General features: G+C 41.2%; 4 protein-coding genes across 5 annotated transcripts; 2 read left to right on the top strand and 2 right to left on the bottom strand.

Annotated features, from left to right (window-relative positions):
- Positions 1–49,046: 49,046 nt before the first annotated feature.
- On the bottom strand, positions 49,047–70,563 carry slc2a1b (solute carrier family 2 member 1b). Its single transcript, XM_079341855.1, has 10 exons — positions 70,107–70,563; positions 59,841–59,936; positions 55,014–55,174; positions 54,468–54,708; positions 54,134–54,296; positions 53,810–53,997; positions 53,578–53,682; positions 52,593–52,694; positions 52,268–52,471; positions 49,047–51,884 (listed from the first exon to the last, which is right to left on the bottom strand). The coding sequence occupies exons 1-10, from the start codon at positions 70,119–70,121 to the stop codon at positions 51,687–51,689; spliced, it is 1,473 nt and encodes a 490-aa protein (XP_079197981.1). The 5' UTR covers positions 70,122–70,563; the 3' UTR covers positions 49,047–51,686.
- Positions 70,564–103,356: 32,793 nt separating this feature from the next.
- Positions 103,357–134,957, top strand: phc2b (polyhomeotic homolog 2b). The gene is given in 18 exon segments (XM_079341829.1): positions 103,357–104,899; positions 104,901–104,991; positions 104,994–105,032; positions 105,035–105,083; positions 109,174–109,504; positions 111,249–111,407; positions 111,503–111,580; positions 112,535–112,696; positions 113,778–113,900; positions 114,455–114,749; positions 122,342–122,652; positions 123,997–124,207; positions 128,368–128,579; positions 129,709–129,838; positions 130,775–130,880; positions 130,993–131,107; positions 132,298–132,622; positions 133,261–134,957. Coding segments are annotated over 18 exon segments (2,946 nt in total). The 5' UTR covers positions 103,357–104,845; the 3' UTR covers positions 133,416–134,957.
- Positions 134,958–136,135: 1,178 nt separating this feature from the next.
- Positions 136,136–151,787, top strand: LOC306822685 (T-complex protein 11 homolog). Its single transcript, XM_079341856.1, has 10 exons — positions 136,136–136,404; positions 137,170–137,244; positions 137,369–137,498; positions 137,619–137,739; positions 139,414–139,634; positions 141,031–141,167; positions 142,587–142,768; positions 143,765–143,946; positions 144,407–144,579; positions 145,920–151,787. Exons 2-10 carry the CDS (start codon positions 137,172–137,174, stop codon positions 146,150–146,152), a joined length of 1,452 nt encoding a protein of 483 aa, XP_079197982.1. The 5' UTR covers positions 136,136–136,404; positions 137,170–137,171; the 3' UTR covers positions 146,153–151,787.
- On the bottom strand, positions 149,286–193,339 carry anks1ab (ankyrin repeat and sterile alpha motif domain containing 1Ab). Of its 2 annotated transcripts, XM_079341844.1 has the most exons (16): positions 193,228–193,339; positions 191,322–191,733; positions 178,981–179,053; positions 171,073–171,188; positions 166,662–166,760; positions 165,161–165,307; positions 162,683–162,790; positions 161,001–161,171; positions 159,005–159,142; positions 158,353–158,424; positions 158,055–158,138; positions 157,789–157,926; positions 156,719–156,895; positions 154,369–154,467; positions 153,343–153,440; positions 149,286–151,702 (listed from the first exon to the last, which is right to left on the bottom strand). In XM_079341844.1, exons 2-16 carry the CDS (start codon positions 191,622–191,624, stop codon positions 151,669–151,671), a joined length of 1,857 nt encoding a protein of 618 aa, XP_079197970.1. In that variant the 5' UTR covers positions 191,625–191,733; positions 193,228–193,339; the 3' UTR covers positions 149,286–151,668. The 2 variants fall into 2 exon arrangements, with proteins under 2 accessions (XP_079197970.1, XP_079197971.1); XM_079341845.1 differs by lacking the exons at positions 178,981–179,053; positions 191,322–191,733; positions 193,228–193,339 and adding an exon at positions 171,901–172,955.
- Positions 193,340–218,557: the final 25,218 nt, after the last annotated feature.

The following is a 218,557-nucleotide window of genomic DNA, read 5'->3' as shown; positions in this document are numbered from 1 at the left end:
TGTATTCACATTTCAAAGTAATATGTAATATAAAAGAAAAGGTTTCCTCTCTTCTCAATTGACCCACAATTCTTTTCTGGATTTTTTTTTTACAATAATACTATCTAACAATTAGGAATGTGTCTACTTATGAGTCTACTTAATGGCTAAATATAACCCTCCCTTTCTGCACCAGAATCTTTTTTGGGTTAAACACATGAGCATAAAATGTTGTGCTAAAATTGAAACCCAACCATCCCCAACTAGTTGAGGCTGTAGCCATCGAGTGGCTGTAGCTCTGATTAATATAAAATAAAAATACCTGCTCTAGTACCTTGATGGAGACAAGCTTTGTGTCATACCTGAGGTGGGTCATTTACCCTCCTGGTAAAAAAAAATAAAACACACCCATCTATGAGTCAGCCCCCCAGTTATGACTTACTTTTACCCTTCATACAGCTAAAAGGGGGAAAAAAAACATCCAACCCCACATAGTGTGTGTCAAATCTGTTCTCTGAACCAGGCTGTAAAGATGTTTAATTCTGCAGTTAAAATGCGAAAATGCTTTTACCATACAGACTTTATTTTTCATCAAAGGAGGCTTCCTCTCATGTGATGAAGAGGGGGGAAAGACCCCCATGTGAATATGGTGAGCAAAGCAATTTTTTCAGTATGATATGTAGTTCACCATTTCACATTTCATTTTCATTTTGCCAAGGTTGGAAACATTTGTTGACTTAAATATGTCACACATCCCTGAGCTGATTAAAACCACCCAGCGCCCCAGAGCCTGTGTACTCTGGATTTAACCAGAAGGAACACACATCATGAATATCAATTATTACTAAAGTGGAGCGGTGAAAATTAGCAGGGTGGTTCTATTGTGTAAGTTAATGGAAGCTCAGACAGGCACTTTAACTGTAGGGTTAATGCCAGTGTTAAGCCAGCATGACAATCCTGTCCTTGAGCTTGAATAATAAATTGAAAATGTGTGTGGGCTCGTTTGATTGGTTAGAATTATGCATGAAATGCATGATTGGTAAAAAGGGAGAAAAGCAAGAAAATAATAAGAAAACAAATAATTGTGTAAACAGCTTTTTTTGTGCTTTTTGCTCCTAAATCTGACATAAATCATGGAGGAAAGCACCCCTGAACATGAATAATAAAATGCTATCATGCTCGGTACATCTGCTCTTTAGGTTGAATAACTTATCATATGCATATATAAGCAGCCTAAGTCTGTTGTACACTCTGCCTGCGACATACAGCTCATGATGTTCAACATGATTCTTCATTATATTGAACATGGATATTGCAGTTTATTCTAAATCAATTTTCATTAACATCCCCCTGCTGCCATGAACTTTACTGCATCAAATACTGTAATAAGAGAACGGACCAGTGACACAAACCAAATCTGTTAGTTAAAACCAACAGTGCAATGTGGTTTTACTGGATCATATTTTATATTTTAATGTTTACTATTTCAGTTTTCTTTTTTTTATAACTTCTGGAAGGGTTCCCATGTTTTACTCCAATTATTTACATTTGTATTCCTTTTATTGATAGCTGTCTTTTGGAGATAAAGAAAAAAAAAGAAAAAACATTGGATGATATAAATGTTAAAACCTTAACCCCTTATCTATTTTCAATGATTAATATTTTAAAAAAAAAACATCCAACCCCTGAAATGTTCCTGAGTTGCTTGTTCACATGTTCCTTTCATGGGGTGGTTTTCCCTGTCAGACAGAAGGAAGGGGATCTCAGGAGGCAGACAAAGACTTGGCAGATGAAGTAGAGTCCAGCTTTGCATCAATAGTCGGCCTACTTGAAGTCGACATATTCACGATAATCACTATAAAAGCTTTTTTAAAAGAAGCAAGCTGTGGTGGTAACCTTTGGCCAAAGAAGTAGCTGAAACTACAGATACTCAGTGTGAAAGACTCAGAACACAAAGTCATTTAGAAACTACAACTTCCTGAGAAGTGAACACAGTGAAAATGATGACTCTCTTCATATAAGCTTTTATACTTTTATAACAATAAATTGATTATCTTGTCTCTCATTGGAGGTTTGGTTTGCAGCTGAATCATTAAATACCGTAATCCTCGATTATAATATTATGTGTCATTATATTATGCTGCTGGTTCAAATAAAGTGGCAGGTAAAAAAGATCAGTGATTTTTGAATCCAGCAGTAGGTAGCTAGCAGGAAGGCCAAAGGTGATTCTAACCCTGATGTAGACTCATGGAAAAAGTGCAATTTGAAGGTTGAAATGTCACTTCCTTTTAGCACTCCACAATCAGAAACTAGGAAAGACAACTATGTCCTCCAGTCCCTCAAATTGAGCAGAAAAGTGCCTCAAAGTCAAGGATTTCTCAAGTGTGGAGATTGGGCTTTGGTTATTGTGTATTCTGCAGTGATTGGTCTCCTCTGTACTCGTTCAGCTTCAATTTCATAGAATATTTCACCTTTGTCTTTCCCTGTTGCAATGCCAGGTAATCTTAAATCCTTTCCAACCCAAGATTTCTTTGCTGTTTTCTACTGGACCATGCAGGTGTTGTATTTTAAACTGATCTACCTAATTGGACTTCTTTCTCAGTTTCAAGAAGGCTGGTAACTATATGTGCATTTCTTCGGTGTATATGATGTGAGAAAATTCACACCCGACAGTACGAGCGGTCATGCTCGTGACTGTTTGCTAACTGCTGTTAAACAACAAATGAAGAAGAAGACACAACTAAATAAAAAATAGTGAGTTGAAACAGCAGACCTAAAAGATTTGCCTCCAACATCTTATCCATGCAGTTTTTAGAAAGCAGAGGGGGTCAGTGCGGGCATTGATGACAAGTGTACATTAAAGGTGCTCAAGCCTTGATAAAATTACATTACAAGCCGGTCGGTCGTCCTTTACAGTCGTAAACATTTCATGAATCATAAACATGACACATTGCTCCTAAAGGCTAATACTGTACTTTAGTCACATATCAATTCACAATAACAATAAAATAAAATCCTTCCGTACGTGACTCAAATAATGTGGGCTTAAAGAGCCTTATATAGCGTATAGAGAAGAACACAGTTTATCCCCCAGCAATCGTTTCAATCGTTTCCCTTACAGCAGCATTTACAGTTAAGCCAAAGTTTAGACATTTTGCGAGACGAAAAGCCATCACACATCGTCGCCTAGAAGTAATGGAATAAACTCTGGAGGTTTACTCCGGCTTCAAACTGTCTGGATCGATTTGGGAATTGTTGTGAATGTTTTTTTTCAGAGCAGTAAAATAAAACACAGGTGTCGAAAGCATTTTGAGTTTATTAAGAATATTCTCTTTCAAAAACCATATAGTATGTTTGATTTTAATGATTAAACCACTGCTGTGTTTTCCTCTGGCCTAATTTTCAGCCGTTCGAGCCATTATCCTTCTCAGCATTATCTCTGATAAATCTGGTGGGTGCACAAATCCTAATTAACAACGAGAGGTAGAGTTAATTAGCCTGTCAAACCCTCTTAATCTACCTGTTTTACTCAAGAGAAAAAGCAGACAGAATGAAGGTAATTGACTTGTCTTCAACTGTAATCACAACCTGATGATGGCAGGAGTGAGAAAACCATCCGAGACCTCGACTTGTTAGGCAAAGCAGCGTTATAAATGATGAAATTAGAATTTTCTGACCACTGTAACGAGAACCGATAGAGTCATAACTGCAAGATGAACCCTGATGACTCCCACTTAGATGGAAGACGAGAGCTATTCAGAGGCATCCTTCATTATTATGAAATAATTCAGGAAATCTCGTCTTATTTGCATTTTGTTTGCTCCGTTCAGCTCCACAGCTTGCAGGAGGCAAACGTACACCCCCGCACAGTGATTGCAGCTGGAGAAGGCTGATCAATAAAAACAAAACATTCCGATTTTTCCACCCACACCTCTGCATACATCTGGTGCGCAGAGCTTGTTTGCATAAGCATTTAACCCTCACAGGGTTTTAAGACAGCTACGTATTTATTTGATTACAATCTGTGAGCTCTACACGTGAGAGAAACAAAAACACGCATCAATACATCAGCTCATGTAAAATCAATAGTTCATTAAAACAGTAAGGGAGAGATGTGGTTTAGTAACAATAATGATAACGGGGTAGCCTCAGACACTTGTCCTCTCAGAAAGATAAACCCGAGGACATCAGACTGTCAGACATTTTTGTCAATAAAACTTATGTTTGAAAAGCTTTTTTTGTTGTTTTTTTTTCGATTCACAAAAGGAGAATTCACGCTTTCTGAGGAAAAGTCTGCTTCAAGGATAATCAGCGATCCCAGAGTAGTTTGACATTAAAGTGTTTTTAACAACATGGTGCCTGATGTAAAATGTAAGAGCTATTACAGGTGCAGCAGTTTGAGGAAGGAGTATGGATGAAACGTCGCCCTGCCGAACACCTGCCAGGTGTTTGCAATGTTTGGGATAATATCTCAGAATCCCTCTTTATCCTCAGTGTCAATCACTGCTCACATCTACTGTCACATAAGGAGGCAGAGACGGCGCACACTCGACTGATTGTTGGGTCTCTTTTACTTACTATAGAAAGAACTCTGCTGCCAGTCGTGACTCAGCAGGACGGTCAAATCAGTGTGTTGCCTTTGAAGTGATTACACCCAAGACAGCAGTAAACTACTCCGCCACAATAACACCCAGACTAAAGAGCAAAGATTTTTGAAAATCGCTCTCACACAGTTCAGCTTTGCAGAATTACCCATTATCCCTCCTGCACAAAGAAAGTCATTCTACAAACAAGCTGCATGGAGTATGGGGTTAAAGAAGGCACGACAAACAACACAACTTTGAAATTAAAACAACAGTATATGTGCACAACCTGCCTGACATGAGTAAACCTGAAGCTGCCACAAGAACAACAATATAAACAACTAACAAGATGAAATGTGTCATTAAACGGTGGATTGCTGAATTTATTCACAGCAGAAATGACGCTATAATTGCGTAATTAGAATTTTAAAAAGCCAAAACAATAACGTCCGCAATGAATTTCTCATGCTATGCCTCGTCTAACGTCCCCCAAAGGATTGACAAAATGAAAAAAATAAATACAGGAAATATAAACACGATGAAGCTCTCACTTGCAGAGGCAGACGTCCCCGAGAGCTGCAGGCGAGGAAAACACTCGGAGGAGTCGAGCGAGAGTGAAGGTAGAAAATGAAAACATGGAACATTGTGAAGAAAACAAAGTCATCACAATTAAGCGTTGATAATCACAGAATAGAGGGCCCGAGGGTGACGTTTTCTGGAGCAACAGTTCACACTGACTGTCGGAAATGTTCGAGGAAACTGATGCTGCTTTTCTTTATGCGTGAAATGAAAAGGATTGTTTTTCTCGTGAGGTTCATTATGTTTTAAATGACGGTTTAATCACAAACATAACTGTCTGAATTAGGTCAGGAAAATTACACAAGCAGGCATGTGATGATCAGGCTCTTCTTAAAACATCAGTTCATGGGCGCCAGTGGCCTAGCGGTTAGCATGCGCCCCATGTACAGAGGTTGCAGTTCTCCAAGTGGGTGGAGCTGGTTCAAATCCGAGCGGGAGCTCCTGGGACTCTCTCTCTCCCTGTTTTCTGACTCTATCCACTGTCCGACAGGTATCTCAACATCAAGGCACAAATAGCTCCAACAATAAACCTTTAAAAACAAACAAACAGCAGCTTATTCATAATCTATAAATATTTATGAATTTATGTCATGTGGGGGGGCTGGTAGCATAGTGGTTAGTGCGCATCCCATGTACGGAGGTTTTTTCCGCAAGTCATTCCCCAATCTCCCTCTATCCCTGATTACCAACCCGATCCACTGTCCAATCTGTACAATAAAGGGACACACAGCCCCAAAATAAATGTTAAATTATGTATAACCAGGCTACTTTGACTGACAGGTTTGTTGCTTACTGCCTCTGCCTTGTTTATGTTGTTTATGGCATGTGGGGATTTTTTCTATGCAGTTCTGACAAATCACAAGGCCTGCTGCAGTCTATTGTACTTTATTGGACTTTAGGGGGTTGTAAACCCCCTTTTTCCCCCATGAGTCCGCCTTTTTAATGTAGACAATTTGATATGGTGCAAGAAAGCCTGAGCTACCCAAGTCCTTCCAGAGGGGCGTGTTCAGACACAACTCATTTCCATTTAAAGCTATAAACAGCCTGTTCTGAGCAGGGCTGAAAGAGAGGGGTTCACAGACGTGATCAAAAACAGGAACAGAGTGGATTTTTGGCAATAATAGACGTCACAATCATGACTTGAGACTTATTTAAATGAAAAGGAGTTTTATAAGTGACTATAAAGGTGAATGACAGGTCGGCTGCCTCTTTAATCAAACCCATGCAGCAGCCTGTGGACTCACCCTGTGTAACAAACAGTAATGACAGGCTCTCAGGAGGGTGGTAAAAAAGAATAGAATGAATTCTCATTGCACAGCTCAGGCACTTTCCTCATGTTAATGCTGTCCCCCTGCAATCATAGGTGAAGGTCCACCTGCTGAGCAAACAGCACCAACTCCTCATTACTGTAATTGTTTTTTCCTCCTCTCTGTGCTCTCTGGGGAATGCTGCTTATCTCACTGACATTTCACCACTGCTTGCTCCACACACGGCTCCGTGTCAGTGAGCGTATAAGTGAGTGTATGTATGCCAAGATGCAAGAGGGCTGCAGGTGAGGTACACTTTTTCCTTTTTGAGATACGAATAATGCAAATATTCTGCAACTCTTTGCATTCTGGAAAGTCTGAGGAGACACAGACTGAGTGTAATGAAAGCATCCCCAGACAAACGAATCACAATCTTAGCATCACTGTTTGCATGCCACTGGATGTTAACAGGATTTTTCTGCTGCTCTATTTGTGTCTGCATCTCGCTGTCTGTCTTGTTAAACAGTATTTCCCACAAGGGCTGATTGCACAAAGAGATGTATTTGGTTTTGCATAAATGTATTATTAGAGCCGAAATCGTTTGATCATTTGCACATTTGTACGTGTTTTACTCCCCTATTAAATAATAACACAAACCCTCTTTATCATTTCTCATTTATCTATTTTCCACCATTTACATTTCTGAGGAAAAGAAAAAAAGTGAAGGGAGACAAACTGAGAGCTCAAAGATGTTTTTTGGGGGGGAATGTGGTTTTTCATCATCATGAGGTCTGACTCACTCCTCCTGCAGGCTTGGTAATGATGCGCTGAAGTCCAGGCTCTTCCAACCTTTCATCTGTAGCCCTCATTACATCATAACAGTCTGCCTCCCTTGTAGCGTCCATTCTTTCTTCTTATTACATGTGACAGGGCCGAGGTTTACGTAAAAAGACGGCTTAGATTTACACCTCTGGCTGCTTTTTTCCTTTATTTTAAATACGCTCCATTAATCATTGCACTGCAGAGGCTTTGGCTGAGCATCCACCAGCAAGATGCACTCAGCCTAAATCATCTGTGTGAAGTCGTGTACTGACTCAGATTCAGGTTCGAGATCTGGAAAAATATAAGGCTTTAAAGAAGGAGCTTACATTAAATTCAACACATATTGGACACTATTTGGCGAATCAGCAGAAGTTTCAGCCTTCCTTTTCGTTCTAAGGCTTCCAGTATCGTTAGCTGTAGCAGTAATTACAGAAAGCTACGATGTGTTTTTCCAGGCTTTGTGATCAACAGTCTGTCTAACTTTGCAAGTGAGAGAAGAGTCGTTGAGAGTGGAGTAGAGCAGAGAGATAACATCTACAATCAGGTTTCCATGTGCAGATTTCTGTTCATAGAGATTCTTTCAATAATTCATTGGGACTGGAAGATATATAAAGGGGTTTCAGTATAAAATCACAGCCCTCCCCTGCCAGTAGTTTCACGTCCTTCTGAAAGTATGTCATTGTTTTGTTCTTCTAGCTCTCCAGAAAAAAAATACTGAAAGGTGTTTTTTTATACTGTAAAAGGACAAAAAAGGACAAAAAAGGTAGCTTGAAAGGGAAACAATAACACATGGTAACACACGGCCAAGTTAAAGGCGCAATATGTAAATCTGACACCTAGTGTTTAAAAAACATACTGCAGTCTGAATTCATATCACTGAAGAGGGCTTTCTCTCTCCCGCCCCCTCCTCCCGAGAGTCGGTGTGCACGCAGGTTGCCATGGTGCTTCAGCCCTTAATCAGTCTTTAAACTTCTCTTCAGTCTTACCCCCCTTTTTAGGGCTTATAAAAAAAATACGTTTTAGGTTGGGTAGATTCAGTAATATCTGGAACAGTTTGCTTGCCTGCTTTCATGGCTGCAACTCCTGTTGGTTTGCCGTTTGGCGTTTCCCTGACAAAGCGAGGGGCAAAACGACTGTGTGGGTGTGCCGCCCACTTCTCTGGTCCGAAGAAAAGAAAACCATTCTGCATCTGAATCTAAACTCAGGAGGAGGACATACTGGCTGCTGCATTGTTGTCAGAGAAGCCAACACTTCAACATGGTCTGATTATATAGCCCGGTCATTTCAAAAATAGATATATTTCAGTAAATATCAAACATATTGGACCTTTATAGTTGACTAAAATCCCATCATGATTATGAGCTGTCATTTGTCCATTAAGTATGTGTGTAAACAGCAGCATCTATTCACTAGAACAAACAAACAAGTTGCAAAATAGAAATCTTCAAGGCTAATTTATTTGACAAATTTAAAGACATGATGGATGTCCACAGTCACAGTTTGTAATGGTTACAAGAAGAAAACGGCCACATTGCTGAAATAAGTAACCAGCAGCCTGTTGCAAAAAGTTGATTTGACATTAAAGTCCTTTCCGACAAGGCAAACAGCCAATCAAAGTTTAGGATGTGGGCGGGCTCCTTGGGCTTCTTTATTTTAAATCCCTCATAGAAGGTTTGTTTGTTTTTTCATGTCATTAAACGTCGAATTTGTAACTTCATTCAATTCTTCTTGTCCCTTTCGGTTCACTCTCTCTCTCTTTTGTTCTCCACACAGATGGTTTCCCTGCATGCAGCCAATGCTCAGTGAGACTTGATGAGACAAAACTAACGAGACTCCAACCGAAACCAGAGGGGAAAACCCCTCCTTCCTGATGTCTTTGTGCCTTGTGTCTTTAACATAAACGATAATCTTTCAGATATAGAGGTATTCTTTATAGACTACATCCATTAACTAAAGCAGCTTCTTGGAAACAAATTACTTTTCCAGCTTGTTGTCGTATGCTTCTTCTTAAATCAGCACCTGATTGTTCTTCTTTTTTATCTTTCTTAAGCTTTAAAATCCTTTACTCAATCATTAAAGCTGCTGCTCTGTGCACAGGGGAGTGACATCACAGCCTCATCAACCAATCAATCAACTGAGGAACAAACTCGGACAGATCCTGACACATCTCATCTTGTAATCATAGGGCCTCGTGCGTGAATGTTTCCTAGTTTTTAAAATAATCAATCAGAGAAGTACAAAAATCAGCCGTGTCTGTTTTTACCCTCCTGAATATGATGATGGATCGTCTTTAAATTGAATGTGTTCCAGGCGATTTGCATAAAGAAACGGCTCAATAAACAAACATAATATATGACGGCAGCAGCTGTAAGTGCTGTGTGCAAATGACATACAAACAAGCCACTTACATTTGACAGAACATACTGTTTAGTATGCTGGACAAAGAAGAAGATTCCCCATCCAGCATTCAGAACAGCAGATCTGGTCGCACTTTGCAGTATGCAAACCAGGTGTGTGTGGCTGCTGTGGCCCACAGGCCTCTTCGGCAGTAGATCAGCTCCCAGGCTATTATTTGAGAGAGGCTGGTATTGACCCTTAAGCTCATGCATAATAAGCTAAAAAAAAAAAAAAGTATGAATCAATAACAATGCATTAAATATTGATGTGACTTTGGAGGGCCAGCAGGTTAGCACCTGGGAGGTTCTGCAAGAAGTTGATGTGTTTGCCTTTCAATTAGTTTGTGAGTGTGTGCACTCAGAGGTGGCTGTCTTTACACTGCTTCATTACAGGGGTGACAGATACAGGGTATTCATGCTGCATGAGCAATGGGTGGGCGGGGGGGGGGGTAGAGGGGTTATGCAGTCACCATCGCCCGTCTGCCCCAGAGCTCATGATGACTCTTAAATTAAAGTTATCCCTCCCTCCTGACCTTTCAGCAGTCCCAGACTCGTCCAGTCCTCCTTTCACCGCCTCTCACACACACACACACACACACACACACACACACACACACACACAGTGGCTCCTCTTTGTTTGCATAACGACTAACATTCAGAAACGCTGCAAAGGATTTTCACTTATGATATACTGCCTGATCGATGAACACTGTTAAGCTCTCGGAAAAGGGGAGCTGATCGATAAAGAAATAAATCAAGCCTGTCTCAATCCTGGCGGCTGCTTGTCTTCTAAATTAATGACAACACGGTGTAAAGTTTGGCACATTATAACTTCAACATATAGTTATCAGACTCGGCAGTTCTTCCAAACTGTTTCTCAAGGTGTCTCAGGATTTTTTAGAATATTTTTGGTTACAGGGACCAAAACTGGTCACCGGTCTTGGGGTGGCCCAAGTGCAGACTTGTAGAGGTGGCTGAAAAAAGGCCATTTACTTACAGACAGACAGACAGACAGACAGACAGACAGACAGACAGACAGACAGACAGACAGACAGACAGACAGACAGACAGATAGACAGACAGACAGACAGACAGACTTCATGGGGCTTCCTGCACAGAGCCATAAACCTCCCTTTTTGTTGCAGAAACATCACGGGGCTACCTGCTTGATCCTGCCAGTAGCAGATGTGCTTCTCTCAGAGATTAAGCCATGCAAGTCTTAAGTACGCACGGCCGGTACAATGAAACTGTGAATGGCTCATTAAATCAGTTACCACCCTGGTATCCGGCGGTCTACGTGCTCTGCCTTGGCACCTCGTTCGCGTTGATCCGACAGTTTTTACAAATATAAACGATAAGGAATATGTCATACCTCACCACAGCAACAAACACCAGGCTGCTAACGTCTGTGTTATTTACAGCCTCCCACTGTGACCCCATGTTTCATAACCAATTTACATTTGCTAATCATTGCGCACATTTTGAATGTGATAAACATAATTACTCCGGGATATGCATGAGAGATAAACGAGTCGTCATTATCATAATTTCCAACACATTTTTCATGTTCTCGTCTCCAGCAGCACAGCACAGAGATCCTGAAAAACAAAACCATGTAATAGAGACCGGAGTGGCCATGTATGGGAGCCTATCTTTTGTGTGGACAGCGAGTAGCTTCTGTACAACATTGTGAAAAGCTGCAGGGAAAACGAGTGATTCTCATGTCCGAACCGTTTACTGCAGCAGTTTGTCAGCAACAAACTCTGGTTGAATCCAACAAATATCATCTGCATTTCAAACCTTCAACCCTAAACATGTGTAAAAGTCTCATCCTGACAAAATAAACTTTTTCATCTCAATGAAAACTGACAACCTGAGACAAGACTGTGACAGCCCTTTTAGAGATGTGTTCGCGAGGATAGATCTGAATATAAGAAACCCTCTTTCTTTGTTGATTTTCTTTTGCACATTCGACTGTGACCAGGTTTCACTGGAGTCTGATATAGGCAACGTTTAAAAAAGTCATGCGGAACAGCCAAACAGAAAGTCAGAACAGATCTGAGCACAACATCTTTGTCTGTGTTAAGACTTGCAGTCCAAACGTAGCCAAATAGAGTCTCGGTGTCCTCGGGAAAGACAATGAGTCCCAGGTTGCTCCTGCTGCTTTGTCAGCCACATATGGATGTGATTAGTCGATACTGTTGAACACTTTACAATCCGCCATCGGTGTGTGAATGTGAAGGTGTAACCTGCGGCATAAAAGTGCTTTGAGTTGTCTGAAGTATAGAACATTTCTGGCTCCATTAACAATCAAGTCCAATATTCAACAGAGAAACTTTAATCAGTTATTTCCCCAAACTAGTTCAGACATACAGTCGGAGTAATTCGAGTATGTAATTAGGTGCAGGTTATTTGAGTCCAGGCTGAAGAGAATTTAGTTAAGAGGTTCATTTACTAATATTTCAAATCCAACTTAAACCTCTTATGATAAACAATATTAGCAGTATTGAAAGAAAATCAGCAGCCTTTATGGGGTCACTGGCCATGAATGAACCTTGTTCTTAATTTCAACTTGCAGCAGAAAAGCATTGTTCCCACCAATGGTTTCAGGTCTCTGCTATTAGATGGATGGATGGACGGATAATAAAAAACAAGATAATATGGAATACAAAGTAGAAAAGCACTAAAAATGCAAAAAATATAAAAACTAAGAATGAGAATAATATATACCCCAGGATTTAAATTAAATATTACAACGAGTCAAAAATGTGACAAATGAACTGTGACATTTGTAAGTCATGTTAAACTGAATGTAAACATACTTTGCTGAAGTAGATAAACGTGCAAAAGAACAGTGATGACAGTTGTAAGTGAGAAGTATTAGATGCGGCTCATCTTTCTCACATGCCCAATACGAGTGCTTTAAAGCTCTCCACAGAATGTCTCGCATCAAACTGGAATCTGGCTTTCTCTGCGAGCAGCTGTGCTGACGCTGCTCAGAGCAGGAGATGACTTCGGCTGACTGTGATTCAGGGTAAAACCTTTTCTGACATTTTCTCGCTGAGAAAGTGCAAGATTGTTGAGAGTCGGAGAAGAATGTAAAAGTGTGATAATGTGCTGTATAATGCCTCATCCTGGGAAAACAAGACTTCAATGAAAGCGGAGGTGCTTTTGTCAAGGTGCTCTGTCTCAGCCTGAGGGATAATGGATTCCCTGAAGTTGTGAACCACAGAGAAAAAGCTATCATAGAACAAATGAGTAGCACATGGAAGAGCAAATAGTGTCCTTCTGAAAACACTTAACGCAGACCTGCATTTGGAAGAGTGCAAAGTTTTCAGGTGGACATCCATTACACTCGCAGACAAAAACAGCTGTATTGAAAGAGGCAGCGAGTGCTTCTCGCCGACTATAAAGCAGTTACTTGAAATCGGACCCTTGATAGTGTGCCACACCATACACTAGTTTCCCGTATATAGCGGCTCAGAGTGCATCAATCCCAGATTTATAAGACTCTAGACAGACTGCAGGGAGCGGCAGAGCTCACATGAAGAGTTCACACAAAGAGGTAAAAAGAAGATGAATATGATTAATATTTTGTTTAAAGCCCCTGCTGATGTAATTATTTTTTGACGTAGTTCTCTTTAATCGACAATTATTTCTTTAGCATTTCATTTCATGGACTGTACACTGAACTTTTAAAATGTAAATACCACAAACAGACTGTGTAGATTGTAGTCTCAATGAGGCATTGTGAAGCCTAGAGAAGGTGGCCAGCTGATCATCAAGTGTTATATTTCTTAACTCCTGCTGTAGCTGCACCAGGTATCCTTCAATCAACAACAAGCAAAGGAGGGAAAAAGAGGAACATCTAAATACAGATAGAACCTAAAAGAGAGGAATTTGTTGATGTTGGTTTAAAAACAAGCTGCTTGTGGGAAGGGACAATAAGAAAAAGTAAAGCTTACTTCCAGTGAAGTGAAGTTTTTTTTTGTGTATTTAATTCCCTGTGTCTAAAAAAAAAAGTCACCATAACCTTTAAAAAGGTGAGAGACATTATTGTTACAATGGGAACAAAGAAAAGCCATTAGCCTTAGAGGCGCTACAATAGCAGGTTTAAAACTTGTGATTAGTGATGACATTCAACCTGAGCCTTCAGCAGACAGACTCAGCTGCACAGCACGCTGAGATAATGGAGTCGCAATCAAACAATCTAATCAGAGTCATTAAGTGAAGGTGTGGGTGATTGTAGGGGCCAGTGGGCAACAGTTCATTCAGACAGACACCCTCAAAGGGTATTTCATCTCTGCTCAGCTTCAATGGAGGAAAGTGACCGTTAGAAAGGAAGCGTCCAAGACGTGCTCATGTCGAGAGAACTGTACGTTTTCTGTTTCAAGGATTAATCCGTGTTGCATCAAAATGTTACAGAACACTAAAGTTGCATAACGCTAACTTACAGGAGCTTTAAGAAAACTTTGACTTTGCATCATTTACTAGCCTTCATTGATGGTTGTGGAATAAACAGATCAAACGTCTTTATAAAAGTTTCAAAATGAGATTTCTAAAAGGTGATTTTGTTGACATTTTTGCAGGAAGTCGTGCCAGATGGAACAGCAAACAGTGCTTTTCTAAAAACGGCACAACATCTGGGAAAAAAACAAAAAATACCTTTTTTTTCCCAGAACTGTCAGTCAGTTTTGGAGTCTTTTTTAACACATGCCTTACAATCTGTCAGAAGCTCGGGTCCATCCATAGATAGCTTTTTCTGAACTACACAGGCTGTTTCCTTGTATCTTCTCCTGCAACATTTGTTCAAGCAGAGTTGTGAGAAGCTATGGATTTCCTGCTGGGCGAAGTGCCATCGATCCTCCTACTGTATCACAGCAGGAGGCGCCTTTAGGGGAATCAATGAGGCACGTCATTTATCATAACTGTAGGATAAACAGTCATTTCCAATTGTTCATTACGTTGTTTATCCAGAGAGGGTTGTCCCAGATTGGAAAAATAGACGAAAAAAAGACACAGGAGAAAGTTCTCTGCAGGGTACTTGTATACACACACACGGTGTGAAAGGAAGATTTACCATTTGCATTTGCAGAAGCTCTAAAGCTGTGGCTCATCCTCGTCTTGCATGCTAAAGATACATGTCTTTTCCATCTTTACACACTTTGTGAAAATCAATGTCAGCCGACAGAATGAGGTAAACTGTGTCATTTGTTCCATTCGTGTGTGTGTGTGTGTGTGTGTGATGGGCGGTGGGTTACTTGTTGGCCATATGTTCAGAGACATCTACAGCATCTGACAGGCGGGCTCCAACATAATAATCTATTTAATGCCCTGTATACGGCACAGCATGCAGCTATAGAAGAATTTGTCAGGAAAAAGGCACATGTCATACACAACACTTAAATGTGTAAAACAAGAAAGGCTTTTTGTTCACACTTTTCTCCCTTTCCATTTATTGAAGTCTCAAGAAAATAAGGAAACGTGTCTAGTCTTGTGGACAGCGGAAAAATGAAGCAACAGTAATTGCCTTAAAAACTATATCACTAAACATTAAGGACAAATGTTTCATGTTAATGTGTACAAGAGGTAAAATCCTTTAATCTGTTCCACTTGCTCACACACACAAAGACAGTTTCATTCAGTGGGTTTGTGAAAAGTCACCCCTTAATAGAAAACCTTAATTCTTAGCTGGGGTGAATCCACACATTTTGACCGAGGCCAACTGAGTGACGGACTTGTGCAAAAGTGGCGTGTACCATTTCTGTCTCGACTAATCTTAACCACTCACAACATACAGTTGTTACATTCCTGTGTTCATCTATGGAACACAAAGAGGCAAGACATCAATCTTCACGCTTTCTTCCTCAAGGTAAGAAGAAAACATTTCTCAAGAAGCATCAACAAATAAAAATGTGCGCCATTAAAAAGCAACAAAAACTTATTGAATTGGTTTGAACTGAAATCCTTCCTGTGACCGGCCACAAATACTTTACTAGATCAGGATAATAAGTTGCATCTGGTTTGGCAAATCCCCTTTAGAGGGGCAACCCAAACACCCATTTCACACTCATCCTGATCCTGGGAAAGTTTTTGTAAAAGACCCCACTTCCGTTGAAATGACCAGTTTACACATATATGTAAAATAAGGGTAAAAACTTTCAAATTTTGGATACATTGCAGTTCAACAATAGTTCTTATTCAATCAGTAAACTGAATGCAAAGATATGATCCCCATATGGTCACTGGCAACCCTCTCAGTCTGTTTCCAGGTTTACTGTTTCCATCGTTAAGAGCTTAAACTATAAAGGCCAAAAAACCATTTGACTCTGTTCATGAATAATGCATCAAACCCTCCAGTTAATCATTCAAATCCTGCATCCTCCTTCCCAAATCCATCCAAATCAGCCCAGTGCTATAATAGTTATAACCTCTGAGAGTCTTAAATCTCCATCTTTATTAAATGCATCCTTCAGCTGCCACTTAGTTTTAGTTCATGTCAAGGCACAATAGGCAGTGTGACTTTCTTCAGCAGCTTTAAACGGTAAATCACAGTGACAGAGTGACATCTTTGAAAGTTTGACTTCTGACAGAGAAACACATCCGCAGTAAACTGGCAGTTTAATAATAATATTAATACATTTCTTGCAACGTCAAAAAGCCTTTTAAGTGGATTCACTTCATCCATTAAAGTCAAAGACTTGAGAGCCAAAGTTTGTTACCATTACAAATGAGTAGAATTGTTTGAACCACTCTGCAAGTAAATTATGATACGGGCAGTGCCAAACAAAACATAGTATAACTTTGGCAAAAAAAAAAAAAAAAGAACACGAGGCAAGTAGGAAGAAAACATGTTAAACAAATTCTGCAAGCAGAAAATATTGAACAACAACATCCAAATTATAGTTGCACCAAATCAACCATGGATTTACAAAATAATATGGCTGTGAGCGAAATCCACTGCAGCACTGCTCGAAATAAATTCTGAAAAGATTCCTTTTTTCAATGAACACAGATGTAAACAAATCCTGTTTGTCAGCAGCTTCCAGCCAGCTATCAGCCAAAGTCATCAGGGCACACAGCACATCACCCAATTAGCTAACTCTTAGCTCAAGCTTGTGAGACAGTCTCATCGTCTTTGAAAACGAGATGTCTGCTCCATGTTGGCATCCTTATTGCCGGCATTCAGCATCAATATCATCCATTCACCATCCTTGTTATCCCGAAAAGTAACGCAGTCCACCGTCAGTTAATCAGAAGGACATTATGTAAAACATGTTTGAATAAATCAATTCCACTCCTGAGTAACCTAATGACAAGGACATGTTTACATGTTAAAGTAACACATGTAAACATTGTCCCAAACAGGCTAAACATGTTGACCAATTCAAACTCACAACAAGCAGCAAAGTTCAATGGTCATTATCTATGATGTCATTGACTTCATTATGCGAATAAAACAATGATTTTAGGTTTTCACGAAATCGAGGTATCTATAAAACTCTGTGAGGGACGTATGGGGGTGAAGCTCATCATTTAAGGGTGGACTTAGGACTCTATAGAGCCCCATCATCACCATCCCTCCCTCTTGTTCTCCCTCCATTCATAAAAAAGAAGCTAGAGTAATGCCTGTACAAAAGAAAGTACCAACTAACAGCTTTAAGGATTACTGGAAACACTTAATCACCGTCACTAAAATTAAAGACATGTCATGGAGGGAAAAAAGTAACTCTGCTTGACAATAACAAGGACAAAAGAGGCTGCAAGAAGTAGGACACATTTCAGCCTTAAATTCAGGCAAAATGTTTGTTTTCTGATAAATGATTCCATTAGCTTTCATGGCAGTAAAAGGTGTTTTTCTTTAAATTTGTGCCCTTCCTGTATAGTGACACAGAGCAGTAGTGAAAATGAATTTGTTCTTCAGTGCTTATTGATCGGAGTTCAGAGTACGTGGTTGATTTCATCAAAGTATCTGAGGCCACAGGCGCGGCAGAGCAGGTAGCTGACATTTGCTCTTAAACTTTTAATGCTTTGTAATTATTTGTTGAAAGGTTGGATTTAAGCTGAGCTTTGGAAAAATATAAGTACACAAAGTGAAAGGGCAAAAAGAAAATGGTTTTCATTGTTGGAAACTTTTGCACAATGTCTCTCTGGAACCTCTGCTGATTGAGTTGCTCCGTGATTGGACACACTTCAACACTGCTGGCAAACAACAACAACCTGTTCACACTCAAAAATCACACGTTTATTCACCCACACAAACCAGCAACTCAATCATAATGCCTGTATTGTCTTATTGTCTTTCTGCTTAAAGGCCTGTGTCAACTCAGGAGAACATTTAAATTGGCAGCATCCATTTTAGAACCAATGCTGTTCAGTCTTACAGCACATTTTCATTTGCCTGTTGCTATAAGATGTGCATAAATAAATATGGTTAAATAAAACATTTTATAAAGTACTGTATATAGAACAACAGAAATACTGCTTCTATTTAAACATATTTCATCTTCAAACTTGGTTCCTGTATTTTATCATTATGAATGTTAATTATACTTGGATACGTTGTCGTTAAACATGTTCTCTCTTTCAGGTCTGTTTCACCCTTTCATGTTGACTATGGTCAAAACAGAGTTTGTTCATAGCAGAGAGAATCACTCCCATGATTCTCCACCAGCCTAAATGTCATCTTTTTTTAATTGTTTTGATTGAGACTCCAATTTCACATACTGTGCGTATAAATAGTGCTGTTCAATTTGTACAAGTAGTAACTTTATGACAGACACTGTAAATGTGTGAAGGATTTTCAATTTGGTGCGACTTAGGGCTCAGTATCTTGCTTAAACAAAAAGGAATAAAGTGTGGGACACTGTCTGCCAAATAGCTATATGGCAACTGCAATGCAAAAGGACGTAGATGTGTCTTTTGCTTGGTGGTAAGCAGGCTGTAGATTGTACAAACCAAGTCTTTAAACTTTGATGAAAGCAGAGAAGGGTGACAGAAAAGGAGTGCAACAGATACAAAACTTCAGTCTGCTCCGCTGTTCTCCGCTTCAGTGCTCAGTTGAAGGAGAAGAGTGTAGTCCTGAACTACTGAGGCGTCTAACCCAGGAGTGACCCGGCTGATAGTTTACAATCACCATTGAAAAATGCAATGTTTGTGTTTGTTATAAATTGGCATCCAGGTTCTTTTGTCGTTAAACAGTTCATTTGTTCATTTCTCTGTAAATACATTGAAAAATACAAACAAAATACAACTTACAGTAACGTACAGAACGACCTTAAGCTCACGTTTTAAACCATTTAGCCTGTACAGGATACACACCTGTTCCAGACAGTGGGGCTTCCTTTCTTTAAACATGAGCTGCAATGGTAGAGCAACACTTCAATATAAAGAGGCACAGGCCATAGTCTGTATAAATCATGGACGTAGTCACAGTGACCCAGTGTTTCTGAAGCAGAATATTGACGCCCATAAAGGTGAAACTGAGGCTAGCCTTAAGCTTCCATGGCAGCTACAATACACCCACCTGTCAGTCGACTCAGCCACGCCTCTAATTATGCAAACTTGTGCATAGCTCTTAGCCTGAATAAAATCAAAACGGATGAGTAATACATTTTTAATATGGGTGTTAATGGGACTTCCAGAGCTTTTGGAGCCAGTGAACACTCAAGGCACTGCATGTCTTTTGCACTTCCCATTGGCTTTACTTTTTAGCACTGGAGGTTGCTCCCGACCTTGACCCTTTGCTGACCCCACATAGCCTTTCTCTTTTCAGATGTCCTACCAATAAAAGCGAAAAGCCAAAAAGAAGGTAATCTGGGAAAAACAAAAACTTTCAACCAAACGCTTTTATATAATGATTGGATATTCAAAGGACTTTGAACCAGAAAATGGTCATTAAACGTTTCAATGAGATTTTCTGCTGTGGTCTTTATGAATCACAACACTGAAGAGGGCTCAAGGGTCAATATCTGCCATCGTAGTGAATTATAGCATTATAAATCAGTCGTAAAAACACTAAAGGAATTAAATCAACCAACTTTGCTTGATGGACAATTTACCCAACCTCCTGAGCTACACAGCCACCCCGCAGGGTCAACTTCTTATAATATTCATCACAATATATGACCGTCTAATTGGTTGTGCCTGAGTGCTCTAGTAAATACAAAAACAATGTGTTTTGTTCATGTCGGGCCAAAGCAAATGCAGTTCTTTCACTTCCATTAACCTTTCAAACAAAAGGATTGATTTCTTTCTTAATTATTACACCAGCAAAAAGTGAGCATTCCTCCTTCCATTTAGCACAACACAACAACGAGATAAAACAGGTGCTTAGTCACTGAGTTACATACTTCTGTTACATTCTTTACCCCCTCCAAACAAAAAAAAGCTGCATTGACTTAAGATGTAAACAATGAAGCAAAAGTCCTATTTAAAACAATGCTGGGGATAAAACAGGAGAACCTGGCAGAAGATGGAGCAGGTTTGACATTCAGTAAAGGTGATGAAGCAGCACGTCAAGTGTGCAGGCAGGTCATGATGTGAGCCTGCAGCCTGCCGGGTGTCCAGGACACCCAGGGCGAGGGTTCAATCTCTGACTGAGCAGGTCGTCATTAGAATGCAGACAAGCACAAGCTGTCCTTGTGGGCTGTGGAGGAGCAATTACCCTAATACAGAACATCTCACTCCTCTTCATTATCTGATGGAGCAAATCTGCATCCAAAATAAATGCAATAAAAAAAAAAAAACGGATGAAGCTTGATGCTGCAGAGTGGAGTCTGCTGGAGAGACAGCTGACATCTTTAACAGTAATGATTTTATTTACAACTTCTCCATAATGTAAATATCCACGAACCTTCCCCTTCAAACATATTCACACTTTGAGCTTTGAGCAAGTACAACCACACTTTTCCACCAGCTGCTGAATACCTTGCTCTGAGGCATTGCAGGACAAAGGCAAATTGTCTCGCTGCATAGCTCCCATTTCCTTGTGAAGATGTGCCACAGAAAGACTCAATGTGTAAGCCTTCAAAGCAAAAACTAATTTCTGAAACCAGCAGGGTGCCCCATGTATTCAGATGTTGATAGGCTATCCAACAAATCAGATATGATAATCAAAGCAGGGCATAAAAGAAAAAGGAGGTTAGGTAATATTACTGATTTACAGCTTGTCTACATTCAGTATGCCTGACACCCCCCCCCCCCCCCCCCCCCCCCCCCCCCCAATTATTTGAGTTGTGCAAATGAAAGACAGCACCCAACACAGAAGACACTTAGTTTAACCAGTATTGTCTCTGCATGTTTAAATATTTCATCTACCTATTTAGTTATTTGTGGATTGCTACTTGGACACGGGGATTTTGCAATTACAGACAGATATTGAATTAATTACACATCAGATTTTTAATTAAGTTGCTGCAGTACCTTTGAATAACCCAACAGCCTGAAGTCTTAACAAACACATAATATTAAATAATGTGCGTTGAAATAGTTGCACCTTTTTGACCACCAGTTTTCATAACTGCGCACTCCTCTGGTCAGGTGCACGTGCACACACGAGTAAGATATATTCAATATATTAAGTCTACAAAAAAAAAATGCTCTACTTGTTAATTGGATTAGGATCACGTGGAACAACGCGAGATTAGACGCACAACAGTTATGCCTCAATCAAAGCCTTAAAAAGTTGTTTTCTCTTACCTTTTGGGGGGATTAATGAAGGATGCTGTGTGTGCACGCGCTTCCTCACGGCTGTTTTTGGCGATGCACGCAGAGTGGGGGAAAAAGGTCAATGGTCTTAATTTCGCAAAAGAGGAGTGGAGAGTATCATAATCGTCGCATAGGTGGAAGAGCGGAGAGGAGGAGGTGTGGGAGAGTGGATTCGGGCTGCTGTCTCTGCTGCTCAGCCTGATCCTCAGCACGTATCTGATGCTCAACTCTCTCCTCTTCTTTCTTTTAAATCGAACACGCTTGTCAGAGTCACGTGACCGTCCCCCTCCATCCAATACAGGCGCTCCCTACTACTCCGTCCTTCATCCACACACACACAAACATACACGCGCGCACGCGCACGCATACAATCCATTGCCGCAGCTGAATGTGGCGATATGACTGGAGGGGAAATGCACGATCGTCCTACACACTTTGTACATTATTGGCTAGTGTAGATGCAATGCAAGCAAAAAAAAAAAAAAATCAGAGTTGTATAATTTTGAGAGATGTAAGAGCATCTGTTTATTCTCACACTATTAATAATAGAATATATTCACTCGTGGAGCTGAGAGAGCTGCAGGGTTTTACTTAGTAGTTTAACATGATTTAGGAAAAAAAAAACAGCATCTACACTCAATCACACACTTTTCCTCCACCCTGTGCTCTGTAACCTGACTGCCTTCACCACACCACCTCCTTTAAAAGCCTCATCCATCTCTTGTGTCATTGTCTGACCATCAGCGATTTCTTTTCGGCTGTATTTTGCCCAAGGCTCTGCTGATGTGAAGGATTTGATGTGTTCAGCTGTGTTCAGCTACTCGAGTCCAGTTGTAGATCCAATGTGGGTGAAAGTGCTGAGACTGACTGGACACAGCTCGAAGGAATATTAAGACACAAATAGAAAATGTAGATGTTTGAGAAGGAGAAAACTTATATGAATTCGAAGCAGATGTAATCATAGAATGACTTATCAACAGGTGCTGAACAGATTTTACTCGTGTCATTCCATTACATTGGCATAGACTGATGATCGGTTTCAATCAGAGGGTTTCATAGGTCCAAAATTACAAATTGAGAGAACCAATTGACAGACAAAATATTGCAGACCAGAAAGGACATTTCAAATCCCTGTTGCGCTCTTGCTGTTGTACTGAATATCAGCACGTCTGTGATTTGGTCAAATACATTCCCAGGTTTAATGTTCAGTTAAGCAACCTGGCCTCGATTGTACTATTGCTGTATAGGAGCCAGGTGCTCTAAGTTTTAGTTGAGAATAATACATTTTCAAAATTAAAAAGAAAGTGTCCTGGGAGTTTTGATTAGAACAATAGAACTCCTTTCTGATCCAAAATATTTAGTGGTGTAAAAAACAGAATACTGACTACAATGGTGGACTGCGCTAATGCTAACCCTACACACCTAACCTAGCCCCTTTTGTTAAATAACATACAGATGGATCATGATGAAAATCTAAAACAACACTCAACAGATTCAGTGTGTGGGCTTCTAACTCTGAAGTCATGTCAAATAAAAAGCGACAGGGTTTTGATATGATCACACAGATAGAGAAGAGGAGGAGGTTTTATGGACCTTCCCTGTCTGATGAGTCGGCCTCCTCCCGCAGCTACAGTGGATCCGTTCACTATCTATTTTTTAGAGATGAATTTTAAAGCCGAAAGAGTTGCAAGGGGAAATCCTCTGTTGACTGTCTCTTCTATAATGCATGCCAAACAGCCTGCAGTCGCTGAGCATCTCTTGCGTAACAGCATTATTTTGATGCATTTTAATGAGGAGAGTGTTACCTCAGACTCCAAAAGTCACAGTTTCTGGTCCCACCTCTGCAGCTGGAGGAGGCCTGGAGGCTTTCTTTGTAAACTCCTGAACCACTTTCTGTGAGGTGATTTCTTTTCTTAGCCTGTTTAGTGAATTAATTGCATATTTTAGTATATATCTAGGCTGTCTGTTCAGTGTTCTGCTGGGTGAGAAAGAGATACCGTTTCACCTGCTTCTTCAACATGCTATGTGTTAACAACAATGCCCAACTCACATGCATTACAACCAAAGCTGCCTGAATAATAGGTCTTAAACCTCACAGAACTCAACGGCAGGGCCATCACATGCATTGCAATCTCGATAGAGCAGGACATCACACACTCGCGGGACACTCACCCCACTTCCCTCAGGATGGAGGTATTGGGCAATGAGGTGCAGAAAGCCGAATTTCCCTCAGGGATTAATGAAGTATTTAAAAAAAACCGCTCGCCTCAGGAGGTGCATTAGCGCGGCTATCAAAGCAGCCTCACTGAACAGAGAACTCTTGATTGTTGTCAAACTCTGTTTGGGATATACTGGTGTTTTGTGTTCCTTGGTGGGAATTGTCTGTGTGAAGAGAAACGGTGAAGTGGTATAATTTCCCGATAGGGACAATAAAGTCTAAAGTAAAATAAGAGATCCAGACAATGAGGGGCTTTAGAAATGTATAGATTCAAAGACTTGAAGAGTGTGTGTTTGGAAATAAAGAACATGTGTTTTTGCATTATGCTTTGCCCACAGTTTCTGTTTCCGTCCTTTTTTTTTTTTTTTTTATCTTTTGGGTTTCTCTGTTTCTTTGTATTTGTTGCAACTTGCTGTTTTTATCTCATCTCTGCTCTCTGCCTTTGTCCTCTCTCCTGTTTTTTATTTATGTAATTTCTTGTTGGGATCAAACGCAGCACCCACAGTCTGTGTTTGAGGCAGTCATTCACAGAAAAATCAATACAGGTCATGGGCGTATCAGCTCTTCTCTCTCAGCTTGATCTTTCTCCTCCAGGAGGTTCCGAACACCGAAATTAGAAATAAAAATCACTCACCTCCGCTGGAAGAACTATTTATTTTCTTCATCACTGTGCATTTTCAGAGCACGGATGGCTGGAGCCTTTCTGTGTGGTCGTCTGATAGTAAGGATTGTATTGTATACGTAAGGGCATGTATATGCTGTATTTCTCCTTTCACAGTCTGACCTCAGATCCCTGACCTCCTCATGCTCCATATGCTTTCCTTTTCTGAATCCGATTTAGGTCAGTGCTTTAGAAATGTATTCCATAAGTGTAACAATCAGCAACATCATGTGAGAATGACCGTCAACTACAAAGCCCCCATAGAGACCTGCAGAAGTGTCACTTTAATTATTTCTATTATATTATCACGCTGCTGTGGCAAGTGTCGATTCTGGCAGCAGATTCCAACATTTTAGGATCTGCTTTTTCTAAATGCCCCGATGAAGAGCAGACGGTGTCAGAGAAAGCAGATCAGATCGCAGGAACTGGAGGACAAACTCTTATCATTTTCTTCCTCATAAAAGAAGTCCAGTCAATTTGAGGTCTTTTCAGAGAAGGAACAAAAACAGCAACGTAAAAAAAAAACAACAAGTGAACAAACAAGACGAGAGAAAGGAGAAAGCCTTTGTGAAGATGTGCGTGTAGTCTTGTCCTATTTCATCAGTACTGAAAAGAATTTGTTAAATGTGAGAAATAATGGCTAAGGCACTTTTACTCTGCAGGTCACACACTGATGGTAGAGGTTGCTGTGTAATGTGTCCATCAGAAGTAACTTATCCCATTCATACACCACCGAAGAAGCAGCGGGAGACACTTGGGGTTAAGTGTCTTGCCCGAGGACACATTAGACATGTTGGGGCAGGGGCTGATTAGAACGGATTTTTTCAGTCTTATGATTGAACTTGAAGACTGTACAACGCGTGATCAGGCTGAAATCTGGCACTGAGGCCCGACAGCCAATTACGGTCCGATCAACTGCCCCCAACCATTCGGATGATTTTCTTGCATGTGTGATGCTTTCAGTTATACGACTGCTCCCACTCACACAGTAAGAGCAAAGACATGAGTCGATTCCCCAACTTCATTTTCTTTTTTTTGCCTCCCAATTGTGTCTGCACTAGAAGTGACATGTCTGTTAAATCAGTTTCTCCCTCCTACCATGAAAGACATTTTGGCAGGACGTTTCTGCAGATCTGCAGACCTCCAGCTGAGAGGGCATATTTGTTATGATTTAGCTGCTTGATGTTGTGGTATTGAGTGTGTGTTGGGAGAGATGTTCAGTGTTTTTGCCACTGTGTGTTTTTGAGTCGCGCATGAGACAAATGAAATACACAGAGATCTGACTTCAACCTCCATCTGTGGAGTTTTGACAATTGCCAATGCTTCATCCGATATTACTTGTACAGTGTGAGCTCTCAGGTCGTGCCCGACAACCAAATCTTACAGTGCAAGCATAAAACAAAGGAATATCCTCAGCAATATTGAAAGCTTCTGCAAAAGAAAACAAACCGTTATCATATTAAGCCTCGGGGATAGCCAGGGGATAAAGGTTAGATAAACTAAAGTGTCTGACATTGGACACTCTAGCGTCGTATCTCTACCGAAACTAAGACATTCAAACTGCCTTCAGAGTTAAGGTGTAAACATACCAAATATGAAAACTACAAGACGACAAGCTCTCTCTCTAAAACACACACATGCACACACAGAAGCAAAAATAGAGATTTTCTTCTTTTCTTTTTTTTACATTGATCAGCCAACAGCTTTGGACAAATGCTTCACTTTCAAAAATATTCATTCACATTGCAAATAGTCGACATAAATATCATCTTACCTCTGCACAGAATCAGCCTGTGAAGGTTGAAGTGTGTTTCTAACTTGAAGAGTTATGTGCATACAGTGTAAGCCAGGTCAGCTGGCTAATACACGGATCAATCAAATCCCCCAAAATCTTAAATTATGACGTCAGTAAGTAAGTCCTCCCTAATCCTTAAAAAACCACTGAGACTGCTCATGTCATCGAAGTTTTTATCAGACCATAAAGCGCAGAGGTCCCGGTTGTGACTTTCACCACATGTAAAGTTACCACAGCTAAAACTAAAAATCCATTAATTTATTGTAAACAAAGTAAATTTGTTGCCAAGAATGTTGCTATGAAATTAATTGATTAAGTGTTTTTTTTGTTTTTTTTAGGACACAATGTTGAAACATTTGCTGATCTTTCTTAAATGGGAAACTTGTGCCACACATGTATTTTTGTAAATATTGTTCGTATGTTCATATATTCAATTCTCTGTGCTCGTCGTTCATGGGTTCATTTCTTTGGCTCCCCTGCGTTTTGGTACCTATCTACCTATATGTATGTTCTATTCAAGATTGTATGTATATGGGATCGTCGGTGGCGCAGCGGCAGGGCGCGTGATCCCATGTATTGAGGCTATAGTCCTCGCGCGCGGGCGGCCCGGGTTCGCGTCCGGCCTGTGGCCCATTTCCCGCATGTCTCGCCCCACTCTCTCTCCCCCTTTCCGACTCTATCCACCTTCCTCCCTCTATAATAAAGGCATAAAAGGCCCAAAATAAATCTTTAAAAAAAAAAAAAAAAGATTGTATGTATATATTTCTATATTTCCTCCTTGTATTGTGTTTGAGAGCTACTGTAACAACCACATTTCCGCTGAGATGAACAGGCAAAAAAGAAAATGTCTCTCTTAAATTGTCTCCATTTTGATTTGAGCCTAAATACTCAGTGTATGGATACTGGCGTCTTGAAACACCTTTAGCCTGTTCAAAGTAATTCAGTCATCTCTTTTTATTCAGCTGTCATTAGCTGGGAGGGGATTAGATTTCTGAGGCACTGGAAAATTCAATTTCTGGAATCTTAGAGCGACATTCAGAGTGTGGGATTGATGAATGTCATGAGGTGGAAGTTGCCAGGGGAGACACATACTCAATCATAATGATGGTCAAATTAGAGTGGACTTGTGCGTACTACTGGAACAGATGTTTCATAAATGATGCTAATTCTGCCACCTGAAATATTGGGGGGGTTGCAAATAATATCCAAGGAAATGGTTAATTTGAGGATATTTTCCTCTATTTCTCACCTCAGGTTCTATAACTGAGAATCTGTGTTTAAAGGATAAAGACCATAATCATGATGGGTTTCTTTTTCTATAATTGAACTGAGGGCTATGTGTCCCAGTTGACGCAGAGCCACTTCAATAATTTCCCATCATTTTCCCATCTTTGTATGAAGCATAAAGTACTTTTCTATTCAACGAGGGCTATGCCGTGTTTCTGCGAGGATGAGACTTCATTCAGCGAACAATCTGCAGAGCAGGTCGGCTTTGGAGCGGGCCGAGCGAGGACACGATCCGCCTGTGGAGAGAAGGGCATCAAGGCAGCCTAATAGATCTGTATTCATTATTCAGACCTTGAATTTGCACTCGGCAGAAAATTTGCTGCCAAATGTCAACATCATGAGGCTGCAGCAAGCAGCGATGCCATTTCATTTTGAAGATAATGAAAGGGATGTTGTTTTTGTTGTTTCAGTGTCATGTAGAACAAGAAGCTCCTGAGATCTCATCATGGACAAACTGTTTCTACATCAACTACAGTGAATGACTATACAGGGTTTTTAATATTTATTGCTTCAGCTCTTTACCGTTGTATTTATGTTTCATGTGGAAGTTGCTTTGAAATGTGGTTATACATATGCTATATAACCTTGTTAAAGGTATAAAATGCAACATGTTCAACACTTACATCCTGGATATCAAATCCTATTAAATTGTTAAGAAATTACCTATTTAAAAATAATGAATGTCAAACTCTGTCTTCATTTGTTGATGCACGTTTGTTTTCAAGTGAACCCTCCCTTGAATAGTTCCTCTACCATCAGTGTTTGAATGTGTAGGTGTGACATGCCGTGTAAAAGCACTTTGAGCAGTCAGAAGACTAGAAAAGCGTTACACATTCTCAAGTCCATTTACCATTTACCAGATGGCTCTCAGGGACACGGTGTTGTCTCCAAAATACAACGGAAGACGAACCTACAGACCTTGGAAAATAACGTATTGTGTCTAAAATGCCTCGAAGAAATAAGAACTGACTCATATAATGGGCTGCATTTCAAAATGGACGTCAGTCTTACAAATGGCTGCACTCAGTAAGCAGGTGATAACAAGTCCAGCACATTCTCAGCTGCTGCCTGTTCAACATGAGTCTAGTTCTGCTCAAGGTCTCCGCCTCCTCAAGGAAGTTTGTCCTCGCCATGGTTTTTTTTTTTCCTGATGTGGCCAAGTGTTTAGCTCTTGTTGGATTCATGTCTGGTCTCTCTAAATAAAATGACAAGAAGTATTCTTAGACCTATCGTAAAAATAGGGGACTTATAGGATTGGACAATACTGAGGCACCCTTCTTTTTCGCCAGTGTCTGAAAGTTCACATTTTAGAGATGTCCCTCACAAAAGCGACACAATCAATTATTCCGGTCCAGCTCTCCTGTAAACCAGAGGACATGAAGTCCACACTGCACTGCTAGTTTCAGTATAAATAGACTTTCCACATGAGTCAGGATGCTTACTGAGAGACAGCGTGACCCTGGTGGATGGAAACGTTGGATGTTATTGTTTTGTGCTGGATTTTGAATAGACGGCTAATGCAGCACGATGGCCTCTCTGCGTGTGCTCTCATGGGTTCATATCTAACCATTCAAGAGCCATCGTGTCTGAAATTACATGTTTGATGATGGATGTTTCATTGCCGAGAAGAAAGTGCATACACTCACTGGAAAGTGTCCTTTGAAAAAAAAAAAAAAAAAACCTTTTCATTTCATAAATCAAAGTTAATTAATCATTTTCACCATTATTCATGCCAGCATGTGTAGTGTCATTGACTTCCCTCTCTACATGAGTCACGATTTAGTCACAAATAAGAGTGGGAGTCGGAGCGCTGCTGGAGGAACTCTGATGACTGAGCTGTGCTGTCTCTTCAATAACAACTGGCTGGTGCAGTATCATTTCCCTGTGCTTAAATGTACATGTTCTCTGCTCTTTTATAAGCTCCTCAGACAGTAAGGAGAAACTTCTTTTACTCTCTTACAGAAGCTCAACTCATCAGTATGAATCCAGCTTCCTCCTCTACTGACAGATATGGTGACACTGGCTCATTTGTGGCCATGATTATAACAGTGTTTGTTAAATTAAATTAATCAGTTCATGACTATTTTTGTTCTATATCATGTTGATCAGTGGTGCTCCTTAAAGGGGTAGTTCAGTATGTTTTTCAATGGGGTGGATTTAGAACCTCACAATAGCAAGTGTATTACTTATAGGGGTGTAAAGGTATATCCATCCCGTACTGTAGCGTCCTGCTTTGGACATCGTGGTTTACTGCAAGGAGTCATACGACAAACGCAGCTGAGTGGAGAAAAAAAAGCATGGCAGAAGCCACACCCCAATCCAGGTGTCAATAACGCTCTTAACTGTTTGCTAAGAAGAAGACAAAACAAAACACAAAGAAAAAGAAAAAGAAGGATCAATATGAAAACGGAGAAGAAAAAGACTTAAAGAAAGTGAATGAATTAGTCTGCCTTTTTAAATCAGTTGTGTGGAGAAACGTCGGGTCAACAGTGCAGTATAGTCTTTTGAAACATGTTCAACATGCTAATGAATATTAAGTGCAGCTATGCAAAAGAAACATGCTTATTGGTGCATAAGCATGTTCATGTTCCTTTACTGACTAACACAAGTGGTGACTGGTGACTGTCTTATTTTTTGATAATGACGACATTAAGGATGGTTCTGATTAAACCTTTCATTCGCAGCTGTCGATTTTGAAGTTTATCTCTGTGCACTGTCAGCACCATCATCAGACTTACTGACGTTGTTTCCTCCTTGCTTCTGATATTACTATACACACACATGTAGATTAGCTTAGGCAAAAGGGCCTGCTTGTGTTCACGTCGGCTTCGCCAAAACAGGGCTCATGCTTGCTGTCGTTTTCTGTAGTTAATAAGTTGACTAATTTTTTTTAGTACAATTTTAGTTCTAATTTTTTTTTTAAACTCACATATTGAAAGAAATCCCAAACACTCATTTTAGTGCCACCTTATTCGTCTTCACATCCATCTTTACTCTTCTTGTTTCTTTTAATAGTGTGTTTTCCCTTGTTTTGTTTTTTTCTTATTTTATTTTCTCCTCTAAAAACATTTAAATCCTGTACCATGCTGTTGACTGAACAGGGGGTTTGCTTTCCAAAGCCTTACACAGTGTTTCTATGTAAAGATGAATGTGTCTGTTGTCAGTAAATGTGATAAAAGTGTGCTGGGATATGTTCCAATTGATGCTTTGATTTAAGCTCCGTGTGATTCTGACATGCGGCTGATTGTTTCTCGAACAATAGGCAGACAACAATAGAGACTGGGAAATTATATAGGAGGTGTGTGCATATGAAAATGTAATGGCACCGGTCAATACCGTGTTCTCAGGCCAACACACATGCTTCTTATCCATGGATGAAAACATACAAAAGAGTTTATCTGCACTGCTGCATCTTCTGATCTGCAGAGGATCTGACTTTCGAGCCTTCTCAGGTGAAATTTTAATCAGCGCTGGAAGATGTGTTCATCCAGAGGGAGCCAAGTTATAAAACATTTCTGCACTCTCCTGATTTCTAAGGTTTTTCAGAGGCATGTTATCTCTCCACTTCGCAGAGCCACAGAAGCACCTCCTTCCCTTTTCTCTGGAGGCGGAAAGTGCTGGATGATCTGTGTGTGATGGTTCGTGCCGCAATCCCCATTGCGCCTGGGATCGATATAACCCAGTTTAATCTCAGAGCCGATGTAATAAGCCGGAGCATTACTGTTCGTTTCCAACAAGCACTGCGCCCGAGCCTCTCAAATGATTGGAAACTGTGGAGAAAGAACAGCTGGGACGATGAGGGAGAAAGTGTGTGTTTTTGGTCTGATTGTGTGAGTAGGAAAGTGTGCTTGCGCATTGTGTGCTGGGATTAGAAATCTGTGTGTTAGTGTTTGACAAAACAAATGAATTGAAGACACCGGATCTCTAACCATGTAAGACTCCATAACTGAGCCCATTATAATAAAAGATCATTGGTTTGAACAGAAATCATTTCAACTTCAATTCTGAATTAAATTGACTAATCTCCAACTCTGCAACACATCAACTGCAGGTCGTGTTTGAGACATTTCCCTAACTCTGGGGGACAAAATAATTATTTGTGGCTTCTGTTAAACTTGAGTTTATACCAGCAGTGACCCTCAGGTTCCAGCCTTGTGTCTGTTCCCTGTGTTCCCAGAACGGCTGTCGTCGCACAACGGACATATGTGACGAGTCGATAGGTTCATCTATCAAAGGGGATTATTTGTGGTGGATCATCCATCACACATGCAGCACAGGACGTATTGATCTGGTGAGATAACATAGGTCGGGCAAGACACAGCCAGCTTTTAAATCTGACTGACGAAGTGAGGCTGTGCGGTCCGAAGACAAGCTGATGCTGATAATGCTGTTTAACTTTACATTTGTGTACTGCTTCTTGAACGATTTATTTTACTCTCCTCAAACTTTATTTATTGTTCTTATACTTCTTATAGTACTGTCTTTCTGTTGTGCTTTAGTGTTTCCTTTTGATCCTAGTAGATTGATTTATTGATGTTGCATGTACAGTACAGTAAGTCCGCTGCACCAGGATTGCTCAAGGGACCATAAAGATTTATTAAATTGATTTGAACCATGTGCCACATACACCACCTGTTTGCAACATGGTAAATGTAGAGTAAATCTCTTTTCACAATCAGCTTCCTACAATGAGCGAAGGATTCCTCCACACACTCAGTCCTTATGTAGCTCTCATCTAAGGTAGGTCAACAACAGAGAAACAGGAGTGAGGACTTTAAAGTCGACTGTGAAGAATGAATCGAAAGAAATAAAAAACAAAAGATTTAATGTACTTGCTGAAGGAGATATTCAAACCCAGGAAAGAAGTCCAATACAGACATCTTAAATACTGACTATACAAGGCCCAGGAGAGAGAAAAAAAGATCCGTACAAACACGAGGGGTTAAACTCTGAAAGAGGTTAAAACATGTGTTACAAGGTGTGAAGAGAAACTAGTGCTGAAACAGGAGAAAAGAAGGCACACTTTAGCAGGTGAGGCTAAAAGGCAAAGGTGAGGCTAATGCACAGGTTAGGTAAATCAGACACAGGTGAGGCTAATGCACAGGTTAGGCTAATCAGACACAGGTGAGGCTAATGCACAGGTTAGGCTAATCAGACACAGGTGAGGCTAATCAGGCAAAGGTGAGGCTAATCAGACAGGTGAGGCTAATCAGACACAGGTGAGGCTAATCAGACACAGGTTAGGTTTATCAGACACAGGTGAGGCTAATGCACAGGTTAGGCTAATCAGACACAGGTGAGGCTAATCAGACACAGGTGAGGCTAATCAGACACAGGTTAGGTTAATCAGACACAGGTGAGGCTAATGCACAGGTTAGGCTAATCAGACACAGGTGAGGCTAATCAGGCAAAGGTGAGGTTAATCAGACACAGGTGAGGCTAATGCACAGGTTAGGCTAATCAGACACAGGTGAGGCTAATCAGACACAGGTTAGGTTAATGCACAGGTTAGGCTAATCAGACACAGGTGAGGCTAATCAGGCAAAGGTGAGGTTAATCAGACACAGGTGAGGCTAATGCACAGGTTAGGTTAATCAGACACAGGTGAGGCTAATCAGGCAAAGGTGAGGTTAATCAGACACAGGTGAGGCTAATGCACAGGTTAGGTTAATCAGACACAGGTGAGGCTAATGCACAGGTGAGGCTAATCAGGCAAAGGTGAGGTTAATCAGGCAAAGGTGAGGCTAAACAGGACGGGGCAAACAAACAAACAGGAAAACGTACAAGAAAGTGATGTGACAGCAGCAAGAAGAGGTGGATTTTAACAAAATAAATCAGGATATGGTAACTGAACCAGGAACTAAAGTAAACACTTAATATGAAATGTAGAGAAAACCTTTACTTAACTGTTAATGTTTTTGTTTATGAGGGAAACGTAATCAAACGCTCAAGATTTCATTTGTTTCTGTGTAATCATTTCTTGAAAATGTGACCGAAGAATCAGGTCGGGGAAGAAAAACTTTAATTTGAATGGTTTTCTTTTTGTCGTCACATGTCACTGGCTCAAAAACCCAAGTGAAGCAAACCTTATTAACAGGATCAGAGCACAGAAAGTGTTTGCAGCAAAAGTTTTTCTGTTTTTTTCAGCACACAGCAAGTGTTGTATTTGCTCTGGTAAATCCTTGGCTGTGTCAGAAATCACAAACTCATTCAATACTCCAAACTCCCTGTCTAGAAACATAGGGAGTTCTCTGTAGAGACCTACAGTATGCTCACTGGCACAATAGAAACAACACTACAGATGGGACACTAACCATGTCGTGACTGTCACGATCGTGCAGGCAGGAAACAGGAGAGGAGGACCCAAATGCAGAATAACTAAAGATTTATTTAACAAAAAGCAAAACAAAAACTTACTTAGAAAAACCAAAATCCAAAAAACCACGACGGAGAAAACACAGGGAGCAGGGAGATGAAACACATTTCAGGACGACAGACCACGAGACAATGACAATACAATGAACCAACAAGAAACTCAGGCAAACACAGAGACTAAATAGACAAGGGGTAATCAGACACAGGTGATACTAACGAGACAGGTGAGGAACATCAGGGTAATCAGAAAGGCGGGAAACACAAGGAACAAAGAACACAAGACCAGAACACTGAAGACAAGTACAAAGTAAAACCCAACACTGACACCACCAAAACCAGATATACAAAAATAAAACAGGAAACACTAAAGACTAGACTTAAAACACAAGACAGGAAATAAACTAACAGGCAACATAGGAGGACACAAGGACACAGGGAAACACACTCAGGACTAAAGTAAAACACACTAGGAACATACATACACAGAACACGAGGGAAATAATGAACTAAAACAAGATTAAATACAGAACAAAAACCAAACCATGACAGTGACATTGATAACGACATCATTGCTGTCATACAATTACAACATGCTGCTCAATGCATCCAAACTGGTATGAATGTCAGTGTTTAATAGTATTTATCCAAACATATAATAATGTAATATAATAATGAAACTATTATTTCAAACTACAAATAACTTCTTATGCTTGTGCACAAATCATAACCGAACGATAATTAACCGCAAATATCCGTAAATGTGTGATTATTGAAATCCATTCTTTAAGATAAGTGTCACTGACCTAAAGATTGTTATAAACCTATGAGATTAAAAAAAGGGGGTAAAAAAGCAGATTTCAGCGAGCATTCATCCAGTTTATCTAATCTGAGTTTTTCTCATTTATTCATTCAAGATGGAGGCAGAACAATAGATGACATCCTCTTTATCTTTGCATGGCTGCCCTTTGCTTTCTCTCATGTCAGTCCAAAGCTCTGATAATGGCCTTTCCCATTATTTCACCCAAAGCATGCTGGGAAGCATCATGTAACATGTGGCAGTGGGTCAAAATAAAGACTCTAAATCATCATGGTGTTTGGCTTTTTCTGATGTATGGTTGGAAAATGAACAAGTTTAAGACCGATCTTACAGTTTATAAAGAAAAGGACAACCAAAGAAGAGAGATTTATGTTGTATTCATCTCCATCCCCTAATTGTCTTTGCACATTCTAGTATTTGTGTGTGTATTTCTTAATGAGCGTATGTATGTGAGAAACTTTGTGAATAATTCAGAAGCCGTTTGTGATATTCAGAGCAGCTGATTAAGCAGATATTGGCAATTACTTTGCAAAGCGTGTTTGGGTAATTACTACTTTCTTTGTTGGTTCCTTTTTCTTTTTAAATATCTGCAATAAATGTTTATCTCGCGCTAAATGTGTGTGTGTGTGTGTGTGTGTGTGTGCGCGAGTGTGTGTGTGTACTGTGATTTGCGGGTTCTCAGTAGCCCGGAAATTGTGAAGCTGTTCATTACCACATTTAATTCATATGTAAATTCAACAAATACTCCACACACAGAATAAAAGTCTTTTAATCACTGTCGCCTGTTATATGATTGATAACTCTGTCTCATTATTGGATTTCTTTACCTTTCTTTAGGTTGCAGCTTCATTCTGCATCACGTTTGCATTCTTTTTGTAATAAGCTGTAGTTCTCACATAAAACAGTCTGATTGAACTTTGTCACCCTCGCTACTAAGCACCGGAATAATGAGATGGTTAGACTAATTATTCACACCGCACCCCAAAAACTGACCTTCAGAAAAATATATTTAACATAGATAACGATTATAAAATGTGCCTACTTCCTGTCTGTTTCTTTAGAGGAGGCGGGGTTTATGGGCTTTACAACAGCCAATCATTAGAGGCCGTTGTATATCTTTTCATTTCACCTCTGTCCATTCTTTATACAGTCTGCTGGTTGATATTATATTTCTCTTTAATAAAGAGCAAGATTAGACACTAGGTACATCCTTACTCTACACTCAAAGTTGTATTAAACACACTTTGCACAAGTTCAGTGGTTGAGTTAGGGCAGCTTTATCCACTTTGTCATGGTGACAGTCCCTGGATGCAGTTGATTTCCCCGACAGTCGCTTCAGGACCTGAACTTCCCATGTGTTCTTTTTTCAAGAGCTGCTTCAGTGAATACACAGCGCTGGTTGAACTCTCCTACAGTATACCAGCCGCTGTGGGTCCTCTGGGATGGAGGCTGGTCGGGTGGAGGATGGGAAACCAGGGCTCACTGTGGAGAAGCTGCTGAATTATTTATGTCCCCCCACCCTGTCTGCCTCCATCCGTCTCTGCAGTGCATCAGCTGAGACCTCCATAACAGCATGAATGAAAGATCTCTACCCCTCACTAAACCTTAAATGGGCTGCTCATAGTTGGTCTGATGTCCGTTTTTTATGGAAGCAGCAACAAAATACAGCCATCATCATTCTCTGTTTTGCTAGAGGACGAACGGACTGAAATTAAACCAAAACTTAAACAATAAAAACTCCTGCAGGGATTTCACTGTCCTTCTTTTCTACGGTTGATTTTGGGGCTTTAATTTAGAGATAGGACAGTGGATCAAGTCAGAAACGGCCACAGCTCGAATTTGAACCCTTGCCGCCTACAGGGAGGACTGTTGCTAATGTACTTTGGTATTTGCACATAGGCTACCGGCACCCCACCTCACTAATTTTGAAAGTACAGCATTGATGTGTTTGTTCACTTTAAAACTTTTAGAGAAAATAAATAAAACAAAACCATCACTGAAATCAATATTTATCTCAGGAACACTCACCGCTGGCAGACAAATAACACTCATGCCTACCACTTGCACTTACACGAGACAACCAAGCACACACACACAAACACACACACAAACACACACACACACGCACACTCAAGGACTACAACACTTAGCTGAGAGGTGTTAAACAGCGGCCGAGCAGTCCGTGTTTGTTCAGCAGGCTCTAAATTTGTCTGACCTTAGATCCTTCAGAGAAAATGAATCTGCTGGAGGGAACACTTGTACTTGTTCCTTCCTATCAGCGTCCCTCAAATGTCAAATCTGCTTTTCAGCTGGAAGACACAAAAGCTTCAACTGTACATCTGCAGCGGCTCAGCGTTAGGTCGTATAATCAGAATTAGTGCTGCTCTTCATTAGTATTCACCAGCGTCCCAGAGAGAAAAGCTACCTTATTAGTAACCCTCACCACAGCCAGCAGTTTCTCATGCTCCGTTTTTCTCGTGTGATTGACAGAGAAAAACACAGACCAACCTTAAAGGGCTAGTTTGCTGATTTTCATCTTGGTCTCCCTCTGTCGGAGGTCGCTGTAGCTGTTTTTATGCCTATGGGGCACAACTGAAAGACCTGTTGTTTTCCTGTCACTAACACTGTAATCTGTATGTACAGTAAAGAGATTGTAGCTCTACTTGTTTCAGATGGGTTTCTAGTCTCTGCCTTCCAGAGGCGATTCTACAATCTGTTGGGGCCCAAGGCAAAAATCAGCTGAGAGGGCCCTCCAACCAATGTTCAGCAGGTCCAATGGAAGTGAATGCTGTCAGACTGCGCCCCTTTAAGGAGGTTTCCACCTGTCATTGCAAAATGTGCACATTATGGGACACAGCTTTTGTTTAAATTTTGTCAGCCCTCTGGGGCCCCATACTGGGCTGGGGCCCCAAGCAGTACAGCTTGTACAGCAGGGTCAACTTGTTGTCCTTCAAAGTCTGATGCAAAGGTGACCATGCTTTTGAATTCATGGCTCCCACACTTTGGAACTCTCTTCCTACACACATAAGACCTGCAGCTGTGACCAATGCTTTTAAGAAGCAGTTTAAGACCGACTTTTCAAATTGGCTTTTGACCTTTAATCTGGATGAGAGATGTAATCTGGACATGAGAAATTATGCCCTAATGAGTGCAGAGGATGTCCTGGATGATGCCGTGTACATTCTGGATGCAGATTGAGCCGCATATTAAAGTCAGAGCTCTCAGTTAATGCAGCAGAGAAAAGCTGAGGCTGTGGCTTCTTACATGCAACCCATCCAGGTACAGCACATGTATTGCACATACAGCTTGGCTTAGAGAGTAAAAAAAAAAAAACAAGTCTCTGAGCGAAGAACTTTTTTTGGCACCCCACGTGGACAAAGTGAAATGTTTGTTGTCCTGCTTCCTTTTAAAAGTCTAATTTATCACTCGCTGTCTAGCTGTGCTATGAAATATGTGAACGACAGCAGAGTCAGCAGAGTAGGATAAGCTTTTTTGGCTTGGCTTGAATATCAATGGGAAAATGCTTCCAAGGTTGCTTGTCAACCAGGATAGAGATGCGTACTTTCTATCTATCTATCTATCTATCTATCTATCTATCTATCTATCTATCTATCTATCTATCTATCTATCTATCTATCTATCTATCTATCTATCTATCTATCTATCTATCTATCTATCTATCTATCTATCATTTGACATGTCCATGTTGACATCATCAAATGAGCTGAGAGATGGTTGATTGGGGCCACAGTGCAGATGAGACATTTGACGTGGTTCTAGTGGTCCAGGCAATGATTTTCTTTTTTGTTTCTGAAGAACCATGCTCAGATAGAAAGATGATCTGTGATGATGTGATAGAAATGATGCAGGCATAACATAAAGAAACCGTGCAGATATACTTCAATAATGAGTCAGACACCGTCACCACAGGTTTCCTCAGTGTTTGTTTCTGCAGCTCCCAACATTAGATAAAAGTAGGAAAGTACAGAGTAGTGAATGTGGGCCGGGCCTCCTGCAGTGATTTCAATGAATCAGAATTTCCTCCACATTGCTTTTATTAGAACACATCATGTCCTGATGTTCCCTCCCCCACCAACAGCAGCCTCCTCGTCCTCTTTATGTCCACTTCACCTCCTCGTGTTCGCCCACTGATGCCCTGCTGCTGTTTGGCTCTGTGCTCCCAACACTCTGACGTCCTCCACCCTCCACCCTCCGTCTTTATCTTAAGGTTCATTTCTTCATCATGATGCTCACACTGTCGGTCCTGAATGTCTCAGGCTGTCACAGTTTGTCACGCTTGATGAGCAGTGTCACAATAATTACCCAAGACACAAAATGAATTCCAGCATGTTCTTTGGTCACGTCTTACTGTCTCTTTGTCTCTCTTCATGTCGCTCTGCTTCCACTGTACATTTCAGGAATTAGGCTCAAAGTAGTGACTTTAGGAGGCATTCAAAATACAAAACCAATGTCAAACAATCAACACTGTAAAGTAAGCAAATTCATGTTTTTATAGAAAAAAAGGTTGGGGATTTTCCACCCCAAAGTAGGATTTTTAATTCACCATTGTGTCGGCCTTGTGGCCTATTTGGTTGTGCTTTCTCTTCTCTTGTATTGCAGGTACATGTAATTGGTAGGCGTGGCTGTAAAGTCAGTCTGACTGAGAGCACCTGGGCCAAATGATCCCAATCACTATGAAGCTGCCACCTTAGATCGCACAGAGAGGCTGGATTTCCTCCGATACACCCTGAGACTTCTCTGACGTCACCTGGAAAGTGATTGAGTGCACAAGACTGACAGGGCTCCAGTGGTTTAATGAGAACAGCACTTTATACGAAATCCCTGTAACCATGAATGCATGATGTCATGTGGCAAGAGCTTATTGTATGTGTTTTTTACTTAACTCAGTCACAGCAATGTCACTTATATAAAGTTCTGCTTCATGAAGGCCTATAAGTACATTTCTACGTTGTGAGATAAAAAATAGGTTTATCTAACTTACATATATAACAGGGCTTATACTCTCTATCTCCCTTTTTTATTTACAGACTTTCAGTATAGTTCTGTATTTTCTGTAGTTTCCATAAATAGTTTTTTGGTAGACTTGGTAGACATAATAGCAGTGGGTGGGATTTTGGTGTTGAAGCATGTGAAGGAACTTTACTGCTGTTTAAAGGAAGATGTGCATATTTTTTTTTTTTACATTATTTGACATTGCTGAGGCCGAAGCACCACTCGTGACAGCTGAGCTGGGACAGGTCATTTTGGAACTTTTGGTACATTTGGTGCTAAAATTCGTCGTGTGACAATTAGTAACTTTACGTAGCCACCAATGAATAATGCACCATTCTTCACTGCTAATAACCCCCACACTCCCTTCGACATTCAACGCCTGTCTGTTTGTCTGTCTGAGTTTGACATTTTGGGTACATCCTTAGTAACTGTCGAGAAGACATTTAGAAAAGAGGATTAATAGAGGTCTCAGATTAGTCATTTAAGCTAAATTATCACATCGGCTCTATACTGTCAGTATGTCAATATACAGTTTTCTCTATATTTTACACATAAGTAGGGTGTCCATGATGAGTCGTTCTTTTTTATTATGTATTTTCCTGCTTGATTAATCATCCTCTGTCTCTGGGGATTTTACTATCCCACTGGGATTTAGCTCTAAATCTCATGCACATCTTCTTTTTTTATCTTTGCACCTTTCATTCTCAGTCATTTTTGTTTGTTGGCTCGTGGTTGCAGCAGTCTGGCATCTGGAGATTCTTGTCTGGAGCGAGAGAGGATGAAATCTGAAGCATAGGCACATCTCGACTGGGGCCACTGGAGCATGTGCTGTGTGACCCCGAGGGCTCTGGAATCTCGACTAGATTTGCATAACAAAGTCTTAAACATACACTGTTATTGGAATAGCTATCAGTAGGGGGATTTTTGCTGTTGATAAATATGCGCTGCTTTTAAAAATACAAGCTGAAAGACAAAAGTGCCCTAAGTCGTGCCCTCCATCCTTCCTCGACTGCTGCTAAAAACAAACAGCGCCTCATGTTTGCTGTTATCGAGGCTGACAAAGTTCAGCTCTGCTTTCGTTCTGTGTGTGTGTGTGTGTGTGTGTGTGTGTGTGTGTGTGTGTGTGTGTGTGTACTCTGACTGTGCACAGTGTGATAAAAATGATGACTCAAAAATGAACTTGCAGATTTTCCAATTATAAAACTACAGGACATTAAGCATGGCTGACATTTGCACCCAGAGCTGTCTGTTTGTGTAAAGTCATGCTCTGTGCTATATTTACTTCTTTATGAATTCATTTATTCTCTTTTGATTTTATTATTTTTTTAAGTTAAGTGCCTGTTTACAAGAAAGTGGGTGTAACATTTTTTTTCGGGTTTCAGTGATTGTTTCTGTTGGTTATAATAATTATTCATCACATCATCCAAGGATTGAGCTCTCAGTTAAAACTCTGATCATCATACTTGCCATAATTTGACAATCCTACTATGTTGAGGGATTATTCCTGAAAGACATTTAGATAGTGCTGTAATTCTAAGCTTTAAAGAAAGTGGTTTATATGATTAAGCTGAGTAAAAAACTGTCATGTAATCTTTATACTCACTGATAAAACAAGACAACCCTTCTGACTGTTACAGACATCTGGCTCTGTTGTAATGATGAGGCTGGTGTTAGAATAGGGACAAAAAAAGATCGACATTTGACATTAAAGGGCGCATACTTCATGTATGGAGGCTGTGGTTCATGTATCTGACCTGTGGCTCTTTCCTACATGTCAATCTCTTGCTCCTTGATTTCTGTCTCTCATTTTTTCACGTGACCTCACTACTCCTGACTGCCTACCACACATCTGTCGGAGAGCAGGGAGGGACGATGCGAGAGGTGGCAGCGACCTCTTTCTGTCTCCTGGTTTAAGGCGGCCCATGGTATAAAAAAGAACCCCTTGTTTATATGACCTGACAGTGAAATAATATAGAGTCATTAATTCATTCAACACTTAAAGTTTTGCAAATATGAAAGCATTGACCAACTGACCAAATTATACAAGGATAATAAACATAAACAAATGATGAAATAACAGAACATCATCTGCATACAGAGATATAATTCTCTATCGTTTTGTATATCATTTGCTTAATCAGCGCAAAAAATAATAAATAAAATAAAAAGTAAATATATATATATGTATGTATGTATATATATATATATACATATACATATTTTTTCAATTTAAGCAGACAGAACCATAGGCAGCAGAACAGAAAATAAGATAATAAAGGGCACCTCTGTTATTCTCATGTGTCTTTTTGTTGTTTTCTACCAATTTCTGAAACAATAACTAAAAAGGAATTAGGACCTTGGATTGTTACATATTCCAAAATGGATCACTGCTATAGGCGCACAGTTAAAGAAGTTACAGCAACATGTAAGGGCTTTTCAAAATAAGGGCAAAAAATCTGATCTATCATCTATGACCCCAATTAAATGAATATACTTAATCAGATATGTATTGCTAAATCAAGGGCAAAAGGACAGATGTTCTGAGGCATTTTTCTTTCCTCCTGTTAAGAGTCGTGGAGTCGAGCCCTCCTGTTGTTGTTTGTTGTCATTCCCCCTGGTGTGTTCATTACCTCGATGCCCCTGGTAAATATGCCAACTCCATGTGTGCAACCACACTCCTCTCCCCCGCCACAGGGGCTTCCTCCATCTGGCTCTCTGCCACCAACGCTGTGATCTGGGGACGACGCCAAGATTATTTTAGGAGCCTTTAGGAGACTGTGCCAGTTATAGACAGTCTGAGAATTGACTGGTGAATGGCTTTGACACTGTAAACATCTGAGGTGACATAAAGGTGAAGTAAAAATGAGGGAAAGGAAAAGTCGTTGACAAACAATGACCACTGAGAGTAGTTTGTTTGTAACCCAATAAAAAGTCAACGTATGATGGGAGTATACGTTTGTTCAAACGCTGTACTCCCCATGTTCCTGTTGATTTACCTCATGACGGGTTTTTCTGTTTATGGATTTTTTTAGAACTTTGTTATGGTTTTGAAAAAAGTCCGTTTTTGGATTTGCGCATTTTGCTGTTTCTTTGTTGAATACATCGAATACGATCCTGCACTTGGGTCTTCTAACTTCTTTGTTTAAACAACACGACAATGGTGCAAAGGTTTATTTATTTGGACTTTCTGTTTTTTCAGCTTTTCAAATCTTCATCTAGCATCTTGTTAACTGTCTCCAGTCACCGATTTCTTCATCCAATCCTGTAACTAAAACACACCTTATGCATCATATCTAACAACACCAAAATGTCCTATGTTGAACACCTGCCTGCAAAATGTTCACCCTGCTGAGATTTGTTGGGATATTTCTCGTTATTTTAAGGATTTTTCCTTTGTGAGAGATTAACATATATGTATAAAATAATTGTTTAGTAAAACTCAGGACCCAATTCCTTCGTTGAAAACTTCCCCCAAAGCTACGACACCTCCCCCAGGTTTCCTTATCAGTCTCAGTGCTGTCACTGATACAGTTATAGAGCTATCTCAACTTAATCACACCTCCTTCCTTTGCCGTGCTTCATCCATCTTTCTCTCTCTCGAGCATGTCACACCCTGACATCCATTTCTCCAGGGAGGGTTCGCCTGATACACATTCGCTTGTCAGAATCAACCTGTTTGATGTTCATTCTCCTGTGAAACCTCCAGTCTATTAGTATTGGCTACCGAGCAGATTCTCCAGAGAAAATAGGGGGCGACCATCCCGCTCAAAAGACAGAAAGTCTGTTCACTTTTTAAGTTTGACGATGATTCCTTTCTGTTCATAGCTAAGCATGTGCACACTCTAAATCAAATCCAGCCACCCATAAATGGTCCCGTCGCATCTGCAGAGGCTTCACAAAGAGGTCAGACACAGGGCGTCCGGTGTATTTCTTCTCTGACTTCCTAGTATTTCTCCTGCTAGATCGATTTTTTTGTCAACTCCAATTCTCCCTCTCATACATCTCAGCTAATCCATATTCATGTATCGATTTAATCTCGTGCTCATTTTCATCATCAGTTAAATCTTCCTCAACCACGTGTGAATTTTGTCTTACAGCTGAGAGTTTGGGGCATTTTGAAGCTGTGAGTTTATATACATAGCAGAAACTGAATGTATAAAATATGAGATGCTGTGCTTGGTATTGATTTCCGACCTTGTTGCATGAAGCAAATGTTGATTGTTTCAAAGTTTGAAACAAGTTGTTTGAGGACTATTTTCAACTCTATAAGAGCTTTAGCTGAATTGACCTCATACATACATATATACTTGTATATACATACTGCACGTGTGTGTGTGTGTGTGTGTGTATATATACATATATATACACACACACACATATATACACACATATATATATACATATACATACATTAGAATTAAAATTTAGAATTAAACTGAATAGAATTGAGACAGATGATTTGAATCAAATGGATTTGAATCTTTATGAATTCAGTTTCATTCAAATAAATCTGGGATTGAACTAAATGAAAGTATAACAACATTGAATTTGATTGAATAAGTGGATCTTAATAGTAGTGGGGCGGCAGTAGCTCAGTCTGTAGGGACTTGGGTTGGGAACCGGAGGGTCGCCGGTTCAAGTCCCGGCACGGACCAAGTCCGGAAACTGGTCTGGTAACTGGAGAGGTGCCAGTCCATTTCCTGAGCACTGCCGAGGTGCCCCTGAGCAAGGCACCGAACCCCAAAACTGCTCTGGAGCGCTCGCTGTGGGCAGCCCCCTCACTCTGAGACCTCTCCATTAATGCATGTCACTAGAACCCTGTTTGTGCATGAGTGTGTATCTCGGCCTATGTGTGTGTTAGACAGAGTGTAAAAACTGAATTTCCCCTTGTGGGATTAATAAAGTGTAAATTATTATTATTATTAATACATTTGATTCAATTAAATGACATTAAACGGATAAGATTGCAGGGTATATTTTGTTGATGAAACATTTGACTATAAATATTGGTCAATGACCATTTTTCCATGACGAAGAATGAAAAAAACAATTCGATGTAACAGAATTTAACCGACCCTTTTACATCAGGGTGCAAATAATTGTAAATCAAACACAGGGAGAGAAAAAAACAATATCGAAATAGACAAACAAAGACACGACGTCCCTTTGAATTAATTTGCAAACAGATAAGAGCCTGTGTATAATCCCAGACATCCTCTCCAACGATGAGCTCATAGTGAGGATATGTTTTATAACAGAAAGGGATTAGAGTGCACAGAAAGGCAATCAAACACAGAGGGCCCATTACACATGCATGAATAACAGGGTAATGCATGGAAATTGTAGAAATGTGCTTTTTAATAGGGGTCGGCTAACCTTGTGTACGACATCCGCCTTCCCCCTCTGAGGATTATCATCCCCACACTGAAATCAATAACATGCAGGACATGAAGCAAAGGCACTGCACAGTTATATTTAACAGCAAACATGCCTTTGAACTGACCAATCCATCAAGGAGGGGGGTAGGATTCATATTTATTGTAACAGCAGGGGGAGGAGGGGGTAATGGAAACTGCACTCAGAGTCCTGCTGTAGACGGTGTCTCTTCTTCTTTGTTCCAACGTGGAGGTTATAGTTGTCTTGCTATCTGTCCAGGCACAATCGCTCATGTGCCAGGGCAGGATCAAACATATTCAAATGCTGGCAATTGCCCGGGCCTCTCCTGTATCTCATTAGTTGTTATATTGCTCTCGGCGACCTTGGGAAGTGTTTAATATTCACAGGGACAGAACATGACTTCAGATTGTGTTTAGCTTGTTTCCCTCTGTTGGTAAAAGTGCTTTTAGCAAACAGTGAAGGGGTCAAAAATGTGGAATAATTAGTGCACTCTGATGTTGGTGCTTGTTTGGCTGCTGCTCCAGAGATTCACATCAGGCTAAAACGAGGGATTATTATTTATTAAAACTGTTTGTGCTGGGATTTAACATGTGAAGCTCTGGTGTAAATTCAGTCACGACGAGTATATTCAATTCAAACTTTTATGTATTCTCAAAAGGAAACTGAGGTTTCCCTCAATCCAATGCTGTCGAGATTCCAAGCACAGTAAAACCAGCAAAAACACAACAAACACCTCAAGACTCTGTAATTGCCTTCAGGATTGGGCCTTTCTCTCATTCCTCCGTATTTGCACATTCACTCTCATTTCAGCTGTCATTCTCGAGTTATCATTGGATAATCAGTCGTTCTCATCGAACCAATGGCATCTTGTTCCTCCCTCATTTTCCGCCATTTCATCGTTCCGCTCCCCTTTGAAATGTGATTCTTTCTCTGCTTTAGTTCCTTCATGCGGATGTTTTGTGCGCCCCTCCACCTCACCATAACCACCTACAGTACCTTTGCAGAGTAATCATCCATCCATTCTTCATCCATCATGTCATCACCACCAGCAGTGCCTGGACTCCATGGGGGGGGATTTATGCAGTCGATGCTCAGAATTATCATTCTCCAAATGAAACCCATCAACCAGCCAAATTATTTCAGTCAAGACAAATGTCCTTGTTATTCATTGTGAATAATAGTTTTCTTAATTCACTTTTCTGTCTTGATTGAAATATAAAAGTCTACACAGAGATGAGTCTCCAGTCACTTAAAGGCAGCTGCAGGACAGGAGTGAAGTGGAGAGCGTCTCTATCAATGATATCTCGTTGATCTCGAGGTCATTCACGGAGGTTAGCATGAGCTCATTTTCTTTCACTCACCTTACCAGATCAAGTCAAACACCTGCAGTTCTATGTGGTTAAATAAGCCATTACATGTCACCTTCCAAAGCCCTGTACCGGGCACAATAAACTCGTCAATCAGTGTCATACCTGGGGTGCAGGGAAAATATGAGACACACAAATAATAATAAAAGAGAAATGAGGATTCGGCTCGTCCTGGGATCAGACTCGGTTCTGCAGAAGTCACGATCAAAGATTTCTCTGAAGCCAGAGAAACACGCCTGCTCACTCAGATAGTGAAATAAATAAAGAAGAGCAGGTTTCTTTTTCCTCATAAAGCTATTGTTAGCACCATTTCCACCTTTTTTTAGTTGCAGGTGTTTGTCACAGCAAGAACGACTTTTGGCTGCACACTTCTGGTTCATGTTAAAGGATGTGAAGTGAAGCTTTAGTCAGGATGAGTGCATGAGGTAGGACTCAAAATATTTAGGAACAAAGCTTACTGGAGGTACAAGAAGACCCATGGCACACAACAGGTTATGAACAGAAATAACAGCAAACATAGCAAAAGTTCATTCAAGAAGACTATGTTCTGCACACTTGTGTTATTTATTCTCATACTGTGTTACATCACTTGTCTATGCATTATCACACATCAGCTGGTCACATATATCCAATAGCTCTGCTCCGCTCCCTCATCGTTAGCCTATCATATTGCTGCTGTTTTGTTTGAAAAATGGCTTTCTCTTCCACTAAATCATTCATGCCGTCGTTACAAGCGACCCTCCACCTCCCCATCACCACCAAGTCCTCCCAGTTTCATCCCATCAGCCTCAGATCACAGCATCAGCCATCGTCCAGTCAACCCCTGGTCATCGCCGTTTGGTCAGCTTTCGCCCCCATTAGCCTCAGATGACATCATCAACCATCATCACAGTTCAATCAACTTCTTCATCTTCAGCAAACTCCTGCAGCACCAGAGTCGAGACTCCATGAGGGGACAGATCTGGCTGCCAGACTTCTTCTCCCTGTACAGTTCAAGCACCAAAAATGATCTGACAATCATTCAATATCACATGTGCAAAATAAACATTTATCTTTGAATCATTTACTTGTCTCTCCTGATTGAACAAGTATCAACAAATAAAAACAATAGGCGGGTATTCATGGAGTGAGGCTGATGATGAGGGATATGGGAGCAGGTGATCATGTGGGCTGGGGAGGTCATGTAAGTGTCGTGTTGCAATCTACTCATCTGCTCCCAGGAGAAGTGGGAGCATGTGAGTGGATTGCTTGCTTCATGAGGAGAAAGTAGAAGAAGTCTGAGGACCTCTTGGAGAAGGAGGGGAGAATTACACTGGAGTGCTCTGGGAAATAGGAAACCTGATTGAAGAGGAGGAACAGGTCTGTGGCATCTGGGATTTGATTTAAAAAAAAAAGAGAAGAGGCTTGGCTGCCTCATTTCTATTTCCTCAGAGAACGCTCCATGTGTGCTGACGACACAAAGTTGTGTATTCGAAGCGTTCTTGAGTTCAGCTTGTAGTCCGAGTATTTACGTCCATCAATGTTTCAGGGATTACGTCTGTATGGAAAGCAAATTGAATTTGTTTTTATGCAATCGTTTTTATTTGATGACAATTTAGCATTTATCAAATGCTGTCACTTGATATCTCCTTGCAAAAATCTTCATGCACCAGCTAACAGTCGACTCTTAAACTGTCGTCAACCTGTATTCTTTCCACTCTGAATCCATGGTGGTTTCTCAAGTTGTTGGTCAAACTATCAGCTCTGGCATTGAGCATCCTATTGAGAGACAACTCGCAAGAGCAATTCATCACTTCTAAAGATTTGGTCTTCTGTTCAACCTTGCGTCTTGACTATTTATTCAATTATTTGTGTCTGTCCTGTCAGTCGTTAAAGGTCCAGTTATCTCTGCTGAACTTTGTATGCAAGATTTCTGTGAAGTCCAAAGTTTGTCGATTAACGTCGGCAAAGAAAAATGAAGAGAAATGATCCGTCTATAAAGAGACAAAGGAAACAGGAGGAAAGAGGAAAGGAGTAAGCATCGGGACACTGACAGACATAATGAAGATGAACTAGGGCCCAAGAATTGATTCTTGCTTAGAGACTCGAGAATCGCCATGTCAGCACAAAGTGCTCACAGCGACGATCATTGAGAGCACAGAGCGAGTTTGTAAGAAAGCACAGCAAAGTCTTTACTTTCTCATGAAGCTGAACTGGTCTCGTGTGTGCATTAAACTGATGAGTCCATGGTGGAGGCCATGGACTCATGTTTGACTATTTCACCTGCTTTAATAATCTCTCAACAGGAGACAAAAACAAGGTTGCATCACATTAATAAAGTTGCTTGTAAGATAATCTGTGTGAAACTACCCCAACTGTCTTTCACCTTGAGTAAGAGAGCTGCAGCTAAAGCTTGAAACATCTAACAGCATCCTTGACATCCTCTGTTTGAGCTTCTGCCCTCAGACTTGAGATACTTTATAACTCCGATGATGACTGATCAGTTTTATTTTCAATGATTTGTCTTTTGTTACCTGATAAATTATTCATGTTTTTTTGACAGTATATGTCGTTTCTATGGTCTGAGTCCACGTGCCTGTGTTTCTATATATTTCTTGTGTTATCCTGGCTGCGAACCAAACTTCCCCTCGGGGACAATAAAGTTCAGATTACTTCAGTCTGAGTCTGGAGTTTATTTGGGATTCAGCCTTTCAAACCATTTGTGTGATTGCGTGTTTTTTTTAACTTGCTGCGCATGCAACCACGTAGCCAGGATAAATCGGTTATCGCGAAACAAAGTAACAAATGGACACCCAAACATGTTTTTCATCTGTATGCATGATTTTCTTTTATTCAGCCGTTTCACCACTTACACAAGTCTGTGGAACCATTCAGGACATCATCCATCACATTTCATCTCCCCGACAGAGGCTCACATGCACACAGATCTTTTATTATGACAAATATTCAAATACACTCTGTGCACTAACAACAACAAACACTTCTGAATGTTTTTTTTCATTAAAACAGTCCTTCCATTTCAGATTTGAATTAAAAATAAGGATAGTAATATTAGGCCACTGCGTAGCTTTAGATACACAATCAGAAGGAAACAGAAGTGAGGAAGCAGAATCATTAACTTAACAAAACAAAGTCTCTTAAAAGTGAACGGCATACATTTGTAGTGTGTTTCATATTTTCTGGATGTTGTGACTTTCAAACACCACACTGTGCCTGTAGGAGAGGCGACATTAAACATCAACAACATTAAATGTTAAACGCCCCAGCAGGCCTGTGGATGTATGTACATCAAAAATATAGTTGGAATATTTGCAAAAAGGCATCAAATGTGTGTTTGTGTGTAAGGCTTTTTTTTTCTCCTTTTTCTTTTTTGGTGCTTTGACAGGATTTTGCTGGTGAAGATAATGTGAAGGCTGTAAAAAGGCACAGAGTGGATGTTACAGTGTTTTTCAGAATGTTCGACGGGAACCCTCAAATAAGAAAAATTACACTATAAAGATCTACTATATACAATAATTAACATCCAGATATGGAATGATAAAAAGGGGATTTTCACTGCTGTTTGATTTCATGAGGTCCTTGTTAGACCCTGAATGTTACCATGTTTAAAGAAAAACCGGTGAACCGAAATGTGCTCCATACGAGGCTGCGATAGACGCGAACAAGCGACACAACTCATCACATTTCCATTTCAAAAACAACAAGTAATCCATCAGCAGTACTTCAGTCTCTCCTCAGTAACAACGGTTCCATACTGCGAGTAAAAAAAAGATAAAAACACGACAGAAACAAAAAAAAAACTATGAATAATAAAGTGCTGCTAGAAAAAAAAAAGATAACTTTCCTTAAACGACGCATTTAAAGAGAAGGAAGGTTCAACAAGTGATACAGCAGTCTCAGACAGCGACGTGCACAGCAAGGCAAAGTGAGCCACGCGATAAAAAGGTTGGTTTTTTTTATCACCAGCTACTGAATACAGCGGAAAGATGGAGGGAGGGAGGGAGGGGGCCGACAATACTGCACAAGGGACGCAATGACCTCGCACCGACGCAGCATCCGTCCCCCTCTTTGGACAAAATGGCGCTCAAGGAACACGTGGAGTTTGACCTGGATAAAGAGCACTTTGAGAATGATGAAAAACTTCCAAAAAGGCAGTTTGGTCCCCGTTATTTAATTTTCTCTCTTTATCTGAAAATGCTGTGAGGCTGCCGCAGAGGAAGGCCTTTCAGCACCGTGGCTTCAAATTGTGTGAACAGATCCACACGGCTCTGAGAGAGACTTCGTACACTCGGCAGGTGATCTCAAGTCTGAAGTCCTCAAAGTGAACATTTTCCTCCCGTCTGTCTGGATCAGGCTGAGCTGACCTCTAACTCCTCCACTTCAAATCACAAACATTTTGCTAACGTGAGAGGTTTTTTTTTCTTTTCGGGGCAGCTGATTGTAATTAAGCTCTTTAAAAATGTAAAAAAAAAAAAAAAAAAGATGATTCACCACAGCAGATATTTGTTCCTTTTGCACACAAAATGTCATTTTCATTATATGCTCAAAAGGAATGGTGTTTAAAAACATACATGTGGAATTCATTACTTTACATGTCATCTGGACGCAGCTCATACATCGTTTTCTTTCAGTAAGAAAAGTATCATGTCTAACAATAAAAATAGTAACATTACTGTCCAGCAAGAGGAAATAAGTAATACAATTTCAATATATAGATATGCTGTTTGACTATTCTGTGTTAAAAAATACCAATAGCACAATTTAAAATCCTTACAGCAACAGACTGATGTATCACGGTTTGTGTCCTCAGTGACTTCAAAAGCTATAAATAAGGTTGTATTGGGACTTTTTAAAGGGCAGTGCGCCATCTGGTGGTGACAGACCGTGCAGCAGGTCCAGTGCTAGAGTCTACAGTGTTACAGCTTTACAGTATTTTTGATAAAAATGTGTATTAAGCACAGTGAACAGATCTCTAAAGCTAAAAAAAAAAACAGATATTAAAAGCTGTCTGTGCTGTAACAGGCTGCAGAGAACAGAGCATAAGCACATAACAGTCAAATATTCAGTGAAAAAAAAAACGTTTTAAAAAGGTTGTTTGATTGAAGCAGACTCTCTTTTTCTTTCTTTAAAATATATATATTTTTTAAAAACCTTTCCCCATCTATCTTCCTGTCCCCTGTCCACATCCTGCAGGCGACATAGTGCCCATGGAGTGTGTGTTTCTGTGTGTGAGGGGCAGCAGAAGACGTCATGTTGGAGAAATCACACGGGGCGCGCTCTGTGTTTTGGTAAAGACGCCCGAAATGTGGTGACAAGTGTGAACAAATTAATCTACCCATGAATCTGTCTACTTAGTTGGTTAGTAGACCCTTCTCGTTCCTTTCTCTGTCTGAGAAGAAGAAAAGTTTTGTTAGAAGTTTAAGCAATGAAAAAACAGTCACTCAGAGCTGCGAATCAGCTCCCAGGCTGTTCAGCTCCTCCGGCGAGTGCTTCTCCCCTCCGGCGGCCGTCTGGCGGAAGCCGGCGGAGATCTCGTCAAACGTCCGGCCCTTGGTCTCCGGCACTTTGAAGTAAGTGAAGACGAAGAAGATGAGAAGCAGCACGGTGAAGATGACGAAGACGTAGGGGCCGCACAGCTCCTGTGAAGAGAGAGAGAGAGAGGAGAGACGATCATAGAGGGTTCAGTTAACAGACAGCAACACTGTGAAACGAAGCATTTCAGATCGTAATGACGAAGACGAAGAATGACAAAGAACTCTGCCAAAACAACCTGCATCTTTTCCTGCCATCAGCCGACTTCTGTTGGACCAAGTGACCAAATGATTTGAAGTACTGTATAGTCACTTTTGTTGAACCCCATAGTTCAGTTCTACCTTCATTATTTTCTATATTGTCGGAGGTTTGTTGTTGTTCTTTTTTGTAAGTCAGAGAGTTGATAACATTTGCAAGACAAAGGTAACATTATATATTGACGCTGAACTTCATTTGTTTTTGTGTCGTTTTTTTTCTTCCTTTCTCTCACCTCGATGTACTGGAAGGCCATTCCCACGATGAAGTTGGCCGTCCAGTTACAGAATCCAGCGACGGCCATGGCTGAAGGTCTGGGTCCCTGTGAGAACAGCTCAGCCACGATGAACCAGGGGATGGGACCCGGGCCGATTTCGAAGAACGCCACGAAAGAGAAAATGGCCACAATGCTTAAGTATGACATCCATTTCAGCTTCTCCTACAACAACAAGAGGACAAGATGCACGTTAGTTATGGTAATTACCGAGTACTAATATCAACATACACGTTCAGTAAGTCATTATTCTTAATATAATCAACACTTATGTACTCTAACTCACCAGCAGAGCCAGGGCAATGGTCATCAAGACAGCAGATCCGGCCATTCCCAGCAGCCCCAGCAGGTGCAGAGATCGGCGTCCAGCTCGTTCTACCACAAAGAGCTGCAGAGAAAAACAAAAACAAAGATTAGAGAAAGTCGAGGCTGTGCCTGAAAGCTTTTAGCTACACGCAACACATCCTTCAGATCTCACACAATGAAGTACTCAACGCAGGGCGGACTTGTAGCGCCCCAAAACAAGTTGCAATCTATCCATGAATCTGTCCAGCAGGGGGAGCAGTGACTCTGGAGGCTCAGGTGATTAAAAAATCCATTTTGCTCTCCTGACGTTTTCATGCGTGTACTTCTGAAAATGTTTTTTTGAATTGAACTGAAAAGTGACGACTGACATCGATGGTATAGGGAAGTGCAATGGAATTAATGATGTCATACGTGCAACAGTGCAAAAAGTGTAAATGAAGTGATGTGTGTGTTCTGTGCTGTTAGGAAGTTTATGTTACATGTATACAGACGTTTGTGTTGTGCTGCGTTTCATGCGACATTCTCTTGTGTCAAGACAATAAAAGCAACTAACTAACATGTAAGAGTACAGTTTGTGCTTTATAACTCACATACATACAAAAACAACACGAGAGGATTTCAAATGTAAAAATGTAAAATAACAAAATAACATTTGTGGGTGAGGATACATACGACGACTTGATCATATTTGGTCACTTTTTTGTTTCTGCTCTGTAATTGTGAATGAATTCTATCCTTAAATAATTGTCCTTGTAAATAACTTTGATTGTTTTTTTTATTTTGTCCTTGTTGTTAAATCACATCTTACTTTTTATTCTACTCCTCTCTACATTGATTTCTCACTTGTCGTTTCTTTTCATTCTATCAACACTTTCATGTTTATTGTCAGACACTTGTATATAAAATGCTTACTTGGCCATTAACAGGATTTTTGCTTCAGATTAAAGACGTGCTGATGGACTTACCGACACCACGGTGAACGCTGTGTTCACTACACCAGCTCCAATGGTTGCATAGACGGGCTGCTCCACTCCGGCTTTCTCAAAGATTCGTGTGGAGTAGTAGAATACCTGTCAAGCAACCAAAAAGATCAATCGTGAGCAGATTTATTTTCAGACACGTTCAGAGTGTCTTCTTAATGATGACACAGCTCTACAGTCTGTCACACGCATGTTTCAGGTTCTGCGACACACTCACAGCATTGATGCCAGACAGCTGCTGGGAGAGCTGCAGGATGACGGCGACGATCAGAGGCTGACGGTACACAGGCGAGCGGAAAAGCTCCAGGATGGTCACCTTCTTCTCCCTCATCATCTGTCGACTCTCCTCCTTCATCTCCTGCATGTCAGCGCTCACGTCTGTGGTGCCTCTGAGCTTCTTCATCACTAACACATGCAGAGGTGAAGAACATTGTTAACTCCACAGGATTCGCCGTTTTTCTTTCAGTTTGGTCTCGTGGCGTGTTGGAGCCTCCAGGCTGTAAACGCTTTGTCGCTCTGGAGTGTGCGCGTCTGGACTCACCGTTCTTGGCCCTGTTCTCTTCGTTCTTGTTGATGAGCAGGAAGCGGGGGCTCTCGGGGCACATGGGCAGCAGGATGCACTGCATCACTGCAGGGACGAAGATGAAGCCCAGGAGGAGCGGCCACAAGTCGTCGTTGCCCATGATGGCCTCCATTCCAAACACCTGATAACCGAGACACGACACACGCGACGGATAAGAAACGCCTGCTTCCAGCTGTTTGTTCCCGCACCTAGTCGTGTTGTTCTTATTCATGCCTCAACTGTTCTTTGCTGATTCTCTAACTTCTCAATGACTTCATAATTCCCAGAATGCATTTCGTGTGAGCAAACTGACCTGTGCGATCAGGATGCCGACAACGATGCCCAGCTGGTGCAGAGTGCCCAGAGCTCCTCGCAGAGACGTCGGGGAAATCTCGCCGACGTACATGGGCACGAAGCCTGTGGAGAGGCCGGAGTACAGGCCCACCACAAAACGACCAGCAATCAGCATTTCCCAGGAGGCGGCCATCTTTGAGAAGCCCATCAGCGCAGATGCAATGAATGCCAGGACGTTGGCCATGAGCATAGAGTTCCTCCTGTAGCAGACACAGTTAGATTTGACGTATTAGATTCAGAAAGATATCATATAGCTCCTAAAATTAACAATTCTTTCAAAATGTTTCTAATGTTAAAGTCATTTTGGAATTTATGCACCAACCTGACTGAGCCAATAAACTGATAAACACTGTGTATTTTACATTTCACTTTATTGATGCGTCTGTTAGAGCATTGCTCGAGTGCTTTATTGTATGGCCTTGTTGTGTCTGATCTGAAGTTTTTGTGCTTACATAAAACAAAACCGACTTCTTCCCAATAACTGCATGCCAGAGGTTTTTTTTACCTTCCAAAGCGGTTGACAAAGAGTCCGACAGAGAACGAGCCAAAGATACCGCCGACGGAGAAGATGGCGACGGCGATGGACCAGATGGCTGTGAGGGAGTTCTTGCTGATCTGCTCCTGGTAGCGCTCGAACCATGTTTCATTGATGAATTTTTCAATGACCTAGAAAAACACAACGAAAACACACACACACAAGAAAAAAACACAATTTCCTTTAAACCACTGACATACGATCTTTTCTGAGTCGAGCTTTGTAAAGCGTGCTTCCCTGAAAGGATCACATGGAATCTACTGTGTTGTGTAATGTGGAGAAAAGATCCACAATGACGTCATCACTTCAGAAGTTCACAAACTTTTTGTCTTCCTCAGGCCAGGAAAGATTTGTTTTTTCACCTCTGTGCTTTTGTTAAAGATTGACGGGAATATTTTTGTTGTGCTGTGATTTATGATTGAAGTTACAAGAAGGACAGCGAGAGCCTGAGCAGGCTCCAAACACTGGATTCTTCTGGAGGATGCTATACTGGAACTTGGACACAGCTAAGGTGTCACTAATCACAGAGCTCTATGCTTTAATGGGTTCAACTTGACAAAGTGTGCAGACTGCTTTGTCTGTGTGCGTCACTCATGAGGAGAGAATGAGTTCTTCAGTTTCTTTGCAGAGAACCTTTCAAAATGTTTTTTTTTCTTTTTTCTTGTGGCCGGCCTGAATGAACTCTTATTTACTGTCCACAAGTTCAATAAATATAAACGAGATAAGAGAAAAAAAAATTGTCATGAATAAGAGTTGTGCACAAAGAGAGTGTGTCTGGTATGTTGAATTGGACAGGGCACGTACACAGTGTATAAACTGTTAGGCTGTTTTTTTTGTGACCAGCAGATGGCGGCAGCGCTGTAAAATCACAACCTGTAACTTACAAGCAGGAAGTTCACCAGTGCAGCGTCGGGTTTCAGTTCCTCCCACCCCGCTGCCGCCTCCCCCGCCTCCATCCTCTTCACTTTGTTGACAAACACACCCAGCGCACCAGTGACAGGGTTAAGGAGCGGAGCCTGCGTTTGTTTGTGTGTGAATCACACTGACTGCGTCTCATATGACTCGGAAAGGTCAGCGCCCTGTCTGCAGATCCACGACCTCCTTGACCTCGGCAGAGTTACGGTAGAGCGACGCCGGCCTCCGTCACGTGCCTCTGAGATGGAATAACATGACTTTTATTTATTTTGAAAGCTGACGCTGAAGTATGCCGATGTGGAAAACACACTCAGCAGTGTCCTGGTGGTTGTCGTTTTTAAAGGGCGTTCCTCGGCAGGAGAGGTTCATATAGAGTGATTTACAGTATGAAGCTGCGATCAGCTTTCACTCTTAAGACGTAACAGGGGGATCACGAGTGTGTTATAACAGACTGTACTCTACCGTCATCCCATCACGTTTAACCTTTAAAGAGGATATTTAGAGGGACCCTCGCTGAGCTCGATGTATCATATACATTCACATGCAGCAGCTACGTTATTGACCCAACCGCTCTGCTTCTTTTTCTACCACTTTAACTTTCACTAGGTCTTTTTTTTCACTATTTTGAGAAAGATGGCCGCTCTTGAGAAGTTACATAATAACTTTGTGGTCTCTCCCCCCCCCCATCTTGTCACGTCAACAGGCGAAGCAGTCCAAACCACCAGCTGGCTCCAACCACACAAAGAAACAGGCTGTCTATTCATGCCGGAGGCCTGTCAGCATATGTCGTCTGCGCTGGCTGGAAGCCGCGCTCTTCAAGGTGAACGCTGTGGTCGGCACGTCGAAAGGGGGGGGGACAAATCAGATGACTCCTTTATCATCTTTAACACCTCGTTGTGTTTGAACGAGAAAGGGTTTTGTGTCGAGCGTCTGCAGAGCCGTCTCTTTTTTTAGAAGGTCCCTGAACGGGTCGAGATAAACGGAGGCCGATAACGCCGTGTGGCATCAATGCGTGCGTCTCGAGCAGGAATAGTCGGAGCAAGTGAGGTGACATGTTTTTTTTCATGTTTCTCAGGAACTTTTATTTTTACCCCCTCTTTGATTTAAAGAGGGTCCAGATAACTCAAAAGCAGGACGTCGTGGCATGCACTGCTCTGCATCATCGGGAGGAGAAGACTTTTTCGCTCCTAAAGATGTTCCCAAATTTAAACTAACATCAACAAAACCCAGATGACCCCTAGATTAAAACTGCCAAATAAGGATGTTGTTTTCTATGCGGAGCAGGCAGACATGCAGCAGGAGGACACGGGGGGGGCATGCACAGCCAGGCCCTTGAAAGTGCGTATCTAATCGCAGACGCTCTAATACAATGCAAGGTCGACGTCACAGGCAGCACAAGCATCACTGCAGCCTTCATCACCTGCAGAGGGGACAAGTGCTGCTGATAATGTGCAGTGCTGTCGCTATATAAAAGTTGCATCGGTGAAATCGGAGCGTCTTAAAAGGTCATGAACTAATCAAGGATTCAGAGTTCAGAGTCTGTGTTGATTAACTGTTCTGCACGCTCGGTGTTTGCATGTGACGTTCCTGCGTGTGTGTGTGTGTGTGTGTGTGTGTGTGTGTGAGACGTGTGCTGGGTATTGGGAAGGAGATAACAAGCCAAGAGGGCAGGTTGACACTGGCCCAGTGTGCAGCAGACCCCCCCCCCCCCGGTGTGCAGCCCCTGACTGAGCCACTCACAAGGCATCCTGAGGCTGAGCTCCATGAAGAGCAACACGTGCTGTGTTTTCATGGAAGACGCAAACCACTGCTTCTCTAAGAGCTGAAGAGTTGTAAAGCTAAAACACGGGTTTAAAGGTTTTACAAAAAAAAAAAAAAAAAACAGGAGGAGGACATCTGTGTTACTTTTAAGAGAGTATTTTGATGATTGGCTAATAATGATTTCAGGATGCCAACAAACTGATGTCCCGATTTCTTAGATGGGAAGATTTGCAGCTTTTTCCCCCCTCCGGGCTTTTTAGACTGAACGGAATGTATGAAGAGTTTTGAACCGTTTATGAGACTAAACACGACATTTTAAAAGGTCATACTGCGATCTGGAAACAGTCCCAGAGTTATCTCACATTTGTAAATAAGTGTCGGATGACTCAACGAAAAAAGAAAACTGATAAAGATGTTCTGAAACAATGACTTCCTTCTTGATCCAGACTCCTAAACCTACACTTTTTCAAATGTTAATGCTGAACCTAACTACTTCTCCACAGGCTGAGACCACACGCCTGTGTTACCAGTTTGAGTTTAAATAGATTTATATCCACACACAACATTTCTCTGAGGCGTGTAGAAAAAGAAAAGAGTAAAGACGATATCTTTTATTGATCCCATGAAGGGAAATAACTTTTACACACACAGGCTGAAATACACACTGTTGTGTACTATACTGTTGCCAGGTTACAAAAGTTGACTCCTGCGCCCCTGAGTAGTGTCTGTTAGGTCTGTTGTCGTGTGTTTAATCTTTTGCTTTGTTCGAGGAAACATCACTCAGAGAAGTTCAGAACGTAGAGGGTTTGTTTCCTGGTATGAGCAGCAGCTTTAGGCCTCGAAATTAAGTCCTCACAAAGACGAGTCTGATGAGTTTCCCCTCCTTCCTAAGTCGTTCTCAGAGACAATATCAGAAGTCCCGCCCCTTCTTGACTGTGATTGGTCAGTGAGGGAGAAGTGACAAATGACTCACGGTCTGAAATCCCCTCTTTTTCATTTCTGTCCACTTCACTTTTCCTCAATGAGAAACAGATTTGAGCTTTCCTCACTTTGTTTCTGTTGCTCTAATTAAAACTGAAGAGTGCCGAGTAAGACGCTGCTCTCACTTTTCAGAGACACCTGATGAGAGCTGCTCTCTTTCACAGAGTGTCCTTCACATCAAAGTGCAGGAAAGCTTTTGGCAGAGCGCTGACAGAGGACGAGCTCTTCACATGAAATCCGTCCTCGCAGATAGAGGGAGGGAGCGAGCGAGCAGCGCTAACAGCTGTGCCTGGACATCGCCATGACAACTCACCTGATCTCTGCAGGTGAATTAAAAAGGAGCGGGCGGAGCCGTGACCTGTGCACAGACCGCTGTTTAGCCGCAGGGTGTGTTTCAGAGTCAGACCAACCCACACTGAGCAGACACAGGTCACCTACACGCAATATGAACTAGAAGACAAACATTCAGGAAATGAGTTTCTTTTGAGTCTGTTAATAAGAGCCTAAAGTGGATTTAGTTCGCTGGAGGTTGTAAAAGCGTCTTTTCGATTACTTTGAAATGTCACGGCGGCAGGTGACTCGTCTACCTTTTGTGTTTCATTTCCTCTGTCTGCTTTTTGTTCCCGGCCTGTTGCTGCTCAGAAGAGATCCATTTTTGGGCAAAGACACGCTCTTTAACTCAGGGATCACACAGAGTCTGTTAATACAGATGTCCTTGGACATGATAGGCCTGAATGAAAGCTATTATTATCTCAACCCCCCCCCCCCTTCACTGTCTGTCCTCTTCTCCAATGCAACAACTAGCCCTCTGGCTAAGTTAGCAGACTGGATAAACTCTTTTCTATTGTATTCCTTGAAATCTTTTTAGACTTTATTTTTTATTCTTTTTTTGTTTTTATCTGTGTTAAAAGCTTTACAAGTTTTTTTTTTTTTTTTTTTTAAGAATGATTATTTCCTAATCTTTGAAAACAAAAAAACCCTTAAAATTGGTCCATATCACCATTTTTTTTCCTTTTATAAGTTCTAGAGTGTATTTGTAAGTATGTTTTCTGAAAGTTTATTGTTTAAATGATTCGTTTTGTGAGAAAAAAAAGAACGTTAAAAACCCATCCTGCAGACGATTGTGGACACTTAACTCACCTTCTGAGGGGCGTTGGGGACGCCGGTGTTGTAGCCGAACTGCAGCGATCCGATGACGGCGGTTCCGACACTCATCAACAACGGGAACGTTATTTGCTGCAAGACAAAAAAAAAAAAAAAAAAAAAAAACAGGACATGAGAGGCTTGTCAACAAAGAGACCAGTCGGACCAGTTACTCCTCGCGTCGCCTGCGATGAGTGCATTAAAGTATGATCAACAGTTGTATCATCTTTCCTGCTGGATAATAAACCTGCAAGTCACACAAGACTCCGTTTACAACATCAACATGTTCGCCAACTTTTTCGGACAAAGCATCTTTCTGTTGCAGCTGCTTGAAAAAAAACAAGTGAACAACACTTTGAGGTTGGTCAGCCTCTTATTTGACACGACGTGCTCACAACAAGGACAATGACGTCACTATTTAAATAATATTCTTATCTTTAGGCTGCTTGGTAAGACGCCATATTTAGAAAACAAGTGAGCTCGGGCTGCCCGTAAAAAACGATTCTGTCAGACAACCAAAGTTAACCTTTAAGACGAACAGGGGAAAACAAAGTTTGTCAAACTGCTCCATGCTGTGATACCACATGTTAAAACAATAAAACCTTCTTTGTTTGAAACACCGAAAGGATCGAAAAAGTACCAATGTTTTAATTAAGGTTTTGAGTCGTATAAGAAAGGAGACCATTGGCTTTTTAGCTGCTAGATTCCATAAACTCAAACAACGAAGGAGCCTCAGAAAGACGCAACGTTTCTCTCTTTATTCCCGCGTGATCTCGTCGTTCTCCCACAGCAGGGCAGAGCGTGCGCCGTGCAACGTAGCGTTGACGGACCGCGGCGTGCACAGAGTTCATCCCCTAAAAAATGAGAAACATTGGGTGCCTATGTCTGCTGTTTTCGCTGCCAAGTTATCAAACGAACGTTTTGATTTTATGAGATTTCTACTGGATGTATCAAAGTTGAAAATTCTCAGGTCAACGCGGGAGTCTTTGTCTGAGGAGGCTTCAGGTTTAACTCCAGACAGAGTTATCCAGATAGCTTAATAAACCGTCTTCTTGGAGGAGGTCCAGGTCAGAGCCGGGTTTTTAAACCTGTCCTTGTCTGCGCTCTTCTTCTTGTTATTGCAGACTTGGCGTGTAGCTTAATGTCAGAGAAGTTAATAAAGCAGAGGGGAACTATGTCGCTGTCTACTTCCTCGTCTCAGACACGAGGAAAACAGCCTGAAGCGAGACAACAATACCACCACTTTTGTTATTGCTTCCAAAACTAACGGTAAAGACTTGAAGGAGAACTTTATGAATGAGAAACAGCTGCAGAGATGGAAGTTATTGTATTTTACATTTAGAGCGACAGGAATCTTTCCCATCTGTCCGTCATGTCCGGATGATTCATGTCGAGACGCTCGTCCCGTGATTCACACCAATCCTTTCTGGCACAGTGATGCACGCCAGATAAGTTCCCCCTCTGTTATTATGGCAACAGAAGAGTTGACCTTAACACGGGTAGATAACGCCTCAAAAACCTCCTGCTTTTATCATATTCTAACAGAACAAGTAGGAATAAAACATCTTCCTCAAAAACACTGACCAGACGCTACGCCTTTTTTTTTTTCTTTTTTCTTTTGGTTGTTTTGGCAAGGATTGAACGTTGAGCTGCTCTTTAAATTGAACTCGTAACACCCAATGAGAACGAATCAAACCCAGGACACTTGACTGACTGTAAGCCATCAAACATTACAGCACGTTTTTTTTTTTTTTTTTACTGCAAATAAAAAGAGGGTATCTGTATATCTGATATATAATCACCTTTATCACCTTTGTGGTTTTGCTAAGTTCCTCTGAACGATTAACCACAGAGAGAAAACACACGGCTGCTAAATCCTTCAATATATTTAGCAAATAGTCGCCATCTTTGTACGTCTGCTTCAAGTGTACGGTGGGTTTATACAATCTTTTTCATGGTTGATACTCAGAGTCGTGAAAGCAAACCAAAACAGTTAAAACCAAAACAAAGAGCTAAGACTTGATATATACATGATGTAACTTGATGTACTGAAAAGGCACTGTTGATTCAATAAGCGTGGGGGGGGTGTTGGTTGAATTGAGGAAAAAATGACCTCAATTGAAGGTAACAAGTTAGCAGCAGAGGTATGTAGCGTAATGTAAATGGGTCGACCAACTATCAACAATCCTGTAAACTGAGAGTTCAACTACCACAACTCCACACAACGTAAACAGACGGTACTACTAAACACTACATGCTGTGGCTTAATGCATCACAATCCTCATGCATGCAGACACTTTAAACCCCTTCTTTTGTCATGGTAAAGAAGATGCTGTGTCTGTTTGCGTCGTGGCTTATTTACTTTCAAATACGAGGGGGGGACTCTTAATTAAAACTCTTCAGGCTAAGTCTGAGGAATTTCTACTTAAGCTTCCAAAGATGAAAAACACAAAAAGCGACCCCACAGGGCTTCTTAAGAGGGATTTCTGCCTGCTCCTCTTTTATATAATCAAAGTGCTTCAGGCTTCTTTTGAATTGCAGTACTTCTGATGACAGAGGTAGTCCGAGAAACACGAGCAATTTTCTTTTTTTTTTTGGTGAGAGCCAGATTTCCTCCCCCTGCGTGATGAAGAGGGACGAGAGCTGGACGTAAAAGAGCAGGAGAAAAGAAAAGGTCTGTGTTTGTGGAGGCAGTCACTCCAGTGTGTTCAGCATGGCTACAGACTCTCTTGGCTCCGCCTGCACTTCTCAACCAATGGGTTCCCTTGTTATGTGGGGTCGTCAAGTCCATGACAGGACTGTTTAGGTACAGAATGTATACACACACACGCACACACACGCACTTCTCAAATTGGTGGGATGGGCTCTTAAAGGAGCCACGTTTCCAGCGAGGAGACCAATCAGGACTCCAACTCCGAATCCCCAACTGTAGAAACAAGAAACAGCACGAGTGAAATAGCAGCTACATGCAGACAAATCCTGTGTGTGTGTGCGTGTGTGTGTGTGTGTGTGTGTGTGTGTCATCTGGGGGAAGTCACTTCAGGGCAGTGTTTATATCTGGACCCCCACTCGGGAGTCGTTTACAGGAACAAGCCAACATGTGGAGTTGAATCCAGCTGCAAATTGTTGTCAAATGTTGACAAAGTCTGCGTGTGAGTTTTAGTGCGATCAAACACTCCTCTGTTACATCTTTACCTTTAGCCTACATACATGAGACCGCCCTCTGAGACCTCCCTCTGCCCCACATGTACACACACTGTTTGGACAGGCCAATAAGCCTCAGTCCAACATGTGGTAATCACAACTGTCAGGGACTCTCTTCGACATCATCTCTTTTGAAGTGTGACTTATAAGACTTATAACTGGGAGGAAATTGACAACACAGACATCTACGCTCATCTCTCGTACCTGTCACGTTAAGGAACTAAATGAATTTCATTCCAGGAACTCGATAAATCCCAACTTCCTCACTTGGGAAACAATGAAACAATGAAGTCAGGCCTATAAAAACTCTTTTCTGATCATCGCCTCGACACATTAACCTCTGCTGACCGGCCCTCTTCTTTCGGCCTTTGCTCTCTACCTTTGGGCACTTTTCACTTCTGTTTGCATTTCTAAATGGAGTCCTGTTTACCTCCACATGAAGACTAAGCTAGTCATCCATACTATAAAGCCTCAAATCCTGTTACAGTATTGAGAAGAACTGCTGTCAAAGTGCTTTATAAATAAAAAGTAGAATTATGAGGATAAGTATTATAAACTATGATGAGGGCAACAGGAAGGAAGGATATCTCCAGTTTGACATGAACCCGTTTGCTAAGGTCCGGCCTGCAGTTGTCTCCACAGACATCCCAGACAGATCTTTTTGAGACTTTCAGAAAGATTTCATAAACTTGTTTGTTCCTCTTTTTATGTGCGTGTTGTGTTTTGTTGTGACCTTAGTCTGTGGAATGTGCTGTATAAATAAAATGTACTCCCTTATCACTAACGTACCACACAGATGCTCGCTAACGAATGAATCTTAGCTCCGTGTTTCTGAAAGTTTCCAAGGGGTGGATGTTGGGATATTATGGGATGGAGTTGGTCGCTCCTTGATTTACAGGATGATTTAAGTTTGATTTAAGAATACAAAAAAGTGGGCCTTTTTAAGATGGTCATATATTGTGAAAGACGAGCACAAAATAAAGATATGGATGGATGTATGATGGCTGGATGAACGATGATGATGATGGAGAGTCTGACTTATTAAAAGTCTGTCCTTTACATGAAAGTGTCCGACATGTGGTATACTGAGACCGATGGATGTCCGTCCCTTCATTTACATGCTCTCTATAAAGCTCAGTAACATCCATGCAAATGTGTCCTTCACTTCTTTGCATGTGAAAAATAAAAAGCACTCAATCCATCCAGATACAATCAAAAGTGTTGATCAGCTTTAGTTGCTTGGCGCCTTGATCTGTCTGCTCTTTATGGGTAAACACTGGAAGCCACGTCCAGAGAGAGAGAGAGTATAAACAAAGCTCAACATGTCAGATATATTCAGTATGTTTAGAATATAAAGAGGAACACGAAACTCTGCATCTGTGAACACTTCAGGCCAAACTTTTCATTGTCTCAGTCATGTTGGCACACCATAGAAAATGTTACCGCTTTAATGACTTTTAAATAATGAAGGTTGAAAGTCGTTTGGAGATTATATATATATATATATATCTATAGATAGATAGATATATATATATATATAAAACACAGCTAGTATAAGCCATTATTACATTCATTCTTTAATGAAGCCTCATCCTCTCAAACACACAACATGATGTATTCTGTCTTTTCAAAGCCCACACTGATAGTACAGTGCCCTTTTGTTTCAGTGCATTCATTAATGCTTGAGCACACAAAGAGCCAAACCAGGAAACGGTAACCTAAGTCAGCCAGGTGACCTACATTTCAGTGTCAGATAGATACTCATTAAGAGGAATTGCTGAACTGTGGGTGTGAACAGCTACTATAAAAAGAAGGTGTGTGGATGGTTGTTGTCAAAAGTGGGCGAATCTCTGGTCACGATGGAAGATGACATCAGTGTCAGGAAATGTTGTTTAATTAAAGTTTGAAAGCAGAAAAGTTCAACTCATTCTGCAAAAGCAAAAATGTGTAGTAACAGAAACATCTAGATTTATACATTTAGGGATAATGATTTAGATTCTTTAGATGAATCAACATTGCAGTGGCTTTTAATAGCTTGTTGAGATGGAGGTAGGTTTACTGAGCTTCTTTACGTTTATTTGAATATTTGACTAAATGTATTTAGTTGTTTTAAATGTTGTCTCACAGGTCTGCTCCTCCTGAGTCTGTCTCTTTGGTTCAAGTAAAGTCAACACAGCAGCTGACAAAAAGGACAATATTTAAAGAAAGATCCTGAAGGTCATTTTTAACTTTCCTCTGTTTGTACCTGAAATAAGCCTCCTTTACTTTTAAATAAGTTCTGAACATCTACACAAACTTTCGGCTTCTTTTCCTCGGCGCTACAGAAAACTTCTTGTACTGAAACGACTCCGTTTGTGACTCATCACAGCTGACACTCAGAGTGGGTGTTTCCTCTGAATTAGGACAGAAAACATTTTAATTCTTCACTATAAAAAGGAGAGCAGAACGGCCCTCCAGAATAGGCAGCCGTTCATTCAAGTACCTGAGCGTGCCAGATTCATGGTGACGGCCTACGCTGCTTCAGTCACGTCCCTCCATGCGCCAAAACCTTTGGTCTCCGTTTACACAGCTGTGGGGAATCCAATATGTCTCGCGATCTCACCTCAAATCCTCTCAGCTCTGTGCTCTCTCCGAGCCTCTTCAACCTGCAGGGGCGGCTTCTCTATGTTGGTGTTTTGATATACGACATCTTAAAATAGATGTCAAATTCTGCTTTAGCACACTTCGTGCTTTACACGCCATATTTGAAAACTGCTGGTTGCTCAATTTACCCAATTAAAAAAAAAAAAAATCAACAGTCTTATATTTGACCTGTTATTTTCCAAATATATCCCCTCTCTTCATGACTTACAGCTTCTTTTAGATCTGTTATTTTGAATGCTTAGTTGAGTAAAAAAATGAAAAATAAAACAGGTCATACAGTGACAGGGATTACAAGATTAAATGGTATCCGGTTATTATTAACTTGATTTACACATGACAGAATAATGACAAGAGAACATCATTTGAAAAAGGTGCTAACTTGATCTGTGTGCTACATCAACTTTTAGTAAACATGAGCAGAACGGCTTCGAACTTCTTATCTCTCAGGGCCAGAAAACTTGAGCCCAACACAGTGAGATGAGATAAAAAACAAACAAACCTGCACTCAACACAAACTTCTAGAAAAGACATCCTGGCTGCCAATGAAGCTTCTCTCTCGTTGGCTCCCATTACGACTCCCCCGTTTGGTACTACTGTTCCTTGGGTTTGTTGAAAGGCGATCCAAGCTATTATTATTATTATCATTATTATTATTATTATTGTTCTTCAGCGTTTAGTAACCAAAGTAAAAATATGATTGTAAAAATATATTTCTTATAAATCGTTTACATTTTTTTTTTCATTCTTAGGATAGCATGCAACTACACTTTAGCTTGATGACCCAACATGAACACTTTAAGTTTTCATGTTCTTTATAGAGTCTCTCAATAATGAATACAGCGGCTTTTACAATGGAGGCAGGAGATAATAATCCAGTTATTTCTTCAGTAAACATAATAAAGTAGATATGTCTATGGTTTTTTTTTTGGAACAGCGTTTGATAGCAGAGGAAAACTGTCTGAAATTTGCGTCGAAGAAAGTCCATACTTATGTTGTTAATCTGATAAATCTTGAATCATGGAAGCCTGAATAAAACATAAGTACTTTTTTTAGATGGTGTAAATATTTTACCGAGTTTACACTTGAGCAGAAACTGCCAAGAAAGACAAGACAGTTCAAACTGTTTTTTGATGCATGTTCAATAAAAGGAAGAGTTCGATTACAGGGGTCAGACTAAAGGGGTTAAATGTCAACAACATAAATTAACAATCCTTTAGTGTTTGTGCAGATTCATCACATTTCAGGGCCACAGAGGCGCAGCTCGGCCCTGCGTGAACCCTTTTAATCCTTTCACTGTGCACAAAGCACATCAGCCTTCTCAAACAAGCCAGTTAAACACGCACTCTCACTTAAAACCCTCCGACGTCTCCAAATCCAACATTTTGGAGCCCAGCCTCATTAAGCCTCATTAAAAGATGGCTGACACTTAGAGTATGAGACATGATGAAGGGGTCCGCTCATGCAGATGAAAGGAGATCTAGTGGACTGTCTTAAGGAACCATGACTGTGTGCAATGCGAAGGAGGTTGTTGGCTCTGGAGTCCCAATCAAAATACCTGCGCTGTCAGGTCTGTCGGGGATAAAATATTCAGCGGCTGTTTTGTTCACGACGGAGCGGGTCAACTGTATGCTTGACCCCAATTATGTAATGAATTTCTTTTCCAAGAAATTGAATGGAGTTTTCAGACCAAAACAAAGCTTCTTGTTGTTGAACGTAAAGCTCTTTAGAAGGCTAACAATGTGAAGTTAGACGGCTTTAGGGTGGCATGTTTTGATGGAGGAGCTTTGAGATTAGGGGGAATAATTGCGTAATAATAAGACGACCGCTGCACCGAAGGCATGCTATCTAAAGGTGGGAAAAAAAGACTTGATACTAGAGACAGAAACAGACGGTGAAGATGTGCTCAGTACATCTACTCGACATAAACCTGCAAAGAGTTTAAGGGCTGTGAATGACAGTTCTTCTCATCAGCGACTAATCTAACGATTTTTTTTGGAGTCCGACCGATTAATCAGCCGGCCGATATTAGCATATCACAAGACTATTGGTATTGGCCCCACAAATCCCATTTCAGTTTGGTCCTAATTTTTCATATTATTTTATCTAGCCTTTCAAATGAAAAGAAAATGCAAAAAAATAAATAAATAAATATTGCGGCGAACCAAAGGTGACATCAGCGTGTTTGCCTTTCAATTGAGAATGTGTTTAATCAATCCGCTCTGCTGCGTTTGTCAATGTGGACCACATCCGCCTGGAACAATTCAGGGCGGATTTTAAAACAGGTAGAGCAGCATTTGGATCTTTTTTGAAATCTGTGTCACTTTGCTGCAAATCAAACATAAGTCCAACCACTTCCTGTTTTGTGTTGACTCACTGAACTCACTCCACTTACTCTACGTCTGAGAACAAGCGAGGTACGAGAGTCCCATCCTTGAGATGACGACCATCATAATGCAGATATTCATTTATTATTAGAGAACACTGCAGGACACGGCCAATGCCCCCGCGTATTCCCTCGGCAGGGTTTTCACTCTCTGTGAGAATCATCTGTCCGTATCACTGGGAACACAGGAAACCATTCCCATCACGTCCACAATGAACCCGTCCAGCTGAAGGTCCACCACAGGGAAGTGAGCATGCTCAAAGATGGTTTACAGAGAGAAACACAGCAAACTGAAGGGGAACAACATCAGACTGCACAGTTCCACTGGGCTGAATTGATCGGACATCAATGACAGGAGGAGGACGCAGCAGCGGTGCCGTGCGTGCTTCATGTGCTGCACGATGGAGACAGCGGTATCAGACAGCAGATAAGCCATGTTTACTTCCAGCGCGGTGTAAAACTGAGACACAATGAAAGTCTGATGAAAGTAAACGATCAGTTATTGATTAGTTATTGACAGATACAGATAGATAGTTTGGAAACAACATGAGGTCAGATGCCTCGAGATTATATGAAACGTTATTTCTCTTTGCGCTGACAGACTCACCCAAGGTTAAAGAGTTTTGTTTTGTCCCACCAAGAGTCTCAAACCAAGACGAAAAATCAAACCACTGACAAACTGCTCCTTTTTGGTGATGTTATCCAGAGAGCTAAAGTCAATTAAAAAGTGAGCAACTGCACTGTACTCACTGGTTTCTTGAGTACTTCAAAGTGCATTTTACGTTACACTTATAAGACTGCATTTGGAGTCATTTCAATTTCTTATCGATTAAGAATTACCACACTAAAACACAGGATGTGTTTAGGACATGAACACAGAATTTATATAGATTTAAATCAGCTCCCCCCTGCAAAAACACAACTACTTAAAAATAATTTCTATACACAATCATTGCTGACATGCTTTCCTGATAAATCAGTTGAGATATGTAAGTACTAAAGAGACAGTGCTGCACATCAGCTATCTATTTCTATATGTTATAACCTGGAATATTTAAGAAATTGTGTAGCAGATTTTTTAAAGTCGGCTCGTGACAATAGTCCATGAACTGACTATAAAAAAGAAACAATTTGCAGCCACATAAAACTATTTATTTACTCCTCCCCCTATATTATGTAGATTTGCTGAAGAGTCTTACTGCCTGCTTTGTCAGTAATATTTCTATGCACTCAACTGAAGTGGAAGTGGTTGCTTGAACTGCTCTTACATCTGTGACTAAGAAGCTCCTTAGAATGGTAAATGGACTTGAGCTTCAGACTACTCAAAGCGCTACTTACACCTACCCATTCACACTGATGGGCTGGATATGTGGCCCATCCTGTAACTATCCATTCACGCACATTCATTCAGGGGGAGCAATTTGGGGTTGAGTGTCTTGCCCAAGGACACAGCGGACATGTTGCTCGCAGGAGCTGGGGATCGAACCCTCAACCTTCCGATTGAGGAGCGACGACTCTACCAACTGAGCCACTTATTAAACACTATTAATAATTGTTGTGAAACTTTGGTCACATTGTCAAAGTCACATCCCTGAACACGCGCGCGCAGCCACGCAGCACGCAAATAAGGCGCTTCACGCGACAAAGCAGCACCATATACACAGACACAACGTGACGTCAGAAAGAGAGGAAGTGCTTAAACGTTAAAAAAAAAAAACACCGGGTGAGTAGCCTACACGTTGTGAGCCACTATAACAAATTAGTGGACAAAACCTTCACAAAACATTTTTTTAAAGACTAGTGAACACTAAAAGTACACAAGCGACTCAGACTGGCTGATAAATAATTAAATAATGGGTAGATAAAACCATATGTGCTGCATGGGCTCTCCGTCACAGCACATGTGAAGTCACCTCATGGTTAAATATACCGAGAACCCGCTGAACTCGTCAGCAGCCCCGGAGGCTAGTCGAACCGGTTTGACAGTAAAAGGCTTGTTGTTGTAGTGAAATGAGTCAAAGATATGTAAATACCTTTCCCGAGTCCATGGTTGTTGCGTCGTCAGGGGGAAGTGCTGCTCCTTCTTATTCTTTGTGTGTGAAAGTCTTTTGTTAAAAACTGAAGGCGATGAACTACTTCTTCTTCGGGCTCTCCCGGTGCATTCGCTCACAAGTCGGTCATTTTTGCACCCGCAATGAAAAAAAAAAAACAACAAGTTGAAACTTCAGTCTCTTTAAAAAATAAGCGATAACAGCTTTAGCAGTCTTCTGTCTTGTTCAAACCCGGCAGTCTGACTTGGAGGTTTCGGGTCCTCTCTCTCTCTCTCTCTTTCTCTCTCTCTCTGCTGTCAAAGCTCCAGCAGCTTGTAGTCACAACTTCATGGATGGGTAAAGCCGTCCAGGATGTGGATGTGGATGTGTAATGCCTCCTGTAGCCTGTAGATTTATAGAAACAATCCAGTGGGACGTGCGGGCCTCAGTGGACGCTTTATATATTATGGCTGACGCAATGATGGGTGGCCCATCCTCCAAAACAGCCAATAAGAGCAGAGAGGAGGCCTGGTGAGGATGCAGGAGAACTACTGAAAATACTAAACTCTTAGAGCACATCTATAAAGCTATGCACAAAGACAACTACACGACTGTATAACTTATTTCTTCTGTTGTTAAAGCTTACATTTAAAGGAAATCTGACTTTTCACCATTGATGAAATTATCTTTAAATGTTCTGATATGTAACTGCAGGAAAGTTACCTAAAAGCATCACAGTCCTGGAATCTACCTTTAAATGTTTTGAGATATATTTTTTTATTATCATTATTATTATTATTTAACCTTTATTTATCCAGGAAAAGACCCATCGAGGTCAAGGGAGTCCTGCAGTCTAAAAGCTATTTTATTGGTTTATTAATATGTTTTCAATTGAAAATCAAATGCTGCAAGGTTTATTTTAAATGCCTCAATGATAAGCCATATTCAGCAGCTCATTTCATAAGTCTTTATTTTGAAATTGAAATTTGAAACTGATTTTTTTAACGCCATTGGTAACAAATTAAAAGATTATCATTTCAGTCAATCCACTCATATTGCAAAGCCGGGGAGTTTTACTGCAACCCGGCCACACAGCAGTTGTTTATTCCTGATCAATAAATCATAATTGCACAGTTACAACTTAAAGACCACCAATCGAGCATTACTTGTTGAAGACTGGTTCTGAGTTTGATTGAGAATCCTGGTTTCAGTTTGCCGTCAGAGTTCACCTGTCTAGCCTACAGCAGGTTCTGGTTATAAGCAGGAAAACATCCTGTGTGGAGTTCAAAGAGGCAAAACACTCAGCGACCAAAATGCTAGACCAAAGTAATAAAAAAAAATGAAACTATAAATATGAAAGAATATTTTTATTGTAAATTTCCTGTTGTTCATCCACTTGTTTTTGTTTTTTTATGCTGCTGTCTTGGCCATGGACGACCTTACAAACCAGATGTTTGTTTGTCTTCTATCTTACAGAGAAAACATCATGCTCAGAATAAAATCATGGGGTGCCAGTGGCTTGGTGGTTTCTTGTGTGTGCATCTCATGTTCAGAGGCTGTTTTCCTCCAAGCGGGCAGCCTGGGTTCGAATCTGACCTTTCCCACATGTTGTTCCCACTTTCTCCCAGTCCCTGAATTGAAAATAAAGGGTAGTTTTTGTTTATTGTGATCGCGGTGTTCTTTTTACTTTGTTGCCCTTAAGTTACCTTTGAACACACCGTCTGTCTGGTTTTTCTTCAGTTATAAGCTTTCTAACAATACCTCATTGAATCCATCCACATGTGTGATCTAATGATCTTTCACCATGACGGTGATGCGATGTTTGCCCTCCATTCAACCCCTCTACTGTGATCTGGGATGTTTGTTATCAAAGGCTTGAAACATAAACACACCAAATGAAAACTGCGCACTCGCTTTTGTTTGGGATTGAGGGGAGGTGTCCGGTCCTACTGTATGAAAAAAAATAAAATAATAATTATTAGCAACCAAAGGGAAATGCACGTGTTTGCACAGTGGCTGAAAGCTCAGGGAAATGGGAGGGTAACGAGTAGAATTTTTCCAAATGTATATTCCCTTCGTATTTTATCCTCTGAATATGAACGCTTTGGAAAACAACATAGGCCCCAAATGAGCTGTCTTCAAAAAAGTTATAACATCGTAACACCTTAAGGATGGACGATATGGACCAAAAACAACATCTCAAGTTTTTAGCTGAATGGTGATGCACAGTATATATCTACAAATTCTTTCTGTAAAGAAAATAGCCAAACCAAGACAAAGTTATAAGTCAAATATACAACTATAATACCCCTAACAGGCACTTTGATTAACAGCCAGCTGAATTATATCAACATACATGAAAAATGATGACCCATTTGTGAAATAAACAAACATTAACTGAAAAATGCTGTTTTAATTAAACAGGTTGATTGTAAGTTTTTTTCTCGGAGCGTGGTGAAAAGAGACAGAGGAGAAAGAGACGAACTGGTGGCTCTACGGAAGAGCTATTTTAACACAGATAGATAGATAGATACTTTATTGATCCCGAGGGAAATTCAAGAAACACAATATAAACTCAAAGGAGTTGTCCTATGAATATTTGCCCCGCTGTACAACAAGTTTCAGTTTGTCATAAACAGTGATGTTCACAGCAGTATTTCCTGGAACCAATATCATCAGCCTCAACTATTCCATATCCTTCATGTTTCACATTTGCATCATTCCTTGTAAAGCGCCAAAATGCAAAACCAATTCACATTCTTGTGCCACAGTTATCTACCGATAGATGCTTTATCGAAACTATGTATTTGTTTCTTCTGTTCTCTTCTCTTTGGGTCCAGAACCATTTCAGACTGCCATCAAATACACAAGCAGAGAAGACAAGACGTCATGACGCTGCACGTGAGGTGCATGCCTTTTGTTACAGGTGGTTGGGTGGTATCCGGTTGAGGCATTACTGACATGGAAAGAAAATAATCATAAAGGTAGAGGAGGAAGAACGGCTGGTTTCATACAAAAGCATCAGCGAGGGGCTGGAGAAGGAAAATGACACGTTATGGGACAGTTTGTTTTTGTTTGGTTTTTAACATGCAAATCCTTTGAAAGCTCAATGATAACAATAACAGACATTTTCTGGACACAAAGACTTGGGCGAAGGTTCTGAAGGATGGTATTGTGCACTAAATCAAACGCTCAGGATGCCAGTCACAAGAAGTCCAGGTTTTGTCCTGTTTGGACAAAGCCATCACATTAAGAATGAAGACATCATTAACTGAAGGGAACTTTTCTCCACTTTGCAACACATCCTGTATTCTTGCTTGAAAAATGGTTTCCGTTGTTCACAGAGGAATCCTCTTTGATTCATTTGCTTCCAGGCATGCAGCCAAAAAAATAATCCTTAAGGAACAAGCCGTGCATGGTTAAAAGGATGGATTCAGTTTGGGAAAAGCATTTATTCTTTTACTTGCTGAGAGAGAAAAACACAATAAATACTTCTCCCTGCTTTATACTAAATATTGAGCTGGCCAGCCGTGTGTTAGCTTGACTTAAGAAAATACATCCAAGACAGCTGAAAAACATCACTTTTTGAAGAAATTGTTGTATTTCTGCTTTTTTCGTTGCAAGCATTCAATAGAAATATCTAAACCACATCAATTACTGTATATATTTGATAAATATCTGAAAATCTAAAGTTGAAACCAGCAACCAGCTTAGCATAAATAGTACCATTTGGGAATTACCTGTTGAAGCACATTTTTAACTTTACATTGACAAATTATAACATGAAAGAGTTTTTTTATGGTTAACAGATGAGCAATTTGGTGAGCATATTGGCAGTGGAGTTACATGAGCATTCGTTTGGAGTTGTATTTTAAGCCACCTGGCCAGGTGCATACCCAGAGGACTGGCCAAGGGTGGCATGGGGCCCCCTTCATATCTGATCGCCCACTCCAAAATGTTGAAGGACCACCATGTAACTCTGACACCTATCGTTGAAAATTGGTACTGCAGTTTTAATCCAAACCATTGAAGAGAGCTGCCCCCCTCACCCCTTACTCCCTTGTGTCAAAGCTCCAAAAAGGTTACCATGTCGAGGACACCGAAGTTCAGTGTTTTATCAACTCTGCAGCTCTATTAAAAACCTTCTTCTGCTTTCTAACTTGTCTCCATTTTTCAAAAAGAGTCTCCAATATTTATCCGAGTTTACCGCGTTTCTGCTCGTGGAGCTTTCTGTATTAGAATCTAAACTTGGATGGAGGACATACTAGCTGCTGCATTGTTGTCTAAAAGTCCAACACTTCTACATAGCATGTTTCCTAAATGTCCAATAGATATTCAGATATTCAATAGATAGCTTACATATTGGACCTTTATGCTGTGATTGGCTTTTCGCCTCATCAGAGGCGTGTCTTGTTGATTTTGACTATTTGGTCTGTGTTGCAACAGGCTTCTTTGCACCTATAGTGTTATTTCTGACTTTAAACTGTAGACACATACTTCTCACATCTATTTCAGAGGAATGAGCCTGTAAATAAATTACAGGCAACACACATTACATTGATTAGAAAAGTAAACCTATCCAAACATTGCAAGTTAAGTATTCAGGACCTTTTTGTTTCCATTTTCTAATCCTTCAAAAAGGTGCTTTAGATTTACAAGTCCACAAAGACTTAATCTAAGAAGATTTAAATGTCACCAATATGTTGTGTTACTTTATAAAGTTAATAAAATTTATGTAATTAGTGGAACTGAAATGGTTAATAAATGCTATTCATTAACACTTGAGCTGCTCTTTGAGCTGTGTAGTTGCTAAATGCGTGTGTAGCATTGAGAAGCTTTAGCTAATCTAAGCAGCTATAGGGTTTTACTTTGTGTGTCATTTTGTGTTAAGGATTCTGTTCAGAGCTGAAACATTATTCAAAGATTAGCAATTGTCATTTCATCTGTAGCTAGAAAAACATTTATTGAGGCGGCTTTAAATGCATGTTTAGATTTATGCTGTCAATTGTCTGAAGCCTGTTGATGATATGTCCCCACTATGCAGGCTGATGTTGACCTCTCGTGCACCTGACACCCCCTCCCCCTGAAGCCCTGAGCTAATTTTCACTTGAGTCAACTGGCAGCTCAAATTCTCCTGATAACAATGAGTGCCCAGAACATGGTCTGTTCCCTCATGCACGTAGTCTCCCCTGCTAGGTTATTCCCACAAGCCAGTGTCCATCACCAGGCTTTGTGTCGCTAATAGTGTTCTAAGAACAAGTTCACGATGTTGTGGGATCTCACAGTTTTCCGTCAGTAACTTTAACAACATACACTTTAGTGCCTGTAAGACCAGTTCACTACACCCATGTTTTGCCTAAGGATGTCAGTACAGAGAGCAACGCTAAATGAATGTCTTTATCCTTGCGCATCAAACATGATTGGCAACTGTCCCAGAAAGTATGTATGTGACTGTCTTTGAATAGGAAAAACAATGTTGTGTGTGGTGGAGGTATTTAAAGCACAGAGTGCCATATTTTGACGGCATGGCAGTGCACAGCGATTTGGGGCATGTCTGACTATTTTTTGGTATTTGTGTTGCACACAGTCTGAGTGCAAAGATAATGGATTACGCGGCTTGATAATTATTATTATTATAATTGTACATAGGTGTGTTTGGGTGTAACATGAAACAAACCAATTAGACTGTCAGCTCTAAAGATGTTGTATTCTGAGATCGACTGAACACACAGCGGTTGTATGAAATATGTTAATGGTGGCGTGAGGTTATTTTTCGCAGGATTTTTCCCACGTGTCCAGTGGGAAACATTAGGATGCTTTATTTAGTTAGTACTATAAAGTGTCTATACTTGTGGTCTCTTTGTATTAACAATGATGTCTCATAATCCTCTTTTGATAGGGGCATATTGTTTCTGCAAGACAAAATAATGAAATGAAATTTAAAAAAGCTGACCTTATTGGACCAAGCTATTCAAACCTGGTAATGTTAATGTGCAAAGATAAGAAAATCAGACCATGAACGGAAATGCGACAACATGACGAGCGTTATCCCATCCACCTGTCTGGCACAAGTTTAGACGTAATACAGACACTCCCAAGGGCCCGGGTCAAAAAGATTTGTTTCCTGTTCAGCAAAAATTGGGATGTGGTCCTGCAAAACACAAATGCATCAAAGGCCTTCTTTTATCATGGGGTCAAAACCCCATGGTGCATGAGCGAAGCCTCTTGTTCCTGAGGACGCCGTTTACAGATTGACATAAGATGTCGGATTTCTATTTAGTAGTCTGGGACACTTCAATTATTAATTTTCCAGACATACATCCCACTGATTTGCTATAAAGGTTTGCATAATACAGTAATATCTTGATATTATAGGTCAACAAGACCAACAAACTATTTACTACATAGACATATTATCATTGTTGTCATTCTGCTGAAAATTCCAAAATGTACTCTTCTTTTGTTTTGTTTGGTCCACCTATACTTAAGTAGAAGTATCTACCTTTTAATGGCTAAAAGTCAAGTCCACTTGGTTTCTAAAGGTTTTTCTCTAAGCAGAGCTGCTTGCTGAACTTAAAAAAGGCCCTGATGATGATGCTGCTATGACTGAATAAAAACAGTAAGCAAGTCATATATGGCCCCCTAATAACCTTATATGTTACAATATGTTTAGAAAACACTATAAGCTGCTCTGCTAGCAGCAAAAAGTAAACTAATTATGTAAAATGCCAAAGAGCAAATGCCATAATGTGATGCTTGCAAAAGTGATATTATTCAAATGTCTCTCCACCAAATTTAGGCTGGCAGCATTAACTCATCTCATCTTATATGTATTAGCCTACTCATCTGTTCCACTTACCTTTTTCCTAGATGAATAATTGCTTCTCATTTTCCTTTGGTGACTTCCACCGACAAACTTAGGTTTTTGCAGGAATAATGCATGCATCACTTAGCATCGCTACCAGAGAGTGCTGTCAGAGGGGGCCCTCTTAAGGAGATTTCTGCTGTAATTGCACATTTTTATACACTCAATTCAGTTTATTTAGGAAGGGGACAGTCCAAATTTATAAAACACATGAATATACATCGGTAAAAATGCCAGAATTAGCCAAAACACTGCTTTTTATCTGTAGTCCCACTTCTGTGGTTTAATGTTTGTCAGCTATAGGGAGCCCCACGCAGCCCTCCTTTCACATACAAGAATCCATTTTATCCAACCAAGAGATGGATTATAGACGTTCTTAATCCTGCATTTACAACATGTCCCCATGGGGTAATTATGATACAAACTGTATGCCTTTGTCACAGCGTCCTATACTGACACTGTAGCAGACAGACGCCTTGTGAAGGAGCAGTGACCTTGCCGTGGACCTCGTTTTCTGTCACCAGTAAAGAGTTATGGACTTGGACTCTTAGTTTAAAGCTTTCCCTTGGCTCATCACCAACATGTCTGAAAGGTCATGGCCATCTAGGCATTCATCTACCTACTATAAGCATTTGGATTCTAATTTGGCGACAAGATCTCATGGCAGGTTTGCTACTGCTGGCTGTTTAAAAAGTGAGAAATGCCCATGCTCTGAATAGTGTTGTACTGGGTAACCAGTTTTCCAAGGGCATCACTTGCAAAACCATGGTTACTGCAAATTCAAAGAAATGTGCAGTGGCACAAAAGAGAAAAAACAAAGACGACTTAAGTAATGAAGATGTTCTTTAACCACAGTAGCGACAGAAATCTAAGAATCCTAAAGACGGTTGGTTGGTGTGAAACTGGAGCCGCTGCAGCACAATACCAACACGTCTAAAATTGGGACATCTGTTTGTTTAATCTCTTTCGTACCATGCCTATCAGCCGGGAACAATCACCTGTAGTGTTGTGCACACATACTTACTTTTTGCCATTCAAACATGCAATATCTGCAAATGTTTAAAGACAAACTCTTTCCACTGTGTTGTCACAAACCAAAGCAACATAGGCTCAACAGGAATATAAAAACGACTGGATTTATCTTTACACCTTGCATTGCACCACAAATTTATACCCAGAACCATGTTAGCACATCTTTGGCACTATATTGTCAAGTTAGTGTTTTGAGCTAAATGCTAATGTAAGTATGCTATTAACGTTTACATACTGATACTTTGCTTACTTTCCTTGACTGTGCTTGACAGAAGCAAAGCAAACGCAAGCACTAAAACCACCACTAACTAATGGACACCATTTAAATTGAATATTAAGAAAGACAACATTTCTTGGATTGCTAGGAATTGGTTAGCTATGGTAGCTGTTGGGAATGAGGTATTGTATGAGGAACTGTGCTGATTAACCGAGAAGTGTTAATGTGATTAACAGTACAGTATGTTGCCTATCCAAAGCAAGAGATAATGGTTCACCAATTTGCAATATTTGCAGCTACCACTCTACTAAAAATACATTGAATAATTAAATCTGGAGGTATATAGAGCCAAATTCAAGTTAAAGACAACATATTCGATATCTTTCGTTTGAAAACTGCTAACATTTAACCTACTAACATAGCTATTTGTTAGATTTAAATAACAAACATAGAAATTAGTAAATGATAGATAGATCAATATATCGATAGATCGATAGATAGATAGATAGATAGATAGATAGATAGATAGATAGATAGATAGATAGATAGATAGATAGATAGATAGATACTTTATTGATCCCGAGGGAAATCCAAGTAAATAAACTGCTACGTTAAGTACTATGCTACCTACTATGTTAACTAATGATAGGTTGAAAACAATTGGAGTCGCTTATCCTTGGCATTTAGCTTGCTTATATTTCTACCTGATATGATCATTTTCAAAGCTTGAACACATCAATAGAACATTATAACGCTATTAGATGAAGGGTTATCATATGGAATGCAACATAGTTCCCTGCTAACTTAATGTTGTAGTTTACGGACTGGTAAGGAAATTGGGTGTTCAATGGGATAAGATACGTTTAACACCTAAGTCACTCAGCTTTATTCTTGTACCTTGTATTCAATGTATTCCATCATATAGTTTCATATTAACAGTCAAAGGTCTTGGAGCCATGCAATTATCAGAGCTTGAAATTGGGATAATGATTTAGCAGCCAGGGGCAAAATGAAAAAAATTGTGAACCCAGATATTAAAGATTGTATGACTGACATTTCTGCTAAAGGAATCTTTCATAGGTGTGTTCAAATCCAAATTGGGGAAAGCTCTTATATGATCTGCATTTTTATTACCTCAAGTTAGAATCAACGTCTTGTTTCACAAAGCTATCACTTGTTCAATCAAGAATAAAAAAAAAAAATAATTTCATTGAATGACATTTATTTGCTTTCTTAATAAAATGTCTCATATCATTGATATCCTTGCATCTTAAACGTTCTACATAACTTTGCGTCAGTTCAAGTTTGTCTAATTACAGTTGACAGGTTGCTGCTCTGATAACTGATAACCTTTTACCCATTGACCTTTGCCCCTGGCCTCAGCTAACAATGCTTAAATGCTTTCACAGCTACAACAATGCAAATTATGAGAGAAAGGGTTCTCCAAATGAAAAGCTTTTTTGGATTTAACCCCCTACTCTTCCCAGAAGTTCCCACAATTGAGCCTCTGTTGTGACGCTCTAAAGCTGTGCCATTCTAAATCCCTCTTAAGAGCTTTTTATTGTGGCCCTCTTCCAAATAGTTTTTTCCCAATCATATTGAATCTAATACAGGCTAAAACTAATTTTACTCTCATAAAGAGATATTTCTATCAATGCAGAGACAAAGTGCCAACAGGGTTATGGAAACCAGCTCATGGAGAGATCAGAGGGAGGGCTGGTCTGTAGGGATTTGACCAGTCTGCTTTGCTTGTTTGTTGTCATGTTGGAATTATTCAAATTGCAGGATTAACACTAAATATGTTGCATAACAGGTGGAATTCAGTGGCTCAAAAAAACCCAACAATCTTAACTCATGTTAAACCATCAGGCGTATGCAGAATCAACAGCTTAAATTGGTTTCTAACGTTGTTTTATTCATTAAACCTTGAAATGGCAATTCATTGTTGAGAATGTTGAAGTTTGTTGTTTCATTAGCCACAGCAGACTCTACTTGCATGAAACCCATTTTACCTTCCCTAACAGTCAACTTTCATTGACAAATTCCCATTGTTATTGAGTTAATAGTTACCGTTAAAGAGAAAATTAAAGGTGGAACGTACTCATAAGCTACACAAAGAAGCAAATTGATCTTTTATGGTATGTACCAAAGCAGCTGGGTTTAAGAAGGTTAAAGCTAAAGTATTTGTACTGGGGGACTCTCTGTCTCTGTTTTTGCTAAAAACAGATGCCATACATGTTTGGGCACATGGTATCACCCAGGACTGAATAGAAAAAACACCTTTACAGGTAAAATCTTGGCGGTGAGCAGGTAAGAATTACCCAATGAATGAAAGCCACCCAATGAATTTAAATGAAATCACTGATGTCCCAACTTTTGTTAAATGCTGATTTGTTTCACGTTGATGAGCTGGTGAGAAGCTCCAAAATCTGAATCATGTGAACCATTAATAATAATGTTGATTTTAAAAAATCAACCCCTTTTTTTAAATTACCTGCAACAATTACAGAATCTGAAAAAACAGTGTTGCTTTTTTTTTTTTTTTTTTTTTTTTTTTTGAAGAAGAAAAATAATCTTAGTTCCAACAATTCCAGTCCTTGACGCGAAGAACTTATGAGAATTGGTTGTTTGAAATGTTCCTGAGTATCGGTTGCTGTAATTCAGCTTAGTGAAACGTGCAGGGTGGCCTGATGAAAGTGTTCAAGTGGGAACACGTGAGCGTTGTTGCTGTATTTGTTTACTCCAAGTCTTCTAAGCTCTTATGTCACTAATACAAAGAAAGTCTTTGTGCTGAAACATTGGTTAAGGTGTTTAAATAACTGTGTTGGAGATCCCTCTGCACTGCTTGCTGGTGGTTAATGATCCATATTAGATACAATAGGAAGGTGTGTACACTGACATCCGCACGATAAAGGGCCCAGGAAGTAAACGTTTTTGAATATTTTCGCTTGTCCAATCTCAAAGAAGTTGACGAACAGGTACAGACATAGTAGTTGCATACACAATCTATTTCCCTAGTTTCAAGAATAGCAATGGCTCCTTATTGTTACTGAGGTAATCCTTTATCCATAGGGATGATAAGAAAATAAAGAAGCATAACAGCAGGTAGTGTGACATATAAGTTGGTGTCAACCGACATATTTCATTCTTGTCAAATGTGCTTGGACTTTTTGATGTGCTTTTATGGAAATGTTTGTGTGATTTAATGTGAACTATTGGGTGTCTAGTTGTTGTTGTTGTTTGAGTCTCCAACCAAAGGTTATTTTATCCCACTATGTCATAGACAATAGAAGATTTAAAAACCTTTATTGTCTATAACATAGTGGGTTTTGAGATATACATAGACAACAAAAAAGTTAACTTCAACGACTACAGTATAACCATGGCAAATTCCATCTTAATTCAATAAAATGTTGCTGAATTAAGTGCAAAAATTAAAAGTTTCCTCAAATAATTTATGGCTATAAGAATGAAGTACAATGAGTCTCGTAACTTCAGAAAATGTATTTGTTGATAATTTAAGTTTCACTATGTTTAACCATTTTAAATCATCATATTTCAGAAGGTATCACAATGTTAGATCATTTCCATTGAATGTTCTTGTGCAACAGGTTCAATGACATGCACATTGAGTGACACATGAGGCGTGTAAAACTTTCAGGATGGATTAAAAAACATCAACATTCACCGTGGCAACAGACAACAGAGTAGTTCAGCATGCCAAAGTGTGTGGTGGCCTTTAAGAGAGTTGGCGTGTCAACTTTAGTCACTGAGGCTTTCTCAATCGCATTTGTTTCACTTCACCCTCTAGCCTGAGTAGTTGTGAAACTGAAAGATAGAGCACAGTCAGAAAGAAAGGACCATGTGAAGAAAAATCAAATAGGACACTCTCCTTTCAATCATATCTTGTTTTTATTATGCCCCATATCTGTTCTCAAAACTTCTTTTCAATGGAGGTTTATCTTTAAATTTACCCTGGTAAATGTTAAATAGAAAAGCACAATAGATTGAGAGATATTTTCAAAACATTTTTGGCTTCTCTTTCTTAGAAAGTTGATTAAATATGAAAGCAGCCACATTGGTTGCAGACCTAATGCAAGGTTATGTAACATAGGATTGTTTTGCTTTCAGCAGGCTAAGGTAAAGTGGTGGACAGCCCTTTTATTCGTACACAATTTCATTTGTCATCAAGTCTTAATGTGTTTTCTTAATTTGGAGGAAGCTCAAGACCACAGAGGGTCCTGTAGGGGTACCGTTGGAATAAGGTCCCAGGGCCAATGCAATAAGCCACCCAGTCTTATATGTACAAAGTGAGAGCTCTTTCCACATCCTCAACTCAAAGTCAAACACATTTCCATGAAGTATTGGCTTCCAAAATGCCTCCCTTGTCTCCTATTCGATGTGTGTGATTGTAATGGAGAGGGTCCCAAGGTGCAGTAGGGTAGAGGAGAGTATTTGATTTTGTGACCTAAACATTACATTGCTCCTGAATGCATGGGATATGACTTTATTGGCATTGCAGGCATTGAGCCAGTTTGCAGCTGAGTGTGAAGCAGTTGGGGACAAAATAAGCACCGGGGTGTGACTGGCAAACCCTAGTGAATACGTTTTTTTGGGTTCTTGGTCAAAGTGGGATTGTGTAGCTTTACCCGTCAATATAAAGTACAGTATATTCCAACTGGTGTCACTTCTGTGATGAGCCCTGGGAAGTGTCTGAAAAAATTAAATTGTGGATTCAAGCAACCAAAATGAGTTTCCACTGAAGGATGCCGAGGCTAAGCCGCAGAGATAGTGGGGAACTCAGACATCCAGAGGGAGCTCAGGGTAGAGCCACTCGAGGTGGTTTTAGGCGTAATAAAAAGATGTCTCCTTGGCGCTTAACTTTGACAGTTTTTTGGGCAAATCCAACTTGGGGAAGAACCCAACCAGGGTGCCCAGAAAGGGATTACATATCCAACCTGATTTGGGAATGTCTCCCCAAGGAGGAGCTGGAAATATAGTGTAGTTTCTTAAGTCCTCCTCCTTTGATGATGATGTGTAGATGATGAAGAAATATGACACTGACACTGACTTGCTTGTAATGTAAGAAATTTATTTATTTACAAAGACAAGAAAGAGCATCAGTCCAGGTTAGCCATGATACCTGGGAGAGTCACCAGCCAAATGTGAACCCTCTCGAACAAAGAAAGACACTAGTATTTATACAACATTGGTCAAAGAAAACAGAAAACCATCCAAGTCCTTATTTGGACTTAGGACAACAACTGTTACCCTCCTTAAACTTACTCTGAACTTATGGCCTTAAGATTTACAATTCCATGCAGGGTTGACTTTTATTATCTCTTCCTCAGGATCAACACCTGTTTACTCCTGTTTAGACCCAAATGTTATCCTACTCAGTCTTAAGGAAACAACCCCTAATAAACCACATCATGCTCTTTGGTGTTAAACCAAGCTCTTCTTGAGACCACTAATTGCTTTAACATAAGTTCACATTTTAGCAGCACACTTACAAGTCACATAACTGTTCATATAACATTGTGTTGCATGTAAAATACACTACAATAGCTGTAAATCATAGTGCCACTGACAAACCATCTCGATAAGTTTAAAACAATGGATGAAAAGATTTTCTTGAATTTTTGTCGAAATTTCTTTCAAAACTAAACTGCCGTCATTTTTCACCTGTCTGACTACATACCTACCTAGTAATGCAATGTGCATTCGTTTCCACACTAAAATTGACTTCACCTCCATAACACAAGGAACAGTTCCTGATCATTTGGTTTCGGGGACATGTTGGCTTCGAAATTCTACTGGTTGGATTCTTTTTTTTATTTATTTTTTTGCCTCAAACTAATTTCCCCAATCTGATAACTGTACATTTACAATCATACAGATTCAGATTCAGATTTATGTGTGTTTTTGTCCTAAACGTTTGTCAGTTTTGGATTGGAATTTACTCTGAACAGGCATCATTTTGAAGGCTCATCACTGCTGTATGCCAGCAAAGTTACCAAACAGACCATATGAAAGAGCCCTTAGAGAAAGTTGCTTCAACCATTACAGCAGCTTTTTGGCACTGTGGTCACTCAGAACCACTTCAAACCAGCCTGGGTGAACCGGCTGGTTCAGAGGCAGCCAGAATCCCATCACAAGGACTCAATGCCCATTCTTATTCTTTACATCTCGCCTCATCAATCTCTGCAAGCTCACCTAGGTCCAACAAGGTCCTAATTCACTGTAACAGGCCCTGTCACTCTGCCCAGTGCCCCCGCAGACACTCAGTTGACTAGGCAGCAGGCAAGAGGCCAAGAAAGGCTGTAACTCTCTGCTAAATCGCTGACACACTCCTTTCCTTTCTTTGCTGGGCCCACAAAGGCTGCATCCCTGGTGACACGGGGCCCCTAAGTCCGTCCCGATTAAGACGCCCGTAAGGTGCGTGGAGGGTGAGGGAGCTAAGGAGGGCAAAATGTGTCTAATCCCACAGTAATTAAACAGCCAGTAACAAAACAGGGCAGTATGAAATATTAGACTTAAATGTTAATTTTGTGTTAAACTTTCCCATGACCTTGTCACTATTGTTTGACTGTCTTTAACTTACATTCACCAAGTTATAGGGAGCAAGGAGTTACCACAGTAGCTGTGACATTACATTACAAAGTGCCACTTCATTGGCTTAGCAAAACAGTCAATAGCTAACATAACAGAAGTCACGTTACATAACCTTTCCTTTAAGACTCTAGGCTCCTTTCATACATTTGTATCGCTAACTTTTTGACTGCGTTGAAACCAATCCAACGAATCTCTGGATATTTTGGAGCCTTCTTCGTGTCATCCTTCGGAGCCTAGGAACAGTAGGCCAGTAATAGTCTTTCCAGTGCGCTTAGTTAAGAGACAGAGTTAATTGACTTTTCATGGTTGTGTTTCACATAGAAATATCTGCAGTGCCTGAAGAAATACGCTTTTTTTTAGAAACAGCTTACAAAAATAGCAACATTTCAAAAAGTGCCATGACTTGTTTGTACAAATGCCATCTACCAACTGGCCAGCTTGGTCCTTCAATGTAATTTGTCTGTGAGCATAAACGATGCATTTTCAACACATCTCAAAAATGAAAGCACTGAAGTTACATGCACATTTAAAGGAGCTAGGGTTGGAGTATCCTGTAGGTTCTTACAGTACCAAATGGTACCACAGATCCCTGGAGATGCAAAAACCGAGCATGCCAAGTATTCCTTTCATTATGTATTGCATCTTATTATGACGAAGAATCCTCTGACTTGTCTCTATAGGTAGCACAGAAAATCAAGCAAGTAAAGACGAGAGGAAAGAAGATAGGATCGCAGCAGTTATTTGCCATGTAGGAGTTAAACTTTTCCATCAGCCATTATACAGTAATCCCAACAGTGAACCCGCCTCTCTCTCTCTATTCATCATTATGTCCAATTAGAGAAATGTCACTCCCCCTGCCTCCAGAACCATGCATAATAGAAAACAGATTGTCACATGGCATTAGCTTGGTGCTGTAGTGTTTGCTGAAATGCACTGGAGCATCTCTGAGCTCAGCTGCGTGGGTCACATGGGGGTAAGAGACAACTGGAGCCAATCAGACTACATGCAAGCCAAATGCTTCTTCCTGGTTCTTGCTTATTTAAATATTTTAGCCATCATGTCATAAAATAACCTTTCTATATCATCAGACAGCCAGTTAAACACAAACTAACGAGTGTTAAAGAGATGTAAAACGGCATGAAAACTGGTTCAGAGATACGGACAGGTATAGGGAGGAGGGTGTGTGGGAAGCTCATTTTGAAGTTGGAATGCACTAATATTTTTAAATACTGTGCGTCAGAGTTACATATTGCTCCTTTAAAAAGAAAGCAGAATGAGATATTTCCTTTGAATACATGACAAACCATTAAACAGAGAGACAAGACCATTAAACAGATAAGACTCACTGCTTTGTCAAGTCACAAAGATTAACACAAAGATGAAGCTCTTCGGAGGAGCTTTTCAGTTCCATTTATTCTGTCATTTCATGTGAATATAACTAGCACATGTAACGTTGGCTGTGGTACACAGCTCGCCTCTGTCACCAGTCTCTGACATGCCATATGTATCATACTCCAGAAGCCCAGGAGGCCTTGTCCCCGCGGCAGAAGTCAGGCTTTTTAGTAGACGACCTCCAGCGAGGTGATCTGTCCTACCACTCTGTGTCATCCCACAACCACTGCCTGTAGCTCAGCCACCACCAGCCGACTCTATAATCCCTCAACCATCACCTGACGCCCAGCCTCCACATTTGGACTGTGTCGTCACCACAACCAGCCCTGTCCTTATGCGACCTCCACCTCAGCGGCAAAGAAGTGTGGGCAACAGGAGAGTGAGGAATACAGAGGAGAAGTCCTGCCTGCATGTCATCTCATAAGCGCTTTTGTGATGCATCTCAAGATAACACCCAATACAAATAAGGATTGATTGATACTCATGTTCCCCAAGAAACCGGGTGTCCAGTTGAAATTCACCACTACGGAATTAAAACACAGATTTTCCAGGGATTGAATTTTGTTGAAACAATTAGATTAATGGAATGCCAGGTAAATATACCATATGTTTATGCTATAATGAATTTCTTGAATTTCTCTTGAGACTATCTATCTATCTATCTATCTATCTATCTATCTATCTATCTATCTATCTATCTATCTATCTATCTATCTATCTATCTATCTATCTATCTATCTATCTATCTATCTATCTATCTATCTATCTATCTATCTATCTAATGCAAAACACCTCTGACCTAGTGCAGGACCTTTTATAAGAGATACATAATATTGAGTGTAGAATGTTTTATTGTGTCACGGGATGAGAAGATAAGATCAGTTGTAAACTAAACTTTGTGGGAACCTGAGTCCAGCTGTTGTAGTCATGATGATGTTGCATTATTTAACCATTACAAGTAAGTGAGGACTGTTGCAGCAGCCAGAAGTTTCAGGACTACACTGGTTTATCCTGGCTTACTAGCATGTGACCATGGTCACAGGCTGACTCTGTTTTTCCCCCTCTCTCGTTCTCGCTCTAGTTCTGCCTGCGCCTCTCTGTCTTTACTGTTATCAGTTTTAACAATTCTCGCTGCTGTCCAGGTTTCTCCACCTGTGGTTCCTTTTTATGTGGGCACTCTTCCTCTTCTTGCTTCCTATCTGTAGTTTCACTATGAGAAAGTGGAACCGGACTGATAAATGGAGAGATTTTCAACATCATGAAAGTAGAATTAAAGCTCAGCAGTTGTACATCACGCTTATTAAAAGGAGGAAAGAGTGTTTGTGTTGTACACAAATAAGACAGCTTGATTTCACACATGCAGCTCACCCTGAGAGCTTCAGGAATTTTTCAAGAGTTTTGTGCAACACAAAAAAAATAAACAAGTTGTTTGAACTTAAAGAAAAAGAAAAATCTCTGGGAAGCCTTTTTAGGTTGACTGAATTTCAAATGACAAGTTGAGATAAACTCGCACATTATTTCAAACAAAATACATTCCTCATCAAACTAGCCTGTACTTGTCATGCTAACGTTGTTCTACTGTATACTGTAAGCTGATGTGTGAATGCAGCGGGACGTTTCAGTGATGACATTAATATCAAGTGACCAGTGGGATTATTGTGCACTTAATTAAGATGCTTCACGCTCTTTTTTTACTCACCAGTATGTTTTTTTTTTCTTCAAAAGTTATTACTGTGAATATGTCCAATGACACGCAGCATCGATAAAGGCAGAAAACTGTCTGTACATTTTCAGACGTTTATACTTCTACTACGACCTGTGAGGGATGTGAAACTGTCTGGAAATTTTCTAGAAATTTTGAAGGGTGGATATGTGACAAACAGCTCCAGAAAAGTTTGCAAACCTTACAGATTACTTTCCAAGTAGTTTATACCTCGCTGTAGTTGAACAAAAAGAAAGAGAAACACTGCTGGCACAATGCCCACATTTTAACACAATATAGCAGCAAGTGTGGTTAACCAATGCCATGTGTGCTGTTGGTGTGCTGTGATGTGTAGCTCCACCCATTATGCAACCTTCTTACAGTTGCCAACAGGTTGTTTTTTATTAGCAGTTATTATCACCTTAAATTTCCTCTGAACTGTAGAACAAAGAGATGGATGATTAAGATTTCCTGAGTATTACTGCTTCTCTAAAACGTTCATAGTAGTACGTGCAGAGTCTCAAATACGCTCTCATTCTTCCTGACTGAGTCAACACTGGTTGTCTGGCACATTTTAGAGAAACTTTTCACATTCAGCCTCTTCATAGATGATGAGCCCCTGTGGTTAAAACCCCAAACACACTCTCTCGCTCTGATGGACTGGAAATAGAGTGAGTGCGTGCAGCCAGGCATGCATGCATGCTGCATACTCTCGATTACAAGAGGCAGGATGCAATATTAAGACCAAACAGCAGAGAGACTGGTGTCATGCTACAGTATGGCTTAAAAAGCTCTGTAGCAAGCCTAGCTAACTATACTTCCAACCACTCAGATCAGGTTTCTAGTTCAATAGAAATTCATCTCGTTACTCGGTCAAACCGCAACTGTGTCTGCCAAAGCAGCACTGCTTTCATGTCCTGCCTTCACCGTCTATGTTAGATCACCTCATTTAACCTCCAGTGCTCACACACACACACACACACACACACACACACACACACACACACACACAAGGGGAAATCAGCTTGCTTTCACTAATACTTATTATAAAGTCTCGTATTTTTGGCTTAAGCATATTTGGCATTATTTGCACTATTTGAATTAAAATGCAAGTCTAATCTCAGAAATGAATTTGTATTGTGTTCTGTGTTCTTTTCCCATAAATGTCACAGTTTTCAGTTAATTTAGAATTTTTTTCCAGAGCCACAAAGTTTCCACAAAGTAATTTTCCATGTATAGTTTAACTCTATTTAAAAAAACAACAACAAACAAACATGGATGCTACTTTACTGTGATAAAGATGTCGACTCATTCGACCAACTATTATTACAACAACACGGCTCAGAACAATGACATAGTTTATTCAATCAATCAGTGTGTTTTTTTTGTTATCAGTACATTAATTTAACATGTTAAATTCAAAAGACAATAAGAAAAAATAGAATAAGATGAAAAAAATCACATTGTCATGTGTCCTTTCATATTGTATCATATTATATGTATGGTATGGTATATTTTTGTATATTTCAACATATTTTCATATCATCTGGTATTAATCACAATTACAATAAATTACAATTATTACTATTATTATAAAAATGTGAATATACATTGCATGTTCAATGTTTCATAAGAAACAATTGGCATGAGCGTGACGGTGGAGGTCATGTTGCAAGGGAACTTTGTAAACAATGACAACCATCTTTTAATGTTTGCCAATAAACCTAGCTGACATCATGAATGCCATTATAATCACATTGGCCTACATGTAATCCTCGGGATGACAAGCTTTCATCAGCTGGTATTAAAGGCTGTGCAGCTTTGAAGTCCTTATATGTCTGTGATGTACATGTATGTGTTTTTCACAAATTCTGCAGGTTTTTACATCAAGACAATATCTTATCTCTTTTGTTTTTTAAAGGTTCTTACTTGTTCATTTTATTTTCCAGCTTTTGCCTTTTCTGCCTTTTTCCTATTATTATTTGTTCTTCGTATTACTTTTTGTGTGCTTCCCCCCCCCCCCCCCCCCCCCCGTACATTTAATAAATCAAAAACTGTGCACTGTGAGAAACAATAACTCCACCACTCCTGTCTGCACTTTTGTTTCTGGAATGCCTTCGAGGTTATTATCGTTTTACCTGAGAATGTTACGTGAACATTTAATAACCTGTCCAACAGAGCAGGAACAGAGGTAGGGTAATAAACCAATAGTTTTAGTCACTGGAATGAAGAAGTGCGTCATGATGAATGACTGGTATTTAACAGGTGTGGAAGCAGGAAGTTGCAGCGGACAAATGATACAGCTTTCAAAGTTAGAGGATTCAAAAATCATGTTTTTATTTGTTGCTGATCCTGTCAGTTTGTAACATTGTTTCAACCTGATCTGATATTACTCTCTTTTTAAAGTTTAATTTGCTGACAATTAAAATGAGACTAAGTTGAGCCAAAAGGGAAAACGGAGACACGGGCAAACACAGAAAACAAACAGTGGTATGGTCCATTCATTAGCAGACGAGCACAGGAAAAACAGTGCACCCTTGTTCTTCCACAAACACCACTGCACACTGGGCCACATGCTGTCATGTTGATGGCAAAATGCTTTTGATTGACTGTGAAGGAATTGAGGTAATGAGTGGGTTCGATGTGCTCAGTCATTCAGGCCCTGTAGAGGAGGTGAAGGCGGTTTACGCTGCTGTGATTCAGCGTCCAGTGGTGAGGTTTTCAGTTCACACTAGAACTACCAAGGGAGAAATTTTGACCATTTTTGAATTTTTCTTTGTAATAACTTTCTTAAACTCAAAACCCACGTAACTCGGGCCCTAGCTGTGTTCCATTTCAACTGAACTTAACTCGACATCACCTTTTCATACTTAAAAGCATGCAACAATTCAGGGGTTGCACTGTGAAGGATTTCATGTTAAAAACAGGATTTGCCACGCAAAGCCAACCTACATTCTTAGATGGCGCTTTGTTGCAGGAACCGCAGTGTGAAATGAATCAATCATCTGTGGCTAGCTGGGCAGACCTATACAAACTATGAAAAGATCTTAGTAATAATGGTGTAAGCACACCATGAGCAACAGAGAGGATGATATACAGGACGCCTGTTATCCCCAAACTTCATTTTCTCTGTCTTATGCAGCAGGGAGGGGATGTCTGCTGGGACCTTAATCAGACTAAATATCCTTCCTCACAATAGTCATCCCCGCTGTACAAACACAGAGTGAGACAAATCCTGAGAGCTACACAACAATGACGAGAAAACGGAGTAATTCTTGAACTAATAATCAAACTTTGATGCTGGAGGCCTCTCTATCGTCATTCCCAAGCTCAAAAAAAGCAGTTCAAACAGGCATCAAGGTGGTGGTTCAGTCCAGCTTTGAAGAAAATAACACAAGCAAACACAACAGGACTGACCAGGGAGGAAGTAACTGCACACAGCCTTTGACTTCAGGAATGTATTGTTTCGAGGGAACAATTAATCCCTGTTCCTCGATGCTATTTAAAAACACCTTTTTTGGACCTCAGACTCCTGGTTTGACACGACCGGAAAATGTAAGTCTCCAATTCTTTGTTTTTAGAACCAAACAATTCATGGATTTGGTGAATCATAGCTCCACTGACTTTTATTAAGATAGTACCCCACTTTTTTAAATAATAAACAAGGGAGTCAGTGTGGGTTTGTCTGGTGGGTATGGGTTATTCAGAAACTAATTTTGTAAATTTAAGGTTATTTAAAATAACGGTTTTAACCTTTATCATAAATTTGGCAAAGTGAGAGTGTGTGTCTTTAAACAGGCCTGAAAGAGCCTGAGTTGAGGAAGCCCTTTGTAGACTGAAAACATCATGGCACCCCCTTGTGGACAAACAATCTAATAGCATAAAGGTATTTCAAATAATAAACTGATACTGTATGTGATGAATGAACTGGGAAAAGAGGTACTGCCAAGAAATGTAAATGGTGTAATGGTTATTACTTGATTTAATGTAATAAAGACACACACACACACACACACACACACACACACACACACACACACACACACACACACCAGTGTTCTTTTTGGTGTGCATTGAGAGAGGACTTTGTGGACAAATCTGAGAAGAGAAAAAAGATAACGTGCAATGAAATTTCCTGGTCAATAAAAGAGATAAAGACTTTACTCATCTCTAGCCGTCAGCGCGATGCAGTCTGCTTTGAAGACGTCAGTTGAACATATTGATCTTCTTTGGGTATTTCCCTGTCTGGATTGTGAATCATAAATGTCAGAATGGCGTCTTCTGTGCACATGAAATGTAAGTCAGCATGAAGATACCGCAGGACAGTTTTGTTCCCATGAAAAGGTCATTTATTGATAGTTCCTTAGTCCCAGTTTACACTGTGTTGATTGTATAAAAGTTCTGGTTGGAATATCAGCTCCCAATGTACGATTGGCTTGTTTACGACTCATGACCAAAGCTCACAATTAATGTGCTCAGGCTGGTCGAGTAGAAGCTGAGAGGTCACACTACAAGGCCTCTGTGTCCACTGTACTACTGACAACGTACAATTAGATGGAAATCTGGCCGCACTAAAATGAGTAGTAAGTCTCAAAAAGTCTTGTCTAAATTGGTTTATGCCACGGTACAAACCAATTTCTCTCTGTTGCTTGTGGGCGAGAAAGTTGAAGCATGCGTTCTCCTCTAATAATCTTATGGACACTAAGTGAGAAATCGTTGCTGTTCTAACTAAAAAACTGATTTGTTGTGGTTAGTATATTTATGTAAATGCAAATACAGTAGCTCCTTCTAGAGATAAATATTCATCGAAAGTTACGATGGAAAGAGCACATCACATTTATTGCTAGCTAGCAGCTTCTGTATAGCGTCCTGCTGGCTGTAGCTAAGGTTAGCCCAACGCACAATAACTGACTTTTGGATCAAGACTTGTTCCACCAGACAGTCCTCTTATTCACAGTCCTCCATACCTCCCAAATCATTATCCTTCATCTGTGGCTCCATCACTTTAGTGACCTCAATGCTGTAATAAGCAGTTTGGTATCTTCGCAACCGACGTCATTGCCTCTCCCTTGTCCTCAATAACAAAAGTAAGCAGCCCATTATCAGCTGATTAGCAAGAGCTGTTTGTAAAACCAATTTGTCATTTGTAGTTTCTCCTGGACTAGAAACTGTTAAATGTGTTAATGATGTCCCACACAGGTAACCAGACTTGTGTTGTGGCAATAGATACGCACCAATTAAATCCATGGCAAGCAGCAGAGTCAATCTTCAACACTCGCTTCACTCAAACGTCATTTTAGCAAGAGAAAATATGATTTGATTATGATTTGAAGTATGTAAGTAATTAAGTCTTTAATTATATAGCACTTTTAAAACAATTTGTTCAAAGTTCACAAACGCAACAAGCTAAACCAGGAACACATACAGACACACACACACACACACAAAAAAAACGTGCAAAAAAGCAAAAAGTTGGCCTTGACTGTACATTTGAGTTTTTAGATGCTTCTTGAAAATCCAGAGATTCTGCAGATCGTATAATTAATCTAATTATTGATTTAACCTCATACACTTAATGGCTGAAAGAATCCTTTAATTAGAGACCCATTTGCCCAACCAAACAGTAGGCCTATCAGGTTTGAGAGGATATTGACCTCTTCTGTGCCAAAGTCTGGGTTTCATCATACTTGTGGCCTAGGCTATGCTGATAACTCACGAGGAACAAAGACAGGAGATGAGTCATGAGGGACTGAATTAAACAACGGAGTCAAATACTTCAGAGACAAATTGTTCACTCAGAATTTAATTCACGTCATGTGAGATCAAAAAGGCAGGCTCAGTCACTGTGCCTGCCTGCCTAGTCCTAAAGTACTCTCACTGATTGTTAGACAAGGTTATCACAGTTTGGACTGAAATTCTCTACATAATAAACCCACTGTGTTTTGTCCAACTCTATAAGAGAGCAACTTTTTCAAAGACACTGAAAACCTTTCAAATGTGTTTCCAACACTTCAGTATGAACCCTGTCTACACAAAAAGGTGAAGCAAAGTTTTCCCCATTAGCACTACAGTAAGTACCGATATGTATCATTTGACAGAAAAATGAAATTTAAATGTTGATGTCAATGTGTTCTTCTGTGCAGCTTCTTTATTTGTTTTGTTCATTGTTTTGCCATCAATCAACACTTTTGCCAAGCTCAGGACATTTTCTCCGAGTGCCCTCTTCATGTATTTACTTTAAAAATCTGTTACTCACCTTCATGTCATGGTGGTCTTTCACAGCAGCAGCAGCAGCAGCAGCAGCAGCAGCTTTCTCTGAAACATAACTCCATGTTGTGTAATAATTGCAACAGAAATAATTGCATCCCTCCTGCTGTCAGACTCGTTCAGTTGTGGTAGAGTTCACAGTGTAGTGTTCCGACAGAGGGTCCTCTTCTCCTTCTCCCATCACCTGATTTATAATGTAATAAAGTGGCTCAGGGAAGAGCCGGCTGGTCATGAGTTTTAAATCAGTGTGTTTGTTTTTACTTTGAGCAAAGGGGAGAAAGAGATGTCTCAACTGCTTACTTTGAATTGAAAGTGTTAAACATGGAAGCATCATCTATATTTTTAAAATCATATTCAGCTTAATTTCATGTTAAATTACAGTAAACTGTAAGCTTGAAACTGTTATTCTACAGTGTGCCTACTGTAATCTACAAATACAGTTTATTACTGTAAAAATATAACAGTAATGTGCTGGATGGAAAGAAAACTATCACAGTATTATACTGTTTGCTTTTTGGGTGCCATTAATGGAGCTCAGCGTAAGTTCAGACAGGAAGACTGGTGTTATTCTTTCATTCATTCACCTCTTCATTCATTCTTAAACCACACCCCCTACTACTACCTGTATCTCTCTCTGGCAAGCAGCTGATCATGGGCGTGTATCATCCTGGAATTAACCAACCAGACTCTGCCACGAACGTTCTCTACCAATCAATGGCTTGCTGTCAATAGTTTAAAAACTCTCTCTCTTCCAGTCATCCTGTAGCTGCAGGCATACGCCACAACCCTCCTCCACCCCAGTCACCTCCTTCCAGCCCAGCAGAGTCCAGGCCCAGGCTGAAACCCACTCCTCTTCTCAGCCTCCATCCTTTTCACCACCACCAGTGTCTAGACTCCACAGGGGGGCATCCTATCCCGCGTCGGCCTCACTACCCCTCAGAGCTCATGAAGTCGTCATGACGGAGTCTAGCCCCCAAAAGACTTTGCACATTTCATTCTACAATTGTTGCACATTTCATTGTAATAAATAATTGTTCATTCTTAATTAAGTCTTTCCTGATTGAATTATTACTAGCTCTGGTTGAGTTGCAGACCTCTTACTCTGATCTGAACAAAAAAACAAAGTTATTTAAACTTTTTTTCTTTCTTACTATCTAATTGTTTTCGCGCAACCTCCCGTCAACCCGCCTCACGCCCCTGATAGGCGGAGCGAGGCTTTCCATCTTCCCACTTTTCAATCACTTTTTCTGCCATTATTAATTTATGTGAGGGTCAAACAGATCATACACGTGCAAATCAATTCAGTCCGAATAATGTCTCACCAATACGTTTGATGATTCATTACCGATCAAGGAGTGAAGGCCAAGCTTCTAGGCTCTCAACTAATTTGAGAGTCCGGGCCCTCCAATCTGAGATTCCTCCGGATCGGCTTTGAATTCGGACTGTAGTGACCACACCCTAATTTCTAATTCACAGTGTATATCCCACTAGTTATAGCCACCCTCTTTGTTCTCAATATGATTGACACTGACCATGTCATATTTCCACAGATTCGAGTCTTCCCTGTCAAAAAGTTGTCATTTTTGTGTCAATGTGCCACTCTTTAACACATTTCATGAAAAACAACAAATCTTACCTTGTGCCATCAGAGGTGTCGCCCCTCTCTGGGTCTGACGGTCAGATTTATGACACAGGGCTTTCACACTTGCAGAAAACTCGTGAAAATCTCTCGATATCTGCCAGAAAAGCTGAACAGCAAAGGGCCATCATTTTGATATAAATGTGTTTGAAAGACATAAACTCAGTTTCTTTAACAATTGTCATTTCAATCATCTATTTACAGCAAATGAGCAACTGATAAGTAATATCTCCACTTTCAATGATCATGGATGAACATTTTTCTTTACAAAACATGTTTGTAATATATCAGGCATGTTATGAGTTAATAACAAGCAATAAAGTTGAGAGAATATGATAAAATACGGGTCACTATCACGGTGTTAATAAATAAATAAATATATTGAGTTATTAACTAAAACTAACTATTGATTGATTAACTGCATGTTCTGTTTTTATAAATCATTCACTCTGAAATCAATCTGATTAGTTTCATACATTTTAAATGATTGCACATCGATTTTGAAGAATTGCATATTGAAATTTGTTTAAAAAAATTCTCGTATTGATTTTGTGAAAATCTTTAATAACATTTGTGAAAATATTCTCAACACAGGGGAAGTAAACACAATATAAACAGGTTCACATAATATTTGTGTTTAATACAGCAGTGCAACCTTTGAATTCAGTTTCACCTCTGCTACAACATGAACACAATGTGCCTGGCTGTGTGAGTCCATAATGGTGTCTTTAGGGATTAACTGAAATAATACTGCCTTCATACTGATGCTACGAGCGTCGTATCGAGGGAGCCATGAGCGAGCGAATAATTAACTCAGGGGCCAATCAAATAAGTCATATTCTGATCAATTATTCAGTATTTGCAGGCCGCTGAATGCGCTCCCTGCTCATATTACAGGCAACACAATAACGTCTCATTGAAACATTAGCATTTTATTGCGGTCCATTTTTATTACCATGGTCATTTCCATGTGTGTGCTCACTGTGAGTTTATGCTCCTGTTGTCAAGAGCAGTATTAGGTCTGCTCAAAGGGAATGTATTAGTGCACGACACTGGGCAGTAAAGACAACCACAACTAACACAGGGGCATAATTTCAACAAAACTGCAGAATATAAAGTAAGAGACTCATATCAAGCCTGTGCTTAAATGAATGAGCTCGAATGACACGATTATTAACAGCAACGTTTGGACAAAGCATAATACATCAAAGTTGATGCATGCCTATTTTAATCCATGGATCCATTAAACCAATCCATTATTTGTCTATTGCTGTACAAACTCTATGATGTAAATACCAACTTTAACTATGTCGTAACATTTTAAAATGTTCCTAAAGAAGATGGCCGGTTGATACGTCCAAATATCTCAGATGCAGGTGTGTTTCAAACTGTACCTCTGTCTTAAAAAGGGAATCAAAGTTAGTATGATCAATAAATTCTGACGTTTAGCAGGTTACACAATAGGCATAATTTTCTTTTTTTCCAGGGCATAAAATAATAAAAACATATTCAGTTTTTTGTTCAGTGTTTGTTCAAAACAGTCAACTGCATTGTATTTATTACGTCAAATTTCTTCCAACTGATTTCTATTCCTACCAAGCCTTAGACAGTAAATATTATTAAAGAAAATTATGGTGCTGCAGACTGAAAATCCATGGCATGGGAAGTGCATGTAGGACTACTAAACAGACAGAAATAACACAATTAAGGTAACAATACAGACAAAAAAAAGAGTGACAAGAGACAGATAGCATTACCTTTATTAACACAAGACACTCGGATGTGCTGCCAAAAGAAGTCAGACCAGAATGACAAGATCGTATTCACACTATGAAGACAGACAAAACAATAAATAAATAAATACAAGCCCCAAAGTTCAAAAATTCACACAGAGCGTGAAGAGACACATAGAAAAACAGAACAAGATCCAGATCCTCAACTTGGAAGATGACGCTTCATAGGATTTGAGTAAAATGTTCCATCAATTTATTACACAAAAAATGTTTTCTGTTTTCCATGTGCATCAGACCAGGTTTTCATAATCCAGTATGGAGCGATTTCACACAGCTGACATTTTTCCTTGTCAAACACAAGTATGACTAATATTATTAATGATGGTTTATTCCAGAGCTCTTGAAAACATATGTTATTGGCACACTGTGGGCTGGAGTTGTCATGTTATTTGTTCCACCTGTATATCCTCTGCCAAAACTATTCAAACGTTTCCTTGAAAAAGCCTTTGTCTTTATGTCCATATACTGTCGGCCACGTCAATGTTTCTCAACTTGTGGGTCAGGATTCAAAAGTAGATCACAGAGACATTTTCAGTGTGTCGCTCAAGTATGAAGAAATATTGTCAAAAAGTCTATGCTTTGGATTGTGCATCATACGCTTTTCACGTTTGTTTTGTTTTCTTTGTTCTGTCACGTTTTGTACAGTCTTAGGTCCAAACTGCACAATTTTCTTATTGGACAAATCTGATTGGTTGAAAAATATCTTAAATTTGGGTCATGATTTTTCATGAAAGAACTGGTAGTGGGTCGTCCTAAGGCTAGACCAGTCGAGAACCACTGAGCAATGTCTTCATCCTAAAATAATCTTAATTATGAATCAGCATAGTCGACCTTGTATAGCCTATTTGTAACCTGTAATGGGCATAGGAAGATTGTCCTGATGCAAAAAGTAGGACTAAGTAAAAAAAAGTTAAAGAGAATAAAAGCTCTGGTCCCATGAGAACAAAACTTGAATACAAGGTGTTCTTTGTGGGTGCTGAACCTGACCTTTGACCTTTCTAGACTGGGACACAAGAAGAAAGGATGCTTTAAAGTGGGCAATACAATTACTGTATTACTTATTTACTCTTTAAGTCTCTCTTCAAGTTATAAAACAAAACTATAGAACTGAAAATAGAATAAAAGTACGGAAACATTTGAAAACTTCATCTTAGCTATGGAGCTAACGCAAGAGCTGAATTTGTTGTTACCATGGAGATAAGGACAGCGGTCGCCACTTGACAGGCGCGTGGAGCAGAGGACAGGAAGGGGCGGTGGTGGGGGTGGTGGAGGGGTTATGCTGCATTCATGTGCTGCTCGGGTGGTCCAAGTTTCCGAATTGGGAAGTCGTTCTTCCGACGTCAGTGTGTGAATTCAGTTCTGAATGGCGTGAAAACAGCATAAAAAAGTGTCAATGCTACGACGAAGATTAGTGAAATGTAATATTTAAGAGTGATATTTGAGCAGTAGAGCTGCATGTTAACATTAACGAAACGTATTTTGCCCCCCCCCCTCCTCCCCTCCTGTGATGACGATTCTGGCGTCTATTAAGCAAGTCAAGCACCTAAATCTGCTCCGAGTTTCCGAGTTGTTGTTCCGACTTGCGCAGGTGTTCAAGTGCATTTTAAAAACTCGGATCATCGTTTTTCCGACGTGTCAGACACGACGTGAATGCAGCATTAGTAAGGGTCTGTTGATTGACAGAAGAAGAGGCGGGGTCGGTTATCATGCCGAGTTCTGATTGGTCAGAATTGCGTCACGTTACCAGTTTGGAATGCAAATGAAAAGAGTTGCTTTGGCCCGCCCACCCTACTTTGCTCTTTCGCTGCTGCCGCTGGACTGCTCCACTTAGCCTGACGGATAAGAGTCAACATCCAGAAATGCTGTAGAATAACAGGAAAAAAAAACAGTGGGCAGAAAGAGGAGCAAGGCTTCGAGATTTACGTTAACGGTAGGGCGACGTCTTGTTTCTCTCGTTGCTAACGCAGTGTAACGGTTGGCATTAACGGCTGTGTTTGTGTGTAACGGTTCGTCGCACTAGCTAGCGTCTTCTCGGCCCCCCCCAACAACAACAACAACAACATTTGTGGGGGGTTTTTCTTGCTTGCTTCCTAACATTGACGTTAGTTTTAATTACTAAGTTTAGCCTGCAGAGTAGAGGTACGACCACGAGCAACGACAACCCTATCCGTGCTAACGTTAGCCCGTGTTGTAATGGAATTCAGTGCTTATAAGTTATCAGGGAGTAAAATCAGCTGTGAATGAAAACAACTGCGTGATAATTAACAAACAGCATTGGCATTCTTTCTTTTAGCTGTTTCAGTTATTCTTTGTCACTGAGAGCTAGAGTTAGCCAGGTGCTCTCTTGAAGAACTTTGACCTCTGGCACACTGGAGGAGTTTCTTATTTTGACAAGTGTAGGTCATCAAAGAGGATGACCCCAATGCAGTGTTTCTTTTAGCCCTCCAGTGACCCGAATATGGTCAAAATACAAGCATAGCCATGGCTGAACGCCCCTCATGTATGTAGTCCAGTTCATGGGTTAAGAGCCACAGGGTATGGCTCATGTGTGAGGGTTGATTGTACTCACTTAAGCTGCAACTCAGACACGCTTCATTCATGATTAGCCTGTCAGTTGTTTACTTGGTGTATCAGAAATGTCACTTAGTCATTTTGGGAGGAGGATGCATGACATAGACAATGTCGTCATTTGTCCTTGCATCATTTATTGTGTTGCTGATTTGTCGTTTCTCCTTGTTTTTACAGTGCGTTGACTACCCAAGTTGAATTGATAGTAACAGTAAGTTAACCTGTCCAATAAGAAATTACAACATAATAACGCATGACTAATTCTGTTGACACGGTGAAATGAGCGAAGACATAATGAGAATGAATCCTCCAGGATTGAGCACGTTTCACCAAAGCGATGATCTCAGCCGTTTCCACGTGTGCGTATCCTGAAATGTCTCCGATCATTTCAGAAGTGCACGATGATGACAACCTTTGCATTTATAGAAATACTTTTTGTACTTTTGCACAAAACCAACAGCAGCTGTGAAGGACAAACTTGACAAATGAAAACATATTGGAGCCGTTTATTTACTTTCACCGAGAGTGTGAATACGATCTATAGTTGTGCACCAATGGCAGGGAATAAACATCGCCGGGCCCTTCCAACTCGCTCAAGGTGAACCCCGTCATTGTGTCCTGCTGCGTTCTCACTTTAGCTCACTTAGACTTTCCCTGGAAGAAAATACTCGAGGGGGCTTGCAGAACAACTCTGGATAAAGTCGGTCTGTTTGCGTTCACACATGTAGCTCCTAGCAGGAGTCTTCGTAAGCGTGAAAGTACGGTCAGTCAGACTGCAGGTGCTCATTTACTTTGACCTCATATACAGTTTGAAGTGTATTACTATTTAACAAAGTAAGTTTTATAAAACTGTTTCATGTAAACTTGCAATCCAAAATCAAGATGATAAGATGATAGATAACTTTCTATTGTGTGTGTATGAGAATCAATCTGCTGTGAGAATTGACTGGAGCAGAATTGCCCTTTTTGTGGCATCCAAAGCTCGTCGTAGAGCCGTCGACAGCCGGAGCTCTTCAAAGATCCACCTGCTCAGAACGCGACGAAACGTTTAGCCTGAGCAAACGTCAGGATTTCATCGGCTTATCACATGAAGTCATCGCAAGACATCCTGGAACATGTGCTGTTCATATTCACAGTAGAGATGGAAATGTTCATCAAACATGCACGCGCAAACAAAATCCATCAGTGGAAACTGAGTCAGCTCCGTGTTTCACCAGAATAGAAAACATCGACTGAAAAGAGCTTTTATTTTCTGCACCATGTTTTTCAAAGGAAGCGGATTGATTGAGACAGAACATGTGACTGAGATGCCTTCAGATCAGTTTGTTTCTGACTCATTTACTGCTGCTCTTTGTCGGTGTAAATGGATGTATGCTTTCTTTTTATTTGTCAGTTGTCATCTTTGTAGATAGCTGACATGATTCCGCTGCTCCTTGGAAACAGAATGGCTCTGTTGTCCTTGAATGAACTCGAGATGTCTGCCTGCTGCTCCTCCTCCTGTTTCTCTGTGCTGCTGCTGCTGCTCATCTGGGTTCATACCTGACCTATTTTCTCCATCTCAGTGTGATTGATGCCTGAGAGTGATTCCTCAGAGACGGCGTTGATTGAAAGTCTGGATTGAAGCCGGTCTATAATCTGTTAGCTTTGCTAGAACTATTTAACGAAGGTATTTATAGACGTTTGGTTTGCCCGTCAGACTGCTGCCCTCTCTCTCCCTCTCTCTCTCACTCTCCCTCTCTCTGCCTCTCCTGTTTGATTTTTAGAGTTTTGTACAGTCTGAGTGATCTCTAGTATCAAGGCTATAGGGGCCTTGCTAAATGTGGCCAAACACACAACAAAAAGAGCACAGCCTGCAGGGTCAAGTCAAAGTGTTTTGTGTCTTCACAGCATGAGTCTATGTTCACTGGAATGGTACACACGCTCCGCACACTTAACCTGGAAAGCAGCCAGAGTGCCTTTGTGCCGGGCCGCTCGGCTGTGGAAGGCAGAGTCCCACGTCTCAATTACAGCGAGTCGAGCGATCTCGCCTCTGGATCAGAGAGTATCTCCGTCTCACACACTCGGAACAAAGGCCGAGGTCTGCTTGCTCTGTTTGGACAGTCCTCATCAGCCATTATGGGCCTCGAGGGATGATCCCCCCCCCCCCCCCCCATCGTAGAGGAAGTGCTGCTTAATAGAGTAATGCACTGCTCTCTGTTAACATGTGGATAGTTCCACAACTTGTCCCGACTCCTTGGTGCATCAAATCAAATGGAGCAGTGATGTCAGTGGCTCTACCTCTCTTCTGTAGCATTATTATTATTCTTTTTTTTTTTTGTTTTGTTTTTTTGTTTCAAATATTTTTATTGAATCTTTCACATGTCATCCATCAAGCAATTTTGTAGCATTATTATTTTGTTTGTTGTTTTTAATTATTCATGTGAGGAGATGACTTGCGTGGCCAGCATTAATACTGTTTGCATTAAAAAAAAAAAAAAACTGTTAAAAGTGGATAAAAACTTCAGAGAAGAGTCTTTATGTTTTAAGTTTGAAAATGAGCAAAAAATGTTTGAATAAGTGAACAGTTGCCTTATTTTGGGGAAAAAAGAAGTCTTTCCTGTTTTGCATGAAGAAACTCGTAAAACACATTTGATTTACATGATTAAAGAAAGAGGCGAGCAGCAGAGTGAATGAAGATGATGGGGTGTACGGCTCGGCCCCTCGAGGGCTGGGTGGCTGGTTTTCCATTTAGCGTGCATATAGATTGTTATGCTTTAGTGTTTATGAACACATTGCAGTAATAGCAGTCTCTTTCAAGTACAAGCCAATAAAAAGACAGGAGGGCAGATCTGCCACTAACTAGGAGGAAAAAATAAAAGCCGACGATGACGACGACGGGCTCGAACGCTCGGCTGTGTCCATAAAATGTAAAGAGTCTGGCAAGCAGATGTGACATCTCTACTAAAAAAAAAAAGATCAACCAACAATTGAAAGCAGACCAACATTCAGCCCCACAAAGGCAAAAAGGATCTCCTGCTTATTATGAATGTGAGGTTTGATATATGTTTTGTCGTCATATATGTTAGTTATCTTTCATTGGGTGCAGGAATATTAAAGGAGGCCTTGAGCGCTGCAAAGGTCCTTTATGTTTGTAATGATGCCTTAAAGAGCCTCTTTGGTGTCACTGCAGTTTCAATTGAGAATGAGCTTGTGCGCCCTTTGTACAGTAGGCGGAGTCTGTTTGTTTTTGCTGGACCGCCCCCTTCCTTCTCACTTCGCTGGCTCCGCTCTCCAGTCATTCTTAGAAATCCCAGCAGTCTCTCTCTCTCTCTCTCACTCTCTCTCTCTCTCTCTCTCTCGCTCTCTCTCAGATTCAGAAGTCCATCATCAAGCGGCTCGTTTCAAAGTGAGCCCACCCGTTCCCCTTTTTCCTCCCCTCGTGTTTTCACCCCCATCTGCTGCTCACAGCTCGGTTAGCCAGATACGAGCCTCTGCGTTCACGGCTGCTCCTCCAGCTAATCTATATGCTAATGACTAGATAATAATCAATGAGGTTCACGCATGGTTGGCCCCAATCAATAGCACATTGCAGCACCAAATGGTTCAAATGGCTACATTTCATACAGCCAGACAGTTGGGTGGCGTGTTAATGTGCCGGGGCAGACCATAAGTATGCCATTATCCTCTGCTTTAATCTGCTCCATTCCACAGAAATGAATTCAGCTGTCATTAGAGACAGCTTTGAATCCGACTGCAAAGCTATCCCCATTTCACTCCTATGAAGGAGTCACCATTTTCTTCTCCTTCTATTGTTTTGCATTTCATTTCCATAATTGGTCAACATATCTAAAGAGACGCTTTTCTTCAGCGAGCGGGCAGACCTCCTTAGATTGGGATTTGTGGATTTATTTAAGGGAGCAGTTTCAGCGAGATTAAGCAAAAGGATGTCACAGATTTAGTCTTAAACAAACTGATTATAAAAGGCAATCATTTGGTAATGGACATCTTCTAAGACACCATTTATTTGCCTTTAATATGTTTGAACTCTCAAAGCTCATGTCAGCCTTTTTTCCTTTTTTTTTTTTGAATGTGGTTACCCCCCTGCTCGTGAGATAATGGGTTTGATGTTCAGTATGGACGTCATAAATCTCTGCTCCCGTCCTTCGCTGATGTTATGATACAAAATTGGCCCACTCAGAGGTGCAGGATCCGGGTGGAAATGATGCCTCCTATAAATGGTTGGATGGTGGCGACCTGCAGTCAGTGCAATTTTAAAAAGCACTAAACTGGAAATGGATCTTTTAGCTTTCAGCAGCCCAGGCATACACTAAGCAAAAAAAAAAGAAAAAAAAGAGCAGTCTGTCTATGAGCTGTCATTTGAATGGTATACATCAACCTTGGATTTGACTCTTTAAAAAAAACAAAAACAAAAAAAAAACACCTCATGTTGGAGGGTCCATGCATCTTTAAACCCCTCAGTATTCAGGCAGCAGCAGAGGGGGGGAGGGGAGGCACCGAGTAAAATCATTACCATCATCTTCATTAGAGAGGATCCTGTTGTCCAATCAGCATGCTACTCGGCATGGGGATTCCATAGGCACCCCGTTGGCTGTCGCTAGGATACCACATAATCAGCAGGCAGGCTGCGGCCTGGTTGGTGGAGTGGGCTGTTGATGCTGGGACGACGAGCTCGCTGTGAGTTGGGGGGTGGACGAGAGGGGCTGAGGGGGTTTTGGATACGGCACAGAAACACGCTCACACACGCTCAGTCATTCACTCACCCAGCCAGCCAGCCAGCCAGTCAGTCAGTCAGCCAGGCAGACAAAGAAGAGCAGCATCCTGCAGGAGGACCGCACGCTCCCGGGGGATGGGGCATCATACCCCTGCATCGCGTTGGGGGGTCAGGAGGAGGTAGGAGCATCAGGGTTAGGGGGCTTTGTCTCAGCAGCAGAGTCCCCCTCACATGCACACACACTCAAACACACCAACAAACATGCATTTCTCTTTGTATCGCACGGCGTGTAAAGCCATTATCCCACATGGATGGATCTGTGCTGCTGACTTGGTGGTGTTTTTTCTAGATGTGGGTCGTCACACTTGTCCTGTACACTGATGATGGAGGCTCCTGCACTTCCTCCCTGAGATCTGAGCTCTGTAGAGACAGCCAGTCTGTCCGGCAGCATCTGAGCAGCTCCGCTCTCCTCGCAGGCTATGCAAATCTCTCAGACACTTTTTGCGGTCTTGTCATGCCAGCACGAGAGGATCAATATGTTCTCTCGTGATGGACGCAAAGTGCCGAAGTTGTTATGGTGTTGACCGGCTCTTTGCCATGCACTGCGGGCTGCTTGAGCTGCTTTGATGTGCTCTCAGACACACAGGCTTCACCACTTATCACGAGCTCGGGGGCTTGTCCGGAGAGAGAGAGAGAGAGAGAGAGAGAGAGAGAGAGAGAGAGGGAAAAAAAACCCACTGAAAGCTTGATTGTGGTGGAAGTGGAAGAGGGGTTAAGAAGGATTGGAGTGGTGGTGGGGGGGGGGATGCTCTCCTTCGCACCCCTTCACTGATGGATGGCTGACTCCTCTCAGCAAGACGGGGACTGAAGGCATCATTACCAGAGGGGATTCCCTCCCCTCTCCTCACACGAGGAGGCGATAGGAAGCAGACTGTGGGATGTAGGCTAATGACTGCGTACGGGGCAGGCTGGCTTTGGCAGCGGCGATGCTTTGTTTACAACCAGGAGGCATTTCTGCATGACTTAGTTTAAGCTACAGGGCCGCTTAAAAACCCCTTTAAAAATGAGTTTGGTTCTGTCATAGTGTCCTCAATTATGTGTTCTCCACTTTGGTCTTACTGATTTATTTATTAAGTCTTAAAGAGTCATGTCCAATATTTGGAGTATGAATACAATTTCAAAACATATTCAGGCAAAATCCACAATTGTGTGTGTGTGTGTGTGTGTTCAGTAACTATGCTCTATTAGTTTATGTGTCTGTTTGTATATTAAAACTCAGTTGGGTAATAAAGTGCAATGGTACGTTTATTGTGATTATGAGCAATCACAATAAAAACGTAGCAAACGTCTGAATTCAAATGAATAAATAGAAAAGTAAGTCTAATGTATCCAAGCTTTCTCACTGAGCATATGTGCACATTGTACCAGTGTATAAAGACTAAACTGTTTGGATGAAGCTAACGCTAACTGTCACTGTGTGTGAAGGCAAACAGACACGTTTTTCACTCGTACTTCAGCCGGAGTTTCTCCTGCCAGACGAGCGAGCTGACGTGAGAACACAGCCGGATATTCTCCGGAGAATTCTGAGCCAGTGTCAAGGGGGAGTGACGTTTGTGTTCTGTGCGTGCTGCACGGTGCATGAAGGGGTACGCGCGCGACCACCACGGTCTCCGTGCACTGCGCGGGTCTGTTTTCTGTTTGTCTTGTGTTGACATTTGAGATTCTGTAAAACTACACGTAGCGTTGATAGAAAGGCAAATTTTCTAACTCTAGCAGACTCTGTTACTTTGTCCGCGACTTCGGCGTCTTTTATTTCTGTCACGTCTTACCTCTTTTATTTCTGTCACGTCTTACCTCAGGAGACCCTCCCCCCCCCGATCTGACAGGGATTGTCTGTTATGGTGCAGGCCTGCTCCGGATGTTCATTACATTGAAACATTAAAAATTCATCTGTATTAAAACTTCTCATTAGACCGTGGATTTGTTTACTCACTTCTTAAAGGTCATTAAGGACGCTTCTGCCTCAGCCTTTTGAAGACGTGTGCTTCAGTGAGATTGCAGCTTGTTTTCACGTCTCCTTTGTAACAGTGTGCTATCGAGCTTTAGCCGCTAATCCGTTCAAAAGAATAATGAGGAGGAGGAGGAGGAGGAAATAGCGTAAGAATTGCGGCGTAGCGGCAGAATTGCTCCTTATTTAATTACTTCCATCACACCCTCTTTCCCTCCATCCCATTTAAACCCCTCAACCTGCTCACTCAACCTTCACCCCCTGCTCCCCCCTCTCGCCCCCTTCAGCCTCCCCCTCTTATAACTTAATGCTCACACCTCTAACCTCCAGGCTAGAAATTCCATCCTCCCCGCTTTGGCCTCTCTTTTCAGCTCTGTTGCATCAGCTGTCAGGCTGTTTGAAGCCCCCACGACGCACACACGCGCACACACACACACACACACACACACACGCACACGCACACACAAACTAAGCCCACCCCCACCCAGCAGCCTCTCAAGTTCTTGATTAGTGTCTAGCTCTATTTCCTGTTCTGCCAGAGCTCCACTTCCTCCAGAACTTTCTGCTCATACTCCTGGATCAAAGCGTTGTCTTCTCCTTTTCTCTCCACAAATTCAAACATCTCTTTTGCCCTCTTCGTCTTCGTCCTCGTCCTCTCATCACCTGACCTGCTGGATTCCGCCTGGTTAGCGTCTTTCTGGAGAGCAGCAGCAGCAGCACGTGATGAGCCTTAATCATTAATGTGTGATTTTTACCTTCAGTGTTTATTACTGACAAGAAAACTCTAATTCAGATGTTTGACACACTGCACTGACCATCCTATGAAAAGAGGCTGGCCTCAGTATTTTAGATGCTGATTGGGTTCATCCACTCGGGTCAATGATCTGTGGTGTTTGGATCAACATTTGGAGCACGTGTTCGGAAGTTGAACCCTCTTTTAGACCCAAAGAAAGAAGAGTGATTTTATATCAAACGTTCAGTGGTGTCGGAGAAAATACAAACGTCAACCAGCCGATAAATTCAATAAGTTTAATACTCTAATAAACAGCTTCAGTTTTGTGTTTCATCTGAGGAGGTTTTATTTCAGTATAGGCTCCTAAATTTAGAATATTTCTGTTATGGGCCAACTTCAAAAGAATCTTTCATTTCCCGGCTGACGCTCAGATCCTGGAGCGGATCTGTGTGAAGCAGAACTTTAGCTTGAGGATAAATGTACAACTAAAACCGGATGGCAGATAGCTTTAGTATTAGCATAGCGAAGAGAAGAGTCGGACTTAGGTAAGGAACTCGTCCAGGTCAGAAATGTCCTGATCAAGAAGTAGTTGAAAATAGGGATGTTAAAGATTAACGGTCAAATGGTGATAAATGGATTCAAAGGTTCACACCGGTACTCTGTAAAATAAATCTCAATAACATGGTGAGCGTCAGCAGCTGGAGAGTAAGATGTAGGAATGAAAATGAAAAGAGGTGAGAAGATACCGGACAAATGATGATAGGTGATTTCAGTCAATCGTCACATCCCTGGTTACAAACAAAGAAATGAAAAGAAGAGAATTCTGTGAGATGTTTATTTTTCAAAGGTTTCTGTTTGGGCCTTCATGTAGAGAGAGGACAGAGTCAGAAAGGGGGCGCAGAGTGAGGTACGGCACACACGGGTCGGACTTGAACCCGGGTTACAGCGAAACAGTCACAAGGCTACTTTTGAAGATTTAAAAAAAATAGAAGATTTGTACTCTAAAGGACTTTTTCTGCCTGTTCGCTGTCAGAGTCTGTCACGTCCCTTCTCCAGTCTTTAAAACTCGTCCACGTGTCCAAACTTGTTTACTTTAATGTTCCACCGTCTCTTATCATCCGCTCGGCTGATCGTCTTCTGAACAACGTTAATGTGTCCAAGAATATCAGACTGCGTCTGTGTGGAACTGGCCAATTAGAATCAAGTATTGAACACAGCTGTGTAATAAATGCTAAAATTGCTTTGCATGGAGGAAAACTGTTTGATGTTAAATACAGAGATCACATTGAGCTTTGGGGTATTTATTGCTGATGTGCACGCTTGTCTTTGCAGTATAGAGAGGTGATTGTGGTTTCAAGTGTGTTTGACTTTTTGCTGAACTTGTTTCTTCTCTCGTCCAGGGACTTTTATTTAATTCTTTGGAGAATTTTTTTTTATTATTATTTTCTTGGTTTTTTGGGTGTGATGAAGGCAAGAAAAAAAGACTGGAGCATTTTTCTCACATGCTCTATTTCATTCCCTTCTTCAGGCACAGGAGGGCCATTCAGAAGAGCCGGGGGTCAAAGGTGAGAAGAGCAGAGGGCACCATGGAGAGTGAGCCAGGGGCCCCTGCAGGAGGGACCACCACCACCACCACCACCTCCACCTCCAGCTCCTCCAGCACCTCAGCCACAAGTAGTAGTACGAGCTTGAACACTACTCCCGCAGCTACTACCACGACTTCCCTCGCTGCTGCTGCTGCCACTAACAGCAGCAGTGGTGCAAACACTAGCAGCAGCTCCAGTAGTAGTACCACAGCAGGCAGAGCGATGCCTCAGATCTCTGTTTACAGCGGGATACCAGACCGACAGACGGTGCAGGTGAGCTTGTTGACTTCAGGATATTAAATTGGGGATTTTTTATGAAACAGAAAAAGGGTGTAGAGTGAGTCTCTTTGCTCTGCTGCCCAGCGTCCTCTGAGCTGCTGCTGAACACACAGCACTTTAAATCAGCACTGGTCACTTTAACCTGCCGTCCACTGCACATCATTTCTTCATTGTCTCAATGAGTTCGCCCCATTATGTATATATCTTCTACTACTATTTTTTAAGATTGTATTCATGTTACTATTCTATTTTGGAGTTTTTAATTTCTGTGTTGCTGCTGAAACTCCCGAGTTTCCCCCTTGGGGATCAATAAAGTAATATCTTATTTTCTTATGAGAAGTAAATGGATTTTGAAAAGAGAGAAACACTAATGGAAAGTAATCTCTTAAGAAGGGTTTAAATGTAAAGGCAGGAATGTTTGTGTGCATTGCACTCTTGACCTTTTGACCCCCAAAGTTAAGCCTCCTGATTGAGCTCCATGAACATCAGTGCTGATGCTTTGTCTTTCTGTTCTCACCATGAAGCCCTCCGAGCTGACTGGCTGCTGCTCGCTGAGAGGCGAACGCCTTTGTGAAGAGCGTCGCTGCTAATTTTGCCCTCAGTCCAAGAGGGGAAGGGGTGTGGCTGTATTTGTGTGACACTACAGGTCACTATCCTCTCTGTGGTCACTTTGCAAGCAGGCAGAGGGCGCTCCTCCAGGGGAAGGCTGAGGAGAGACACCATGTCTTCGCAGCTCCCAACTTTTTTTATGAGCTCAGCGTGAGCCTCTTGAGTGGAGTGGTTTCACTCAGCAGTTCATCCACCTTCAGGACAAGAGCGCTACATGTCACACTTTTTGCAAGGGGAAACTGAAATTCACAGAGCACAGGATAGTGACCTGGACAGTGATGCTGCACGTTATATAACACTGCTGCGTGCTGTGTTACACAGTGTAAGAGTCCTCCACCGATGCACCTGAAAGTAAATGTAGAGGCAGCTAAAGTCGGCGCTGGCGGTTTCATTCATAATTCGGGAGGCCAGTGAAGTCAGAGCAGGTGATGATGAAAAGTTCTTCCTGATTCACTATGTAGCATTGTCTGTCACCTCAGACAGGTGGGATGCAGCTCACATGATATCAATGACTACTTTCAACTCCATCTGTCAGGAAAAGCAAAGAACTGTGATGTGTGTGAATCTGCAGAGAAGTCTGAGATCCGTGATCAGACTGAACAGAAAAATCTAAAAAAAAAAAAAAACACACCTGAATAAGCTTACACCAAGAAGACTGTTTTTACAGCTAGAGGAGTACCTGATCAGCTGTTAACACAGAAGATCAAGGCACTTTGATTAAGCGTACAGATATTTGATGAAGGGTAACAAGAGAACTCTTAGTTGCATCAATGCAGCAGTACGATCGCTTTCATCTCCCCTTTCTGAGTTGCTCTTTTTTTTTTACTCGACATTTCTCGTGAATGCTGCGCTCCATTACTCAAGCAGTTCTCTCTCTCTCTGTGTGTGTGTGTGTGTGTGTGTGTGTGTGTGTGTGTGTGTGTGTGTGTGTGTGTGTGTGTGTGTGTGTGTGTGTGTGTGTGTGTGTGTGTGTGTGTGTGTGTGTGTGTGTGTGTGTGTGTGTGTGTGTGTGTGTGTGTGTGTGTGTGTGTGTGTGTGTGTGTGTGTGTGTGTGTGTTGAAGTGTGTGTGTGTGTGTGTGTGTGTGTGTGTGTGTGTGTGTGTGTGTGTGTGTGTGTGTGCATACGCAGGTGTTCCAGCAGGCGTTACACAGCCAGCCGAACACGGCAGCACGGTACCTGCAGCAGATGTACGCAGCTCAGCAGCAGCATCTGATGTTACAAACGGCAGCCCTCCAGCAGCACAACCTCAGCACGGCTCAGCTCCAGAGCCTGGCCGCTGTACAGCAGGTCAGCCCACACCGGCCACACATGAAGCACTCATTCTCACCGGGCCAAGCCTGTTCCAGGAAATGTTCAACTCCTCTCTTTGCACCTTTTGATAGGCTAGTATCGCAGCTGGCAGGCAAAGCTCTTCGCAGAACGGCACTTCGTCCCAGCAAACGGGATCAACACAGGCGACGGTAAGTGAGCGTGTGGGCGTTTACTTTCCTCCTAAGTGCCCTTAAGTTGAAGTTTCTCATTGATCTGAGGTTGTTTTTAGACCAGCATTGCTTCGGGTTAATCTCAGTTTACAGATGTACACAGCAGTCTGGATTGTCAGCATGGGGAGGTGCTTTGGGTTCACTTTGTTTTAAAGTTAGTCTGAGCTGTATTGACCAGTGACGTCTCAGCAGACTTTGGCGTATGCAGGAGAAACAGCACAACGCAGCTGTAATCCAACGGGGATTTCTCGACCTCTCTGAAGTGATCTCCGGATGATAGTGCAGCTGACGTTATAGATCAAACATTTTAAATCTGCTCGACGCTGCGTCACAAAAGTCAATCAGCGTTTCGATTTCCTGACGACCTAAAACGCACCAGAAGTGGCTGAAACGACTTCCTTTAATCTAAGAACATTTTAAACCGTGTTCTCTTTTTCTTTTAAGGACAGATCTGACGCGTTTACTTTTTTTACGATGTTATTTGGTCGAAGTGAAAGTCAAATCTTTGTATTGTGCGTGTTGTTTTTCCCGCCTCACACTTCCTGACTTCCTGTGTAATTTAAGAGTCTCGGCGTAGATTCAGCAGATCAACGGGTGCTGCTCCAGGAATGTTATGGACCAAGAAGTGGTGCTAACTGCTGCTTTCACCAGAATAACGGAGAGATTAAAATCCTCTCGATAGGCACACGTCGTCTTTTAGACACAGATAGACGATGATTGATGCTGAGATTAGCTTCGGGGAAACTGAGCGCCAGCCGAGCTGCTCTCTGCTGCTTTTAAAGCGACTGAAAGCAGTTATGGTTCCAGTCTGCTGGAGGAAAAAAAAAACAAAACAAGAGTTTCTGTGTCTTGTGTATTGAGCATGTAACTATTAGTAGAGTATAGTTGTAGTATTTAGCCTACCTAATCCTCCTGTTCCTGTCCTTCCCACAGATCAACCTGACCACCTCCCCAGCTGCAGCTCAGCTGATCAGCCGAGCTCAGAGCATTAGTTCTACCCCGACCAGTATCTCCCAGCAGGCTGTTCTGCTGGGCAGCCCGTCCAGCTCCACCCTCACAGCCAGCCAGGCACAGATGTACCTGCGCGCACAGATGGTGAGACTGCAGACACACAGAACATGGCCACTGGCACGTTTACACAAGTGTGAATATTTGCATAGACACACGGCAACACACACACACTCATACTGCTTGCATAACTAGCTACACAATGTTTTTTTTCCCCCCTCTTCTCTGGACACTAATTGTGTGTTTTCAGATGAGTGCACGTGTTATACACACATGCTCACTCGCTCACAGGAAGTGGGGGTCTTCTTTTTAATCTCGCCAACAGGGGACTTTGTCAGGATGACTCGTCCGATCCCTGAAGCTTTATTCAACACAGAGGGGGAAATGTCTTGTGTGTGGACTTCGGGTAGTTGGAGAACATTTTCTAGAGGTCAGGAGTTTCTGTCAGCTGTAGCTTCAGGTCCAGTTGTTTTAAATCAGACCTGCTCGGGGAAATATGCCGTCTTTACTGAGCTATTTTTATGAAGCTACTTGTCATTTTCAATTTTCCATCAGTCGTACGGCTGGCACACAGACTGCTCCTGCCGCCTCATTATGACCAAGTGCAAAGCTTTTTCAGATGTGTGTAATTCTTCTGGCAGACGGAAACACATTTGTCAGTTCAGATTGCGTTGGGTTTTATTCCTTGTGTAGTCTCCTGGCAATAAATCAGCTCATAAGATTTGTATTAAAGCTTACACGTATAGTCTTCTCCTTTGACATGGCTTTTATTTCCAGACGTACACATAACACAAGATCTTCACAACAGTGTTCCACACAAACTGTCACATCTATACGAGCGTTTAAAAAGTGATTTTGAAGCCGGAAATGAAAAAGATGAACGTCGTCATGGCACCAATCAAAGGATCAAAATCATTTTTATATTCTACCCTGATCCAGTTGTCTCACCATCAGATCAACACGGACGTCTTCACATCATAGAACAGAAGGAACTTAAAAACATGGTGTCATATTAACAACAAGAAGCAAAATGTTAACGGATAAGAACAAAGATGACACTAGGATACATTAAAGGTGTATCAGAAGGAGATTGAACTTGTATAAACTGACGAGTCGTGATATCGTTCCCCTGTGTTATTTGTGTGTGCGTGTGTGCGGCTCTTTCCAGGCTCAGCAGAGTAACCTGGTGCAGGTGGCCCGGAGCCTGGGTCGGGCTGTTCCTCTGTCCCCACAGCTCATTTTCACTCCAACGGCCACGGTGACTGCTGTCCAATCAGAGAGCTCCGCACAGGTGAGTTCACATGACGATAATTTCACCATTTTCTACGTAAAGTAAACGAGCCTGTTATGCTTTTCCTTCCTTTCTTTTGTCGTGGTTAATTTGTAAAAGTAGTCGCTGTAACCGAAGAGCACGACTTGTGGTCGCTTTCATTCCCGATTTTCGGTTGTGACAACAACTCGAACTTGGAAAATGTTAGCTTTAATACTTTACTGTAACAGTTCTGCTACGAGACAGATGAAGAGTTGGGGTCTGCATAAAGGACCTTAATGAGGAATTTTTAAAAGCATGACTTGTGTCAAACTTCTCTCTTTAGTGCCAGAATCCAAATAAAGAGCCTGCATGGTGTCCAGACTTGATAAAATATTCAGAGGCAGCCGTGACCTCGAGAAGCTGAGAGAAAGTTGTTTCAGTGATTTGAAATCTGAGCAGATGTGAAATGAATTGAATGATAAAGAACAATATAAACGGTAATATCTTGAGATGCTTTGCCCTTGAAAAAACTTTAGGTGATTTTACATCAACAATCTCCTGTTATTCTGTTTTTTTTTTTTTTTTTTTTAAAGAATCAGGTCCAGAATCTGGCCATCCGTGGCCAGCAGGGGGCGACCACAGCCTCCTCTCAGACTCAGACCCTGCAGGCTCTGAGCCTGAAGCAGAGCCCTGTGCCCATCCAGCCTGCCTCACTGGTCAAGAATCCCAGCCAAGTCCCGCACGCCTCTGCAGGAGGGAAGACCGGCTCGTCAGACGGTTCATCTGAAGGAGGGAAGAAGGGGGAGCCTGCTCCAGTCACAGAAGTCCGAGCTATAAACATGAGCCGCAACGTCACAGCTGTCAGTGCTCAGCCCCTGATCGCTCCAGGTCAGTGAAGTCTGAACCCCAACAGCCTCAAAAGAGCTCCTTTGCACTAAACACAAGAGAGGTTAGAAGTGTGCATAGAGATTTATCAGTTTATTATTGACTTTAATACATCCAGCTTCTGAAATGTGGATTTATTTCTATTATTTTTTTACATGATGCACTCTTCTCAGATTTCTAGTGAAATTTGTTTACACGGTTGGGCAAATATTCTTCAAATTATTTTCTCATCTTATATTTCCTACCTGCCAGACATCCTGTGCATTCTCTGAAAAGCTGCACCGCTCAGCTGGATGCAGCCCTAACAAGTATCCAACCTGAATACTCTCAGCGCTCACAGAAAATGTCTGCACTGCCAACTTTTGATAAGTTTCACAGCTCTTCATCACTCTTAGACAGCTAAAGTCTTGGCTGGACCCTGAGAATTTAACACTTGAGTCTGTAATCAAAAGAGTGCCTAAACCATAACTTCAATGAAATAAATTTCATCTGTGCGTCCCTTTTAAAGTGTAACTAAAGTCTCACAAAGTGCATCTACCCTGGAATTTCAAAAAATGCCCTTGAAAAACACACACACACACACACACACCACACATATGAGCAGGTTTAGCTCGTTTATTAATCTATTAGCAAGGACTCGAGAAGCTGAAGTAGTTTTTTATCTGGTCTGGTGACGACAGCTTTTACAATATGCGTCACTAACCAGATCAGCCGATTTATTAAAAAAAAAAAAAAAAGAGTGCAGTAACAAGTTTTGGCCTGTAGAGGGCAGTCGCTCTGCAACATTTAGAAATTCAATTGTTTGTTCTCAAATTGTGGAGATTTGGACCCGTATTGATCAACAACAGTACCGCACAGCCACACACAGGTTTTCAGCCAGATAAAAAGCTGAGTTACTCTTGTAGTCTTTTTGCTTTTGTACGCTGCCAGGGTTTCTTGAAACGTTGCCTGAAAAATGACAGATTTGATTTATCTCCTGGCAAATACTCTACTTATAATCATTAGCTTAATGGACTTGTTTATTTTCAAACTTAGTGTTGACTTTTATGACTTTGGCAAACCCCCGTGTGCCCTGAAGTGTTCACTTCTGCTGTATATTACCACGTTAAACTCATCACTGCGTCTCTCTAATCGCTTTCATTCATTTAAGCCTTTAACAAACAGTTTACATGCGGATCCTTTAACCTGGTGATGATCGTCTTTCATATATCTTAAAACTCTGCTGTGGGTACGTTTAGCTTCACACAGCTGCAGTCATGACTGGAGATTGTTCGACTGTTCTCCATCTAACAATCCGCGGCGCTCGCACTGCAGATGACCTGCTCCTTTAATGTACACTGACACCTCTTTGGTCCATAGTCAGTTTATTTTCATTTTTTTGCGGGTCGATAGATTTGACTTCCAGATTAGCTGCTTTATTATTTCTTTACAGAAAATGTCCGTTCTACTCCTTGAAGTGGACTGAGGGCTTCAGGCGACATTCACATGTACAACAGAAACATGACCTTCTGTTTACAGTGAGATAAGATGAGAAAAGCTTTTTACACGTCGCCCTCCTAATAGCTGTGTGTGTGAGTGTGGCATGTCAGGGCCTGAGTCAAACACCCACTGAGTCAGTTAAGGGGCAAAAACCAGCCGTTCTACAGACGGCGTGTTGAGCTGTGTTTGGAACACTCGGACTACTTTGTGAATTAGAGACTCCTTCTGAACCACTTATTGTTTAATTGAAAGTCAGCAGCTCTTTATTTTATTTTCTCTTTTCTTTTTTGGTTTGTGAAGAGGTGTGGAGATGCCAGCAGTTCAGGCTGATGAGATCAAATGTAGTCCAGTTTGTTTGCAGGATAAACCCCTTCAGATGCTTCGTCATCTCGTTCCCTGATGAGAAACCACATCGTGCAAAATGGTTTTAGAAAGAACCTAAAATACGAGTCTGCATGTTGCTTATGTGTGCTGTATGTCCTGTAAACACTTCAGAGTTGTGTCCATGCATTGTATTGTTTCTGATGTGTGTGTGTCTCCTGAAGGGGAAGGTGTGTGTGTGTGTGTGTTTCTGTGTGTAGGGATTATCTGAGCGTGTCAGTGCACAACTGAGTCTTTGCTTTGTTGCAGTAATGGATTCACATGAAATGAAAGGGAGGATGGAAGCTGAAAATCTGGCTGCATGCTGTCTGAAGAAAAAAAAAAAAGAATTAACATTGGTTACCATAGCAGCAGGCCATTAGGGACAGGTGTGCAGATGAGATGCTGTGGGGTTAATACAGTGTGAATGGGGAGGAGGAGAGGTTTCACGGCTGCCTGATGGGATCGGATCAGGTTCAAAGCTCGGGTTCTTGACTCTGCATGGCTCGTTATACACTTTGATTTTTAACACAAACTCAGTTTTGGTGTGGACTGGTGACTGTCTTATGTAAATCTGATATTTCACTCATCATTCCATACTGGATGTTCAGTGTCCCATGAATGAAATCTCTAATTTAGCCTCAGGAAACGAGACATTCGACTGGTGTCTGTTCCACAGTCAATTTTTCACTTTTTTATTATTATAATTTTTTTAAATAACCTTGGCTTTGAGTAGTAGACTGTAAGTATAATTCAGCCTTGTCTATATTAAGCCAGTGATATGTTTTCTGTTATTAAAATGCAGGGGGAAAAAAACCCTTCAAATGTTCTTGTTTAAAAAGTGAGTCATCCCTCTGTATGTTGTAAAATGCATTTCGGAGCAGCTCTTCCCTCCTTCGCTGCATCACTTTAGCCCTACATCTTTAATGCCTTGTTCTGGGCTCACACATACTGGCTCAAAACCAAATTCAACCAGTATTACGCACATAAAGTGTCTAAATAATGAAGAGATCCTCTTAAAAAGTCCCCCTCTCATTTTACATTAATGCTATTTGTTTAAAATTAATATGAGAGGACTAGAAAAATAGAACCTAGAAAGTATTGCTGACCTACGGAGTCCCAGAAGTCCCAAAAAGTTACAAAAAGTTACAAAAATTATTTTAAATAAATAAAATAATAATCTTGTGAGCACAATTTGACCTTTTTTTTTTTTTTTTTTGGGACTTCAGGGATTCCGTAGTAACCACACTGATGCTCAAACATACATTGTGGTGATAACATCTTTTTCATGTGATTCCCCCATCAGCCATTTGCAAGGTGGTCACCTCTTTGAATGGAGCGCAAACAATTAAACAGTTCATCATAGTTAACAACACGTTTGTGCTCACAATCAAAGAAAAAGTGCAAAAAGCAGAGAAATCAGAGAGAACAGCAACGATGGAAGACCAGTACTACATTCACTGAGCTGTTTTTGGTTGTCAGTTCTCATCTCCTGCCACAAAGATGGCGGATTGTTTTCGATTTCTGCTCTTTGTTTCTGTGAAGATAACAGTCGCTTATAAAGTAATCAGTCTGGACATGACATGTTGGGCCGTCTGGCTTGTTGCAGTAAGCGCTTGTAATCGCCTCCTCTTGGCTCTAGAGAGCCTGCACCTTACTAAAAAAATAGCCCAGCAGGGAACCCCCGAAAGCAGCGCGCTCACCGATCGGCACATGAAGTCGTGTGTCTGTTGTTGTCTCCGGCTGCTAATGAAGGTATCAGGTGCCAAGTTCACATGAAAAGGATTACTTAAAAGATGAAAAAATAAAAACCTAGATTTGAACTTTATGCAAAATAATGATGCGTCCTAATACTACACCAGTACGTGAACACTGACGGTGCTCCTTCAGACATTAAAAGCTTCCAGTAAAGTACAGCTATTCAGACGCTGAAGTAAAAGAAATGATGAAGTGGACTCATTTAACTTGTTATCGTTCTTTGTCCGACTCGAAGAATTATCTTAAATGAGCTGTTCAAGTGAGGAAAGATGTCATTACGGAGGCTTTTGCTCTGATTTGTTTGAGTCCGAATGTGTTTTCTCAAAGTCAGCCAAAGCAGCAGCCGCCATTAAGAGTGTGGAAACTCAGGGATTTTCCAGGGCTCGCTGCTATAAACTCATCAGAAACATATACTGTCATCTGTCTCGAGACTTTGCACAATAATAAACCGGCAGTGTAAGAGGTCTGCATACCTCAACAACTTCCGAGGAGTAGAATCTCCCTGCCAGACTCTGAAGCTTGTATGACAGCCTGTGTTTATACATGTGTGGGGGCGTGAGTGGCCTGAGTCATTCCTGTCCTTAATCCCAAGACCTTGAGGGGGGAATAGCATTGCGATGAATTCCCTCGTCTTCTTTTTTCTTCCAAGGCTTCGCTCTGTTCCTCATTAGGGGCTTGAGAAAGTTGTCAGGATTCATGAGGAGGGCTCGTCGCATCCGGTGAATCAGAAATTCCCCCTCCTTCGCTCAGACCGGCTCTGGGAATCTCTCCCTGCGATCACTTGGTGAAGTTAGATTTTATAGCAGCTTCTGTTCATATATAAAGTTAATCTCTGTCCTTTTTTTCTTCCTTTTATAAGCGTGTTTCACATTCAGGATTTAAAGGGTTAGGTGAACAAGCGTGTGTATTTATTCTTGACTGGTTGAGTGCAGATGTGTGTGTTGGTTTTAATGTGAGCGACACTGACCTTAAAGCCAACTGAGGAATCATCTTATTGTCCCTTAGTGTCACATCAACCAATTACAGACTGAAGGAACTTTTTCAAAGTTCTTGATGAAGGTTTGAAGACCCTGATCTTCTTTTTGTTGTCACTGCAGAGACCTTGAAGAGGGGCTCCTTGTGTTCCAGCCTCACAGTAGATGGTCTTCTCACTCACAGTTCATTTCCTTTGATTGTTTAGTGCACCAAAACAAATCCCTTGTGTGTGTGTGCAAATGTACTTGGCAATAAAACCTGTTTCTGAAGATGAACCTTGAGGGACGTGACGTAAAGGCCCAGTCAGGCGAAATCTTTTTAAACTTTGAGAAGATACTCAGAAAACTCCAACTGTGTGCATACCTGTTTGGATTGCCACAGAATCAAAAGGCTTGAGCACTCGGTATTGGATATCTATTGTTTTTTAAGGCCTCTGATTGCAGGCAGACTCCTGCATACTGAAGTAACTTTTCACTGTGTTCTATAACATGTGGACGGGGCTCCCTCTTACACTAGCTGCAGCTCTTGTTGAACATATTTTTTATGTTTAGCGTTGGTACTTTTCGATACTAACGATCTTTAAACACATGGTATCAATAAGTATCAAACTTTTTGACAACCTCGGTGTAATTGCAGCCTTTCCAGTGATTCGTCAGAACTGGAGCTAATGAAGCAGCTCATGGGACGACGACGTCAGAATCCTCTGTACATTACAACCGCTTGGATGGACGCATGAAAGGTTTCCAAAAGGTGAACAGTGCTCGGACGTGAGCTCCTCCTGCTGCTCTCCAGGGTTTCCTCTGTCAAGTGTTCTTATTAGAAACTGATTGACTGATTGGGACACAGCTCTGTGCTTCCCTCAGGATGCACTCTAAAGAGTCCTCAACGTCGAGTGCAGTTTTCATCACCACGCTTTCTTTCACCGGACTCTTTGGATGATGACTAAACAACCACAAAACTAATGACATCATCGCCAGCCTGCTCAGGCTCATCTCTTCTCTTTGAGTGTTACAAAAAAAAAAAAAAAAAAAAGTATTTATCATCACAGTTTTCAAACTCATCCTGAAAACGTCCATGTGATACTGCTCTAAAGATTCAGATAAAGGACTTTTTATGCAGCTAATGCCTCCTAATAATCTATTGTTTTTCCCACCCTGAGGCGGAGCTGCTGAACCGGTGGCTGTTATTATCCCCTCAAGTGTTTGTCAAAATTGCTTTTCAGCCGTGAACAATTTTACTGCCTCATCGTCTTATCCTATTATCATGCTGCTGGCACCATCCATCCATCCAAGCCTGGCATCCGTCCTGTTCTGAGCCTTGTTTGATAACAAGAAGAACTCCCTGTTTGTCCTAGCTAACCAAGTTTTCTCTCGCTGGGTTTCCACTGTGTCGCCACGTGAGAGAGAAAACACTTTCCAGCAGCTCCTGTAGCATTAAAGGAGCTAATGACATGCAAACCCTGCTGGATAGAAACGTGTATATATATTCCACAGCAGGGTACAGACTGCGGTTAGTGCCTCACAGGGAAACTTTGAAACCAGATGGAGCCTATCCCACACAAAACATCATGAAAAGAAGAGAGAAGGTGGGGGGCAGGAGGGGGTACTTGGCAGTTTTCCATACTTGGAGTAATGGTGGGATGAGGGGGGGGGGGGGCGTCTGTTAACACGACTGAACACACCTCCATGTTCACACGGCTCGTACAGCACAAGCTTAGTGGCGCAGGACTCTGTCATTTGTAGTTTTGCTAAACGGAAGGAGACGATCAGTCGTTATTGTTTCCTGGCAGAGTTGTCGGGGATCAAGGAGGCAGCAGAGACGATCCGACCCGCTGACTCAACACTCACTCCAAGAACAGTGTCATGGACAGTCGGGCTCTGCATGTTCGTTCCTGAGGCAGCTCTAATATTAGAGCGGGCTACTTCCGGCCAACGCTCCCACACGCTCCCTCAGTGCAAGATTGATGTGCCGTGTCTTTGGCTGCAGGGCAGGTTATGAGCTCCCCATGTCTCTTTACCCACAGCGGCTCTGACAGGTGGTGACAGGGCCTTTTGAATCGCTTTGTGAGTAATGCTCAGACCAGAACCGTAACAGCTTTTCAACAAGCTCTTGATATTACAGCCTGTCAACAAAGGGCTCTCAGGTGAAGCGAGAACGACATAAAACAAGCTGCTTTGTTCACTACTTGAGATGCACGCTGAGTTGTGACACATTGGTATAGATGCAGCTTTAGGAAACTCGTTTCAAATGCCTTGTAAACAAAATGTCACTCTTGTTAGGGGGTCAGGAGCAGAAAAATAGACCTTTAATTCTGTGTAGATACGATCAGGGACGGTAAGGTTTTAGAAATGGGGACATCATGCCAACCCGGCTTGTTAAACTAACGCGCTTCAAGCAGCTTGGGTGACTTTAGCTAGCAGCTGATCAGAATGCTCTGTTGATGGGACGGAGGGGGGCAACGACATCAGGGGGGGCGGGGACTTGAGTTTAACAGAAGTCAGATAACTTCTCAAAATAATTGTGTCAAAATAATTCTGTGCAAAAGTCCCACAAATTCTGACGATGATGGGGGGGGGGGGGGGGGGAAAGATTCCGGCCCACTGACCCTCTTTGTCCTGCCTCCTGCCACACACCTGATCAGGTCAAATAAGGTCCAACCACACTTCAGTGTAAATACAGACTGTTAGATAAACATCTTTAAAACACTTTAAAGTGCAAAGGACCGGAAATGATATCAAACCCAATGAAGGAGGAAAAACAACAACTAATCAACATAGGTCACAAACAAACTGTGGCTTCTGCAGTACATTGGCATGTGAGATTAGAAAACTTCACCATACTCGAAAAATACTGAAGTTCAGTCCCTGTCATGTCAAGAATTCTGACAACTATTTCAAGGTTTTCGGTCTGTAGCTGGTGAAATTAGGACACACTGGTTGAGTCTCTGTTGGAGATGAACACAGCAGTTAGTCAGCTGAAATCATGAAATATTCAAGTGAATACGTCTGTTGTTCTCATTCCAGCATACACACAGATTCAGCCTCACTCCCTGGTTCAGCAGCACAAGCAGCAGCAGCAGCAGCAGTTTGTGGTCCATCAGGGTCAAACTTCCCAGAGGAGCGCGGGGCAGCTGCTGCAGACGGCCTCCATTCAGCCGTCACAGCACCCGGTCCCTGTGCTGCCCAAACCTGCTCCACACCAGCCGTCCACGCCCAGCCAGCAGGCCACCATCTTCCACTCCACCATCAGCCCCCACGCGCTCCACACGCCCCTCAACCACGCCAAAGCTCAGCCCGTCCAGCTCACTGCCATCAACCTGCAGATACACCCCACGGTAAGACCAAAGTCTCAAACTGCTTCGCAACACTTCAGTCTGATTTCAACTGACACCTGACTGGTTGACAGTAGTATACTATGGATGACTGTTTCTGCCAGTTGAAAAAAACCCAAAAACTTTCTCATTGCTTTCTCATTATTATGAGATACTAAGTCATAATTACGAGATATTACTTAGTGACTTAGTATCTCATCAGCACTAAAGCGACAGCAAGTTTAATCACATCCTTTTGTCAAGTTACTGACTGCGTTTCCATTTTACGTTCAGCTCTGACGGCTCGGCTCATGTTTGGACAGGTACTGTTATCACCCGGAGCGCCCTCACTATGACAGAATATTATCAAGCTGCCTGAAGAATATGTGTGTGTGTGTGTGTGTGTCAAATGTATATCCTTCTTCATCCGGCCTGACGTTGGAGATCCCCTAACTTTTCGTCTCGAGTCGTCCCGATCTTCCCGTTGGTCGTTTGGTGCGAAGTGTCTGTTTGGAAGGTGGCTGTGATCAAATCTGCTGCACACAGCCTCAAGCTCCCCTCGAGGATTCATTTGCTATCGGTTTGGTGATCCCCTGACTTTTATCTCTCGTGCTTGCAGAAATAAGCTATATTCCCATCAGCGTCAGCAGCACCTCGTGTTTAGTTCACTTTTATTGTGAACATGGTTTAAAACTGTACGCTAAAAGTAGCACGCGAGGATTAACTCTGGCCGAGCTAGCAGCCATACGAAACACAAACAATCAAACCAACTCATCATGGGAGAATCCCAACAACAAAAAAGAGTGGATGGCAGAATGCTCACAGTCTGGTTTACAGTATTTACAATGATCCAGTAGCTGGAAAAAGTGATTCAAATGTGGATTAAAAGTATACTTTTAGCATTAGATGAGTGCAGTCACAGTTTGGAATGATCTTTGAGCATGAATGTACATTTGGATGGGACTCTTTTATTTCCCCTCTATTTGTTTCCAATGGGGCATGACTGTCTTTCCAACGTTACATCCTGACTTCTGGTGTTTGTTCACATGCTGGTCTTCTCGTTTTCTTTTTTTTTTCTTTTTCTTTTCTTTTTGTGGGAACCAGCAAAATAAAACCCGCTGTTGCATCAACACCCACTGAATTCATTCCTACTGACACATGATAAAAAAACAAAAAAAAAAAAAAGTCTTGTGCGTTTGTGATTCTTGGTGTCATATTTTCCCCCTGGTGTGATATTTTCCAAGCCTGATGTTTTTTTTTTTTTTTAGTTTTCTGGCCTCACTGTTATTACCCAGCCCTGATTTGTCCTGTCAACGCCGGTTCTCTAATCCCCCCCCTGTCACCTTTTGATCCTTCTGTCCATCTCAGGCCTCCAGAGTGGTTCAGGACTGTAAAGATAAGCCGACATCGCTCGTAGTCAGAGAGACGTGTCCGACCCCGGCCGCGACGCAGCAACAGCAGCAGCAGCCTCAACAGCAACAACGGCAACAACAGCAACCGGCAGCTGCACCATCGCAGCCCACCAAGACTGTAGAGCAGCTGACGGTCAAGCCTGCGACTCCAGCTGTGCAGATACAAGGTAATGGACTCATCATGATTGTTGAAGCTGCTACCTCTTATGTTCTACACTTGTGAAACAGTAATGAAAAAAACTAACTCTCTACCTTCTTGGCCAAAAAACCCCCCCTCAAAGTTTGACCTGAACACAGAAGTTGTGCTGTTAGATCTGCACACTCTCACACTCTTAACTTTCAGAGTGTGTCGCGTCTGCAGTAGCTGCATTTATCAGAGCATCCTAAGTGCTTAGTTGTCGTCTCTGTGATTTCCCTGTACACCTGATCCCCACATCACACCGGTTGTTGTGATGTGCACAAACACTGAAACCCAAAACATTAAAAGCCCTGAGCAGCATTGAACAAGGACTGCAAACTAATGGGTGAATTAAGGAGCCTAATAAAACCAGTCTCTTAATTGGCTCGATGTTGGGAACAATACAGCCGTACACTCCATGGTCCATGAATAAACACTGTGTCCCTGTCATCTAAGGAACCTATTTATCACTACTTATTTTGATAGATCACCATTAGAGATCATAGTGGGGATCATCACGTGCTGACAGGTGTGACTTCACATTTATGTTTAATGGAATAAGACACATTGTATTGTGTGTCTTTAATATTCGGCATCAGTCTGTTGATTTTCTTAATGTGATGTCAAGGAGGGAAAGAACAATGTAGCTCAAGAAAACAGGTGCAGTATGCTTTTTTTTTTTTTTTACTCATAAAAGGCCAGCACAAGATCACACATGACGACAAGGCTGAGTCCTCTCTGAAAGGTGCGAGCCTTTTTTTAAATTCACACTGAAACAGTCTGGATCCTGTTTGAGCTCTGCAGGTAAGCCTGTTTACATTTTGATCTCCTGAGAAGCCTGGCGATTTAAGTCTCATCAAAACTGAGGAGATCCACCTTTTTTTTTAACATCACAATGATGTGACATCATCTGCCTCCTGTCAAGGGTCTGAATTGCTCTCTTTGATCATCAGCTCTGCCTCCCTTACAGGCGGCCATCTTTAAAGCATGACGCGTCAAACACTTTTCAAAGTCAGCTGAAAACGGCGCTTGATGACCTCTTCGTCATGAACGACACCGATGCTTTTAACAACTCTCGCTGTCGTCACTTGAACACGTGTCTCACAGAGAGCCGACAATGACTTTCCAGCTCCAGAAAAGTTTTTCTCCGTTAGACGTTCTCTGAGGCATGCTTGTCTAATTAACGATGACGACCACAGCCCAGAAGAACCAATGTTTCTAAACTTTGGGAAAAAATGGAATTTGGGCTGACTCAAGCTTTCAAAACTTTAACCAATTAAAAAGACATAGTTTGCTGAATGTGTTATGAAAACCCTTGAGTTGTTTCATCGTCAGTTAAATGTTTTCCCATGAATGCTCATAAAACACAATCTCCCAGTTTGTAATCAATACAGTAGATATATCTAAACACACTTTCTCAGCCAGGTAATGTTGGAAAAAAGCAGCTTCTGATGAGTGTTTTGAATCCGCAGCTTTCAGATACTCACTGCTGGACACTGAATTGGTTTTGTTGTACTTCACACATGTTGACACGGATCAGTTTCTATGGTGATATTTTTCCTACTTGGTTTGAAATAGTTTGAATGTTGTGTTTCTTGTAAAATGAAACATTGTGTAAACCACAAATTGCCGTTTATGGGCAGTGAGTTGGGTGTGATGTGCAGTGGAGGTGCACTGCTCTCCACCACAGCAGGAAAATATTTCTGTAATCCAGCAGCCGGAGGGGTTTGGTGGAGATTCACTTTTTTCTCTCTTTGAGAAACTCCAGAGACGAGCTGTTTGTAAATCAAAGGCTTATTTTACCTTCAAGGTAACTCGCTTCAAAGATCATGTGAGCTGAGTATCTCGGTTAAACCACAGACTCGATCTTTGATCACAGATTTAAAAAAAAAAAAAAAAAAAAAAAAAGCTCTTCTATACTGTACTTCCTGCAACCAAAAACAGCAACAACACACTGTCATTGAGTCAACACTTTGCATAGCTGAGTCAAAACAATAACAAACGTTATGTCATTTAATGTGATCATGAAATAGCTTGGGATCTTTGAGTTTTGAACCTTGTTGGTGAACAATCACTGTTAAAATGTATGCGCTCATTTTGGGATGCAGTAATGTGTTAGACGTTAATATTTGCAGTAATTAGTAGTGTGATAGCTGTACAAAAGCTCATTTCCAGTGGACCTGAGACTAAATGAACTGAAACACTATACGTCATACGCACTGGACATACAGAACAATCAATTGAATTATCATGGTTTGGACAAACTTAAACACAATTATGATAATAAAAGAGGACATGTTTTCCCCACTTGTTCACCTTTTCAAAGATTCCCCTGTGGTCTTAATGAAACGTGTGCTGTGCTTTGGTCAAAATATAACATGAATCACCAGAGTAGGTTTGTGACCCTGTATAAACCAGCTCTCTCAGAACGCTCCGTTTTGGTGTGTGTGTCTCTTTAAATGCAATGGACACCACTCCTCTGTAGAGTTTATTCCAAATGTGGTGGGTTAATAGACACAAATAAATGGTCCAAAACATTGTAAAAGTGGATTTTTTTACCACATGTCCCCTTTTAAAATAGAAATATACAATATTATATACTAATACACATAAAATGATCTCCAGGGGTGCATTGTGGCCACCCAGAACTAAAAAGTCTTGTTGTGGCCCTGATGCTAAAAAAAACAACCGCTCTCGTTACGATAATATTGTGCCATCACTTCTCATCGCTTAAAAAAAACCGTGCGTCGACGGAGTGCCTTGGCTCAGGTTCACGGATGAATCATGTATGCATGCAGCTGCAGCAGCCTGAAGAGGATCAGACTGTGCATGTGTGATAAACAGAGAGGAGGGGGGCGGACCCTGGTTTAAAAAGCGCTGCTGCAGCTTTAAAGCCAACCACAGACTGTGTGTGGAGCAGCAGCTGCAGATCTCCGTGTGTGTGTGTGTGTGTGTGTGTGTTTCTGTGTCGGATTATCACAACAAACAAAGTGAAGCGAGCATGTCTGCTCGGTGAACACGGCGGACATCAGCGCGGTAAGAAAACTACAGGCGAGAGTGGAGCGCTTTACTTTGGCTTTGTGTGTAAGAGAGGCAGATTTACAACGACACAGGACGGATTATTTGTGTTATTGATCCTTAGTGTGCCAGTAGGTCACTACTAATGTTGGTCTACTATTACACTGTCGGCACCAGAAAGGCGTTTTAAATCATAAAACTGCTGCACATGTAGAAGCTATAATCTCATCTATGCGACAGTTTTAAATACTAACTTTATAAATGAGGTATCTGACAGTCTGCGATTTTATAAAACAAATAACAACGGATTAATACGTTTAATTACAACCAACTATTCGTTTTATTCTTTAGCAGTTTCAATGTTTAACTAGATGGATGATAACTTTACAAAGAGGATTTAAAAAGGGAAATGAACTTGTATTGACCCACCTCTTTTACTAATGTAACTTTTTATACTGCTTTTTCATTTCAGTTTAATCTAAAAAAAGGAAAACATGTTCTTTAATTTAACATTTCTTAATCTGGAATCCGAAATATTTAGATGCTTTCAATTGAATGATTGATTTAAAATGAATCAAGGCATGCCAGTAAATCACCTTTAGCCAACTTTTCAGAACAAAGCAAGCTGAAATAATTAACAGAAAATACACTTAAAATATAAATGTGCATAAATAATATGGAATATTTTGCAGTCCTACCAACAGTTCTTTAATTATTGATTTTTGGAAAAAATTCAAGTAGCATAGTTAGCATAGCAAGTCTGACAAAGCATCTAAAAGTACCGGTATATCAATGTGTGCCAAAATATTAATCAGAGAGGTGACATCTAGCTCAAAGAAAACAAAGATGGCAACGTCTCACAACATCACTGGCTACATCCACTTTTTTTGATCCTAGTGTAGTTCACGTGTAGACAAATTAGATTGAATGAGAGAATACCCAAACTTCACACACAGATGTCAGATTGTTGGATTCCTTTTTTTCGACCACATCACGAGTTTAAAACATAAAATACTAAAAGCAACAAATCCATCACTTTTCTCATCTCACATTATATCCACCAGCACCAGTCCCTCACAGAGTACACTCTCATTTATAAACTCAGCGGTGTTGTATTCATTGCTTTGTCAGGAGGGGTCTCAGCCAAGAGGCCCAGCGCTCCACCTGGGACCCCGCCTCCAGCCATGACCTCGGGGAACGAGAGCGAGGCGCCCACCGTGACGGGCAGCACGCCGCAGAACGGAGAGAACAAACCGCCCCAGGCCATCGTCAAGCCGCAGGTCCTCACTCACGTCATCGAAGGCTTTGTCATCCAGGAGGGAGCCGAGCCCTTCCCTGTGTGTGTAAGTGCTCGACTATCAGAGAGAGAGAGAGAGAAACGGTAAACAACCAGGAGCACACTGACTCTCCTGTGTACGCGCCTGCAGGGAGCTGTCAGCAGGAAAACACCAAACCTTCTGTTACTACAAGTAGTGACAGCTCGCAGCTCCGCTTTGATTCAGCCATTAATTATAGTGACGGCAGACTGTGGAGCTGGAGGAGTACACATGGAGGAAGGTGTTTGTGTAGTCAGCAGCATCCAAAGACATAAACACATCTCTTCTTTAATCAATCACCTTTAAATCTGAACACTCTGTAGTTGACTGTGTATCCTCTCCTCCTAAATCATCTCATGTCGAGGAGGCGACATGTCAGTTTGACAAAGCTTTGTCATGGTTCAACATGAACACATGTACTTGTAGTCATTTCAGGCTTGGCGATCACTGCCTCCTACTGTACACTGGCTGTAAATACTCATTATGTACATGTAATACAAACACAAGTCATTCTGTCAGACAGCAGTGTTTACAATGACGGCGCTTTTTGGCTGTCGATCATTTTTAGTAATATTGAAAGTTACTGTTTTATATTTGAATGAGTTTATTTTGTGTTTTGTTCTATGAAACTGAAGCACAAATCTAAAACCGAATGATGTGTCTGAACAGCAGTCCAAAACCTTCGATCATCAAGTTTACTAAACAGACACCGCTCAAACTATTTCTTTTGGGTTTTTTAATCACCTGCTGTGGATCGTTCTGGTTAATCGAATTATTCAATACCTAACCCGTTGTTTAATCACTGTTGAATCATTTTAAAATGTCCAAATATCTGGAGTTGTGAGTGATATTAAGACGGATGTTTCTGCGGTTATTGACATGAAAGTCAATAAAAGTCAAAAACCAGACGACACCTGAGACCGTCTGAGGCCATTTTTGTTTACAGTTCAGTCAAATGATTAGTTTCATATGATGGTTTCTGCACTACTTTGAATGCATCCATTCAAAAACACAAAGAGTTAAAGTATCACCCTTCTCCTAACATCATCTCAGGTCATAATCTCTTCTGACGTGTCACAAAAGGAAGGCTTCTCCTTCCAAATGATGGAATAGCACAGTTTGATTTGGTGGATTTAAAACCTCTTCCTGTCCCCAGGTGGAGCGTCTGCCCATTCTCATCGACAGCCCGAAGAAGCTCGACCACCAGCTCTCCTCAGACCCCGACAAAACCCCCGTCAGCAACGCCGCCAACTCGGACTCTGAGCCCGAGGACATGAACGAGCCAGGTGAGACGGAGAGTCCTGCACACGTGCAGTGAGGGTTAGAAAGACCAAAGGTCTGAGCTGGCTCTGATCAGTGAAGACAGAGAGGATGCACTCGGCTTCATCATGATTCTTCATCTCTTCACCAAACCGAGCTGCACGACGCAGCCGCTTTACGAGGACCAAAACCAACCTGCTAAATGATGACATGATGCTGACTCTATATTTCACTCATGTGCTCTTCTTTAGTCCAGCAACAAAGCTGCAAATGAACATCCTCAGTTTCACAGTAAAGGCAACTTGTCATTCAAACGTACTCTCCTGCTGACGGCTCTGTCTTACTGCTTACCTCGTATGAAAAGGTCAGGTACTCTCCGCTCTGAAAAGTTCTTCTGTCCCTCTAAGTTTTGCTGTCACATGTTTGGAGATCTACTAAACTGAACTGGACTGGCTTCTGACGGATGAGTGAAACCACTCGGCTCCCTTCAGTTAACACGGAGAAGTTCATGTTTAAATCAAGGCTGATAACGCCAGTATCAACGCCAAGTATGATGGCAGATAGATGGAGGAACTCTATTGATCTCAAGCTGGGAAATAGTTCAGTTAATCAGAGCAAAGTGAATCCACAGTAAATACACCCGAGCATTAGAATAAAGAAGCGCACATCTGTCGAGCAGAACAACAATAATACGCTCCAATAAAGGAGAAATAAAACTGATCTGAAATGTGAAAATGCTTTAGAGGGAGCGAAAGGTGTAACTGTGCAAATGTACTAATCAAGTGCAGAGCGGCGTGCAGTTTGATTAAGACTGAGACCATCAGAGTTCACTGCTTGTTCAGCGGGTGGAACGAGCCCCTGGTTGTGCAAATGTCTATAAAATACGGACTATTTTTACTCGACACATAATGATCAACTGTCTCATTTGATTAAGCTGACTTCTATTTGATTTCCGTCTTCAGACAAAGAGCAGGAGCCCAAGCTGACGTGTGAATACTGCGGCTGGGTCGACTTCGCCTACACCTTCAAAGGCTCCAAGAGATTCTGCTCCATGGTTTGTGCAAAGAGGTCGGTCGAGTCGTTCCTTTTACTTCTCCTCGTTCAGCGAATCCTTTTTTTCTTTTTTATACCTGCGATGTTTTAAATCCAAGAGCTCTAATCGATGGCGTCTGCTGCTCAGGTACAACGTGGGCTGTACGAAGCGGATCGGCCTTTTCCGCCCGGAGAGGAGTAAACCGACCAATCGCTGGCGGAGAAGATCTCAAGGCCGGCCCAGCATAGAGGCGAAGAAGCAGGTACAGAAATAGACACAGTCATTCTCTAAAACTTCCTCAGCAACACTTCACCTCCCATCAGATCCTGCTTCCACTGCACATTTTATGCCCCGCTCTTCTCACGCCTCGTGCTTTTTAATGAACTCGAGCGTCGTTTGCGTCCGTGCCCGATTATCTCCCTCTGTCTTTGAACGGGTCATTAAGCGCTCGATGATCTTTGTCAACGTTTATGGCTGACCAGCGGGAGCATTAGCAGAGATTTTCTGCCTCCTGCACAACTTCTAGAGACATCAGCGGCTTCTGGATGAGCTTATTTTGTTGTTCAATCAGCAGACTTTGAATCAGAGGGACCTGTCTGCACTAGACTTCCAGACGCACTTTAATTAAACAGAGTATCTCGTCTTCTGATTCAAGCTTTTGAGACAAAAAGATCGAGCTTAAACAAGCCAGTCCAGTTTTTGCACATATGTGCGCCCCATATTTTTGCCGAGCTCCTCGATGAAACAACGATTCTCTTGAATCATCATATTTTGAACAATGCCCCTCCTGTTGACCACTCACTCACTTACAGCAGTATAAGTTCTCAGTTTAGTCTGTTTGTTGTTCTGTTTATCGTTAGTTTTGTTTGTTTGCCTCGTCATCTGTTCTTATTGTAGTTTTCGCTCGTCACCTTCCTGCTTTACATTTCAATCTTCTTGTTCGGCACATTTCTAACAATTCCTAAACCAAAAGTTTAGATTTGATTCCTTTTTGTTTGTTTGTTTTTGACCCAGTTAGAAATCTGTGCTGATGCATCACATTTTCCTCTGACGCTTCAGGAGAGTGGTGCAGCGCGCTCACTCCTGGGTGGAGAGGAATGCTTTTCATGTTTTCTTTTCCAAATGTGTCGAGTTATGTTTTGCCTCGGGGGTTGGTCTTGACTCTCCACGGGGGGGAGGAGGGGGGGGGGGCTTTAGAGTCGTATGGATCAGGTGGTAAGTTGGGTAATCCAGAGGGTTCAGCACCTGACAAAGCAGTTTTGAGGCCTTGATATCGATCCAACAAGCCGATCAAACCCCTTCAGGTGTTCTACTCAGACGAAGCGATGTACTCGATCAGTCTTACTTATCACCTCTTTAATCTGTGCTGCTCCCGACACAATGTCCCGACAGTCTTTTAAATGATGAGCCATTCATTTCTCCAATGTCTTGACGTCACTTTCCAATTTTCAGAAGCTCTCCCCGCCTCCGCAGCAGATTCAGGGAGGGTCTGTGTCCTCTCCGCACCCCTCTCAGCCCAGTCAGGAGGAGTCCAGCCCGTGCTCGGACATGTCCAGCTACGAGGAGCCGCCGTCCCCCCTGTCTGCAGCAAGCTCAGGACCCCCGGCTCCCACTCCGGCCCCTGCACAGGCCCCCGTCCACCGCCGTCCCAGCAGGACCTCTGACCAGGAGGTGCTGAGTGGGAGAGATGAGCCTTCACCCTGTCAGCGCTTCATCCCCAACGACCCGGCCAGCTGGAACGTGGAGGAGGTGTACGACTTTATCCGCTCGCTGCAAGGTCAGTGAAGTCAACATAAACAGAACACACTCAGCTAAGACCCAACTAACAGAGATGTGTGAGAGAGCCCTTCGTCCTGCTCGGGAGGCCAGACGGAAAGAAGTCAGTCTAATGTTTACCGATAAGACAACAGAGTCTGTCTGTATGATGACAGCTTTTGTCTTTATAACGATGCTAGTGAAATTAGACAAATCCACAGTGTGAACGAAGGAGTGGAAACTCTTGTATTGGATACTCCTGAATGTCACCTGATTGGCTCACCTCGGATTTATTAGGAGGCCGACAGGAAGTGGTCGTGATGAAGTCTGGGTGAGGTTAGCGTTGGCACATGTAGCTCATCCGGCCTATTGTGAGAAATTTCCAGGCGGGGCCAAGCTTGTGTGAAAGGGGGGTAAATGGGATGATGCAAAATGATTAATAGTTGATTGTTTTTTTTTATTTTGTGATGATTTATTAAAGGTCTTTTATCCAGTGTTCGATACACAGAATAAAAAAACAATTCTGTTTATTTATTATCCCAACCAAGGTAGTACCAAAACTACAATCATGTTGTTTTATTCTTCCTATTGTGGATCCTGTTTTTGTTTTTGGACTGACTGCTGCATGTTCTTCTTCTCCTGCTGTTTTTGGAAATGCAGGTTGTCAGGAGATCGCAGACGAGTTTCGCTCTCAGGAGATTGATGGACAGGCTCTGCTGCTGTTAAAGGAGGACCACCTCATGAGCACCATGAACATTAAACTGGGACCCGCGCTCAAGATCTTTGCACGCATCAACATGCTCAAAGACTCCTAGCAGAAAGTGTGTGTGTGTGTGTGTGTGTGTGTGTGTGTGTGTGTGTGTGTGTGTGTGTGTGTGTGTGTGTGTGTGTGTGTGTGTGTGTGTGTGTGTGTGTGTGTGTGTGTGTGTGTGTGTGTGTGTGTGTGTGTGTGTGTGTAAAAGGAGAGCAGAGTATAAAACTGTGGCACAGGGCAGATGATGCGTCATCGCAGCACTGACAGCACAGACTGACAGCACCGTGACCTCACCTTCTCCTCACTGCTGGACGCTTTCTATTAGCCAACGTTTATTTTGACCTGCATCAGCCTTTCTATCAAAGAGGAGCTGGAACACTAGGAGCTGTGTTTGAAGTCACTACGACGTCAAATCAGATTTTTAGTCGTGTGTGGCATCTTCCTACATGTTGTCATAGCGACACGTTGCCTCCTTCTCTGCAACAAAATATCTGGTCCATACATAAGCGTTTCTTCCTTTGACCTGAGACATGCTGCGGCGTGTACACATTTAGCGTGTTAAGATCCGATCACAACGCAGGCAGGGCTTTAGATAACGAGGATGCCTATCAATGCAGGAGGAAGATACAAATACATTTTATCTACGTCATGATCTAGATAACACTTAACTAACATAACAGCAGGTGTGAAAAGGGCTCTTTGATGTTGCATAAGACAAAGTCTGCTGGAGTTAAAAAAAGAAGGAATTAAGATGAGGAGAACACTGTTCAGTCATTCATGGGTGGGGTCATACTGCAGCACAGTCTGTACTGAATTAAGGCATTAAAACAAACACAATAGAAGTCTGAATAATTATTATTCATATGAAATTATAGAATATGTTTTGTACAGTTGTGTCAGCGTGTGAATGGGAGAGGAGTGGATGTATGTGTGACTGAGAACAAAAGGTTGCTTCATTAATTTGCTCATTTTCATTCAGAAGATGTTCCTTTTTGCCTTTTTTTCTCACATTAAGACTCACAGCTCCAGAATACAAAGCTCCAGTGCAGGAAGAAAAAAAAAAAAAAAAGAAAAGTTTGAGCAGCTTCTTCTCTGACATTGATTTCCCTTTCATCAAGAACTCTCCTGCCAATTTCAGCAGCTTTCAAATGATTGTCTGCTGCCGCTGGTTGAATATGGACAACTAAATAAGGACTTTGATTTCTTGTCTCAGTTTGGTAGAAGGTACCATTCAGGTCTGCTGTCTCTACGCAGACCTACTTCTGGCACTTATTTGTTTGCTTTAATTTAATGAGCTGTGACAGCAGCGGTGCAAAGATTTGAGTTTGTACATAGCAGACGGTGTGATGACTGAAACAAAGTGTGAAACTGTCTTTCTTTTTTAAGTTATGCTTGTTGAGAAATTTCAAGTCGTTTACTATTTTGAAATATGCAAATGTAAAATATGGCCCAGGGTTGCTGTTTTGTTTTTTTTGTAATGAAAATGATCATATCTATTTGTGTGTTTGTCGATGTAATGGAAGGTAAACTTTTTTTAGATAAGGCTTGTATTTATCAAACGGTTTGTAACAACATTTTGCAACCATAAAGAATTTGCAGTACAGTTCTGTCTTCAGTCCTTCTTGTGCGTCTGTGAGAGGAAACCATTCAGTACAAGTTCCATTCCATACCATTGTGTCTCTGTCACAGTCTCCTCTCATATGCTTCACAAGTTCCTGCTTTTTAACTAACAACCTAACACACTGAAGTTAATCATTGTGCACTTCTGTGCAGCAATCCGACTGTGGAAGTATGTATTAAAGTGTTTGACCGTTTTACTTTTTAACATAGGCTATATTTGAAACGGCTATACTGCAAATGTTTTATTTATGCTCTCAGCTTAAAGTCCCAAGTAATGTAGTCTCGCCTGTTAATTCCATTAAGAGTAACTAACGCGGCAGTACAGGAAAAAAATACAAAAACGATTTTTTTTTATAAACATGAAGTCAATTAAAGTTAATTTCTATCATGTTTAAAACAGCAGACGCATTATGAAACACAGGCATTGACGTGATAGATATGGGAGACCAAATGATATTGAATAAACTACATTTAAATCCCATATTAAAGGCCAGGGGAAAGGTGGTTTAGAGTTGTGCTTTCAGTTAAGGTAATTGTTTGATTCATAAAGGAACCATAACATTACAAGTAAATGAACACAGATAATGTTGGAATGACTTAATAGAAAAAGTGGGGAAGGTTCGGGTCCTTTTGTTTTCAGATATCCTAAAGAGTTTATAAAAGTACTCCAAAGGGTAATAAAAACTCTATACTCGGACTGTGAAAGAGGGTGAACCTCCTTGTTTAATGGTCACATTTATCGAGGCGATTTATTGTTTCTTTTATTATCTGTTCAACCAAAAGGTCGTGTTCCCGTTTCAGTGCACACACTCGAAGATCCGGGTATTTTATATTCCAGCTATTTATCTCAAACAATGAGGCGCTCGTGCGAACACAGCCGATGCTTTCTGCGTTGTTTCCAGTCGGATTCAATTCAGATTTAAAACAATGAACAGGTAGGACGCGTTTTGTTTCAAACGCTTTTATTGTGTCAGCTGTTTGTACAGTCAGAGGGGCGGAGAGCAGCGACAGCACACACGGCTGACCCGCCCACTGTTTACATTTAACAACGGACCGTACCAAGTCAAGCCGTCGTCTGTTATTGATTCTTGAGTGCACAATCGAGTAAAAATCACTCTGTACATCTATTTTCTGCTGTTAATAGAGGTACAGTCGTTTAAGTTGATGTGATCATGTTTTTTTTCAACGATTAAAGCGTCGGATTTTATTTTAAACTACCCCCATATCTGAATGACAATGGTTTAGTCCAGGTTCAAATTTAAAACGTTGACGATGTTGCTGTACGTGGATTTTTAAACTGCTGATACGTCAACTGTTACCTGAACGTACTAACAACCTAAGATTTGAATGTTTTGAAGTGGACAGTTTCACCTTTTTATTTGGTTGATTTTTTTTTTTTTTAATCAAAATCAACGAAAAATCAACATCAAGTAAGTTAGACTGAATTTTCATTCATTTCTGACATAATGATATACTTATATATTGTTTAATGTTTTTTCAGGTGAGGAAAGAAACTACTCAAAACAGCTTTACTTTCTCAGTGTGACTGACTTACTGTACAAATCAATAAAAGTCAATATAAACTCAGTGTTATTTGTTAGGATAAAACTGTTCACATGATAATCAAAATTAAATTACTCAGAAAAGGTAAATAATGGGCAATTCTGCAATAAGCTTTTTAAATGTTGGTGCCTTTTACTCATTGTCATATTTATTGATCGATTGATTGCATTTATTGTGTCATGCAAACAGTGCCCAACCCTCATTGCAGTCTATGGTGTTATTAAGTTATTAAGACACCAGAAATTCAGTTGCAGTGGTTAAACATTTTGCATGTTCCTTTTACAGTTCAGTCTTAAACAGTGTATTGAGTCTTCTCTCCCAGCATGCTTTGCAGATACAATCTGCTACAAAAAGGTTCCTAACCTAATAAGCAAAACTGAAGTTTTTCCTTTCAAATCAACATTTTATAGTATTTTTTAAAATCCATTACATGTATCCATTACGTGTCATATTTGCATTGTTTATGTTTTGCAGGTTTACAGCCCATTATTGTGTCATTGATTAATCCAAAGATAATGACACGTTATTGTATTTTTCTTTCTTCTGTACCCAATGTTTCACTGATTTGGATCTCTACAAGCTATGTTGGGTTGATTTTTGACTGAGTCATTTAAACGTCTACGTTGTTGCAGAAATGCAGAATCAAAGGGATGATGATAATTCCCCTGCTGACCTTCCCTGTCTGGAGAAACTTGACTCTCCTACGGGTAAGACACTTTACGACGGGGCTTATTGTTTTCAGGCACGTTCAGGGAGCATCAGTAATTGAATTATTACCACGGTGGCAGTTTTAATTATCTGTGGGTGTGTGTGTCCTGTCTGTGGTGTCAGGGAGCCCACCCACCGCCTCATTATCCAGTCTGATGGAGCTGGAAAATTGTGTCTCCAACCTGAGCCTCGCACACGAGATAGTGGTGAACAGAGACTTCTGCTTGAAACCCAAGAGCCCTCCTCCAGACAGGCAAGAAAACACCCTCCATCCCAGCCTGAGTGACCTGCGTTGATCTTGTTTCCAAAAATAAATTGAGAGTTTTAATGTCTTTGAGCTGTTCTTCTGATCCGTTTTTTTTTTCTTGTGTAGCCTGGAGGGCAGAGTGACAGAGATTGTTCACCGGGCGTTTTGGGACAGTCTTCAAGAGCAGCTGAACACTGATCCTCCAAACTACAGCCACGCCGTCGTTCTGCTCCAAGAAGTCAAGAATGTGAGTTTTGATGGTATTAAGCGTTAAAAGGCTCTACTCAGTTCTCTGATGACATTCATAGACTTATAGTTATAGATTAGCATAATTTTTTTTTTTTTTAATGTGGACCCCAGGAAGAATAGCTGAGCTCTCATGTACAGCTAATGGGGATCCTAACAAAATATAAACAAACGAAACATAGGCATGAACGCAGTCATCCTCGCACAGGAGGAATATCCGTGATTTCGGACCTTATTAGAGCAATCTGTTCGAACTTGGAAATAAATATGAAATATTTTTGAAAGAGTTTTATTGCCAGAGTGGCTGTGGCTCAGTGGTCGAGGCAGTCGTCTCTAAACCAGAAGGTTGGGGGTTTGATCATCAGCTCCTGCTCCCTGTTTCGATGACCGTGTGTCCCTGCAGCACGACGAAAGGTAGCAGAAGCAGCTAGTTCTCTTAGCTCTTCATAATTATTCGAAACCACGGCACCAAATCTCAAGTCTAGTGTTTTGTTTCCTTCTTCTTTTTATTTGTAATTCCTCTCGTTTCTTCCTCCTGTTTGTTTACTTGCTTGTGCAAGCTTCCACAAATGTCGGCGATGAAGCTTTGTGATTACCGCTAAAAGTTAGAATTCATCATCATTGAGAGCACGCACTCCAAACACTCAAAGTGACCTGCTTACTAAGGGCTGCTCCATTTCCACAAAATATCACAGATATTTTAAAATGAAACACGATTACTTTGAAACGTCTGGATCGCGTGTAATTATCCAACTCAGACACTCAACGCTTGAACGTTCAGAACACTGGAAAACGAGCACTAATGTACATCTATAAAAAATGTACATTTGTAATAATAAATACATATATGAACATAAATAAACTGTTTTAAGGAAATGCTGATGTGCTCCTCTTGTGGATGAAATATAACAATACACACAAAACCTACGTTCAAAACGAGCGCACAATAAACCTCCAGTCACGATTCTCTTCTTCTCATGATCGTGGGAAGACCACACTGAAATTAAAACTGGATTATATTCACAGCCCTACTGCTCATGCTGCAGTTATTAATGTGAGACTCAAAATAGGATGATGCTCATTTAGACTAATGCTTTATCACGGTCAGGCTTTGTTACTTCCTGGAATGTCCACTGGTTGCCTGGCAACCTCACAATGACTAAAGGACTTCAGTGTCAATCGTCTCTTTTAACTCTTGGCAAAAACAAAAAGAAAAAACACACACAAGTGTAGACGGTGTGAGCCGTTCTTCTCCGTGTGACAATGATTGGCTTCTTGCGTTGATACAGAATCATAGTTCAGTGAAAAGCATCAGTTATGAATCTGTATACTTATCAAGCAGCCTCCGTATGAACACATGTTTAATGAGAACTGTGTGTGGGATGCATGTACAGAAACACAAGACTATCCCCCTTAAGCATAACAAATCAAATCACTGCAGCAGCCTGCTGATTAATCAGTTAAGCTCTACCAGGGATATATTATATTAGATTTATTATGGATTACATTCATGGGATTAACTGAGATATATAATCTGTTTTTGGTGTTGAGAGGGAAATATTGTACCTTGTTATAATCCACAGCACTGATGCTCTTAACAACATGAGCCTTGAAGGATAAACAGACACGTTCAGTGTGTTGCGGACACTAAAAGCAGCCCCGCATGTGTTTCCAGATGCTTCAGTCCCTGCTGCTGCCGGCTCACGTCAGACTGAGGTCTCAGCTGGAAGAGGTTCTGGACATGGACCTGATCCGCCAGCAGGTGGATCATGGCGCTCTGGATCTCCCCAGACTGTCTGCATACATCATCGACACCATGGCCTCTTTCTGTGCACCTGTACGTGACCCACACATCCGAGCGCTCAGGGACCTACGGGACCCTGTGGAGCTCCTGAGGTGAGGGGCCGGCTTCACGTCAACATTCAGAATACCTGTGTTTAGAAAATCTATATATCCACACGTTATGGTGGTTGTGCGGTCTCTTTTTAATCCCAGGCATCACACCCTCCGATTTTAAATACAAGTCTTCACTCATAACAGCTGACTTTCTGACCTTCAGATCAATAACTGCCCGTAATAAAGTTTGACATTTTACATCAGCTGCCAGTGCAGCAGGGTCAACGGAGAAGAAGATAATCAACCAGCGATCTTTAAAACGAACACAGTGTTTGAACACAACTTTCTGCTGTAATTTTCTTGACAGCATTTAATAATGAAACATTCTTAACTTAAGATCTGGACTGGAATACAACCAGTTTGAATGTCAAAACACTACTACACCTGTAAAATAAATTAAATATCCCAGAATCGACTGGAAGCATGGCGTGTTTGTAGCATCACATGACCTTCGACAAATATATTTCATTGGACCAGATCACAGTTTAAATGTGATCCTTTGGTACGTTATGGGTGAGTGAAAAAAGATGTGAGTAATCTAATCTAACAAAAGCATCATGTGGTTGGGGGCGTGTCCATGGGGGATGGGGGGGGCCTCCCTCTCGAGTCACCTCAGGTGCCAGCCCGGAATCCTAAACTATGATTGGCTGTGAGCCTTGTCAGAGGACATACTCGTACAGTCCTTTACCTGTTTTTTGTAAAGTGCCTGTTCTGCTTGTTATGAATTGATTCTATACAAATAAAGATTGAGATCGATACTGTGGTTAAATCAGCGGTTCAGGGCCGCTGGATGGTGTCGACGTTTTGTAGTTGAAGCTTTTTTGTGGAGTTTCAAAGTGTTGGTTAGCCTCACAGGTACCTGAATAGAACAGCAAGCAGCCAACATGCTCTCCCCTCAGACTTGACTGGAAAGAGGAAACAGTTGTGTGGATGGGTTAATGACTGTTTTCACTGTGAAGCATACATCATACTAACCATGCAGATGATTAGAAATCTTTAAGATGCATTAAACAACCGCTAGGCTTTCTGAAAAATCCGACTCATTTTTCCACTGAGACTCATCTTTTAGTTTGTAAATGAGGCGCAAACTGGAGCTAAAGCTGGCTCGCATTCAGGGGTGACCAGTAAAAATATCCGACATGAGTAATTAAAGGAAGCCTGTCAGCTTGACTTTATTCATCCATAACTGCGGGTACCTTTACTTTGAAGCTAAATAAGTGATTCTTTACTTTACGTATGGTTTCCTCTCTCCCACTGTTCCTCTTCCTCTGCTTTCTGTAAAGTGCTTCTTCTGTTTTTCAGGATTGGGTATGACTTAACAATGCTTTCTTTGGTTGAAACATTGTTCTGTAACTTACACCAGTGTGCTCACATATTCCTCCTGCGTGTCGCTCAGGGAGATCTTCCGTGTCTTGGGTCTGATGAAGATGGACATGGTGAACTTCACCATCCAGAGCCTGAGGCCTCACCTCCTGCAGCAGGCTGTGCAGTACGAGAGGACCAAGTTCCAGCAGATTCTGGACCAGCCGTCAGGTAAGGACGAGTGATGGATGACCAAGGTGACTTTCTGGCAGTGAAATATATGGCTGTGGCATATTTCACTTTTCAATTAAAGTGAGTTTGACCCTTGACGTTGTAAAGCAGGAGCCTGCCATTTCTCAGCGTTTCATAGATTAGGTGAAGAACATGACAGCCAATCAGTGAACCTTATTCTATCTGAGTGCAGCTGGCAGAGTGACAGGAGCCTCAGTGCTGCTGACACCGTTATGTTAGCCCTGATACTAAATATCCAGTTTATTTTATCCCCAAGGATTGGTCAGCAAATTTATTAAAAGCATATTTTCCTCTTTGAAGAGTGAAGCAAATGTGCTTCATATAAAAGCCCCAAGAGGACATGCATCCATGCTATTTATTTGTCCCTGTTTTCCTGTGGTAGAAAGCTTTTTTCTTAGGGATCTTGACTTATTTACGTCGTTGTCTTGAGCTTCAGTAAGAAGGATGGTTTTTGGGAGATAATGAGTTAACGCTTTGACCTCGAGATCTCAAGAAAACATCTCATCACAAGAAAAGCAGCATTGTTACCCTCAAGTTATCAGATAAATACGTCAAGGTTTACGAAAACCAATCAGGAATTATTTATAGGCTGAGCTGAGTAAAACAAGATCTGCGGCGACCGAATGGTTTACAATGCACGACCAAAACTCACGATTCATGTGTTCGCACTGCACGACTCGACTGTCGTGTCCGACCTGAGAGCTCACGCTGTGCGAGTCAAATCAGAACAGAGAATTCACATTTATCAACGGAAAACTCCCCCAGATGGAGGTTGAGGTCGGATGTGTGTTTCAGTTGGCTCCAATACACACACTCACACACACTCCAGCATCCCTCATAAACACCAGTCAACTAGCTCATTGATTACACCTATTCAATAGGTGTCACTTTGAGGTCTGCACTTATTTCTGTCATGATAGGAGGGGGAAGACACATTGAACAGGCATGCCTGTTGTTGCCATGGTGATTCGGTGTGTCACTTTTTTTGCTCAGACACAATCAGGGAAGAAGCCCTGAAGTCGGGGGGAATCGGCTTGTGGCTCTGCACTCACTGTGCGTGCGTGTGTGCAGTGGTACAACCAAAAATATCAAACGTGCCAGAAAATCATCCGAGGGGTCGGGAGCAGCTGATCGGGCTGGGATCAGATGTCCTGCCTCAGTGTACAACGCACGACTTCAGGGCTTTTGTTGCTGCAAACACAATATCACTAGTTTAAGTTTTAAATCTGTCGAATAAAAAAAAGACTTAAACCAGATTTTTTTTTAGAACTGAACAAGAAACACCTCGTCTGTATGTTGCAATAAGTACTTAACCTTGATGAGGTGTAAGTGCCTGTGACTCGTGTACCTGTTGAGGGTTTGGTTCACTTACATGCCGTTGTTTTTGTTTTTCTCCAGCCTCTCTGGACTACACCAGCGCTTGGCTCCAGGCAGCAGCGTCAGAGGAGGCGATGGCCGTCAGAGCTCAGTCTGACTCTCCCGCTCCTGACAGCAGAGGTCCTGTCAGCCCCACTGCTGTCCTCACCAGGGCCTACATGCGTCTGCTTCACTGGGACCAACACGACCAGAAATATCCCGAGGTCAACAATTATGTCACACAGCTGTCTGCCTTTTTCATCGGAGTGATATTTTATTGATTAGGGGGGAATTTATCAGCCTTCCCGACACACTCCTCCTCACCCTGCCGCATGTTAAAGCATGTGACACCACATTAGAGCTCATGTGGCGTTGTAGATCACAGGCTCACAACCTTTTTTTTTTATCTGATGCAGCCACGCAGCCCTGTCAGGTTGAATCAAACACCCCTTCATCAACATCGCCCAACATGATCCTAATGTGTTCACTGGAAATGATCTCAAAGACGCACACTCAAATATCAAACTTATACTATATCCATTTATATTTATGATACTTAACGTTTAGTAATGTTTTCATATTGATCTAAAGTTAAAGAATCTCCTGCACCTGTAGTAATTAAATAAACGTCATTATGAGGATAGTATTATGTTTTCCCCCGAATATTAATTTCCACATCTGAGTGTTCTTTTCATTTTTAAATTCGATTATATATTGAAGTTTTCAATTTGGGCGTGATTAAAACAGCCGGCACACTAACAGACCTATTCAAAGACATTCAGCATTAGACAGAAAAAAAGTCATTCTATTTTCGTTATGTATTGTAAGAAATGCCAGAAGTAAAACATGAGTCATTTTCTCAATAAGGAGTCTAATAAGCAACTTTCTTTTGGAAGAATCCTCACAACACTTTGGGAGCCACTGTTGTAAAACACACAGATTCATCTGTGGAGCTCTAATATCTCCATCATTGAGCTAAAAATCTCAGCTGTTGATTTATGAGCTGTGTTGTTTTAAATGATTTCTTCTTCTTATTTCTCTCATTGTAAACAATCTGCTTTAGCCTGAAACAACTTCAGCCACGTCTATCCCTTCAGCTGCTAGATTTAAACCATGACTTTAAGCTAACAGGTGAATCTGTGTGTCCAAGACTGTTTCATTAATCTAGTTTATATCTTTGGATAAATGGATCTGTTTGAACTGTTTCCTCCCCGGCACAGACTGCCCTGATGGACCGCTCTCGCCTGGACGCTCTGGGACAGCAGCTACAGATGTTGGTCTTGGAGGCTTCGGTGCTGCTCCTGACCGGCGCTCATTGTGGAGGCTCTGTGTTCTCCCTGCAGGGGTTTGTAGGTAAACTCAGGCCCGCCATCGCTGCCCTGCTGGAGGGCAGTCACACCAGGTAAGAGGAGGAGTTGGTGATGCTTGTTCTGGCTGTCGTGGAGAACAGGTATTTTATGAGAAGGAAACCAATGGAGGTGACAGCAGGCAACTAGCTTGTCAAGACTGATGCAGCTAACCTCATTCTTTCTGTTCGAGAGAAGACCCGTCATGATTAGAGGAGAAATGTGGAGCGGCAGCAGCAGCTTGTGATATTCAAAGCATGCTCACACTCTGGTCCAAGCTGCAATAAAAAGTAGCACAGGCTATTTGTCCTTTAATCACCTTTATTAAAATGTCATTTAATTTAATCCAAGTCTCCGTTGAGACCGCGATGCTGCTAAAGACCCTCATTTATTGACTTCCCCGAGTCCCTTTGCTCGACAGTACTTATAAATGGATCCTCTCCCAGCCCTGCGACCTGATACACATCTAATGAAGCCTGCTGGTGATTTGTCTGACGCTGGTTTCTGCCGCTGCAGGGAGGCTGACCTGAAGGCTGCATTGCTGGGGATCGGGGATGTCGTACTGCAGCAGATGAGGGAAGCTGTGAGCGGCCAGGGAGGAGCAGCGCTGCCCCAGGAGAGCCTGGATCTGCTGAGAGGACAAATATCAGAGCTGTGGAAGCACAACAACCCTGTCCGCACACTCATAGGTCAGCCCGAGAGAGCTACAAAAAAGAGGACCAAATAAGGACAAATCCATACGTGACATCTGTATTTCGAAGTACCTGATGATCATTTTATCGCTCTGCTTTATTTGATGTGTTGATAAGAAAATTATGATACATCAGACTAAAGGAAAAAGAGCTGTTTAAAACTAATTCTGATAGAGAGTGACGAATATTATTACCTGTCAGAAGATATCAGTAACAGGAGCCATTTCATTGACAGAAGAATCTCCCAATCAGTGTTTTTTTTTTTTCTCAGATTTATCTGCCCATTTATTTAAATGATCTAAATGTCTAAAACATCATTTGAAAAGTAGTCAAAGATGTTTTGTGGCTTTTTTCTTGAGGACAAAGTGACGTGGTTGGGTTGTGCTGGTTGTTTCCTCGACCCCAAATGAACCTCCAATCAAATCACCATCGTGACGTTTGATCTGATTATTTATTATTATTATCTAACTCCTCTGACTCTACTGACTGCTCTCTTCTTCTTCTCTTTTTTTTTTTTTTTACTCTTTTTCTGTGTTCATTGTACTTTCACAAAAACACAAAGATCAGTCATTTATATAAGTAAACCTACTTAGTAATATAGATTCTGGTTATGAGAAGGAGAAAAAACAAATGCATATTTAGTGAGCTGGATCCACACATCCATTTTTTTTTCACTTTAAAAACTAATCCAACGATTTATTAAATGTCAAACTAGAGAGAATATATTTATGTGAACTGATTGATTGAAACACTCCACTTCAAGAGTTCTTGTTGCTGAATATTTAAGTGTAGATAGATGATCCCAGGTTGGTGCTGTTTTAAGAGAACTCAGTCTTTTTAGGGTTTTTATTGGCAGCTGCGTCTGTGGTAGAGTCAGTCGTCTCTCAACTGGAAGTTCAGGGTTCGATTCCCAGCTCCTGCAGCCACATTTCCCATGTGTCCTTGGGCAAGACACTTACAGTAACTCCAAGTTGCTTCCACTGCTTCGTCGCTGGCGGTGTATGAATGGGATTAGTTCAAACTTCACACAGCAGTCAGTGTGTGAATGTGTAGGTGTGACCTGTGAGGAGGCAGGAGACTAGAAAAGTGCTATAAAACCCTTCACAACCTAATTATGTTGATGAAGTAATGGTTGTCCCTTTACAAAATGTAAGAGATGCACAAACTCCACTCAGCAGGTGAAACATTTATCATGTCATTTAGTTTAGTTTATCTTTGTCTACATGTTGAAATGAAATGTGTGCTGCTTCAGAGAGCTGACTCTCTCTCTCTCTCTCTCTCTCTCTCTCTCTCTCTCTCTCTCTCTCCCTCCCTCCCTCCTCTTCTTGATCAAACAGGAGAAAGGGTACAGGGCTTCCTCCAGGCCATGCTGCAGGGCGGCCCAGCTAAGAGGAGTCCAGAGCTGCCTGCTTCCCTCAGGCTAGTGAGCGCTGAGTTAGCCGAGCTGGGGACGGCCTTTGGGCGAATCGTCCACTTCAACAGAACGGTCTTTGGTCCCTTCTTTGCACCCATCCTCAGGAAACTGCTGTTCCCACCAGGAGAGGCCGAGACCGCGGAGGACTCGCGCTAAGCTGAGGGTGACCCAGACAACGTCCGGTGATCTAAACATAAGCTGCAGTTTGGTGGCTAGCATTAGCCATGGAGTGTGTAAATACGGTGTGTGGGCGTGTTTGAGAGAAAGACATTTATAGTCACAGAAAATATGTATATTATATTTTTTCAGTTATTCAACAAAGCAGCTCATGATGCAGATGCTGAATCAAGAGCAGCACATGAACACTTAAAAGGCTGTGTGAAACAAAAGGAGCGACAGTTTTGACCTGGACAGAAAACAGTGTAAAGTGTTCATGAGAAACAACATTAAGAGTTGTTACAGGAATCTGATGTAGATCATGAAAGCTTTTTGACTTTCCATTTTTTAGTTTTCAAACGGTTGACTTCATCTCAAGATAAAAAACACCAAAGTACCAAAGATGATGCTAACAGGATGTAAATAGGACTTCTCTTTTGATGGTGTCTTTTCTTAGTTTGAAGTTCACTGATTATTTTGTCGAATTAACCAAAGACAGTGTGCATGCACTTTGTTCTCTTTTCAGTCTTTCTTTACACACCTTTGCTTATAAACCAAAAATATACTCAGTGTTTCCCCTGATATGGTAGAAATTAGTGGGGGGGTGTTAAATATTCAGGACAAAACTAATAGAATAAAAGTATGACTATCCTGCGAGTTAGCTGAGGTTTTAACATTTAACAGACTGAGTTTACAATAAAAGGAAGCAGACTAAAAGTTTTCTCTTCAGCAGTGCTGAGACCAGGATGTAAGTGTGATGTAAAAAAACCAAAATGGACGGTAAAGAGAATTAACTTTAAAAAATTGTGATAGTTAAGGAGACATATGGAAAGCCTGGTTAACTGGAGAATCCACTTCTTTTTCAAAACTCATCATTTCCTGCTTGTAGGTTTCACAAAGTGGCTAGAAAGTTGAAAACAATAACACACATTCAATCTAACAGAGAGACAATTCAGTCTTTGATGTGCGACCAACAGGAGGCTTTATTTCCTGTGAGTGTGATTACTATAAAATGAAAGCTCAAACTTTGAAAGGAGAGATTGGATGTTTTGTTCTTTCAATTCATTCCTGACTTTTGTTTGGTTTAATTTCTATTCTTAAAATCAGTTCACAGACTTTTTATTTATGTTGTGTTTATATCCATTTTAATCAAACTGAACAAATTGATAAGAACGGTAAACATTGCATCAAACAGACAGATGATGTAACTTGGGCAGACAAAATGTTCATTATGATAAATTATACAGCTTTCAGTTTTCATCAGTGATCTGTCGTATTTCTGTTTCTTAAAGCAACATTACGTAGGGATCCTGATCGGTCCGCTTCGTTTGGCGCCCTCCAAAGGTTTTTAAATGCAACTGCACCATTATGAAACACATAAAGCTGTGTGCGTGTGCCGACAAACAGAGGGTGGCGTTGGGAGAAGCCAAAGATTACCGGATTTTGTGCAAATCTGACTTTTGTGGTCCGATTTTGCAAACTGATTGCATTGTATCCAGCTATTACCACCACGTCTACAGGCTGCGGCTACGTTGGCTAACTTATAATGTGAGTTGAGAGGGGACGGTTCCAAACTTAAAAGGCTAACTTTAGGATTGACAGAGAAAAAGACAACTTTTTATTTTCTTTTGCACGGTAAAAGCTTGAGTTAGATGACTTTCTGCACCGGGTACAGCTGCTAAACTTGATAGCGATACGGTCTAACATTGCTATCTATTATGAATAATACTGTATCTTCAGGATGTAGTACACCTTCACATTGTCAGTGAGACAGATCATAGAGCCTATACTTGCTGGGCAGTATTGTAATCAGTCGGCAACCATGCTTAAAAATGTGTTTGGTTATAATCTGTTAATGCGTTTCTAACTATTGTTCACATCTTTACTTCGTCCTCCACGTCTCTTCGCCTCAGTGTATCGAACAGTACAGACACAAACTACCTGGCATCTTTGAAACAGAAGGTCCGGTGTGTGATCTACAGCTTTAAAGCTTTACACACTTTTAAAGAACCGCGGCCCGCTGCCAAAGTTACATCGTGCTGAGAGCAGGCGACTCAGATGACACGGGATGTACGCCACTCTCCCTGTGTGAAGTTATTGTTCTATTAGATCAACTTTGAAACATTTGTTTTAAGGAGGAAAAGTTACATATTGTTGCTTTAAAGACATGAAAACACATGAAATACTTGTCAATATAAAGTGTTGTGTAATTCCAATAGTGAGACGCACACTAAAATATACTAAAACATTTGAACCATCGCTGTTGTCCTTGGACTTTGACTTTGTTACATCTCACAGGAGAGGGATGAGGAAGCTTGCAGGAGTCACAGGGTTAAGCATTGTCTCAGATGAATGCCTCGCAATCTTTTGAAACCCATCGGGTCTTGCAGCAACACTTCCCTCTTCATTAAAGATTTTCTGACTCCTCTAGTCACGCGAGGAAGAACATGTTAAGTCTACTGCAGCATTCAGTGTACATGTCGTGTTATTGTGCAGTGTATAATAATCGAAGGAAACATCATTATAAACAAATGAAACACATTTAAATGCTTTCAATTCAAGCAAGGATTATGTGGATTCCCGCTTCATGTTGGGATTTGTTCGGAGGAGTCACATCTTGGGGAAACGAGCCGTACATCTTTTTTTAATCATGCAGCACACCCAAGTATTTAGCATCAAAATGACAGAGGACTTTTATGGGATCGAGATCAGCAGGCACTTAAGAAAATGGGATGCTTAGCTCTGTGACTTGAATTTAATAGAACACGATAATCACAAACCAGGGCGTTTGTTGAGATTAGAAGTTGAACCACCCACTAATCTCCATAGCAGGGGAAACACTCAAAGTATAATTGTACAGTAATTAGCCTGGTGTTACATTTGTCACTTTACAATCTGAACAGCTGGTGCAAAGTTTCTCTCCGTGTTTGTTTACTCGATCATAAAAAAAAACCCTAAAAATTGACAACAGACTTGACAGGGATTTCTTTTGTCATTGTATTATTTAATTTCATTAATATAATATTGCTTTGAAATTTGAAACAGTATCACATTTTCTTTGACAAACCATACTCTGTCCACAAACATGGGCGGAGCATTGTATGCTGGTACAGTTCCTTCTGTTTTTCCTCGACATCTCATCTCCTTAAATAATTCCCAGTTTCTGTCTCCAATAGACCTGAATCAATAGAAATGCTCAGTAATGGTCTATATCATAAATGGTCTACAGTGCTCTAAACATTACAGTACCTACATGACAAGATCAGAAAGTCACTTAGAGGCCAGGAAATAGACTGATCCTTTCAGACTGACCTCTCTAAAGACAGGAGTGATACACAGGTCCTGCTTAGCCAGTGATGTGGGACAACAGGTTTACCTTTTGTCTGTGTGTTGGGAGTCGTATCAGGGGGCAGTGGAGGAGCGAAGGGGATTTACAGAGTGAGATCTAAAATGTCAGTGTAGCGCTGGTTTGGCCCTGCGTGTTGCATAAGGCTTACCTCTCATTTTCCTCTCCCTTTTATCTCTTTTCCACTGCTCTGCCCACTAACTGAACACACGCAAAACACACTCGCATCGGCTGCTCCCCTTCAACTCACAGCTTGGTATCCGGAAACTTGAACGCTGGGGTGAGCTACACAAGGAAAACACCAATGTTAAAAAAGACCGGTGCATGCACAGCCATAACATGCCACCAAAACTTGCTTTAAATAGCTGCTGCTCATTAAAGTGTAATGCTTTTACATTATGCATCCATACTAGAGCAGGTTGTCTTGGTGACACACAAAATGGAAGAACATACGTGACAAAATGTTGGAGGAATGAAGGCAAATGGAGACGTGGAAGGGATGAGGATGAAATGCTGTATTTTTTTTTTTTTTTGTGAGGGAACATAAAAAGCAAATGGCAGATGAGTGAAGAGAGACGAGACACTGCTACGGTACATACAAAGACTGCTCAGGCCGAGTGCATCAAAGGGTACAAAACACAAAGAAACACTGCCATCATGCATCATCAGTGGAAGCTAACAGTTAACAGTCAGAACAAGGTGGCAAAGACACAGCCACGGTACCACACACAGACCAGCTACATCTTTTTAACAGTCAGTCTGCAGCCACACAGGAGCTCAATGCCTCCCTTCTCCTGCAGCACACATGAAAAAACAAGGACAGCGGACAGTGATGTTAACAGTCCAAACTCCCATGAGGACAGACAAGGAACAAAGCATACAGCACGCACAGCAGGTAGTGCACAGGGGGGGGGGGGGGAACCCACAGATTCGTGTCGACTCCACAACGAGCATTTTTGAGTCACAGTGCAGTGAGGATTTTTTTTTCTTTTTTTTAAACGGGGGTGGGGGGAGAAAGGTGTTCTCGGCATAACAAATCCATTCTCATTAACATGACACCAGAGCAGCGCCTTGGATTTGGCTCCTTTTTAATGTAGTGCCATTAAAATCGTTTCAGTGCCGTTTGTCCTCGAGTGACATACTTTTGCATGTACTGAACCTAATCTTCTGGAATTGGTGTGAAACAGCATGGATACCTACCCATGTAATCATGATAATAAGATGCTATGTTGGGAAACATGCGCCAAATTGTGCTCCAGGCTCATTAATGCAGCCGTCGAGTCAAATGAAATTGTGCGATGATGTTTTTTGTTTGGATAAATAAATTGTGAAATGTGCAACCAATGTGGGTACACTCAATACGCTTGTGTTGTCTTTGTCTTTTGGCTTTTATCTTCTTTTTATTATTATTTATTTCTTTATTTTTTGCCTCAATATCCGGATACTTTACGATCCTCTTTTAGTCACGCTTCCCCCGAAGTATCTCAGTCAGACCCGGTCTATCAAAAAGCATCACAAAGTGCACCATTTGCACGGCAAGAAAGGAAAAAGCTATTCAAAGGGATAGTGCCATGTTTTAACACAGTGATTGTTTTTTGTTTTTTTTAATTGACAAAAAGATGCTGTGATTATTTGGAGTCTCTCATTGCTACCATGAATGCTGAGAGACTGCAGAACAAGGCCAGGGCAAAGACTCTCATCTGGACAAAACTGTACCCTCAATAGATCACCGTCCCAACACAGCGAGTCACAGTCATTCAAAAACACCAGGAAATCAGCAGTGTCGTCTTTTTTTTGTTTTCTTTTTTTCTTCTAGAAGCGAGGGGGTTGGCGTGCAGTTGTTGGGTTGTGGCGGGTGTGATATTCAGGAAGATTTGGGGCTTAAGTTGATTATAGATAACCCGAAATAAAGTAAGGCTGTCGTCCTCTGTAAAGTGTGGTAAAGTTGTCCTCCTGTGTGTGTACAAGGGTTCAAGTTCTTGGTCCATTTGAGTTCAGACATCGGTGATGGATTCATGATCAATCCACCGGGTTGTAATATGACTACTGTACAAATGAGTAGAAAAAAAAAAACAGGTTGTTTTGCTGCATGTTGCTGTTTTTTTATCTTTCATTGATTAATTGTCCGTTCTTGCATCCCATGCTAGCAAAGCAGCCTCCTCATAGTGCCTCACAGTGGTAGATGCCTGGTAAGACAGGACAGGCTAAAGATGGAGAAAGGAAAAAAATAAATATATAACTGTCTTGAGGCAAAACAACCAAACAATCAAATCATTCATTAAATTAAATCAAATTTTAAAAAAAAGAAATTATATTGAAAAATAACTAAAAGTAATCATTCTTTTATTTTAAAGACTTGGTATCTGGAGTGTCTGTTAAAAGAAAAGTTATGAAACTTTGGGTTGTGGTGGGTATGATATTCATTCTCTGTCCCTAATAAATGAAGCTCCCACCAGGAGCCGGCAAACAAAGCCTAAAATAAAGACTGAAAACGATGAAGCAGCTCGATTTGCGCAATGTGAAGACTGAAAAATCAACTGGCCAACATTCGCACTGCTCACTAATTCACATGCTGATTCTCATCGGCTCGTTTCTTGCAGGAAATTAAGAGTAAACAACGTGCTGGACTGTGTCTTGCAGACTTCAGGTAATTAAACCAGTTTGGATTTCTCAATAAAGATGAGGAAAATGTGCAGGCCTGCTTTTTTCCTTGAGAATAAAATAATTCAATAATTTAACATAGGAGCGACTTCTGGGAGCTATCAGGCGGTTGCAACCTCACTCAGGACAAGGAAATAGTTCAACATGTAGCCCTTCTTCAAGCACATGGGGGTAACAAGATTTAGTGTTTGTGTCATTAAAATGCTGGTACTTGTGTTTTGTTGCTTTTTGTCACAGCCAGGCTAGCTGTTCTCTGCTTATTGCAGTCTTTAAACTAAGCTTAATTAGCTGGCAGCTGGCAATAGCTTCTCGTAATGGAGATTAGATTGTAACTATATTGCTTGTATAGTTCTCAAATTTGTCGGGATTAACTCTTTATACATGGTCCCAAGACAAATAAAAGAATAAATCTAACAGCACAGAAGTGAGGGGGATATAGATCCATTCTGATAGAGTTCTGATCATGATCATTATTAAGTGTTAAACTTTTCTTTTAACAGTTCAACAAACTATAATACCTTTGATTCCAAATTAAACTGTGCATCTATTCATTATACTCGAAAGTGCAAACTCAGCCTTCCTGGATGTAAATTTCTTGTGACTTAAAGCCAATCGGAAGTCTACACAGGGAGCCAAATAAAAATGAGCATGCTTGTTTTGCCTGTGGAGAATTAAAAATGTTTAAAGGCCTGAAAGAGAAAAGAATAATAAAGATGCAACCTCTGGGATCTATCTGGGATTTGGAGGCAGATGCAAGTTGTCAGGAGGAGGAGGATGAGGAGGAAGAGGCAGTTTGGTTGAGAGAGCAGGGCCACTGTAAAATGACATCAGTCCAGGAACATCCGGTCCAGGGCTCCGGCATGGGCTGTAGCAGCAACAGGCGAGGGAGGCTGCCGGGGGTGGTGGGGAGGAATAGGGGGGCCGCAGGAGTGTTTGTCATGACGGGTAGACAGGTTTGTGTGGGTCGCTGGGCGGGGCAAAGGAGGTTGCAGGAGTGGGCAGCCCTGAGGGATGCTATACCATCACAGTGAAAAGGCACGGGGCTCGCATGTTCATGTTTGAGTGTCTGTGTGTGTGAGAGATAAATCAAGAGCCGGATGCAGGGGGAGAGAGAGAGGGAAGTACGAGGGGGTGCAGAGGGGCGGCTGTGGGGATCCCGCCTCAGAATATGGTGGTCTCGTACTTGGTGCTGACGGGGCGCCTGTTGGAGTCCCGGTGGTCCAAGAGCCAGGTGGTGCTGCCCAGGGACTGCATGTCTGGGTCCATCTCCAGGGGGTCAATCTGCCGGAGGGGAGGGAGGGAGGAGGGACGAGAGGAGGGTGTGAGACGGGCAGCAGCCGAGGCCATTGCGTCACACTGACAAGTCCTCAGCTCACACACGTGCATGTGGATTAGAGGTACAGTCCAGTGATCATGTTCTAATCACAGACACTCAGGGCTCAATCCACAACATGGAGGATGTCTGACAGAAAATACTCTGTGTTAGACGCAGCAGTAAACCAAAGCCACAACCCTCTGGGAGTAAAAAAAAAAAAAAAAACACACAACACACTGATTAGTTGTTCAAAAGCAACGTCTGCGCTACGACAGTGGCTCCTACCAACACGGGGGCTGTTTTCATTATATAAGCAGTCAAAACACACATACTGTCAAATTTACTGCGAGCTAAAAATGAATTTTAAATAGCTAAAAAAAAAAAGCTCTCAAGATAAGGCATTTTAATTGTTTTTCATTCCCTGCAAATGGATGACAACTTCAGCTCAAAAAAAGATAGTAAAACAAAGGATAAGAGCGGGCGCTTAAAACCAATCAACAGACAACTTCAACCATCTTGTTTACAAAACCGTCCCTGGCACCATTAAGCCAACAGTCCTCAGAGAAGCATAAATACAGAGGAAGCAAATCACATCAAGAAGCCCTCTTCTTCCTGGATGTATTTAACCACAGAAATAAAGAGACCTCTAACATGTGCGATGACGATGAGCGATGGGAAAGTAAAGGGATGAGAAGAACATTTATGCCTGAAATATAAATATCCATGTGACAGGGAAGACAAAGTGCACTGCAGCACCCGATCGACAACAACAACAACAACAACAACAACAACAACAACAACCGAAACAGAAAGAAAAGAAAGAAGAGGAGGGATAAGTGTGAAAGCTGATGTGTGGTGATCACAGGTTTAATAGAGGAAAGGAAAGAGAAGGACCTGGACTCCAGGGCTAACAGAGTGCAACGGGAGGAAGGAAGGACGGTGGGTAGTACACGTGTGACAGTGACAGCAGCGGCATTCGAGCAGAGGGGCACCCTGGGAAGCAGGAGGACCAAGAAGACAAGAACAAAGACATGTTAAAAAAAAATGAGAGAATAGAGGGACAGAGCATTTCAACAGATTATCAAGCAGCAGCAGTCGGAGCTGTTGGCACCTGTCTGGAGCTGAAGAAGGCAAATTAGTCAAGAAAATGATTCCGCTTCTTCTTGTGTTCTTGTAATTGACATTCACCACAACCCTCCCCTAAAGAGCGCCTGTCCAATCACAGCTTAGCAACCGTAACTAGGCACGGCAGGTCTGTCAAGGTTTGGATTTGTACACATGTTAAAGCGGTGTGCTGAGGCTGTTGTAAGGATAACGATTCTGGGAGTGCAGTGTCTTTTTTTTTAGCCTTCCGACAAACAAACAAATCCATAGTAAGGACTTAAATTCTCACTGTTCCTCTTCTGTAACGTGAGCTGCTTACATTGCACGCTCTGCTAACTAGGTTACTACTGTAGCCACGCAGTGAGACTGCGGAGGCAAAGAAGCACATTATTATGTAACAGCTTTTTATGGTTGCAGGTTTAAAAAAAAAAGGGAAAAAAAAGCCTGGTTCACATACACATCGTTTCCCACGGCGTGGAAGGAAGTCGAAAATAGATACCACACAGTGAAAGTTAACTTTCTTTTGTTAGAAAATGAACACTTGTATGTATGAGCGTGTGCATGAGCAAACTCCTGAAAGTTCCTGAAGTTTTTGGCGTGGGCTGCAGGTGTGAATGCATACGGACGATTTTTTTACTCCAGATTTACTTGGTAAAATGTTTGTGTGTGGTTGTGGTGAGCCAATGTGTGAATGAAGCAGGAAATATGTAAGTAAACTTCACTGCCAGCGTGCAGGTGGAGGTGATGCAACCAGTGCTTTCATAGTGCATGTCGTGAGGCAGCTCCGTAATCTTTCCTGCTCCAAGTACTGTACTACATATTTGTTGATACTGTGAATACATTGTTACATTGTAGCCCCCCCCCCCAACCCCACCTCCATCTGACAGGGCAAGTCTGTAGCTGTGAGGTGCATATGGAACAACTCAGAAAGATTTCAGGGCTCGCTTTTTTTGTCGTTGTTGTTTTTCAGTCGTACATGTGTAAAAAAAGTCTTTGCTTTACTTTGCAATACAGTACAACTTTCTCCCCCCAGCAGGAGCTTGCTTGTTCTACACACTCGCTGATCTAACATAATCCTTACAACCCGACTATCTTCAGCCCATAAATTCTGCCAGCAACATCGTCTTTACAGCAAGAGTCATTTCGACTGCTCGAAATGAGAAGCCTGTCACTACGCACTTCTGTTTGGAAACAAGGACCAATTGTTTCAATCATAATGAAGAATTCTCAAAAAAAATATCGTTATTTTAATTGATTGTGCCATGCAAACTTCCCAGTTGTAGCAACAGTAACTCAGGAGGGTGGGAGCTAAATGGTTAAAAAAAATAAATAAATAAAAACCTTATGGCTAAAACATATTCTTTTCAAACTGCTATTTTTTGTAGCATTTACACAGCCATAAAATGCATTAAAACAAATTGCAGGAGATAGAAGTCCCCCCCCCTCCCATCTCATTTAAAACTTAAACAACCAGCCAGACTCATTATGCAGCTCTGTGATTACCTCATATATTATCCTCACAGGCAGGTAGTAAAACAAAGTGATTTGTGTCTCTGCAGAAGCATGTGGTCAAACAGTGTGCGTGCTTCCGGCTGTGCAGCTCTCTTAGGTGACAGTGATCACTGAGTGCTCATTATATGCAGCCTGAGAGGTCAATGCATCACTGCATGGCTCAGAGTATACGTGGACATTTAGGCAACACACTTAATCAATAGTGAGGAAGCAGTGGATCGGTCTAACCAGCAGGGCTGAGCCCCCAGAAACGTCCCGGAGGAAATCATAAACCTGCCTGTGGGCAACAAATAAAACTCCACATTCATCATGTTTCACATATGCATGAAAAAAGAAATCTCCTCTGATCTCAGTGACTCAGATTTAAGGGGTGGGCGTGATAAAATAGTTAGCAAAGTAATGACTCATCACTTTCCGCCACAAACACACACACAAATCTTCATTTCTAAGAGTTCTTTTGGGGATTCAGGAGGAAGAAGTCGGTCACGAGGTCGGTGTACCTTCACTTAAACGTGATTGCTTTTCTACTTTACCTTTGTCCTTTAGAAAAATCCACAAACACAGGAGCACACACAGAAAACACATTCAACAGGTATTTGTGAAAAGGGGTTGTGAAGGTGGTACTCACTGCTGATCTCCGCATACTATTCCATGTCTGAGAAACAGGACGGCTGGATTTGGTTTCAATCACCTCCGGGCTCAGAGACGTAGGCGGGACATATTGTCTCGCCCTGGTTTGCATTGCCATCTGATAGGCCACTTCAAATGCCTGTCCCAGTGTGAGGATGATCTCGTAGGTCTGTGTCTGTGTGAATAAAAATGTTGAGTCAGTGATATGAGACAATCATTTGTGATATCAGCTGGTGTTGACATAAAACAACTTCGGCATGGTGGTTGTTCAAGATAAAGCATTTTATTTACCTTTGAAAAAAAAACCTAGAAAGTGATTTTACAATCCTGACTAAACATTTTAATGTGTTTTCTTTTTAGCTCGGAATAACACATTCAAGAGTTAATATCATTTATACGACTTCAGACTCAGTTACTGTTATTTAATTGGGTTTGCAGAATCTTTAACAATTATTTCTGCATCACACAAAACAATATTGTATTGCACACTAAAGTGCTGCTCCTCTCGTTGTTAGGATAATGACTTTGTGTAATTATATGTTGGGCTCTGGCTTGAATATCACATCGATTTTCAGGGAAAAGTCAGAGCAATTAAACAGCACATGGAGCAGTTGCGTTAAATTAAAAATAAAGAAGGCAGAAAATTGTGTTTCAGCCTTGTTAAACTTTAAAACATGTTTCCCTGCAGTTGGCAGCATCTGCCAAAAAAAAGTAAACTTGTCATTAACCTTTACAGAAGCTCAGGCACAAATGATGATGATTTTCTATGCCTGTATATGGAAATGCCAAAATGCCATGCATAGCAGGAGCAAAACCTCAATCAAGTCATTCGATGAGCCAATCACGGAGATAATGTCTGCAGGATGCTTCATGTTGATTTAACAGCAGGATACCCAACATCGCACAAAAGAAAGTGTTCAAGATAAGCAACTGATGAATTTACATCATGCATCTCAAATATTACATGAAGACTGAGTCGTTTGCTCAATGGATCACGAGGAATCATTTTGAGTAGACAGTGATAGTGTTGTTGATATTTTTTCTCAGGAGAGATTTTGTATCACTCACCACTTCCACGGTGCTGAAGACGTGGCAGAAGTGGTGGCCACTCTTCAGATCCTTGGTAATATAAGCAAAAGTGCAGAGGTCATCTGGGTCCTGAGCGGCACATGAGATGTTCCTGATCTCGTGCTCCGCAACTATAGTCTGATGGAAAGAGGAGGGGAGTGAGTGCTGGAAATCAGGCCCTTAATGGGGGCTGAGAGAGTCCGCTGAAATGTTTGCTATCAACAGATCAATACAAACTCGAGACACACCACATACTTTCCCATTACCTTTGTGGCTGCATCAATGAACTTGACCCCTCTATAGGTAATGGATAGTATGACTACTGGACCCTTTCTGGAATCCTTTGATTTCTGCAACGAGTATTGGGAGGTGAGTGTACACAGTAAAACAAAGCACAATGGTTCAAGCATTATAAACAGTAATATTTATTACTATAGGACGTGCACAGAATTTCATGTCTGACACATGTTACAGATTATATTATAGTTTAGCTAGAATGTATTTAATTGGATTAAACACTTCAGCTTGTGTACTTTGAAGTGAAAGTTACTTAAAGTTACTCACCCTAATTTTGGCACAGGCATCTTGTGTGGATTCAATACCTCGAAGATCCCTGATTATCATTGATCCTAGGTACTGAAAGAACACATTAAAACACAACAGGGTTGGTTTAATGCAATTTCAGCTTGGGTGCTGACCACAGAAATTATAAATGAATGATGTCACTTCAATTTTGGCATTTGATAGCTGCCATCTTGTTTTATTAGGATTTAGAAGTACACCTATTTCATTGGATATCCATTGTCATGTTTCTATTCTAATTTAGATTCAACGAAAGGGGAAATATAACTCACAGGAGGCAGTGGCCTTATTTATCATCAGTAAATCGGACCATAGTGAATCAAAATAAGCATCATGCTAAATCACTTACAGTCCAACTACAAACTGAGCAAGTAAATAAGAAGATTATTCAACCAGTGCAGTCTTCTCCTGCTGGCCTCTAGAAAGAAGCTTTAGGTCACTTTCGGCAGCGGTTCTCAACTGGTGGGTTGGGACCCAAAAGTGGGTCCACAACCTGAAAAACAGTCTATGTTGCTGACATGCGACTGTTAGTGTACGACACTTAAAGTGCAATAAATGTTTTTCTTGACATAAAGGAGGGCATTTTGTAAGACTGTTACCTTGCTAAAAAAAACAGATTAAAAAAAAGACTTACAGTTGCCTCGTATCCGCAGGATTCCAGGATGAGTTTCTCAGGCTGGTGATGCCAGGCGGATACGGTGGCGTAGGTAGCAGACTGGCTCGGCGGCCGGAGGTTTAAACGAGAGTCTTTATGTCGTTCGCTCTGTCTGTCCTGTAAAGTGAAGAGGGAACATGGTCAACATTTTTTATTTAGGAAATAAAAGTCCTGCCAGTTTTAGCCCTTTTACACAAATACAAATCTGAGTCTGTATAAAGGGCTATTATTATTAGTATTATAGTTTTGTGCAGCTCAGTCAAAGTGGTGAGTACTGTATACCTTCTGACTGTGGAGCATTAGTGTAAAAGCAGCTGAAGTCTGCTTGGTCAGCGTTTCTCAAGAAGTCCTTTATGATCTGCTGGTTTGTTCATAAATATTCATGCTGAGGTTCGGGCCTTTTGGTCAAAGTGGGCTGTGCTTGGCTCTCTCATAAATCACTTGACAGAGTAAAATATACCATTGGAAATAATCCACTAAGCGTTGAGGGAAAATGATGAGTATAGATTTTAAACTTAATGGATTCCTGCGAGTGCAATCAGGACAACTTTTCCCTGATCTGTGGACGCTCATCTGTGTTTTCTCTTCGTCATCTGTGAGTCAGAAAAACCAGGGCTGCCATCTTGACTGTGAATGTGTCGTAAGCTGACCTTTAGCATTTGGTAAAATTTGATCACTGCCTTATTTTTGTTTTTTATTCCTCAAGAGGAATCAAAGAACTTCAGGGAAGCATAACTACATATTTCTTCAATTAAAGAGCAGATTTGAGACAGTTCTCTTTCTAAGCTTCTCTTTGCCCGAATGAGTTTGCTTTTTAAACCTTCTTCATCACCAGAACGTTTTAGAAAGTCACCCAAATAGCACGCCTTTGTTTCATTCACAATAATGATCTCAACAGTTGTCCCAATATGTGGATCAGAAAGTTATTTACAGTATTACGCAGCTTAATGAAACGTTGATTCTTAATATGAATCATAGACTGTATAACAAGATAAACACAAGAAGTTAAGATCTATGTCAGTTCTGTTTACAAATGCAGCTTTCGAAACCAATCTTCACCAGTCAAACAGACTAGACCAAGAATGGAAAGCGTGATGAAGATTAACACAAAAGGAGCTGAACTTTATCGATCTTTGGGCGTCTGCTTTAAACCACAACACAAATCTGTTCTGCTGTCAAATGTACCAACCTGAGGGATCTTTGCCCCATTATTCGTAAGCTAAAACGGAGGGACATTAACACTGGGGCTCCACCAGCCAGATCCATTCTGTATATGTCGTGGCTCCAAATGACATAATCCAGCACAAAAGCTCAGGACCCGTCATGCTTGGCAATTTAATACAACAGGAGGGGAAGTGACGCGCCAACCAAAAATATATATAGTAAATGGGTTTATTCCCCCCTGGTATATTGTTATAGTTATGAAAGCTCAGTGTAAGCACGTGGATCTCTGTCACAGAATTTGTACAATCTTAAAAGAAAAATTCAAGCACTCCCAAGGAACCAAACCACATTTCCAAACTCTTTAAATCTTAATCATCACATCTACACTCTCTCTTTCCAGCTAAAAGACATTTTTGAGATGTGAACATTAAGCTTTTTACTGGTGGTTACTAGTAAATGCACACAAGGCATTTCACAATCACCGTATTCAACTTCAAGCATCATTTTATCCTTGAAATCATAACGTTTAAAAAGAAGCATTTTCAAGCCATATCATTTCACTGGCTTGTATCTTATTGCAAACCTTTAATACTTCTTGAAGGTTTTTATTGGTTACACTCTGATGTGGCTGTGGTTCTTTGGGTCAGCCCACTGCGTCAGAAAAATGTGGCTACAACTCCAAGAGCATGTGACAAGACAGCCTGACACATCCGGCTGTGTACAGCCTCCTCCTCTATTATTCAGCCAGTCGCTCACTGAAAGTCTGTTCTTTGGTGTTTTCCCAGAAGAAGATAAAAGAGGAAGGACTCACTACAGAGCGCGGCCTCTCGCAATATGAGCGCAAAGAAACGCTACAGTCTTGGTCGACTCCTCTCCGCCTCCGGTCTGTCTCAGTCAAGGGCAGGAGCATGTCCATGGAGCGACTGGTGTAGGGGTCCATCTGACTGAGGGGGGATGTGGTCTGGGACAGGAGGTCATGAAACTGCCACATACAAACAAACAAAGGAGTCCAAATAAACACACAAACAGCACAAATTAATGGTTCGACAGCACCGTCTACACGGCTGTTTTCACTGATCTACAGCCAAGACTAATCCTCAACAAAAGAGCCTCTTCCATGGAGATTCTCAATTCTTTTCAGGCCAGTATAATCTGCCTGGGAAATCAGCCCTCAGTATTTAACTGTTGTGAACATAATGATATTGAAGAATCTCGTTCCAAAATTAGACATCGGTTGCTAAAAAAACTGATCCATTTTCTGACAAAATGATGTTGGCATGGAAATAAAGCTTCTCATGAAATGTTGTTTACCTTCTATCTGAAGCTGTGTTTGGAGTGTGCTTCTAAAGAAAGATATCAGGGTGTAATCTTTGTTTGTAATCTCTATTTAAATACTGAGCACTAGAACAACATATGTGGAACCAAAAAATCGCCAGTCATCACTAAATGTGGGTTGTATTGGAAAGGGGAGCTTTTTTAATTGGGCATATTGACCATACCCATTGTGTTACTTAATAAGCATTTACAGCATGTTTTTGCACCCTAAAGTAGGACTATAAATGCTGTTGTCAGATTCACACATTTATGTGATTTGAAGCTTATTATTCAACTGTACTGTTTTTCTAACTTCAAGACAGGGTCAAGATCAAGTCAGTTCCACAATGCATGCATTCAGACGACATTTTTCTCAACCATGAAGCTCAGGGTAGGAGGCTCAAATACATATCATTTTGTGTTCCTGATTGCGAGTCCCAAAAAAAGAAGGATTATGACAAATTGCCGTCGTGATCACTTGAAGACTCAAAACTGGAAAGAGCCGAGTTTGAAAATTTGGAGAGGTATCTTGACATTTTCAAATACTTGATAATCCATTAGCTAGAGGTGGACAACAACGGCGAGCATTAGCTTTGAGCCACTTCTTCGCCATCAGTAAACTTTTATAGTTTAGCACAATATATTGGGAGAGAGAAAAAGTCCAAGCTGGCTAAATGTTAGCTACAAGCACCAACTTCAAGTGTTGAAAAATGTACAATAAACTACAGTTCCTTAAGTGGCCACTTGAGGCTGGTGGTAAAGGCTCAAAAAGTCCCATCAACACCCATTTCAAAAAGCCCATTGTGAAAGCAGATAAACACTCGTTTGAAGCCGAGAGGAATTGGCATAATGCTGAGGTTAGCTTTTTGAGTGACAGTTGGTAATGGGTTATTTAGGCCAAATGTCCCTTTGGATTCACACTCTTCATTGTCTTTTTCATTTCAGTATAATCATGAAGCTGTAAAATGGTTCTGATTTTGTGGCTTTCCCACCTGAAGCATTGGCAACCTGAAATAAAAATCTTACAATACCCTTTTAAAATCAACAATTGTGCTTCCTTCCTTCCTTGAGCGTGATGTCAGGAAAAATGCCTTCTTGATAAAATGGTTAATAAAGCACTAACAATGAAGACTTTATCACAATGCAAATGAGTATCAGGTTGTAAATCACCAGTCTTACCAAGATTGGAGACAAACGACGGGACTTAGAAGGAGCCTCTTCATACGGTCTCTCTGCTAAAGAAGCAATGATCCTCTTTCTGTGGCCCAGGGGACCAACCTTAATAACCTAGAGAGGACAGCATCAGGGCATATCAGGCAGGCTTTTCAAGTGCATTGCCGCATAAATATCTCAAACACACACATCTATCTACTGTGGACCAAGCTAATAGAGATATATCTAAAATACACTGACACAGAGTTGGTGGCATGAACCCCTCTCTGGCAAGCTTCCACGAGCAAACAGAAATGACTCTCGTCAATAATTCAGCCTCAATCTGTTTTGCCGTAAGCTTAAAGTACAGCACTGTCTCCTTCCCAGGACGCTCTATAATTCACGACCCATTTTTTTTTTTAAACAGTGCTCAAATAACAGAGGAGAATTTGACGATTTATGGGACACAGTATGTAAATAAGCATGCCATTTGTTTCGTTTTATCACAAGTTAGATATACTATACTATTTTAATGCTGCGATTTCCCCCCGACACACCTCTATCTCCAGTATCTCTGTCTCTTTAAACCATTTACAAATGCCTTTTCCGCTTCTGTTGCTAAAACCCACTGAGGAGGTAGTATAGGTTAATTTTATGTAGTCAAAACTCATTATCCTAACACTGTATATTTGCATAATTGGCTATTAACATTCATGCTCATCCAGTGAAGGTGGATGTCGAGTGATTAATGTTACATTTGTAATTATGTCGCTGGTACAAAATACTCCATAACAGGCTCATATGCTTCTTTGTCTGAGGGCTTCAATTATTTATTCAGTGAGAGTCTGAGGACGAAGAGGCAACTGGTCTTTTCTCTGGATTTCTGGTGCTGTTTTCACTATTTTCATGTGCTGAATTCCACTGAGGCCAGTATGCAAGAGGTATGTGATACAGGAGAAGATTTAACTATTAATAAAGAGCCGTGGGATTTTATGGGAGTGTAAACCAGCCCATAGATCAAATTGATGGTTCATGTTATTTGCTGAAAGATGCTAGAGAGGCTGAAAGAAAATGAAATGGGCAGAGCAAGTTCTGCCAAGATGCTTAGAGGCAGTTCCGCTGTTCTGCACACTGAAAGTAATGTGCCCTGCTCTTACACCCATCTTTCTGTACTAAGTCGCAGTCTGCTGGACACCACCCCTCTAACACTGCATATACTGTATGTCTGGCCGCTGCTGCAGCTGTTGCAGCACTCTGCTATTTTGCCACCACTGTCTTTGTGCTTATCACAACAGAACACACATGGAAATAAATAATATGATCTCTGTAAAGAAGCTGGTTATCAGCCTGTTTGGATTGTCTGGTAGCCTGTCACAACATAAACATTGCATTTGCCATTGTCAGTTCTTGCTGCTTTAAGTCTGAAACTTTAACAAATATAATATCAGCACATCATTGTAATCTGCTTATGAAGGCTTTAGAATCACAAGTGGCAAGTCACCCAAATAAATATGTCAACCAATATCACACCCTGACATGATTGCACCTTTATTATACACATTTGACACAAGCGTTTTGTTACGTAATGCTGTTCACGACACGTTTGGTTAGAGAGGTTGTCTTCTGTCATTGAAAAAAGACCTAAGACATATTTACATGCACATTTGTTAATATATTGCACGGGGAATGTGCATGTTTTAAAAACGTATTTTTATTTAAGGTATAATGTTGATGCCACTCGATAGTCTCTGCCATGTAATGGCAACATATTTACATATAGACAAAGGCAATTGTCTTAAATGGGTTGGATAATATTATTATAATAAGAAGTCAGAAATACTTTTATTACTCGCATCCCTTCCTTAAATGTACAAGTGAGTTATGTTTGATCCCCAACAACAAAAACGTTTCAGATAAGTTAGAAAGAAAATGTGTTTTGATAGCATTTGCCTTTAATGTCTCGTGTCTCCCTTTTATCACCTTACAAAGGCTCAGAATCTCATGACTACAGGGGGATACCACAGTTTTAGTCTGAACACAAACTCACTAATGGACAAAACATTCCAACTCTTGCATAATTTATCCATCCCTTTCACAAGTTTATTCCACCAAAAATGAGTACTTTATGATTAAAAATGTGCATAATATGTTACATTATTTCCAAGAAGATTAAAACTAATTTGCAATCCCCCGTCATCGATCAGCATATTGCTCTTCAATTTAGATTGTATCTGCTAAGTATCTACTAATTACAGAGTGATGCTTCTGTTGTAATTTAATGCCTACACTTTCATTATTGAGTATCTCTGTTATTTCAGGGTTGTTTTTCAAAGAACCTCTTAACCTCAAACGTGATCCCTAACTCTTGATAAGATGTGAGATCACACTGTGACACCTGGTCCTGAATGTCCCAACACATGAGGTCATTTTTTAAGAGCTTAAGAGACAATTTACTTCTTATTCCATCATCCAGAAAAGGCCAAAATACAAGAGACAGTTTCTTACATTGACAATCTCCAGCTCCCACAGGTTCTTCACACACTCCAGTGTGCGGTAGCCACTTGAGAGGAAGTTGGGCAGATATTCATGCAGACCCAGACCATCTAGCCACGAGGCAAGAGATGTGCTGCCATCACAGCCCAGTGCTTTTACCTGCAGTGAAGGGAAAGTCAAATGTAAGAGAGCGGCTACTCTCTACAGAGAATAGAAGTGGGGGTGAAAATGTTATATAATTCCTTCAACGTTTTGTTTGCAAATCTACTTTTCTTCACAAAATTACCATCACATTAAAACTGTGTAGTTTATTACTTTTATTCTTGATTAAATACCAGAAAACAAATGCTATTGTATAGCAACATACCTACTATACTATACATAATTTCAAAATGTAGCCTCAAAACTTCCCTCTATGCTTCGTACAGTATATACTAGATATCAGAATCAGATCAGTTTTCACTGCCAAGTACTTGTAGTCATACAAGGAATGTGTTGTTTTGATGCAATTTGTGTTTGTACTGTCCTCCGAGTTAAAGTCATTGAACATGTTAACTTTCTTGACTGAATCACTTATGAACCCAACATGATGAACATGCTGAATATTCCTGATTAAATTCCCCATTGTCATTGTGAGTCTGTTGATTGTAGCGCATTTTAGCCCCGCTAATGTTAGCATAACAGTTCAGCCTAGCATTCTGTAGCCACTAGCATGTCCTCTTAACATTTACATTTGTAGGCTTCAACACTTCAACTTCAAATTAAACATATACTGTACATATATCCCCCTTACTCTTCCTTTTTCAACTACAGTATAAACCCTGTGCTAAAAGCTCATTTTTAGCCCATTCTGACTGCATTTTGATTTTGAATAAGAAAGCATTTAGTTTAATGCACACAAGCAAACAATATAATGCAATATGTTACATTTCTCCTATCTGAGAGTCTGGTGAGAAGCTCAATTATGGTGAAGGTTGTCTTTGGCGTGGAACGGTGAAATTCCAAAGAGAGCATAAGCAAAGATAATGGCCCGAGGGAAAAAGGAAAATATCGTTTACTTTGCATCTATGCCTTAAATTAAAATGTCAAATTAAAACCCAAGAATCAAGTGACACCAAAAAAATGGAAATAAAAGTCTTCTTCAGGATGGGAACTGTCCACTTTTTTTTAAAGGGTTTTCGTCATGAAATAGCCATTTGAGTAAAGAGTTTTTTTCAGAGTAGAGCTTCCTGGTTTTTCTACCCTTTTGAAGTGTTTGTTAAAACATTCCGATTAAATTGATTTTTTTTTACCTCTAAATCCAAGTCTGTGTGGTTAAAATGGTTACCAATGGACTGTTTGTTCTTGGAGCACTGCTAGTTTTTCAGGTTAACAAAACTGAATCTCTTTTCCCTTTCCTGTTTATTTCCCCAGTCATTATTTTGATAAACATCCTGACATTTTGACCTCCTTCTTAGACACCGTCAGTCACTGCTTCTCCTCGGTGCCGAGGTTAAGTTATGATGTTAAGTACCTTGGGCAAGCTGCGTGCCGCATGAAGGATTTTCTTTCTGTGTCCTGGGTCAGTGATCCCCATGTCTCTTAGATCCTGGTCCTCCATCACGTTACTTCCCTGTACGAGCACAAACGCAAGAGACACACACAAGTAAACGCATTCACGCACAGGCACACACATACGGAGCCATACTCAAACACAGGCAGGTAAACATTCACACACAAACACACAAGCAAAGGCACAGAAACAATACACAATAGGGACATACAACAGTACAATATATGAAAACAATATTGTAATTCGGTGCATAGTGAAGTGATGTAAATATCTACACACTCAGCAGAGTCTTCAAATGAAATAGTACTGACATACAAACATAAGGACATAGGTCAATCAAAATATCATGACTTGTCCTACAATGTAAATACTACTTAAGCATAATGATAGTAGTGCAAACACACTCATTCTTATAAATTACACATGAACACACAGGCAGAATATGCACACAAGCAGAGTGGGAGGACAATGAAGTCAAATGAATTGAGCATGCCAAGAGTAATCAATCTGATCTGGTGCGACTCAGAGGGAACAAAGCCTTTCTAACTGCAGCAGCATCTACTGGATCTTTGTGCGGCTGTGTTTCGTTGAGGCAAACCAAATTCTCAAAGAGGAAGCGCAGAACACTGCACGACACTTTTATACACATTTCTTAATTTAGCACAATGAACAACAATCGTGTTCCACCTACTGAAATCTTCCCTGACAAGCAGATTCTTGTCTATTTCATGTAGCCGTACATATTTGCCGCTCCAGCTGCTTTGTCATCTTATTCTCGTTTATAGGCAGGAATAAAGATACAAGGAGAACCCTGAAAATGTGGAGCTAAGCGTTTTTTTCCCACTGGGCTGCCGCAGATTGATTCTTCCCGGCCAAGAATGTTAAAATGTTCTGTAGTCTTTACTCAATCTGCTCTTACTGGATTGGTTTCGGAGCACAATGCAGCTGTGTTCACAGGCCTGTATCAGGGTATGCAGTCTAGAGATTACTCACTGATCGCGAGAATAAAGGTCAAAATGAGGCAGGGTCTGATGTAAGGGAGGCCAAAAATAGACTCTCCACTTTTATTAACACGGTTTGAAGTTTGATGATGCCTCGGGAGACTCTGCAAACTTATTATTTCATGCTGCATTTGAAACATGTGACGGGAATGTATGGTTCAGTTCTTACATAGCTTATGAGCTTTGGTGGTTTGATTTAACGTGATACGACTTGCAGATGCAGCCATGGTAGTAGTCCTTCATCTCTCTAAATGCACTCAGTTAATGCAACAGTGAATTAGAATTGCTCTGCTGCTCTGCACCATAGAAAGGAAGTGTTTGGGAAAAAATGATTTTGTGAGTTTTTAAGAGTCAGCAGGCATAAAAATCGTCTTAAAGAAGATGTAGTTAATGTGTTACAATATGGATGCTCAATTCTACATTCTAACGTTTAAGAAAGAGGAGGCTGCAAGGATGTGATTAAATATTCATGGAGGTGACATGCAATGTAAATGCATGAGGGGGAACTTTTTTTGGCCTTGTTTCAATACAAGTTCGAGATCAGAGCATTCTGATGTTCACGTCCAGCGAGATTGATCACATCTGAACAAGTCCAGCACATTCTGAAAGGGCACAATATAAAACATTCACAATGTCCGCCTGACTACTCTGACCTTTCCCTTGTTTGCATCTTCTACATCCTTGTAAATATCCAAGGGTAATTTGCCTTGAGAAGCTAATGATTTATTTCCCTGATACATCACTTTTTTTTTTCGTTACTTGTGGCGTGAAAATGAACATCAGGATGACTAATGATCCATCGTCTTCTTCAAATTATATTCCCAAGATCTCGAATATCAGAATCAGAAGCAACACAATAAGACAAGAAGTTGCTCTGTTTTCTATTTAAAAAAAAATAGTTTGGCGATACAGGGACATACACCAATACTTTTAATAATTAGCTTGCTAATTATTAGATACCTCAGGCTAAATTGGGCTATTAAGAGAAATGTTGCATGTCATTAAGCAGGACTGATTTATGGCACTGGGTTTACAAGAAGTGTCTATTAATTTAATGATTGCATTGGTTGGTTAGGGGTTAAATTTATTGCATTTGTGAAACTAGTGTTCAACTTCTGACGAGAGAGAGAGAGAGAGAGAGAGAGAGAGAGAGAGAGAGCTATGCAAAAGCTCCAATAAGAATTGAGGAGTATAACCATAATTAGCATTTCAATTTTCCAATATTAATATTCTGTAATCATGTCATAAACGTACATTTTTGATAAAGGATCTTTGGGGTCCAGGTGCTCCTGTGGTAAAGATGCATTGCATTGTTTATGACTGCATGATCAATGATCTGCTAAGAGCCAAGAATCCTTCATTGCATAGCATTCCTGTTATCTTTTGAATGTGTATGTGTGTATACATTTACAAATCAATGTGTTAAAGAGTTATAGTACCACTGTTAGGTTTTAAGAGCAATTGTTCCCTACTGAGGTGCAGTAAAGAGACAGATAAGACAGATGCATGTTGAGTTTCAGCAGCATAACGATCGGTTGATTAGGCATAAAAGAGCTGGTGTGTGTTCATGTGAAAAAGGCATGTAGGATCCAAATCAATCAGGGATGGGCGGGTTGCAAGAGTGGTGGTCATGGCGAGCAGAGAACGAGAGAAAAAATTCATGAGCAGCAAATCTATATTATGAATATATGTGAAGCTTTGCTTAAAATTGATCCAAACCTGGATTTAAAACCATGATGTGATCTGAACTATGGTTTAGTGATGCGTCTCTGTCTGCTAATGACATCAGCTATATCTGGCACTCTGTCACTGAAATGTTTTGGTACCTTTTTGTTTAAGACTTACACTTTAAGACTTATGATGATTTCCAGCACTCGTATCATACTGTACTTCTTTAATCTTAATCTTAATATATTCTCTGATGTGAAATACTACTTTAAAACAAGTTGCAACATTTTGACCAAATACTGCTGTTGTGATAATTCCACTTTTTGTGTCATTGTCTACAGGTTGCGTTTTTTTTTTTTTTTTTTTAAATGGCTTGCACCTCCTTAATGTGCATATAACCACCCACCCTCAAATAGATGTCTGACCCTAAAGCTTGTACTGTAGTAAGTGTGGTGACATGGTCATAGAAGCACTATTATGTGTGAGCTCAAACCTCACTAGACAGAAAAACAGAGCAGAGAGCAGCAGTCCTCCACTCAAACACTTTGTGAGTACAACCACTTTCCCTCTGAGCATGCTGGTCCCACTTAACTCAGCTCAACTGTGAGAAACTGATGTAACATACATCCTATTGTGCTAATGCAGCTCTGTGGTCTGAAAAATGTACACGTTTGCCCTTTGGGTCTCGTTATTTACAGTGTACTGCCATGTTTTTCAAAGTGACATGACCTGAGGATTGGAAAGGTAATTGTGTTTTCTACAATCATCGGCAAACGCAGAATCACGTTCCCTTACACACACGCGTTTGCGGGAAACATGATAACGCTTTTAGTCAAATTCTTGACGTCGTTTTGGCTGCAGTTAAATGAAATGATCAATATATAATTACACAGAGGCGTTTAAAAATGCAAAGCATCATCGCAGAATATGTCAATGCCTCTCAGAAACACTAATCTGTCTGATCGTGTCTTCTAATCCATCACAGCGGACAAATAGCTTTCCATAATTTACTCACTACAGAAATGATACATTTAGAAAATAAATGTTTCATCAAAATCTTAAAGTCTTGAGTATTCATTGCATAAATTCAAGCATGCTGCTGCAGTGTAATTACACATTGTGCAGTCTTAACAAGACAGTCTCATAAGCACCACGAGCAGGGCACTGTTTGGAGAGGATTTAATGAGATTTGGTGATCAACCGTGCAAAAATGTATTTAACCGGAAACTAGAGTTGATTTAGACAGTTGGGACAGTTTGTGCAGGTTTAACTGGGTCAAAAGAGGTCAAGTGAAGAGACAGTAAATCAGAAGACTGGCTTTTCAATTGTCCAGTGAATGATTTTGCATTATTGGGAATGCTGGGTAAAAGATAATAGGTTTTGGTTGTCATTTGTCTTCCCTTTGGCGAGAGCCCGTATTCCTTACAGAGATTCAGTGTGAGGCCATTCATCTTAGCAGGAGCAGGAGGAGCATTGGACAGAGGTAAAGAGGAGTTATGAAGGGGAAAGGAGGGGAAAGGGTGCAGGGGAGAGTGAGAACAAGGAGAGAGGGAGGAGGGGTGAGTGGAGGCACTGAGACATGCAGAGGGTGAGAGAGGAGAGCGGTGACAGAAAAAGACAAATGCAACTCGGTTGACACAGGAGGAGACAGGGTGATGTAAAGTGGAAGCGACCCCTGAGCTGACGTGCTGCAGGTGACTCACCATGAATCGTAGGTCGTCGAAGCCATTGAGCAGGAACTTGCTCTCGTACTGCGGCAGCCCCACGTGCTCCAGCCACTCTCCGACCGGCTGGTCCAGGGCTTTACCACAGGCCCCATCTGCCGAGAGAGGGAAGCGCTTCAGCAGGGAGAAGCCGTTCAGCCGGTAGCAGCGGCACTCAGAGGACGACACATGGCATTGCCACATCATCCTCGGCCAGCAGAGGCAGAGCCGAGTGCAGCAGCACCAGGCGGGGTGGGGGGGAGACAGGGTCCAGGCCGGGGGTGAGGGGCTCCCAAGGTAAAGGCGGGGGCCCAGCTAACTCAAACACAGGAGGAGGGTAGGAAGTGCTGCAGGCCAAGCTCAAGCCCTGCAGGGGACTGACTAGGCTAATATACACCCACTGGTGTTAGTGTGACTGACTGGAAATGTCAGGCGAGGGTGGAGGTAGTGCAGGGAAGGAAGCCCATCTGAAGCTTGGTAACGTTAGTTATGTTGGATTAAGCCACTACGGCATCCTCCAACAAACAGTGTTCACTAAACATTCCTTTAGTGAGCAGATGAGCGAGTGTTAAAACAAGTGTCTAAGCTAGTCCATTAACATTATACGACTGAACACGACAAGTCAAGAGAGTAAATAGTTTCCAGTCTGAGGGAAAACGGAAATATTATGATTATGTCAGACATTTTCATACATCACAATTTTTTTTTACTCTGCTAAAATTATCCCCGCCATTTTTTTTTCTAAAATTAGTAAGAACACCATCAGGGTATAACACAGAAATATTCAGTTCCCCCAAAAAGAAATCTGTCAGTGTTTTCACCACATACTTGTAAAGCTCTGGCTGAGTCCCATGGCTTCATTGGTCAACCTCTTTGAGAGCTAGGACACGGCTCATACAATGAAGGTAGCAGCATTCTAATGTACTGTTGAGGTACTTGTGTTATTTCTGATCAAGGAATACACATTTGATTAAAATACTTCTCTTCCTTACTCCAGACCCACAAGGAGTACGCTCAGGTAGACATATTGTAAAGATCCTACTTCAAAAAAAGGAAGAAATGTTGGCTTAGTATTTTCCAGTGATACCAAACTCCTCAATTCATGATAAAATCCAAGAATAGGTTCCTTGATAAAGCTCCAGGTAAGCTGTCTACCAGGGAGAAAAGGCTTGTTGTCCGTGGTGGTGCCAGTGCTTCCTGTGCTGCCCAGCATTCACACTCTTCTCCAGGCTGCTGAGGAGAACGTGCCTCTCATCTCTCAAAGCAGTAAATCCAGGTTCAGATCCAACAGACGACAGGTGAGCCTCTGAGACTCGGATGACTGCAGGACCACAGCTAGCTCCTTCCTGTGGCAGATGCCCCCCCAATCCAACCCCAGCCCACCTGGTTCTTCTCCTTGCTGGGTACAGCTAGCAGCCTGTGTGCTCAGGGCAGAGCTTTGCTGCATCCCCTGCCTGTCTGAGACATGCAGGCAGCGCAGATGCAGTCACAGCAGCTGCTCCTGGCTCTCACACGCTACCCCTCACTGCTCGCAGAGCATAACGTCCTGACGCCGACTACTTCTACACAGGAGACCTCAGATCTGCCTCAACCTCAGCCACTGCTGCTGCTGCTGCTGCTGCTGCCACGTCCTTCCCACATCCACAACAGGCAATGGACTCAGTGATCATCCCCCCCCTCTTCTCATCCAAGCAAATCCCTCAAGCTCTTCTTTTTGACTCCCTCCTTCCTCACTCTCGTCTTTCTCTGCTTTCTTTCTTTCTCTCGCTCTCGATCTCATAACCCCATTCCCATAGTGTGTGATCGCACTGCAGGGCTGCCGTATGCTGCCTGATGAAGTGGGGTGCTGCTCCACGTAACCACTTTCTCTCTCTCTCTCCCCTCCCTCCCTCACTCTCCCACTATATCAATTCCCCTCCCTCTCTCTCTCTCTCTCTCTCCCCCTCTGTGGCTTGCACTCTCTCTCTCTCTCTCTCTCTGTCTCGCTCTCTGCCTCTGGTTCTCAAACACACAGACAGATGCACACACTCGTTTTTTTCTCTCTTCACCATCTATCTCTCTTCTCTTTCCATCTCACCCCCCTTTCCTTCTCATCCAAATGCACACACATTCATTCTTCTCTGTCTTTGTCTCTCTCTCTCTCTCTAACCTTACCCCACCTCACCCCGTCTCTCCCTCCACTGCACTGATTAGAATTGCACAGAGGCACTCTGATCTTGCCAGTGCAGAAAGGACACCACCATCAGAGAGGCAAGGAACAAGCACTGAGAGCCTGAAATCGCTGTCTTCTCTGAAAAGGACGACTTGAATGTAAACGGGTGGCGAAAAAGGAGGATTCTCTTTTGCAGGAGAAAGGCCCGTTTTTTTTTTTATTCAACAAAAGACCCTTCAGAAGCAGCTGCTTTTAATCAGATTGCTTTAATTTATACATCTTACTTTGATGAGAAGACAAGGGGGGGCAGCATTGACTCAAGTCAGCAGAAGTCTCTAATTCACTTGTACAGGAGATGAAGAACAGGAGAGGGGAAAAGACACACTATCACACTTCAAGCCTTGTCTTCTTACCAAGTCATAAAGCATGACAGAAAAAAGGAAACTCCATTATCTTCTTCCAGATGCGTGCGTCAAATCAACCATTTGTAGCGCGCTGCAGAGGATACTTCCTGGTCAAACAAGCGAGATAATGTAAAATTTAGATAGATTTGGATGGAAGAGATCCACAAAAAAAAAAAAAAACCTAGCTTGATTAGACTCTGTAAGAATTGCAACAGTCTACTCGGGGAGTGGTAGACTTACACATCCACCCACCTATGCAGGGCTGCGTCCATCACTGGTGTTATCTGGGTACAGCTGCAGGCAGAGAGTAATTATGCGGGCTTTCAAGCCGCTTGCAATAACCTCACACACTCCCCGATGGGCAGTCAGTAAAGCAGTCAGGGCAAGGAGAGGCGATGCCAACAGAGGGAGGCAAAGTGACGGGCTATTGATTGAACCTCCTCCGTAATTGGCCGCCTGCATCCCTGTTGCTCTGGCATTAACGAGCAGGTAAAAGGCCAAGTCCGGTCTCCCTGACCTGTCCACCAGGACCACTGCACATTGCTTGTTATCAGGAAGAGAAGCTGCTGTCAGGTGTGCTCTGACAGAGGAGTGAAATGATGGATGGAAGGAGGAGAGAGAGAGAAACAGGAGAGGGAGAATATGCAGATAAGAAAAGACTACCAAGAGAGGAGGTGAAGAAACATATGGGCGAGATAAGATGGTAATAGGACGTAAGAAGATTGAAGTGGACTAATTATGATTCACTACCTGATCCCACAACTCCTCCTCCTTCGTTATGCTCTTCTCTTGAGCCCTAAACCAAAGTCAGCTCTTGCACCACAGTATCTCGGCAAACAGTATTAAAAAAAATACCAGCCACCTCTCTCCATTCATTTGGGAGAGTAACACCTCCCACAGTAGTAGGACCTAATTACTGACTGACAGAGTATCCAGTACTTCTCCTTCGGGGGGGAACTGGGACACTGTATTATCCTCTTTTAAACAGACCAAGCTGTCAAATCTATCCGAGTGGGTCTTTGCTTTTTGAGAACTGCTTGGTCTAGACTTGACTCCGAGGAGCGCCCGGAGAGACTTTTTCACAGCTGAAGAGGTTGTGCCGAGATAAAAGCGTGCCTCTTTATCAGGGCAGGAGAAAAGCACTAGCTCCTTGTCAACACACCCAAGCACTGAAGAAAATGAGCCGCAAAGCTGAATTAATTCAGGGAAACTGAGGGCGGACTCTTTTCCTTTGAACGTCAGAGTGTGCCTGTACACAAACTGAGCTGATGCCTCCTGTGTGCTGTTAGCTGAGCGCGCTCTCTCTCTCTCCACTGCCTCTGTCTGTTTAAGCTCATTTACTCATTGCTCTCTTAGCACACAATTGAAGCACTGGTGACGGGCACACAACACAAACAACCTCATCCTTGAGCAAGCAGGGTGACACTGAATTGCAGGGCTGGTTTGTCAGTAAGCGACAAAAATCTGGTGTTGAGATATGTGAAGATGAATAGCTGTCCTTGGCTGCTGATATGAGAGGGACACTATACAAGGAAAAGGAGGCTGGAAGAAGAATACTTAAAACAAGTATAAAGGACGAGGTTTTCCCAGTTCTGTCACAACAGAAAGATACAGAGACAATTTAGGGTTTGATCTTTGTGCCATCCCCTTCCTTTCCCGTCCTCTCTTCCACTCACATTGATAACTCCACAGTGTATGTGAATGTTGTCTTTCAGATCGCGATTTTTGAAACGTGACGTCTTTACCAAGCATCACCTACAACAACGGCAATAAAACCATCCCTGCAAAACTCGGGATCTTCTTGTGCACAATCTCAGATTAAAATCGGAGCAGCATCTGTATGACTCAGCTGTATCTGGGACACTTTCGGTGTCTATAAATAGCACACACCTATACATGTATGTGTTTGGAGGAAGGGGGGGGAGACAAACAGAACATATTGCCACTTATGTAACACGGAAAAGCCTCAGGTCTGAATCGTTAGGAAAGCAAATAGTATAAGAATGCTTGGGTGTTCAGGAGGACAACTAACAAATAGAATCATAAATTAACACGGCAAAGAAAAAACTGTATTTTCAGGACTGCTAATATATTTTCTCTCTTTAACTTTAAATAATCATGTGAATATTACTAATAAAATATGTGTATTCCAAGCTTGCCTCTAGTGAAATGGATGTTGAAAAGGTTCTATCCTTTGGTTTATGAAGGAGTTGCATCATCAATTGATGGCCGCCGCAGTATATTTCCGCTGCATTTTTCCTGTTTCCATTTTTTATTCATATAAGATCGCCATTTAAGATCAAAAAACAAGGGAACGATACGTGTTACAAGTGGTGTCCTATTCTTTGCAGGTAGTCAGAGAGAAAGCAGTTGTTTTGTGCAACTGGTTGCAGGTAACATGACGTTATTCTGCAGTCTCAGTCCACCGTCGTGATAACGGAATCATGAGGGAAACTTTTGCAGGTGTGTAGTTTGAGCAAAAAGTGTAGAAAGATTGATGAAGATTGTTCAAAGGTGCAGACACAACCAGGCAGAGAGCGGGGCAGGACATGCCACTGTGTGTTTTAAGAGCAGAGAGGTTCAAGTGTGTGTGTGTGTGTGTGTGTGTGTGTGTGTGTGTGGATATAAGGACTTGCAGGGAGGCCAGATGAGCAAATTAAAGTCATTTGTTTGCTTAATTAAGACATACAGGCACAATGTAATGATGATATAATGACACAATATAAAACCTAATGTGATATAATGTATTCAATTAAATATTTTCAAGAGGAGAACTAATTACCTCCCCCCTCCAAGCCGTCACCACCGACTCATCCTTCTGTGTGAACATTGAACCAGCGCTTACTTACCTCATTGCTAACTATTCTTTACCTTAAATCTTGTACTGTATCAGTATTCACACTTTGTAATGGGAGTTACGTAAGCTGTAATGTAAATACATCATGGCACTCTGCCTGACACATGAAGGGTTAAATGCTGGTGCAGCAATTAAAGTCCTAACGCACCTAATTCCAATGTCATATCTTTTCTCTTTGTATTTGAACTTACTAAAATTACTTTTATCACGACGACACTTTTACAGTTTTTGTTCCTTCTTAAGCTCAAGTGGTTTTTACGCTTTGCTGCAGTCAGCAGATTTTTAATCCACGAAGGTCTTTCACATGACTAATTAAAATATTATCTCGAAACATCTGACGAGGCGGTGGATGGGCCGTCATGGATGAGATGTTACACAATACAGTGTGATGAAACCACCTTATGGCAGAGTATCTAATGGAAGTAGGTTTACACCGTAGCAACTCTGGAGTGTAATCTAAACAAACTGAGCTGCTGCCAGCTGGCTTCTCCCTCTGCACTGCCTGAAGGACACCTGATGAAGCGTACTATCAACTCAGGCCCGATTGAGATACATAGTAACTCCAGGAAAAATGTGACAGTCAGTGAGCTGCATTTTAAATTTAGATTTTCCATAAAGCGGAAATATTGTGAGTGAAAATAACAACAGTTATGTGCCAAACAACTGTCATCTTGAATCTCTGTGATTTATAACAAAACTACTCTCCATCTTTTCAGAGGATTTATTTGAATACTAAACAGCAGCTCTTGGAAGCGCTGCACACAAATGCAATCAGATAGATGGTGAATAAAGTCTGGCTGCTGCTGACGTTATGTAAACATTTAAATCGGGCCGACCTCTAAAACTCAACAATACAAGTCAAGAGTTGAACATTAGTTTGTTGTATTTTCTGCATTTCAGTTTTATTGGTGTCGTCATTGTCCACAAGCAATGCAGGATAGTGTAGCAGCATGACAGGTTGTTGACGTCTGAAAAGTCTGAAAATACTAAAACACAAAACCAACTGTGTTGGAAGCGGTTAAGGATGATGCCTTCCTCATGCATGAAAGCATAAGGCCTCCCAGCGAAACTCATGTGTTTTTGCTATTTTGAGTCACTCTTCTCCAGTTGTGATGTAAATAATGTCCACTAAAGCACTTTTGAGCCAGATGGTGGTGGTACAACCTCCTGTACTCCTTACAACTGTGATTGCCTCTTTAGGTAACAACGCTGGAAGCGACACCGCTGGGGTTTACAGCTGACCATGAGCAGGAGTTAAGAGAATATCTGATGCAAACAAGTAAAATATGAGACCCATGTTGACCGATTTTGGAGCTAAGTGCTGAATTTAATTTGTTTTAAACTCAGTCCCGCCTTATTTATATCGCACCTTTCATCCATAAAACGTGCAGCCCAAAGTGCCTCACAAAAGAAAAGACAGAACAGTGACATCAAATAAAATGAGATAAAAACAAGAGATGAATGCAATTTGAAAACAATTATGATGGGATTTTTTTTCTAAATCATTAAAATACAAACAGTAAAATCACGATGAATTAAATGTCAAAAGGTGGTTCTTTAGTTTTCGTTCAAAAACACCCAGAGAGCCTGTTCTCATGTCCAGAGTGAGGCGGTGAGTTCCACAGTTTGAGAGCATAAAAACAATAAAGGTCACACAGCTTTTTCAGCACATTTAAATGAGCGGTACTCTGGACATGTCCTTCCCAAAAAAAAAAAGAAAAAAAAAATCAACCTGTATCTAGTATTTGTCTGATTATGCCTATAAAACCTTTATTTCAGCCATGCTCAGAACAGGCTGTTTCCATGTCTAAAGTTTTAAATACAGGTGAGCTGTGTCACGCCCCTCCCTGGAAGGGTACAGGGCTTGGGCTTTCTTGCACGGTGTCCTATTGGTTATGGTGAGAAGGCAGACTCAGAGGGCGGAACAAACACCTCGCTGTGGGAGTGTCACCCACCTGGGGGAGGAGTTACTGCCCCTTGTGATGTCACAAAAAGGAAGGATTACAGTCATCAGACATCTCAAAGTCAAGCGAGAAATGGGCTGAGCGTCAATACGCCACAGCTTAGCTCACAGCCGCTAAAGACTGTCACGCTGCTATGTATTGTAAAACTTGATTGATTAAGTGTTTTACATGTTTTAATAACCGGTTATATTTTGTTTTGGAGAGGAGAGAACAGCACCACTGATAATGATCAACATGATCAAATCACATCATGAAAGATCTCAATAAGCAAAGAAAGAAGTCCTGATCTGAAACTCTGAAAAAGGTACATGCCTACACAAACTATGCAGAGTATTATCAATGCAGCACTGAGGGCAGATAAGAGCTTCATTAATGGTTAATGCATAACACTCACTCAATCCCCCAGAGCCAGATGTCATTTTACATTAACTAACCAATAAGTTACACAACACATGGTTATATCTCTGGAACCCCCCCCCCCCCCCCAAATAATCCACCAGCATGGAAACGTAATAGTTTGAGAAGCTTTACCTGAGCTCGGTGTGGGCTGTTTCTTTTTGGACGTTTCAATGCCTGCTCCAATCAGGTTCATGATCTTCTCAATCTGTTAGAGAGAACAAAGATAAACCTTTGCACAAACAAAAGAAGCACCAACAAACACTCTCACAGAACAAGTGAAAACAGGAGAGGGGGATTTTGATGTTGATGCTCTCTCAGTGTCTTTGATCATTTGCTCTTAATTCAACACATCCAATAAACTCCTCTCCTTTCTCTTTCAATATATCGGAACATGAACCCGGACTGGAGGAGTTAGGCTGGGTGAGGGGTGAGGACAGAGAGCCGCTGCTGGGAGGATTGGAAAGGTGTCCTGTTTTGCAACAATAGATAATAAGTAACATTCAAACGTGGAGAGTGATTTGTTGAGCAAACCCAGAAGCTTTTAAAACTCCAAACTCTTTCAGCCTATTAAGACAGCCCTGTATTCAAGTCCAATCTGACCCTCCAGAGATTCAGATCTGTTTCTGGCTGCTTCTCGCGAAGGATTTGATTGCCCTCTCAGACCTGTATTATTCAAGCTTCACAGAATAAGGAAACAGTTTATTGCAAGGTTAGTTGAGCACAATGCTGCATGCGGGAGATTACAGAGAAATTCAGAGCAGAGTTGTTTAGGGGCTTAGAGCCACGGCTGTTTATTCAAATAGACTTTTTGTGCGAGCAAAAATACATTTCCAGGTGGTTTACTTTTGTTTCCTTTTCTTGTCAGCTGAACAATCACAAGTTCCAACAAAGTGCTTTTGGTGCTAGATGCAGAACATTATCAAACACTGTTGAGGCTAAAGCAGGACATGTAATGGCATTTTTGCACCAGTATAGTGGAAACATTTTTTTAAAAGGGGGGGTGGGGGGCTCCCTTGCCAAGTTTTGTCAAAATATCAAAACCACTCTCATTTCTGTCAGTAAAATGAGAGGAGTATGACAGAGGGTGCTTTGTGACTGCACTATAAATAACTTCCTGTATGAACAAATGTTGATGAATTCACTTCCTCTATGAGAAAAATAAATGGTACGACCAAGTTGTTTTAACTTTAAGAAATACTGACAGCTCAGAGTCACTGGGTATTTACAGTGCATTAAAGCACGATTGTGCACACAATGCCTGAATTAAGCTTATTGACAGCGTTAAAAACGATACCTGACATGTTTAAGTGTTTGTCAGTGATCTCTCTGGAAGACGGATGGGAAGATTGATGGGAGACAACTGTATCCTTGCTGGATGCAGATGGATACTCTCCCTGTGTGAAAAGGAGGCACGCTCAAAGTCGCATGTGAATTAGGATCTTTGTAGCAGGGAGTTACATCGGACAGACACAAACAGAGATGCTCTGATACATTCAGGTGGACACTTTTACCGATGTGATTTATAAAACACTTCGTATAAACTTGCTAAGATGGTTTAAGAGGACATCCGTGTTAAATCCCAATGCACATTATAAACAGAGTTTAAATAATTGAGCGATGGTTGTGTGAAGGGGGCTTTTGAGTCCCAGTGGATTGCAGCAGTGTCAGTGGTCGATGGCTGACAAGTGATGTTAAGTGCTGGATAACGCCACGTCCACTGGCCAAACCCAAACAGTTAAATGAAGCCACAACAAGCAGCTGATTCGCTTGCGTGAGCAGAGAGTACAAACAGCCAGACCAACTTGGTCAGAAGGTTGAACCACCTGTAAAACTAAAGTACCTGCCCTCCCACAGCTGAATGATTCACTGTGTGATTATAATGCATCTCAATTGGTTAATCCAGACAAAAAATAAAGTAAAAGGCAGCCATCTGGGGGGGGGGGGGGGGGGGGGGGGGGGGGTGTTTTGACAGCTCGTCACTGTTTGATTTTTACAGTTTTTGTTCCTTTACTCGCTCATTAAAGCAAAGTGGCTACAAGGCAAATGACACAGTGACAGCTGAGAGAACAGTAGAAAGCTTCTCATTAACCAAGTAAGTAAGCAGCACAGTTCCTTAAATGTCAACATGCTCTTTTGAATAAAACAGCACGGTAACTGAGAGGATGAGGGCATTCACATCAGAGGTTACTTTTATTTTCCCAATCTGTTCCCTTTTACACACATTAATTTGCATGGATCTCAAGTCTTATTCCTGATACTCTAGCATATACAGACAGCAACTTACAGAGCACCACACTCCTGGCTGACACGTCATGCGTCAAGGACAATGGGACCTCATGCACAGAACAAATGCACCATTTGCCCTATCCTAAAACATCCAACAATACACATTAGCCTGTGTAGAAAAGAGAGTGTCTCAGTCTTCAGTTGACAGTTTTATAACAAGGCAAATAGCAGACTGAGAACACTTTTAACAAAATCTTGCAAATCATGCTGGAAACTAAATTTAGAATCACTGGAGTAGTCTATTCACAATCAGTGAGGAAGATTTTTGCAAGCCTGAAAAGCTGATTCTGCTTTCGCTAGTGACACCAGAGACACAGCCAGGCTTATTTGATGTAATATTTAGTGTTTGAAAAAGCCCTATGCACTTCGCTAGTGGCATCAACACTGTGGAAAGGCCTTGATTCATTTGGAAGTCAGGCACGTGGGACGTGTCGCATATGCCTTAAGCAATACAGACCTCACATTACTCTTTGAATTAACCCAGTTACATTCTATATCGTACACACACTCGGCAGGACTGCATCACATCTGAGCCTAAGTGCACCTTATCATAACCTCGCACCAAAATGCTGCTTAGGGAAACCAGCAGCATCATAGATGATGTGCTAGCGTGTTGTATCATCGTGCACATACAGCCTAAGTCACTGTATCTATCAGCTGCTCGATGTTTGCCGAAGTATAAGGCATTTACTGATTGTGTTTTGTTTTTTTCAAAAGATTAAATACATGTCAAAAGTGCATTTATTTTTATCAGTTTAAAGAACGTGAACTTAAGTCAAGTGCTTCATTAACTTCCATTTATTAGCCTCATCCATCTATCCCGTGACGTTCGCAGAGCGCTGAAGGCAGTTCAGGTGAATCTAAACCAGCATACAGTATGTCCTTTACATCATCACTCAAACCGTACAGCTATTTAGAATCACTGTCGAACCTTTCACTGTGTGAGTGTAGCAGAGCACCTCGAGAAAGAGACAGGGAGATCAGTGGGCACAATATGATGCAATTAGGGCTGCAGTAACCGAGTGTTTTAGTAATCAAGTACTCTATTGATTATGCTGGTGCTTCATTTAGTAATTCAATACATTGAGTATGTTTTGCATTTCGACAGAGCGCTCTGCAGTAGTCCTGTTTTCAAGGAAACCTTGAGGCAACAACAGAAAACCTCAAGGCTTTTTAGAAACCAACTACTGGGCTGATTCGAGGAACCGTTTCAGCCCTTTATGATACGTTTGCCGTCTTCATCTTTTTCTATCATCACACTGTCAACTTCTTCTGTGGCAAACAAACTTCTGTTCACGTTACCTTCAGTCAAAGAGCACTGAGGAGTCATGAAATGATGACTAATGTATGAGTTACATATCCAGGGAAATTTGAAGGGCATTGAAGAGCATTAAAGAGCGTTCAATGTTTTTTTTAATAAATTAAACATATATGGTATTTGACATTTCCATAATTGTATTAGATGAGTCAGGATGACACTATATTGCTGTGTTGATATTTGGTCCCTGTAGGGCAAGTGTTTGAAAGACCCAAAAAACAAGAGCTTTTCAAAACTGTGGCTACAAATAATATCCAAAAATGCACCATGCTGTCTCATTCTTTTTCCTAACAACATCCTTCCCCAGCAGGTATAAATAACCTGTTTATATCAAAACGGGACGGCTTGGCAACAGAAACATCTGTATTATACTAAAGTTCAATAGGGGAACCTAATATCTTCCCCTAAAGAGACTGAGTAAATGTACAGTTATAGTTATCAAGATTAGACTTTTTTTTTTTACAATCTGTGAGCCAGCTCTAAACCGAAAATTAATTGAACACAAAGACTGCTCCCCAGTGAATGTCTGGTAGCAAGAATGAAACTATCAAAGGATCTATTCACACAGAAATGTATCCAACGGTGCAGTTAGGAATCAAAATGGGGCCCTAAGTGGACTGTCATTAAATCAGCAGCGTTCAGCTCTGACTGATATCATCCTGAAGTGATTTCCATATTAATACAAGTTGATCTGCTCTTCCATTCCTGTAAAGACACTGCAAAGACTTTCCATTTCACGTCACCCTCTCTTGCTCACGTCCAGCGGTGAACAGTCAAATGGTTGACAGAAGTTGGGGATTATTTCATGTCCTTGGCCCCGTTGGCTCCGAGATTAATGACTCGTTCTTTTCAAGCTTGAAACAGGTGGACATAGAAAATGAGTAAAATCGCAGACTTACTTTTTAAGACTCTCAAACTGAAATCTAAACATCTGAGAGAAAAGTTACGAGTGATTTCCCGGGGTTCACTCTGTTCTGAAAAGTGGTCTTGTTTAAAGTTGATGGATCAAGATAAGAGCATAACATAATTGGCAGTCAGATAACTTTCTCCCAGACTAAGTAAAGATTATATACTTCATATTTTTAAATAGATCTGAGCCTCTTTTAGGAAAAGCCAAGAATCGCTACAGAAGAACTACAAAGTCTGGCTGCACATAAGTTTCTATCGGAGCTGGTTTAGGATTTTGATTGACCCAAAAGAAGCCGTAGATAAGAAGAGGGACATATGCTGCATCTTTTATTTTGTGAATCAAAGAACAGCAGATTGTTGACTGAGCTTGTTAGTGTAAAGCGATCTCCATATTGGCAAAGAGTCATTCAGCCTGCGTGAGTTCCTCAGGACTAATTATACAAACACTCATTATATGCAGGCTAAAAATACACAATATGTGGAAACTCAGAGCTCAAGTCCCTATCCTAATGCACAGACTAGTCTAGAGTTGCTGATGGAGAGTCAGTGTCTTGATTAGTCTGATTTTTCATAGTTTTTTTATGCATCATTCAGTGATTAGTCAGATCGTCGTAGTTCTTATAGCTATAACTGTTTATATTTAGTAGAGATTAATCAACATGTAAAAGTGCTGTAAAGACTAATTCATGTAGAAGTCAGTTTTCATTAGCTGCTACAAAACCACATTTCTATACCTGATTATTTTTGCAGTACCTGTGAGATACAAGCTTCCCATCACACTGTGACTGTGAAACACGACAGCCAATTAAACTTAACAAGGAGAAAACAAACTGTTTACTTTCTGTTGCTGCAGCTGTCTCATCACGAACTGCTTGTCAAGCTGTGAGCTGCATCACAATATGCTCATAAATGTCATTAGACGTAGTTCATCACTACACCAATGACAAGTCGGGATCATTCGCTTTAGTATAGTGACAGATTTTAAATACAGAGCTTTGCCACTTTTTCAGCATTAAAAAAAGGTATCTCAAAGCTGACAGAGAAAGTATAGAAAATGTGGCACAGCAGGTGTTTGAGGAGCATTGTGCATTTCTAAGTGACACCAAGCATAATAACTACTTTCTGCTTGGTAATAATAAAGACATCATGAATCCCTTTAAGATTTCTGGGTTTTTTTTATTCAACTTTTCAAAAACACCTAATCCTAGAAGTTAGGTTTTCAGTTTGTTTGTTCGGCTGTTAGCAAGACGACAGAACCCTCTTGACAGGAATTTCCTGAAATGTGATGAGAATTTTAGAGGAGATCTGGATCGGACGAACAAACCAGCGATCACTGGACTAAAAAATCATTTGCAAAGTCTTTACATTCTATCCAGAAAGTACATTTTTGTTGTCTGCACATCTGAGTGTCATTGAAGAGGGCTGCGGACTATTGACCTATGTGTGCGGACGTGTTCTTTCTCCACATGCCCTTTCAGGTTTTAGTGCACCGTTGTTCCAGTTCCTACTCGCTTCTTCTTTGCTAAAGACACCAAGATTGATATCATCTTAAATAATGTACAGATGAAGAGTACCAATTTTGCTTTGGAAGCAAATCATAGCAGTTCAATAAAAAAAATGATAAGGATAAAAGGAACTAACCATAAATTCGTCCTGCTGCACTGGCTGCGCTCTGGAAACAGGATTACCGCCTCAGTATCACTGTCAATAAAGACAGATGGGCCAGAAGCTCCTCGCACTACAAGACCCAGATCCCGTAATTCCATCCAGCAGTGCTCATGATTTGGATTGATTTTTATTTATTTGACAGCTTTGAAACCACACAACCTAAATAAAGCAAGCAGCCATGAAGAATAATAAGAGTTAAGCCATGATGGCCTTCATGGTGTCCTGTTAATGTGGCCGTGAGAGATGACAGCGGTGCAGAGCTGTGTCTTGATGATTCTTTGTTTTTATTCCATCTTATTAAGCGGTGTCAAACAGATGGATTCGTGTGTCCTAAAGGTCAAAATAAATTACATTTCTTTAATGCTTTCTCTATTGATTTTTGTCAATGATTCATTGCGGCAACCAGCCTTAGTCTTCAAACACTTTTTTAAACGCTTTCTTCAAATGTATATTAAATCTGAGCTTCTTGCAGTGCCACCTCTGCTGAATGATCCGACATTATTTCCTCTTTTATTTAACCTTTATTTAACCAGGAAAGCAAACTCATCGAGATTAATAGTCTTTTTTCAAGAGTGTCGTGGACAAGACAATATATGAATATTCAGAAAATCATTTTTCTGATCATAGTTTTTTCATTCATTTCACTAAAAAACAGACAAATGATATTTACTTTCAAAATGTGGCTTGTGATACTTTTGATACTTTTGAACAAACACGTCTGGGGGTAGTTTTAATGACTCATTTTGTTTTTCTTTGAGGCGCTGCACATTCATGTATCCCAAACCAAAACTGCTCCATTCCGACTTAGCAACTCTCATAGCCATGATTTAATAACGCAACACCTCCTCTTATGAAACAAGACATTAAGACAACAACACTGCTTCCTGCATCTCCTGTTTTGTTCGGTTCAGTTTGTGGTTGATAATTGACATAATCAATGCTTTCAAATGTTGGTTCTATAAAACTGTTTTCTTACACATCATGATTTCCTCATGCTATGCAGTCCCCTCTAAAAGAATTACTTTAAACACCTAAGACAGCAAGACAAAATTATATGCTAATGAAATACAAGAAAAATAAATCTGAGTTTTAAGCTTGTGATCGTCCATAAGCTAGCAGGTATTAATTTCAGAGTTATTGAAGGCAGGGTTGGTAATGATTGAAAACTAGCATGATTACAAAAGTAAAAGTGTTCACACATCCCCTCCCGCCTGCGTGCTCCCTCAAAAGCTACACCCCTCACTTTGGGCTCCTGCATGCATGAGGTAGAGAACAAGCAGGGGGAGAGGGAAGCGTGATTGGTTCATCAGATTGGTACCTCGTGGCAGACATTGGTCAACGTTTTTACAAGCTTGCAACTGCTGCAGATGATGCGTTTTCTTTGTTCCTCTTTCAGAGCACATGGGTTATTAATTTCTGTCAGGACCGAAAGATAATTTTAACCAAAATCTTAAAGAGTGTATCTTGAGAAATTTACCAAACCTGCCTTTAAATGAAAGCAAAGGTTTCTTTAAATATAAATGATCATGTAAACATTGTGAAACTAGCTTACCCTTGTGACTGCAAATCTAAGAGCCTGTATTGTCAAAGTGGCAAACATCCATTTTTAAAACCACACAATAGCTTCTGAACAGGTGTTGCTCTTGAATGTTTGAAATAAAAGATAGCAGGTTAGATGCAATGTGGTGTCTCATGTGTTACACGCGAGGAGAAATATTACGGACAGTGAGGCACGTGAAAAAGGACCCCCCCCCCCCACCTCTGCATCATCCACCAAACACCATCACCTCCACTCTCATATTCATGTGCCACATCTGTCGAACTAAATCTTGGGTTGTGTTCACTCTGCCGTAACCCTCTATATGAATTATAAACCAGCTTACACATTACGCAAAATATTCTTGCTTTATGAACTGAATTTACCGACATAAATACGCTCCTTCTTTTTCATTTTCACTGCGGCCAATTTCATTTCAGAAACAGTGAAAGCTAATTCAGGATTACAAATCATAACAAAGCCTCAAGTCGATCTGTTTCACACAATGAGCTTAAAATAAACGCGTAACAATGGCATACAACGCATGTTCTTATCTTTAAAGATTATAACGTGACATAAATATATGTTCTTTAAACCCTGATCTGCATACGTTTGTTTGGTAAAAGCCGAGCCATTACAGCCACATACGAACAGACACAGCATTTTAAAGCTTGCGCGTGTAATGAGCTGTGGAATACCACTGGGAAATTTAGAGTACGCACGAATGAAGCCACTCAAGCATCTGTAACATGTGGTTTTGTTAACCTTTGCCTTGTATTGAACAGATGTGGTGAAGACGCCAATCACTGTAACCGTATACGCCGCTCCATATCTATATTTAGTTAAGTGTGTGATGGTCAGTTAAATGCAAGCTCCTTATGTAATAAGGTTATTTTTAGTAAACTGAAGGGCATATAAAAAATGCATCAACACACAAAAAGGAGGACTGACCTTGTACTCATGGATCCTTTCGGAGGTTTAGTAGTTATGTTTCCCTTTTTCTGAAGAAAACTGCCCAAAAATCGACGTGAGCATGTTGAATAGTTTAACAGGTAAAAGAACATTTACAACTCACAAGCTTTCTTTAAATCAGTTGAGGGCAGCTTTGTTTGACATAGGAGAAATAAAGGCGAAACTCTCATGAGTTTAAACTATTACCTGTTTAAGGTATTCAGCATAAAACTTTATTCAAGACAGGCTTTGTTGTATTGTCAACATTCACAATGCAAACTAATAAAAAGTATAAAAATATGTTAGGAAAGAGCAATGCATAAATGTATGTTACATAACAACCAACTTTAGCTTTAACAGTCAATCTTTCAGAGCAGCTTTTGTTTTTTGTTGTTTAGGAATAGCAATGTTTCCTCTGCACATTATTGCTGTTATTGTCATGTGTCGTAAACTAATCATATTTATTTTGGTGGGATATAGGCAGCCTTTTATTTGAAATGTTTAGCAGGTATATCTAGATTCTTTCTGCTTCTTTTTTAAATCAGAACTGCAAGTAATTATGAAATATGTTAAGGACCAAACCTTGAAAGGCAGATAAAGTATTTACTTTGTGTTTAGTTTGACTATATGTTACAATATAAAGGCTTATAATTTCACTTTACGTTTAACTAGAAGTGATCATGGAGACTTAAAAGCAAGTGCATTATACTCTTATACCCTTCACTACCCCACTGTATAATCGATGAAAACATTTGACTGTAGGTCCAGGACACTTGAAAAAGAGATTTTTACTAGTTTTTTCTTTCCTAGTTATATAAAGGTTAAAGAAAAAAAAGAAATTGATGGGAAGGAAGGTGTTACTTTTTATTATTTTACCAAAACTTTTTCAAGTATGATACTGTAATAAGTTTTATATCCATCATGATGGTATTTAAAATAGGCCTACAGAGTTGGCATCAATACAGATGCTTTGAGCGTAAAAGTAATTCAGCATTTCCGTATCGATCAGGCATTCACTTTTGCCATGCAGCTACTGAAAGTTCAACAGGGCTGAAGTATTTTTATTCACTCGGTTTGAAGCTATTTTGGATAATGACAAGAATAAAAAGAAACGGAAGTGTCTTATATCCCATATTCATAACACAAGACGATCCTGTCCGAATGGACCACGTGAACATTTACGCTCTGTATTCATCGCAGCAGGCAAGCTGTGTTAGAAAAGGACTCCATTACTTCTATTTATTCTCTTTTTAAAATCTAATCTAAATACAATACCAAGGAGGTTGACTACAATATCAGGTGATAACACAAGCTTCCAGCATAATAAATGTTACATTTATATGCAGCCAAAATGTCAATGCGGTTTAAAGGTTATTTTCTATCTTATAAATTTCTTTCTAAATTAACATCAGAATGTCAGCATTTGTATTCAGCACTGCTTCATGTGAGTGCATGTGGACGCACAGTATGTGTGTGACTATGTGTCCGACCATGAGCTCAGCCTCCCTCTGAGCCTCGTGTGTCACTTTTAATGTGCGGTGGTAGTTGATCGCTTCATGAGATAAACTCACCAGGCAGAGTCATTTTTTTGCCTCTTGCCACCCACACATCAACAAACACACGCACACCCTCACACACACACACACACGTATCGCCAACCCAAACAAATCCCTTGAAATCTGGAAGAGAAACAGACACTCGGTAGCAGCTGCAAAACAGGATGCCCTTGAGAACAGGACACCCCACCCAAAGCGGCCTGAATAAACATGTCTGTCAGAGGGCAAAGGGGTGGAGCAGAGAGCTAGCACTGGACAGAAAGCACTGACAAACAGAGGGGTGCACAGAGCCAAGCTAAAGTTCAACATGTCTGAAGTGACATCCGACTGCCCTTGTAGTATCCGCAAAAGAGCTACATGCTCCAGACATGCTGTAAAAGAATGACCCTGCTTTTATGACCATGACCACCTTGGAGCATGCCTTCATCAAAGCACTTGTAAAGAGTTCACGACAGATCATTAACCAAGTCCAAGTCTGTGCTGTTTTGAGATGGTTGCAAGCATAAGTGTGTTAAACACTCGGCTACGAAAAGACTAAGAAAATGATAAATGCTTCAATTCTTCATATTTGTGCTCTATTTACTGCTCATTGTTTTGCACCAAAAAATCAAAATCCTTTCACAAAGTGATGAACAAACCCTGCATTACTTTTTTTGGGAGGATTTTGTGTATCATGATATCCATGAATTGCAAGACATTTTATTTTAAAGTTTAACATCATTGTTAGAATCTCCACTTTTTGATTATTTCTGTTACAGAAAACATGATTTCCCTTTAGTGGGCATTTTTATCATCAGTCAAAGGTAAGAATTAATAAATCAATGCAGCTGCCGGAGAGCCTCGTGGTTATGTTGCTCAAACCCTGTACGGAGGATGTAGTCCGCGTCTCCTCTCAACACTTCCTGTATATCTTTGGCTGTCATATCCAATAAAGCCAAAAATGATAACACAATCTTGAAAAAAGAATGATAATAATCAATTGCTGGAAGGGATGGACGAGTTATCGTAAATCCATCATTATTGTGATATGAGCATACACTGTGAACACACCACAAGAGTTTGAATTTATCTACATAAATGATCTTGTGTTAGTAAGCATAAACATTGAACCTGCTAGGCGGAGGTTTGGGTATAATGTCCAGGCTTTTCAACTCGTTTTGATGCAGTAAGCTCAAACTATCAGCTACCTTTCATAGACTGTAAATATTAATGGACGAAGCCTTAGTGATGCCAGCCATCTGTTACAGCAGCAGCTCTGCTGGCTCATCGGCAGCAGCCGCCATGCTGTAAATCCTGTCTCGTGCTAACTTTCAGTCAACAGGCTGAGAGCTGGAGCTGAGGCGGGATTAAACCTCTTAGATCGCCCCCATCTATAAATCAAGTCAGCGATACGCGTAAGTATGGATCATACTTAAAAATCCTCCTTGCCCATTTTATTTGTGTGTGATAAAGGTTCCCAGCACTTAGTAAAGTAAGTGTGAGACATGTTCCACTTTTCATAATTTTGCCTCCAAGCTTTGTACTGTTATAATAATAGCATCAGCCATTGTTCCTAAAGGTTTCAATATTTATGTGTTGAGAAGCTTTAGTAAAACATAATAATTCATATTTGCATTGCTTTAAGGTCTGCTGCACTGATGCTCCATAGGGCTAAAAGAAATTCACAAGTTCCGATTTTTGGAGGGGCCGGAGAGGGAGTGGGGGGTTGCTCATAGTGAGCTGAAAGTAGATGGCGCAAGACGTAGCAAAGAATCCAGAAGAGTGCAGGAGGAGACAGAGGAAGCGTGGGCCGGCCCCTGAGACATGTACTGAGTGGATGTGGGATGACAGCACAAGCCCAATTAGTCTTGGATGCCAGGGCTGCTACAGGGAGGTCGGTGCAAGTGATCAAGCCATTCATGCATTCAAGCACTCAGCCGCAGGCGCTCTTCGCCAACAGCCTGGGTAAAGTTACTACAGTCTATCACTGCTGGACTCCTGATCGCTCTCCAACTGCATCCTCTGCCCCCTCCTCCTCACTCCTTCCTTCCTTCCTTCCTTCTGTTCTTCTCCCTGAAATGTGCTGCTTCATTTTCTCTCCTCTTTTTAGCTGCATCTTCTTTTTTTTCTCACACTCTTTAACACACTCCCTCTTAAAGATATCAACTCCACTTGGAGGTGTGCCCATTTGTTTACCCCGACAGTTCCACTCCCTCTCTCCTCCACATCCTCCCACTTGTTTCCCATCCCCAGAGAGCTCGAGTATTACCTCATCCCACTCGGAGGCAAAAGAAGGCATGCGCTGCATGGACGGCTGCCCGGAGCTGCAGTTAGACACGGACCCACAGCGGCCGGCGAGACCTCCTCCATCCTCCTCCCCGAGCGGTGACGCCAACAAGTCAGAGTCCGACTTGGACAGGCTTCGAATCAGCCCTAGGTCTGAAGGTCTGACTTTGACCGCTGCAACAGCTGCAGACTCAGCTGAAAGTCCACATGTGTCCTTACAGTCAGCCTTTTCTGCATTCTGGATCACCTTTGCGGCTGGGTTTGTGTCCGCCGTGCACTCTGCCATGGTTTTGGAGCTGCCAGTAGCAGCTCGGTTTCCTGTAGGATTCAGACTTTAAGTCAGTCCAAAGAGAGCTCTACAACTTGCAGTTGTGGAGAATCAGTCAAAGGCAGCCCTGATAGACACAGATAAATGAAATATCAGCGCTGACTTGAGGATGCAAGGGTTCCAGTTCACTTTGAAACATAGAGAAGGCTGCTGTTCTGAGGGAAAGTGAGTGTGAAAGTGGGTGACTTTGTGTTGCACAGAAACAATCAAAAAGGTCCACCCACATGTTGTATCCTGTTACCCTCCCCTAAGTGACTCGCTGCCTCAAGTATACCCCTCCTTTATCCTCTGAACTGTGACTTCTTCTTAGACCATAATAAACAAAGACCAATAATGTTTTTTTTAAGAAGGGCCAAATCTGAGAGCAGTAAAGTGCACAGGGTCCAGACACTTTGATTTCCAGCTTGACCTAAAGAAACGTAACTTTTTAATCCTCAAAGATATCAAGCCATTGCATTTAATGCAACTTTTTTTATTTAATTTGGCTTTCAAAAAAACAATCTGCAAAAAAAACAAAAGTTATATGTGTCTTTTTGGCTCAGTTTTAAAGGTCTGCTTTATTTCCACTTATTAAAGCTCCTGTCACGACCTTTTGCTTTGTGTCCACTTTGGTTTATTATTGGGCAATTTTAGGCCAGCTGAAGTGAGACAGGATGTTGGGGGGAGACAGGAGGGTGACATGCAGCCATGTCCAACGTCAGTTTTGAACCCATGGTCGCTGCAATGAAAACAGCCTCTGTACCTGGGGTGTGCAACATAACTTCTAGTCTAGGCTATCCAACGCCCCAAAGTTTGATCTTCTATCTCTTCGATGATTTTATCCAATAAGTGAACAAGCGGAGTTTTCAACGAAAATCTGATCCTGCTTTCTTTACACACACATGTTGAATCTTTGCCGTGAAAAATGAAGGAAAAAGACCGTTTCTGCAATGTTCTCTGACACCTACCCTGCGGCATTGCATTCAGACATTCAAAATAACTTAATAGAAATAATTAGTTTTTGTTCAGCTGGGTTAGTTTATGTAGCTGAGAAAGCACGATGAGTTATTAATTTAAGTGTGATTCAACCACCTAAAAACTCCTCAAATGAGCCTCCTCAAGTGTTTTAATCATCAAGGGCAATATTCCCAGAAGAAAGAAACAATGAGGCTTAAAAACTTTTCTTTTCATCCTATTTATGTTAAAGTACATTTTTTTATTCAAAAAGTGTCTCAGTCTTTAAACAGTCAAATGTTTAACTCGTTGATCTCTGTGGTTTAGGACGTTATAAAGTTTCCTTTTCTTTAAATAAGACTCAGACTTCTGTATTACCGGTAGTTGAATACAGAAGCATATCATTTCGATGGTTGGTTCAACATAGTACATGAAGAAATAAATGACAGTAATCCCTCTTGTTTACTTTACAGCTTTACACTTAAGTGCAGTCCATTCAAACACATGCAGGTATACTAACTATGTGCTGTTCTTGAAGATAAGCCAGATATGATGGTTTAAAACTGAAACTCATAACGAACGACTGAAAGTTTAAAAAAAAAAAGTCAACATTTCTGCATCCTCTTACCTGCTGACTTGTTTCCCGGTGCTCTGTGTTTTTCGTGTCTGTCTTGCTCTTCTCCTGTTTTCAGACTCTCCAGGAGGACCGGCTCTGTCTCGTTCTGAAGACCGGTGGACGGGAGGATCCAGAAGCCTGGCCTTATTCAGACTGACAGCTGGGGTAATCAGGTTACTAACGCGCTGGGTGGCTGCTCCATTTTAAAGGAGGGAGAGCCGGGATTCCTCCTTTCTGTCTGCATGTGTCTGAGGGTGTGTGTGCGTGTGTGTGTGTGTGTTTGTGAATAAGACAGAGGTCACTGAGTTTGAGTTTGTTATTGTTGGGCAAACGCAGCGTAAATAAGTTAACCTTCAATTCTGTGAGAGTTTGTGAAATGTTCAGTTTTTTATGAAATGTTGAGTTGTGTGACATGTTGAGTTGTGGTGTTTTTGGTAGGGTTGTTATTTGCTTATTGTTGATGTTGGACTGCTAAGTTGTGCTTTATTGCTTCCTGTATTTTTTTTTATAAATGTTGTTTTGTTCTCATCTGTTTTGCAAAAGTGTTGTTTTTGGAAAATACCTGATTTTGTAAAATGTGTATTTTTTAATAAAGTGTTTGGTGAAATGTTTCATGAATTGTGAAATGTGGAAGGAGGTCAGCATTTTAGAATATTCTTATTCTAAGTGGTGAATCCTTCTCATCGATAAACACTCACCAAGATGTCAAAATCATTAGTTTACTTTTTGTTTTTGTACTTTATACTGATCTATTTCAAGGACCATTTTGTACCAATATAATTAAGCAAACCATACATCCCATAAGTTGTTTAATATCGTTCTTTAACTTGAAAGCATGGAGATGGAGAGTGGGATTTTCTGGCACAATTTCACCAACTACCCAGGTGCATGAAGAGTAAAAGGCTTAAAGAGAGCTGTAACAACACAAGAAAACAAGGGATGAAATGTAAACTCTTTGGATCTGCAGAGGTAAGAAATGGATCATGAGTGAAAATGTGAGGAATGAAGAAAACATCTCTCACACTTTGTGCTCTTCATGACTCTTTTCAAATGGACTTGATGTTAACAAAAGGATATCTTGAGAGACATCCTTTGCATTCACAGGCGAGCTGTGGAGCCGTGCACAGCGCTCCTCTGAGCCCCGTGCCCTCAATCAGCCAAGTTCCTTGCATGCTCACCTCTTCCCTATGGGCAGCACTGGTATGTGCATGACAGAAAAGATAACATCCCTCTCTCGCAGAGGAGGGCTCACACAGTCACACACTGCTTAGCTGGCAATAACAAAAGCCACATCTAATGAACCGCACGTCTAATGATCTCTGTGACTGCGATGGGGAAACATTTATCCTCGTCTTCTGTGCAATTTTGAACAATAGAGTTTTCTGGAATACAACATGCTTCAAGATAATGATGTCTTCACGGCATATTAGAGCGACTAAAATAAAACATGCATCCGCTCCCTCAGCTGGCTGGCTGCTGCGCCTCAGGCTAAAGACGGCGGTGACTCATGAACCTCTTCTCCAACAAAGACATGCACACTGTGGAAGTCACAAAGAGGCAGCACATACTGTAAACACACTCTGGAGTGTGATTTTTTTCATGTGCTTGGTGTTTGTGTCTGTCGGTTGTTTGATATCAAATTGTTTGTTTTCAGGGTGTTTTTTTTTTCTTTCCACCTGTTTTAAGTGTCCTCAGGCCCATAATTGACATTTTTAATAACACTGCACAAGTTCTGAAACCACTTTTTACTCTCTACTCCAGACTATAAATCACAATTCCTCTCGGCAATTTGGTGCCCTGCAGTTCCCACAAGATCAGACAGCATAACGGAGACAAAGAATGAGGCCACTGGGTAGAGATCGAATAAAGTTAATCAACCTCGGAAGCTATTACCTTTGGATACAGTCGGCTTGACTTCAAAACAAACAACAAAACTTAAATCTGCCTCTCATAAACAACAAAACATGTGCCCCATAATTCCCCATTTGCCTGGGAATCTTCAGACCTTAATGACATGTCATGAGTGTTTCATTCTGTGAAATCCCATAGTGCTTTGTTTTGCTTCTTCTCCTTGGAGATTTTGAGAGGATGTTAACCCGAGAGTCACGGACAAGAATGCTATGATGCTAACCTTTAAGGTCATCTGTTCCCCGAGGCGGCAGAGATGCCATTCAACCAAGCTTTCATTTTCACATCTATAAAATGTGGGAATTCATAGTAGGGTTTTTTTTCTTCCTTTCTCAGGATAAGGAGAGAAATCCAAGAAATAAATTATGTGGTCGATCGACTTGTGCTAAAAATGTCAGGAAAAATGGGTCATTGAAAGGTCATCCCCGTAAGATTTTGAAACATCTTCAAAACACGCTCAAAATAAAGGCAGTGAAAGCTGATATATTCCCTCATTATTTTGGAGCTATCTTGCACACGTGTCTCTCGCTCTGAAACGACATCCTTCAAATATTACCTCTTTGCAAAAGATACTTCAAAGTCAAAGGACGCATTAAATCACTTTATGAGACTCAACAGTAAAACTACCTGCTGTTAGCTCAGAGCAGCTAAAGATGAGGCTCCTCGAAAAGCTTTGCGACAGAAGCGAGCAGAGCTGACCCCTCAGCAGGGAAATGGGAGGGCGAGTGTGCATGGCTGAGTGAAGACGTAACACTGGATATCCATCAGTGTTGGAGAGGTGGAGCGAGACAGAGGGACTGGAGGGGAGAGATATGATCTTTTCTCAGCGTCTTACCGGGTTTGGTTGGTAATCTCGTTGGGTTATTCTGTAAATTTTCTCAAATACCCTCTTATCAGTAGCATCTCCAACACGTGTAGGTTATGGGAAAATCGACACAAGAGCAAAGCAAAAGGATCTAGGAAAGCTTCTCCTTTGTAGATTACATGGCCTTTGACATTGCTCCATAAATTGCAATGTTTGTGAATTGATTTAGGTGAAACCATGACATTGAGTGAAGATATTCATGGTTTCTAGGAGAGGTATGCTAAACTCTGTTGCTCTCCTGACTGTTAATCCAGATTGCAACATCATTTTCATCATAAATATGAATAAAATATTCATTTGCATGCAAAGATTAATCTTAATGACAATAATATGTAATAATCCTTTAACTTTATCGTGTCATTGTCATGTGTTTTATACTCAAGGCATGGCTATGAATTTAAATTCAGTGTATTGACCTTCTGAATACAGAACCAATAACAAAACAGAAATAAGACAATAGTTGTTGTTTTTTTTTTTTTGTTTTTTTTTACTCCAACCAACTTCCTGCTAATTGAGAAGTAGGCATAGAGTCAGAAGTTATGTTGGCTGAAATGGTCACTGAAACACTCCCATCTAGCTTGTCTAGTCTGTTAGCTAGCATTTCGTTCTAGCTAATTTCGGACAGCGCAAACAACACAAACAGATAAAAGGGGATCAGCCATAATAAAACCCAGCCTCCTTGCAAAGAGCTACAAGCAGCCGCCTCTAAGTCAAATCAGCCACACCCCTTATTATGCAAAACTCTTACCCTTAATATAAACGTATCACATTCCCATGCAATTCAATTGTTGTTTAGTTGTTAGCATGACAAAATCAGTCATTAGAGCTCCAAAATCATCCTTCTTTGTTGTGATTGGCTAGAAAAGCTGATACATCAGACACTGGACAGTTGCTTAAGGCTCAATTATGCTCTACGTCAGATGTGCATACTGATACGGACAGAGCCTTGAGTCACCAAAGAAAGAAGTTTGGTTTTAGAACTGTGTCAGTCGCAAACCAAAAAGTCATTATTGACTTTTCATGACAGAGATGTCTCCTGTTCTCCTGGCTGAAATCAGAACACGGCTCAGGGATGAAAGAGCTCAGAGCAGAGAGGCCTGAAGGCAAACTTTGAATCAAAGAACGCTAGCCAATCACAGTAAAGTAGAACTAGACAGTCACAGAATAAGAGGTTGCATTAGGTAGAGCTCCATTGGGAAAACACTAACAGCTCAGGGCAAGTAAAACCTCACACGTTAGTGCTGTGCATGCTGTGTACAGTCCTGAACCATGTGGAGATATTCTCCCATTACATGAGAATGAAAATCTGAAGAAGGCTTGAAGAAGTGCTGTTAGCTTGCAGAAGCATATGGATAAGATTAATTGTCGTGACAATGTAAAACAAGAAGCAATCAATTCTGAGCCCAACATTACATCGTTGCTGCCAAGAATGTCCACCTTCAAAGTGATGTTAAAACAACATTTAGACTGCATCCTTATTTTCTTGCGTGATAAGGGATTGCTTATTCTTTTCCTGTCCTGCTGTGTAGCATCGTGTGCCACAACATCCGCTGCAGGACACATCAGGAGAGAGATCAATTTAACAGATAAATACAGCAGGCTGGAAAGATAAGCATCACAGTGCAGCATGAAATCTAACTGTACCACCTTCATTTGTATACAAGGAGAAATGATGGCATGATATCCTGAGTCTTCACCTACAGAGTGTTCATGTTTGCATGCATGCACGTGTCCCTGTGTGCACACTGCACATGCATGTCTATGTATGCATGGAGGGGTAAATGTTTGTGTTGCAGCCAGAGGCACGCTGTGTTGGGTTAATGCTCTCTGTGCTGCTCTCAGTGGAAACAATGGGCACAGCTCCATGTTTCTGAATTTCACATCAGGGGAGGTGGATGATGACAATGGCTGCTGACAGATGAAACACATTCCCTGTTTCTTTTCATTCTCTCACGACTATAAGACAAAACACTAGAAAAAAAAACTGTTTAATCTCAAAGCTCTCAGTCCTTTATGTCTTATCAAGGGAATATGGAAAGGAAAGCAAGGACAAAGATGTAAAGATCCACACTGTACAGCGATGATAATAAGGTAGGTATAAGCAATCTGACGTCAAGGCTTCTGGCCCCGTTAATTAATCCACAGATAATGCTGACAGTTCAAAGCTAGGTCACATTCAACGTAAAATCACCATAATAGCTGCCCTTGGCAAGCTCCATATTCAGAGAGTACCGGAGATGTATGCCTTAACGATCCTCATGATATTGGCAGTCATGAATCAATCAGACATGCTCAATATATTTAGCTGAGAGTCAAGAAATCTATTCTCAGGGGCGTGATAATGTTAGACAATCCACTTGCATTATAAGATGGCTTACACAGCATTTTAAGATGGGTTAAGAACACACGATGAAATAAAGACATTATACTGCTGTTGTCACCTGAGGGGGAATCCATTTATAAATGAAGCATCGAGGGCGATGAAGATGAAGCCAATGAACAAGCATACTCCGAGCCCATCAGCTATCGTCTGATGAGGATCGAGCCTCTTGGAGTGACAGTCAAGTGACCACATGAGGATTTGCACCAACGGCGAGTCAATCCCCATTAGACCCCATTTTACTATCCCCATTAACTAATTTATTTTTCATGCCTTTACAGCCTGTTTTTGTTATCTGTCTAAAAAAAAAAGTATATGCCTCTGTTTCTGAAAAATAGTCAGGGGTTGAATAAGAAGTCATGGATTGTTCCGGGGAAGGAGGCTTTAAATGACAGATGGGTGCTGTTAGCTGTCTGCTAGATGTCACCTCAGAGCGATCAGTCACCAATCTTGACATTTTGGCCAAGTTTGTGGTGAAGGGCCCTTTTGGGGATAAAATCTTGTAAATGTCAGACAAATAGGTACGGCTCACTCTGTGGTTTATAGTACAGACTACCCAATTTGGTTATGCCCTTTCTGTGATTGAGATTCTAGTAAAAGATTATTCATGTATTAGTGGACTAAGAGATAAAACATGTAAAAAAGGGTGGAACAAGCCAGGTCTATTACTGTCTGTGTGCTTGTAAACCCACATCCAGAATATGATCAAAACCCGGATGAAGCTCATAACTGGGATACTTATGTCCATTCAAACACACTCAGTGTCTCTTTTCCACCTAGTTTACAAAATACTATGGTAAGAAAATCTTTCTGATATCACAAATTGGACCTTGTTGCATCGACACTTTTATTCTTTTATGTGCAGAAGTTTAGTTCGAAGGCTATATCTGCCCACATCTTAAGAAACACACAGCTCAGCAGAGGGCTTTTAGACGTTTTAACTTTCGAACATCAAAGTATTTAAGAGCGTAAGAGTTTTTTCCTTCCTTAAAAATAGACCCTGACCTTGGCTCTATATTGAGAACATTTTTAGAAGCTATTTGACTTGTTGCTGGAGTAAAAAGAAAAGCAGCACTCTATTCAAACTCTAGCTTTCAGTCATGACTATTACACAGATATAAAAGGTTACTGACGTGAAAGGAGTTCTTTATCTAAATCTGAATGCACCTTGTGCGTCTTATTTTAGGAAGGAAAAATGTTCTCTCTGTTTTGTGTGCATGAAAATGTGTTTTTTTGTATCTTAAAATGACGTTTGCTATGAATGAAAATGTGAATAAAAAAAACCTTTCCGGGAAACAAGATAGCAGTGAAAAGTCAGTGAAAACAAATGTGCCTGAAAACAGTAGTGGTTTTGTTTAAAATATGCCGACTAGCTCAAATCTGCTGCAAAATAAAGAGGTAAGCAAAGAAAGAACAATACCCAACAGAGATGGTAAAAGATGATGGGTTTTTCAATGCAACCACGGGCACATATTGACTGACAGGAGAGAACAGAACAGACATTCTGTAAGGGAGATAAGCAGAGAGCGATAGCTGATTGCAAAGACATCTTTCCGATAGACACAATTTTGTGTACTTGAGGCAGTTTTTGTTCGCCCCTGAGGCTGAAAAATAAGTGATTTGTAAAACTTCTTAGCAGGTAATCTTCCACAATCACCGTAGATCATTAAACTGCAGATTTTGCATCTTCATCCTCGATTCATCGTGCTGTGTGTCTTCGTATGAGAGGAGAGAGCTGAACTGGATGGTTTTAAGATTGTTCATGCTGATGATGGAAAAACACAGAAAGTGCATGAACAGGAGTGAGAGGCGCCATCTGCATTTTTCTTTATAACAGCAGATTCTCATGTGGGATTGTTGAATTTCAAAAAGTTGAGAAAAACTGAGTTGAAGCGTTCAGGCTTGCTGCCAAACTGCATAACAGATGAAGAGGTTGTGAGCCTTCGTTTCACGCTTTTCTTTTGGCCTATAATTATACTCAACTGCACTTCTCCTCCTGAAAGTCTACATGGAAACTCAAGGGAGGAAAAAAGGAAGTTTCTATCTACAAAATGCCCACTCAGTGTTCATTTAATGTGTTCGGAAAAAAAAAAAAAGGCTAGTGAGCATAGCCTTTGTGAAAGGCCTGTTAATAGTTGTTTTTTTTTAAGATGGGAATAAGACTATAATTTCTACTTGCTGTAGTTAACTTGTTATATTAGCTGAAGCAGGAGACTTGCTGTAATGACTGATCTGCAACTGTCTAACAACAGACATCAAGTGGCAGATAGCATTTAAAAGAAATACCCAACAACAGGTTCTGTTTTGCTCCACCAACTCAGCTGGATCGACTTCACTGATGGTAGACTGTTGCCAAGCAAAACCTCTAACATTCTCCCCTTGATACACGTTTGTTTCCATGGTTACTCCTGACCAGTTACTTTGAATTATGTACATCCATTTGTAGGTTTGGATCAAGTAACCTTCGGTCTTGAGAAATTAAACCAATTTGGAAGTGCAAAATCCTGCAGTTCTTCCCGCGTTAGCTTGAGGCCAGCTGCAACAATAATCACCACAGCCAAAAAAGCAGTTATTATAACAGAAATGAACATATTTACAGCCTGGTACAAAAACAAAATACTTTTCGGATTAGTTATTGCCCACAGTGGCACACACTGTTCGGGCCTGGCTCTGTTTCAATTTGGTGAGCGATATGTTGTCAATAGTTAGGCTCGTAGTTAACATGATTGACAGGTTTACGCGATGTAGCGGTTTGAATTTAGAGCTGCAGTAACTATTTTAAACGCTGCATGTCAGAGTTACATATTGCTTCTTTAAAAAATAAAGATGAATAAATGTTAACAGACAGTGATACTTAATAACAACAAAAGATAAACAAGATTGTGTTCGAACAGATAAGAAACACAAGAGCAAAGTGCAACTAAATAAGCCGGAGAAAAAGTGGAACAACATGATTTGAATAAATAGACTTTCTGAATGATTAAAAAAGGATCTAAACATTTTTTAGAAGGCACATCGGCTGGAGACTCTAAAGAGGTAGACTACTTGTCTATGCACGTGTGGATAAGAACCATATGTTTGAGGTGATGAGGACCCTGATAAAAAATTCAAGTCCTTTAGTTTGAGGTGAAGTTACATGAAAAATTCATCAAGTCAAGTTGTTCTAAATATAGACTTTCTGAATTAAGGGTTCCAAAAGCCAAACAAAAAAGAACAAAGAAAGCCATATGACCTTATGTGAACTTCAGCGTTTGCTCAGCTACAGCAAAACAAAACAAAAGAGACTTTTACTGCAATAGAAGTTCATAGAGCCTGAGGCCCTATTTTTTGTACCTGGAAAACAATCACAATTTCACAATTATTTTATAATTTATCTGACACCACTGGATTTTGTTACCATGAAGCTGATGCTCAATATTTACACTTAAAGTGACTACACATACATGTGTACATACATAAATTGAAATTTAAGACACTGACAGCCTCAACTCAGCCTGTCCTGCCTCTGAGAAGGCAAATAGCCAATCGTAGTTGAGGATTTTGGGACGGCCAATCAGATTTTAGTGAAAGGCATTGTCACCTCCTTCTTTGCTTGGTTCTGATTTTTTAGAAATCATGTTTACATGTGTGTTCTTCAGGAAGAGTCATTCTTTGTTTTAGCAAATAAGAAAACCATATCAACTAAAAACAACCACAAAAGCTAAAATCGGTATACATGCACTGCCCACTTTTGTAAAGGTTAAAATACCTAAAAACACAGAAAACACAAAGCAATTTGAAGCTCTAATAATTTTGAGGAGAAAAGCTTAAGCAGCCAAACAAAAAGTCACAGAATGCAGTTTTCTTCAGTTTAATATGATTTCTAAAAAATGAATTATGTAGGCATTATTTATCTTCATTTTGCTGCCAAAATTTTTTTTGCCTGGGGCCTGCATACAAGTCAAAGATAAACGCCAGCTGTGTGACTAACCCGGATGAGGAGTGGGCGGCTTGGGAATAATTCTAGCTTTAAGTTCCATTAAAAATTAATACCACAGTCTGACTTGTCTGTATCTGTGTGTTTTGGGGCTTTTTTTTATGCTTTTATTGATAGTTAGCTGCGTCAGCTACGTAATAGCGTAACATTACAGCTAATAGTAAACAAAAACCAACCGATGGAAGACATCCAGCATAATCTACTTTGTCATTAGCATGTGGCGCTTTGTTACAAAACGCAATCAAGCTTTGTTTCAGAGAAGGCCGCGGGGGGGAAATACAGCCGATAAAACACTTGATTGGGTATTAAAACACGGCAGGGTTGTGTTTGTCTTTTAAGGCTGCTGTCGCACGAAAAGGGATGATTTTTTTTTGACCAGTCAACGGATTGCAGTGTTTAGCGCCACCTTTTAGGGTCAGAGCGATATACTTTTGGCACCGCAACAGAGGGGTCCCAAAAAGTAGGACGGTAAGGGTCGGTAATTTGGGGATCTCTCCCGGCTATAGTCAAAGGAAACTCGATGGAAACGGGTTAGAGGACCATAGCTTCAGTACATTGGGCGCACACACTAACCACAAAGCCACTGGTGCTCCTTTGTAACCAATCACAATATCCTATTCTCTTACCCAATATGTCGTCATCACCATCAGTATTTAACGGAGTCTGTTGATAGTTGAACACTCTGTCCTTTTGACTTTATGAAACTCAGCTGTGTGGTGCAAAATACTTTTGATGCAAATGCTGACAGATGAATATTTAACACGGTTATTTTTAAAGCATGGCGACGCACGAGGCAGTGGAGCAGGTGAAGGAGAATCACTGTCAGTGTCCACAGAGCGTACAGCTGGCCGGTGGCAGGACGCCACGGGGCCGGCTAAAGACACTCCATACTGAAGTAGGGCAGAGAACGATGTTATGTGCGCTCAAAATGTTCACCCAGTGGCAGCGAATGACTAATTCTTACAGTCGTGTTTAGACTTTTAGCTAATGGCATGCGGTTAGCTTGCTCAAGGACACTTTTGCGGCAAACAGAGGCAGTTTGCAGCGATTGAACCTTTTATGCAGAATAATAACGCTCTTCATCTGCCCTCTCAGAGTGCTTCATTGTGCAGACAGTAAATCAATCCTGAAGGGAGGAGAAATAATAATTCCATCTTTCTTCCTGGTCACTTACAAGGCCTACTAATCAAATTAGCTTTAATTGAATCTCATTTGATGTCATTCATTTGCTAACCAGCCAGGCGTTGCATTTCAACATCTCAGTGGAGGAGAGTCATTTATCTTTGGACAAGAAGAGAGGCTTAAAGTGAATACAAACAGAAAGCTACATCATCTAAAGCTGTTCTTCTCACATCAGTTTTGTGGGAGATTAGATACAAGATTCTGCTTTGTTTCTTTAGACGCTGTGTTGTACTACATCTGTGTCAGCCCACAGGCCAGTGGGAGCCCCTGCTGGCCAACACAACCACAGTTTGAAACAAGCACTTTCAATAGGCTCTCCCTAAGGCCGAGGAAAATGGATATTGATCTGGAGCCATGACTAAATGGATTAAATTACAGAGTAGTGTTGGTAGCAGGGCAGTGGAGGGAACGAGACGAGAGCGGGGAGGAAAACGAGGTAGAGTGGAGATGCAGAGAGAGACAAAAGAAAGGAGTGGGGGGAAAAAAAGAGACTGAGTTCACCGAAATTGCTTTCTTTCTCTCCGATTTTTCCTGTCAATAGCCCTCCCTGCAGCCCTGTGCGATAATGCTCTCACTCTCAAGGCATCATCCTGGTATTTATGCAGTTATGAGCCAATTGGTTTTGGAGGAATCGGCAGTCAGGGGGATTATCATTTCCCATTCAACCAAGGCTGTTGAATGCCAGCTGCATGCTGGGTGCAGGAGAAGATGCATCATCATGAATAAAGAACTCAAACGATCCTTCAGGGAGTGTAAATCTGTGCGGTCTGCGGTCGCAGTCAAACCTGTTCGGTATAAACAGTTAATCAATCTACAGTTCTCCTTCAGCCACTCTCCTTCATGGCCTCGCTGATGCTGATGGTTCTGGGGGTCGCAGAGGATGGATTTCTGAGCGATCACCTGAGAGGTTTCTTTCATGTGTTCACTGTTAGCTGTTGGATAAGGCTTCTTGACTCAACAGATAAGGATAGTTTCACTGTCAATGTTGGTTAATATAATAGTTTTGATCTTTTGTTAGAGGGTGTTTGTCTATTTTACATAGGAGACTTACCTGCACTGTTTGCTGCCCCCTTTTGGAACTGTTGGGCTGGTTTGTGGCTCTCCTGTAAACGGAGACACATGTCCTCCATATTGTGTTTCCTTCTCTGAAAACTGCTTTTCAAATGATCCTCCAAAGAGTCTCCTTTAAGGAATTGATGGCTTTGTGTATTTTAATAAAGAAAACTAACTGAGAAAAGTAAGCAGTAGCATATTTTTAGAAACAAAAGACTAACAGCCTAACATACCACACGACTGACCACGCTCCAAGTTCTCCAGGAAACACCCACTTCTTCAAAAATACTGTCGTGTCCTGCAATTTAAAAAAACAACATTATACTGTTATGGCCTAACTACAGTTCTTAACTGTTTTGATCTAAAACAGTATTTTAGTGAAAATTGGCCGTGAATTAAGAGCAATTGCTTACAGTGTGAATATGTTCTATTTTCTGACTCACATTTCCCGGCAAATATTATGATGTTATAAGGTGGATATTACTTGTGAGGTTTTTTTTTAAGTAAAATGAGCCAATCAAAGGAGCAGAGGTGTCGTTCTTTTCCATCTCTGCGACTATGGAGACACTGTGGAGGATTATGGGACACAACAGCTTTCAAATAATTGCGATTAAAAAAATACATTTCAGACGTTAACTAGCTGTCATTAACTAGTTAATGCTGACAGCCCTATTTTTGCTTCTTAAGAAAACAATACATATGTAATCAAACCTGTTCGGGAAGCTCATCATACAGGAAATGTGTTTTTACAGTACAGCACGAAGGAACATCACGGGAATGCTTAAAATAAGCTTAAAACTTAAAAGAAGAGAAAAAATGAACCTGATTTTTCTTGAATAACATGACATCATCTGATCAGTGTCCACTGCCTTCATGTAAAATGTATTATAAAATACATTTCTCATAATGGAGGCTTATGTCCCCCTCCGCTGAGCTCTAGACACTTTTCCCCCACTCCACTTCATTCCCTTCAGGGCAGCGCTCCACTTCATGGACCAGATTGAATATTCATAAAAGACTCTTCGGATTTCAGTTGAAACACGGACATCCGTCTTTGCTCGACATATGCATAAAATGTGCATTAGCATGGTCTTATTCCTATCTCAGTGATGTGGAGAGTGGGTGTTTGAAGGACACTTAATGGAAGCCGTCCCTTTGAGTAGCCATCAGATCACATGTAATCCGCCACAGTCTTCTTTGAAGATCACATTTTACAACCTGCATGACTGACAGCGACCACAAGTTCGGTCTGACGCTCTGAACCTCACTGAAACAGTTTGCATCGTCTCTCAAGGCAATCCTTTTTCTGCAGACTCAAAGTATATCAACTGGCAAACACAGCATGAAGCATGTGGTTAATGCCCCTAAATAATTTTTACTTCTTATTTATAAGTGTCCTAGAAATGTCCTCAACCATAAAGCCACAAGAATAACCTCTGGAAGCACGAGATACAAAGATATTTTAACAGTCCAGGGAAGCACAAAATCACACATCTTAACAGTGTCTTGGTTCTTAACTCAGGGCTCTGTAACTCTCTAGCTCCATCTGTTGAGACATTTCCATCACTCTTTTCTCACACATATTGGTGATTGGAGGATGAGGGGGTTACACTCGGGCTCGAGGAGATTGCTGAATCCTTTGCAAGGCATGGCGGAGACAAATGTCAGAATGAGATAATGATTTAGCAGCAGCCACAGATTCTTACGTAACGGCTGCTGCTATTATTCAAACACGCTCCACCGAATAGACTAATGAGCGCCGGGTTCAACCTCCTCATTTGACTTGTGAAACAATGATTTACACATACGTCTGTTTTCTGCATCTGCTTGTATTATTCACGATCTTGGGTGGCTGGCACTTTTCCCAGAATGCACTGGGCAGGAAAAGGTCACCAGTCCGTCACAGAGCAGAAACACCTGACATACACATTGGGAGCTTCAGGCAGAGAGAGCGTGTCAGACTCGATCAGGGGAACACAGGTAGCTAAGCTCTCTGCAGTCCAGTGACAGGGCTAACCTAAATACTGTGTGGCTACTTGAATCTCACAAATGTCAGGAGAAAAGAACGACCATGTAATCAGTGACCTCTATTACATCACTTCGACATAAGTGTTTTTTTACGTGCTATCATATTTCGTAATGCCTCTAGATATCTTACATTTTAGCTTAAGGTAACTTTTTTTGGTATCTTTTGAATGATTGCTTTTATTTTTTGTCTTCTATTGTTGTATTTTTTTTGTTTATTATTTTACTGCTTTTCATTTTGATTTAGTATTTTATTTAGGTGCTTTTACTCCTTTCTGCTTAATAAATATTCTTTGCCAGCTTATTCTTGCTTTTATCTTTTCTTCTCTGTTTCCTCTCTTAAACGTGTTTCACGTCGTGTTTTTGTTGTCCTCTCGTGAAGCCGTGTTTTGCGGCTTCTTTTTCGCTCACTGAGTTTCTTGCTTGTTTTGATGATTTGTTTTGCTCGGTTGTCAAAGCACTTTTTAAAGTTACTGTACGAATAAAGGTATCACTATTGTTTCCTTAACAGATAACCGCCTTTAAAATGACTACTGAGCTACATAAAGCTAAAGATGCACTGATCCACTTCTTTTCAGTTCTGATCAGATTCTGATCCTTAATGTACAGATAAAGAATCAGATTTTTTTCACTCATTATTAATGTTACGTTATTGTTGTTGTTGGTTTGATGTGTCAGGTTACACAAACCTGTAGTAAACCGTCATTGCTTTGTGCAGGCTTCATGTAGTCTTGATCACATAGAAGGAGCAGCTCCATCTCGTCTGAACGTCACCATGGAGACCATTTGTGGGTTCTTGCAGTTCAGTCCTCAGGTCTTCAGAGTGCGATTGAGAGACCTGAGAAAGGTGCCCAACAATCTTTCTTGATCGGTGACGTGGATCAATAAGGCCTTGTTCACATTGCACCTCCAGATCTCATTTTTAGCACAGATTGTATGTAGTTTTTTTGTTTTTTTTGTCAGTCTGAACTCAAAAAGCCACATGAGATCAGATTTGTCTAAATCTGATTCAAACCACATACACAGGTGGTTTCAAATCTGATTCAAATCTGATTTACTACAGATTCGATTCAATCTGAACGTCTCGGTCGCTTCACTGTGTTGTCTGTGTCACTCGCACCGCGACACCATCGACAATTACAACGACGCCTGTGGACGGACTGCTCCACAAGATTGTTTACATCAGAAATAGACAAACTTTTCTTTCATCCATTTTGCTATGTTTTCCTGGGCGTAACCTGTTAAGAAGGGGAAAAAGTAAGTTTGATGCAAGATCTAACTCGAATACTCTTTGAATTTGTTTCTTTTTGGGGGGGGTTATAGCAAGCTCATCCTGATGTCAGCGATGTGTAGTATAGGTCAAAGGTCAAATGTTTTAACCCACAGCTTTTAGAATCAGAAAACAAGGACAAATGCTTCAATGCGGATGATTTTAGGTTATCTAGTTTGAGAATTTGATGATTTTCTTCCTCTTGAATGATCAGAAAGTGAGTTTGTTTTGACTTTTGTTCATGCGACATGCGACGTGTTAACTTTTGTCTTAGAGAAGAAAACAATCAGCAAAGCCATTGAAAATAAATTAGCAGCTTCTGTGTTTTGACCACACGTGGCCGACTCTTTGTAGGTTCATGTTCGTGTTCATCAAACAAACGTGTCTACACTTTGTTTTTCGGGCCGTCAATCAACAGCCAAGAAATCTGTGCTGGTGATGCCAACTCAAAGCTTTCATTCTCACACCTCAGCTGTTTAATTTTCACAGCACGAAAAACTGAACGTGTCAGCAGATACACTGATATACTATTACCTAATAAAGTTGATATACTGATCGTGGAAGCTATTGCCTTCCACTTCTCGGAGACGTTAAGAAACATGAATTAAAGTTTTAATCTCTGCCAACCGGATGATCATGATTCATGCTCGCTCTTCTATTAGTTCAGTTTTGCTCGAGGCTAACTGTCTCTGTGCTGCTTCCTTTTCAGCACCTTATTCTCGACGCCTACTGCGCGTGCGTGCAGACATTCGCCACTGCGTGTGGACTGTAAGAAATCTTTATTGTCATTGTACAACTTGTGCAACGAAATACTGTTAGAGCAATCAAATAGGTGCCATATAAAAACAATACAAAACACTGTAACCAAATTTACAAATAAACATATAAATACAATAATGCAGTTTAAATAGACACTAACATATATACTAAGTTGAAAGGGACGTGCTGAAAAAATATATTGCAGTTAAAATATACACCAAGTGTACATTGAACCTTCCCACACTGTTAAAGCATGACAGTATGTTTTAAGGTTATGTAGAGAGAGGTCTAAATGATGTTCATGAGACAAGTCTGACATGGAGGCGTACTGTACATCCACATAGAAACATGTAGTAATAGTTTAGTTCAATTCAAAGAGTTGAATAAGACAGTGAGATGGGATAATTAACAGTTACCAAACCTTTTGAACTGTAACTTAACTCAGCAATAATTGTACTGAACATCTCCTGCTGTCGTCTCAAAATTCAAGATTTTATTTGTCACTTACAGATGTGCATACAGATGTGGAGTGAAATGTACAATTTGATGCAGCCCCTTTGAAATGAGACATTTGCACTTGAAAATAACACATGTCCACAGATAGAACTTGCCTATACTATGGGTGTGATTGATTTATTATACTAAAAGAGGCTATGAAACTAATAATCACAATAGTTACAGTTGAAACCTTGCTCTTGATGCACATAGCAGCCATGTTGGATTTTTACACAGGCTACTAAAGTTGTTCGGAGTTTCCAAGTTGGAATTTCAACTACAGGGGGGAATTCCTGATGACGTTTCAGACTCGTTCATTAAAAACGTGTTTACCACAGAACTTATTTTCTGACATGATCCAAAATCCAATGCAACAATCCCATTGTTGAATTCTCCTGACCTGTGGCGATGCTTCTGTGTTGGCCTACAAAAATACGTCACAGGCTAATCCCTACATGTGTAGGGTTATACTAAATGTAGATGCATGGGGCAGCCATTTTGTTTAAGTTTAATTAACAGGCAATGATTTGAATGATTCAATAAAAAAAAACTTTATTTGTCCCCAGGGGTCAATTCAATGATGTCATATTATGATGTCATATTAAAAATGTTTGGAAAAAAAAAAAAAGATCAAAATAATTCTAGACCTTGACCATCAAAGCCGTTTAGAATCTCAGTCTTCAAGCTTATGTACCAGAGTGACTCAGATACTGATCAGTTCACAGATTCCTTCTGAGACTTCAGCAGCTCACTGATTCCCTCTGAGACTTAAACAGTTCACAGATTGAGATACACTATTGTCGGACAGACACTTCAATAAGACCACTCAGAGTTCTTCTTTAAAGACACTATTTGTGTTAAGAGTAGTCATGGAGCACGACAGATCCACGAGGAGGGCAGTCCATATGGGGACTGATGATTTCAGGCACCACGCACAAGGAGCCGACAGCAGGGGCTACCAACAGAGCGACAACAGCTGGTATGGTGCTCGGCCATACGCTCAAACGTACTACCGAAGGCAGCACTACCAACACAACCAGTCTGGACCCCATCACCTTTCACACCAGAGACGCCCACCCCACTGGCAGGTGGTGGCAGACCTGAAAAATGAAATACAGGGACTGAAAATCTTTTTGAAAAAAGAGAAGGACCTGAAGAAAGCAGAGTCAGACAAAAATATGCTTTACAAGAACATCATCGAGGAGCTGGAGGAAAGGTTGGACTTGGAGCATCATAAGAGACTGGAGTGTGAACAGGAGATCAGGGAGCTGAAGGAAGAAAGGAAGCACCCGAGTCCATCCTGTGAAACACAACCAGACATGATTGATTACTCCACCAAGTCTAAAGAAGAGCTCGTGGGTGTTGTTGCAGCACTGACAACAAAGCTCCAGGAGACAGCCTCAGGTGGCCCGCAGCTGGACCAAGGCCTTACAGCTGAAAATGAAGCTCTTGTGCAAACCATTCAGAACATGCAGCAAGAAAGTGCCAAACAAACTCTGGCATTGATGAACCAGCTGGAGGAAAAGACTGAAAGATGTTGTGAGCTGTCCTCTAAATTCACAGCACAAGAGGAAACAAATCACAACCTGCAGAAGAAGGTGGAGGACCTCCAAAGGGAACTGGATCTCCAAATGTCGAGCGCCAGTCAATCCCAGAAACCCCTGGAGGACGTCACCCATCAACACTCAGAGACACTCAGCAAGAACCAGGTGCTTCTTGAAAACCTGGCAGGTGAAGCTGAGAAGATGGTTGCTGATGATGAGTCCCTTGAGCAGGAGATGAAGGAGGAGGTCATCATCAGTGATCAACTTGTAAAAGCAGAGCAGATGGAGATTTTGGAGAGCCGCTGCCTTGTGCTGTCTGATGAACTTAAAGCGCAGGAGAAGACCAATGAGACACTGAAAAAGACTGTGGAGGACCTCCAAAGACAAGATGAATCCCAGTGTGTGAGGGCTGAAGGCCTCCAGAAAGAAACGGAGGAGGCCAATCAGACGCTGCAGGGGAGAGCGGAGGTGTTTCAAGTATTGTGCGAGCAAGAGAAGATCTCCACGTGGAGAAAGATGAAGAAAGCCTTCACGCCACACAGTCGTCGCCAATACAAGCATCTGAAGAAGCAAGTACCAGTCCACATGTGACCACCTCAGACCCCCCCCCCCCCCCACACCCCCCCGACACAAAAGCAGTCACAGTGGAGCATAAAAAGTCTGGACTGACAGAAGCTTGCAGGTTTCTGTCTGTCAGGACTCTACATGTTCACATTGTGTCTGCGTGGGTTTTTTTTCTCCGGGTGCTCCAGTTTATTCCCACAAACAATTGAAAAATTTGACCCAAATTTGAATTAAAAAAAAAACAACTATCTCAAATAAAGTTGTGATATCAGCATTATTTCTGAATTGTTGAAGGCTCTTTGTCTTATCCATACTGATGTTGAAGAGTATTTTGGTCTGACAAAATCAAATTGTTTTCTGAATTTAACAGCTGAAAGTCGTATTATCCAAATGCATGCATTGTCATTTTCTATGAAGCAAAGTGTGAACTGTAATGTATTTGAAGTGGTTTATTTGACCATTTTTCTACACTTTGCGTGTGTGTATACACACCTACACACACACACACACACACACACACACACACACACACACACACACACACACACAAGAAATCAAGAAATTGGTTTGAGATCAAGCTTTTATTTATCAAAGCAATGAAATACAATCAAACACATAAAATCCTAAAAAAAAAAAAAAAAACCTAAAAAAAAAAAAAGGGAAACAATTGGTCAAATCAAACACGCTGTAAAAGTGCGCGCTGATCAGTTTGTTGAAGTGAGGCATGGTGTTTAGATCTTGTCACCAACATAGGAGAGGACGCTTCATACGTTCATTCTACAGAGGTGACATGTACGAAACACAGTTCCAGGGTGGAAAAAAACAAAAATTGAAATCAGAGATTTTATTTAAAAAGATGCATGGGGCAGCCATTTTGTTTAAGTTTAATTAACAGGCAATGATTTGAATGATTCAATTAAAAAAAACTTTATTTGTCCCCAGGGGTCAATTCAATGATGTCATATTATGATGTCATATTAAAAATGTTTTGAAAAAAAAAGAGAGATCAAAATAATTCTAGACCTTGACCATCAAAGCCGTTTAGAATCTCAGTCTTCAAGCTTATGTACCAGAGTGACTCAGATACTGATCAGTTCACAGATTCCTTCTGAGACTTCAGCAGTTCACTGATTCCCTCTGAGACTTAAACAGTTCACAGATTGAGATACAGCATTGTCAGACAGACACTTCAACAAGACCACTCAGAGTTTTTCTTTAAAGACACTATTTGTGTTAAGAGTAGTCATGGAGCACGACAGATCCACGAGGAGGGCAGTCGATATGGGGACTGATGATTTCAGGCACCGCGCACAAGGAGCCGACAGCAGGGGCTACCAACAGAGCGACAACAGCTGGTACGGTGCTCGGCCATACGCTCAAACGTACTACCGAAGGCAGCACTACCAACCCAACCAGTCTGGACCCCATCACCCTTCATACCAGAGACGCCCACCCCACTGGCAGGTGGTGGCAGACCTGAAAAATGAAATACAGGGACTGAAAATCTTTTTGAAAAAAGAGAAGGACCTGAAGAAAGCAGAGTCAGACAAAAATATGCTTTACAAGAACATCATCGAGGAGCTGGAGGAAAGGTTGGACTTGGAGCATCATAAGAGACTGGAGTGTGAACAGGAGATCAGGGAGCTGAAGGAAGAAAGGAAGCACCCGAGTCCATCCTGTGAAACACAACCAGACATGATTGATTACTCCACCAAGTCTAAAGAAGAGCTCGTGGGTGTTGTTGCAGCACTGACAACAAAGCTCCAGGAGACAGCCTCAAGTGGCCCGCAGCTGGACCAAGGCCTTACAGCTGAAAATGAAGCTCTTGTGCAAACCATTCAGAACATGCAGCAAGAAAGTGCCAAACAAACTCTGGCATTGATGAACCAGCTGGAGGAAAAGACTGAAAGATGTTGTGAGCTGTCCTCTAAATTCACAGCACAAGAGGAAACAAATCACAACCTGCAGAAGAAGGTGGAGGACCTCCAAAGGGAACTGGATCTCCAAATGTCGAGCGCCAGCCAATCCCAGAAACCCCTGGAGGACGTCACCCATCAGCATTCAGAGACACTCAGCAAGAACCAGGTGCTTCTTGAAAACCTGGCAGGTGAAGCTGAGAAGATGGTTGCTGATGATGAGTCCCTTGAGCAGGAGATGAAGGAGGAGGTCATCATCAGTGATCAACTTGTAAAAGAGGAGCAGATGGAGATTTTGGAGAGCCGCTGCCTTGTGCTGTCTGATGAACTTAAAGCGCAGGAGAAGACCAATGAGACACTGAAAAAGACTGTGGAGGACCTCCAAAGACAAGATGAATCCCAGTGTGTGAGGGCTGAAGGCCTCCAGAAAGAAACGGAGGAGGCCAATCAGACGCTGCAGGGGAGAGCGGAGGTGTTTCAAGTATTGTGCGAGCAAGAGAAGATCTCCACGTGGAGAAAGATGAAGAAAGCCTTCACGCCACACAGTCGTCGCCAATACAAGCATCTGAAGAAGCAAGTACCAGTCCACATGTGACCACCTCAGACCCCCCCCCCCCCCCCCCGACACAAAAGCAGTCACAGTTGAGCATAAAAAGTCTGGACTGAGAGAAGCTGACAGGTTTCTGTCTGTCAGGACTCTACATGTTCACATTGTGTCTGCGTGGGTTTTTTTCTCCGGGTGCTCCAGTTTATTCCCACAAACAACTGAAAAATTTGACCCAAATTTGAATTAAAAAAAAAACAACTATCTCGAATAAAGTTGTGATATCAGCATTATTTCTGAATTGTTGAAGGCTCTTTGTCTTATCCATACTGATGTTGAAGAGTATTTCGGTCTGACAAAATCAAATTGTTTTTCTTAATTGAACAGCTGAAAGTTGAATTATCCAAATGCATGCTTTGTCATTTTCTATGAAGCAAAGTGTGAACTGTAATGTATTTGAAGTGGTTGATTATTTGACCATTTTTCTACACTTTGTGTACACACACACACACACACATAAGAAATCAAGAAATTGGTTTGAGATCAAGCTTTTATTCATCAAAGCAATGAAATACAACCAAACATAAAAACCTAAAAACAAAACAAAAAAATAAGGAAACAGTTGGTCAGATCAAACACGCTGTAAAAGTGCGTGCTGATCAGTTTGTTGAAGTGAGGCGTGGTGTTTCGATCTTGTCACCAACATAGGAGAGGACGCTTCATACGTTCAGTCTACAGAGGTGACGTGTACGAAACACAGTTCCAGGGTGGAAAAAAAATTTGAAATCAGAGATTTTTTAAAAAAAAGATGCATGGGGCAACCATTTTGTTTAAGTTTAATTAACAGGCAATGATTTCAATGATTCAATTAAAAAAACTTTATTTGTCCACAGGGGTCAATTCAATGATGTCATATTATGTTGTCATAAAAAAAAAAAAGAGAGATCAAAATAATTCTAGACCTTGACCATCAAAGCCGTTTAGAATCTCAGTCTTCAAGCTTATGTACCAGAGTGACTCAGATACTGATCAGTTCACAGATTCCTTCTGAGACTTCAGCAGCTCACTGATTCCCTCTGAGACTTAAACAGTTCACAGATTGAGATACAGCATTGTCAGACAGACACTTCAACAAGACCACTCAGAGTTCTTCTTTAAAGACACTATTTGTGTTAAGAGTAGTCATGGAGCACGACAGATCCACGAGGAGGGCAGTCGATATGGGGACTGATGATTTCAGGCACCGCGCACAAGGAGCCGACAGCAGGGGCTACCAACAGAGCGACAACAGCTGGTATGGTGCTCGGCCATACGCTCAAACGTACTACCGAAGGCAGCACTACCAACCCAACCAGTCTGGACCCCATCACCTTTCATACCAGAGACGCCCACCCCACTGGCAGGTGGTGGCAGACCTGAAAAATGAAATACAGGGACTGAAAATCTTTTTGAAAAAAGAGAAGGACCTGAAGAAAGCAGAGTCAGACAAAAATATGCTTTACAAGAACATCATCGAGGAGCTGGAGGAAAGGTTGGACTTGGAGCATCATAAGAGACTGGAGTGTGAACAGGAGATCAGGGAGCTGAAGGAAGAAAGGAAGCACCCGAGTCCATCCTGTGAAACACAACCAGACATGATTGATTACTCCACCAAATCTAAAGAAGAGCTCGTGGGTGTTGTTGCAGCACTGACAACAAAGCTCCAGGAGACTGCCTCAAGTGGCCCACAGCTGGACCAAGGCCTTACAGCTGAAAATGAAGCTCTTGTGCAAACCATTCAGAACATGCAGCAAGAAAGTGCCAAACAAACTCTGGCATTGATGAACCAGCTGGAGGAAAAGACTGAAAGATGTTGTGAGCTGTCCTCTAAATTCACAGCACAAGAGGAAACAAATCACAACCTGCAGAAGAAGGTGGAGGACCTCCAAAGGGAACTGGATCTCCAAATGTCGAGTGCCAGCAAATCCCAGAAACCCCTGGAAGACGTCACCCATCAACACTCAGAGACACTCAGCAAGAACCAGGTGCTTCTTGAAAACCTGGCAGGTGAAGCTGAGAAGATGGTTGCTGATGATGAGTCCCTTGAGCAGGAGATGAAGGAGGAGGTCATCATCAGTGATCAACTTGTAAAAGAGGAGCAGATGGAGATTTTGGAGAGCCGCTGCCTTGTGCTGTCTGATGAACTTAAAGCGCAGGAGAAGACCAATGAGACACTGAAAAAGACTGTGGAGGACCTCCAAAGACAAGATGAATCCCAGTGTGTGAGGGCTGAAGGCCTCCAGAAAGAAACGGAGGAGGCCAATCAGACGCTGCAGGGGAGAGCGGAGGTGTTTCAAGTTTTGTGCGAGCAAGAGAAGATCTCCACGTGGAGAAAGATGAAGAAAGCCTTCACGCCACACAGTCGTCGCCAATACAAGCATCTGAAGAAGCAAGTACCAGTCCACATGTGACCACCTCAGACCCCCCCCCCCCCCCACACACACACACAAAAGCAGTCACAGTGGAGCATAAAAAGTCTGGACTGACAGAAGCTGGCAGGTTTCTGTCTGTCAGGACTCTACATGTTCACATTGTGTCTGCGTGGGGTTTTTTTCTCCGGGTGCTCCAGTTTATTCCCACAAACAATTGAAAAATTTGACCCAAATTTGAATAAAAAAAAAAACAACTATCTCAAATAAAGTTGTGATATCAGCATTATTTCTGAATTGTTGAAGGCTCTTTGTCTTATCCATACTGATGTTGAAGAGTATTTCGGTCTGACAAAATGAAATTGTTTTTCTGAATTTAACAGCTGAAAGTTGAATTATCCAAATGCATGCTTTGTCATTTTCTATGAAGCAAAATGTGAACTGTAATGTATTTGAAGTGGTTGATTATTTGACCATTTTTCTACACTTTGTGTACACACACACACACACACATAAGAAATCAAGAAATTGGTTTGAGATCAAGCTTTTATTCATCAAAGCAATGAAATACAACCAAACATAAAAACCTAAAAACAAAACAAAAAAATAAGGAAACAGTTGGTCAGATCAAACACGCTGTAAAAGTGCGTGCTGATCAGTTTGTTGAAGTGAGGCGTGGTGTTTCGATCTTGTCACCAACATAGGAGAGGACGCTTCATACGTTCAGTCTACAGAGGTGACGTGTACGAAACACAGTTCCAGGGTGGAAAAAAAATTTGAAATCAGAGATTTTTTTAAAAAAAGATGCATGGGGCAACCATTTTGTTTAAGTTTAATTAACAGGCAATGATTTCAATGATTCAATTAAAAAAACTTTATTTGTCCACAGGGGTCAATTCAATGATGTCATATTATGTTGTCATAAAAAAAAAAAAGAGAGATCAAAATAATTCTAGACCTTGACCATCAAAGCCGTTTAGAATCTCAGTCTTCAAGCTTATGTACCAGAGTGACTCAGATACTGATCAGTTCACAGATTCCTTCTGAGACTTCAGCAGCTCACTGATTCCCTCTGAGACTTAAACAGTTCACAGATTGAGATACAGCATTGTCAGACAGACACTTCAACAAGACCACTCAGAGTTCTTCTTTAAAGACACTATTTGTGTTAAGAGTAGTCATGGAGCACGACAGATCCACGAGGAGGGCAGTCCATATGGGGACTGATGATTTCAGGCACCGCGCACAAGGAGCCGACAGCAGGGGCTACCAACAGAGCGACAACAGCTGGTATGGTGCTCGGCCATACGCTCAAACGTACTACCGAAGGCAGCACTACCAACCCAACCAGTCTGGACCCCATCACCTTTCATACCAGAGACGCCCACCCCACTGGCAGGTGGTGGCAGACCTGAAAAATGAAATACAGGGACTGAAAATCTTTTTGAAAAAAGAGAAGGACCTGAAGAAAGCAGAGTCAGACAAAAATATGCTTTACAAGAACATCATCGAGGAGCTGGAGGAAAGGTTGGACTTGGAGCATCATAAGAGACTGGAGTGTGAACAGGAGATCAGGGAGCTGAAGGAAGAAAGGAAGCACCCGAGTCCATCCTGTGAAACACAACCAGACATGATTGATTACTCCACCAAATCTAAAGAAGAGCTCGTGGGTGTTGTTGCAGCACTGACAACAAAGCTCCAGGAGACTGCCTCAGGTGGCCCGCAGCTGGACCAAGGCCTTACAGCTGAAAATGAAGCTCTTGTGCAAACCATTCAGAACATGCAGCAAGAAAGTGCCAAACAAACTCTGGCATTGATGAACCAGCTGGAGGAAAAGACTGAAAGATGTTGTGAGCTGTCCTCTAAATTCACAGCACAAGAGGAAGCAAATCACAACCTGCAGAAGAAGGTGGAGGACCTCCAAAGGGAACTGGATCTCCAAATGTCGAGTGCCAGCCAATCCCAGAAACCCCTGGAGGACGTCACCCATCAACACTCAGAGACACTCAGCAAGAACCAGGTGCTTCTTGAAAACCTGGCAGGTGAAGCTGAGAAGATGGTTGCTGATGATGAGTCCCTTGAGCAGGAGATGAAGGAGGAGGTCATCATCAGTGATCAACTTGTAAAAGCAGAGCAGATGGAGATTTTGGAGAGCCGCTGCCTTGTGCTGTCTGATGAACTTAAAGCGCAGGAGAAGACCAATGAGACACTGAAAAAGACTGTGGAGGACCTCCAAAGACAAGATGAATCCCAGTGTGTGAGGGCTGAAGGCCTCCAGAAAGAAACGGAGGAGGCCAATCAGACGCTGCAGGGGAGAGCGGAGGTGTTTCAAGTATTGTGCGAGCAAGAGAAGATCTCCACGTGGAGAAAGATGAAGAAAGCCTTCACGCCACACAGTCGTCGCCAATACAAGCATCTGAAGAAGCAAGTACCAGTCCACATGTGACCACCTC

Source organism: Symphodus melops (genome assembly GCF_947650265.1).
Source record: "Symphodus melops genome assembly, chromosome: 4".
Lineage (NCBI taxonomy): Eukaryota > Metazoa > Chordata > Actinopteri > Labriformes > Labridae > Symphodus > Symphodus melops.
Note: the sequence above shows the minus strand (reverse complement) of the source record. Positions and strands in the feature narration are given on the sequence as shown.

Excerpts from the sequence above, each read along its gene's own strand:
- slc2a1b (XM_079341855.1), bottom strand. Across the intron at positions 54,297-54,467 it reads TCGGCATCCTGATCGCACAG|GTGTTTGGAATGGAGGCCAT; the intron begins GTCAGTTTGCTC and ends CTCGGTTATCAG. Across the intron at positions 52,695-53,577 it reads CAGCGTTCACCGTGGTGTCG|CTCTTTGTGGTAGAACGAGC; the intron begins GTAAGTCCATCA and ends TTTTCTCTGCAG.
- LOC306822685 (XM_079341856.1), top strand. The coding sequence starts at position 137,172 with ATGCAGAATCAAAGGGATGATGATAATTCCCCTGCTGACCTTCCCTGT. Across the intron at positions 137,245-137,368 it reads GAAACTTGACTCTCCTACGG|GGAGCCCACCCACCGCCTCA; the intron begins GTAAGACACTTT and ends CTGTGGTGTCAG. Across the intron at positions 144,580-145,919 it reads CCCTGTCCGCACACTCATAG|GAGAAAGGGTACAGGGCTTC; the intron begins GTCAGCCCGAGA and ends TTGATCAAACAG.
- anks1ab (XM_079341844.1), bottom strand. The coding sequence starts at position 191,624 with ATGGCAGAGTGCACGGCGGACACAAACCCAGCCGCAAAGGTGATCCAG. Across the intron at positions 158,139-158,352 it reads ATGCCTGTGCCAAAATTAGG|AAATCAAAGGATTCCAGAAA; the intron begins GTGAGTAACTTT and ends TACTCGTTGCAG. Across the intron at positions 154,468-156,718 it reads ATAGTATGCGGAGATCAGCA|GGTGCCCCTCTGCTCGAATG; the intron begins GTGAGTACCACC and ends CCTGCTTCCCAG.